General features: G+C 47.5%; 5 protein-coding genes across 7 annotated transcripts; 4 read left to right on the forward strand and 1 right to left on the reverse strand.

Moving 5' to 3' along the window:
- Positions 1-5426: 5426 nt before the first annotated feature.
- ZSWIM5 (zinc finger SWIM-type containing 5) lies at positions 5427-103905 on the forward strand. The gene is made up of 14 exons (XM_061451383.1): positions 5427-6123; positions 74478-74834; positions 83445-83593; positions 84265-84415; positions 90039-90218; positions 92555-92731; positions 95082-95228; positions 96155-96292; positions 96752-97012; positions 97426-97561; positions 99156-99313; positions 101318-101481; positions 101766-101847; positions 102345-103905. The coding sequence occupies exons 1-14, from the start codon at positions 5442-5444 to the stop codon at positions 103205-103207; spliced, it is 3645 nt and encodes a 1214-aa protein (XP_061307367.1). The 5' UTR covers positions 5427-5441; the 3' UTR covers positions 103208-103905.
- A 1826-nt stretch (positions 103906-105731) lies between these two features.
- On the reverse strand, positions 105732-109637 carry UROD (uroporphyrinogen decarboxylase). The gene is given in 11 exon segments (XM_061451387.1): positions 105732-106001; positions 106162-106228; positions 106497-106597; positions 106712-106849; positions 106974-107135; positions 107379-107576; positions 107674-107736; positions 107936-108015; positions 108098-108210; positions 109349-109490; positions 109493-109637. Coding segments are annotated over 11 exon segments (1374 nt in total). The 3' UTR covers positions 105732-105836.
- Positions 109638-109739: 102 nt separating this feature from the next.
- On the forward strand, positions 109740-119914 carry HECTD3 (HECT domain E3 ubiquitin protein ligase 3). Its single transcript, XM_061451385.1, has 21 exons — positions 109740-110066; positions 110157-110317; positions 110694-110786; positions 111063-111198; positions 111626-111741; positions 112007-112120; positions 112544-112626; positions 112988-113153; positions 113593-113674; positions 114604-114786; positions 115462-115514; positions 115831-115895; positions 116319-116422; positions 116757-116876; positions 117225-117314; positions 117677-117883; positions 118291-118420; positions 118865-118939; positions 119160-119241; positions 119363-119434; positions 119698-119914. The coding sequence occupies exons 1-21, from the start codon at positions 109740-109742 to the stop codon at positions 119780-119782; spliced, it is 2544 nt and encodes an 847-aa protein (XP_061307369.1). The 3' UTR covers positions 119783-119914.
- A 4605-nt stretch (positions 119915-124519) lies between these two features.
- On the forward strand, positions 124520-132865 carry LOC133268389 (E3 ubiquitin-protein ligase HECTD3-like). Its single transcript, XM_061451386.1, has 21 exons — positions 124520-124946; positions 125049-125209; positions 125699-125791; positions 126209-126345; positions 126657-126771; positions 126984-127097; positions 127962-128044; positions 128260-128425; positions 128545-128626; positions 129483-129665; positions 129760-129809; positions 129929-129993; positions 130237-130340; positions 130580-130699; positions 130814-130903; positions 131019-131225; positions 131474-131603; positions 131971-132045; positions 132297-132378; positions 132450-132521; positions 132691-132865. The coding sequence occupies exons 1-21, from the start codon at positions 124620-124622 to the stop codon at positions 132770-132772; spliced, it is 2538 nt and encodes an 845-aa protein (XP_061307370.1). The 5' UTR covers positions 124520-124619; the 3' UTR covers positions 132773-132865.
- Positions 132866-133507: 642 nt separating this feature from the next.
- On the forward strand, positions 133508-238469 carry EIF2B3 (eukaryotic translation initiation factor 2B subunit gamma). 3 transcript variants are annotated; one of them, XR_009743064.1, is made up of 14 exons: positions 133508-133634; positions 133825-133973; positions 136564-136703; positions 155628-155787; positions 161112-161223; positions 184427-184516; positions 202511-202641; positions 203273-203466; positions 207522-207599; positions 208276-208424; positions 222598-222701; positions 234111-234225; positions 235962-236171; positions 237764-238469. XR_009743064.1 is itself a non-coding variant. In XM_061451407.1 (12 exons), the coding sequence occupies exons 2-12, from the start codon at positions 133826-133828 to the stop codon at positions 234161-234163; spliced, it is 1359 nt and encodes a 452-aa protein (XP_061307391.1). In that variant the 5' UTR covers positions 133508-133634; position 133825; the 3' UTR covers positions 234164-234327. The 3 variants fall into 3 exon arrangements, 1 of the variants encoding a protein (XP_061307391.1); XR_009743063.1 differs by lacking the exon at positions 237764-238469 and having other exon boundaries at positions 235962-237112; XM_061451407.1 differs by lacking the exons at positions 235962-236171; positions 237764-238469 and having other exon boundaries at positions 234111-234327.
- Positions 238470-238951: the final 482 nt, after the last annotated feature.

The following is a 238951-nucleotide window of genomic DNA, read 5'->3' on the forward strand; positions in this document are numbered from 1 at the left end:
CAATCAACCATGGAGCCTTGCAACCTCCCAGCCAATCAACCATGTGGTCTTGCAACCTTCCAGCCAATCAACCATGGAGCCTTGCAACCTCTCAGCCAATCAACCATGGAGCTTTGTAATCTCCCAGCCAATCAACCATGTGTCCTTGTAATCTCCCAGCCAATCAGCCACGTGGTCTTGTAACCTCCCAGCCAATCAGCCACAGGGGATTGTAGCCTCTCAACCAACCAGCTGTGCCTCGTGTGCCCATTGGAGGTGGCATGGTCCACAGCAGGCAGGTCTGTTCACCCCAGCAGCTGGTGCCTGGGTTTCGTGCCTTCATCCACGGCAGGCTCCACTGCTCCCTTGTTCTGGCATTAATTGCTCTCCATAGCTGAGATTTAGTACCTTCTCTTTGAGCCTGGATTTGTCCCGCTTTCAGCCTCTTCTGCTGATTTTTAACTCATAGAATCTGTGTTTCATCTTCTCTCCATTACAGACCTTTTGTTTTTTTCCTGAAAAAAAATGAAACTGGTGCAGTGTGTTGTTTCCCACTGGTTTAATTTCTCCCTCCTTTCCTAAAAGACCATTCCCCACACAGAACTACTTACATGTGAATTACCGTTCGCAGTGTGTTAACTGTAGAGGGTAAAAGGCTGGGATGATGCAAAGGGGTTATTGTGTTATCTACTGTCAGTTCTCTGCCCAGGGAAGGGGAGCAGAACCCTGTGTGATGGAGGGCGGTGGGACGAGCTTGATGCCTGGCCTGACTCCGGCTTCCCACCTGGCTGGATGCTGTGACCAGCTCACATCTCCGAAGCCAGGGTAGACCTGGTGCCAAAGGCTAACAGGAGCGCTGTTTATGCCTCGCTTTGCCATCATTTATTCATACTCCTATAGCCTGCAAAATGACTTCCCGGTTATTTTAGCATCTCTAATTAAGGAGAGGGATGTTCAGCTGCTGGGAGGGGGGTAATGAGCGGGGGGCTGCTTTCTGCTGAGCTCAGCCCCGCGGCAGCCAGGCTGGCTGGGATGGACGCTGCCTCTGCACGGGGCTGAGTTCCTTTCTGGAGCACTCTGTGCTTTTAGGCTCCGTGGCAGGGAGGTGACTGCTCCTCCTGGAGGCCCAGGGTCCCTGCCCAACCGCTCCTCCATGCTTAATTGCTGGCCTGCACAGCAAATGCGTTTGCTGGAAGGGTGCAGAAATCTCCATGGCTCGGCAGAGGCTCAGCACTTTGATCATCTTATGGGGGCTGGGGGAAGGCAGCCCTGGCAAGCCAGAGATGTACTGACATGTGTGTGTGGGGGAGAGAGGGAACAACAGCTCCCGACAGCCACAGCTCTCTGGTAGGATACAAGGGATTGTCCGGATCTGCCTGATCCCAGCCTCATACCTGGTACCCAAGCACCTCGCTCCATTTTATTCCCTTCCTCGGTGCTGTTCCCTTGTTCCTCCTTCCCCTCTGCTCCTGGGTGCCCCCTCTCCAGCTGTACAAAGGAGCTTCTCCCTTGACAGTAGATGGAGGATAATGCAGCTGCAGCACCCTGAGCATCCCCTACTTTAAACTCATTCATCCCAGAGCAGATACAGGGACATACAGGCAAGCAGAGGTGTTCCTATGTCAAAGTGAAGGTGAGAGCAGCCAGTCCCACACCAGATCTATGAATTCAGCTTGTGCTTGGAGAGGGGAGATGGCACTTTTAGTCCTTGCATTTCTCTTTTGAGTACAATTTTGAGTCACACCTGAAGGAGGTCCCTGGGATTGTCAGTTGTGGAAAGTTTCATAAAATAACTGCCTGGCTAGGGAAAAGCAACTTTATTAGAGGCCCTGCTGAAAGAGGAGCGCAGCAATAACTCAGCACTAATGAGTCAGTGGAGAATCCATGGGGGATTCAAACAGCTTGATGGCAAAAAGCTCCAGCTCAGGCCTGTGCTTTGTTGGAGACATTGCTGGGCACTGGAGAATCTAAAAATGGGGCTCAACTCTATGGGCAACCAAACCAAGGTATTCCTCTTCTTGCTTGCAAGACTGAATATTTCATAAGGAAATGCTCTCTGTCTCTTCCTGGACATTGGATCCATAGGGATGGTAAGGAATAACTATCCTAGGGAAAGATCCTTCTGCTCCTGAGTGCATTAAGCAGGGAAGTTATAGTCTGCATTACTTCCCATGTCCTTGCCCTTCTGCCTCTGCTCTGAATAGCACCATCAACACTGAAAAGGCTGAAAGAGCCATACTTCCAATAAGTGCCTAGGACTGGAGCTTGGCTGCTGATAAGCCTGGCTTTGGCTGTTTCAGAGCAGCAAATCCTCTGGATGGCTGGAGCCAGAGCTTGGTGGCTGCCTGCACTCTGCTGCCTCCTTTCCCATCGTTAGCTGGTCATAAAGCTTCTGCTGCACTTCTATGTCTTCCTCTGTCATCAGAGGACTTCCTTGGTGGTCACTGAGTCTTGCAAAGCTTTACTGTCATCTCTGCAAGGCTCAGCCAGTGTTGGCACAACGTTGACTGCTCAGAGGCAAAGCAATGTCAAAGACGCATGGGAGCATCCGAGAGAGGGAACAATGCCCAGGGAAAGGCAGTCTTTCTGCTGAGGATGGGGTTTGGGCATGGTGGGGATAGGAGAGCAGCTACACGAAGGTGTGCAGGTGGACAAGAAGGTGGGATCCCCTTTGGCTGAGACGTGGCACCGACCAGCACTTACCTTGTCTGCCACAGAACAAAGCACAGGTACCAGGAAACCCGCAGGGCGCATCTCAGCAGCGCTCTTTTCCTCTCGCTTTTTTAAGGCTCTTCAATTTAGTTTGTAGCAAGAGGAGAGTACATTTATTGTCCCACAGCACCTGCAACTTAAAACTGGGCTTCTGACCAAGCTGGCACCCAAATATTTTCCCATGATATTGCACTGCAGTGCTGCCTAACTGCAGCATAGAGCCATGGGAGCTCCCTTTGGTCAGCAAATTATCTACCCAGGGACTCAAACCGAAACTCTTTCTGGGGCCAGTGGGAAAATTGAGCACTGAATAATGCCAGCACTCAGGCCAGAAGAGCTGGAGCTGGTGGGTCACAGCATGGGCAGAGCCTGACCAAACAGCCTTGAAGCCAGGAGGGAACCAGGGCTGCCAGTCGTAGAGGCTCAGCAAATGGCCGGGCTCAGGAAGGCGTGCGGTGAATTATTGATGTACCTGGTTCCAGGCTCTGAATGAGCAGCATCAGGGGCTGGGCGGGCGGCTGACATTTTGCATTCTTCCCCAGGGAGAAGAGGTCTGTCAGTGTTCTCTGGGAGGAGGAGAGCTCTCCCCCCCTCCCCTTGTGAAATTCAAGGCAGTAATGAAAAGCACGAGCAGGAATGGGAGCAACAAATGTTCTGATGAAGAGAGAGAGGAAAAAGAGATTGATTTGTCTTTGAAATAACATGCTAACCCCCCCGAGACAGGCTGGCCGGCTACTGCACTGACCTTGCTTTGATTTGAGTCTGGATTATATGTTTTATGCAGTGAAAAGTCAGCTCATTGGGAATGAATAACATCCCTGCTCGGGCTGAAGTCTAAAATCCTCTTTATTGGCATCGTCTGGGGATGACATAAGTAAGGACACTCAAGGTTGTCACTAGGTGAGCTCTGCAGACACTGGTGACAGAGGGACCATGCAAGCTGGGGTGCTGTGCCCCAGCTCTCATGCAGGCTCCCCCCTACGGGGCTATGGGGAGATGCGGGTGCCAGCAGAAACTCCCGGGCAGTCTGGCTGCTGAACACTGGAGCCCGCAGCCTCCATCATCAGGAGAGCTTAAGATCCTGTAGGACCGGTCTCTGCTGGGAAGCTGAACATTACTTTGGGGCAAGAGAGTGCTTTGGGACGGCCCCTTGAGGTCCCCCTATGCAGCCAGGGAGGGGCAGAAGTGGATGAAGCCCTACTCATTCCCCCAGGTCCCACCACCACAGCAGCAGAGGTGATGGTGAGGGGCAAAGTGCTGTGCTGGCAAATGCTTCCTGTCGCAACAATCCCTTACAGAGAGCAAAATGCCCTTCGGGGTTAAAGAAATAGGGATGTGATTCCTAGGGGAAACATAAACAAATCTGCGTGTAGCTGCTGCCTGAGGCCAGGCCCTGCTGCTGGTTAGCACTGATTACCTTGAACAAGAGCAGCCGCAGCAGTAAGGAACACCTCAGCCTTCAAGGAAAACCTCTTCCTGACCTTCATCGATTAGCATGAGGTTTATTCTCTAAAATGGAGATCTCTCATTGCAGTAGCTCTGCCTGCTCTCACTGCCTGCCTGGGATCTGATTCCTTCCCTCCGGGTCCTGTTAGGGAGACCTTGGGCTTGGAGGTGCCTCGTGGCATAGCAAAGGTGCATGATTATTTCCTGTTCCCTAATTGCATCTCCCTGTTATTCCAGGAAATGTACTCTTGCTCTGTCAGTAAGAGTAAATAGGAGATCGCTGCAACAAGGGAGTAACCAGTAATGGTCTAGATGTGACTGAACTGCAGATAGACAGGAATCGGTTCACAAAGCAGCGAGAATAACTGCAAGAAACGAAACTCTGAGATCAGTGAGGTTTGCTCTTCCTCAGAGGTTTGTCACTTAAAATTGGGCAGGACAAAAGAATGGGAATGTATTTCTGTGCAAAAATCCTGCGATGCTGTCCTGCTGGGCACAGCAGTAAAGCACCCAGCCCCTGGGTCAGCTCCCTAGGTTTTGGGGTGCCAAGTCAGGCAAGATGTGCTGAAAGACCTTGCTTTAATGCAACCTCACTTAAGAGCACAGCAGAGCTCCCGGGGGGTCAACACTGCCTTGGGAGGCAGCTCCCAAGGGACCCGGTATTCTCTCTGCACCCAAGGATGCTGCAGCGGTGTGTGGGATGAGCCTCTACCGCAGGGCTTCAAACGAAAAAGCAAACCCTGGTGCCGCTGAAGGGTAGGGCTCTGCTGTCTGCTCCCGTACCCGGTGTAAATCCGTAGGTGATTTTTGGGTTAGGCTGGGCCTTGGGTCAGACCGGGTACCGCGGGGCTTGCAGCGAGAGCGGTCCCCAGTTCCCGTCGGACACCTCCGGCGGAGGGGGGCGCATCCAGCCCCGCCGAGCCCCCTCACTCATCACAAGCTCGGCTGGCCTTGCCCCAGCGCCGTGGGGATCTACGGGCACGGGGCTTTCCCGCTCCCCGTCCTCCGAGAACGGAGGGCACAGAGTCCCCCTTGTGTCCCCCCTCTCGTAATCGGACACCGCCAGGAGGGCACAGGGCCGGTCCCCCGGGGCTCCCCTTTGCCCTCCTGCCCCCGGCAGGTGCGGGTCGGAGAGGGGGTCTGGCGAGTGCGGGGCGGGCAGGGAGCTGTGGGGCGTCCCGCCCCGGCGGGGCCGGCTCCGGACCGTCGGGACCACCTCCTGCAGTCTCCACCTCCGGTGCCCGCCCTCTCCCCCTCCTCCTCCCCGTCTCTCCTCCCCTCGCGCGGCTCAGTCGGTCGCAGCCATGGCGGAGGGAGGAGAGGGAGAGGAGCTGCTCCGCCCGCCGCTGCCCGCCGGAGCCCCGGGCCCCAAGCGCTTGTGCTCCCGGGCCTGCCCGGCGGGGGGCACCGGGGCCGTTCACCCCCGTCCCGGGGCCGCAGGGGCCGGTGCGGGGCCGGGCGCGGGGGCCAGCGGGGCCCCTCCGGTTCTGGCCGGCTGCTGCCCCGCGGCGGCGGCGGGCACGGCGGGGGCGGTGGGGCAGGCGGCGGCGGCGTCGGGGCCGGGGGGCGGTGGCGGCGGTGAGGCGGGCAGCCTGCTGCAGCCAGAGTCGCTGCTGGACGCGGCGGCCAAGCGGGTGGCGGGGAGCTGGGCCTTCGAGCGGGTGGAGGGCCGCTTCCAGCGCATCCCCGAGCCCGTCCAGCGCCGCATCGTCTACTGGAGCTTCCCCCGCAGCGAGCGGCAGATCTGTATGTACTCCAGCTTCCAGCCCGGCCGCGCCGCCGCCGCCGCAGCATCCCCCGCCAGCGCCGCCGCGGGGGGACCCTCTGCCGCCGCTGCCCCCGCCGCGGCCGGTGAGGAGAGCCCCGCCGCCGGCCAGCCGCCGCCCGCCGCTGCCCCCGCCACCGCGCCGCAGGGCGAGGGGCTGCCCTTCCGCCGCGGCATCCGCCTGCTGGAGACCGGCGCAGTGGACAACGTGCTGCAAGTCGGTGAGTGACGCCGGGACGGGGCCCCGAGTGGCTTCTGTGTCCGCCTCTCCGCCCCCCCCCCCCCTTCCCCTCCAAGCGCTTCAGCCTTTTGTCTGGCGCGGTTGTGGTTTGACAGGAAAATCCTGCCCCGGGGGCAGGGACCGCCTGGTGATCCGCTGGGAAGATGACGGCTGGCGGGTGGGAGGGCTGGGGGTAGCCCCCCCTCCTCATCCTCTCTCGGTAGGGTTCGTGTCCCCGGGTGTCACCGGCGGCTGCCCGCAGCGCGCTCGCCGTCCATTCAGCCCGAGTGGGAAATAAAGACACGCCCCCCCCCCCGCCCCCCTTTTTCCCCAAGTGCCCGTCGGGGATTTGTGTGGAAGCCCCGCTCCGGTGTCCCCCTCACCCCGGAGCACCCGGACCGATGCTCCCATTGGGGTCCCGGCGCTTCCACCGGGGGATGGGAGTTATCAACGTAACGCATCTCCCCAACAGCTCTCAGCGTTTGTCTTTGTCTTCTCCATCACGGCTTGTTTTCCCCTTGGAAAATCTCTAGGGGGGCATCTGTTCCCTGCTTTCCCTTTCCCAGACCTCTGCCCGGACACCTTCAGAGGGACTGGCTGTTGGAGAAGGAAGGGGACAGTTGGGGTGACGAGTTGGGTGGACTGGTGGGTACCACTGGCGATGCTCGGGGGCGGATGTGCGTGGCCTCTTCACTCTCCTTTGGTGGCGGAGGGGCCGTGGGAATGGTGGTGGGAATAAAGGCATCGTGTTTTCTCTCCATGGGCAGGTGGCTTTTGTGTGCACTGGCGGAGGGGGATTGTTGGAGAGGAAATGTTCTTCCTCTTCCCTCGTCCTTCTAGTCCCCATCCGAAATCCGCCTTATATCCGCATATATTTAAAGAGAAGCAAATTGTGGTCTTTTACGTATAATAATCCACTCCTGGTTGTTACTGGAAGTGATTGAAATGCGCCTTTCCATTAAAATGACATTAGGCTAGAATTTGTTTTGCAAATGTGAAATGTAAATTCATCTTGTGCCAGGGTATGGCGTGAATGAGTGAAGGGAGGGTGGTTTTTGTTGTAAGGAATGGTGAGTTGAGCTGTGTTTATTTAAAGAGCCCTTCTTCCTTTTGGGGACAAAAAAAAAAGCCTTGCTTTAAAAAAAATCAGAATCCCATTTGGTACAGTTTACATCCAGAAGAGCTTTATCAAAACATTTTCCATTTGAGATGTGAAAATAGGAGACAGCAGAAGAATTCTCCTCCCACCTCTGAGGATATGCAGGGAAAATTCCTGTAGCACAAAAGGTTTTTCTCTGAGGATATGATTATACCCTTTTTTGGCTGAATTAATATTTTCTAAGGGCTGTGTTAAGATGATTAATTGTTCTGTTTAAAATACTTTAAACTTGAAACCAAATAATTCTTTGTTCGAAGGAGAGGAGTAGCTCTTCAGGAACTTTAAAATTAGGAGGGGAGGGAAAATAATAGCTTGCTGTGGGTGATGCTTTACTGACCTGCCCACCGAGGTGTGGGTGCAGTGAGCAGCCGGCATGGGAGATGAAGGCAGTGGTTGCCTAAACCCAGGGCTGGTCCTGTACAAAGGAATTTTCCTGTTTTAATGAGTTTCAAAATTTCTTTACCTTTGAAACGTGGCTCTGACGAGGCTTTAGCCGATGCTGTGAAGGATCTGGGTGGGTGCTGGGGTCAGGTGCGTGCGGGGCACGCAAAGTATTCCCATCCCAAAGCGACGTTCAGCGCTGCATCCAGCATTGTGCGCACCCCGTTTCCTTGCGCTTCCCCACTGCTGCTTTGGGCGAGCCAGAGGACGGCGAGGATGGTCCTGGCTCTGGTGTTTCATATCCCCTGACAAGTGTAAACCATCTCCCCAGCTTTGAAATCGGAGCTTGCTCGCATTGTCCTCCCAACCATCGTCTTTTTAGATGAAGCAGCATGTTCTGGAAGCACTCGCTGCAAAGTCACTGGGTGATTTATACAGCCCAAGAGGGGCATGCGGGATGCTGGCTGTGGAAGTTTGCTTTAGGAGCAGGGGGGGTTCGAGTCTTGGCTGTAGTGCAGGTCATCTTCAGATGGCAGCGGGTGGGTGATGCGGGGTCAGACACCTCAGGTTTTGTCCCTGGAGCAGCCCTGAGCTGGAGCAGGAAGATTTACATCAAACAAAAGGCTGTGAAGGGCTGAGTGTTTATCTGGGGTGGATGGAGGCATAGCTGAGATGTCCTCCGCCAACTTTCCACATCCATCCTGCGGATGCTGCTGGAAGGTGAGGTGGAAGAGCTCCAGCCACTGGAGACACAAACACTTTTGTGGCTGCGTGTGTGTGTTTGCAGTTAAGATAGGAACTTGGTTGTTGGCTTATATGGGAACCATTATGTCTTGGAAAAAAATAAAACCCCAACCCTGGCTTACTTGATGCTCGCCGGCGCTAAATCAAAACTACTGTTCCTCTCTAAGGATCCCTTTAATGGACACTGCCAGCTCCCGGCGTCACGACCTGAGGCTTGCACAGTTGAGATTTGCTGTTAATAAAGATCAGATGTTTGTACAGTTGTGTTTCTGACTCAGACCTGTGAAAGAAAAAAACCCAGAAGGATAGTACAGATGTGAAATTCCTGCTCTCTGTGGTTGGAAAAATCTCCTTGAAAAATTGAAAGGCAACATCCAAGAGGAATGACCTTCTGGAGATGGAAGATGGTGTGGAGGGGTGAGGGTTGTACCCATGGGGATAAACTGCTTTGGGCTTCAGCTCCCTCGTGCTCACAAAGCTGGCAGGTCTGAGGAAAAACATATATGCCGCATTATCAACCAATAATTCCTTCATGCTTAGTAAAACTTAAACGAGGCTTAAACCCTGATCTCACTGGAGTCATTAAATGGATTTTTCCCCCCCCTTGCTCAAAGAAAGATCTTGGATGTTGAACACAGGCATCTTTGTCTTCTTAAAAACTGCTTTATTATTATGTGTACAGATCCCGTCTTTGTGTGTGTGTGGTGTGTGGGTTTTTTTTCCCTTTTAATTTTTAGACAAATGACAAAAGCATGCAGGAAAGGAATGCAGAAATGCCAGGCTTAATATAAAGCATGCGACTGCACTGCATGCCGGGAATCCTAAAGGATACAAAACCTTTAACGACAGCGGTTAATTTTTAACAAGTTCACTCGCATAAATATTTATGAACAAAAGTTTTTACACCATTATCTCTTGGGTTTTGGGAGAGAGAAAAGGCTTTTGGTGGATTTTGACAGTAGGCTGTGATCTGGCAGAACAAATTCATGTTTCTCGCCTGCGCTCCCTAGTATGGTGTAATACGGCATAGTGTGGTTTGGCCTCAAGTCGTTGCGGCTGCCAATGGGTGGGTGAGTGTCCGTGGCAGTTTTAGGTGGGAATTCTCCTTTTCCATTGCTTTCTGTGATTACTCATAAGAGGAAACATCGAGCTTTGTGTTGTTCTTTGCGTTGTAACCAGCCTCTTAGGAGCCTCCGTGGTGCGTGTGCTCCTTCCCTGCAGATAAGCCTTTGTGCCCCAATGGGGAGGTATGCAGTCCAGCCATAAGTACATAGGCAGAATTTACTTTTGCTGTTAGAGCAACAATGAACCAGGGCTTTAGAATGCACAGGCTTTGTAAACACTTGGAGGGAGCCTGGGTTTTTCAGACCAGCAGTTAATTCTGAGTATTTTATCTGATGCTGTGCAGGTCAGCCATGGATGTCCAGCTTTCCTAGTTGGACATCTAGGCACAAGGGAAGGGGTTTTCTGACCCTGCTTCAGCAGCCTTCTGCCCAGGCAGAGGTTGAGCTAGGCCTGCTACCTGTAAATAGTACCTACAAATGCATTTTAAGTGCAGGGAGTTTTGATTTGGAAGCTTTTTGCAACAGGATAGTTTTCAGCTTCTGTTGGTGGTGTGTATTTGTAATGATGCCTGCTGAAATGCAGCTTCAGGGGTAAAAATACCGATGGGTTCTTATGCTCTTAACGTGTTTGAAACCACTTTTTGCCCCCCCCCCCCCCCTTTAGTTTCATTTAGATTTTATTTTAGTTTTTTTCTAAAAATGCTTACTTTTAGGTGAGCAGTTGGTTTCCCTCCCCTGTACTGTGGTATGGGGCAGAGTCTAAATTTGTATCCAGTTGGTTTAAAAAGTCTATGTGGTATGCTGCTTTATAGAGCTGTTTATTTTGGGGAAAACACTTTGATGGGGCTCTAAGGGCCGGTCCTGGTTGCTTTTGTTTTGTGTACAGATCATTCTCTTCCTGGGTCTAGGTTTAAGGCTGTATCCAGCAAGAGCAGGTTTGAGAGGAATATCATGGGTCACAAAATGTGTTTATTTCATGGTGAAACCTGGTGTCTTGTGGCAGGGTGCTGCTAAGGGAGTTAGTTCTTCTGTATGCTCTCAGTTTTTGGGTGGGGTGGTTGTTGTACAACATGTCTCCAATTTGCTAATTAATTTTAACTTCATTTTTCTTTATGGGCAGAGCACTTTACCCTACCATATATATTAAAATACTTTAAACCACATAAAAGGGCCTGGCAGAGGTTCATTAGCCTTATCATGATGGAAACTGAACACTTTAAATATGCATTAAACTCTTTACGCTTCTGTTTTTTCTTTCCTTAACATAATTAAAACAGAGGATTATCAGGCATTACAACTTATGATCTGTTTATTGCAGTTCCCTCATAGGTGAGATAGTTTTTGAGCGTGTTCTGGGACTGTATTACAGAACCTGCTATTGGAGGTGATGGAAACCACCTTGTCGGTAGTGGAGGGAGAGCTAGCAGGGCTTTGACACCTGGAATTTTGCCCTGTTTTTTTTTTTAAAGTGGATCTCTTTATTGGCTTTTGAGCCTTTTTTAAGAGTCTAAACAGACCTCCTGAAGCTGGGACATCTTGTTCAATGAGGTGGGTAATTACTGCAAGCAAAACTTAGCTTAGAGGCTAGAGACCTGGGAAATAAAGCACAAGAGATGAAATCTTTAAGTTTGGCTTTAAGAGTAAATAGGTTGGAAGTGTTTTTCAGTGTGACAAGTCCTGGTTTCTGGCTTGAGCAGGCAGTAGGAGTTTGCTCGCTGCTTACCTGTGCTTTATAAAGCTTAGCCCAGGTAAGAAGCTGCTTTTCTCCCCTTCCAGCTTGTGTGTCGTTCACAGCAGATTCTAATTTTGCCCACATCTAGAGGGAATCTTTTAGGAAACATGTAACTGTGCTAAAACTGCAATAACGTAAACCACATGTGCCTGCGTGCTTTGTTTCTGAAGCTTTGTGCGAGGGAATGTGCTTTGCTGTTACTTGACGCTCGCTTTGATGTTCGATGTTTTATGATTAGTCCCTCTAACCTCAGATAGGACTTTTGGAAAACTTAAATGAGCTCGTCTACGCAATAGCTCTGTAAAGTCACATTCAGCTGTGAATCATCTCTTGTGGTGTGTCAGCTTTTCATTTTCCTTGGATACATATATATTACAAAAAGGAAAAAAACCTTTAGCTTTAGGGTGGGAGAAAGAGTTTGTGGGCTGATGTGTTTCCTTGGCGCGTATGCGAGCCTAGCCCTGGAGGAGGACTTGGTCCATGGGGAGGTGACAAGTCTTTGGTGGTTTTGAGGTTATGTCCTGCTCCCCTTTCCCAGCAGGAGACCTACTCCCATCTGGGGTTAGCCCATACGAATAGCATGGTCAACCTTGTGCTTGTGTTCAGTTTTTAGGGGTTTTGCATTTAGGTGGCGTGGGCAGCTCTGTGTTTAATGGCGATGCGAGTTTCTCCATCACTGGAGTAGCTCCTGTGGGGATTTTGGGAGGAGCAGCATCTCTTCACTTTCTCAAGGCAGCTGAGCAGTGGGGGAAGGAGCCTTCACTTGCTTCCCTGTCTCTTAGCAGTGCTTGTTTCTTCTGATGGAGCGGTGGATGAGGTTTGTTGGAGACCTGGGAAGGTGGGTGCCGGGTTCCTTTGCTGCTTTGCTCAGCAGGAGGCAGGTGACGGTTGAACCTGTGTTTCTCTATGGAGCTCCCTATCTGTGGCTGATGTTGGTGATTTTATTCTGCAAGTAGCTAGAGATGTGGAGTAGTTATCTTGAGGGTATTAAAATAAATACAGTATGTCTTACCTTATATTTGATAATGTCTTGGGGAGGTTATGTCATGGGGCTGTCATACTCCTGGTTGTCTGGGGATGAGAGGAGGGGAGGAAAGCGGCTCCTTTATAACTTGTTCCTGCCTCTACTTAGTTTTGGCTTTCTCTAGCATCAATAGAAATTGATCAAATTTCCGATGAAAATAACTCAAAGGACACCAAACCTTGGCTACATTAATAGGTGTTGTAAGACAAGTCTACCTTCTGGATGGAGCCAGGATGTGGGATAGTGGTGGGGAGCTCTGTCTGCAGAGCTGGCGAAGCCTTGGAGATGCTCTCCTCCGTGCTTGGAAGAGCAGGACTGAGCCCCATTTTGTTTTCCTCCTGGTGTCCGTAAGGGTTTGATGTACAGACTTGAGCCTTGACTTGACCCTTTGCAACAAGACTTGGGAAAAGGCCTGGTAACATCTCGCAGAGAGACACAGGTTCTGCAAAACACTTCTTGGGGGATGTGTGTGGGAAAGCATCTTCATGGGTTCACAATGAAATGTCGCAGGAGTGAAAATTCAGATTTTTAATGGCTTTTCTTTTTTATCCTGATGTTTAAATATGAATAGATTCCACTTGGTGCAGGGAGTGTTTTATTAAATGCCGAGGATTCACCTGTGCACGACACCACCGTGCTGCTCTCCAAATGGATTTTCTAGTGCTGCGTTTTAAGAGCATTTTTCTTTTTTGTCTCAAGCTTACGGCTTAGGACTTTGTGCAGGATTGGGGTTAGGCCTTGTAAAATGGTGCATTTACAGTAATGCACAAATTAATAAAATCCTGGGCTTTTTTTGTGGTACATTTGGCTTTCTAGGTGCACTTCTTTTTTTTTTCCTCTGTAGAATCATTTAGGAAAAGACCTTTAAGATCATCAAGTCCAACCGTTTGCATTAGCACTGCTGAGCCCACCACTAAACCGTTTTGCTGAGGGCCTCATCTACATGGTTTTTTGACCACTTCCAGGGACGGTGATTCCACCACTGCCCTGGGTAGCCTGTTCCAATGCCTGACCACTGGGTCAAAATATCCATTAATATCCAGTCTAAATCTTCCCCGGTGCAGCTTGAGGCCGTTACCCCTTGTCCTATCACTTGTTACTTGGGAGAAGAGACCAGCCACCTCCTCTTTCCATCCCCCTTTCAGGTAGCTGTAGAGAGGTCTCCCTTAAGCCTCATTCACTGCTCTTCTCTGGACCTGCTCCAGCAACTCAGCATCTCTCTTGTAGCGAGGTGCTCGGAACTGGACGCAATCTTACTTCTCACATTAAAAACAAAGCCATGAATGTGCACAGGAGGCAGATCTGCTGGGATGCCAGCTTGGAAAGGTTGCATGTGGATACATTTGTCCAGCTTGTCATCTTACAAATGTCCTACTGCTGTTACCGCTGGGTTGAAATGGGAGAGGGGGTGTCTTGTGTCCCCCTTGGATGCCTCCCTCATTGCTGGGTACCCGTAATGAGCTGCCTGCACTAATACCACCCAGCTCTTTTGACCAAGGGCTGCTAATGGTTACTGAGGTTCGCTCAGCAGGATGTGGTGTGGTATCTGCCTGGCTGCTGTCCTTGCACCTGGAGACGATGCCTGTGCCCCGCAGCTGCCGGCAGAGTGGGATTCCCCATGGGAATGCTGGAGACTTGGTGTCTGGGTCCTTGGCAAGGTCAGGACAGGCTGTGCCTCCTCTCCGGATGCTGTCCAGTAGCCTTGGCCTCCATCCTTCAGCCGATGTTGGCGTGTGGGTGACTGCTCAGGATGCCAATAATAGCCATTACTGGCTGTTGGTGTTATGTGGTTGTTAAAGGCAGGGAGCTCCGGAGGTGCCACGTGCTGTGCCCTGCCTGCTCGGCTGCCTTGATGAAGATGAGTGCCCTGTCAAAGGGGTGGCAGAGCAACAAATGGGTTCCCAAGATAAATATAATTTGCATTAATGAACTGCAATGGCTTTGGATGCCAAATTAAAAGCAGTGTGTCTGGAGGATGACAAATAAATGTATTTTCTGCCTCACTCTCTGGTTCTCGTCTCTTTTGATTTTCTTTATCCTCAGAAAGAGTTTTTTTAGTTTTTTTTAAAGCCAGTTGTGTTTATTTTGGTAACAGTTCGTTGGCTGCTCTGTGTACAGAAGCTTTCTCTTGAAAGTACTGAAACTATATTAAAAGTGCTTTTGGCTGTCATCTTTTATTTTGCTTTGCCTTCGTTCTTCTCCCAAAGCTGGGTCGTTGCTGTATCAAATGCTCTGAAGCTGTCTGGTAGCATTTTCCCTGCGGTGCTCCGTATAAACTGGAAATAAAAAGGGAAGAAATTGCAGGATTTGGATTTCTGTAGCTTTTTTTTTTTCCCCTCTGTGTGTGTGTGTGTCCCATTGAAGTCTGAGCAGCTGCCTCCATCCACACAGCCCGCTGATGGCATGCACAGATCTGTTTCTTGTGATTAAAAGGAGAAATAATACCCCAGTGTTTAGAGAGGGGCTGGGGAGTGTGCGTGCGTGTGTATGAGTAGTGCTTCTCCCCTCCTGCATGCCGCTGCCTGCTCCTGCCTGTTTGGCCCAAGGACCAAGTGAGCCAGTAGCCTGGCTGCTCCTCCCTGCATCCTTGTGGCTTTATATCTCTGCGAAGGAATCATCCCATGCCGTTTGTGGTGAGCTGCAGCGTCCCCACCCGGGTGGGCTTCTCCATCCCGCACTGGCGACCTGCAGAGGCCCTGGGGTTTTTATTCTATTCCAAGGATGTCGGAACATTTTGGTGGTGCTGCAGCCGCTCGCTACCGGCGTGCTTTGAAAAATACCCAGCAAGTGTTGAGCATCTGTGTGTGAAGGGGGAGGAAATCCCCCCCTCCCGTTATTATTTTCTCCTGATTGTCCTCGCTTGGTGTGGCTTTGGCTATTATGGGTGTGTAAAATAGAACTATATATGACCTTTTATCTTACAAGAAATAGGTTAAGCCATTTTTAAAGAAAGCGGTGGAGTCAGCAGTGCTGCTAAGGAGCTGCTTTCGCATGGTTGATAGGCTGTGAAGCCGTTCAATGGACTTTGGTTTCAGAGACAATATCTGTTTAAATTAATCTTTGTCAGATACATGCCACTGCAGACAATTCAAATTCCATTTGCTTTCTGATCTCATAACAAAAAAGCACCTTACACTGGTTCTTTTATTGTAAAATTAACTTTTGTCTGTGTGTCCTGGAAACAGGGGTGGCATAAAATCTAGTTAAAAGGCTCTGTTCTAGGAGGATTCTGTTTCTTTGTACAAGGCAGACTTTTTTTTTCTCCCCCCCTTCTTTCCCTTGCGTGCATTTAAAAAGAAGACCAGTGTTTGAGATAGATTAGGGAGAATGCCAGCAGATGGACCGATTCTGTTGTTGCTGCTGGCAACCATCTAAGCAGCCATTTTGAACAATGCTGATACCGGGGTACTGATAACACAAAGATGAGGATGGGATAAATATCCAGCTAGTCCCTTTCTCCCCGCCTGCTCCTCCTCCCTCCCTTTCACGCCGCCGCTGCAGCCCTGTTATTAGAGAACCTGATTGTTTCCAGTGAAATGCTTCATCCTCTTAGCTCAGCTGGTGGATGTCTGCTGTTGCTTATCGCCTTGGTTTTCCTCATGGTTGGTGGAGACACGGGCAGATTGGCTTCTCCCAGGAGTGTGAACTGCATTGGGTCCGAAGGGGAATGGGATATTTGGATACTTTGCAGGCTTGATGCTCTTTCCTCTACCCTGGTAAAGCATGAGGTGTTTGGTCCTTCCCGTGTAAGTGGAGACAGTTCCCTTCCCTTTTTGTGCACATTTTAAGTGCTTAATATCAAAGTGCAATGGCATTTGACAGGTGACTTTAAGGTTTTAGGAGATGCACCATGACCTAAATGAGTTTGAGGTTTCCTTTGTGCCAAAACAATTAGCGTGGGATTGTGATTCCAAATTAAGGTTATCCCCCTTTGCCCATATACTGGTCTGCCCTTCTCCCACTGAGGTTATCTGCTGGCTCTTGAGTATCAGGGTCAAGTTCACGTCCTGGAGCTGCTGCTCCAGAGCTTCTTCAGATCTGTGTTCATATCTGTTTGGACCGCTGCATTTTTAGCACTGGAATTAGTGGCCTTCTAGTTCTCTGTTCTGTTTCCCATCTCTAAGGTAATAACCTCTTCATGGAGCAAGAAATCCCAAGCAATCTTTACCTTCTCCTAGTAAATGACAAAAAGGTTGTTTCGTGTTTTACAAGAGGAGCTGGGCCTGGATGAATGTGGGGTTGTTCTTGGGAAACCTGCTGAGCTTTGCCCTGAGCTTTCTAGTGTAGCCCAGTCCTGAAAGTGTGATCCAGAGAGCTGGGCAGGGGACTTCATGTAGCCTTGGCCTTTCAGTACAAGAGCATCCATGAAGTGTGAAGTTGCTTCAGTAGAGCTGCCAAGCATCTTAGGTGGGAGAGGTGCCATTGGTGTCTGTGGTTTGGGATTGCTGTAGGAAGAGCAGGGGTGGTGGGTTGGGAGACAGTAGGTAGCCTTCTATTTCAGTTTGGTGTCCAAACATACTGTGTAGGAATGACCTGTCCCCAAGTCCTCTCTAGGTAAGGCTGCCACGTTACGTGCTGCAACCCCTCTGCAGTGCTTCTGGGAGTGTGAAGTGAGCCAAGTAGGCAGAGCAGGCACGGTGATGGGAATGCCATGTAGTGTTGATACTGCTGCCTCTTGGTGAACTGCTCTGCAGTGGGGATTTGCATCTGATTTCCAAACTGCAGGTCTTTAAAGTGTTCCTGGAGCTGTAGGGCCCCACGCGGGGAGCTGAAGGTGAGCAGCAATAAGCTGGTGTGTTCTTGCTGCCTTCCTTACATGGGTCTGCGGACCACAGGCTGAAAGTTTGACCTGCTCACATTGCAGCATTTCCGAGACCTTTATGTGTGAGGTGATACTCTTACTGCAGCTTTATTGCAGTTAAAACTTCTTTGGAGTTTAAAACTGCATGGATAAGTCTCAAATCTGTATAGAATAGAATCATGGAACATATATCTAATTATACACAGTAGATGAAACTTTACTGTAAAGCAGCAGATGTAAGAATCAAAAAAAGGAATTGGGCAAGCATTTTATGGTTTCCCTTTTTAATTTGTCCCCTCAGTCTGTTACATTTTGAGGTAAATCTTGTATTTCTTTTTTCTTTTCCTGTTGGGAAGTATGTTCTTCTTCTTGAATCTCCCTTCTTCTAAGCCTACCTTATTTGACACATAAGCTGTGCACTAGCCGTATTTGGTGTACTTGCTAAAACAAGGGGCATCTGGCCTCGAAGTTAAAACATCAGGCTGTAAAATCCACTTTGGAAACATAAGGGTGCATTGGGAAGGTCTCTGAAGACTTCAACTGAGAGCCTGGGGGTCTCAGCAGGTTCTTAGTCCAAGTCTTGGCTGTCTCTGAGGTCAGCTGGTATCTTTGAGAGATGCCTCTAGCGTGCTCAGAGGGCTTCAGTGCCTGGTGTGGTCCCCAGCTGCCTCTTCTCATAATAGCTCCTGCTGTGTTGCTTGGCCTGTGGCATTAGGAAATACCTTCTGGAGACTAGAAGATGGGTGAGAAGAGAGTGCCTGTTTTAAGCAGATACCTTCTTTGAAGGATGGCGAGTTGGAAGTATGCTCTTCTGACCCTGGGTCATGATGAGGTTGGACCTTAAAAGCTCCTGCAGGTTTTGCTGAGAGGAGCCAATGTGTGACCAAGTGTGATGGTGAACTCAGCGTCTTCTGGCGTGCTGCTTCTGTTCATTTGCTTCCCCCTGTGGAAAATATTACTCACCAGCAACAGGCGCAAAGCAGGTGCTTGTGAGAATGACCAAGAACGAGCAGTGGGTTTTGGAGTGCTTTTAAACTTATGCCCTCTGAAACGATGCAGAGTGGAGCTTAGCCTAGTTGCTCTTTTCCAGAACCTCCTAGGCGGCATGGAAACATCCTCTGCCTCCCCTTCTTAGAGCTCTCTGCATCTCTTAACTTCTCTCGAGTTTGACTCATCAGCTTTTGCTCTATGGACCTCATCCCACTACATAAAATTCAGGCTCTTTTAGCTAAACCCCCTTCAGATGTGCTTGATAGCAGATGGCTTTTTTTGAGATGGAGGGACATGTTCAGACAGGGGTTTGTGAGGTTGCTGGTTTCAGAGCCAGGACATAACACCTTGCTGTTAAAACCTGCCTACAGCCCTCTATGATACAAGGACAGCGGCTTCTGAAACCGCCTCACCCAACGAATGGCAAAGAGCAGCACGTCCTTGCTTTCTTCTGCTTTTGTGGTCGGTGTGGATGAGGAGGTGATTGGCGAGGTCAGGCTGTTCCCATGCGAGTGAGGTGTTCTGGGAGCAAGTATTTGCTTTTTTTGTTTGGAAGTTACTGGTTACTTATGAAAAGATGGTTTCTGGTCGCCTCTAACCACATAACTGGGGGCATATGGAAAAAGCGGGTATCTTCAGGTGCATCACTCTGCCCACTTTGAGTCACAACCTTTGCACAGCACGAACATCTGTGTCCACAGATGTCAGCACAGTGACGTGTTTTGAAAGATTCCCATGCCTTGTGCCTTGCTTCAGCTGGAGGTTATTTACTGGTGGCTCGTGGTGGGCTGCCTTCCCCATGGGGAACCTGAGGGGCAGAGGGGGAACTGCAGTGTGTTATAACTGGGGCTGTGTTTGCTGGGAGAGGGAACAGAAGTAAATTTTGCTCTGTTGCCTTTCAGTCTGTGTTGTGATGAAAATCTGACGTTAGTTAGGCTCTGGAAAACTGAAAACTTAGAAAAACTGGCCAGGATGAAGATGAATGATTAGATGTTCCTAACCATGGCTCAGCTCCTCGACTTCCACTGTATAAAAGAGGGTGGGTGAAGTGGGAGAATGACTTCGTGGGTGTTGTCCAAATTTGCTTGAAAGCACTAGTTTTCCAAGAAGAGTGAGCTTCAGGGAGCTGAGGGCTCTTCCTTAAAACCACCAATGCTCTGCTCTGTTCTGCACTCGAGTAATGCATGTAAAATAAGGCTTAGGTGGAAAGGACCAAGCTAAATGAAGCCAGTGCAGGGAATCAGAGTTGTGTTTCACTGGAGACCTGCTCCTGGGTGGATGGAGAGTTCACAGGTTCTCTCTGCTACCGCTGCTGTTGTCACCCAGTGCTCCTAGTGCCAGCATCTCCAGGGATTTGCATAGGGGCTCAGCAGGCATGGCTCCTCATGTGGGGACACTGTGTTTTGGAGAGCATCCTGAATGGGAGATTGATGCTTTCCATAAGGATTGCTTTGCTCCCTGTTTTCCCTTTATCCAAAAGAGGCAGAAGCCAGTGGTGAGGTTTTCCCTTGCCTGCCTGCCTGGGTTTTGCCTTGTTTCTGATGGCTCCTAGCTCAGCCCGGAGCCTGCAGTTCAAGTGCTGTGGGAAGGACTGGTGCCCAAGAGGGCTTTTTTCCCTCCCCACCCATCGCCACCCCCACACCCTGGTCAGCCACACGAAGGTTTCCTGGACTGTGAGGTTTGATGAACCATTAACCTAAAAATGCCATGAGTAGCAAGAAAATGTTTCCAAGGTCTAAGAAGTCTTGCAGAGCTTCAGAAGTGGGAATGGGAGCTGTGGTTTGCCTGAGCTGCTCTTCTTGCTCCTGGCTCTGCTGTGACCTGGCTTGGCTTTGTGGGTGCAAGGGTATGTTTGGGATCTTGCAGAGACGGGAAGGCAGCCCTCCAGGGCTGGGTCAGCCAGAGGGGCTGTCTTCCAAGCAGATGTCCTCTTGGCCTGAGGCTCGGCAGGTTTAAGACAGGATGTCCCTGTGCTCTCGAGAGCTGAAAGCACTGAAATAAGTAACAGGCTGGGAATGTCTGAATCCAGCTATGAATTCCTGGGGAATAGGATTTGGCAATGGCAGGCTGTATTGGCGAGCTGGCTTCGTGTTGCTGATGGAGGACCTTGATGTCCTGCAGGCTCTGTCAGGTGCTGAGCCCAGCATTAACAGGGCAGCATGGCTGCCTGAGTACCTTTACTGTTCAGGGCAGTGCAGGGTTCAGCTCCATTGCTTCTTGGTGCTTGTCCATTGCTTCTCCTGTTATTGAATTAGGAGAGAAGCAACTAACTAAAGGGTAGGGACTCTTCCTGGTGTCGGCCAGAGGCTGCAACTTAGGGCTGTGGTTGTTAAGACATGGCTGTGATGCAGTGGTGGCATCTTGTGGCTGTGGGGACGCCCCTGAGAAGGACTTGGTGGATGTGATTCTGTGTGAAACTGGAAGATGGGGTTGTCCAGGGTCCTGGGTGCAAAGACACCCAGGTAGGAGGAGATTGGTTTACTCTAGTGTGGGTTTAATAGCTGTGACTCAGAGCCTGACCATCATCAGTCCCAGCAGTCCCATTCCTGAGGGCTTTCCTAGAGCTGAGTCTGTGGCATGGGTGATGCTGCAACCCAGGAAGGAGCTGACAGCAGGATCTTCACCCTATTTTCATAAATAGTGACAGCATCTCTAAAGGCTTAGAGGGCTTGGTTGGGAACAGAGCGGCTGGGATCCCCTGTGTCCAGCCATGGTCAGCAGCAGATGCTTGGGAAGGAGATTAAGAAACAGAGCTGGAGCAGAGGGATGCTTTCCTTGTTATGAGTGGCCTCTCCAGCCAAAGGGCTGCCGTGCTCCTCGACTGCAGTGTGGAAGCAGAAGGAGATGGTTTGTGACAGCAGCCTGGTCCCACATCTCCTGCAGCATTGGGATTATCCCCATGTCTCCTTGGGGCATAGCATCCTTTCTGTGTTGGCAGCGGGATGGCCGCTCTGTGGCAGGGACCATGGCACTGCTCTGGGAGGCAGCAGTGACGCAGAGCTGGTGGGGCCAAAGAGAACTTTGGAGACACCAGTACTTCTCCACCCTGTTTTGACGCCATCCTGGAGCCTGGTTTGGGAGGTTTGGGCTGAGGGAGTGACAGGCTGAGGTTTGGGGGAGGGAGTGAGGCTATTAAGAGCTGTGGATTTAACATGGTGAGAGAAATGTGTATTTGAAAAACATGTGGTAATGCTAGATTCTTCTCTTCCCCATCATGATCTTTTCATCAGTTTGACTTTACTGAATATTTTAATGCCTCTCTAATTGTAGGCTGGGTTAAATTCCCCATGGTAGTACTTGAACACGGTTAGCAGTCTGGAGGTGGTGGCGTCTCTCTGAAGGGCTGCCTCATCTTGGCGTGTCTGGTGCGTTGCCTGGCCCTCTCTGAGATGCCAAACATTATCCATTGAGAAATGACTCCCGGTGTAGGGATATTTGCTGGAAAGATGAAGTTCTCTTCATCTTCTGGCTGTGACTTTTTAACATGGGCCTTGTCTGCTGTGGGCTGCAAAGGAAGAGTTCGATGCCTGCAGTGAAAGGTGCATGCAGAGGATGTCCCATGGGCCATGCTGAGTGCAACCCCTGCTGCTTGGTAACTCGTGATGCCAGGCTTAGGAGATCTCTTTGCAACGTAGGTTTCGGGCAGTGTTTTTGCATTTGGAGCACGAAGCTGTTATCAGGAAGCTGGGTGAAAGGCTTTCCTTGGAGCTCAGGAGAAAGTGTTATTATTTAAAAGGGTAACTTGGGGTGAGAGGAAAAGAAAGAGAAATAGCCTAATCTTGCAATTTAAATATATTTAAAGATTCCCTCTGTTCAAGTTTGCTTCCTAGCCTTGATCAGAAGGAAATGCTGTTAGCTACAGAGTGGAATAAATCGAGGGCACCCTTATCTGTGCAAGATAAATTACTATTGTTTAGGAAAGACACTCCAGGGATGGAAGAATTTAATTAAATACACAGGGATTATGAATATGCATGTAAATTAGACAATCTAGATATGACATGGCTACAACTGCAGGGAATTGTTCGAACTTAAAAGTGTAATCATTCTTTTTATCAGGATGTGGGGAAGGGTAACAAATGAGAAGATTCCCTTTCCCATTTGCCATTCCACCTCGGCTGGTCTCGGGTCATTAAGCAGTGGGAATTACCCGCCACGCATCAGCCCTTGACAAGCCCACAGAGATGATGCGCTGAAGCCTTTCTCCACCCTAATGAGCCAATGCAGGAGCCCATGGGAGAAATGGGGATTGCAGTGAGGGGCAGCCACCACCCTGACCCACATAAGGGGTTTGGGAAGGTGGGGGGATGAGGTTTGCCTTCTGCTGAGAGACGGGATAGGGGTGCGGTTGGCAGGGTGCACACTGCCTCCTGGTATCACCATCAGAAAAGAGGATCCTCTCCAAAGGACTTGGGAAGATACTTGCTGTGGTTTCAGAGCATCTCCCTAAAAATCACAGGGTTAAGGTGTGCAAGTGTTGACTGATCAGCTTTTCTGCCTCTTTCCAGTGCTTTTACAGGGGTGCCCCCTCCAATTAGATCTCCGCTGTTGAGGAAGCGGCTTGGAAATCAGAAAATGTCTTTTTTTTTTTTTAGAGAGAGTAAGCTCTAGATTAGCATGAAAAAGAGGCAAAATGAAATGTTTCTTTTGAGTCAAGAATCCCAAGGAATTCAGAATGAAATGCGGGAACGTGCTTGTGCTGCCCTCCCAGTCAGGTCTGGCTCCTTGTAGCAACCTGGTGTCTGTGCTGAGCCAAGGCAGGTTCTTCAAAGGCCATTAACCACAGTATATGATGCTGCCTTGAATGTGTTTAATTTGCAGCTCTTAAAGGTGGCATCTAATAACAATGCAGCGAAGTATTTTTTTTCCCACCCTGTGTTTCCTTTGTTTGACTTCACCTCCATACGCTCGGTTTCATTGTTCTGCTAAAATCAGATTTCCCTATAGCTTGAGTCCAAGACCTGCAACTGAAGAAATAAATTGCTACAAGCCCCCCATTCTGTGAATTTTGCATTCTTAAAATAGGCAGGGAAATGTGCGCGTGATCTGACTTTGAACTTGACTAGTCATTAAAAAAGTAATTAAGGAGAGGCTGGATCTTGACTTGTTTTCCATTTTGTTGTTGTTTCCCTGCATCTTTGTGTTGTTTTCAGTTGGCTGGAGCTGTATAAGATGGATCTGTTCTTATGGGGGTCCCCATCAGGACCCCCATGGATAAGGGTCAGGAGCAGAGCTGAGCCTCTGGCTGTGATCCCTGGGGAGCATGGGTGGTCCGCAGGGCCAGAGGGTGATGCAGGGTCCCATGTCCACAGGGTATCAGCTTCTCCCACCTTCTCCACCCCCTGGAACGGAGGGCTTATGATAATTGGGAGCTCGGTCCCATCCTGTTCAAGCCACATGGGAACAATGCCTATTTATCACTTTTCAAAGTGGATGATTTTCCACCCCCTGGCTCATGGGTTCTGGTTAAAAAGACAACAAAGAGAAAAACCCGTATCTGAAAATGTGAAATACCTAAAGCTTCTGCACTGCACATTCTTTCCAAAACCTTGGAAAACCTGCCTTTTTATTTTTGTCAAGGAAAATAAAATAGCTGGATAATATTTGTATGGGTGCACAAGTGCATGGAGACAGGTTTGAACCTTTGTAATAAAGTATTTCTAATAAAAATTTAATGTCCTCGAGACAGTGTTATGGCAGCTCATTACTATTAAAGGTCATTTGAAGAGTATTGATCCTAAATGTTACAGGCGAATGTAAACTTTGACTGTTACAGTTATTAATGTATATTTATGATCTATGGGATATGTGTAAAAAGAAAATGAGAATATAAACGGACTGGTGAGCTCATTTGTTTCAGGATTGCCAAAGGCTGAGTTCGCACAATTCACCTCGCTTTAAAGCGTATCTGTCTTCTTTGTGTTACATAGATTGAACCTTATTTGTTTTCATTTTATTTAACTGGCAAAATCTTTTAGTCCTGCCCTGGAAAATGAATCCTGCTTGGATTTCTAGTCATGCCCATGGCATGGCCTGAGCTCTGTATCTGTTCCTAAATGTATGCCAGGGAGCAATATTTTCCATTCAGCTTCCATGCCGGCACAGGAGTACCAAGGACTGAACTTTGTGTGTGACCAAGCTGCCAGCATAAGTAGAAGCTCTGAGAAGCATGCATCGACCCTGGGTGTGATTAGAAGGTTGTGCCCCTGGAAAGCAGTTGTGGGGTTTTCATTGAATTAATAGAAATGTTAAGGTTGTGTGCTGAGAGAGGAGGTGGTGCTAACTATTTTTGCTATGCTGTAACACACCCATGTTTGCACATCTGAGGCAGAGGGGCTGTACCCACTGTGAATTTTAAGGCTCTTTGTATTAAAAGACAAAAAAAAAAAAAAGAGAAAAAATAAAGTCAAGAAACCTGTGGTGGCAGGAGGGAGATAAACGGTGCTTGTGATATTTCAAAGTCACATTAATCTTTTTTTCTCCCCCTCCCCCTTTTTTCCCCCCTTTTTCCTTTTAATGTATGACTTACTCTAGGGAAATTGTCTCCTCATGACTGCAGCAGATTAATGTGCACAGATCAGCTCCTGCATTATTTTCCTGTTTTGACAGAGTGGTGATTTTTATATGCATGTCCCTTTCTGCCAAGATTACAGCTCGTGTTCTTGGAGTTTGGAAGAGTTCCCTGCCAAGAAGTGGCAAGGAACGGGAAGCCGCCTTTCTGATGCGCAGTGCCAGCGAGAAACTCTCCGTGGGTGCAGAGGCTGTGGTTTTGGTGGTGAGGATGGGAGCCTACTGGTTGGTGAGGGCGAGTGTCGAGGGCCAAATCCTGGTGTACGTGATGGGACTTGTGCCGCAAGGCACTCTGCATGGTGGCATGGAGATCGTGATGGGGTGGTTATCCTCATGGTGAGAGTCTGGTGCTGGTAGCAAGGAGCGAGCATCCAGTAGCTCAGAGGAGCCAGCTTTGGATGGGTTTGTTGCACTGGGAGTCGTTCAAAAGATTCTGCTGTTCTCCAAGCTTGTTGATGTCAGCTTATCTATTTTAAATTGCAGTTAAATATATATTCTTCTGGTGAGCTTTGGTAAAGTTCCATTTAAACAAAAAGTGAGCCAGCTCTGGCCAACCTATGTGAACGGTACATATTTGGCGTTTTCTTCTCTCCCCATGGCTCCCACAGTATCTCTAGGCACAAGCTTGACGTTGCATTTCTGATGATCATTGCATCCTGTTTTTAATGGTTTGTCTAGACAGTGCTGACATAACTATGAAAATAGTTTGGTGACCTAGTCTAGAATTAGTGTGCACAAAGAAATCAACCCTCGCTTCTGATGTTTGCAATCAGTTTGAATGACTATATTGTAGCGCAACTTAAGAGGGAGGCAGATTTGGAGTTGCTCCAAAGAGCAAGTCGTGAGCAAAACACATCCAAACAAACCCGTGCAGTAAACACGCAATGGATAGGGAAAATGCTGAGATGCAGGTTAGCCAAGGTTTGCTTTGGAGATGCATGGCACGATTATGAGGTCTGGTGTAAGGCTGGAATTACCCCTTGGTTGGCCCAAAGTTTTTCCGGGAAGCTCGTAACCTAAACTCTAAACTTGGCCTGTGTGATGTCGTGCCCTGCATTTGGAAAAGTTTTGTCAGCATAAAAATAATGCGTTCTTTGCAAATGTCAACTGTGTTGTTGACAGTGCCTTGGCTTAGGAGTTTGTAAACTTTGGGATCGGTGGTGGGTCCCGTTGGTTAGCTTGGAAATACCTGGCACATCCATGCTGATGACTCGAAGCAGTGTAACTGTACTAGAGTTTCACTCTCATCCTGGAGTTGAGGCCAGTTCCTACAGCACTTGACTAGTGCCCTAAGGAGCATGTGACTTGCCTGCTTAGACTGCTAATCCCAGGTATTTTAAGGTAACATAAGTCTCCTGAGCTGTGGGAGCAGTGGTGGATGTCTGTAGGACCAAGTCCCCTCCCATCATGGGGTTCATTGTTGTGGTAATGACTTGGGCACTGTGGAAGAAGGGTGCATCTTGAAATGAGGTCTGTGGTTGTAACATAACAGCAACGAAGGTTTGTGGCCCAGTCTGAACACCACTACCTAAGTTTGGTGGGGGTATGCAGAGCTTTGGTTTTGGTGGGGGTGTACAGAGCTTTGGTTTTGGTTTGGATATGCAGAGCATGGACGTTGTTGGGTTTGGGTAGCCTTTGAGAGCTGGCTTGCTGCCCTTGGAGGGGACAGCAGTTCATCTCCACATTGCTGTTGTATAAACAGGGGAGAAAGGGCAAATATGAAATGTTGAACTCATTTGCAGGGAAATAAATGACACGTGAAAGGGAGCTGTCTGACAGAGCAGTTCAGTGGTTCATGCATTAGCTAGGTAGGTAGCACACGGAGGCAGTTCCCAGATGGGTGAAAACCAGCCTGTGTTTTTTCTCTAGATCTCCCTTTCTGTGTGGGGTGAAAGAGGTTTCCAGGCAGTGCAAGCAGAGGAGGAAAAGGGTAGGCAGGGTGTGCACAGGGGTTTTGCTTGCTTTAGGGTGGAAGGAGAGGGATGGCAGCCAGCAACAGTATCTTGTGCCAAGGCTCTTTGGGGGCTTGTGGGTTTGCAGGCATTTAGGATGGAAAAGTCCCTTTGCATGGCAATGCAGCTGTCCATCCTGTCAGCCTGAGGCTTTGCTTTGTTTGCCCAGCAATAGCTTTTATTCTTGGATTGCAACGTGGAAAGTACTGGAACTGCAAGTATCTTGGTGGGGAGGAGGGAGCAGGATCCCGTCAGTGAGGCTGCCCTGGCAGCATGTATAGGGTGAGGGCTGGGGATTGGTGTCCTATCTGCGTGGTGTGCATTGGAAACTGTCCCCTCTGTTGTGAGAAATCAAGGCAGTGCTGTGCAAGACTGGTGTGCAAGGGCTTGGATGCCTGACGATGGTGTGGTGACTTTCTGTGCCCTTGAGCGCTTGCCGAAACAGCGTTGGAATAACCAAAGGGAACTGGTCATGACATTTCCAGGCTGGTGGGGAGCCTGGCCCGCCTGCCTGCTGCTGTTGGAGGAGGTGTTTCATGACTACCATTAGTTACGTGCTTGCAGAGGGAGGAAACAAATCTTTACTGAGTTGGAAACCTTGTGAAAAGGTCACACTTCTGAAAAGCTGTGCATTTTAAGACTGCTCAGCTCTGCAAAGCTGCCTTTGAACTGGAAGAGTGGGAGTTTAACACCCTTGCGACAGCTCCAGGCGTATTAAACCCACAAAGCGGGAGCTGGAACCAGCCATGAAGTTAACTCTTGATGGGTGCGTGGCCCTGGGAGGGGACAGGAGCCCATCCCTGGTAGGTCTCCAGGGGGAAGCAGCATCAGTGTGAACACAGCCCTTATATCAGACATCGATGTATCCACTTGGGAGGAGATGGTGCAACGGCGGGAAACTCCAGTTGTTGCTCAAATGTTGTGGTCATTAAAAGGTCGTGTGAGGATGTAGTTCCCAGGGAAATGTGCTTCCCCAGAGCCAGTGGCAAAACTCAGCTTCTTAAATCAGAAGATAGGGTAAATGTATTTCTTCTTGCATTTAGTCAATATAATGTGCTCAGTTAGTTCTTTTGTCTTGGAGACTGCCCTGGTCAGGCCAGAAGAGCGTGCCTATGTTAGTCATTTACTTTTCTGTGATAAAGATACATTTTCCTGGCCCTTCTTGGGCTCTTTGAGTGCCTTGCTTCTTCCCTGTCCCTCTTAATTGCCAACTTCCCAGGGTACCAGTATCATCTCTGCCTGCACATTCTCTCCTCTGCTGTGGCAAAGACAAGGTTCACTCACTCCGGTGAACACGGATAGTGAAATTGCTGTTTATCATCTCCCCTGCTATTAGCATAGGTAAAATCCCTTCATTACAGGCTATTAGTTTGAGATTGTAGGTGCTAATGGCCCCATTCAGGAGATACTAGGCACTTGCAAAATCCCTCTGATGCCAGGAATTGATTGCTATCGATCAGTCCCAGAGCACCAGCAGGATGTTTTGAAGAGGCTTTAACACTGTGTACAGGGCAGCCAGTCCCTCGTTATCTTCCAGACCCTTTTGAAGCTTATAGATAAGGATCCCAGACCCTGTCTGCCGGCCAAGTCAGGATCCGATCAGAAGTGCCCTCTCCCTCTCAGCTGGAAGTTGTCCTCTGTGCCTGCCCTGGGAAGTGCAACAGTTACCATAACCCAGTGCTGCAGCGGATCTGGGCCATGGTGGCATCTGGAGAACCTGGTCTTTTGTGGTTGTGCACTAGCTGAAACTGGTCACTTGCTCCTCATTGCTCCAGGTAAATGCTTTGGGAATGTGATGTGGGTTCTCCTGATGTATGTTATTGTGCAACCCTCAGTCTATAACTGAGCTGGAATAAGGTGGCAATGAGCCTACAGATGGTATGGGTTTCAGGAGCAGTGTCTGTGGGCAGCAGGAGAACCTGATTGATCATCTGAAGAAAACCCTCCGAAGTGTCTTACTGACTGTGGCCAGGCACAGAGGCCAAGTGCTCTTTTGGAAGTGCAGCATCCCATTTCTGCCATGTGGCTTTTACTAGTCCAAGAGAAACTGTGCTGGAATTCCCAGTGTGTGTAAAGCACTGCCTGATGCTGTGCCCTTGCGGTTCCTTCTCAGCTGGGATGTACCTTAAGGTTCTGAAGGAGAGGGACAGGATATGCTGCTCCCAATGTAGCTTGATGGCTTATGGTGCTTGCCAGAGCTCAGGGCATTGGGGGAAGAAATCACATGGGAGGGTGTGAAGACCTGCTTAAAACCAAGAGGAAAGAAAAGCAGGAACATGGATGGATGGAACGCAAGCAAGTTTGACCTCTGCTAGTGTCTGCTCAACATCTGAGCCACGCTGGGTACCATGTCCAGAGGGACCTCTGACTCCTGCATTGCGAACTGCAATTAAATTGTGTCTACCTGGCTGCGTTCCTGCTGCCGTAAGGGCTTATTCTGAAGAGTCAGCTGGGCTGCACAGGTGCTGGTCTCACTGCTTCTCATATCCAACACAGGTTTTCCCATGACACGCTTTGATTCCCCCACCATTGGCAGTAGCCATATCTTTTTCCTGTATCCCAGTGAGTGAGGTGGGAAGCGCGTCTGGGGAAAAGTAGGGTGAAATGCCAGGCTCCGGATACCCCAATAAACACCCATACTATGGCTGTCGCATGCTTGTGTGTGTGCATGAGGTTGCAGGAGCGTCAACCCATGGCAGGTGAAAACTTCCAGCAAGTTAATAAATCAATCGGACACTTTTCCAGGCGTGAGCTGGGGGCAGAACACTTCCCAGTGATGAGTCACCTGTTTGCGGCCCGTTGGCAGACGGACCGATGCGATGCCTCCAATCTGCAGCCCTCCCCTGTTCAGACACCATCGGCTGCAGAAAGTGCTGATGCAGCCCGCGGTGTCTGAAACGCGCCGTTGCCATCTGCCTCCCTGACGGAGCTGCAGTGGCTTCTTTTTTTAACTGGAGTTTGCTGAGTCTTGGCTAATTAACCGCCTTTGGAATTTGGAACGTAGGAAAACGCCTGCTAAGTTTGGGGGGTGCTGGGGCACTGTGCAGTCACAGGTTTGTAGGGGGGGTTTTAGTGTCTAATAGGGGTGAAAACAGATAGGCAGTAATCTGATAGGCTTGGCTTCCTGATCTTGAATTCTGAATTTCTTGATGTTTTCAAGAAAAAAGATATGTCAAGATACATCTGCACTGAAAGCTGGAGCACCTCCCTTATGAAGACAGGCTGAGAAAGTTGGGGCTGTTCAGCCTGGAGAAGAGAAGGCTGCATGGAGACCTCATAGCAGCCTTCCAGTATCTGAATGGGACCTATAGGGATGTTGGGGAGGGACTCTTCATTAGGGACTGTAGTGATAGGATAAGGGGTAACGGGTTAAAACTTAAACAGGGGAAGTTTAGATTGGACATAAGGAAGAAGTTCTTTACTGTGAGGGTGGTGAGGCACTGAAATGGGTTGCCCAGGGAAGTTGTGAATGCTCCATCCCTGGTGGTGTTCAGGGCCAGGTTGCGCAGAGCCTTAGATGACATGGTTTAGTGTGAGGTGTCCCTGCCCATGGCAGGGTGGTTGGAACAGGATGATCTTAAGGTCCTTTCCAACCCTAACTGTTCTATGATTCTATGTATCTCTTGCTTGTCACCTTACCCTCTATAACAGTTCAGCACATTTTCATAGGGGAAGGAGCTGTAAGTCATGTCCTCTTGCTGGTTTATGGGGTGGTGATGAGCTCAGGGAGTCCCATAGTGTGCCAGTTTGGAGCAGGCTGGCAGTGTGATGGGAGTGGGTTGGATGTGCTTGGGGATGTCCATGGTGTGTCCCAGGTAAGACCTGGGTTGCTTCCCTTTGCTGAGGAAGGAGATGGGACTTTGTGGGTGATCTGACTGCAGGGGGAGGGTGGATGAGCAGTTGAGACAAAGGGCTTTGTCGCTTGACTCTGGAGTAGGACAAGATGCATCCCAACTGAGGTGGCTTAGGGTGGTTGAACTTGGAGAATTTTTCTGGCTGAATGATCTGTGAGAGTTCAAGGACCTACCTCAGCTCCACTTTGTGATCCCTCCGTAGAAGTTACTGATTTGGAGTGTGACAGGGACGTTTCTAGACAGGGTAAGAAGCTTACTTGCTGTAGGAAGAGAACATCATTGACCGTGGTGTTGGCCCCAGGGTCAGATGAACAGTATGTTCAAGTAGCCTTTATTATTTTGGAAGGAGATCAGTGTGTGAGGTCCGTCTGGAACTTTAAAACAAGTACATTTATTTCAAAGTGAGGAGCGTTTTTTGATCTTTGGGATTGAATCACCAGTTTGGCCCTGTAACAATCTTTGCTGCTTTATCCCATTTCTCTGGACCTGCTGCTGCCAGTGGGCAGGAGGGCACAGAGAGAGGACGTGATTGAATTAGGTTTCTTTAGGTCTGAGCGTCCTGTCTCCTCTGGACATGCTGCCAAAATTTCATCCAGTCTAAACAGAAATCTTCAGCTCGTAAACTGGAGTGACAATTAGATGATGCCTGGGCAGCAAACCTATTAAGAGGCCAAGCAGAGCTGGTGTTTTGCCCTTGCTGAGTATCAGACTAGCTAGCTCAGACACATCCCTTCTCTAAACAACTTTGGCATTCAGACATTTCAGAGCAGCTAAAGTAAAGAAGCTCTTCTCCATTTTATTTATTGGAAGAGGTCCTTGCTGTGCTGGGAAGAGGTATCCTGGAACAGGAGAAGGTGCTTTGCCCCACTTAAGGCTTAAGGGGGAGCGGAACACTTGGACTTCAAAGGGCTGTCCTTTGCCTTTCCTGACCCACATTTCTGAAGGCTTCTCTTTCTCTCCTTTTTGAAAAACCCTCCTCCTGGATTTCTTTGAATAACTCATTGTTTGGGAATGGGCTCTTAATGTGTGTCCTTCTGTCTTTCAGCCTTTTGGTATTGGTTGTTGGGTTCCCTGCTGAGCCTCCCTCTTGCATCATGATCCTGTAGTGCAAGAGGATCTGTTTTGATGTCCCTGCTTGCCTTGCATCTTGGGAGATCTGGGGAGCCGGAGAACCTGGGCATTTGTTTCCCTTAGCACTTGCTTGTTTGCTCCTGTGAATCGTCTGCAGGGAGCATTGTGAAGAATGGATTGATGGGATCAATGCAACTCTGTGCCCCACTGCTCTGGGAGGGCGCCCTGCGGAAATTCATTGGGGTTATCAGGGCTTGGGGTGCTGTAGAAACCGGGTTTCTTTCTGACTTAATGCTCATCTGATGTTCAGGTGTGTATTATTAATTTTCAGCCACCAAAGATTTGGGAGGGACGGACTTTGCTCTCTGGGGTTGGGATGTTTGTGCTGTTGGGACTGATTTCTTAGCACAGCTGGAGCTTTGCCTCCCTGTCTGTGTCTAAGCTGCTTTTTTCCCTATCAGGTGAGTAAATAGGATGGGAGAGACAGCCTATTCCCCACAGTCCATAATTGACGAGTTTCGCTCTGGGGTTCCATTCTGTGCCACTGAACAAAGGAAAGGAGCCTGTACAAGTGCTAAGTGACAAACTCGTCTTCTGCTAATTTTGAGAACTTGCCTATAATTGTGTACCCCTGCTGTGGCACGTTGACTTGAACAAAACCTGCACCTGGCAGGAGCATTGTAAGGCAAGAAGTTGTAAATGCCTCCAACATCAATGTTCTGCGGTACTTTTTAGCTTGGCCCTCAGCTCTTGAGTGGCAGGAGGTATCAGAGGAATGCAGACATGTTTTGCTGATGCTCTTGTGGCAGGGGTTTAGTATCCTCCCTTCACTTGTGGTTTTTTGTAATTTATCTTTTCCAAATCGTATTTCCCCTCCACCTTCCTTTTCCATCTTTGCCATCATTGTGCTTCTTCGCCTTCCCAGTAGCTGTGGCCTGAGGACCTGGATATTCAGGATTACCCTAAAGGATCTGCAGAAATAGTCAGGCTAAGAAAACCCAGCCTGTTTTCAGGCATCTCCACTGGGAAAATGCATAAAGATCTGCAAACAGAAAAGGGTTGAAGGTGTTGTGCTCTCGCCTCTGCAGCTTCCCAGTCAAGCTGGGTAGTGCAGAGAATAGTCCTGTTGCAAAATTGGAAGGACATGGGCAGCGTAGCCTGGAGAGCACAGAAGATGAAGGTATTTGGCACACATGAAATGCAGCAAAGCTTTTTTCCTGAAATCATTGTTCTTTAATTAAATAGTGATGCCTAGGCCAATATATTCTTCAAGTTAGAAAAGCTCAGAGGATTACAAAGTCTCTAGTTTTAGGGAATATCTGAATGGAAGATCTTAGTGCTAGGAGAACCTAAGCCCTGTTTTAGCTGATGCACCTGATTTCACCTCATGATGACTAGAAACGATCTGTGCCAGTGGGACATTGCCTCTCCAGGCAGTAGACCGAGGGCTGCATGTTGAAAGGAGATAGTTTCTCCAGGGCAGTTTGTGAAGAGCCTCTACAGGTAATGATGAGGCTCATGGGGGCCACTTTGGCGAGGCTGGTGGCAAAGCCAATGGTGTGTGGAATGAAGTGGAAGGTATTAGCTGCTCCTTTCCAAGCATAGTGGTATCAGGTTGTTCCAGTTCTCCTCAGGATGCCAAGAGCTTGGCTGTTGCAAAATTGGAAGGGCATGGCCAGTGTACCCTGAAGGAGCACAGACAATGTAATGGTTAATTCTGCTGTAAAAATCACATTCTTAGTCGCTTGGGAATTGTGCTGCAGAAGTGTCTCCAAAATAATAAATGGCTTTCATACTCAGAAAGAACAAGTGTTATAGATTACACTTCTCCCCCACTTTCTTCTTCTTGTCTAAACCAAATTCATATTGCAGAACTTTAAAAATATACAGTCTAATCTCCCTGAAACCTAAAACCATTGATCTTTCCTGTAGGGCTTCATGAATGTGTTTCATTTTTGCAGTGTAGCTGTCATCTTGAAGATCTGTGATTAAAGTAAAGTTTTTTCCCCTAAAAACCCGTTTTCATCATCTGGTGAGGCTGTGGTGAAGCATTGAATTGGTGTAAGATTCACAGCAACTTGCATTAGGAAGCAGAAACTACTAGTGCTTCTTTGCCACCAAGAGCCTACCTCACCATCAGTGCCCTTGGAAACGTTTAGGTTATGTGAACATATATTCGGGGGGGGGGGGGTGGGGGGGTGGGAAGGGATGGAAAAAAGGCTTGGTTGCATATAAATGATCATGGTCTTCTTTTTTTCTTTTTTTTTTCCTAAAGCCCATCCAAAGAAAATCAATTTTTGTATCTATTTTGGACTCTTCTCCTGCAAAAGTGTAGCTAGTGTGTTAGAATAGTCAGCTAATACCTTATTTCCCAGTGATTTAGTCCCTGTGAGGGCAGGTCCTCAAACCAATTAGATGCTGGAATGAAAAACCCGTAGAGGAAGAAGCTTTGCTCACATGGGTTGCTAAACATTGGTAAAATATGTAGAGGTATACTGGCAAATGGGCAAGGATCCTTTTGCTTTCCAGGAAACTAAACAAAAGTGTATATCATGACTGCGAGTGAGGGAAATGTGTTATTGCAGAGCTCTTGTTTCAAGCAATGCCTTTTGGTTATGTGCTCCACTCCATGGCTTCTGACACAACTCAAGTCAAGCTATAGCTTGTTTTTGGGGTGGGAGCATCAGGGACTGCCTGTGGGTGTCAGTGCCAGTGGGGCTGTGCAGCATGGGGACTTACAGCACCATGTCCTCCTAGCGTCAGCCGTAGAGGAATCTTCCCCCAAGTGAAGTTGTTGCTTTGAAATCCCCTTCTCGTTTTGCAGGAAGGAGGTGATACCCATCTGCTCGGTGTCATGAGCCGCTTTAGAGGCTTTACTGGGAGGTGCAGCCGAGGCCAAGGTTTGATGTGGTATCTCTCTGAATTCTGCTTTTTGACCTTTTCGTATGTACAACAGACTTGATCTTAAGTCTGAACGTTTGACACTCACCATCTGTCTAACACACAGCATGATTGAGTGAGGTGCCTTGGTTAATAACCAGTGGGGAAAAACACGGTGCTAAACTCACCCTTCCAGTCTCTTTGGAAGGAGGTGGGACATCTTATCCCAATATCAGGCATGCTCATGTTTGTGACTGCAGGGGCTTTTTTCTTGTCGGAGCCTGTGCTTTTAATCTCAGGGCAGAAGTTTGTGAAACTACAAATTTACTGAAGAAGAATTTTGCTTTATTGCTTGATCTTCAAGTAGATACACAAGTTACATGGATGTATTAGGATTTACAGCACAGGACTAGAGAAGGGCTATGCAGGGCACATAGGACACTGGTTAAATTGATCACAGTGAACCGTAAACATCACCTTGCCTTCCAGGTATTTACATAAGTAGAAATAAAGTAAATATTTGTGTTAGACACTACCATTATGCCAGCTGATGTACAGGCTGGGGAAGAGGTGATCTCGCCTGCCAGTGTCATCTTGGCAACGTTAAGTGGGGGTGAATGTTCCTATTTACCCTCTAGGTCCTGGGGTAGGTTTCTTTGTTGAATCAGCTGAAGTTGGGGTGTTTTGGGTTTTTGTCCTTTCAACTTCGAGATCAGTTATTTGCCCTCCAGATTAAAACCCAGCATTTAAAACCAGAGTAAATTTATGGAGTGTGGTGCATTTTAATTAGAACATTTAATTAGGAGAGAATTCACGAGAGTGGGTCTTGTTTTAAAATGATCAAAGATGTTAAATGAAAACAAAAGGGAAAGAAATTATGGAGATGCATAAAAGACCCATTTATTTTGTGTATCTTCTCTACCCATCAAAGGAGATCACTTTCTGTCTGTGCTTTTTGTTCCAAAAATAGCTAAGGTGCTGCCTGATTTCTCCAGGTCGATGTTGATCTCTCTTTGTAATTAACTACGAAAACGAATTGCACAGTTGGGAGAGGAGTGTCAGCGGGTTGCTGAAGATAGCTCAGGTGTGTAAAATGGATACTCCATCTCACCGCCGACCGCCCTGCAAATAGAGCAGTGCATCTCTCACTTGTTTTACACGTTGTGCCGTCTCCTCAGCCTCTTGCTGACTGTCATTTTGCATGTGTGGCAGATGAATCTCTTGAGGCTTCCGCTCATTTCCTCTCTGAGCTGCGTTAACATCTCCTTGCTTCTGGTATCAAAGCATGAGCAGCCACCATGGACATCATATTTCTCTGAAGGGCACTGATGGAAAGAAGGAGATGGTTTTTCTGACAAATGTCTTCTCTTGCTGTCTCCAAGCAGCAAATCATGCGAGGTATCGATGCCAGGGTGAAAGACTAGCCTGCACGTCCATTGAAGGGTTTGCTGTCCTGAATCCTCCTCAGGTACACGTCTTCCCAGAGATTTCTGTGGAAGATTGAAAACCAGCATCCCTTGGTGGACCTAAAATACAAATCTCTATTTTTAGTAGAGAGCAAGATCTGATGTCCTCAGGAAATGAAGTCACTGACTTCACTGCATCACCCGCTTCTGCCATGGAAACAGTTGGTGAATTAATGCAAGTTTTGCACAGGTTTAACAGCCTTCCTCCTCTTCAGAGCAAGGGGTGGGAGGAACATTTTCTATTAAACTCAGAATTGTTGTCTTAAGTTATTAATTCCTTGCATCCTAATGTATTTATCTCTGGCTGCAGTGAGGAGTGGAGAGCTTTGAAATCTAGCTAGCTCAAAGGATGCTTTCCTCACTAGGGAACAAAGAAGCAGCATTGCTTTAGTAGGACACTACATGGGTTTAATGACTACTTTACATACAGTGCGCAAGCAGCATAGCGGAGCCTTGTAGCTGTTTTTGAGGGTGTTGTGTCCTTCAGGAGATGCCGTGTGTGATATAGGTTCTGTCTAAATGGAATGTGCAGCTCCTTGTGCTTCATCCAGGTGAGGTCAGGACTGCCCACCAGTAGTCACCAAGCTGCCATGGCCACTTGGGTTATAGACAAGGTCAAGAGACACTAGGATGGTGGCAGTGGAAGCTGTAGACCCTCTACAGCAACGTGCTTTCCTCATCTATCTTTTCCAGGTGTTGTAGCAGGAAGGAGAACGTTTTGTCCTAAAAATCCAGGCTCCAGGACCAGGTTTTACCAGGAGCAGGATTAGATTTGGGATATTCATGACTCTTGGTTCGTCTCTCTGCCAGCATTGCAGTGCACCTCCCTTGATAACCCTAGCCATGCAGGAGCATATTGTGGGGAGTAGTATGTGCTAAGGGGTGCTAGTTTGGCCACATGGCTGTGAGTGCTGTCCCCTTTGGGACCTTCTCAGACTCTGTTGCGTGGTTGGCCAGGCTTTCTAAAGCCGTTTCCATCTCAAGTTCCTTGGGCTCATTCTTGGCCAAGAAAACATCAAGTTGCTGAAATTATAAGCCAGGATCGTACTATTTATGTTGGAGGAACGGCGCGGTTTACATAGATGGACTCTTTGCAAAATCGGCTTATGCTGGCTTTTAGCAGTTGAACAGCTGTAGCAAGTTAGAGATGTTGGAAGAGGATCCAGCTTGAGAGCAGTGTGCTCCTCTGTCATCACAGTAGGGTCTTGGTGACATCTCCAACCTGGTTTTCCAGGGTTTGAAGTGGGAATGGTTTGGGACTGGGGGATGATGGTTTTCCAGGGTTTGAAGTGGGAATGGTTTGGGACTGGGGGATGAGTATCATGGTTGCTGGATTGTTTACTGCATCCCAGTTCCAGACCTGGCAGTGAATAGCAGGCAGGGCCCCACTGCCTCCATCCAGCTCATGCTGAGCAAAGCCGTGGCGCAGGCTTGACATTTCTGGCCTTGCTGGAGACTGAAGCTCTTTGGCATGGGTTTCTGAGCTCTGCTTTTCACCTCTCCTCCATTCTGTGTGAGCCATGGGGTGGTTCCTGATGCCACCCCAGACTTGTCCCTTGCCACAAGCCCCCTAAACTGGGAGCAAAGTTGAGTTTCACCTTGGAAATCCCTGGGACCGAGTGGGAACTGAGAGGCCAGTTTGGATGTGGTGAGAGAACCAGGGGAGATCAGGCTCCCTTCTGGTTTCGGCTCTAGTCTGAATAGGGCTTGATGCATTAGTCCTGTTTGCTGGCTGGCTCTGGAGGGTGTTTGGGGCATCCCTGTCTAGGCATGTCATCTGGCAACATGTGGGAAGGTGATGGATTTCTTGGGCCATGGGACAGCTGGAAAAAAGGCAACTGCTGGGCAGATGTGTTCTCTTTGAAGTGGCTTGAAGGGTCTGTTGGCACTCAGAGAGGGAATTTCTCTCTTCAACACAGCTGCCTTGGCTATCTGGATGTGAATGGTCCCAAAACCTCAATGAGTTCTTGCAGGGTGAGCTCAGGCTCCGGCACCCAGACCCCAAATGAGAACTGGCACTGCCAGAGGACTCAGCTCCCTCCCACCAGTGGCATTTCCCATGGCCCAAGGGATGGAGGAGACAGTCTCCTTTCCCTTCCAGCCTTGGAGCTACCTTGGACAGGACTGACATGTCATATCCTCCTAGTTTTCTGCTGGTGCTTTTGTCCACCACTGATGGATGTATAAGGGAGTAATTTCTCATGCCTGATGGCATGTTTTTTCCATGGAAGTCATTTCTCTGGCACCATACCTGTGTTTGGAGGGAGCAGGCTGACCCACGTCTGGAAATAAGCATTTTTAAGGCAGCGAGGGAAGGAAGACGTTGCAAATGTGATTAATGGCAGTGGGTGTGCAACTTAAAACTTTTTTTTTATTGTTATTTGATCTTTCTCCTGCAAACTCAGCAGCTGACTTCTGCAGAAGATAAACACATGGGAGGAAAATGGAGAGGGGCTCTTTGGTCTTCAAAAGCAATTAAGTGTTGAACGTCTGACTTGAGACATCTTGAAGAGGCCCAGACTTCAGCAGGGGGGTGTTCATTCTTTTCTATTGGACAGGCCCCATTTAAGAGCTCTCAGATGGACAGCAGCAGTTGCAAGACACTTGGGCAAAGTATGGTTTCTTATGATGAGGGGTGCATGGAGCCGAGCTTGTTAAAGGCAGGTCACATCAGGGCTCCATTCTGGTGTATAGTCTGTATTTAGGTTGTGTTTTACGTTTATTGCTGTTGCTGTAAAATAGGTTGAAATACAGCTGATGTTTATCAGAAGTTTGGGTCCAGGTGACCGCTGGGAGATGTTCTTGGTGCCACGAGGTCACTGAGAAGATGGCAATGCTGAGTCAATGGGTCATGTTTTTCTGGCATGCAGGAAACCAGATGAGTCTGGCCACCAGCATTTCTGTAGCACTGAACCAGCAATGGTGAGCTCCCAAAGGGCTGCTGCTGGTGAGCCAGGGCTTGAGGTGTTCCTGGAGATGCTCTGGATGAAATTTGGCATTCCTCTGGAGCGTGACTTGTCTGCCACATGCTGAGTAGCCAGCAAGAGTGCCCTCCAGGTCCGTGCAACAAAGAGAGTCTTGAATTCAGTCAAAGCTGAGGATCTGGGCAAAGTTTAGAAATAGGCTCAGTGCAGACTCTTGTTCCTGGTCCAAGGAGCATGGTATCTGCTTCTGAAAACAGCCAGGGGCAAATTGTCTGGGATCCAAGTCAGAGGCAGAACAGCGGGGCCTCTCACCGTGCCAGTGAACTTTTGATATGCTTACTGTCTGAATCCCACACTTGGAAGGTAAATCCTGGGGGGAAATTGCATGTATTACCCAAACAAATGCTGTTTGAGAGGGATTCCTCTTCCCTGCTGTCAGCTGTCTGAAAGTTATCTGTCTTTTCCAGTATAGTCCTCCAAGAGCTCTAATAGTCACTGGAGAGACTGGTGCTGCCTAGAGGTGATGTTGACGCAGTCCTTGGCGTACATAGATGACTTTCTTGCAGTTGATGGTAGAGAAGCTTTGTCTGCTGGCTTAGACCCTTATCCCTTAGGAGATGAATCCCACCATCAGCCATACGAGTGGGAAACAGACTGACTGCTCCATTTTGCAATGGATTTAGCTAAATCGGAACAACATTCCCACAGATGTGAGCTCTTCCCGCTGGCTTGGTACCCTGACACTAGAAGAGATGTCCCTGCTGCGTATGGACTGTGCAGGCCAGTTGAATCTGTGGCCCCTGTTTGAGTGTTGGTCTCAGGCTCTGTAACACACATGAACGTTAGCATGACAAACCTTGAAAGCATGCAGTATTACGGAGGTAGGAGAATGTGCTGGGAAATCTGGAGGAAGAAATGTGTGACTTACTCTTTATGAGCATTTTCAATCTCCTCACATCTGTTATTCTGCCTTCCGCCTTTTCTCCCCCCAAATTTGCACTTTGTCATTAAAACCAGGAAAGAAATATCCCAATATGCATATGACATTTTCCAAAAGTGCTCTCTGTGCTCTCAAAATCCAGCAGTTTTGCTGCACGCCGTTCATCTGTAATCAATTAGAAGGTTTTCTGATCAACAGAAGCTGGAGGTTCTGCTCCCTGGAGCTTAGCACTCCGCACAAGGAGGTGGGATTGCCTGGCACTTAGTCTTCTTTCACCTGAAGAAGGAAATTGGAGCAGCAATGAATGGAACGCAGTGAGGCAGAATGAGATCAAAAAGCTCCAGACATGCTTGTTAGCCCTGTTCCAGCCCCATTTCAGTGGTGCTAAACCAGATGGTCCAGATGCGGCTTCCAGCTTAGGAAGTCCTGAAGCTGCTTCTTGCCAGAAGCAGGGGAAAAGCTCTCACTGTGTCTTCCTAGAGGTTGTCAGTCTCTGTTAGACAAGACAGTGCTGAAAGCTGGGATCCAGTGCAGACTGGGCTTGCTGGTTTTGAGTCCTCTGAGATGTGCTGCCAGTGGTAGGATTGAGACCTCAGGTACCTGAGTGAACCCAGACCCATGTGGTGCTCACCTCTCCCTCCTGATGCCAACCCCGTGTTGCCTGACTCTAAACCCAGGGAAGCAAAACTTTCTGGGGACAAATCAAAGAACTGGAGCCTGCTCCGATTCTTCTGCAGGGTGGGGACTTCCACAAAGGCGTTCATTTCCTGTTGCCCCATGGGCTTTGCAGAAGGCAGAGACTTGGTGAAGGGGAGGAAGGAAGGGAAAATTGAAGCTAAATACTAGGAGGAAAAGAAATCCCTCCAGTGGGGGATAAATGATCTGAGTATTTGACTTCTTAAAAAGAGGGACTGGAACCTGCTGAGATGGCCACTGATCTTTTACCTTCACACTACTGGAAGAGCTGGCTCCATAGGAAACATGTCCAAGACTGGCTTCAGCTTCACAGCAATAGAGAGCAGCAGCATCAGCCTCTCCAGTGGCCTGAGCATTGGGATGTTTCCCTCCTTGGAGGGGGCAGGGGCATAAATACTACAACTAAAAGACAGAAGGGCTTTTGAGAGGGTAATAGAGTGTAAGATGGAGTATTAAGCCCATCTCCAACCATAATTAAACCTGCAGTTGGAGGGTCTGTCACATTGCTTCAGACCCTTGGAAAAAAAAATACCCAGTTGCTAGCTTCATTAGTAATTAAATGTCCAATTACTGTATGTAATGTTTCTGCTTTGCTGAACTCCACAACTGCATTCATAAACAGCCCTAAGGAAGGCCTCTAATCTGTGCCATTGTTCTTCAAGTGGTTTGCACATGCAGAAAGAGAAAAGAAAAATCAGGCAGACATTTATAATATGGAAAGGAAAGGGGGAAGGGGTGGGAAGAGGAGGAAATCAAATCAGCATCTTCCACCTCCCTCCCCCCTCCCCGAGGTAGGATCTCTGCCAAGCCCACAGAGAAGCCCTCAGGCCCCTCGAGCATGCAAATGTAATTTTCTATCCAGACAACACACTATTTTTTTTATATAAAATGAAGTCCACCCCCACCCCCAGAAAACCTCCTCAAATCCCTGAATGCACAACAGAAGCAAGAAGAAAATTACAATGAAAGGAGGAGAGATGGGAGGGGGAAGAAAAAAAACCCCAAACTAAAAGCAGAAGCAGCCCACAAACAGAAGGAGAGATGGAGGGAGAATTGAGATGAATATGCAGTGTCCAGAGTTTAAATAGACATAAAAGATAATGGGGGGGGGGGAAGGAGCGAGGGGAGATTGTAATCAAACAAAATGATTTTGGTCCTCTTCAATCATCCCTGGTTTGCAGGCTGTCATTTTATACAAATTAGAGCCGGGGTAATTTTATGAATATTCACTGGGACTGAAATCACGTTTATTAAAGGGAAGGCGCCCTTCTCGGGGCCCACTGAGCCGCTCGGCTTTTGTTTGCCTGGAACAACAGGAAAGCCACTTGCGCGATGGATGGAGACCGGATCTATGCCCCGCTCCCCTCCTTGCCTGCGGTGGGGCCAGGCTGGGGTCCCGGGTGGATGCTGGAGGCAGGGAGGGATGGGTTCCCATCCCTGTACATCCCCCTAGGGAGGGGTGACCTTCACCTTTGGGGTGAGAAGCAGAAGACTGGGTGGAAATGCCCTGCTTGGGGATAAGAGCTGTAGCCTGGGAACTGGCTCCTTGCCTCGTTTGCTGGGGGGGGGGGGGGGGGGGGATGCAAGTGCTGTAGCCTCTAATTTCCAGGCAAGCCCTTATTGAACCAGTAATAGCTTGAAACCATTCGGGATGAAATAATTGCCACATTTTTACTTCTTTTTTTTTTCTCCCCTTCAAGCATGGCTGCTGAATTGAATTCTTCTTCCTGCTCCAGAGTCCAACCCAGGTCTGCGTTGCACATGTCTGGCACCATGCTGGGGACGGTTCCTCTCATACATAACCAATCAAAGATGTATTCAGGGCCGTTGTGAGGAAACCGGGGATGATTATAAGTCGAGAGATCCAAGCCTTTTGCTGACTGCTCACCCTTGCATATTATGAAATTTCTCTTAGAAGGGCAGACAAAGCCTTTTGAGCCCGTGTGTGGTGATGGCCTCGCTTGGATGTCTGGCTTTAACTGCTTCACAATGTCAGCCTCTCGTTTGGAAAAAAGGCCAACGTATCCTATTGTAGCATGTCAAGTACCCAAACGCTGCCATTCAGCAGCCTGGCAATGGCTGTAACCCATCCTCAGGTTGTCAGGGTAATGCAAGGAGATCGCTCTGCCGCTCGGTAGCCGCCGGCAGGAGGAAGGCGAAGCTGACCTAAAGAAGAAACGTTCATTTAAATATTTGATTGTGGTTTAGCCCAGCGGTCGGATGGCTTGCCCCTTCCCCAGGACAGCAGGGGTACAAGCCAAATCGGGGTGACTGGGTGTCAGGTTTGGTTATGGTTGATGAAGCCATCTCTAATAAATCGCAGTGCTGTGCTGGGGTTGCCCAGGGATGGAGACGCGATGGCTGCGGGGCTTGGAACTGTTTTTGTGCTGCTGGCGTGAGCAGGTTCTCCGTCAGTGCTGTGCATCTGTGTGCCAAACTCAGGTGAGAGCAGGAAATCACCTGGTGGGGACCAAAACACCCAGCATTTTGGTTTCTTATTTTTAGATCTTATCTCTCTTTTTCCCCCCCCCTCTTTTGATCCAAAAAAGATGAACTCAAATCTAAGGCAACCAACCCAGCCAATGCAGTGGTTATAGAGGTAGTCAGCATCTAGCTTGAACCTTGAACAGTAAAAGCAGAATTTAACCTAATTAAAGGGACTGTTTGGCCTTGGTTGTGTTTCTTTTGTGTGTCCCCCCCCCCCAGTATGGGAATATCAGTGGGGCCAAGTGCAGAAAAGTGGTTGCACATGTAGTGACAGAAGTTTCCTTCTGGAATCAGAGTGACTGTAGCGTCTGCCTGCGCTGTGGAGGGTCCTTTATTTTCCAGATGATAAACCAAGCTCAAAGGGCTGTCAGATATTCCCAGCATTTTCCCAGGGCTCAGCTGAGGCCACAGGGGGTTGGTCCAGAAAAACTGACTTTACAATGCCTTGTAGAGCAAGGCATTAGGTTCTGCTCTCAGCAGTGGTGGCGTGTTGGGCTGGGAATCATCTTTGGTCCCTCTGCCTACTGCTGGGCTAAGGAAAAGTTGGCTTTCCCCTGGTCTGTCTGTGCTCCCCAGACTTTCCCATTGAAGATGCTGCCCCACCAGTTCCATGGCTATTCCTTAACTTAGTGCTGTTATTGACAGGGCTGGTCAGGTCATCTCCACCATGAGGGAAGGCACCTCATTGGAGCCACAGCACTGTCTCTGGCTGCCCTGATTCAGCAAAGCCTTGCATACAAATAATCCTTCGAGGCTGTGATGTGGGAGGCTGCATGTGCTCTTCAGGGTTGTCAGGCCATGTGTTTCCTGGCTTAGAACCCTTACTGGGGACCCTGTCTATTGGGTGTTTGGAGGTGTCCTTGGCTTGCAGGCCTGATGTAGAGCAGTAGAGCTATCCATTTGTTTTTTATCCAGTGTTTTCCTGTTCTGGCAACGTTTTGTCTTTGAAACTGAGCCTGAACCCCCACAGAGAGCCCCCCTGTTGAACTCCAAGGCACTGAGGGTTGTGCAGAGGGAGCTAGTTAGGATCAGAGGCTCCCTGTGGTGTCAAGGGCAGAAGCGGAAGAGCAGGCTGATGGCTTTAAGACATGGGATGAAATGCTTCCCTGTCTACTGTTGTCTTTGTTGCTTGGATTGATGCATGTGTGCTGGCCAGACCCAAACCCCGGATGAACTGAAGCAAATGCTCTCCCCTGTGTGATGGGGGTCCCCAGGGACCCATGAGGGGGTGTAAAACTGAGGTTCTTGTAAGGGGAAGGATGTAAATGTCAACCCTGTAGGCGGCCAGGCGGCAGCAGCATCTCTGCTCTTAGATCTTGTTCTATTTGGTGTGTGTTGCCTGGCTCCTCTTGGTCTTTTCCACCACAAATAACTTTGCCAGCCAGGCTGGCCTGGTTTTCTTCTCATTTGGATTGAGGGACCTTAGAACTGCTGAAGGGTGTTCGAGCTTCTAGAGAATATAATAAACCTTTTCTGACTGCCAGTGTGTATCCGTAAGGACACTTCAGCCTGGACCTGTCAGATCTTGGTTGCTTTAGGGTCTTCTGAATTGGACATACAATGATTTCTTGAGCTGGGGTAGAGGAGAAGGGGCTGTTTGTTAGGTCTGTGCTGGGAAGCCTTTTTCTGTCTCCATGTAGGGAAACAAAAATGTTGTTGAAATGTTCTTTCTTTATTTACTCTGAGCTCAGCACTTGCTTGTTGTCGTCCTGGTTTTTGAGCAAAGCTAATAACAGAAGTTCTCAAAGGGTTCAATATTTTGTTATGATACCAGAAATGACGAGTCTTTCCAGCAGGAAAGATCATCCCTTGTCTCATTAAGTTTATGACTTCAAAAATCTCCTGCTGGCCATTTTCCGTGGGGACCATTTTCCAAGAGGAGTCTTTTCTGAGGCAGCTCCTCGGGTTTTGAATGGTTTCATTCCTCAGCGCTTCTTTTGAGTGGAAAGTTTAAAGATGCGTCATCTCGCTTGAGCAGGGTGATAAACTGTAAAGCAGATCTGAAGAGCCTTAGAAAAGGGCTGTACAAAATGCAGATGTAGGGGATTAGAAAACAGAACTGCACTACATCCAGTGATAAGTAAGGTTGAACTCAGCAGTTTCTGAGCAGTTGCACCAGGCAGGAATAGAGGAGCAGGGAATGACTGATTTTTAGCTCCCGGCGGCAGGAGCAGAAGTGAAGTATCTAGCCGTGATTTGTGCCTTGGGTGCTGCATGCTGCAGTGGTGGTCAGCAGCATTCTCCTGTAAGGGTTGGGGGCAGCAGGGAGGCGTATTTTATGTTTGTGTTGTGTGCTCAAAAATGGTTGGCATTTCCATGGATGATATATGGCTGCTGGCAGTGATCTATTGCTGCTGTTTGGGAGATACAAAGGGAGAGGAGGAACTTTGGAGCAATAATGATGCTTTCAGGTAAGGAAAACCCAACCTGAAGCTATTGTGGAACATAACCCAAGCTGTCAGTCTTGGAGGCTGGAGAACCCCAAGGCAAAACTCAGAAGTGTGACTTTGGTGGCTAAGGAAAATCAGCTCCTGCCTCCTGGAGCAGCAGAGGAGGCAGAGACAAGCCCTCGACCGTGGCTCTCACCTGTTTGTGCTCTAATTTATTCTCTCACGTCTCTCTTTGGCCTAATCAAGGCTCAACGTTTTGCAGTTTCCCCAGGGCTCTGTTGTGGCTGAGAGCTCCATACACCTCGAGTTTGTTGCTGGAGGGCCTGCCTTGCTTTTGCCATGCTGATCATCACTTATCTGAGCAGGTTTGCAAGGTTTTCATTTTCCTCAGAAAGTACATATGCAAAAGTTCCTGTTGAATATTCAGCCCCTGCCTAGAGCTTAGGGTTTCCTTTCCCAGGGAGATGACTTTTGTGCCTTCTCCTTTGGCTTGCTTGTCATACTGGAAAAGCAAAGCTGCTGTCAGTCCCTTGTGCATCAGGGTAAGATCTGTTGATGATGTATGTATCCTGAGGCTAAAGTTACTGTTTCCGAGTAGTTCCCAGGGCACAGATTACAAGTGCTATGATAAAAACACAGAGTTGGATCTCTTTCATAGAAAATCTTTATTTTTTTCTCCTGTGATCACATCTTTCATCGCTTGCCTCTTGCTAACCAGAGAGCTTGGAGAGTTGGGCAGGTTCCAGAGCTTCCGTCTACCCCAAAAGCTGCACAAATTCAGTCCAATGTTGTGTTTGCCATTGACCCAGCCTCACCAGGCTCAAAGCTCTCCAACTCCTTTTAACTAAGGGAGTAGCTGTGCAGGCTTGCTGTCTTGTTGGGGCTTGGTGATGGACTAAAACAGCTTCCAGGTCTGCTTTTTGCTTGTGATGAACCTCTATATACATTGACTTTCAGGCAAGATCAAAGCTGCAGCACTCTGGTCCACTTGAAGGCTTTCCTCTCGTGGCACCTCACACCACTCATTGCTGCCGTAACAGGTGGTGAGAACATGTCTTTAGTGTGCAAAAGAGACAATGTGAACAAGCCCCAGGGGCCGCATAGCTTTGTGGAATATATTCATTGGAGATGTAAAGCTGACGGAAGGGAATGTTATGCTCTCTCTACCAAGGAAAGTGTGTTCCAGGTCTGGAGGAGTGGAGACTAGTCTCTTGAGTGACACATGGGTTATCCTCTTGCTTGGGATGCCTAGGGTGCAAAGATCCCTGCATGTGCCATCCTGTTCCTGGCAAGTGCGTCCTGGGAAGCCATGGATGTGGGTCTCCTTTCCATTGCCAGCTTCTTGTGGGAAGGCACGGAGAATCCTGTGATACTGTTACGTTGGATCCCTTTTGCCCTTTCTTTCTCCTAGTTTCCTTTCTGAAGGCTATCCAAAGACATGAATTTTGTGATGGACTGTGAAGGACTTGAGACTGAAAGCTGTAAAACGCACATCAGCCACTCCATAAACGTCAGAGAGGCTGTGCAGGAGCACAGCTACTTGAGTTTAGCCAGTTCTGTATATCAAGTGATCCCTGCAGATTTATTAGATGTTTCAAAATGGATTTAAAATAACTGGATTTAGTGTTTCTGGCGATTCCTTGAACCATCTTGCTTTTCAGCCAACTTGCATAAATGTGCCAGTCATGGGCTGCGGTGTATCAGCCAACTTAGCAAATGGTTTTATTTATAGCTGAAAGAGTGAAGCCAAGGAGTATAAATCCTGAAAAAAGTATAAACTGTATCGTGGAAATAATAAACTTCAAATTCATGGAATTTCTAATGTTCCACTGATGGCTAAAAAATCTGTTTAATGACCGCTGAGTGATATTTGGCCACAAAGCAAAAACCCCAAAGTTGTGTTAACTCAACAGTGGTATTTTTTAGTGTTTCTTTGTGTGCTGGCACTGAATCTCTTTGCTGCATGATAGAAAGTTGACCTTCTCTGCTGCATTTCTGCAGTGGCCAGATAAGATTTCAGATCACAGCTTCGCTTCTTCTGTTGATGATCTATGGCCGTAGCCCAAGACTCGCTGTTAGATGTGGGGCTGTTTATCTGGAGGATCGGTTGCATGCCTGGCTAACTTTGGGGGTGTGAAAGATGTTCAGTTCTGAACTGAACAGTGTCTGAAGCAAGTGCAGGGGGAAGAGGCTGGCGATAGATTGTGGATCCTCTGCTTTCTGAGCATGGCTGGCCAGCTAAAGGAGATCTGGCCACATCTTAAGAGATACCCGGATGGATTGGATCTAGAGAGGTAAGAAGATCTGGACTGTTGAAGTGGCATTCTCCTCCTTCATCTCTCCATTGGAATCACTATAATAGTGTACTGTTTAAGCTGATGACTGTTGTATTCTTTTTTGAAGTGATTCATTAAAGTTTAAGGACCAGATTGCACATCCTTTCCTCCTAGGTCAGTGTCAGGGCAAATGTGTTGCGGGAACCTTATCGCTACATGGATTATTTATGTGGGAATGTGTAGGATTTGTGCATGCATTTAACGGCTGCTGGTTGGCAAATCTGTGTGTAGGTGCATTGTCCTGGTTCGTGTTTGTCAGGGATCATTCTCAACAGCCTGAGCTTGGGGTCCCTTTCCTGGGTGGGAGGAATGGAGGGAATGGTGACAGCAGAAACCATTGAGGCTTCATGGTCCCCACAGGGGTTGTGACTGCAGTGAGCTTGGGGTGCTTGTGTGGCCATTCCTCCAGCTGGGCTGACCCCCACTGATGTAGTCCATGGCAGCCATGGTGTGTGTTTGTGTGTGTGTTGTATCTGCAGGTGGTGGTGAAGTCTCCTGCCCAATCATGGGGTCCCTGATGGTTGGGTGCTCTTGGGCCCAGACAAGAGCTCTCCCAGTGCACCATGGTCATCACTCTTGGTCACTCATCCGTTCTTGTGCTTTGTCAGCCTGGACCAGCTTAGCATTTTGGGCATGTGGCTGCTACTTTCCATTCCAGAGATGGTCTCTAAAAACCTAGTGCGGTTTATTTATTTAATTTTATTTCATTTATTTTATGGCTGAGTTCAGCTAAGCAAGTTTGAAGTTTCTCTGAGTTCTGGTGATTGACATTGTGTTTGAACACCGCATTCAAAGCTAATACTTCTTGCAGATGCTGAGATAAGTATCTGTAAATCTTTGCATTTACCATTATCCCCAATTTTCTTGTGCAGTGCCTGCTGTCACCGTATAAGGATATTTATCCTGCACATAATCTGATTGGAAAATAAGGCTTTGAAATGGAAAGGAAAATACACGTTTCAGGTGGTGTTAGAAATGTCAGTTGTGGATGCTTAAACAGTCCTGATTGCCTCCAGGCTCTGGGGCATTTGGGTTTTCAGCCCCCTATTGTTAGATTTAAAGCTGCTTATTGGAGTCCGAACAGGTTAGAAAGACATCTTGTTCTTCAGATCCTCAGAAGTCTGCCTCTCCCCCACTGCGGGGGATGGCCTTCTTACATCCCAGCCAGTCAAGTTTTAACCCTTGGCTTAGGCAGTGCGGGGCCGAACAAAGAACTGCTGCTTTCAGATGGAGCAGCATAAAAAGCTATTATTTCATAATAATACTCTGCTTTTCCCTTCCAAGGATTTCCTAAGGACTTTACAAATATTAAAGCCTGGGCAGTCACCCCTGTGACTGAGAGCTGGAGAAGTGGCTGTGTGTGGGCAGCTGAAGGGTTGAACATGAAGTGTAATCTCTGTGTTGGGGTGCTTTCAAGCCTAGAGGTCTCCTCTGTGGTTCATACCTATATTAGGCCAAAGTGTAGCAGGACAACAAGGATGTTTGGGGCCACAAGAGCCCCCTGATTTGCATTACTTTGTACCCATTTCTTAGGCTTGTTCCAGCTTTTTGGCCCTTGCCAGTCCTTGTTGTGTCTTGCATTGGGGCTGGTGGCTGTGGGATCAAGGATGCTCTCTGCACAGTCCAGATGAACTCTTTTCATGCCATCCCTCAAGCAAGGAAGAGACAGATTTCATGTTCACTTGGACACCAATATGAGGGTGGTAGAAATGCAGATGTTGTTTTCCAGGGTGGTTATACCCAGACCCCTACCTTTGCTACCATCACAGCATCAGATGGGTGATGGGGTAGATTGAGGTATCTTTGTATGGAAGCAGGTGCTTGCAGCCCTACATCTCAGTGCAGGAGGTCTTCCCTGTAATACCTGGTCCTGACATTGAGCAAGTTAGACCCCATCTCAAGTTAAAGAGATGAGAGGAGAGCTCTTACTAGTGAGATGAAGAGTCCTTGCTTTCATTCATCCTTTCCTGCCTTTCGGCCCCTCTAGGGCACAGACAGGAGCTGGTTTAGCTTGTGGGGTTTACATCCCCCATCCTTCAATTGCTCCTTAAAATTGACATCTCCAGGGATGCTGTGGGCTCTCAGCTCAGCATCTGGCACTTTCTGCCCAGCCTGAGGCTGGATGTTGCTGGCAGTGAGCGGCAGTGGGTGAGCGATGCTGAGGACCTGCTGCTCCCATGGATGTGGGTACCACTGCAGAGGCAGCACATGGCACTGCCCTCTTTGCCCGTGTATCGTCCCTCTGAAAAAGCTGCCTCTGGCCAGCATCACAAATGTGTGGATAGATCAGATGCCATTTTCTCCCTCAGACAGTGGCAATAAGTCTCTTTCCTTTGTGGGGACAATTAGTTTCTTTCTTTTGCGAAGAGTTTGGTTGGAATGAGCTGACCCCTCTTCATGGAAGGAGAGCCCTTGTCCCTTGTGTCCCTGGGAGAAGCCACAGCATGGACCGTTTATGGTTTTTCCTTTTAACACAGTGACTGCAGCTTTGTTTTCTGCATTTAGTTTGCATCTAAGACCAGGACATGGCTCATGCTGTGTCCCTGATCCAGTGTTTAAAGCTTTGCTGTGATTTAAGTTTGGCCTGGGCCCTGCAGGGTTTAGCTTAATTTTTAAAGCTCTCAATGTGAATAATTCCTCGCTGAATGCAGATCGCGAGAGGGGATATTGATTTAAAGCTTTCAAGCTGGTGGTTATGGATTAAAAGAAAAAAAAAGAGGAAGGAAGGAGATTTACTGTAGTCAGAGCTGGTTGCCTAAGTGTTAGTCCCTTACAAACAGGCTTTTGCTGAGCTAGGTGTGAGAGCAGTGAGGGAGCCCAGTGAATTTTATCTTTAAATTGCTGGCTGCTGAGAATCAGCTGTGGGATGCACTCGATTGCAATTCCTCACCGCAGGGGAGCATTTGCTGTAACTCCTTGGCCTGGACTTTGTGTGGGTACAGATGTTGCTGTGGGGTTGCAGCAGTTCCCCAGGCGTGGGGGATCCGGAGGAGGGTGTGCTGGGTCGGGATGATGCTGCTGTACATCCACACACTGGAGTGTAGTTGGGGCAGCAAATGGGGAGCAATCAGCAGAACAGGGGTTTAGGGTCTCGGAAAGAAAATGACAGGAAAGGAAGCTTTGGTAGAGAAGATGCTACAGGAGACTGAGAGAATTAAAGTCAGGGAGTACGTCCAGTTAGCAGGCAGGGCTCTGAGGTCACTAATGCTGGTTATTTGGATTTCAAAGAGGATCCTATTAGCTCCTGTGGTGGAGAATCATTAATCAGTGGGGCGGGAGGCAGGAGCTCAGGCTGGCCAGAGAAATCAGTTTCCAATGTCCTTGATGTCCTGCCGGGCTGGCGCTGCAGAGCATCCTGCACAATGATGGGTTTGTCTGAGACGAGACGCTTCCAGCCAGAGGCACTGGATGGGATGGGTAATGCTGAGCCTGTGATCAGTGGAAGGCTACAAGGACGCCGTGTCCATGCTGACCTCTGTGCAAAATCCCATTGTGGTGCTGCTGCCCTGGAGGTGTTGCTGAGCTGCTCTTCTTAATGAGTGCAAAACCCAAGTTACTTACCTTTGGCAGACACCCTGTTAAAAGTTTCTTCTTGCTATCCCACAGACACTAAATGGAATTTGGAAGAGGATTTGGGGAAAAAACGGCGTTTCCAGGTGTGACTGTGATCCCTCAGAAACACAGCCTCTGGCCTGCCTTTTTGTTCCAGTCAGGTGTTCTCACATGTGCCCAGGAGCCATTTCCAAAGGAGCCTTTAAGCACAGGATCTGAAGTCACCCTGAGAGTTGGACTTGCAGAGCAGCCTTGTTCTCCAAGCCTCGTTCTAGACCAGCTTTGAAAACCTCTGAAAGAAGCCTATGACAGTTTGGAAGAGCCATTTGCCATAGAAAAAGTCCATTAATAATGCAGAAGGAGACTTGTGAGTTGTCAAGAGATGGGGTCAGAGGAGGGTTGCTTGGATAAAATTTAGATGTGGACATGGAAGTTGAATCTGGGACAAAATTGGTTTGGCAGCTTTTCCCCAAGAAAAGCGGACGAAACTTCCTTGCTTTCAGTGTTGAACTTTTTGCCAAAACCTGTTTATCTGGGATTTGATCTAACACTTCCTTTTCATTTAAATCCCCCAAATGTCATTAGGGGGAAGGTATTTACCAACAATTGTTATATACACACTCTTCTACATTTAGATTTAAATCCCTAGGGTGACCCATTCAGACTTTGTAGGGACTGATAAGCAAAGCTTTTAAAGAAAAGCCAATAAAAATGGTCTTGTGTACAAATAACGGCCATCACTCCAAGAAACTTGATTAAGATCAGCAAGATCAAGTCTCCGGCTGGACTGAGTATGCCTCAAATCCCCAGTTGTCTGGCTTTTTGTCTGCCGGATGAATTTATAAGAAAAAGGAGAACCCAAGCCTGCTATTTCAGCACCGCTGGAATTCATGAGTAGATCTGGGTTTCAGAGACACCGCTGCCTTGTTTTGGCTAAGTCCTTAAAATGGAAAGCTGGAGATTAACATGGTAGGCCTGGGGTCATCTTGTTGCAGAATATATAGTCTCAGACACACAAGATCTTTTTCTTCAGACATCCCTTCTGGTCGTGACGTTTGAGCCTTTGCTTTGCTCCCTGGCTAAGAGCAGCGTTAATCATAGGACTGGAATTCGTGACTTAACCGAAGAGGCGTTTTAATGCTTTTCCTGTCATCGATCAGCGGGCTGGAAGCCACTGTCTCGGTAGCGTTGTCACATTGACCTTTGTGATGGTGCTTGGTGGGTTCCCGTCCTCCTGAGTGCCTCCCAGCCCAGGAATGCCTTCCAGTGTGTCCGTCTTTTTCCTTTCGGAAGGGATGATCTGAACTTGGACCCCTGAAATGCAGAGAAGAGGCTTTTTGTGCAGGCTGCAAAGGGCTCTTCTGTGTGCAGCAGGGCACGGCAGAGAGACCTTCCTTCTCAATCTGTACTGCTAGAACAGAAAAAAAGCCCTTGCATTAGAACTTGCTATTTATATTTCTAGCTCTGAGACTCCTCAGCTGCATTATTAATGAAACGTTTACCAATTAAGATAGATGAGTCTGCTCTTGAGGGTGTTTGTTAAAGTAAGGTGCCTTATTACCATATCTGATAGATATAGTGCCAGGTGCTGATTAAAACCTTGCTGACTCCCCAGGGACAGAAGTCTTGAGGAAGTAAGGTGGGGAAAGTTGTCGTGTTTCCTGGCTTTGGCCGTGGAGGGAGCAGGAAGAGCTCAGCATCCCTCCCCAAAGGCCCATCCCAGACCTTGTGAGCAGCGTGAAACGGGCACGGGGAGGAAATTAATCAGCCTGGATCAGAAATTCCAATAGCTGGAGCAACGCAAGTGTGATTAATGCCTCCTGAACGCAAGAGGTGGAAGGATGCTAGTTCTGTGGCTCTTGCAAGGCTAGCAGTCTGTCAGACGAGGAATTAGTTTCCGATGTTGACCCTACGGGTTTTGGAGGTCTGGAATTGATGCGTGCCTGTGTTACAGTGTTTCGGCAGCTCACTAAATTAGGTTTGCAGGCAAAGCGATGCTGCGAGGTGCCGGCAGCCCACATATGAAACTAATTTCCCTTTGAAACAGCACTAAGGAGGGCGACCAGAGGAGAAACGAGATCATCTTTAGGCCTCTCGTGGCCTACAGGAGTTGAGAAGTGTGTATTCACTTTCCATACTTATTATCATATGGGAAAGGAACTATGTTGTAGGCTTTAATGATCCGCATGTGAAGAGCATCTTAAAATAGACTTCACATCTCTTGGAACATACATATGTGTTTATAATTTTATGGTTATAAAAATACATATTTACTGAATACATGGACTTTGTTTCTCCATCTGCTAAATATAGTCACGTATGAAAGTTATATAGAAAATGTAATTTTCCCTTAAATTATCCCGCTGTCAGTCTGCTTCAGTTTCAGCGTCGGCAGAGGCGAGGCGCGAGTTGAGATGGGTGCCGTTGTGCTGCCGAGCAGGTGTCTGGAAGCAGTTTGACTGAGGATGGGGATGACTGGAGGCGGGGTTGGTGGCACCAGCTATCATTAAGATTTGCCCAGCAGTTCACAAGATAAGACCCTGTTTTCAGTTTTGCTTGTAATTTTGTCAGGGTTTTAACCTCTCAATTTCCATGCTGGATGCCGACCTCAAACTGTTTTATTTTAGGGGGGAAGAAAAGGAGTGTAAGATGGTCCTGCCATTTTTGGAGAGCAGGCTTGCAGAAGAATGTTGGGTTTGCCCTGCTGAAGAAGTCTGAGGAGCTTTTCTTGGAGCTTGCTGTGAAGCTCAATGCGAGGGGAAGGGGGAGGAGGTGCCCATTTTGTGAGACATCTTTGCCATCCCTCTGCAAACGTGGCCAAACCAATGGAAAGTTGGAATTTGCATGTGCTCAGCAGAGACTTATTTGATTCCAGCATAATTACCCGAGTCCCTTCACAATGGACAAGGCTCCTTCCCACAGGGCTCCCTGGGGAAGCAAGGCTGGATGCCGGCCATCCTCAGCCAGTGACTCCCTGTGTGCTAGCCTGGGGCAAGCTGCACCAGAGCAGGCTTTCCCTCTAATAGCTGCTTTGGGGAGCAGACACAGTGGGGAGCTTGTCCCTCATTGTGGCTAGGCAGGCAGGTGGGACTGGGGCTGGCAGGGAACATGGAAAAATAGAGATGCTCTTGGCAGAAAATGGGATAGTGACTGGAGGAGGGAGGTCTTGCAGGGCTGGAGGAAAACATGGGAGGGTGTTGTGCAACAGGGACACATCAGGGCAGTTTGTCTCACTCTAGTATTTCCTAATTCTGCAGCTTGAGTCATGGCCCTTCGCCGGGTGCTGCCTCTCCAACACGCAGTCCTTGCAGAGGTCTGCAGAAATGCTTGTGCCACGTTTGGGAGATCAGCAGATGGTTCCTCTAAAGACAGCCTGAAATGTGACTGTTGCTAAAATCAGTTTTTACAGTAACCGCAAGCACTTTGTGAAGAAAGGAGGGTTCCTCCTGCAAGCTCAGGCTCAAAAGTCACTTTAAATTAATAACTTCTCTAGCGTCTGCACTTGGGCCTGGCTGGAGAGCCTGGAGTCTGCCTCGTGACAAGTGTCATGACGCTGGTTTGTTTTTGTTCATTTCTGGAGTGTTTTGCTCAGAAGGAAGGAGCCAGGCAGCCAGCAGAGCAGTCCCCTGGGTAGGATCTGGGATGGGGGACTCCAGTGTTCCTGTTTCCACTCTGACGGGCTTGGAGCAGGAATTTGGAGAGCCCTGAGAGACCAGACATCAGCAGCGTGTCTCTGGACAAGAGGCTGTTGAAGAAGATGCTGTCTCTTTGGTGTTTATTCCTGTCTGCTCATCCGGGGCCCCGTCACTGATGGATGCGAGTGCTCTTGGTTCCCTTCTGCAGCAGAGTGTTCAGGTCAGTTGAGCTCTCTTGGACCTCCTGCTTCCCAACTCAGTGGTGTTTTACAGCAGCGTGGCAGGACGTGCTGCTGTCTGCAGTGATGTGGGAGGACACCACTGCAGATATGCTGAAGCTCCAGAAATGACCACAGTGACTCCAGCACACAAATAGAGGTTTCACATTTATACCCCTAAATGCCAAGGAGGAACCTGCTTCTTGGATTTGAACCAGTGCTGCATCCAGCTGCCAGGGCAGCAATTTATAGCCATGGGGAGTGCAAAGGCAGAAATATATCAACTGTAAAGAGCGTTAGTGAGATTTCCTTTCAGAACTACAGTTTGCTACTGCAGGAGCATCATGGTAGAGAGCTGCCTGCATGCTGCCTTGTGTGTGCTGTGCTGGGATTGGATGCTTGTGGGAGGGTCTGTGCTTGACACAAGTTTCTGTCTTGTGATTTACTGGGAGGCAGCAGGCGGCTCAGGTTTTGGGGGAAGGCCTGTGTGAAATGGGGCTGCCTGGTGGTCTTCCAGCTTTCCGCCTGGGGAGCTGGGTGACTGGCGTGCTTGCCCATGTTTTCAGGGAAGATTCCTTGTAAGCATTTGAGGAACATTTGCTCTTAATTCACAATCAAATTCTTTCTTCTGCTGTACAAAAATGCAACCAATGAAAATAGACAAGCTCCCTGGGTCATTTCCAGATGCCCTTAGTAAGGCAGAAGTGTTTATTTTTTATGGGCCAATTTTTGTAGTCTACCAGAACGTCTTGTACTGTCTAATGCCGCATGGAGCAATAGATCTGCAGAGTGTGTTTAATAAGAGCAATGTGCTCTCAGGGATACTCAAATCAGAGTTAGTTTCCTCACGTGTATGTGCTTTATATTGTGTGTTATAAAACATCTGGGTCCAAAACTGCAGTGAAGAAATCAAACGGCCAAGTCAACCTGAAAGTTGTACCAGGGCTCTGCCTGGAGAATCGCCGTGTTCAGCCTTCTCTTCTGCTGCAGGGACCCTGAGCAGATGGCCTGGCTTTTTTATATTCCTTTTCCTCCTCCTCCTCCTCAGGATCTGCAAGTCAGAAGTAAAAACCAGCTTTGAATTTTCAGCATGAGGAACTGCAAGTCAAAAAGGGTCTCTCTGGCCGCGGTTCCGTGGCTGTGTGGGAGGTGAAGAGCCCTTGGCTCTCCTATCTCTGCATCCTCCTGCTGCGGTTCTTGGCTTTGCCTCCCAGGTCTGGACCGCCGGTTGCTGGTGGTGCTGGAGCAGCGGGTGGCTGGCGTAGGAGGAGGTTGGTAGCAGCAGCTCCATTGCAGCATCCCAGCTGTCCTGCATGCCTCCAGCCCAGGAGCCTGCGTTTCAGAGGTGTGCAGTGTGATGCTGCCTTCTCTGCTCTGCTTCGAGGCTTCTTGTGCTGTCCATCTGTCTGTGGCCTGTTGGGGAGGTAGCTGAGCGTCCTGAGCAATGGTAGGTGTCTAGGGAAGAGCATACATGCAAGGAAAGCTTGCATAGATGCTTCCACAGAGTCCTTGCTGTGAGCTCCTGGACATAATCCTGGTAGGGCTTTTCCATCAGCCCCATGAGATACGGGGTTTTTCCTCAGAAGGACCCTTGTCTGCCCTCTCTGCTTTTCCTGGGTTCTCTGCATTTACCATGGGAAGGGAGAGTGATGGGACAGGCAATGGCTGAAGGACTGTGCTGCTCCAGTGGGTGTGCAGTTGTGGCATCGCAAGCTGGGACATGGTCATTTGAATGAATTTGCTTCATTTGTTTGGCCTTAAACCCAATATTTCCCTTTGGGATGAGTGGGCAGGGGAATGGTCTTCAAGACTTAACCTTTCCAACAGGAAATCTGTTCAACAGTGACTTTGATCAATGGCTGCTGTCCTTTGGAAATGTCCCTGGCATCTCCAAGGCCCTGGCTGGTGTGACTCTGTTAGAAGACTTGGCTGCAGAGATGGAAGAGGGTTGTAAGCAGCTCCATCTCGCTGAAGGAGCTGGCAAAAAAGCTGCTGTCAGGGAGCTGTGGTGCTCTCTCTGTCTTTGCTACATCAAGGAAAGCAAGACCAAGAGCTCAGCTTTAAGGGTTTCTGAAGTTACTCTTTGCAGACTGGGGTAACGTCTCCCCCTTGGCTTGGAAAGGCAGCGGGTTGTGTTTTAGATGAAGCCTGTTCAGTGCTGCTGGCATTACACCATGTACAACAGGGAAAGCAGCTATCTCCCATTTTAAATAAGGATGGGAGATGCAGTGGAAATCAGCCCTGGAGCAGGCTGCTTGTTCTCAGCGTGGGTAGTTTGCCTGTGAAGCGTGTCAGCATGGGTGCGGGAGCCAGGAGGGACTGAAGGGCTTGTGTCCAATGCTCATACAGGGTTTTTTCCTTGGTGCCACACCAGTAATTTGAATGATGTCTGAATTACTTGCTGTAACTTGCTTGTGGATGCTGGAAAGTAATGCTAAATCCTTCCCAATGTGGCTTTCTGAATGACCAAGTTGCAAGGATCTGGGACCCTTCTCCTGGTCACTTTTGCTCTGTACACTCTCAAGCTGTCTGTGCATGTGGGACAGTCTGTGTCCACAAAGACCTGGAAGGGTGTTTTATATTCTTGTATAAGCTGTGTGTGCTTCATGAGGATGCTGAGAGGAGCAAACTGAAAATGATGGGTTGACCAGAAAGTGCTTTTCTCCAGGATACAACGTCTGGGTTCCCACATCCCATGGTTGATGCACTAGAAACCTTCTCTGTGCTTGTACCTCCCAACCATGCTTTCCCCTTTCAGCAGGAGGAGTAGATACATCAGGGTCCTGGTGGCCTGGTGGGGGAAGCAGAGGAACTTGCTGCTGAAACAGGTCCCCATATCAGTACAGTGCAACTCCAGGCTACACTGCTTCAGTCTAAATAATGATATACAGGTGGCATGATGGACTGTACACTGTACCTCTCAACCATGCAGGTAGGTGTGCGGTGATGGAGATGGGTCTTTTCTCACGCATGCAGTGGATAGGGAGGAGTCCTGCTGACTCCTCTGAAGGTGCAAGTCTTGGTGTGGCTGCCCTGCCTGGGAAGTGAGCCCACCCTTCAGTCACATCCACTTGCCCTCACATCTGTACGGACTGGCTGCAGGAGTGAGGTGCTGCAGAGCATGGGCTGGTGTGCCAGCGAATGTCCCAGAAGGCTTCGTGCCCCTTCCAGGGGAGCTTTATGTTCACTGTAGCAAGAAACCGGGCAATACATCCCCTGCTTGACCTCGGGTCAGTTTTTGTACAGCTCTGGAGCTGTGTGCTGAAGCTAAAATTATCAGTGTGGACAGAAATTGTATGGTTCACGGTGAGTCCATGCTTTACCTTGCTGTGTAGGTGCAGTCAAGGGCTTTCTTCAGGAGCTGGATGGTTGAATAACACTTGAAGGAGAAAATATTTGGGCTGAGACCTGGTGCTGGGTCCCCTGTTCGGAACAAGCCTTGCAGTTGTCTTTAGTTTCTGTATGCCTGTCTGCAGAGCAAGAGTGATAATTAATGCAGGATTGCTCTCCTGGGTTCTGGCAAAGCCAATACTGATTTTCTGAAGTCAGCTCAGACAGACTGAGAGCGCAGTTTTAGGCAGGGCTGCGGGTCTTCATTTGGCTCCTGCTACTTTGATTGTCAAATTTCACTTGAAGCTTTTCAGTCAGCATTGAAAGTGAGAGCATCAATCTGAACTGGGGAAGTGCTGGACTTCAGGTTATTACATGTTCCAGAAAATTTCCTCAGCCTGGCCTTGGAAGAGGATGCTGGTCAGCATCAGATTTATGTATTTTTAATGCAGCTTTTCATTTTTTAACTTCTTTCAAGCAGGGTTTTTTCCTCTATAGATCTTTCTGCAGTGTTTTGCAGCTGCAGCAGTCATTCCTAACGAGCCAAACTTCAGCCTGCTCCTTAAAATACCCCTGTGAGGCCCAAAAGGGGCATTATCCCAGCTTTGCAGCCAGGGAAACCAAAGCCTGAAGAGGATAAGAGCTTCATTTCAGAGGTGCCAGGCCGTCGCCCACTGTGAGCCATGTGGGAGACCACAGGCGTTTGGAGAACTGGAGCTCCTGTCTCATTCAAGTGTTGTTCACCAGGAAAATGCTCATCTTGGAGAAGCACTGAGAGAGTTTGATAGAAGGGTCTGTGTCTGGGACTGGCATGGGCTGGGTGGGTTGCTGCTGTATCGCCTCCCCAGTGGTACAGAGCAAAGGTGAGAGGGATGCTCGGAGGCTCCCAGCCCACGGGGATGGGAAGGAGGTGGGTGTTTTAGGAGGGAGCACCGGTTGTTTGACAGAGCTGAGACCACACAATGGCTGGTGGCTTCACGTGTGTCTCTGGAGAAGAGGGGGGTGATGAGATACATACCATTTGCATGCCTGCGCTCTGGCTTGATGTGGTCTTGCCGAGCGAATCAAAGCTTTTGCTTTGAAGGCAGCAGAGGGGGAAGGGGCTGCCTTTGTTCTGCTCTTTGGAGAGCGCTGGAAATCCTTCAGCCCAGAAGACTACACCCTTCATTACCCTCTGAGTTATTGGCCCCAGATTGGAAGTATGGCTCTGTCATGTGAAGTATTTGATTATTTATACAGTTAATGTGTAACAGAGTTGGAGTATTAGAATTCAACAGGGACGAGCTTCCAACTTTGCATGGTTCAGGACTAATAAAACTTCTCTGACCCAGCATTGTCCTTTCACCGGAGGGGATTTTTTTCATTAGCTTCGGAGTGTTAAAAAGAGATCTGCTGTATCTGAGGCACGTTGATCTGTTGGCTTCAGACAAAGCGAACGTGCAAAAGTGTCAGCTTGAATATCCAATTGGCACAGATGCAGGCGGACAAAAATTACATGGTGAGTTTAATTGGTGTCTTCAATGGCAGTAGCTGGGATCAGCAGAAACTGCCTTGGAGATTGGGTGATACCCACAGCCTATTCTGGATGAGGGGGAGCAGAATGCAGGCTGGGCAAATGATGGACTGGAAAGTGAAGGGTAGGAAGAGGCTGGGCTGCCCAGCACTGGCTTTGCTGTTTGCACCAGCCTCCACTGTGCTGTTTCGGCTGTCAACTCACTGTAGGAGAGCCTGGAAATGTCAGTGGTGACCCTTTGGTCATTGCATCTTCCAGGAGTCTTGAGCTGGGGTAGCATTTCCCTAGTGTTAGGCATGGGAGTTACAAAGGTGTGCCTAGGGCAGACCCTGCAGCTGCAGGAGAAGGGGACAGCAGTTGAGACTGGCTGAGCTTAACAGAGCCTGTAATGGGACTGATGTAGCAATGGGTTTGGTTTTCATTTCCTTTTAGTTTAGTTTACTCAGACTTACGGGTCTGGTGGTGTCTCCCCCAGACACACTTCAGGCCCATTGCCACATCCACCAGCATCTCTTGGTGGCACAGAACTCTCAAACCTAAACATACTACCAGATGATGAGAATGCTAGCATGTGTTTTCATACCTTTGTTAAGGAAAAGGCTGATGAATAAGGGCTTTGCAGCATCCTAGAAGTCCTGCAGGGTGGAGTTGTTGCCACTGCCCTGGAGATTTCCTCAGTGCTGTTATTTAGTGTTGCTCACTTAAAAATCAGGTTGATTTTCAGTAAACCACCAGGACTGAAGCTGTGCCTGTGAGCTCGCCACTTGTATTGTAGGTGTCCTGATTATCTCCTGATTTCCCACAAACAGAGTAGCACTGGAACAGGTTGCTCAAGGAAGCTGTGGCTGCCCCATCCCTGGCAGTGTTCAAGGCCAGGTTGGACGGGGCTTGAAGCAACCTGGTCTAGCAGAAGGTGTCCCTGCCGATGGCAGGGGTTTGGAACCAGATGATCTTAAGGTCCCTTCCAACCCAAACCATTCTATGATTCTCTGTAATTTACTTCTACTTCAGCCTAGTGTGGTGATGCAACTGATAACTTGCATTGTGCTGGTGACAGCCATTTTTAATCCTCTCCTATGACTGGAGGAACAATGGGAGATGTATGCAATATGAAAGCAAGGCTATTGGAGTGGCTGTTGCATGAGTGGAAGATCCAACAAATGCCAGGGTGCCTTTGCAAAAGTACATCGTGAGTGTGATGGGAGCTCTGCTTCTCATCATACTTCCAACCACTTCTCCTCACTGTAGATGATGCAGGAAATTGTACTGCAGAGTTTCACACCTCCAGTTCCACCTTCAAGCATCACCTGCTTGTTGGCTGGATGGATTGAGACTCTGCTTTCAGCTCTCCTGAGAAGTGTCGGTCCCTCTATCTGTGATGAGTTTGTCTCTAGGTTTAATGCAGTTGTTTCTCTGAACAGGGAACTGAATTGATTTTGGAAGGATACAATATCTCTGCAAGATATCGGGGTCATGATCCCTGACAGCAGCCTGTAGACAGATGTGTTCATCACTAAGATGCACTTGGCTTTTATTTCAAGATTACTAGTTTTATTTACACGTCACCTGCTAGGTCCCAAATTTGGTGCTTCTTCCCCTCAAAAATGGCTGAGCCCTCAACCTGCCTGTGGGATTTCCATCTCCTGCAGAGGAAACCCACAGTGTGAAATTGGCTCCTAGGGGGAACAGCAAGTGGAAAGTGTAATCCAGTGTAGAAGTATTTATTTCTTTAATGACAAGTGGCAACCTCCTGTCCCTCCGCTGCCCCGTGTGCTCCTTTTCCAGTTCAGATTTTAATAAATTTTTTGTTTATCTTGAGGAAACACATCAATAAGTAATGGCAATTGCTCTTTAGAGCAAGAGGCTGCTAAAGGTTGCAGTTGTTTTAATGGGGAGTGTGTGTTGTTGTTGCAGGGACTGTTCACTGTTGAGGCAGGCGCGTCCATATCAGAGCCAGTAAAATATGACCATTCCCTGTGAGCACATGCATTGGGTGTAAAGTCTTGCAAACAGGTATCCAAGCAAGGGCTGTGGGGGGAAATAAGCTGGTCTTGCTGGGAGCTTAGCGGTTCCTATCTCCTTTAGCTCTGGGTAAGTCTGAAACCCAGCACAACTGGACAGACCCATCTTCCCTGGGCAATCCCCACATTGATTTTCCAGAGCAGCATTGCCATTGAATGTGTGGCAGGTCTCTTTTTTATATGCCAGAAGCTTCTTCCTTCAGACACTCGTCCAAGGTAGTGCTGTGTTCAGTTTGGAGGTGGCCTGGCCCTGAGCATCGTACATACCCCTTCTGTGGGAATGTGGAGATGATGGCGGAGCTGGCTCTGTGTGCATCGGGGTGATGCTAGCACCAGTGAACAACTAAACCTAAGCTGTGAGCCATGACAAGAACAGCCGGATCTGCTTAAAACAGTAGGAGCTTTGGGAAGAAAACTGAGTTTTGTTTCTTCACCTTTCTGTGTGGTTTACAACTCATCCTTGCATCTTCTTGAAGTACCTGTGATAGTGACTCTACAGCTTGGGGCTTTTCCACCACAAGTGGTTTGATGGATGTTGTTCATCATCATGCACTGTGGGTCAGCATCCTGGTGGGAGCTTGCAGGAGTCCAACAGATGCTGAGATGTCAGCTCCTGAGGGAGAAAATGGCCTCTTCTATTTCCTGGCTGTTCCTCATCTGCAGACCTTGAGTGTGAGGGTACTTGATGCCTGGAGGTTTCCTACCTGGGGAGGCAGTGACAGAGGTGTGAGCTCCTTGCATCCCTTGTTCAGTGCTTCCCAGCCAACTGCCCCACAGCACTCACATCTGCTGCCAGCCCCCGCTGCCTTGGTTTCCTGGCTAGGTGAAGAGGGACCCTGCTCCTCACTCAGTACAGGGAGGGGAAGGCAGTGGGTGCCACTTCTGGAGAAGATTCTCAGCTGGAATCTGGGAGGGAGACCCCCTCCCCGAAGCCAGGACATGTCACCCACAGTGTGCAGCTGCTCTCCGTTTTCCAGAGCCATCTGTGGACCCTCTTTGAAGGGGCAAGGGAAGATTTCCTCCCACTTCTTTCCAGTCTCTAAGTAGGAACACTGTGTAATACTTGGGTTATGAGCTAATTAGGGCAATTCTTAAAACCCTTTGCTGAGATTGTGGGTTAAAACCGCTCTCTCTCAAATTACCAGCTTCCCTTTTCAAAGGGAAGAGAGGAGTCAACTTCCCAGTCCTCATCTGGTTTTGCTTTGTTTCTGACCCGTTATGCTGAGCTCACTGCATTTTTGGTTGCTTCCAATTCCAAACGGAGATAAATCTGCTGATAACCCTTGGGTGTGTGTGGAGTCCACTGCCAAGGAGCCCTGCCTGGCTTGTTCCAAAAGGAGCCAGGCAAACCAGGAGCTGCAGGGGTGGGATTTCACTCCAGTGAGGCTTTCAAGTTGTATTTCAGCCAGCCAGCAGATAGTTAGCTGGGATATTGCAACCTCTTCCTCTTCCTCCTTTTCTTCTTTTTCCTCCTTGTCCTCCTTTTCCTTCTCCTCCTTTTCCTTTTCCTTCTCCTCCTTTTCTTCCTTTTCCCTTTCCTCCTTTTCTTTTTCTTTTTCCTCCCTTTCCCCTTTCTCCTTTCACCTTTCCCCTTCATTACTGACATAGGTCTGTGGTTAGAGGAGCTGGAGATTCCCTATCCACCACCAGAACATTATGCCACATAATGGGAGAAAACTGCCGCTGAATGTCTTACGTCACAGTTTTCCCCTTTCCCTTCAGTCCTGTGTATTTAGTGTTAACTGCACAATATAGGTTTCCGTTTGTTTTAATTGTGATGAATTCCAGGGAGAAGGAATGGATCGCTCCCTTGTTTTTCTTTCTACTGTAGCCACAGCCATCCCGATGACAGATCTTGTCATTGCGCAGTGTCATTTTAGATGTTTGCGCTGCACCAAAAGCAAACGGAGGAGCCTGCAGTCTAGGCTGCGGGTTGAATAACAATGTTTTCCCAGAACAGAAAAATCTGTGAAGTTTTTAATCAGAAACAGGAGTTTCACAGAGGCGGCCCAAGCACCGCTCCCAGCACAGCAGAGCGATGGCTCATGTCTCCCTGGGTGTCAGCTTTTGTGGCCCTTCGTGTTTCTGACAGCAGCAAAGCCGTGGTGGAGTCATCTTGAGCTTGAAAAGCAGGAGGGGTTGTGTTTTCTCCTATGTGGTGGATCCACTGGGACAGCTTTCCAGTTGCAGACTCCTCACTACAGCAGAGGTTGGTGATGTGTGGCTAGGAGATAGTGGGGACAATGCATGTCTGGAAGAAGAAAAGGTGGTGCTGAGGAGCTTAAAATCACTGTACGGGAATCTGCTTCTCATGAAATGCCTGCGTGCTAAAGATGGTGAAAACTGCTGATGCAGGAGAGCGCAGCATCTTTGTCAGGCATCTGTCTCCCAACCGCCTTCCTTTCAAGCAAGGAAGGCTGCTGGGAAGTCTGTGCTCCGCAGACCTCCTGCTGCCTTCCTGACTTCTCAGAAGGGTCATGTGAAAACTAATGTGATCAAAAGGGGGGTTTAAGTGTTACTTAAAGCGTGACGACTGTTCTGCAGAGGGTTTTCGTCATGCAGAGTTGGGCGATCGGCTGCTCGTCAGCTGTGACCTCAAGTTTGCTGAGGGGTCTCACCAGAGAGCACATACTGGCAACTGAGAACTTGTATGTGGTTGCCTCGCTTAGGTTGGTCTTGCCCCTGTTTGATTTACCCTATAGTGCCTGAATGTGCTGCCTTGCTTGCCTTTGAAGTGTGTTGAGCTTCGTGGGTGGTGGTGATGGTGTTATTGAGGATCCCTTTTGTGATGCCGTTTGTGGGGTTTGGGTCAATGGCCATGCCCAGGAGATGGCAAGGAGTCCAGCTGCTCTGACACAGCCTTTGGGCTCCATGGAGCTGACTCTGTAGTTATCCAAGTGATTTTTTTGTATGCTGTATATTTTAGTGGGACTGGAGGACACCCAGCAAAAGCCTGGTCCTTGTGGAAGAAACAGAGAACTCATCCACCAGCAGGTTGAGTTGGGCTTGGGAGCTGCTGCAGTACACGTGGATGCTCTTCAGGTCTCTCCACGGTCGGAATTGGTGCTTCTCAAATACCCTCAACACACTTCACACATATGAAGGATTAAAGCCTTGCAATCTCCCAGTGATGCGTGTAAGCACTGGCATCCCTCCTGTGAGGCACCGACAGGGAATGGGGGACTGTGATGTACAGGCAGGACTCTCATAGGAAGAGCAGAGTCAAGATGGAGATGTGGGAAAGACAACATGACAGCAGGTGTTCCCCCCTCCAAAGTGTGGTGCTCATGGAGCTCCCCGTGGAGCTTGCCCATTCCCAGCTCTGTGCAGATACCCCAGGAACAGGAATCATTTGCTTTCCTTTTCCTTCAACTCAGCTTTTGCTGGATGTTGAACTTCAGCGTCAACCTTCCCAAGCTTAACACCATTCCTCATGTCCTCTTCTGGGATAGCTCTGGTCAGGGTTGTCATCAGTGTGACCAGCCCAGCTGCTGGCGTGCAGCAGTTACTTGATTGACTCCCTGTCCTGGAATTACCTTCAGGAATAGTTAATCCACGCACAAAGTTTCCCAGAGTGATTCTGGAATAAAATGTCCACAGAGGGGGCTGATCTGGGATACCAATTGCTGAATAATTTATTCTGCAATGAGTAGTTAATTTCCCTATGTGGAGCTGCCCTAATAAGCTCCAAAATGTAAGCTTTATTGGTTTGAGGGCTGGGGGGGGGGGGGGGGGGAGGAAACCACTAAGTTTTTGTGAGCTGCTGAAGTGAGCTGAGCCCTTTAAGTAGAATAATATTTCTACAATATAAAAACCATTTGCCTGTGGTATCCTTAGTGAAATTCAATATTAAAAAAGAAGAATATATATGTATATATTGGGGTTTATTGTAAATGGGGGCTGTAAAAGTTGGCAGGAGAAGGGGGTTGTCCTGGTCTGCGTCCAACTCCCGAATGGGGATGGAGAGCAGGAATGGCAAAACGGTGACATCTCAGTGATTTTTCCACTTTGAGGGAGCAGCTTCAATGCAGAGCCCTTTTGTTAAAAGCAGGGGTTTTGGAAGGAAGTTAATTGACCTTTTCAGCAAATCTGTTGCCGAGGCCATTGCCACAAATGCTATTGAAATGCTTTTAAAGTATAATGTTCATTTAACACCATTGCCAATAACTTATAAAGTCAGACTTTATCCTCCCTTAAAAGAAAGAGCTATTCTTAGTGGAAAATACGTCTTTTTGGGGGAAGAATTTGGAGCAGATTTTCGTACTGAATCTAGGCTGCCTCATTCCCTCGGAAGGCTTCTGAGGGCCAGGAAAATTATAACTAATAACTTCCCTAGAAATTGTGGAGCTGCTATTTTAAGGTCTGGTGTCTCAGGGAGGATCGGGATGGCGTCCTGCTTCCCTCCATTGCTGTGCAATGCCCTGGTTTGATTCTGGCCCTTGTTAAGCTGGATGACAGTCATGCCCCGTGCAAAACCAAAATGTGGGAAGAAAACAAGTCAGGAGGCTCTCAGGCTTGGTTTTGCTTTTGATTTTCCGTACCGGTGGACTGGGTTTGGGGTTGGTTTGGAGGTAGCTTGCTCTGGAGGCAGTTCTGAGTTGCAAAATGTGCTTTGAATACAGTTTATCTTTGTGTATTTGGAGACAAAATCCAGAGCTGCTCCCCAGGCTGAGGCTAAGAGCTGGAAAAAGCTGCCTGTGTGGAAGAGAGGCCGCATCTTGGAAAAGCAGGTCAGCAAGGGGAGCAGATACATAGAGAGAAGGATGTCTATGGCTTGGGGGACCCAAAGGCACCCAGGAATGAGCCTTTAAGCCAGGAGCAATGGGATAAGGGCTATGGCATGGGAGCCACTTTGCTTTTAGGGTCAGGATTATGTTTCTGTGGGGCTAAGTTGTTATGTGAGTTGCCACATAAAAAAGGTGATGGCGGGAGCAGCGCTGTTCTGCTCTCTTTCAACTGCTGTGAAGATCAGTGATCCCATTGTGGTGACACTTGCATGCAGGGATAAGAGGCATTTCCTTATTAAAACCCTTTTATGTACTAGAAGCCAGGTTTTCAGCTGTTGGAAATCTGGGTGGCTCCATTGAAGTTGGAAGACACTCATCCTCATGTGTGAGTTTTGGCATCTCCCATTGGTTTCCTTGAGGCAGCCGGGGTGGTGACAGCACGGGGCTGGGTCTGCTCTATGGCAGCCTCCACTGATGGGATGCACGAGCCCGGAAACTCCAGCAAAAGTGAATTTCCTCTCCATGGATATTTTCTTTCATGCTTGAAAACAACCCTGCCTCTGCTAAGTACAAACACCTGACCTGTAACAAGGAACCGTCTTGCTCCTTGTCCAGATACAGCTGCTCATGAGCAGAGAGAGGGGGATGTTTTTGGGATGGTCACAGGGATGTGTTGCTTTTTCTCCCTTGAAGTAGAGATGGTTTGTTCACTGCTACCAAAAAACATATTGCACATCCTCATCTTTCTAGTTTTCTACGGTGTTAAGAAAGCTCTTTATGTTCAAGCTTACCATAAAATACTGCAGCAATATAGAGCAGAGACTTGACAGCATTTTGCCCCCAGTTATTATGTGGGCAACACATGCTAGCAAAGATGCAGTGAACTCATTTGCTCTTCAAGCCCTTTTTGTTGCTTATGATGCCGCAGAAACGGCATTTGGGTTTGTTTGTGTTAATCTGAACTGCTAGCAGAGGAATTCAGCTTGCATGGCTGCACCTTAGCAGAGGAAATCAGTCTGAGCTTTAAAACTGGTTGTATTTTTATTTCTTCCCCCAAACCATATGTCTTTGGAGCAAGGGTTGCGCATCTGGGTAGATTAAAAACCCATTTGCTGGCGGAAGGATATGGAAGGTGATGCTGGAAAGGGTGGTCTTGGCTTTGGGGATGGCAACAAAGACACAAACCCCCTGGCTCTTCAGGTTTGGATGGGTAACAAAGAGCACTCTGGGCTGGGGGGAAAACAGGGAATATTTTTTGGGAATGTCACAGATCAGGGCTACTCATTTGGCCTTGATCCAGCCACCCCCTGAGCTGAATAAAGGGGAGGTGAAAAAAAAACCCTCCATTTCAGGCTGCTAGATAAACAAACACCAGAAATCTCGTAAGGGTAATAATGGAAATCACTGGGAAATTGAGTTAATACAAGGGCATCTGTGTAAGTGAATGCTTGGGACAGGGAAACGGCTTTGTCATTTAACTCTAGTAGTGCTGGAGCAGATGGGAAGCGCAGTGCACTTCACGCATTAGCAGGCTTGGATAAAGAGTGAGGCAGAGGCTGGTGCTCTTGGCTGATTAGAGGTTAACAGGGATAGAATCCAGTGGATTGACTCTTCATTTGCAGGAGGTGTTGTGGGATCAGAGCAGATGGCAGAGAGAGCGTCCCTCCAGCTTACTCAGCTGCTCAGAGGAGCTTACTGCTCCCTCCAGCACAAACAGCCCCACTTGCATCTCCTCTGTTCACAGCTGCAGCTCATGCTTCTTCCCTGGCCTATCCAGAGAGACAGTATTTCTCCTAAACCTGTGGTAGTTGCTGTCTGAGGCTGTAGGTATGTGTGGGGACGCTTGCAGGCATGGAGCATCCTTTCCTACTGAACCGTATCCCTTTGTTACAGCTCCTTCAGTGTCAGCTTAGCTGCAGGCACAGCTCCTTCGTGGGGGCTGTTAATGGTCTTTGGGGGCTATTAATGGTCTTTGTTAGCTCTGCAGAGCCAGGGGTGCTTTTCCAGGGTAGAAATGACTGGGCAAGGACAGGAGCATGGTGGGGACCAGGGAGGAGGGCTGTGGTGGGAAAGGGTACAACAGAATCACAGCAGTGTTCTGCTGGGGCAGCATCCTCCTGGCCAGCCATCGCCTGCCTTCTTCATCCCTGCCAAGGTCTCGTTCAACAGCAACACCTATCCCTGTGGCCACAAAAAGAAATTGCTTTGGGGAGGAGGGAGGATGTAAATTCATAGCAGCTCTGCTCATCAACTCACTGGAAGCCTGGATTCCCTATTTTGCAAGGGAGAAATGGCAATTGATTCAGCCTTACCCTCTTTCTTTTTGTCTGCCGGCGCTCTGAAAAGGCACATTTTATCTGTGTGTGACAACACCTGCCTAGGGTGCCTCTCATTGAGCCGCTCTGAATCAAAAGAGCAACAAGAAAAGTGGGTTTAATTGCACACATCTTCAGCCGAGTCTTTCTTGCACTGGCAGCACAAAAGGCCAGCCCTGAGCTGGTTGAATGGAGCCCGGGAGGGCTGGGGCGCACCGTACTCTCCGTTACTATCGGAGGCAGATGATTCACTTTGCCAGAGCATTGTCATGTGCAAATGAGTTCATGAGCCCATCTCCTTTCCAACTGCAAGGTCAGGGACTGAGCAATTGTCAGCATCAGCCGGCTGGAGGAATTGATCTAGAAGCTGGAAAGCTTTGGGGGATGTTACTAACCTCAGCTTCCCACTGCATGAGCACACCGACACCTTCCTCCCACGGGTGTTGTCTACATTACAAATATTGACCGATTTTAAGTTCACGTTCAGAAAGCTGCTGTTTTGAGGCACGGAAATGTGACTGAGAATGACTTATAAATAACACACGGTGCAGCAATTATTATTCATTGCTAGTTACGGCTTTCACACAGTGGAAAAACAAATGGTTTTTCCACTAGAAGCTGGAGCTGCAGTCCGCTTAATCACTAAAGAGCTTGGAATCGTTTTAGTTTAAAATACCTTTCCGCTGTGGTTTGGAAATTAGAAAAAAAAAAAGAGGTATATTTGGGTCATGTTAACCTCGTGTATACGACTTGGGCTGAGTGAGAACTTCAGTTTACTTCGCCTGCATCTGCTGTGCCCCATAAATATCCGTGTATTTGTTCCTGTTTGGTTTTGCAGAGCTCCTGCCTGCATGAAGGCATTGCTTCCCAAACACAGGTTTGAAATGGGGTCCTGGGAGCTCTGTACCGAGTACAGGAGCAGTGAGGAACCAAGCTGCTGTCTGCTGCAGCCACCCCTCTCTGGCCAGGATGCAGGAGGATGTGGCTGGTGCCTTCAGGAAGCTGTGTGGATGGACTTCCCATCACATTGCTTCTAACAGAGGCTGCCCAAAACATCAGCCTCAGTTACTAGGAGGTCACTTGAGGGTTTTGACAGCCAGATGCACTGGTGAGTTTTGAGTGTACAGTGTGTGGCTGCATCCACCGACAGTCCTTGCTCAGGGGGATGGATGTGGTGGCACGTTTCCCTTTGCAGAGCTGCTCCTTGCCCTGCTTCAGGCTTTACACAGACGCTGAGAAAAGCCTTCAGAGGAGCCACAGGGATGTGAAGAAGTGCTCCTCGCATTACCTGTGTGTCACTGGTCCCCATCTTGTGCAGTGCAGCAACCTCAGCCGGTCCCTGCTGGTCCAGGGTTAGGTCCTAGAGATGGCTGCTGTTGTGTGAAGGCTGCCTCCCTGCCAGGGCTGTGTTAGCATCCCATGAAAGGCAAGCGAGCGCTGCGCCTGGGAAGAGCGAGCTCATTTTTCTGAGTGGCAAAACTTTGCGAATGACAACTGTGACTTCTTCCGGGCTGTGGTGTGAAATCCGGGGGATGGCTGTGAGCAGCAACTGCCAGAGGGAGCAGAGCTGAGCTCTCAGGCTCCCGGCTGGTGTAGTTGTGGGGTCCTCCTCTTCCTCCTCCTGCTCGCGGCTGTTGGAGGGCTCTCAGTGACACAGGTATAGGAGTGGAAGGGGTTACACTGGGGTTTTGCTTGTTTCTGGGGTTGAAATTCCTACCTGTGGTCTGCCTCTCTCCAGACTTGAACGTTGGCTTTACCTTTAGGGGTTTGCTGGAGAACTCGAGACTAGGGCATCCACAGCTGGTGTAGTGGTGGGTTGGAGCTGCAGGACACCAGTATTTTCTCCTGATGGGTGGCTGGTGGGTATCTGGGTTAAAAATGCCCAGCTGAAAGGTTCTGCCTGCTCTTACAGAACTGGGGGAGTTTGCAAAGCTCCTTTAGTTGAATAAGTTTAGAGATAAAAGAATTTTTACCTTGGTTAAGTATACTTCTGTTGAGGCCTTAATGGTTGTGGAGCCTCCTGCTAGAGGCCTCATCCTTCGTAGCTGTTTCGGAGTCCAGGGATTCATGTTCCTCCCAGCCTGGGAGGTTTATCAGCTCCAAAGAGGAAAGTGTTGCCCAGCTGATGGGTTTGGAAGTGCCACCGGTGTGGAGCTCACAGACTTCCATGAGACATTTCTAGGGTCTATTTTAATTTGAATCAGAGGCACGATGTCCTGTGCCAGTAATGCAGGGAAGGTCCTTGCTCCAGTGTTTTGTCCCCATTTGGTGGGTAAGTGGGATTAAGAAAAAGATGTGCTCATTGTGCCCTGTGTGCCGGTGAACATTCATTGCACCTTCCTGTGCTCTTTCTGGGGCAGATATGAAAACTCAGCTCCTTTTGGAGCCTGGATCCAAGAGACATCCACTGGGAAGCATCTGCGGTAGAAGTAGGGGAGGCTGTTCTGGGGCAGGGAGGAGACGATGTCGTTCTTGGGACAAAGCTAGGCTCCGATGGGGCGTAATTAGTCTGTAGTTACAAAGATGGTATTTAATTATTTCTTTTCCATGGTTTCCAAGCCCTGGCACTGTCACTTTGCTGGCAGCAAATCAAACACCAAGTTAGCTTATGTTAAGGAACAGAAGATGAAGTCCTAGATAAGCACTCGGCTGTGGGAGCATCTTAAATTAAAACATGCAGAGGGGACATGGAGGAGTATGTTTTTGCTCTCGGTGCTATGCAGACCCCATGTCTGCAGCCAGGGCTGTGTTTCTGTTTGCTGGAGTGCTGGTATCACCTGTGCCGTGTGCTTCTGGGATGCAAGATGAATGGAAGAGGAGGGTACAGTGACAGCTTTTACAGGGTGTTCTTCTCCAGAGTGACCTGTAGCCTCCTAGTGACTGTAGCATAAGTTTTGTATGGACCAGGAGTGAGTGCTTCGATGGATGATGGACTAACCACACTATAACCTTCCTTTTAACCACCACTCTTCTCTGGGATAGTGATACCCATCACTGCTGAGCTGGCGTGCTCAGTGCCCATGGGTGCTGGAGTGCAGACTTCGCTGCAGAGCAGGGCGCAGCATGGTAGCTGCAGGCTGACCTCCCATTAATGTAAATATTCCCAAACAACGCGTCTGTTCCCACCAGCTTCTCTCTCTCCCCCTCTCACCGTGTTTAATTTCTGACTGAGCTTTTGATAAATGTTTTGTATAGAGCTCCTAGTTTATCTTAAATAGACCTGCTGCCATCATGGCTAAAATCTAAACCAACACTTGACTTAGGGCTCAAGTGCCAGGTGAACTTGGCAGCTGCTGACACGCTGAATGGTCCTGTTTTTTGTGTGGACACTGGCTGTGAGTTGTGATGCTAGGCTCTCACAGCACATGGGGGAGCACAGATTTTGGGGTGCCTTGAGAGCAGCCTGGGAAGTATCTGGACAAATCTCCTCTCTTGAGGGGCTGGATTCAGACCATGGTTGATGTATTTTCAGAGTCAGACCTGTCTGAAACAGGTGGTTTGGTTAAATGAGTTCCTCCAGCCATACACCAGTTAGCCCCAAGTGGGGTCTGGCCCATGATTCTGCTAAAAGTAAGCAGTTCAAGGCAGTGTTTATAGCTAGTAATTTGTCTTAGAGAGTTTTATATATATGTGCGTATGTGCCTATGGGTGTACGTATGCATATATACATACATTCTTACACAGGACTGCGGTTTCCAATCCTTTTAACTTGCTCAGAAAGTAAACTGGGGAGAAGCTGGCAGTGAGTCGGAGCCGCCTGCCAAGCATTGCAGACCAGAGAAGTGGTAAAACATAAACACTTTGGAGTTTATCCTCAGGATTTATATAGTTTGGCTGCTGGGGCATGGACTCATGTGTGGAAGGGGGGTGCTTGTCAGCCCCTGGCTATGCTGCTCCCGCGGCGCTGAGCCCAGCATCTCCATAGCTGCACTTCTACTCCCAGCAGCGTGCGAGCGAGAGGGTAGCGCAGAGTTGTCCATCCCTTCCCTCCTGCTTCACCATCCATATGGGGTAGGTTTCGGATGATGGCAGCAGGACAGGTCTGCTTTCCCCCTCCCCTGCACTAAAGTAAAAGCAGACCTCCTTGATGCTTAATCAGATTTGAATGTGGTTTTTTGGCGTGGCTTTAAAGAGACTGGCAGTGAATAGCTGGTTTTGATGCCATTTATTAAAAACCTCTGGTAAAATTTGTCTCGGAAAGCCTTTGTGAGAGCTGGCAAACGCACAAGGGTTTGATGCAGTTAATGTATTTTAATCTTCACACCCACCCCCCCCCTTCTTTTCTTTTGCTAATTGTAGGGCTCTCAGCTGTCTGACGCCTTCTCCGGGGGGACAGCAGGCTCTGCAGGGACTTCTGCGTAAACATGGGCTTAATAAGGTTGCAGTGGCAGGGAAAAGTGAGCATTCTCTTTGGGGAGGAGGGCTGGGATGGGCAGAGTGGAGTGCTGGGGCATGGGTACCACCCCAGGTTCTGCCATGGAGGCATAAGGTGGCCTTGGCCATGTTATTTAACCTCCTGGTGTAGCCTTGTTCTCCTCTGAGGAACAAGAATGGGGGAAGCAAAAATGCCCCTTTTCCATGTAGCTGGGCAAGTGCAAAGTGTTGGTGTTGGACCTCCTCCGCAGCTGGCTCCTGGGAAGGGCTCCCCAGGCTTTCAGATTGAGGGTAATGGACATCCAGTCTTTTCTCATTGGCCTTATCCCTCGCTTACTTGATGCATTCACCTTCCTTGGATCCAGAGGTCCTTACAAGCCCGTTTTCATGCTTCTAACCCATATTTGGGATGTGTTGGGACTTCCTGTGGCTTGTGCCCAAAGGTGCTGCACCCCCTCATGGCACAGTGGGTGCTGTCAGGAGCACCGTACGTTTGTGTGAGCGACTTGGGCTGTCCTTGCAGCCCAAAGCATGGATCACACCAACAAGCAGCTGGTTCCCTGGCAGCAGTATTTCAGGAAAAAGCTCCCATGGGAGCAGCAAATATTGTGGAGCTCAAGGAACAAACAGTTTCCCCCACAGCCCATATTTTGGGCTGCACGTTGCTCCTGTTCCTGCTGCGTAGAAGAGCTTAGAGCTGTGGCCATGCCCTGGAGCGCTCTACCTGGTTGAGGGACCGAAGTTGGAGTTGGGTTGCATTTAATTTGTGGGGGGTTTTGTCTGCCTCCTCAAAGAAAAGAAAACCTGGCCTTTTTCTGCCAGCCCTCACTCACGTGAGTTGCAAATTGAGTGAGAGGGAGGCGTGGATGAAGATGAATCCCAGGAGAGAAACAGTCTGAGAGACTCTTAAACAAATGGGAACTGAGCAGCTTTGCTCTTCCCCTGGGAGTTTGGCTGTTAAATAAACTCACCGAGGAGTCTGGCTGCATCTGTGTGTTGGTGCAGAAGTGTGTTCATATGCGGGCTGGGTGTTGCTGGGTGTAGGCCACCAGGATGGCTTACATGTGTATGCGTTGGGTGGTGTGCTCCTTGACATTGCGATGCATGAGCAGCCTTGGCTGGCCTTGATCTCCTGCCAGAGTTTGCATGGGTGGTCGTGCTCAGAGGGAAGCTAACGTGGCCTTTCCCTCTTCTCCTTTCCCCCTCTAGGCTTCCACCTCAGTGGGACGGTAACGGAGCCAGCGACTGCAACAGAACCAGAGGTGACCTACAAGGTGGCCATCAGCTTCGACCGCTGCAAAATCACCTCAGTGACATGCGGCTGCGGGAACAAGGACATTTTTTACTGTGCCCATGTCGTGGCGCTTTCACTGTACAGGATCCGCAAGCCGGACCAGGTCAAACTCCGTCTTCCCATCTCAGAGACCCTTTTCCAGATGAACAGGGACCAGCTCCAGAAGTTTGTTCAGTATTTGATCACGGCACATCACACTGAGGTGCTGCCCACTGCCCAGAAGTTGGCTGATGAGATCCTGTCATCCAACTCCGAGATCAACCAAGTGCATGGTAATTCCTCCCTCCTCCTTGTGTGGCTCGGCACTGATTCGCTCCGTGTTTGGGGCTGGGGTGATGGTTTAACGCTAACAGTGGTGACCTTTGTTTTGCCATGTTTGTCTGTTGCTGCACAGAGGTGGCAGTGTCAAACTGATGTTAATGTACGGGTGCTGCAACCACATTGGTGTTGGCCATGCATCTCCATTCTGCCTCTGTTCTTCTTTGTGTTTATCTGTCAAACACTGGCTTCAACAGGCAAGAAAAGGCAGAGCAGACAGGCTGGCGGTGCACAAGACAGCTCAGAATAGGATGGAGAAGCCAAGGGTGGAGGAAGGAGGCTCATTTAGTCCACAGCACAGAAGGACGTGGTGCTGGAGGTGCAGTGGGGATGTGGCTCCTCCAGTGCGCAGGGACACGTCAGCCCAGCCCTGCACATGTCTAAGTCAGATGCGGCTGAGCTGGTGGTAGATAAAGCTTTAATCTCCACGGGCATTAATTTGTCCATAATAAATGAGTGCCACTGTCCTGACCTGCTGTACAAAGGTGGCAGAGATGTGTGCTGGGGCTTTGTGTTTGAAAGATGCTTATGACTTCTTCCCCTGGGAAGCACTGGCTGGGGGATGGTGCCCATCCCAGCCCTGCTTCAGTTGCCCAGTGGCCCAGGAGGTGTCCCAGGCTCCCTGGGGCTCCCTTCATCAGCTCAAACCGGGCACCCTGGCTGTGTCTTTCAAGGAGCCCAGGAGCTGAGGTTGCCCGGGGTCTGCAACAATGAGCCGCTCCCCACTGCGCCTGTCCCACCAGCTGTGGAACGGAGATAATAAACACTTATCTGCCAAGGCAGGGCGTTGTGAGGATTAACACATGCCTCTTAAGTGCTCTGAAGATGAAAAGTCCCATATGCAGCCTAAAATAGGGTCTGAACTGGTTGAATCCACATGTAGAGGTGAGGCCAGGGGTCCACCTCCACCACAGGGGTGATGGCAGCTCTGATCTTGGATATTTTCCCCTCCCTCTATCTGGTTGTTCCTGCTCCTACCTTGTGAGAGGCTTTTGTCTCCCCCGCTGGCCCACATCTGCTGCGTGTGTGGTTGTGCTCTAAATTACTGGCTTTTGGGGGCGGTTCCTCATTTTTTGTCATTAAAAAAGAATGAGGAGTTGTGGTACTGCGAGAATCTGGTGAGGTCTGTTCCCTCCCTGAGCTGATCCACTGAAGCTGAGGTTGGGCAAGATCCCTTCTTGGCCATTGTTTGAGGCTGCTTTCTCCTAAGCAGATTGAAGAAAAGCCTTTAAGGCTCTGAATATTTATTGCTCTGGAGTCAGCAAAAGGCTGGCGAGTGAGTCTTACAAAGATACAGATGTTGGCTCTGGTTCAATATCTGCCTCTTGTTTTTATGAGTGGCTTTAAAAAACACAGCAAAAATTCTCTGTCCCATCACATACGTGCAAATTCACCCACTCCAGCATGTGATTTTGAGCCAACAGAGACACTGTTGACTTACCCAGCAGAAGGTAGCACCTATCCCACACCCATGTGGCTGCCTGGCTGGGGGCACAAGTGAGTAAATGCCTCTGCAAGCAGGGCAACAGCCTCATCTCATCCTAGGGGAGGATCCAGATCAACCTTAGGATGATGAAATGATCTTAAGATGATCTTAAGGTGATCTGAGAATCATAGATGTTGCACCCTGTGAAAAGGAAGGCTTAAGAACCCTTCACATTCAGGTTCAGAGCGATGTTGTCCAGGACTTCTGCTCTCAATCCTGAAGAGTGGTTTAAGCTTTGCCTTCCTTGTCCTGCCGATGAAGCCCAGCTGCAGTGCAAGTACATCAGAGAGCTACTTGAGCAGTGATCTCAGGGGGCGGAGTAAGCCCCACGTGTGTGGGGCTGCATATAATAGAGCAATTTTGGGGTTCCTGTTGAAAGGGATCCAGATTTTTCCCCCATGTTGCCCTTCCCAGTTGTGGTTCCTGCAGGATTGCTGATCCTGGGATTTGAAATTCTTCAAGGTACACTTTGCATAGAGCTTTATGGACTTATGTGTGCATTTCTTGTCTGTGTCTAGTTCAAACCCTTGGGTCACACCTTTGTTCACCTTGGGGTTAAAGTCAAAGTGGATTTTGGCTGCCCAACCTCTGCAGCCCAAACAGTAACCCAGTGTGTGCATTGGACACCTGAGGTTATTACCCCTTGTAGCAAGAACAGCCTCTCAAGAAGTTCCCCCCCCCCCATTTCTTATGAGGAGAGGTCTGTTGAACTTCAGATCAGCATCAGGTCCTCCCCGCCTGCCTTTAGTCACCCAAAGAGCTGCTCCTTCCACGTCGATGGTGAGCACGTGTGACAAAGGAGCTGATTCTGCACTCAGGAGTGCTCCAGGCTGGCTGGGGAATGCCCCTTGTGCAAGGAGATTGTCTGGTTGTGTAAAATGAGGCTTTTCAGGGCTGCTCCTTCTCCCCCTGCAGAGCCTGAACGGCAAAGAAAATCACAGGCCATTGTCTGGCACGCTCGTCTCGGGGCGTCAGAGCTTTGTTCCTTGCAGGAGTCTGTAGCCGCGGGCTGTGCGCCGCATGCCGATCTTCCCGGCTGCCTTCCTAGAAGGAAATGCAAACTATCCAGTAATGATGGAGCCCTGGAGCGCAGCCAAGGAGCTCGCGTGTTCTCGAAGGATTCAATCCGAGCGCAGCGCTCTAGGTGTGCCTGCCGCTCTGCTCCCCACTTGACCTCTGCCTGCTTAAGTGGGTCACATTTCTGCTCTCGCAGCCGGCTGCAAAGGGCAGCGTGCTCTGAGCGAGAGCGTCTCACGTGTCTGACACCTCCGCGTCTGAAGTGGGAGCTGGAGTGAGGACACCAGGGTGGGTTTCAGTGCTGCTGCGTCCCCTCGCCGAGTGTGTCCCTGCTTGGGGACAAAGCCAGTGGCACGACTGTGCGGCACGGAGCAAGGCTGTCATTGCACCGCTGAATGTGACTCGCGGCTGCCTGGCCTTTCGTGCTGGGGTCCTGCAGCTAGAGAGCGTGGATCCAACAGCCAGGCCTGCAATGGAGTGAGGAGCATCCCTTGGTAGCCACCGTGGTACCCTGCTCATTCCACTCTTCGAGAGCATCAGCTCAGGGTTTGCATTGGTTTGCCCTTGGGAAAACCTGGCCTTGGGGAAATGCAAGCTGAGAAAGTGGCTCGGGCCACTGGCCACTGTGGGATGTGCTGGGGTAAGTGCAGCTTTGCCTCTGGGGGGGTTCCGTGCTCTGCTACCGTGAAACATGGGAAGAGTGTCTCTTTCTGAGGTGCAAACGAGGAGCAGAGGGTGGTTGCTTCGGTGCGGTAAAGTATTGCAGAGAGGGCCAGGAGGTGTTGGAGAAGGCAAGGCTGTGAAAAAGAGCTGGAATGGGAATTGTAGGCAGAGAGGGGAATTTGGGGGCCAAAAGCAAGCAGTGTGGAGGAGGGGGAGCTCAGAAGCACCAGTGAGGCCTGATAGCAACGCTGGGTTTGCTGCTCTCATTGCATGTATCCAACACCCGTTAGCAGCGAGTGCTCAGGGTCCAAGCCATCCAGCAGACCTGGGAGGTTGCATTCATCTCTTTTTGTGTTGTGGCACAGCTTGTAGGGAATGAATTGAGTTTATTTTAAGAGAAAGACAGGATCAGTGTGGGGCGTGCAGAAGAAAGCTGCTCTCAGAAACATCCTTTGAGCCTGTGATTGGGATGTGTTGGGACTTTGGAGGCAAATGTTAGATTATTCCTGAGGGCAGAAGCCGTCTGTGGTCAAGGAAGGAGAGGAGGCTGATGGAAACCACTGCAGGGCCAGAGACAGTGGTCATTAAAATCTTTAATTAGAAGCTTAAAGACAGGAGCGTCGGCTCTGATGACTGCGGGCCCAGAAGATTTGGGGCTTAGAGGTATCCGTTGTGTATCCTTAGTGAAGTCTCTCCCTTCCTTCCATGGGTAAGGAACAGGAGGATTTGGCAGCCCTGGTGTTTGCAGCTTGGTAACTCGCTCTGCTTGAGCAGCATGGCAGGGAGAGCTGCTGCCCTCAGCCCAGGAGATGTGGTCAGGGCAGTCTGTCTGCCCCACGGAAATGCCGGGGGGTCACACAGTGTCTGTGACACTCAGCTGATGCTATCAAAAGGCTTGGGATACTCTTCTCAGGCAGAAGTGGGAAGAGCCACAAAACCTCTGCTGTTTGCAGTGCAAGAGCAGCTCCCTCCGAGGCCAAGCCAGTGGAGAGTCAGTGTGAATCACCAAGGGGCCTCTGTGGTCCTGCAGGACCTTCCTCAGAGCTTCCTTGGAGGAGAGGACTCTTGGTGGGAATGGCTGCTCAGGATTTGTTATGGGAAAACCAGATCTGCTTATGCAAAAGCCTTAAGGAGCCCTCTGCTTCCTCTTTTTGCTTTTATCCCAGATGTATTCGTGACCACCTTAAGCCCTTCCTTCGGTTCCTGGGCTAATACTGTCCTTCACTTGTTGGTCCATCTTGCTCTTACGCACAGGAGGTTGTCTGTGTGGAAAGTCCCTGCCTGCTTACCCTGTCACACTGTGCCAGGGCTGATGTTTGAGGAGTCCTCAGGCAGTCTTTAACTTTGAGATCATCCCACAACAGCATCTGGAGGGCAGCACCAGTAAATCTGTTTGAAGTTCTGCCTGCCCACTGGGGATGAGAAGAAGGTCAGGTCTCCAGGGGATTCTTGTTCCTGGTTGCTGAGCTGATGTGAATGTAAGGGAAAACAACACACCTGAGTGCTGGAAGTAAAGTCTCAATTGGCAGCTCTTCCCCCTTGTCTTGCAGAGCTACTGGGGTTACTGAATTACCCCAGACCATATGTGTGATGCTTGACAAGTTGGCTTCCAGCTTGACAAGCTGGACCCAACACTGGTATCAGCTGGACCAGAGAACTCCTGGCCACCATGGGAGCTGGTCTGGCTTCATTTGCCCCATGGCTGTGAGATGGGTGTGAATCTTCAGGCTGCCCTGGAGGCTCCATCCAACTTGCCTCCCCTTGAAAACGAACCAGGAGCTTTGGCGGAGCTTGACTCCTGGCTTCGCTGCTATTTTTAATCCCTTGTTGTTAGAGTTCATTTCCTTTCTGGTGCCTGGTTATTTTCTCTCTGAGGTTTTCTGCTGTTTGTTTATTTGCTCATGTCCTTCCCACCCCCTGCCCGGAGCTGTTCCTTCATGTCTGTTTTCTCTCTGGACGCCAGAGAGGCAGCCGGGAGGCATTCAGCAGCACCACCACGTGCAGTCATGAGATGGCCCTTGTGAACTGCTACCACGACGGTCAGCCCTGCTCCGGGCTCTGTGGCTCAACCGGCTGGCAGAGCCCTCCTCGACATCAGCAACTGTAGGACCAGCATGGCCAGATACTGAGCAACCAGTGTGTTCTGGGCACAGTCAGCTGGGATGACTGTGAGGGAGATGCCAGGGTGGCCACCTGCATCCCTGGATTGCTTTTACCATCAGCTCCAGGCACTAGATAATTACTGTTTTTCCTTTGTGTCACCATCCTGGTGAGATGCTCTGGGAGTGCTTCCCATGCTGCCTAGCTGATGTATCTTTCCCTTCTTGGTTTTGGGATCTTGCATTCAGGATGTGCCAATGCTTTGGCATGACCCATGAGGTCCCACCACCTCCTCAGCCCTGGAAACTTGCTGCTTTCCAGTCCGGGAGCACATTTTGCTTCCTTCGTGGTGGGCAGCTAATTTCTAAGCAAAGCACTGAATTTTCCATGCCTGGCTTCGTTCTGCTTTCTAATTTGTAGATTTTTCCAGTCCTTATTTCTCAGTCTTTGTATCCGCCTGGAGAAGTCTGGCTTGGCTGTCAAACAGTTAAATCCTGAGCCCACAGTGAGGGGGAGGCCTGCTTGGAGTGTGATGGATTGCATTTTTATCTCTGTTTCTACAGCCAGTGTAAATGGGCTGGTGAAACACTCTTTCCACTCAAGATGTGCAATGGTGTTCCCTTAAATCTGAATCCGGCAGGACCAAGATCCAACGCATCTGAAACAGGGCTCTTTGGAGCAGGAATGCTGCTATATGAGAAATGTGTTACGCAGGCACTGGGCTGTTTTACATGCCGTTCCCTGCTCCTTTGGAGCCGAGACATGGAATCACTCATCGGCTGCGTCACGGCATGCTGCTGCCGAAGCCCCCACGGTGTGAGCATTGGCAAGGGGAAGTGGACAAATCCTGCCATTAATATTTAAACCCAGCACAAATCCCGTTGTTTGCTCTTAAATGTTTATCCAGCTCCCCAGCGTAATTGGGCAGCCCGTTATCTGCTGGGTTGCGTTGCACATGTGGGAATCTGCTATTACAACCCTCTCCCTGAATCTTTTATAGGAGAACAGAATGCATTTACAAGCAAATTTAGGTTTTATTTGGAGGCGTGTTGCTAATTTGGCTGCGGCCAGAACCCCAACGTGCGAAGTGCTCAATGTGTTGCGTGGGATGAGGAGGTTTTATTTAGCTGCACGCTTCTTTCCTCCCTGCTTGGGCTTTCCATCACTCACGCTATGTGTGAGCGGCGAGCGCCAAGGGTAGCCCTGGGAACCCCAGAGAAACGCAGCCACATTTTGCATCCTGCTAACTCCGACACCTTTATGTGTCACATCGGCCTCCACGAGGGACGGAGGATGAGCTGAGCTTCAGTGGGATGTGTCACCCCAGGCATCCACACCCTCCTGGTCCTTATACATGCAGGCAGGTGACCCTATAGGGGCAGTAAAGATGGTTTGGCTGGTCTGGATAGCTGCAGCTGGGAATGGTGGGGAGGAGGATATTAAGAGGTGATCGTCTGGGATACCTCAGCGATGCGGCTGGATAAGCACTCGTGGTAGACAGATTACTCATTGGTTCCTGATAGGGGATAATCACTGGCTTGTCTGCTCTTTATCTGTGAGATAAGGATGGGGTTGGAGGAGGGAAGGAAAAAGGCACAGAAAAGCTGACATGACCAGGATGGACTATCCCTGATGTTGTGCTCCCTCGTGGCTTATCGAAGGGCTTTGCCACCAGCACCAGGGGAGCAGGATCAGGGCACATGCAGGGCTGTAAGGTGAAAGCCTTTGTGCTTGTCCAGGGGCTGTGATTTCCTTTCTGCTGCTTCAGCTCCCACCCCAATTATGTGGTTGTGTTGTCTATAAATTATTCTGCAGAGGGAGGAGCAGCATCCTGTCCCTTCAGCACGGTGCAGGCTGCGCCTAGAGCTTGCTGGAACCGCTCTTGGGCAGCGACTGTTAGCAGAAATTAAAGGAGTTTTGTAAAGGACATTACATACAAATAGCTGTATCTTAGCAGGTCAGGAGCATTCTCAGCCTTTGCCGTAGGAGCAGAACCCTTTGGGTTGATATCCTCTCATTTACAAGCTGAGAAGAGACAGTTGCGTGGCTGAGCAGGCATCCTGGAGCTTGATTTCCATGAATTGCGTTTGAGCGCCTGGTTGCAGGGAGCTGGGGTGTGCGCAGCATCCAGAGCTTTCACCAGATGAAAGCAATGTCTGCTCCCAAACCAGATCCCGGTTGAATGGGAAGACATCATTAAGGTTTAATTGGGAATGTGTCAGCTACAGCATCCCTTGGCTGTCTGTGCAGCGCCTTGCTTTTCCTGTGCTGACCCTCTTCCTCTCTCGAGAAGGAGATGAGAGAAGCAAACCAAAGTGGAGTGGAGCATCCTCCAGCCATATCAGTCCCTCCTTGGCACTGGTTTTCCCTGAGGAGTTTCTGCAGAGCAGGACTCAAAAGCAAGGATCCAAAAAGCTGAGCTTCTGTTCCCTTTTGTACTCCTGGCTGCTCGCTGGATCTGTGCTGCTGTCTGCCCCGTGAGCCCGAGAAGCTGGGGCAATGCTGGGAAGTAGGGCAGAGCTCGGGAGGGGAAATGGGAATTGAAAGGGGCAAGGCAAGGGGAGGTGGATTCAAGCTGTTGTTTAAAGCACTTCTGGGGTTTCCTCTGCTGTTTTTTTTTGTTCTCTGGAAGATGAAATGCAGGCTGTGTGTGAACACAAGTGTGTGTCTGCCAAAGGCCCTGCTCTGGTTACAGTTTGCTCTTTGAAGGAGTATTGATCCTTTGCTCTTTCCAGCAGAGGGTCTCTCCCAGACAGGTACACTGATGCACAGGGATGTGTCCCCTGTCCTGAAGCAAAGGGGGGGGGCAGGACGAGGTGTTTAACCCAGAGCTCTGGAGCCCCAGTGCAGTGGTGCCTTTGTTAGATTGTTCCTAACATGTGGAAGGGCTTGCAGCAATTGGAGCTTTACTGATGCTTAAACAAACCAGTGATGTGAAGCAGGAGAAGCACCCTGGGCAATCCCTGGAGTCAGGGAGCACTCTGGGCATAGCAGCTGCATTGCCTGCACCCCTGGGGCTTTGACCTGCACTAGCTCAGCCTCGCTTCACGTGGGGTGCAGAGGGAGAGGGGCTGGCATTAACCCTGTGGTCAGGATCCTTCCTGATGGCTGAGCAGTGGAAGGAGAGCGTGATGCTGCCAGCTGGGGCTCACTGCCTGGAACCTGGTTGGTTTTCCCACACCTCAGCTGATAAAATAGAAGTGGGTCCATATATAATAGAGGCATGTCCACTTCTTGCTGGTGGGACTGCTGCTCTAAACACATTTGTCTCTTTTCTCCTCCCTCCCCTTGCCCCCAGGCGCTCCTGACCCCACTGCTGGGGCCAGCATTGACGACGAGAACTGCTGGCACTTGGACGAGGAACAAGTCCGAGAGCAGGTGAAGCTGTTCCTATCTCAGGGAGGGTACTACGGCTCGGGGAAGCAGCTCAACTCCATGTTTGCCAAGGTGAGGAGGAGCCCGCTGCTCTCTCCCCTCTCCGCTCGGCGTGTCACGTAGCCGGCAGCTCGCCGGCTGCCCTGGCAGGGTGCCCGTCACAGCTGGGAATCTCTGCTCCAGTGCCTTCTTGCCTGGTCACGGAGCAGGCAGTTGTAATCCAGGCTCTGGGTCAGGCCTGGGTTGTCTCACCCGCTCTCCTGGCAGGTCCTTTCTCCCTCGCCATGGGCTTGCCGTGATCCCTGTGCAAGGAAGGGCTTTTCCCCATCTCGCCATCAGCATGGTGGAGGGAAGGCCAACCCTGCAGAGCAAACCGAGACCACGCAGAGGTGGCACCAGCCTGCGGGCTCTTCCCTTTCTTTGCAGAAGGGCCTTGTTTTCATTTTCTTGATTGCTTGGTCCTCTTCACAGCCTACGCTGTGGCTGCTACACAGCTGAATTCCAACCAGCCACGTCACAGCCATTGCATGAGTATTTTAATGTATGACTATACTTGGAAGTGGATGATCTTAAGGTCCTTTCCAACCCAAACCACTCTGCGATTCTATGATTATATGTATATATTGACAGTCTGGACCCCAATTCTGAGGGAACCGTGGGTTGCCAGCCAGGTGACGATGTCTTTAACATCCCTGAGGGATCATGGTTTGTCTCACAAAAGACCTTCACTCTGTCCTTTCCAGGTCCGGGAGATGCTGCGCATGAGGGACTCCAACGGGGCCAGGATGCTGACGTTGATAACGGAGCAGTTCATGGCTGATCCTCGGCTCTCCCTCTGGAGGCAGCAGGGAACAGGCATAACGGAGAAGTGCCGGCAGCTCTGGGATGAGCTGGGTAAGGGTCACCACCTTGCAGAGAGCAGCAGCAGGGTTGCCTGGGCTGCTGGGCCAGCAGACATCATCCCAGAGGCCTTAAGGCTCTTTTTGGTGGGGCAGAGGCCCTGAGAGATGGCAGGAGCTAACTCTATCCCTTGCTGGGGAAATACTTGTGGGACAGCTGGATCAGGCTCAAACTACACAGTTCAACACCGTAAACCAGCCCCTCTCCTGCAAAGGGGTCAAGGATCATCATCTGTGTGTAAAACATGGCTGGTCCCATACTTGCAGCAGCCTGGTGCTTGGGGTGCTGCCCTGAAGCTTTGGCAAGGGAGGACACAGGGGCTGGTGAGCTCCAAAGGCTGGATGTAGCTGGGACATGGAAGTGCTGTGTCTGGAGGAGGAAAGGCAGGTTCTCAATGCTCATCCAGTCTAACAGATTTCTGCCTGCGCTGGTGCACGTTTCCAGGGTAAGGGGGTAGGACGGCCAGCACAGGGCCTGGCTTGAAGGGAAGTGCAATTCTGGGTAGTTCTACCCAAGCACCTTAGACACCGGCTTAGCTGGCTGACACTGTGATATCATTAGAATGAAACATTTAGATGACGTGGGCCCAGGGAGGTTGGTTGTGTGGTGGAGTTAACCCAGCAGTTCTGCTAACTTGGGATAACACATCTTGTTATGGCTATGACTTGTGCCATAGTGAATTTGAGCTTCTGTGCTGCCTGCTGGTAGGAGGTGCTGTGTAAGGACAAGGGCTCATAGGTTGGTACCAAAGGGATGTTGTAGGGCTGGAAGAAGTATGAAGGTGGTCCAGGGTCTTGAGCAGCTGAAACTGCAGCTGGGATCCCAGATCTTCCTACCAAGTGCCCAATGAATGCAGACATAGCTGTGAGACTGGAGAGCCTGGCCAAACAATGCAGACAAGGGCCAGGCAGGGGTGGGATGTCTTGCTTCTGTGTGAAGTTCTCTGGATGGAAATAACCATACCAGCTCTGGAGAGCTCATCTGTGCTTGCTTGCCAAGAAGATATTTCCAGGATTTTGGGACGCTGCAGCTAGATGTTTGGATATGCGAGAATCCTGAAGACATGGCCAAATCCACCAAGCCAGACTTTCCACATGGAAAAAAGCAAACACATCGGTGAAATGTGGATGGATGGGTGTCAGGGCAGGCCTGGACACAGGAAACAGTTCACCCAGATCATTTGGTCAGGTTTCAAACCCACCCTCCAAGCCGAGAGCCCTCCCTCCCTGCACACAGGAGGCAGGAATGGTTGGGTTTCAGTCTCAGCCATGCAGGGACCACGTTGATGTGCGTGGTTTTGGTTGACAGAGTGGGAGGAGGTGACAGCATGTCCCCGTCAGCAGATGGCAAGGTGGCCAAGGAACGTCAGGGCTCTACCAAGGCTGGATCAGTGTGACAGCAGGTGAAGCATGGTGCCAGCCAATGCACGTCAGATCAAGCGGCTCGCCTGGCATAGGAAAGGCATGCAGGAGGGTCTGGACATCTCTGTGCTGAAGAGAAGCCCCTGCAGAGAACACAGTGATGGTCCAAGAAGTGGCTCCAGGGCAGGATGTGCATGGACTATACTCAAAAGTAGGGATTGTTCCCTCCATTATACAGAAGCCTTTTGGATTTAGCCTTGGGCAGCATTTGCTGCAGGTGCAGATCATCCCTCTGAATCATAGTTTGGGTTGGAAGGGACCTTCAAAGCTCATCTAGTCCAACTCCCTGCAGTGAGCAGGAGCAGCTTCAACTAGATCAGGTTGCTCAGAACCACATCCAGCCTGGCCTTGAATGTCTCCAGGGATGGGGCATCCACCACCTCTCTGGGCAGCCAGTGCCAGTGTTTTACCGCCCTCATTGTAAAGAATTTTTTCCTCACATCCAGCCTGAATCTCCTCTTTTAGTTTAAAACCATCACTCTCATCGTATCGCAACAGGCTCTGCTAAAAAGTCTCCCCATCTTTCCTATAGGCCCCCTTTAAGTGCTGAAAGGCTGCAATAAGCTCTCCCTGCAGTCTTCTTTTCTCCAGGCTGAACAACCCCAATTCTCTCTCAGCCTTTCCTCATAGGAGAGATGCTTCATTCCTCTGATCATTTTCATGGCCTCCTCTGGACCCTCTGCAGCAGCTCCATATGTTTCCTGTATTGAGGGCCCCAGAGCTGGATGCAGTACTCCAGGTGGGGTCTCACCAGAGCAGAGGAGAGGGGCAGAATCACCTCCCTTGACTTGATGGATGCACAGAGGGACCAGACCTGCAGCGAGTTGGGGTGTGCACCAGTAATAACCATTAGCAATGCAGAAAGATGTCCCAAGCCGTCACTGGATGGGTAACAGTAGCTGGGGCACGTGGGGCAGTGAAGGCATGTTGTCCAACTGCCTGTGGGCTGCAGATGCCAAAGCTGCCCGGCGTTGCTGCTGCTGCTGCCAAGGGGAGGGATTAGGGGCCTGTTGCTAGCTGCTGCGGGAAGCCCCGGCACAGCCCGTGTTCCCCTGCCACGTGGAAGAGAAAAACGGGCCTCACAGAAATGATTTTGGGCACGTGTTTAATAATTAATCATCGATTTTAGCAAAGGCTGCATCACAGACTTGCGTGGGATTGGAGGAAGATCAGCCCTAAAGAAGATTGTGGATTTATGCTGGGGAAAATGTAAAGGATTTTGCAGGATTTCAGAGTTTTAAAAGGGTGGGAAAAAAAAAAATAAAAAGGAATTAAATCAATAAAAATGGCATCGTTTGCTCGTGCTTGTGCTGCCAACTGAGCATCTACTGCCCCGTCTGCTGGGGAGCCAAAGGAAAGACCTGCTGCATGGAGAGCTCTGCGGCGTGGGAGCATTTGCCCTGGCGCATTAGTACTTACGATTAAAGCCTAATTACAGAAAATAGACGAAAAACCAGCTGAAGTGCAGCCTGACCTTAATCTGCCCGCAGACGGGTTTATTTATCTCGGCCACTTGTTTACAGTGGGGAATTTCAGCAGATTAAGCTGGGGAGCGACCCTGTGGGAAACAGGAGAGTTTCTTTGATGGTTTGGAAACTCGGGCGCGGGATCGGGAGCGCATGGCCTCTCCGGGGCTGGCAGCCGGGACCGCTGGGCTGGGAAGGCTCCGACCTGCCCCTTCCCCCCTCCACCTTGTCCCTGCACCCAGCCCCGTCATCAAAAAGCATTTTTGTTTAGAGGCTTAGCTTAATCGTGATCTGCCGCTTTGTTCCGTGCTTAACCTCCTGCCATCGGAAAGTTCACATGAAGGTTTCTGCAGCATGTGAACAGACGCAGCCTGACCCAGCCCGGGTTGGGACAGGAGTCACTTGTGCTGTCAGCTGATGTCACTTGACCATAGGGCTCAGAAAACCCCTCTTTTCCATCTCTCAGATAACAACTGTGGCCGAGACAGATGCGAATCTCTCCTGCCTCCTTGTCCCCACCTCCCTGCCACATCCGTCGGCAGGAGAGCCCAGGGGCACAGTGTTTTGACAGGCAAGGGATGCCTCAGAGGGCTCCCAAAAATAGGCTGCAAAGTCATGAGGCTTCCGAGGATCATACCTTAGCTGAGCTGTGGGAGCCAACAATCCAGTGGGCGCATCCGATTCCTGCGGGTGGCAGTTTTATGCCCTCGGGGTGGCAGTGAGCAGGCGCCCACTGCTCAGCCAAGGGATGGCATCCATAGCCTTAAGGAAAACTCATTTTCTGGTGCTATGACCTAATTTAGTCAAAGATGCCGTGTCCATGCAGCCTCTATGGAGCCTGCGGGAGCCTGGAGTGTGACATAGACCCGCACTGGGAAGAATGGGCCCTGAATGCCCCTGAAGAGATAGACCTTCTCTTGTGCTTGTATTAATCACTGATACTGCAGCTCAGAAGTCTCATTCCTCCTTGTTCATCAGAAAGGAGTGGGGTTTCAATGGGGTTTCCTGGAAGCAGCAGAGCTGAGATGTGGATGGAGCTGGACCATGCAAGGGCTGCTTTGTGTATCTGCTGATCTTCAGTGCCTGTGGTTGCTTTTTGCGTTCCTGGGTGCAATGCTGCTGCCACCATCTGTGTTGTGACACCGTGATGTCTCTTCTGCCAAGCCAAGCCATTCCAAGGAGCTGGAGCACGGCCTCTAAGCCTTATTAATGGTTTGAAGCAAAGATGTCCACAAGTCGCAACCATCAGAGGACCCAGGAGATGCACCCCGAAAGCACCACCAAAGCTCAGCTGTAACCCAGAGAAGCAGGGAATGAAGCTGGATGAGGACATCACTGCTCAGCCTGGTTCTGCCTCACATCTGCCTGTGTCAGAGGTGCAGCCTCGCTCGGAGCTGTTTGGCTCAACTCATGGCTGTGCAGCTGGGAGCTGCCTCACAAAACAGCGAGGGAGGTGGTTTGGGCACGTGGAGGAATCCCATCGCCAGCAGCAGAGCCATATCGGGTCATGTTGTCCTGCTGCTGGCTGTCATTTTGGGATGGGAACATTGGCTCTGGCAGTGATGGAGAGGTGGGGGAGAGCAGCTGGCTGGGTGGGGAGGAGGAAGATGCTCCAGGTCTCTGCTGGGCCTATGGAGGAGAAGCAGGAGAGGGTGTTTCTGTGGCAGGCTAGGCTGTCCTGTGTGTGTGGCAGGCTCCAGTGTGGGCAGAGAGAGGAGCAGCACAGGCTGCTCAGCCCAGGCGGATCCCTGGGGACATTGCGCAGCTATCCCCCCTCCCAGGGCCGGCCCAAGGGAGGGGACATGCTGCACGCTGGCAGCCTTGCAGAGAGGTTTGGGCAGAAACGCCATTAGCTAAAGGGCAGTTCCTGATTTTGTACTTATTTAGGTTGTCGCAGCCCTTTTCAGAGCAGTGGGTGACCCAGGAGAGTCAACAAGGCTCAGCTCACAGCACCAGCGTCAGCCCTGTCTTGTGAAAGGAAGAGCTGGATCTTGATGACGACAGATGACCTTGGGGCTGGGTTTGCCTGTCACGCAGCAGACAGCATCATCAGGCCTGTGAGGTCTCATGACGGGTGTCAGCATGGGTGTCCTGCTGATGGGCACCTCTGCTTGCGAGATTGAAGGGCTCACGCCTCGGAGGGTTCTTGCCTGCATGACATCAAGCCAAGTTCCAGGTTCCTCTGCAGGCTCTAGGGGTTATTTGGGATTAAAAACAGAAAAAGGAAAGGAAAGAAAAAAAAAAAGGGGAAGAAAATACACCAAATCGCCTTTTTAAATAGTTGAATGCAAATGTCCTGAAGAACAATGGCAGATGAAATAGAATTCGGAGCGGGCTTTAAAGCACTTGGAACGTGGGTAGGATCAAAATCAGGTTAGTCTTTGGAGATAGAGACTCTGCAGCTTGCCAGAGTGTTTTTAAGCATGCTTTGATGTGTAGTTCAAACACTAGATTTGTCCTGGCAGACAGAAGCACTCACAAATTCATACACAGCCGCTCTCTCCTTCCCTCCTCCCCACTGTCCCCCATCTCAGGAGATTATAATTTAGCTTCATTATGGAGGAGTTTTACTGTATTTAAGAGCTGTGTAAATCCCCCTCCTGGGTCCATGCATTATGCTGAAATGAGTTTACGAGCACCAGCAAAACCTTGCGGGCCCTTGAGGCAGCAGAAGAGCTTTGCCCCGTGGGTTCGGTGGTGGCACCTCCTTGATTCCTTGGCTTTGTTTAGGGGCCCTGTGGGTGTGCGTGGTGTTAAACCCGCACTGCAAGCTGGAAGAGAAGTCCTGCTGGCTCCGGCAGCTGCGCAAGTGGGGCGAGATGGATGTGTGTCCCCTGGAAGATGGCAATTACGGTAACGAGCTTCCCAACATCACCAATGCTCTCACGCAGAGCTCTGGTCACAGCCAAGGTGAGTCCGGGCAGGGAGTGGAAATGCAGGCAGGGGTTAGGTCTGGGTCACAACTCACCCCAAAGTCAAGAGACATCAGTTCACCTGTGATGATGTGTCTGGGAGTCATGGGAATGTGAAACGTGTCTTGGAAATGTTTGGGTCTTTGCTGAATCTTGGTGAAGTTGCCTCTATTTTGAGCATCAAATTAGAGGCAGTTCTAAAGCAATTTGACTTTGGGGGAGTTTAGACCCCTATGGTCTAGTTTGTGTATGCAGTTCTACAGAAAACCTGTGCTGCTTGAGTTGGAAGGGAGCTGAGCTTGGAAGCCCTGGCTGTAATGTGGGAGTGAAGAGTTGGAGATGATGCACAGCCCTTTCTCAACCCTTGAGCCTTGCTTATGGGCTGTGATTCAGGTGGTAGATAAGCCGTTAGCCAGGAATGTTAAATGCAGCTCATGTGCAGAGCTCAAACGAAACAACGTAGTTATGGAGTTGTTCCTTCATGCCAAAGTATTTCCTCAACCACTGACAGAGCATTTGATCCCTTTAAATTTAACCACTTGTCCACTTTACACAACAGGAAGAGGGGAAATGAATTGAAAATTAACTGCTCTTACTGTACCTCCATCTGCTGTGCTGAAATTACTCTCTGGTGTGTTATGTGTGGCAAAAGTGGGAAGAGGAGAGGATGGCAGCTATGCCAGGAAGGAAAATTCACTCTCCTGGGTGGGATTAGGCCCATAGCAGGGGTTCAGGTGGGTGGCCATCCTGCCAACCCAGCCACAGCCAGGACCCCGTGTCCCTGTGTGTCTCCCTGTGCGCATCCTTTGGGAGCAGCTTAAATTAAACCTGGCCTTGCTCCATGTCCCGTGCCAGCCCTGGGACTCCCCCCTGGTGTTCCCAGCTCCACCAAGGATTCACTGTGGCATTCGGGGCAGGTTGCCGGGGCTGAGCAGGTCACTTTATTTAGACAAGCAGGGAGTTTCCAAATCATGGGCCGAGGACATCCCTGTGTCCCTATGCTCCTGTGTCTCCAAGCAGGGGACTGAGAGCAGGATGGATCCTGGAGGTGTCCCGGGGTTAATGTTTGTGTGTATGCAAATACTGCTGCAGATTGCTGCCAGCCTCTTTTATTGCTGAAGGAGAACAGCTGATTCCTGAAATCCTTCCTGGTGAAGTGAGCAGGCTTAGTTCTCTACCTAGCAGCACCTGGTTAATTTTTCTCCACCTTGGGGTGCCTAGAGCATTCAGCCTAATTGCTTGTTGCCATCGTTTCCTTAGTGTGTTTATCCAGCCTCCCTGGATCAGCTTTGAGCAGTGCCTTTTGTTTTTCACTCTTGAATGCTTTTAACTTGGCCTGTCTTGTGGGTTTCAGGACCTAACATTCATCATTGCACCTCCTTTAGGGCTTCCAGTTTTGCAGCCTGCTGGCTGTGTTTGGCTTTCATGATCCGATGTGGCTGGAGCAATAGCAGGATTGCTCCAGACAGGCCTTTTCCTCCTGACAGACCACTTGTCTGATCTGTCTGGACAGTGTGAAACGGTTGTCCAGCATTTGATAGCTTCAAAAACATCAGTGAAGTTACAGAGCAGCTCTGCAGAGGAGCAGACATCTGCTGCAGAGCAACAGTGGGCTTTCAGACGATGCCATCTCCTCCCTTCCAGCCCTCTCACACAGCCTGCAGATGTTGCTAGAATGTGATGGTTCCCCCCATTGCCAGGAGACAGATGAGACACACTCATGTAGTTTCCTTCATGGTTTCATGGAATCCCAGACTGGTTTGGGTTGGAAGGCACCTTACAGCTCATCCAGTTCCAACCCCCTTCCACTAGACCAGGTTGCTTAAAGCCTCATCAAACCTGATCTGGGTCACTGTGGTTTAATGAAGCTGGGAGACTGTGCTGGAGCAGGAGAGTGATGCAAGGCAATAACGCTGAGGAAGCCCAGTCCTGACTCTTGGCACTGAGTGTCACAGGGGTGGGAAGGCACTGCCACATTTCAAGGCGTCAGCTTCGTATGTGACTGGGGATTATCATTGGAAAGCAAACAGATGGGCAGTCCTGCCTCTTTTCGCACCTCTCTGATCAAGGCAGCTATTCTAGCAAGTTACTTTGCAGTGCTGTCTAAGGAGACAGCAGTCTCCATCAGATGGGATGGGCAGCAGAGATATCTAAAGGCAATCTGTCGCAGTGCAGGAGCCAGAGCCCCTGTGCTCAGCTAGCAGTGTCTGGGGTGGGAGTCGGTGGGGCTTTGTTCTCATTGTAAAGACACTTCTGTGCCCAGGGGGTCATGTCTGGAGGCAGGAACAGGCTGCCCCTGCCCCACCAAGGCACTGATTGCTTTTCTCTTTGCAGACTCGTTGGCCAGGCCCAGACGAACCGTGTTCACGCGGGCGATCGAGGGCTGTGACCTGCACTGGCAGGACAGCCACTTGCAGCGCATCATCAGCAGTGACTTCTACGTGTCTCCCTCCTACCAGCGGGAGGGTGAGAGCCTCCTCTTCAACTCCCAGGGGCAGCCGCTGTGGCTGGGTGAGCATCCAAACCTTGCATGGCCTGGGTGGGTAGATGCTAGTGGAGAAGAGCCACCCAAAGCACCAAAAAAGCTTTGGTACCCTGGCTCTTTGAAAGCTTCTGCATCCTAGATTGAAATTACCTCCCTGGCCCTTAGCCTGAGGATAGGGCGAGCAGAAGAGCTTGATGCTTTCCCACACGCCAGCCACAGTCCTTGCAGCAAGTCTCACATCTTTACAGTCTGGGTTCCCCTTGGGCAGCTTGGACCAGGTTCATCGTGTTCTCTTTCATCCTCCCAATATTAGCTGTCCCCGTGCTAGCTCTCACTGTTTCCAGTGCAGCAGGGCTGGACAATTAAGTCCTTGAAAGTTGTCTGGAGGGCACAGCTGTATCCTCTGGATTTTTTCTTCCCTGCTCTCACTCTCTCTTTAGTCTTCCCTCAAAGGCAATTAGCAGAGAGTACAATTAAGCCTTGTATGTGTAAGGCACCCTGTACCAGTTAAGCCCAGTACCCTCCTGTGTTGTAGATCTTTAGGCCATGTACCTCAATCCACACAACTTCTCTACTGCAAAGTCATGACCCTGGGTAGATATGCAGACCCTCAACAGCTACATGGCTGGGATGAGAACAAGTGAGATGAAGGGCTTGTGAGTGCTTGGTGTAGCTGTCAGTCCTCAGAGTGACCCCAAAATGGGAAATGCAGGCCCCCAGACCTCTATAAGGTTGGATGCCTCATCCCTACAGCCCAAGAGGTGAATATATGGACATGGGGCTACTCAGAACCCATCACTGCACTGTCATCTGCTCCAGCAGCCAGGATCTGCCATCACCCAGCCAAAGGGGAGAGAGTATTTAAAGTCATCCAGAGATGTGGTTTCTGCAGCAGCTGGCTCTAAGTTGCTAGTAAGGCCAGGAGATAAGTTAAAAAGGACACGTGTGAAGGCTGCTGGTAGCACCGCTGCTAGCTTAGCTGGAGCAGGAGAGGACACTTCTACTCTGGGAAGAGTTCTGCGTAGCTGCAGGCAGCAGGTTTCCTCCCTGCACAGCTGTAGGTAGCAGTGGTAGGTTAGTGCTTCCATGGACTCCATCTAGCAGGGATGTGGAGGCCCCAGCTGCCCTGTCCCTAGCATAATATGGGTTCTGCTGAGCCCTTTGGCCCAGTTGGTTGGTGCGTGTTATTTTTCTGTTGTATTTGCTGGGATTTTGGGCTCTGGCTTTCTTGGCACCCCTTCAGGGACTCGGTGCTGGGAGAGGAGTGTGATTCGTCAGCAACTTCAGTGATGAATTCAGCGAGAAGCTGAATATTCCATCCGTTTAGCAAATGAATAGAGGGAGCAACAAGAAGCTCTTTTACAGATGTGTCTGTTCTGAAACCTCTTTCTCGTGTATTTCTTGCGGGTGACCTTTGGGATGTGGAAACCCCATTTGTGGGGGTGGTTGTCTGCATTTCCAGAGCTTTCTGAGTTCTTCCAGGAATAGAAATTATCCCTTTACCACAATTTTAGATCTTCATGTTTGCCTTCCCCCGCTCCCTAACCCCCCCCCCCCCCCCCCCGCCTTGCTAGGACGTTTTGCAAGAAGATGGGATTTTCACTGCTTGTTATGCAGCATGTCATGTCATCTGCTCCTGCTAATTTCTCACTCAGTCATAATCCTCCTCACAGTTGCTTGAGATTTCAGGTGAGCAGTGAGCAGCAGGAGCAGATGAATTCTTAAGCAATTTGAGTCTGGGGGGGGGGGGGTCATGCAACTGTTCCTAATAATAAAACACCAGGTAGGAGGGCTGCAGAAGAGACGGGGTGTCTGCAGAGCGTGCCCCATGGAGGTGTTAAGGAAGCAGTTCAAAACATCACCTCCAATCTGCCAGTGCCCCCAGCGCAGGGCTGGATGCACAGCCGTCACCTGTGCCGTGAGAGCTGGGAGAGGTGTTGGATGAGACGCCAGGAAGTGTTTGGGTGCACAGCAGTGAGAGAAATCACCATAAGCCATGTGGATTTTAGGAGAAATGAACGGCAGGGTTGTCACAACCTGGGTTCGGAGCCATCATATTGCAGCAGTAGTGTGTTGGAAATGCTTCCATTAGATAAGGTTTGTGGAGGTGGGGATTTAGGCACTGACGTAGCTGCTGTGGGTTGAACGTGGTAGGAGTCCTGTTAGTATTCCTGGTAGGTATCCCTGCCAGGAGGAAGAGAAAGGGATGAATTCAAGACAAGGAGCAGGAGTTTAGCAGGGGCTTGGGGAAGATCAGAAGAAGAAAATGCCCTGAAGCCTGATGCTAGCAGGTTTTCACCCCTGATCAGGACCATTCTATGAATTTCTGTGCCCCTGTGGCTCAGCCATGCCCCTGTGTTTGTCCTTGCCTTGCAGAACACGTCCCAACCGCCTGCGCTCGGGTGGATGCCCTGCGCTCCCATGGCTATCCCAGAGAAGCTCTCCGACTAACTGTTGCCATAATCAACACCCTGCGACTGCAGCAGCAAAGGCAGCTGGAGATATATAAGCACCAGAAGAAAGGTATGAGTGGAGCTCTGGGAGAAGTGTCTCACGAGGTCTGGCTGGAGTGTCTCAGTTGGTTGAAAATGTCTTCTCCACCTCGGAGAGAAGTGCTGCCCCATCCAGAGCAGCAGAGGTTGATGTTGGGCACTGCTGTATGATATTACTCACACCCTAGAAAGGCAAACTGATGCATCTGGTTGCTTGAGCCAACGCGTTGGTACCCACATGCTAAGGACAGAGGGGCCCATGTGCTGTCTTTAGGCTGCTGGAGTAGGGACGTTCGTGTTCCCACTGTCGCTGTGACTTGTTGCCTATAAGGATTGCACAGCAAGTGATGCCTGCATTAAAGAGCTGCAGTAACTGGCTGCGAGTGTTACCTCCACCTTGCATTTGCTGAATAAATTGTTCCAGGAGGTAAGCCCAGTGTTTCTCCTGTTGCAATTGCAGTTGGCAGGGAGCTGGGGTCAGTTACTGCAGTACTGCTGGTGATCAGTGACTTCTGAACCTTGGCAGCTTGAGAACATCAAAAGATGGAGCCTTTGAGACTCACTGGGAATCTTTGTCATCTCCAGAGAGATTTCTGCTAGTGTTTCCAAAACATTCAGGCTACCATTGCAAAGGAGTCCATAACTCTGACTTTATAAACTCCATCTTGGGTCTCTGCAGTCCCTCATGTCCTCCTGGTACAGAGAACAAGCCATTGCACCTTAAGGGGCCTTAGGAGCATGTTTTATTGTTGGGTGCCTGCTCCTTCTGATGTCTGGCAGTGTGCATGGTGGCTGCTCCTTGCCCTTGTGAACTACCATGCCAGAGTTGGCCCTGGAGGTCCCTAAGTCCAGGCTATGGGGTAAGAAAAGGCCGCTCTGGTCTCAGGGACTCCTGTGGGTGCAGAACCTGTCTTTAAATTCCTCACTCTTACAGTCTTTCTGTTCCATGTTTTGCAGAGCTGCTGCAGCGAGGAGCGACAACCATCACTAACTTGGAGGGCTGGGTAGGCCACCCACTGAACCCCATCGGCTGCCTCTTTCTCACCCTGACCGAAGCTTGTAGATTAGAAGAGGAAAACTGCCTTGAAATTTCAGGTACCCAGTGCTCCTCCTGGCTCCTTCCTGGTGGCTGCTGCTGAACTGAGCCTGGGGGGCAGACCCTGGGCTAGGACTGGGGCTCAGGGCTCCTGGGCTCTGAATCCCCCCCTCTCTGTGCCTTTGCAGGAGCAGTGAGGACAAGAGCTGCAGTGCAGAGAGCAGGAGTTAGTGGCCCTGAGGGTTTGCAGCCAAAGCAGAGCAGGAGCGCAGCTTAGCAGAGCTGGCCCAAGGCATGCTGGCCCATGGGAAGGCTCTGGTGTCAGATCCCATTGCACATCTCAGGTCTTCTGCATCTCCTAGTGAGAGCAGGAAGGAGGGTGAAGCCCACATCTCCCACAGGGAGCTTTTATCCATCATGGATGACTGAAGGCAGGCAGCAGAGAGGTGTGGGTCTTTGCTTCTGAAGTTGAGAGGTTTTTCTCTCTAACCCTGCTGCATCTCTTTCCCCTCTTCCAGATGCTGGGGACTCCAAACCACCAGTGTATCAACACGTGCCCGTTGCGACCAGCAGCCAAGACAGTGGCGAGTCCTACCTGTCCCTGGCCTTAGAGGTGGCCCTGATGGGGATGGGTCAGCAGAGAGTGATGCCTGAAGGTCTCTACGCCCAGGACAAGGTGTGCCGCAATGAGGAGCAGATCATTGCCCGGCTGCAGGACCTGGAGCTGGACCCCGTGCTGGTGCAGACCTTGCGGAAGCAGTGCATCTTGCTGCTGGAAGGTGGGGGCTTGGTCCATCCCGATGGCTTCTGTGTCTTAACTGAGTATTGGTAACACCTCCAGGGTGCCCTTTTATACCTGGCTGACCCCATCCTGGCTTCTGAAGGTGAGGCGCTGAGTCTGTAGGATGGTTGCTCTGCCCCATCATCTGGCAAAGCAAGGGTTTGCTGACATCCCTGGAGTGATACCACCTCAGAGGCAGGATGGAGAAGGGTGCTAAGCCCAGGACCTTGGTTTCTGAGGGATTTTGACCTGAAAAAAAAGAAAAGGAAAGAGCAGCTCTTTGCCCTGGGTCCAGCTTGAGTAATGCACCAAGCAGCTGCTGAGCAGATCCTCAAAGCTTTGGAACGGTGTAAACCCCAGACACAGATCCTGCTGTGCTAGTTATGGCTGATGGGCTCTGCTTCTGCCTAGGTGGTCCCTTCAGCGGCTTGGGAGAAGTCATCCACCGTGAGAGCGTCCCCATGCACACCTTTGCCAAATACCTGTTCTCTGCCCTGCTGCCCCACGATGCAGACCTGGCGTACAAGCTGGCTTTGCGGGCCATGAGGTTGGTGCATGTTTGATTCTATCTCTGCCCCCTTTTTGCCTCTCTCCTATGCTCTGATGGGAATCCAGGATGCTTTGCAACTGTAGAGCAGGGATGGAGTAGATGAAGGCTTGGGGCTTGCCATCCCTGGGATTTTGAGTGTATAGGTCCACCTGGGCACAGCAGCAGTGCAAAGAGACTTCTGCTCTCCATTTGGGTGACTCCTGGTTTTCAAGCCCAATCCATAGGGATTTGCAAGGGTCTGCTGGTCCAGCCCTCTTGCCAGCCCCTTGCCCCAGGCTGCTCCATCCTCTGCTGGGCAGGTCCCAGTCACACAGGCTGTTATCCCAGGACAGACAGGCAGATGATTTGCCCCTGGCTCCAGGATATCGCAGAGCCAGGCACAGAGCACAGTCACACTCTCTTCTCCATAAAAGTCCAGTTTCATCTCTGGGCCTGGGGACACAGCTGCCCCACATCCCTCCCTGGTGTGTGACACACCTCAGACATCAGCCTGTGGACTGCAGTTTTTTGGCAGGGGCTGGATGGTTCTAGAACAGGCTTGAACGTCCCAAATGAATCAATGCTTTTGAAGGACCATCAGCCCCAGAGCAGCCCTCTCCCTCCAACACCATTAAAAGTTCCAGCTCAGAGCATCAGCTTTCTTGTGACATTTTCTTGGCAAAATGAGCCATCTCTCCCCAAGACTTAGGGAAATTTGGAAATTCCCCTGTCCTGGGAAGAGCTGCTCAGGAGGACAACCAGTAGCCAAGGGCCTCTGCTGTGTCTGGGGCCATCAAACAGGAGTAGGAACGAGTGTCCACGGGGTGCACATTGTTCCCTTGTCATCTGTTAGAGCCTGTCCCCTGCTCACAGCCAGGACTCTCTGTGTTGAGGTGTCTCTGACCTGGGCTGAGAAGGTTGGGCTTCTGCTGCCCCATGGTTATACCCCAAGCCTGCAGTCAAGGGCAGCAGAGATGGCTGGATGCTCTCCATGTCCAAGGGAACAAATGCCCTCCTGCACACCTTGGCTGGTCATCACATTAGTGACACCAGCACCAGTTCAGGGGTTTAAGAGCCAACATGGTTTTGACACCATGACCGGCGGTGTGAGACTCCTGCTCCCCTTCCTTAGGCTTCCTTCTCCCCTGGGTTTTCCAGGCTTTCAGATATCCCCTACAAGAGCAGGTAACCTAACCCGTCTGCAGAGGCCCTGGGGAAATCTGCTGCTGCTTCTGATCATAACTGGGCATTTTAAGAAGAACCAGATGATAAAGGCAGAGGCTCTGCCGGGCACTCTGACATGAAAGGAGCAGGGAGGGAGGAGGGAATTTGCTTTTTGGTTGTTTTTTTTTTAAGGCTTGTACTTTTCCTTACAAGTTTGTAAGTCACTTCACGGATCATTCTCTTCCTTTCAAGTCAGCCTGAGATTGATCGCTATGCCCATGTGTTGAGCATGCAGCCTCGGGAGCCCCACGCATGCACAGCAGCAGGATGCTTTCAAAGGTGTTGCTGCAGGCAGCCCCTGCCTCACCTCACCAGCTCCTTGGGGAGAAGGGGGCGATGCTGGGGCTAAGCTGGGGTCTGATGTTGCCTTCTCCTGTTTGCCCTTCAGGTTGCCCGTGCTGGAGACCACAGCCCCGTCCGGCGATGTCACTCACCCCCATCACTTGGTCTCGGTGGTCCCCAGCAGGTACCCACGCTGGTTCACCCTGGGGCACCTGGAGTCGCAGCAGTGCGAGCTGGCCTCCACCATGCTCACGGCAGCCAAAGGTTGGTGGGGACCTTGAATCTGAACATGAACCTGGGATAGGGGTGATGGGACAATGCTGCACAACAGCATCAAAGGGATTTTCCTGGAGAGAAGAGGGAGCTCCTGCTTCTGATCCCTTGAGTACTGGCAAAGTCCAGCTCAGTGCCCCTGGCACTGTCCCACGTAGAGCACAGTAAGCTGGCCTCAGAGCAGTGCACCAGAGTCTGGGACCCCCAGCGCTCTTGTCCCATAGGGCCCCAAGGCTCATATTCTGGCAGGGCAGGACAGGAGGCTCTGCGGAGATGCAGGCAACCCTGCAGGGATGCCAACCACAGCGCTGCGGATCCTGGGTTCTGTCCCTGGGTGATGCTGGACCATTCCTGTCCCACAGCATGGTCAGCTGCCAGGTCAGCTAGTCCTGCCAGGCATGTTGTAGGTTCATGCCATGGTTTAGTTTGAAGCTGCTTATCCTTTTACCTCTGCTTTGTCTCTTTCTACCCTGTAGTAATGATCTTACACAGGTTGTAAGAGGGAGAATACCTCCCTGTGCACCAAACTATGTGTGACTTTCGGCAGGGCAGGAGATGGGGCCAGCTGTGCTGGATGGGGTACCTTGGTCCCAGCCACAAGGGACTCGTAAAACATCTCCTCACTCAGGCCTCTTCGGTCACTGCCCAGGCACAATGATGAAGGCAAGCACAGGCTTTTCATTAAACATCCAGGCTCACTGCCTTAGCATCTTCTTCCTCATTGCTGCTTTTCCAGGGCTGATGTCCTGATGGAGAGCTTGTACCTGGTTTGTCCTTTAGTTTCTTCTACCCTTCCAGTGCCTAACAGCAAACGAGGTTTTTATGCCAGGGGTGTAGGGCTGTTGGATTGCATCTGTTTTTTCCCACCATCCCCTTCTCCAGGTGTCCCCCACCACGGCATGTCCCTGTGTCCTCAAGGCCTCTCTTGCCTATGCCCCCACAAGCTATTTTAGGGAGGCAAGTGGCTGCTGTGGGTGGCAGGAGATACCTTTAGCTGTTTGTCACCCAAGATGTCTCTGTGTACCCAGGTGCAGCACTGGGTCCTTCAGACTGTTGTGTGTTACTTGGTTTTCTTTGTGTAAGGTTCATCTGCTTAATTTAGAGCTATGAGAGTAGAAACATGAACCTGGAACAAAGCAGAGAGACCTAATATGACTTGTTGGTATCTCTGGTCTGCAGCCATGCCAAAGGTCCCTTTCCACACTCTATGTCCCACAGGGTCTGACAGGAGGATTTCCCAGGCCAGATACAGCATCATGATACTAATATGCCTTGATGGGTCCCTCTTCCAAGATCCTGCCCATTTCCCAATGCCGTCACATACCCTTGTAGCACCCATGGCTTCCAGTGACAGGAGACCCACAACATCACTGAGTGTTGTGCCAGGAACCCCCTTCTTTGGGGGTACCTCAGCCTCTCTCAGTTGTGAGAGCTGTGTATCTGACCTGGGACATCCAGGACCAAGCCACAGTGTACCTGGGTGGCCCTGGCCCAGCCTTTGATAGCTTTGCAGAGGGAAGGGACTTCCTGATCAAGACAGTATGTGTACAGGAAGCAGCTTTTCTTCTTTTTACTGTTTCTAAATGAAGAATGACCTTTCTGCAGCCGTTCAGCACTGGGCATCTCCCCAAACCCCTCCTTTGTTGGGAAGAGTCTGCTTTACAGCTGTCGAACCCAGGGTAGAACATCCAGGTGCCTGGAAACGTCTGCTAATGCTCCAGGATGTGTCTGGGATCACTCAGGCTTGTTTGTTCTCTCTGTGAGAGGATGTTCTTGAGCGAGGATGGGTGCTGTAAGATGTGTCACCTCCCGGGGAGGACACTTCATTTTGCTGTTGGACTGCAGGGCTTGATCCAGCATCCCTGTGCATCCCTCCGCATGGGTGTCCAGAGGGGCTGAAGGGGTTGTTTAACCACTCGGTGCAGGCAGGAGATGGGGCTAGAGGGGAAGCTGGTGGGAGGCTGAGCCCATCTGATTGTTCTTGCCTACACCCAGGAGACATGCTGCGCCTACGCACGGTGCTGGAGGCCATCCAGAAGAACATCCACTCTTCCTCCTTGATCTTCAAGCTGGCTCAGGATGCGTTCAAGATCGCCACGCCAGCCGACAGCAACTCAGACACAACGCTGCTCAACGTGGCGCTGGAGCTGGGACTCCAGGTATGGGGTGGCACTGGGAATGCTGGTGGCCCTTCTCCCCCATGTGCTTTGGCAGTGGCACTGGTGATGGTCTTCCACCAAGCAGGGTGTCCTCTGTGGAAGGGGTCAATTCCTCCCTGAGCAGGGGAGCTCAGGCCTGGGAGGCCCCTGTGCCTGATGCAGTTTGGGTGGAGGCGAGGCTGCACTGGGGAGCCGGTAGCCAGGTGGGACAGAGGGATCTTTGGGGAGCACCACTGTGTTGGGTGCCCTGTGGGGCAGCCAGTCACCCCGAATTTGCCTTGCAGGTGATGCGCATGACCCTGTCCACCCTCAACTGGCGGCGGCGGGAGATGGTGAGGTGGCTGGTGACGTGCGCTACCGAAGTGGGTGAGTGCCTTGCCATGCTAGGGAGACCCAGCCTGCATGCGATGGGAGGGACCCTAGGGTCATTCATAGCCCTGTGCATCTGAGCTCTTTTGGGCCTCCCACTTATAGAATCACAGGACAGTTTGGGTTGGAAGGGACCTTAAAGCTCATCCAGTTCCAACCCCCTGCCATGGGCAGGGACACCTTCCATTAGAGCAGGTTGCTACAACTCCCTGTGTCCAATCTGGCCTTGAACACTGCCAGGGATGGGGCAGCCACAGCTTCTCTGGGCACCCTGTGCCAGCGCCTCAGCACCCTGTGTAACTGGATGCACCTCAGAGCTGGCAGGGATAGGGCCACAGCAGTGGCCAGGTACAGGGCTGGGACAGGTCCCACCTCTGCCTGTCCCCTTCTGCCCTGTCCCTGCTTTGCCCTGGCTTTTGTCCTGGGACTTGGAAGAGCTCTGTGATCTGAGCCAGGCTCCAGGGCTGTGCTGTGACCCCAGTGTTTTCTTGCAGGGGTGAGGGCCCTGGTGAGCATCCTGCAGAGCTGGTACTCGCTGTTCACTCCCACGGAAGCCACCAGCATTGTGGCAGCCACAGTGATGTCCCACAACACCATCCTGCGCCTGAGCCTGGACTACCCGCAGCGGGAAGAGCTGGCGAGCTGCGCCCGCACCCTGGCCCTGCAGTGTGCCATGAAGGACCCCCAGAACTGCGCCCTCTCCGCCCTGACCCTCTGCGAGAAGGACCACATCGCCTTCGAGACCGCCTACCAGATCGTCATCGACGCCGCCTCCACCGGCATGACCTATACCCAGCTCTTCACCATCGCCCGCTACATGGAGCACCGGGGCTACCCGCTCCGGGCGTTCAAACTGGCCTCGCTGGCCATGACGCATCTCAACCTGGCCTACAACCAGGACACGCACCCAGCCATCAACGACGTGCTCTGGGCCTGCGCCTTGAGCCACTCTCTAGGCAAAAACGAGCTGGCGGCCATCATCCCACTGGTGGTGAAGAGCGTGCACTGTGCTACGGTGCTCTCGGACATCCTTCGCCGCTGCACCATGACGGCCCCAGGGCTGGCCGGCATTCCCGGCCGCAGGAACTCGGGAAAGCTGATGTCCACCGACAAAGCCCCACTGCGGCAGCTGCTGGACGCGACGATAAGCGCCTACATCAACACCACTCACTCCCGGCTCACTCACATCAGCCCACGGCACTACGGGGAGTTCATCGAGTTCCTCAGCAAGGCCAGGGAGACCTTCCTCCTGGCGCAGGACGGGCACATACAGTTTGCCCAGTTCATTGACAATCTCAAACAAATCTATAAAGGCAAGAAAAAACTGATGCTGCTGGTGCGGGAGCGGTTTGGGTGAGCCCTGGCCCCTGCCATGCTCACTGGCAGGGTCCGGCCACAGCAAGGGGACTCGGGAGAGAAGAAGGAAGGAAAGCAGAGATCACCTTCCCCCCCATCGGCAGAGGCTGCTCTGTTCTGGTCTTTTTGTTTCTTCTTTTTTGTTTGTTTGTTTTCTTTTGTTTGTTTTCTGTTTTTAATTTTATTTCCTTTCTTGGATTTAACCATTTCACACGCTGAGAGGATCCAGAGATTCCTTGGGCACAAACCAAAAGGCAACCACGGGGAAAAAGGATGGTTCACTCAGCCCCCTGCCCTCCCTTGCCAATACCAAAAGCTAACCTGGAAATCTAATACCTCTTTCCTGAAGGAAGCGGTCGCTGGAGGGATCCGAAGGTTGCAAAGTGCAGAAATCGTTAAATTTACATGGGGAATTCAAAATAAATAAGAGAAAAAAATAAAGAAGAGCGAGCAAAGAAACCTGCGACACTAGAACCTCATGCGTCACCAAAAGCGATGGCTTTGCAGAGCGCTTCTCCCGCCCGCCCGAGACATGCAAACTCCTCTATTTGTGAAGATACTTCAATAAAACAAGTTAAAGTAACTGTTCTCAGGGATTGCTTACTAAAAGTAACACAAAAAAGAAAAAAAAAAAAGCATTTATGATACTGTAAATATTATAGTATATGTGTCAATTATTAAATTGTAAAGTTATAATTATTTATAATTCTGTCTTTTATTTGGGGGATACTTGAAATTGTCATGGGCTGGGGCGATTATTTTTATTATTGCTATTATTATTATTGTTATTATTATTATTATAACTATTATTTAAAAAAACACACAAAACAAAAACCACAGACAAAAAGAGGAGGAGGCACGCGAACGTTTCTCAGGTCCCCACGGCATCGTCGGCAGCGAGAAGGGTGTGGGGGGAGGCGAATGTCGACTCACAGCCCTGGGACGGACGAATGGACAGGTGGATGGACAGAAGGAAGGAGGAGCAGCAGCCCAGCGCTTGAGGACAGTGAAGGAAGGGGCTCGGGGGACGCTCGCTCGGACACACATGGATGCTGGGGATGGAGGACACGAGCCCATCGCCTCGCACACACCGTCTCCCACGGGCGCAGGGGTGCGAGGTGCTTGGGCAGGCAGGTGGGCACCAGGGCTGCTGGCTCCTGGGGAGGGAGCAGGAGCAAGCACTGTTTGGCTTCCCAGCTTCGTGGTGCAGCCAATGCTTGGTCCTTCCTGGCTTTGCTCCATGCCAGGGGCAGACTTTCCAGACCTGGGCTGGCAGCTCTTTGGTTTTGGTTCATTTCTTTGCCAGTGGGTCGGGATGGCTGGGGGGGGGCAGAGCCAGTCTGGATGGTGACTTATAGTTAGAGAATGTGGGCTAGATATCTGCTGTCTGGTTTGACTTCTACTTTTTTGGCAAGTGACTTGTGTCCGCGGTCCGGCCAGGAAACCAATTGTACTCGGTCTGTGTCGCCACCAAACTAGCGGTCTTCAACCAGTCTGTTTCTCTCTTTTTTTCCTCCTTTCTTTACTTTTACTTTTTTGTTTTGCGTGCGTGTATGTGTGTGTGCGACCTTCATCTGATGTTTAATAATAAAAGGGATGAACGTTACTGCCTGTATCTCTACTGCCTTTCTCTGAAGTTGGAGGGGTCACCATGCTTGCTGGGTGGCCGGGTGTCAGCAGGTCCCTGCCCAGCTTGGGACACTGCCCCATCCATGCCAGCTAGAGCAGTGTTGGTGGCCACATCTTGATCCGTTCTACAGACAGCCTGGACCGCAGTGAGTGTGCTGCAGTGTGGGATGGGGTGGTATGGAATCATAACTCAGGGGTTTTGGGTGCTGGCAGCAGGGTTGCTGCTTCCCACAGGGTTTGCTGAGCCCCAGGCAGACTTTGCCCAAGGATCAGAGGAGACAGATAAGGAGGGAAGAGATCTCCAGGACCAGCAGGATGGTCCCAAAGAGTCTCTGGGAGCTGGAGGAGGATTATGGCAGTGCTATGGCCACAGTGTTTTTGCTGCGATCCCAGCCAGTGTGGCAGGGTGCTGGTGGTGGTACTGTCTGCAGGCTCCTGCCATGTGGCTGGCTGTCCCCTAGGTGAGTCCTGATGGGTCTCCCACCCACTAAATGATGCCCTGGTTTAATGCCATGTTGCCTATTCCCACATGAGCAGTACAGCGGCATTGCTTATGTCAAGCCTGTGGCAGTGGTGCGTTATGAGCGCCCAGCTCCCAGCCTCAGGCAGCTCCCCTCCCCTGTCAGAGCTGAGTGCATCCATAGTGCCAAGAGATGCCTATTGTGCTCTGGGTTCACACCCTCTCTTGCCACCCCTTGGCACAATACTGTGCAGCCTGGCCAGGACAGGCATCCCCCCCCTACTTTGCTATCATCCCAGTTTCCCCATTCTGACCTGCAGGACACGGCTCAGGGGCTCCCCCTGACTTCACATGCCCCACTGCCAGGCTGCCATCACTGCCCCTCTCCTCCAGGGCTGTCCAATTCCCATCCCCCCAGCCAGAGCCACACGGCTGCTGTGGAGAAGGTGCTGGTTTAATACTGCAGCCCAGCCTGGAGCCAGCCCTGTGACAACACGCTACTTGAGGCGACTGTGCCCAAATCAGAGTCCTGTCCCCAGGCTCAGCTGTGTTTGTTGATGTGGCGGGAATGAGCATGCACAGCCTCCACAAAGGCACCCACGTGCTCAGGGCTCATGTCAGGGTAGAGGCCATGGCCCAGGTTGGCAATGTAGCGTTGCGTCCCAAAACCCTCCAGCATCTTCTTCACCAGCTCACCAATCTTCTCCTGTAGGCACAGTAGGAAACCATTCATCAATCCCACCAGTCACCAGCCAGCCTGGGGGACTGCTGGGACACGAGCCAGCAATGCAGGTGGGGAAACTGAGACAGGAGGCCTTTAACACAGGCTAGAACTAGCCCAGTTGCTGGCAGTGGCCACAGCTTACCTTGGGTGCATAGAGAGCACAGGGATCTAGGTTTCCTTGCAGGGTGACATCTTTCCCTATCTGTGCACTGCAGCAAAGAGGAAGCAGGTGAGTTGTTGCATGTGGTACAGAGACTGGGAGCAGCCAGGTGCCTGCAGCCCCCACCTCAGCACACTTTAGGAGTGCTCAGTCTAGCCCCTGTTTGCTATGAGCATCACGTAGCATGGGGGCCCAACTATCCCCACTGCTGGACCAGCACTCTCCAAGCCTGGGATGACTCAGGTCAGAGGAAGAAGTGAGGGTACACCCAGCCTAAGGTGCTGCCCAGGCACCTGAGTGCGTTGCCACAGTCTTACCGAGCTTCCTGGGGCCGGATGGTCCAGTCGAGACCAACCACCTCGTAACCAGCATGGGCCAGGTCACGCAGTGCATAGTGTGCATCCTTTGCAAAGATGATCTGGAGAGGGAGGAGACAGGCAGTAACTCTGCTGTGGGTCAGACAGGTACCAAGGGTTGCGCCATGTCCGGCAGCCCCCAGATGTCAGGGTCAATCCAGGCAGCCCCAACTCACCATGGGCACCAGGGGCAGCGCCTCCTCCTTCAGCTTGCTCTTGACACCCTGGGCGATGTCTCGGATGTAAGGCAGGGCAAAGTCCTGGAACTGCTCCGGGCCCAGGTGCCCCGCATGGGACTCAAATAGCTGGAGTGCCTGCCAGGAAAACGGGCATGGGAGAGCTGCACCTCAGCCCCTCCTCCTGCTTTCAGAAGCTGGACGGTCTCTGCTTCCTGTCCCCAGTCCCTGCCTGGCCCTGTCCCCATGCCCCAGGACTCACCTGCGCTCCAGCAGCCACCTGCCCCACCAGGTAGTCAGTGATGACATCGGCCAGCAGCCGCAGCAGTCTGTGGCTTGCCTCGGGGTGCTGGTAGAGCCAGCTCTTGGCCTTGGCCATTGTAGTGGAGCCACCACCTTCGATCATGTAGGACATGAGCGTCCACTGTGGGAAGGAGTAAAGTGAGGACAGCGATGGAAGAAGACAGGAGGGGCTGGTCACAGTGCTGAAGGTAGGACCTCTGAGCACCCCAGAGCCTGGGGTACAGCTTCTCCTGCATTGACTGTCCCCTACGTACACACCCCTCTAGCAGCCACAGCTCTGGGGGTGTCATGGCTGGTGTCACTTCAGAAGAAAGAGCAGAGAAGCCCAGATAGGAAAGCCACATGGAGGAGCCACATCACTTACAGGCGCCCCAGAGAAGCCGATGAGGGGTACCCTGCCCTCTAGGCTGTGTCGTGTCAGTGTTATGGCCTGGAAGACGTAACCCAGCTCTGCAGTCACATCCACCTTCTGTCGCAGTTTCAGCAGATCCTCCACCTCCTTCAGGGGCTCTGTGAACGTGGGTCCTTTGCCAGGGACCATGACAACCTCCATGCCCAGTGCCTGGGGACAGCGAAGAATGGAAGAAGCAGGAATGGGGTGGCCCTCAATCCAGTCCCTTTCCCAGCCACTGCTCCCCACCACCACCTATAGCTCTCACCTGGGGTACCACCAAGATGTCAGAGAAGATGATGGCAGCATCCAAGGGAAATCGTCTGAGTGGCTGTGGAAGGGAAGATGCAGCATCAGTGAGGGGCTGGGATACCCTTCCCCATGGAAGACCTGGACAAGCACATGGGCAGCAGGGTCCCCAAGGGCTGCAAAACTTACTGGGGCCACCTGGGGTGACCAGACCCAAGGTTACTCCCCAACCCCTTCTGGGTGGCAAGAGGGGACACACAGAATCCCCAGAGGATGCTCACCTGCAGTGTCAGCTCACAGCACAATTTGGGACTCCGGCAAGTGGCAAAGAAATCCTGTGCTGCCCGGGTCTCCCGAAACTCTGCAAAGGACCAGCACGAGCATTATGGGGTGTGTGCTGGGCCACCCTTGCTGTGCCCCTCCATACCCCTCCACCCGCTCACCAGGCAGGTAGCGCCCAGCCTGCCGCATGCACCACACTGGGGTGTGCTCTGTCTCCTCCCCACGTGCTGCTCGCAGGAACGTGTCATTCTTCAGCTTGGGGAAACCCTTGGGGCTGTGGATGAAAGAGCAGATGTGGGCTGTCACCCACGAGGGCTCTAAGTGCCCTGCCAGATCCCCACTACCTGGCTGGTGACCCCACGAAAGGGCTTGTGCCCAGCAGTGACAAATGCTCCCCATCATGGTCCAGAGCCCTCTCCTGCTTGGGACTAGGGGGGGCCTCCACAGGGGGAGGCAATACCCAGCCCAGGGGGCCATGAGATTAAGTTATCGTGGCCAGCAGCTGCTCCCGCCTGGAGAGATTTGGGTCCATCCATGCCACTGATGTCCCCAGCTCCTATCTGTGCTGTGCAGCCCATGGTGACAACCACGTGTCCCAGCCTCCCCCTGCAGTGCCTCTGCTGAGGGGGTGCTGGAGCCTGGCCTGCCATAGGGATGGGACCCCAGGAAACACGGGGGGTGGCCAGCACCATCCTGCTGTGACCAGCCAGGGCCACAGGGACAAAGCGCCCAAAACACCCAGTGTGGGACCAGTCACTTCAGTGACTGCAGGACCAGTGGCCCGGCTGACCCATCCCAGGGCAGGATCAGTGCTCCTAGTGCCTCACCAATGACCCACCTCCACACCAGAATCCCCAGCACAGGACCCCAGTGCCACAGCACCCGTATCCCCAGTGCCACACCAGTGTCCCCAGCACAGGACCCCAGTGCCACAGCACCCATATCCCCAGTGCCACACCAGTGTCCCCAGCACAGGACCCCAACGCCACAGCACCCGTATCCCCAGTGCCACACCAGTGTCCCCAGCACAGGACCCCAGTGCCCCAGCACCATCCCCAGTGCCACACCAGTGTCTCCAGCACAGGACCCCAGTGCCCCAGCACCCGTATCCCCAGTGCCACACCAGTGTCCCCAGTACAGGACCCTAATGCCACAGCACCCGTATCCCCAGTGCCACACCAGTGTCCCCAGTACAGAACCCAAATGCCACAGCACCCGTATCCCCAGTGCCACACCAGTGTCCCCAGCACAGGACCCCAGCGCCCCAGCACCATCCCCAGTGCCACACCAGTGTCCCCCGTGCAGGCCCCACTGCCTGCCCCCCCTCACCGCACCAGAGGACCAGGGAGGGGGTCAGGGATGCGGACCCAGGCTCCCCCGCCCCGTCGCCCTCCCTGGTCCCGGTTACTCACAGGAGCCGCTCGCCGTCCTCCATACTCCCGCGCCGTCCCCAGCCTCCCCGCGGCCTCCTAACGCGTCCCGCCCCCGTCCCGCCCCGCTGGCACCATCTTGCCGTAGTCCCGCCCCTCCGTACACCGCCATCTTGTCCCGCCCCTCCGTACACCGCCATCTTGTCCCGCCCCTCCGTACACCGCCATCCTGCCAGGCTTCCCGCTGCTCCATACGCCGCCATCTTGCCCCGTTCCTCGCCACACGGGCGCTGCCATCTTGCCCTACGTCCGCCCCGTTGGGCGCCGCCATCTTGCCTTGTCGGCGGGCGGGGTTTGCCGTAAACCCGCGAGTAGCGACCCCATCAGTGCGGGGTTCTGTCGCTGCGGCGCCGTGCACGGATCCCGGAGCGCGATGCGTGCGGGCGGGGAAGCGCCGCACCAGGTGCTGGGCCGGCTGCGGTTCCTGCTGCAGTGCAGCGAGTGCTTCCGCCGCGCCCGGGCGCTGCCCGCCGCGCTCTGCTACGTGCCGCGGGAGGTGCAGTACAAGATCTGCAAGGACCCCACCGCCACCGCCGCCGCCGCCGCCCGCAGCCTGCTCAGCGTCTGGGACAGCCCGGGCCCGGCGCGGGGCGGCAAGCGGGCGGCGCGGGCCACCATCGAGGTGCGGAAGGGCGGCTGCCTCCGCGCCACCGGCGAGGAGTACTGCAACAGCGCCGGGCTCTGGGTCAAGCTCAGCAAGGTAACGGCGGGGTCGGGGGAGGCACCCGCGGCCTGCGCTGCCTGCGGAGGGGCCCGTCCGCCCGCTGACGGGAGCCGCCCGTTCCCGCAGGAGCAGCTGGAGGAGTACCGGAGCGGCTGCGAGCTGGAGGAGGGCTGGGTGCTGGTGTGCAAGCACGCCGATGGCGGGGACCGGCTGGTGCCGGTGGAGTCCACGGAGCGGATCCAGCGGCAGCAGCAGCTCTTCGGGGTGGACTACAAGCCCGTCATCAGGTGCGGGGTCTGGGTCCCTTTGCACGGCAGAGCAGGAGGTTCTTTCCCTCCGTTCACCCAGGCCCAGCTGCAGGGTGTCTCGGTATACAGCCGTTCCTGCCGTGCATTGAGGAGCCCCGGTCCATTTGGCCACTTCTTCCATGGAAATGAGGCCATAGGGATGACAGATGTGGAGTTAACTGGGTTTGGCTCGGTAACTGCCATTTGGGTTGGAAGAAGTGGAGATGGTTGGAAAGGAAAGGGTGGTGGATGAGGTTGGAGTGAGTGATGAAGGATGGAGTGTGCTGGGGCTTTAAACTCAAGTCTTCCCCTTCCAGGTAGTTCACACTCTTTCCCCTGGGATTTTCTCACTCCCCTCTTCTCTGGGTTGTTTCAGATGGGAGCAGGTGGTGGATCTGACGTATTCCCTGCGCCTCGGAGCGAAGCCCAAGCCCATGGAGCAGGATGAGGCCGCAGTAGAGAAGCTTCGGTATGAGCTCTGTCCCAGCTTCTTCTGTGGTTGGGTACAAGGCAGTGTCTGTCCCTGGTTGCTCAGATAGCCATCTCCTGCAGACCTTGGCAGAGACGAGGGAAGACAGGCAGTGGGGAATGGCTCTGCTTGGTGAAGTTTTGTCCTAGATAAGCATGTACAAACAGAAAACAGGGCTAGGCCATGGAAAGCAGAACATGGACCCGCCTTCACTGACCTGCTAGCCTGGCTGCCCCTGGTTCTCCTCCAGACCCATTAATCCCTTTTCCCTGGTAGGTTTGTGCCCCCAACATGGACTTATGAATGTGATGAAGACCTGGTGCATTTCCTGTATGATCACATTGGGAAGGAGGATGAGAACTTGGGCAGTGTCAAGCAGTATGTGGACAGCATCGATGTCTCATCCTACACGGTGAGTTTGAGGGACAAGGCTGTGTCAGCCCTGCTGTGCCACGGGGCTGGGGAGCAGGGGTGGTGCTTGATGTGCTGAGATGGGCTGTGTTTGAGGATGTGGGAGAGAAGCCTGGGGAGCATCATACAGCATATTGTGTAATGTGGCCCCAGGAAGGGCTGTGGTTTCAGAAGCAAACGCTGATATTAGCTGCAAAGCTGATTTTAGGGAGGGTTTGATATTCTGTGCTGCATGTGTGACCCCAGAGCACCTTGGAGAGTCAGGCCAAGTGTCTTATGTGCTCTGTATTCCCTGTGTCTAGCCACAGCCCAGCAAAGGGAACAGGCCAGTTTGATGCCCTCTGCCTCCAAGATTCATAACAAAAGTAATAATTTAGAGGAAGTTAATCCTGCCCCCATGTGATCTTCCATTTGCTGCCCTCTTCCAGGAGGATTTCAATGTGTCATGCTTGACCGACAGCCATGCGGACACGTACTGGGAGAGTGATGGGTCCCAGGGCCAGCACTGGGTGCGGCTCAACATGAAGAAAGGCACCATTGTCAAGTGAGGCACCTCTCCCCTCCGCGCTGGCTCATGGCTGGGGCGAGCCCTGCAGCCCCCTCACCCTGCATGAGACCATCATGGCCCAAATTTGCCCTGCACTCCCTGCCTCTCAGTCCTTGCTCTGGCTCTGAGCTTGAGCAGAGTGCCTGGAGATCCCAGCACCAGCTGCTGTACTTGATGACAAGTGTGACCAGGCAATGAGGGAGAGCAGTGGTGGGTGTTCAGATGCAGCTGCCTTCTCCTCATTTCATGCTTCCCTTTGCAGGAAGCTCCTGCTGACAGTAGATACCACTGATGAGAACTTCATGCCCAAGCGGGTTGCTGTGTATGGAGGCGAGGGGGACAATCTGAAGAAACTGAATGATGTCGGCATTGATGAGTGAGTGGCTGGAAGTGGAGAGTATAGTGTGGCCCTTGCATGGTCTGGGAGATGCAGGACACCCTGACCCTAAGCAGTCATGCCAGCACCAGCCTGGCTTAAAAAACCCAGGCCTTTGGGACAGGCATTTTCTGTATCTGAGCTGCGAGTTCACTCTACCTACAATAGCAGACAGCACAATCATCAGGGCTGTCTTGATCCAATTATGAGACCCATTGGGATCATGTCATCTGGACCTGGGGCAGGCGTTCAGCAGGTTCAGGCATTCAGCATAGGCTGTGTTGTAGGCAACTGAATCCGTGTTTCTGCCACAGACTCCCATTTCAAAACATGCAAACCTTCTTCCCTTACAAGTGGCCTGTGTTTTTTGGCAGGATGGGTGAGGGAGCAGCCTTGCAGCCCTCATCTGTGCTGTGTTTGCAGGAGCTACATTGGGGATGTGTGCATCCTTGAGGACATGACAACACACCTGCCTGTCATTGAGATCCGGATTGTGGAGTGCAGAGGTAGGGCTGGGTGTTAATGGCCTCATCCATAATGTAATGTGTAAGATACTGTACATTAAGTTTGTTCCTGTGGCTTGTATTTGGCTCGGCGGGCTGTTTCAGATGAGATGCAGAAGAACCATGTGAAACTCCAGTGGGACCTGAAGGCTTGCAAGCTCTCAGCTTTCACCCTATCTTTCTCTGCCTTCAGTTCATTTTCCTTCTTTCTGTAAATGCCCCACTTCTTCACAGAGATATTTCAGACTCTCAGTGCTTAGCTCCAGAGCTGGTCACATTCGTGGTGCTTTTACTTACAGAACTCCATGCTGGAAGGCTTGCTTTCTCATTGTCTTAGTGTATCATCCATGGTCTTCCTTGGCAGATGATGGGATTGATGTTCGCCTCCGAGGCATCAAAATCAAATCCTCCCGACAGAGGGACTTGGGGCTCAGTGCTGACATGTTCCAGCTGCCCAATTTAGTGCGTTACCCTCGCCTAGAAGGGACAGACCCTGACCTGCTGTACCGACGGGCTGTGCTCATTCAAAGGTACTGGGGGGGGGCACTGGTGCTGTATCCATCACAACCGTGGCTAGAAGCTGTAAAGCTGTGTGCCGCCCCATGGGATGGGCATCTTGGGCTCTGGATTAAATAGCAGAGCCATTTGGGAACAAAGTGGACTCTCTGGGATAACTCCCCTATGCTTTCAGAGGAATTCTGCAGCTCAAGTTCAGTGTCTTGTGTGTTCCAAATGCAGTATATCTGTGTGGTGTGTGGGGCAGGTGTGTGCAGAATCCCTTGCAAGGGGTATAAGATGCCTGCAGTGCCCAGAGAGTGGGAATTCAGTACTGAAGGCTCTGTGATAGAAAAGACTATGCTGGGTTGGGTTTGGGTCAGCTGTTACTTTTCAGCTCGTGGCTGGTCTGCAATAGGCTTGTGCATATCTCTGTCCCTCCTGTGTTGCAGTTTCTTCTTCTTTGGGATTTAGGTTCATCAAGCTCCTGGACAGTGTCCTGCATCACTTGGTGCCAGCCTGGGACCACACTGTTGGGACATTCAGCAAACTCAAGGTGAGTGATTTCCTCTGTGTCCTGTGGGAGCCTCAGTCTGGCAGGGTGGTTGTGCTTGGGCTGTGGGAAGAGAGGCAGTCAGTGCTTGTCGCCTTTAAAGCAGCTCCAGGGAGATGTGTGTCTGGGCTCAGTTCATTAAAGCTGTGAAAGGTGATATTGTTTAGAGGCTAGTTTCCTGCTAAAATGCTGATGTGGAAACATACAGCTATGGGCTAACAAGTAGAATCAAACAAGAGCACTTCACCCTCAAAAGGATTTTGAGCAGCCCAACAGCACTGGGCATGTGAGTTGGACACACATCCCCTCTGAGATCTCAGCCCAGGACACTCTGTTCCCGTACTTGCTGCCAGCAGCTTTGAGCTGGCTGTGTCCAAACAGCAAAGCTTTCACCAGTAAATTCTTTCTGGCTTTAATAAGCTTTTGATTTTCATCTTTCTCATAAGACTGGGTTCGTCCCTCCAGGCATCTGTTTTCCTTACATCCTCTCCCAGAATATATGCCAGACATTACTGGGATAGCCCCATTCTCTGTGTTTCCAGGCCTGATGTCAGAAAGGACTGTAATTCTTGTGCAGGCTCAACACAGGATCCAAAGCATTTGATGATTCTTGTTTGTTTAGGGGAGCTTGCTTTGGTTACAAATAGGATGAATAGTAAGATGTTCTGGTGAGAATGAGGGTGAAGGAATGTTCAAGCAACACTGGAGTGTGAGCAACAGGTGATGACTGATGGAGAGAAGACTGAGCCTAGTATCTCCCTTAAGCCAGAAAGCAGAACCGTTCAGAGGCAGAAGTAGGGCAAATACTGTCAAGGAGAATGTGTGTGGAAGGCAGTGGCCCTGGGAAGGGGAGAGACCTGGCAGTGCAGTACCTTCAATAGGAAGTAGGTGACACTGAGCACTTCTGATGTTTTGGACATACCTGTTGGCAGCATATCAAGCAGTTCTTGCTGCTGTCCAAGAGGCGCACAGCTCTCATTACCCAGTGTCTGAAGGATTCAGAGACCAGCAAGCCTAACTTCATGCCACGACTCTATATTAACCGACGCCTGGCTATGGAGCACCGAGACAACCCTGCCCTGGACCCCAGCTGCAAGAACGCTGTCTTCACCCAGGTACGGTGCCTCCTGGGAGGGTCCCTGCTGCTCTGGGGAGAGTGGGGCATCCTAAATCTAAGGTGAGCCATGTAGAGATGGGTGAAAGGGGACAGTGTAGAGCTGGAGATACCTAGAGTCCTCGAGGCCTCTTCACGTGTTTCGTAGGGTCTACAATTACATGTGCTGATGATCCCATATCCAGGAATAACATCTAGGAGGGATTTGGGTCCTCTAACTTGAAATCTCTATCCTGGATGCTCTCTGTGGCATGTTGCTAATGCAGAGCATAACCATCTCCTTACACTGAAAGGGCAGCATGTAATTCTTGTGTGGCAACAATAATGCAGCTGCATGCAGTTCTGTATCATGGTTTTACAGCAATGCTGATTTTCCTATTGTCATTCTGCCCCCATCTCCAAAAGATCTATTGCTCTGTGTGTGCATAAACAGCCTAGACGGCTGTGAGGCTTAATGTGTATTTGATGTACCTCTGAGACCAGAAAGCGCCATACAGTGCTTAGCACTGTAATTATTGTTCCATTTCCAATAATGAAGGGCTCCTAGACCATTTAGAGATCAGCTTTGGTTACTATTTAAAGGTTTGGGGCAAACCAGGTTTCTTGAATTTCCTGCCTTCAGCTGGCACCAGTTCCCCTGGAGAGGGGATACCAGCTTGATCTCTGCTTGTTGCAGGTGTATGAAGGCCTGAAACCCTCAGACAAGTTTGAAAAGCCTCTAGATTATAGGTAAGCATGGGGGAGGGAGGGGATCATGCAGTGCTGGGAGCAATGTCCAGCAGGCTGTTTGGGAAACCTGTGTGCCCCCTGTGCTCTGGAGAAGGTTTGCAAAGGCAGGAGCCAGCTCAGCCATGGGATCATGGCCTATTTCCCAGGGTGTCACCTCCCTACTGAAGATGCAGCTACCTCTGGAGATTGAGATCTTGTCCCGTCCTAAACTGAGACTGGTTCACTCTAGTCTCCTGCTGACCCTGCTGTGCCTGCTGCCTCCCCAGCATCTCCTTGTCTTTGAGCAGCTCCTCAGGCCATGCCTGGTTCTCCACAGGTGGCCATTGCGTTATGACCAGTGGTGGGAGTGCAAATTCATCGCAGAGGGCATCATTGACCAAGGTAAGGGCTGTGTGAGGCAAGGGCTCTTCTGGAGCAGAGGCAGAGGTTGATGGGGTGACTTGCTGTAGGAGCTCTCATTTGCTCCTAATGTTACTGCCCATTGAAGAGAGAGGGAAGGCAGGTTGCCTTGTCCTGCCACCCTGGCCATGTCCTGGATGAGGAGAGCTGCTTGCTGGAATGGGGACCAGACCTCCATTAGTCACTAACAGCAGCTTTGACAATGCTCCCTCTGGCTCTCCTCCACACGCCAGGCAGGGATGTTACTTACCCTGTTTCCTCTGGTGCCATAAGGCTCTGACAGGAGCCTTCTGCTCAGCACGGGGGCAGATTGGACCAGAATTCCTCATCTTTGTTCCATAACTCTGAGGATCAGCAAAATGAGATGTTCACATCACTAAAAATGCCCTTCTTTTGGGGTTGCAGGTGGCGGTTTTCGGGACAGTCTGGCAGACATGTCGGAGGAGCTGTGTCCCAGCTCGGCAGACACCCCTGTGCCTCTGCCCTTCTTTGTGCGCACATCCAACCAGGTGCTGTGAATTGGGGTATTTGATGCAGATCTTTTTGTGCCTGGCAATGCAGTCCTGTCCCTGTCCCCCTGCATGCCAGGGAGGTACCTACTTTAGCTGGTCTGAGGCTTTTCTGTGGGAAGGGTTGGGTAGACTGCTTTGTGACATCTCATTTTAGGATATGGTGACAGGGGCCTGGATACTTGTCTCTGACTAGGAATGTTGCCAAGAAAGATGGGGGAGTTTAGCCCGCTTCTGTTGTGACAAGTGCCCAGAGGCAACGCAGAAACTGAGTTTGTGGTGCTTCATGCTGTGCTGAGATCGTGACTTGGAGTTTTGCCTCTCCCTTCTGTAGGGTAACGGCACTGGAGAAGCCAGGGACATGTACGTCCCCAACCCCTCCTGTAAAGACTTCCCAAAGTATGAGTGGATCGGGCAGATCATGGGAGCAGCTCTGAGGGGCAAGGAGTTTTTGGTAAGCCTTCAGTCCCATCCCTGCATGGAGATTTGCTGCAAAGGGAATTGTTATTCCCCTTCTGCAGCCTGTCTGACAGGAGCATGGGAGAGCTCTGTGATCACACTGGGGAAAAAAGGTATTTGGCAGGATCTGGGGCCAAGAGGTTAAGAAAGCTCACAGCCTGAGTTTTGGGAGATGCTGCTGGGGGCTTGGGAGAAGTGTCTGATCTCTGCTCAGCTATGATGAGCTCTGCATGTGACAGGAGGATTAGGGAATCTCCTTTCTGTCTTCATTGTTGAGCCCTATCTCCATGTTTGGGAATGACTCCTTTCACACAGACTCAGCAAAATCCCTGTTCTTCTTCAGGTCCTGGCTCTTCCTGGCTTCGTATGGAAACAACTAACAGGGGAGGAGGTCAGCTGGAGCAAAGACTTCCCTGCTGTGGACTCTGTGCTGGTGAGAGGGACTGGGGGTTGTGCCTATCATATTCCTTGTGGCACTCATCAAGGTGGTGCTTTGTGTCCCTGTCCTCATGTTGTACTTGCTTCCTCCTGTTGCGTGCCAAAGAAACATGCACAAAAAGGGCACTCCTGTCAGATGCATTTAATGAATCTGATAGCTAATATAGAGATGCTGACTACTGCCGCAAACATGCGATGTTCCAGGGCCTGCTATACAGCTCTAGGGCAGCATATCCCAAACTGTGCTCCTGTCAGGATCACTGTAGCCCTCGTCTGGGAAGGGAGGAGATGGGGACTCAGGCACACCACTGCCCACTGGTCATCTCTCTAACAAGCTCTCATCTGGGGCCTGGGCAGGTGAAACTCCTGGAGGTGATGGAAGTTATGGACAAAGACACCTTTGAGTTCAAATTTGGGAATGAGCTGACCTACACGACGGTGCTGAGTGATCAACGCATGGTGGAGCTGATCCCCAATGGCAGCAACACCGTGGTGCGCTATGAGGACCGCAAGGAGTTCATCCGCCTGGTGCAGAAGGCTCGACTGGAGGAGAGCAAGGAGCAGGTAACACTGTGCTATAGCATCAGGGGTCACTGAGTTCTGAGAGACACACACACAACCCCCTCTTCCGCTCCTCAAATCTGTTTTGAGTAAAAAGCATTGTAGCTAGTGACCCTGTGCTCATTAGTGCAGTCGTAGGCAACTCTTTTTGTAGAGGTCCTGGAGTCCGTGCAGTTGTTGAGAAGCAAATGGGGTTGTAGCAGCACGGGAGACAGGGTTTTATTCCCAGTTCTGACAAAGGCTTCCTGAATAAACTGGGGTGTATCGCAGATCCTCTTCCCTTCTTCAGGTTCGTTGGAGCATTTGCTGTGAGCAGTCTCATGGCTTGCATCCAGTCAAGTCCCTAGGCTCAACCATGAGCCAGGGAAATGGACAAGACATGGTGCTTACCTGCCCTGTCTCCTTTTCAGATCATGGCCATGCAGGCTGGGCTGCTGAAGGTGGTGCCCCAAGCTGTTCTTGACCTCCTCACCTGGCAGGAGCTGGAAAAAAAAGTCTGTGGAGACCCTGAAGTCACAGTTGATGCCCTGAAGAAGCTCAGTAAGTGAAAGGCTCTACTGAAAACTCCCTGAAAACAAGACTGTCTTTTCTCTGAGCTGGGACAAGCAGAGGTGTGGGAGGCTGATATTAGCTCTTATTACAAGTATGAATGTGGCCTTGTATACTTCTTGTCTTGAGCTGAGTGCTGATGAGGGCAGGGGTGTCCCTTGTCTCCATGCTGGGCCTCAGAGTCCAGGCTGGAGCATCCTTAGGCTGCCAGTATCTGAGCCTCTGTGGAGTTGAGATGTGGACCTGGATGCCCTTTGTGGGAGGAGCCTGACTGCATATGTCCCTCACACCTTGTGTCTACGTGTTCACACCCTGCAGGCACCTGGAATTTTCTTCCTGTGCTGGCATAAGACCCCTGGGTGAGCAGGGGGAGCTGCTCTGGCTTATCCAGGAGGAGCTTGGATCTGTAATAAACTTCTGTATCCTTTCTGCCAGCCCGGTTTGAGGACTTCGAGCCGTTGGACACCCGTGTTCAGTACTTCTGGGAAGCACTCAACAACTTCACCAATGGTGAGTAATTTGCTCTGTCCCCATATATCTTGTGCCATGACAGACCCTGCATGCTGGCTGGGAGCGAGGAGGACAAAGCCACCCTCATAGCAGCCTGGGGAACAGATGGGAGCCAGGGAGAACAAGCTTCTGGGCTGAAGGAACTGGGGATACTTGGAAGTGGCTGTACTCCATCCGCATCCCTCTAGGGTCTGCTGATGTCTTTGTTTTCCCTTCACAGAGGATCGCAGCCGCTTCCTCAGATTTGTTACTGGCAGAAGCCGCCTTCCAGCACGGATCTACATCTATCCAGACAAAATGGGGTGAGTCCATTCTTCTGTAGATTGCAAGGCTGACAGATCCCACACCAGAAGGATGTGTGGTCTGGCCTCTGCTGCATTGCTGGCCTGCTGGTTCTGACCAGCTTATCACCTTCTTCCCAAGCTCTGAGACGACAGATGCTTTGCCGGAGTCATCCACCTGCTCCAGCACGCTCTTCTTGCCCAACTATGCCACGTAAGTTTTGGTGCTTCCCTACATCCAGGGGACTGTGTCTCTGGGCTCTTTTCTTAACCTTGGTGCTGACCCATAGAGTCCCATCGCTTTGCCACATTTATATCCCTGTGCCTGTACCATCTAGTTGCTGTGATTTTTCTCTGTTAGTGGCTGGTGAAGGGTAGCCTCCATCTCAGAAAGCATCTTGCCTTCTCCACTGGCAAAGGACTAATGGCAACTCCTCCTTGTCTTTTCTTTCTTCCCCTTCCTCCTGCTATCCCTAGTGCCAAGGTATGTGAAGAGAAGTTGCGATATGCTGCCTATAACTGTGTGGCCATTGACACAGATATGAGTCCGTGGGAAGAGTGATGTTGCAGCCTGACTGAGCAACATGGACAATTGTTCAACAGAAATGAGCAGTGGGAAGAGCTCCCTTGTCACCCCAGGATGTGTATATATAATAAACATAAGGGCATGAAGCCTAGCTTCCAGCAGCAATAACCAGCACCTCTTTGGACATGGAGGTTTGGCTCTTCAGCAGAGTGGGAGCTAGCTTGGAGTATAAACGATTATAGTAATGAAAACCTGGCCCAGCCCTCATGCATCATGAACATCTGATAGGATTTTGTAATGAGTTTCTTCTCCACTTGTCCCCTTTGCTGCCCCACAACTCTTGCTCCTCCCAGGCTGCGCTCTGCTCCAAACAGAAGTGGGGTAGAGCCACAAAGCTGCATGGCGGGTTATAGCACAGGACAGAGAAGTGTGAGCTGTTGCTGAGACGACAGGGATGCTCAGAGATGCTCAGTGTGTCCTAGCCTGATGTCTTAACTGCATTCCGTTGCCTCATTCCTGCTGTCACCTGAGGTCAATGGAAATGAGGTCATTCATCTAGGTACACAAGAAGTGGGGCAGGCTGGTGGCAGATGCTGCAGGGGTGCCTCTGGCCACCAGGTGTCATGACGGACCTGTACAGCAGGACTGCGGCTGCTGTCAGGAAAGGGCTCCCACGATTTTACATCACACAAAATTACAGTTCTGTGATCACCCATGCTTCCCTGCACCCCTTGCATAGCAGTGACTGCAGGAAGTGGGAGCTGCCTGCTTCCCTCCTGCTCCATAACCTTCAGTACCACATCCAGCATGCTGGTGGCCTAGCAGCTGTTCTCCCAGGCTCTTTTGAGCCTTGGTTTCCCCTGAAAAGTCAGTGTTACAACTAATCTGTTCTAATTCTCATGGAGATGTGCAGGCAGGCCAAGCTGTCTCCCCATACAGCAGGGGCTAGTAGCAGGCATGGCAGTGCTGTGCTCTGCTTTCCTCTGCCATGAAGGTAGCTGAAGGCCTCAGGTGGACTGGGAAAGTCTTCACCTCAGGGAAGTGCAGAGACTCTGGGTACCAAGGGTTGGAGCTCCTTGGGCAGATGGACACACACTGAGCAAGGAGTGGGCAATGAGAGCTTTACAATTTCCAAGATCATTAGAAAAGTTCCTTGATCTTCCCAGCCCTGGGCAGGGCTAGTCACTGCCTAGCACTGTGAGCTACCAGATGTTGGTCTACTTTTTTACACCCAGCTCCATCTTCAGCCTGGGTGGTCTGTTGGACCACCACTAGTAAAAGCCACTGAGTCACTGGGGCTTCACTGGGGTGCAGCTGATGCTGTGAGTTAAGATTTATCCTGTGTTAACGCCTCGTGCCTTTTTCCTCCTCTGTTGAAGGAGTCTGTCATACAGAAATTGCTTCCAGTTGTAAACAAAGTCCTTCCCTTCACCAGTTTCCTTTTAAATTGTGTTATTCCTGGACCTGCTGAGGGGGTTTGTGCTAAAGGGATGTTAGGAGCAGCAGAGAGCATATGCTACCATCTCCTATATTGTGGTTAGTAGAAGGAGCATAGGGTGAGTGGGGAAGCTGTCCCTGGCAACAACTGCCTGCAGCAGAGCCTTCCACACTCAGCTGGGTGCATGTGAAGTCCCATCTGCTGGAGGAGGTGTTTTTTAAGTCCTAGAGTTATCTCAGAATTGAGCTTTGTGGCAGATTTCAGCATCTGGCATGAAGAGGAGCAGGGCTGGTGTGACACCTTGCCATGCTGGTTGGCTGAGTCACTGCCCACAATGGGCATGAGTGAGCTGGTAAAAGCTTGATCTGCTGGCTTGACCTTGCACAGGAGTGTTGGTGATGGAGTCTTCAGCATTGAGCTGGGATTTGAAATGAGCCATCCTAAATCCTTTCTGGCCACTGACATTTGGGTAGAATTGAGCTTGCTTTTTCCAGCCTTGCCCACTTATCTCTAAAGGGAGATCAGCAGGAGGTCACATTATTTACTGAGCAGAACTAGAAGTAACAAGAAAAGTTTACTCCTCTTTGGTGTTTTATTGTGCTGGGCAGGGGGTGGTCAGTTGATGAATGGCTCAGAGTGGGATGGTTAAAATGGCCCTAGTCTGCAGTGGAGGGTGAGCTGATGTCACCTATGGAAATGGGCTTGCTAAGAGCCTGCTGGGGCTGCTTGGGGTGACCATCTGTAGTGGAACAGGCACCTCTGACTGAGACATCTCCAATAGGTGACCAATGCTCCCCTGGCCTTGGTGGAAAGAACTGCAACTGATAGGGAGCAGCAGGTAATTACGGAGATACCCAGAGCAGCTCAGCTTGCTTGAACAGCTCTGTTCCATCTTGTCCTCCATGTACACAGTCCCAGGCCACCAAGACAAGGGAAGAGCAGGGTGATGCTGAGAGCAGAGCCTGGCTGAAGCAGTGGGATCCTTCCATAGGATCACCATGGCATCTCCAGCTTTGGAGGTGCTCAAGACTTGTCTTACAGCCCTGGGCAATCTCGTCTAACCTTCAGTCTCACCCTGTGGCTTCAGGACTCGGTTCTCTCTAACCTGAAGCACTTGATAACTGTGGAGTTACTTGCTCTAGCTTTTCCCACATGTCTCTACTCTTCCTCCTGTAAGGTCTTTTATCCCCTGACCTCTCACATCTTTGGGTTTATTTCCTGCCACTGAGAAAAGAGTGCTGCCTGAGGCCTGACTGGAGCTCTGGGGTGATGATTTAGCTGCTGACAGGGACTTCTAGCTAAAAAATACTTGCAGTAACAGGACTCTGGCCCTAGCAGGAAGGCTGCAGTTAGGAGCTCATCCAGGATGCTCTGGGTTTAACCCCTACAAATGTATCAAGAAAAACATTGTTTTACCAAAAATACCATTGTTTTACCATTTATTATGGGGATATATGTACGTGTTGGAGAATGGCAGCAACCATCAAGTGCATGGTCAAAGGGTCTGGACAAATGAAGCTGCTGAGCAAGGTCACCAAGATAACAGAAAATTCAACAGATCATGTTGCTGAGTGTGTGGTGTGAAGCTGAGCTGGGAAGGGGGAGCTTGTGACCTTCCTGGATCTCCTGTGTGCATTCCTCTGGCTCACCTGTGGTGTTTTAAAGGCAATCACAATCTGAATTTCTGCTGTGACACCCCAGGGATACATGGAAAAGATCAGCCTGGCTCTGCTCTGGGCAGTCTCAGGGGCCTAAAGTGGGTGTTAGTTCAGTGCTGGGGCAAGTTCCTCTGATCTCTAAAGCTGCGGGTAGGAGCTGCCTCCTACCACTGCTGCACGTGGGCTGGGGTGAGGGAGTCCTCTTGGGCTCAAGGAACCAGCGGCTCCATGTCCCCACCTTGTCACCCAGTCTTAAGTCATTCAAGAACTATTTCCAAGGCAGTGTCATTGTAAAGAAGATGCTTGTGCCCCTGTGCTGCTGAGGAGACATCTGTCGGGCCAGAGCTGCAGCTTTACGTGGTGGGTAGGGACAAACAGGGGCAGGGACTGATGTTGTGACGACTCTGTGTAACCACTCACTCTCCTGACTTCAGCTTGCGGAATTGTCATAGAATAGCTGGAGGTGATTGATACCCCATGTGTAGTCTGGCTGCTCTTGTTATTCCACTAATACCCTGGAGTATGACAAGCTATGACTAGGTTGACAGGATCCATCTGTCCCTACCTCATGTAGGATCTAAAATAAAGTGAACTAACTACTGTGGGTCTTCCTCATGATTTGTCTGGTCTCATGTTGGTGGTTCTTCCTCTGTTGGGTTAAACAGCAGTGGAGACCAGAGTCAGGAGAAGCCCTGTGGTACCCTTTGCATTCAAAGCAGTGTCAGGAAGGTGGCTCAGACTATTGACTGTCTCAACCCTTTGGAGCAGCTCTGCAAGTTGTTTGATAGGGTGACATAGCCACAGTGAGGAACCAAGGCAGAAGTCTGCATTTCTCTCACACTGTGTGGTTCAGGGCACCAGGAGCAAGGCCCCAGCGATAAGGCACAGCCATGCCCGTCCAACGGATAATGCTGTAGGGTGACAGGTGTTGGGCCTCTCTTTGCACTGTGCCTTTGCAGGGATGGAGTTGGACTCTGACCTGCCGGGGAGCAGGGACCTTTGAGCTCTGCCAGCCTCCTTGCTTCCTGATCTCTAAGCGCAGCCTTTGTGCCCAGCCTGGAGCACTTCAGGTATCAGGGTGGAGCTGAGCTGTTCTCTGCCACCACCTCACTGTGGTATGAGACAGGCAGACATGACGTGGGGTGACACACTGCAAGCCTTTGGGGGTGGTTGGGTGCTGCTGGGTGTCATATCCTTGTTCCTGCTGCCACAAACTACTGCTGGCTGGGATAAAGCAGCTCCTGGGCTGGGAAGCCCATCATACCCCCCAGCCGGTGCTTTCAGACAGGAATATCTTCCCCCAGACAGCCAGGGGACAGCTCTCCCCATAGCAGGATGCCAGCCTCCCTCTTTTCCCTAGCCACACCGGGGATGTAGCCCTGTGCCATGACCTCACAGGGACCCCCTTTTAGGGGGTCTGCTTGTAGGGATGCAGGCAGTGACAGGGATGTTCGAGGCCAGAGCGGAGCAGGATCCTAAGCCACAGTGCAAAGAGATGCAGGAGACCTGGGTCAACTCCTGTTGTGGACACAGGGACCACCGGGATGGGCATAACACACAGAGGGGGGCGATGACAGCGGCTCCACGCAGAACACACACAGAACACACACCCCACACCCCCATACGAAAGCGAGAGGGTCGAAGAAGGGCTGGGCTGGGCCGTGCCCGCGGCGGGGCGGCCCCGGAGGGAGGCGGGCGCGGCGGCACCGCCTGAGGCGAGCGGGCGCTGTCGGGGGCAAAGCGCCGGCTCGGCCCGGAGAGCGGATCCCGGAGCGCGATGCGTGCGGGCGGGGAAGCGCCGCACCAGGTGCTGGGCCGGCTGCGGTTCCTGCTGCAGTGCAGCGAGTGCTTCCGCCGCGCCCGGGCGCTGCCCGCCGCGCTCTGCTACGTGCCGCGGGAGGTGCAGTACAAGATCTGCAAGGACCCCACCGCCACCGCCGCCGCCGCCGCCCGCAGCCTGCTCAGCGTCTGGGACAGCCCGGGCCCGGCGCGGGGCGGCAAGCGGGCGGCGCGGGCCACCATCGAGGTGCGGAAGGGCGGCTGCCTCCGCGCCACCGGCGAGGAGTACTGCAACAGCGCCGGGCTCTGGGTCAAGCTCAGCAAGGTAACGGCGGGGTGCGGGACGAGCCCCGCGCCGTGCAGCCCGGAGCCCCCCGGGGCACACGTTGTCTCCCCGTGCTGGTCACAAGCCCGGCTGCGCTTTCAGGAGCAGCTGGAGGAGTACACGGGCAGCCGTGACCTGGCGGAGGGCTGGGTTCTGGCGCAGAGGTTCGGGGAAAGAGGAGATAAGTTGGTCCCGGTTGACTCCGTGGAGAAGATCCAGTGGCAGAAGCAAACGTTGGGGAATGACTATAAACCCGTGGTCAGGTACGGCCCCGGGCTGTGGGTGCTGGAGGTGCGTGTGGCTGGTACCTCTGGAAGATGTGCGGCTCATCCAGCACGGCCTCCTTGCTCCCTCCTGTGCAGGTGGGACGCATCCCTGCCAACCAAAGGCGTCCCCTCATAGGCTAATCCTGTTTGCCTGCGGCAACACCTGCACAGGATAGAAAGTAATGCTGGGGGATTCTGAGGCAATTGGGTTTGGGCGGAGCAGTGATGCAGCGGTAACACAGTGATGGGAAAGCTCGTATTTGATTTTTGTGATGAAAGGCCGTGTGCAGGGCTGGATTCCCCACTTTTCTCCACCATCTAGGTGCCGGGACACTCTTCATTGCTCCTATAGTTGTTCCTGCAGCCCCTGGCTGTCACCCCCACTCCCTCACTGCTGCTGCCTCCATTCCAGCTTAAAGCTTGGGTATGCTGAGCACTGACCCATCTTTCTTTCCGTTGTGTGACTCCTCATGGGTGCTGCTCCAGCTGGGAACAAGTGGTGGACCTGACCTACTCCGTATGCCTGGGAGAGAAGCCCAAACTCTTAGAGCAGGATGAGGCTGCGGTGCAGAAGTTTCGGTATGAGTGCATCTCCTAGAGCGGTTCTGATACCTGAGGGGTGTCTGGCTGGGGCTGGACGTGCCTGTGGGGTCAGGACTGGCTTCAGGGTCAGGAGTGGAAAAGACGGGTGCCTTGCAATGCCTTTTACATTGGTACTGTTTGATACCATTCAAGTAAACATGGCCTTTGCTCCATGGAGCATTGGAGCAACTGCATAGTGCTATTCCCACTGGGCTGGGGTGGCCATAAACACCCGGTGTGGTAGTAGTGAGATACAGCCATGTTATCTGCCTGTGCTGGGCACAGCTGCCCAGCGCCATCCTGTTGTGATGACCATGAGATGCTGTGGCCAATATGAGCTGGGGCACCTGCTGGTGAGCAGGTTTGGTTTGCATCCTGCTCTTCCCGTGCCATTAACACAGAGCCTTCTTGCAGGTCTGTGCCGCTAGGCTGGAGCTATGAGCATGACATGGAGTTGGGGCGCTTCCTGTACGATCACAGTGAGAAGGAGCTGCAACATGGGGACTGCATGATGGAGTACGTCAGCAACATCGAGGTCTCCTCGCAGGTGGTGCGTAGTGAGGCTCCTCTGTAGCCTGAAATCAGTGTCAGATACATGAGCATTGTCGCAGCTACGGGGAGGACCAGCCCTGAAAGGGGCAGGGAATGGTGATGGGCTCTAGTGAAGCTGATGGGAGTTGGGCATCTGCAGGAAAACCCCATTGTATCTCTAGGGTCTGTGGCCATGCTCAGCTTGCTCTGAGCAGGAGTCACCGTCTACCCGCAGCCTAACAAACTGAGGAGCTGTCCTCTGATGCATCCAGGGGTGGCCATGGCGTGCCCAAGGATGCTCAGCTCTCTGCTGCGCTCGCTGCACTCTTGCAGGACTGCGGAGCAGCCATCCTGATGAACAACCCGACACAGAGCTTCTGGGAGAGCAACGGGCCCCCGGGGCAGCACTGGGTGCGGCTCAGCATGAAGACAGGCAGCATTGTCAAGTGAGCCCTCGGGGTGTCCCCTCCCTGCCAGCAGCTGTCCCAGGGAAGGGCAGGGTGCCAGGCAAAGCACCATCTTCCTCCTGAGTGCAGCTTCCCCCAGCCTCGGGGTTGAGATGTACCCCAGGAGGACAAAGCCTTGCCTCCAGCCTCATCTCCAGGGGCATCTCTGTGGAGGGGAGGACAACACTGACCCTTGCTCTTCTCATCCCCAGGAAGCTGTGGCTGGTGCTGGATGGGAGAGAGAACTCGTACATACCCAGGCGGGTGGCTGTGTATGGAGGGCCACCGAACAGGCTGCAGCACATAAGAACTGTCCTAATTAATGAGTGAGTTAAGACTGAGTTAAGAGCAGCCTGGGTCCAGCTTATGCCAAACTCCAGAGCTGTCTCTGCACCCTGAGCAGACGCTAAGGAAAGGGGCTGGTGCTGAGTGACCTGCTGGTGATGGTGGCTCTTTGCGGCTTTGGGCTCTCTGGCTGCAAGGCTACATCTGTCCCCACAAGCATGGTGGCCCCTGCCTACATGTGCCAGCTTCATCTCCTTTCCTGGTCCTCATCCATGCAACTGGGTTGCAGTGTGCTTCCTCCTCCCTGGTGACTTTAGGAATCTTTCTGCCTCCTCCTCCTTATCTCTGTGGACATGGGCTGCTGCCATCACCTTTCTGAGCATCCCTGCTGTGTTGTAGCTGAGAAGCCCTGGGGTGCTTCACCTCTTCCTCTTCACAGTGTTTTTTCCCCACATGCCCCTAGTTCTTTGATAGGACCTTGCCAAAGACTTTGGAAACACAAGCAAATCACTTACCAGATTGCTCATCTTCCCAAATCCCTGTTTCCTTCAAAACACAATCACCCTTGCATGACCAGCTCTGCCTGCAGGATGGTTGTGCCCTTGCAAGATGCACCCAGGACCCCGTGGGAACAGTGATGCCCTCTCAGACATCTCATATATCTGTTCTGCTTTGAATTTATGCTCTTGTCTGGCTCTTTGGGTGCTGCTTCCACCTTCTTCAGGATATCTCTGTGCCTCTGACAGCCTCTTCTCTCTGCTGAGTTCCTTTCTGCCACAGTGAGGTGAGGGGTCTTCTGCTCTGGGTAGCAGTGCATCCTTGGCTGGGGAGCCGGAGTGGCCCGTGCCTTGTTGGCCACCTCCTGCACACTGTGGCTCTGCCACCTCTCCTCATGCTGTGTGCAGGAACAGCTTCCAGTGTGTCTGCATCCTCCGCAACATGAAGTTCCACCTGCCGGTGCTGGAGATCCGCTTCCTGGAATGCCGGGGTGAGCCTGTGCTGCTGGACTGGGGCTGCCAGCCCAGCCTGGCCCTAAACTTGCAGCCATCCCAGTACCTGAGGTTCTTCCTTCCACACTGGCTGCTTTTGGGGGTCCATTGGAGGAAAAGCTGGGGAATGAGCTTCATTTGGGATGCTGCAGGTGCTGGGTGCTCCTTGCCCCCAGCTGCAGCATCTCCGCCATGCACTGTCCTTTCTTGGCAGACCAAGGGTACAATGTCCGCCTGCGAGGGATTAAGATGAAGTCCTTCTGGGAGTGGGACCTGATTCTGAGCTCTGACATGTTCCAGCCAGCCCGGCTGGTGCGTTATCCTCTCCTGGAAGGGGTGGACACCAGTGTGCTGTACCGGCGGGCAGTGCTCATTCAGAGGTACCATCCCCAGGAGAGTGAGCCTGTGCCCTGAGATGAGCTGTGCCCTGGCCTCTAGCAGGGCTCCCCACACGTGCCAAGCCCCTCACATCCTCACACTGCTCCTCTCTGGTCTCCAGGTTTGTCCAGATCCTGGACAGTGTCCTGCGTTACCTGATCCCCCGCTCCGAGGACAGCATTGGCACCTTCAATGCACTCAGGGTGAGTGTTTGCTGGACTCCCCTGGGATGGGACCAGTAGGAGCATCTTGTCATGGACTCGGCTGGTTTTATTGGAGGCTGTGGCATAGCCCCATTGATCTGATGGGGACAGACCTGCCCAGGGCTCATGCTGGGAGCTGCCACATTGGGCACTGCCAGTGAGATGGAGAAGCTGGGCATTCCCTATTACACTAGAAACTGTGCTTGTGGAGAGGGAAAGCAGGCACACCATGGCAGGATCGAGCTTCTAACTGTCCTGGATTCAGCTGTAGCAGTCATTTTCCTCCTTCTTAGTCGCTAGTGCAGTGCTGTGTTTTTGACTTTCGGCCTGGGAACAGTGCTGATAACACTGATGTTTTTAGTTGCTGCTAAGTAATGTTTACTCTGATCAAGGAGTTTTCAGTCTCATGCTCTGCCAGGGAGGAAGGGCATGGGAAGAAGGCAGGAAGCAGAGACAGGACACCTGACCCAAACTAGCCAAAGGGGTATTCCATACCACAGCACGTCATGCCCAGTATAGAAATTGGGTATTGGTTGGCAGGTGGTGAGCAGTTGTACTGTGCATCGCTTGTGTTTATTGTTTCTTTTCCTTTGCCCCTTTTAGTTTTGTATTCTCTCCCCTTCTTATTCCCCTTATCATCATTGCTATTATAGGTGGCAGCAGCAGTGGTTTGTGTTATACCTTAGTTACTGGGCTGTTCTTATCTCACCCCGTGGGAGTTAGAATCTTTTGATTCTCCTCCCCATCCCTGCAGGAGCAGGGGGGAAGGAAAGGACAGAGTGAGCAGCTGCATGGTTCTGAGTTACCGGCTGGGCTTAAACCACAACAGTAACCATCTCAGCTTGTCCCTTGGTAGGACATGAAGCCATTCCTGCTGCTGTCCAAGCAGAGCACAGACCTCATTGCCCACTGCCTGCAATCCTCAGAGAGCAACCCCCCTGCGATCCTGCCAAAGCTGCGCATCAACAGGCTGCTGGCCCGGGAGCACCGTGCCAACCCCATGCTGGACCCCAGCTACAGGCACACCGTGTTCACCCAGGTACGGCAACACCATGCCCTGTGTGGGTACCTTCCAGCTCAGCATCACTTGTCCCTACTGCATCTTATCCCTTTTCCTCCCTGCTCCTCTCCAGCTGTACGAAGGCCTCAGATCTTCCAAGCACAATCAGCCCCTGGACTACAGGTCGGTCTTCAGCATCACAGTTTTGGGGTGTCATCTCCCCCGAGCAAGATGCAGGGAATGCCATGCGCTTCTTGCTTTCTCGGAGGAGGGATGTGCATGAGGCTGTTGCTTCCCCACAGATGGCCCAGAAACTACACCCAGTGGTGGGAGTGCGATTTCATCACTGAGGGCATCGTTGACAATGGTGAGAGCTCTCCCCTGCTGCTTCATAGCTCTCCCCAGGGCTTTTTCATGTCGGGGTGCAGCTCAGTGGGTTGCCCACTCATGTGGGGTGTCCCCACTGTCCAGGCTTCTCTGTGGGAGGCAGCCATTCTCTGCCCACATGTGGTGGTCCCTGCATCTCTCGTACCCCACCAGTATTGCATCCTTGGGACCAGCATCTGTCTGTGCTGTGTCAGGCACTGACTATCCTCTGCCCCCACTGCAGGTGGTGGTTTTCGGGACACCCTGTCAGACATGTCGGAAGAGCTGTGCCCCAGCTCGGACAATGTCCCTGTGCCCCTGCCCTTCTTCGTCCGCACCTCCAACCAGGTTTGGTACCCCATTGTCCGCCTGTTCCAGCCCTGGGCGTACAGACAGCAGAGCCTGGGGGCTTTTGGATGTTAGCTCTATCTTAATGCTTACAGGGCTATTGGCTTGGGGAGGTTTGCTTGTACCTGTGTGGTGGACAGGAGAGGCAGGCAGAGGGGTGATGGAGAGGGAGGCTGCAGGAGGGACCATGCTGGGCTGGTCACATCTGTGTCCACAGGTCCTAAGCTTCTCTCCTGCAGGGTAACAGCAGCAGTGACACCAGGGACATGTACGTCCCCAATCCCTCCTGCAAGGACTTTCCCAAGTATGTGTGGATTGGGCAGTTGATAGGAGCAGCCCTGAGGAGCAGAGAGTTCCTGGTGAGCACATCAGGTTTCCCCTGGCCAAAAAGGGGTTGCGGTGGGTGCTGCGGTGTCACCCCTCAGGTGATGGAGGGGCACATGGAGGATGCATGTCTTCGCTTCCTCTGGCAGATGCTGGCTCTGCCGGCGCTTGTGTGGAAGCAGTTGGCAGGGGAAGAGGTCGTCTGGAGCAAAGACTTTGCTGCTGTGGATGCGGAGCTGGTGAGCAGGGCTGGGGTCTGGCAGGGCAGTGCTGTGCGCTGCTGTGGCTGCTCCGGCTCCACCGTGATCGCTGCTTCGGCTCTGTCGTGATGGCTTTCGCCCTTTGGGGTTGCAGGTGAAGCTGCTGGAGATGATGGAGGGGATGGACAGGGAAGCCTTCGAGTTCATGTTTGGCAGAGAGCTGACCTACACGGTTGTGCGGAGTGACCAGCATGTGGTGGAGCTGATCCCCAATGGCAGCAACACTATGGTGTGCTACGAGGACCGCAAGGAGTTCATCCGCCTGGTGCAGAAGGCTCGACTGGAGGAGAGCAAGGAGCAGGTAACGCTGTGCCCCAGGGCCAGTGTGGCTCCAAGGGGACCCTGCTTCTGGTACCTGTGGGGTTGGTGGCTGTGAAAATGTGTCTCCAAAACCAGCCCCAGCTGGGTGGTTCCTCCATGCATCCCATGCTCAGGATGCCCTGGGTATCCCCTCTGGGATCCTGCGCTCCCTGATGTTGGTGCCCTTGGTGGCTGCCCTGGGCTCAGACTTATTGCAGTGACATGGGGCTCTTCCTGTGTCCCCCCAAGATAGCAGCCATGCGTGCCGGGCTGCTCTGTGTGGTGCCACAGCCTGTGCTGGACCTGCTCACCTGGCAGCTGATGGAGAAGAAGGTCTGCGGGGACCCCAAGATCACTGTGTCTGACCTGCGGAGGTTCGGTAAGTGCTTGTCCTGCGCACTCATCCTGCCCCATGCTGAGTCCCTAGCCAGGGGGAACCTGGGAGAGGATGAACCAGAGGGACCCTGGGTAGGGATGCAAACCCCACCAGTCCCCACTCTGCTCCATCTGATCCTCAGCTGCTATGGGCAGAGGCGAGTGGTCACCCTGCAAACCGGGACCCCTGTTTCTCCACCCTTCCTTACGCAGGGTGCCAGCCCTGCTCAGGGGTGCTGACTGCTCACCAAGAGGGTCTCTTCCTCTCCTGCCTCTGCTCTGGGCTCTCACAGAAGGGCAGGATGGACATGTCCCATTCATTTGCTTTGCTGGCAGTGTTTAATGGAGCTGTTGCACATTCTTTGTCGCAGTCACATTTGAGGACTTTGAGCCCAATGACACCCGTATGCAGAACTTCTGGGAGGCACTCAGCAACTTCACCAGTGGTGAGCAGCCCCAATTCTTTCCCCACTCTTCCTGTGCAGCAGGGTGGGCATGGAGACAGGGTACCCACTGCCCTACGCCACAGGGATGCTCAGCAGATACTTCCCTGGGACTCAGCTGGGGTCATTCCGCCTGGCCCCTCCTGGGATGCTGAGAGCATCCCTTGGCTTTGCCCATGCTCCTGGGATGATTGTGCAATGGCAATGACTGGGACACTCCTGTCCCTGTTCCTGAAGCCTGTCCTTCCCCCCAGAGGATCTCAGCCGCTTCCTCAAGTTTGTCAGTGGCCGGAGCCGCCTCCCAGTTCAGATCACTGTCTACCCGGATAGGTCAAAGTGAGTCCATCCTGCCCAGGCTGGGGTCCCTGTGCCGTGCTGGGGTCTGACCCTCTCTCCTTTCTCCCAAGCTTGAACACAGTGGACGTGATGCCACATGCCTCCACGTGCTCCTGCACCTTCTTCTTGCCCAGCTATTCCTCGTGAGTCTTGCTGGGGACAGGGATGCTCCCCCTTTCCTGGGGATGGCACTGGGGTCCCATTCCAGGCTCTCCATGTCCTGTCCTGGGGGATGTCTCGGTAACATGGGGAGAGAAGCATGAGGGTCCTGGTGCCTTGTCATGGCCATGACCCCATGTCCCAACCCACCAGGGCCAAGACATGTGAGGAGATGCTGCGGTATGCCGTATACAACTGTGTGTCCATCGACACCGACAGGAACTGGGATGAATGAAGCCCCCCGGACATCCCATGCCATGGGACCCACATGCTCCAGGGACACTGGCATCAATAAAGCCGCAGGGCCGGATCCTGCTGCCCTGCCCCAGGACGTGTTTGTGGCCGTGCCTCTCGAGGGCTGGGACTGGAGTGCACATGGCCAGTGCTACAACTGGGGGTTCAACACAGCACTGTCTGCTGGGTGCTGTGCTAGCATGAGGTGAAGGTGGAGACTACGGAGAGAGCTGTCCCCTCCCCAGACATGATGTGTGTGGGGAGTGTGGCTGCAAGCTGCCCCCCAATGCACCCTGCAATCTGCCCCCCATGAACCCTGCAAACTGTACCCCAATGAATCCTGCAAACTGCACCCCAATGAATCCTGCAAACTGCCCCCTCATGAATCCTGCAAACTGCACCCCAATGAACCCTGCAAACTGCACCCCAATGCACCCTCAAACTGCCCCCCCATGAACCCTGCAAACTGCCCCCCCCAATGCACCCTACAAAGTGTCCCCCCCATGAACCCTGCAAACTGCCTCCCTCCCAATGCACCCTACAAAGTGCCCCCCCCATGAACCCTGTAAACTGCTCTCCCCTCTCCCTGCCTGCAGGCTTACCCCTGGCCGCCTGGCGGCGCTGTGCCGCCAAGCCCCTCCTGCTGCCGGGCCGTGATCCATGACTCGGCGCTCCGCAGCCCAGGATCCGTCCCTCGGTGCCCCTCTCCCTGCCCTGGCCGGGAGGAGCCGATTGCGGCTGATCGAGACTATCGGCTCTCTATCGACGCACTCGGCTCTCCGCGCGCATGTGCAGTGTGCGCCGGCGCCGCCATTGCTGTCCTGTCAGTGAGGCGCTGCGAGCCGGCGGCCGCCCGAGCTGAGGTAACGGCGGGGCTGGGGGTCCCGGTGCCTCCGTACGGGCTCCGGGGGGCGTGGGGACCGGGGAGCCGGCGCACGGCTCCGGGGAGTGCTGCCGGGTAGAGCTGGGCCGGGTCGAACCGAGCAGGTCGACCCTGTCCCGGCCCGGTTCTGCCAGGTTAAGCGGGGCCCTGCCCCTGTGCTCCCTCCGCAGCATGGAGTTCCAGGCCGTGGTGATGGCGGCGGGAGGCGGTTCCCGTATGACAGACCTGACCTCCAGCATCCCCAAGCCGCTGCTCCCCGTGGGCAACCGACCCCTGCTCTGGTACCCGCTGAACCTCCTGGAGCGGGCTGGCTTCGAAGGTGAGGCGCGGCGGTGTCTTGGTGTGGGAGTGGAGGCTGTATTGCTTACCCTGCTCTCCTGAGGCTGCCCGTGGTCACCTCTGTGTCGCTTCCCCTCTTTCCCATGTGTTGTCGCAGGTGCCCTGTTGATGGTGGCAGGTGCTGTAGCAGGTCTCTGCATTGGGGTTGTGCTGTTGGCCCATGTCACATCCCTTCCTTCACGCTAGGTTGTGTGTGCCAGCGCCCCCTCCCCTCACCAAGGCTGTTGTTAACCGGGAGTCTCTCACTTGTTTCTTTCTCTGAATCGTCAATAAAAGTAGTGTGAGAAGTGAGTCAGCTCTCCTGGGATGTCTCTTGGTTTGTTGCTTCAGTCTGGCCTGAAGTTCAGGGTTACTTGCTCTGTCTGAGGCATTTAGTCCATGTTGCAGGGAGGAGCCAGGCGCTGGGTTCTGGACAGAACAGGACAGTGGAAGTGGCAGAGTTGTCATGCTCACCTGTGGGCCTTGTTTTACGGGAAGGCTGAAACAGTATTTAGTACATTCTGAAGTTCTTTACTGTTTTCTGGGGTTAGGTTTTTGTTTACCTTTTGAGTAGTGATCCTCTGTTTCTTATAAAACTTTTTCCTAACACCTTCCATGTTTCTGTGTTTTCACATTTATATTTGTCTTTTGCCTTTCTGCTTCTCTGGGTTTGCTTCTCCTGAGCGATTATTCTGTGCTCCACACTGAGACTGTGGCTTTCTTCATGACTGCTTCTTTTTTAATGTGAACATGTAAAGATCAGCTCATGATTATCCCTGTTAGCCTCTTACTACTTCAGTGTGCAGAACAGAAGAGCGAGCAAACTTAAGACTGTCTTTATTTTGTTTCATTAAGAAATCCTTAATGAAACAAAATCCTTTTACTAAGAAATTCATTAAGAATTATTTTTCACCTGTATTTTGAAATCTGCCTTTTGAATGTCCCCTTTCTTTGACTGGTTTTTTTTGTTTGTTTGTTTTTTTTGCTAGGATCATGCTTTTATCCAGTGATATGAATATATGGGTAGATAAAAGCTTCTCTGTAACCATATTGTGCTTTGTGTGGCTCTTTATCAGAAATAACCATTTCCACTTGATGCTCTTAACCACTAGTAGGTGGTGTTACAGCCATTTCTCACGCATGGCTTTTCAGCTTAACCATCACCTAGGAAAATTTGGGGATTTATACATGAATATATGAATATATATGAATATATGGAGCTTCAGTAAGCAAGTTGCCACCTTCTTGTTCCTCTCCTGCCTCTGTCCCCTGACTAAGCTGTGTGTTTCTGTGTTAATAATCCACTGGCAAGAATTGTCTCCCTGGATCATGATTTTCATTAAGTATGACACGGGGCTTTAGTTCCTCATACTTGCTTATGTTAGTAAGTAGGTGTTCCAGAGGCTGATTCACTGCGTCCCTTTTGTCCTAATTGTAAGTGCTGCATCTCTCCTAATATTTAGGAGACTTTGTCCAGCTCACTGGATTTATTCTCAACCGTGGGGACTTATAACTTCCACCTGAGACCAGTTCTTTCTCCATCAGCTACTACTTTTCCTAATTCAAGGTGTGCTTTCAATCCCTTTCTCTAGGTTCTTCAGCCCTGTTTTGAATCTAAGTTGGCATCCAGTATGGAGTGGGAGAGGAACCCTCCCGTATCTCTGGTACCAAACAGCCACACAATTCCTGATGTTTACAGTTTCATCCTCTTTTCTATTAACAGATTCAGGATGAGTTCAGAATAAATTGGTACAGATTTATTCTTAGTGTGTTTTCGTCTCGCCACAGGAGCTTCTTAGGCTGAGGGCTGGATTGTTTCCCCTAGTTCTCTGTTAAAATTCCATGTAGAATACTGTGGTACAGTGTGGATTTGTTTTTGGGGTGTGGGGTTTGTTAATCTGAGGATTTGATTGTTGCTTTTCCTTGCAGTTCTTGAGGCCAGGGAAAGAGGTTTCTTGCTGTTTTGTTTTCTGTCTTTACTTTGCAAAGCTTCTGTTCTCACATCCTTCACTTTGGAAGATACACTTTCATGCCACTGTTAGCATCATTGAAATATGCATTCACCTTTTTTCTTTTGTAGATGGAATGAGTTGCTCACATATTACTCTACTTCTTGCCAAGATGGTGCAAAGAAATAGTTTAACCATTGTATTGCATTACTGTGGTTGGTGGTGGGGTCTGCAGAGGATTATACAGGATCAGGGTAGGCAAAAGACAAAGCTCTAAATCATTGGAGACATTAATGCAAGGTCTCCTTGGGCTGTTTGAGGACATATGGTTTGAAGCTGCTCATTAATGACAGAAGATGTTTCTATTCTGTCTTGCTAACTCATGCCACTCACATGCATGTGTCCCTTTCAGTAACAGGCTCCACCCCCACAAAGCAGGAGGGATTGTTTTCATATGCATTAGGACTTTAATTCTTTTCTTTAAAAGAAACTATTGCCAAGAGCTTGGTTCATGTAGAACCCCATTATGCTACTCAAGCCTTCTGACAGTCCATCAGCCTTTGTGAATAAAAAGTGTATTTTATTTGTGATCGATATTTTTTTTTTTCCTGCTTGATCTCATTCCACTTTCCTCTATCCTAGAGGTTATTGTGATTACGAGGAAAGAAATCCAAAAGATGCTAAACTTGGACACAAAAATGAAGCTGGATTTCGTGTGCATCAGTGACAACATGGACATGGGTACAGCAGATTCACTTAGACATATTCACCAGAAAATTAAGGTATTACTGGAAGACATTTGTGTCTAATTTTATTTAATTTTTTTTCATTGTGCTTTAGCTTTCCCATGGAATGATATTGATGGTAACTGAATTTCCTGGTCTTCAGAAGAGCTGAATTTTGTAAAGGTCACTTTATGGGGGAATTCAAACAGACTCTGACTTGAATTGACACCTAGGATGGCTGGAGCAGATCCAGGCTGGGCACTGGCTGCTGCTTAGTGTTAGCTTTCTGGCTGGTTAGTTAAAAAGTTGTATTTGTTTGTACAGTTTTTGATATGATGTGTGATAGCTGTTGTCCACAGAGCGCTTGGAGAACTAGTTCTGCACAAATGTTCATTGTCAGCTTAGCTTAAGCAAGACCTTCACATGTAAGGAAGTTTGTGCAGTTCTCAGCCCTGCCACAGGGTTGCCTGAGCTGTTACCAAGTGGCTTGCTCTGTGCTTCAGTTTCCTGCTTTTCTTACACTGGCTTGTCCATAAGCTCTTTGATAAACATTGCACAAATGTGATAAAGGGCTGCTGTTCTAATAAAAATGCCACTTCACAGAATTCAGGTTTCTGGCTACACAATCAAAACATTTCCATGTAAGGCAGACATGCTGCTCCGAGCTCTTGCCATAATCTGGGATGGAATTTCGGTTTTGTCCTTGTCATACACTTAATCTTTCTGATTTGTTCCCTCTCTGTTCAGGCCATCTCAGCCAAATTGGCCATGTGTATATAAAGGCTGCAACATAACATCAATGAACTGTGTATTTTTGTCTTCAGGCTCTTTTTGAAGGTAATATGCAGTGTAACGGGCTGGGTACTCCCAAGAGAAAGACTCCAGTTTAGGCAAGATGAAATTTTACAGGCAAATACAGGTGTTTGGGTGAAACAACGAGAAAGATTCTGCAAGGGATTAATGCACAGACTAGAATAATTTAGAGGGTGAAGAGGAAACATAAAAAGGAAAAGCAAAATCAACAGAATTAGTTTAACTTTTAGAATGTTTCTGTTGTGGAGAATAGTGCTCTGTCGTAACTCAGTCTGGCAGTATTTTTTAATTGCCTTTATGCATTAAGGAAATATCTGTGTGCTGCAGATTGTGACCCCGACCTTACACTTGTATTGGTTGATCAGAGCAAGCAGTCCTGCTGTCTGGGTATCCCTCTTTTTGTTAATCCAGGCAAGTCAGCTGAAGGGGGAGGCCTGGGAGACAGCAATAAAGCGTGTGGGGTAGGGAAATAGACTGTGTCTTCAGAGGCAGCAGTGTTGAATATTCTGTTTATTTTTCAGCAAAAAGGCTTAGGAAAGATGTGAGGTAGTCCTGAAACCCACACAGCTTCTTCAGTCAACTGCTGTGTATGAATGGTAGCAACTGCTTCTGCCCTTTTTATTCCATGTCTTGCTTGTTTGGCTGGGGAGAACAAAGTGCTCTCTTATTTGAAAGAAGCCTGTGCAGAGTTCTTGAGCAGATTGCTGCACTGTGTATTTTGGAGCCATTCCTCTAGTAAATGCATACCACTGGTGCACCTCTTATAGGGTATACCCTCTCATGTGTGAGGTAGGTGAGAGCTACACAGTAGAGGTAGCTGAAAAGCTGCTGTTCGTTGGCTCTGCCTGCGGTGGAGCGGGAGAAGGATGTTGCTGAAGAATGAGTTTCCCTGGTGAAAACAACTGCTGCTTGTGGCCATAGTTTGCTGGCAGGCTTTTTGCAGCCCATGCCAGAAGTCTGATGAGAAGTTTAAACTGGTTGTTGAAATTTAGTTGTCGCAAATTGAGCTAATTGCCCACAAACAGAAGAGCAAGTATGCTCAATAAAAATGAGGTAACGTGGCACAGTACAGACAGCTTGCCTGTGTGCAACGCAAGTGACAGGGAGCAAAGCCAAGATTATAAATGCACAGTAAGAAATACGTCTCAGGGCAGCTGAATTGCTGATCACAGATTGAGATGTGCATAAATGTTGGACCACTCTAAAGAAAACATAAAATTTCATGACTTGCTCCCTTGCCTAGCACTAAACTGAGGGAGTTCCACTGGTGCAGCAGCATTGCTGTGTGTTGTCTCTGCAGTTGCAGGCCTTTGTGTTGCACCTTGGTTAATGAAGCTCAATACTTTAAAAATTAGATGATGAGATTAGATTTACAAAATGGCATTCAGCAGTAGCAGGAGAGTACATATGTGTGAAGACTGTAAGGGCCAAGGAAAGATAGTTTGAAGATAACTTGCATTGCTGTTTTACCACTTTTTGGTGCTAGCATTTTTGGGGGCAGGTAAGAGTGACTATTTTGATTCACAGCAACAAGCAGCTGACTACCAGTCTTACTCTTTCTTCGTGAGAGCAAAGGAAGCCTGTTCAAGTTTGTTTGCTGTTCACCCACTCTGCACACAGAGGATTTTTTTGATGCCTTTACTCCAAGAGTTGGTATAGTAGATGTGGGCTCTTTGCTGTGCTGGAACTCTTCCTGTTATTTTTGGCTGTCTCAGCCTACACCTGACTGACAAGGTAGCAGCTTCATTAAGGTTTTTATGTTCATTACAAGTCTGAATGTATCTTTTTCTTGGATCCTTCACAAATAAAGATGTTATGCTACACTTGCTTCCAAAAGGCACCTGCTTGAGAAGTAATAAACAACAGTGAACTTGGTCCTGTGAGTTCTGCTTTCTGTATTCCTAGGCCTGGGTGTCAGCTTGGCCTATTTATCACCAGTAGTTCTTTATTGAACTGCTGAATTGAATTGACTTGTGTAGCAGGTTGTTTTATTTGTTTGTATTTAAACATTCAATGCCGTGGTCTCAGTAGCTAACATCATTAACCAGTCTTCACAACTCTACAGCTGAGGACTGAGGCATTTCGAGGTGCGGTAATTTACCTTGGATCATTAGAGATTTGTAACTACTAGAGATGACATCTGTCTCAGATCTCTCTTGGTTTTGTTCATGAGGTCATAGTTCTATACTGTGTTGTGTGCATGTTGCATACTCTGTTTCGTCACCTTGAAAAAGCCATCAGGACAAGAGATTTAACACAAGTTGAAGATCTTTTAAATGGAAACTGATGAAATAGAAACTTCAGTAGAGTTGCAGTCCAGTTTCTGAATTGTGAGTGTTGTGGGGTTTTCAGTGATTATGACTTTAAAAAGGTCTTAAATATGGGAATGCATGGGTCTAAATGTATGTAAGTGAAAATCATTTTGCAGCATATGAAATAGAAACCAGCAGAGATTTATTTTGCCTGTCTTTTTTCTTCTTTTTTATTTTTTTTTTTTTGCCTTATTGGGTAGTATAACAGTTATCAGTGTTTTGCACTAAGTCCAGCTCTTAAAATAATGTCAAAAAGAAAGTATAGGAGTTACTAATATGCTTACGTGATTTGTTTTATACAGGGGTATGAAAACAATTTAAGGACTTCGTGACAACTGTTGATCATGTCCTTTAATTGCTCTCCTGTGGACAATCCCAACATTTCCCTAGAGTCATAGAACAGTTAGGGTTGGAAAGGACCTTAAGATCATCCAGTTCCAACTACCCTGCCATGAGCAGGGACACCTCCCACTAAACCAGGACACCTCCCACTAAACCGTGCCACCCAAGGCTCTGTCCAAGCTGACCAACCCACCAGGGATGAAGCATTCGCAACTTCCCTGGGCAACCCATTCCAGTGTCTCACCACCCTAACAGGAAAGAATTTCTTCCTTATATCCAATCTAAACTTCCCCTGTTTAAGTTTTAACCCATTACCCCTTGTCCTATCAGTACAGTCCCTAATGAAGGGTCCCTCCCCAGCATCCCTATAGGCCCCCTTCAGATACTGGAAGGCTGCTATGAGGTCTCCACGTAGCCTTCTCTTCTCCAGACTGAACAGCCCCAAATTTCTCAGCCTATTTTCATACAGGGTGTGCTCCAGAATGCTGCTGTTTTCAGGATCTTGCTATAGTCTTGTGTGCTTTTATGGCAATACCTGTGGCTAATGGCCATTCTTTTTTCTTATATGCTAATATCACAGTTTTATTCTTTTGGGTCTGTGTTCCTAGTTTTCTGGTCATCTTTTGCAAGACTGATAATGAATGGCTTTTCAAAATATGAAAACCAAAGTGAAGCTGCAGAGCTTTTCTCATTTATATATAGGATTGGAAATGGTAGAACACAAACTGTAGACTCACAGTTGGCGGTATGATAATGCTCTTGTTGAAACTGTAGCTTTACCACCATAGGGCTGATACCTGTGATCTGTGCTGTTGAGAAAGATCTCTGTCCTCTCAGGATCTAGCCCAAACACAGGAACAGGCCAGGCTTCCATTCCTGGAAGTATGAATTGATAACCTTCCCTGGTCATGAAGAGTGAAGAGAGCTCCCCTATTCCAGATGGCAAAAGCATGGCGTATAAAAGAATTTAATGTATTTTGGAAGATGACAGTCTGCTTCTGTAGCTGAGTAAATTAATTACAGGAACTTTATTTTATTTATTTATTTTAAATGCCTTCTGACTTCAGTTTTCTTTCAATTATTCACATATGCAATTATACTAGAGTAATGCTGAAGTGATTTACTTAGTGAAAGCTTCAGTACTTTTTGAGTTCCTGCCTTACCTGCAGCATGGAAATAATACAGGTCCAGCAAGACCTACAGGATACAAAAAGAGGCACTACCAGGGGTTTCTTCAGCTGTGTGCCTGTTAGCCTTTGAAAAGCTGGGCAAAGGAGGGGGAAAAAACCTTTTACTAAATCTCTTGAAGACACCAAAGAGCTGTGATAAACTGAGCAACTTTGAAGGACTATAGCAAGCCATGAATCAAGCAGTTCTATCCTTAAGTTCCAAATCTGTAAAGCGGTATTCTTGTACAGTTTATTCAATCCATTGTCTTTATGTCAGACTGTTAAAATATTGCTACGTGTTCATGTCTGGTTTCAAGAGTCACTGCCGAGGATTACTTTGAAACCTCAGAAAATTATTTTTATAGATTAAATGACAAAGTCGATGCTCTCTAAGTCTGTAACAGGTAAATACCTCATCCAATGCACATTAATGAAAGCAGACTCTGAGCTCTTTAGGGCAGAATCTATCTCTTAAGATCTCTTTACTTCATCAATTACTTACTGGCCACTGCTTCATCCATTACAAGCATGGGAGGTATATAGCTTTGCTAAGGAACCTGTAGAAGTTGTAAAGGAGAAGAAATAATTTACTTTCTTAAGAGTCAGCTTGTCTAAAGGATAAACTTTCATTAGGGAAAAATGAGCAAACCATTTGTGTGTAAGGATGGCTTAATCTAGCCCCAGTCATGAACAACTGAATACCTCTTCCATAGATAAGAAAATGCTAAACTTGCTCTGGATTTGTCTTTAATTTTCCTCACACCTGGTCTTCAAGATTAAGGGGTTTTTAAATGAGGTCAGTGTTTGGCATTGTTAGCAAAACGGTATGTTCAGCATGCTGCTGTAAAGTAAGGATGGTATTACAGGTGTGACAGAGCAGGTGCTAAGGTGTAATTTGATAACTTCCATGTTCATGTTTTTATTTATTTCAATTAGAATCCAAAGCTTGCTGACAGCCCGGAGCAGTGGGAAAAGGGGTCTCTGTAAGGGGGTCATGTATAATTGCTTTCTCCTCAATAACTATCACAGTCCCTGTTTCTGGCACTGGCTGGAGCGTTCAGCTGAGTTCAATCTGAATGATAAGAAAACTAGTTGAAAGTCTTGGCAGTTTTGGTGGTGATACCTGATACACTTTCAAGCAGGAGAAAAGATATGAGTGCTGCATGTTGTGGTAGGAGATGGTGCAGTTTTGTTTTGTAGGCAGCTCCTCATTCAGTGGTGATTTCCACCCCCCCCATAATTGTGACTGCCTTTTAAAAGGTTAACTTATTTTGATGTCTCTTGAAATTTTATGTAATTAAATTCCCTGGCTTCCTTAGGGAGGCTTTCCCTCTGTAGTTGGTGTTAGTGGACACGCTTTTTTCAAGTCATAATGTAATATCTATTGGTGCTTTTCAGTGGGGTTGTTCCTTCCAGTATGTTGCTCTGTCACTTCTTCAGTCCAGATTTATGTCTTCATTTATTTGACGACTTCTACCATTCTTAAAGGCCTTCTTTTGCAGTTTAGTAGACTTCCTTTGGATGATTCACAGGACTAGTATACAAAATATATTTGCCATAACCTGCCATGTTATAGCACAGTAATAGTGTCAAGACTTTGGTTGGTAACACAAAACTTGTGATTTAGAGGATTGGCAACAAGAAATTGTAATAGGACTAGGAATCCAATAGTAAATTGCAATGTCTCAGGATGTACTAGTTGAATAGGGTAATGGTGAGTAGCCAGTCTGATGGAGGAAGGAAGGGTAAATGTACAAGGCTAAAATGTATCAGGGAAAATATTTATTATGGAAGAGATGAGAAATGAATACTGTTCCTTAAGGCAATGGGAAGATTTTTTTTTGCAGGGAGTACTGCACAGGTGTGGAACTCAAATGCATCAAATGTGGAACAAGCAGTAGAAAAGAAGACGAGTGTCGTGGGTTCAGCAGTAGAATCATAGAATAGTTAGGGTTGGAAAGGACCTTAAGATCATCCAGTTCCAACCCCCCTGCCATGGGCAGGGACACCTCACACTAAACCAGTGTTACCCAAGGCTCTGTCCAACCTGGCCTTGAACACTGCCAGGGATGGAGCATTCACAGCCTCCCTGGGCAACTTATTCCAGTGCCTCACCACCCTAGCAGTCATTTTTCTCCTTCTTGGTAGCTGGTGCAGTGCTGTGTTTTGACTTTCAGCCTCGGAACAAAGCTGATAACACTGATGTTTTGGTCTGGCCAAGGACTTTCTGAGCCTCATGTTCTGCCAGGGAGGAGGGAAAGCTGGGAGGAAGCAGAGACAGGACACCTGACCCAAACTGACCAAAGAAGTATTCCATACCATCGCACGTCATGCCCAGGATGTAACTGAGTTACCTGGAAGGGCTAGTGCACCGCTGGGTTGGAGGAGATATCGGTTGGTGCTTGGTCTGGTGGGGTGGGGCGAGTTATCAGTCGGCTGGTGCTGAGGTGTTGTATTCTCTTCCCTTGTTATTTCCTTTATCATTGTTATTACTGGTGGTAGCAGTAGTGATCTGTGTTATACCTTAGTTACTAAACTGTTCTTTTCTCAACCCGTGGGAGTTGCATTCGTTTCGATTCTCCTCTCCGTCCCTTCAGGAGTGGGGGGAGTGAGTGAACAAGTTGCCTGACTGGGTTTAAACCGCAACAACGAGATGTTCAGAGTGGAATGCCACTGGGTTTAAATTTGCTATGAGAAAACATAGGCTGAAAATTGCAGAAAGGTTTTAATCGGAGCAGAATAGGATTGCGAAACAGTCTTGTAGAAGGAGTAATGGAAACAGAAATTCTCTAAATTTATACTAGAGAGAGGCTGGTTTTTGCTGTGCCTTTTTTCTTTCTTTTTTTTGGGGGGTAGTGGTTGTTTTTAAATGAACTAAGTAAGGCAATACCTGGAATGGCAGGAGGCTAAACTCCGAGTCAGGAAAACCCTTTGAGAATTGTGTTCCTGTGACTTTCTGCTTGTACCATTCATCAGACCGCTGCAGACCTTTTTGTGGCTTGTAAATTGTTGTTGATCTAAAAACAACAAGAAAAAAAAGTCGGGGTGTCAGTGTGCTTTGCAAATGAGTTCCACTGAAATTTAGGTATCTCTCATGTTTGACCATTTTGTTCCCTCTGCCAAATTCTGCCAGACCCCAGCAGCTGCTGTCTGGCGCCACCTCCCAGGCTGGGGCCTCTCCAGGCAGCAGGTTGGGAAACCTGGTTAAATCATGAATCTGTGTTTCCGGCAGTAGCAGGGGGTGGTGTGGGTGTGCCTGCATCAAGCATTTTGTCTTCACCGAACACTAAACTATATTATTTTCATCTTCTGTTAAGCATTTCTCCCCTTTATGTCACTCAACTATACTCCAGCCAGTGATTAAAATGTGGCATTCCAGTGGAGTAGCAGCAATGGAACAATTTCACTTTTTCCTTCCTTGATGAGCCCTTAGTTGTGTTAATGGAAGCCCTGACTAATACGGTGTGAATTAATCAGCATGTCTTCTGTTGCTATCACTAGTGAGTGCTTGCATGTGAAATGTTTCATCTCAGGTGGTCCACCTGGTTTTCTCAGTGTCAAAAAGGAAGATTTGAAAGTAATACAGCTCTTAAAAAGCAAAGTAAAACAAACCTTAAAAAGCTACCCAAAAGAAGAAGAAAAACCAACTTTCTTTTGAGCAAATAAACAAAGATTGAAACTCCAGATTCTCTTGGTATGTGCATCTTTGGGAGCCATGTTGTGGAAAGTGTGATGTCACGGTGGTGGTCTGTATGCTGCTGAGGGTCACTGATCCGTGGAGTCTTGGACGGCATGGCTAAGCGCTTCGCTTCCTCTGTTGAAAAATCTCCTTTCCAAACACATGATGTAAGTAAGCTGTAACGGCTGGGAGGTGGAATCTGAATCTTTTTGGTACAGCTGAGCAGAGTTTGGAGAGCACAGAAAGAAAAACTTCAGACCCCATAATATACAGTTATGCATTTTTTTGGTACTGTCCATGGAAATAACAAAATAATAACAATTAATGCATTTGTAAGTGAGATCTCTGTATAAGCAAGACTTAACTAAATATTCTGTTCATCTATTTTGAAATAGTAAAAAGGATTTCAGCAGATTTTTCCAGTGGACCTGGCAGAAAATACTCTTTCCTGGAGTGTCTAAAATGAAAATAAAAGTTGCCCTCTTGCCGGGTTTTCTGATTCTGCCTTTCGCAATGTTAGTGCTGCCCGGGCAAAGCAGATGTGTCAGACAGCAATCCACAGGGTATGTAGCGTCTTGTTTCCTTCTCTACCTCTGATTGAAAGTTCCACCACTATGGCATTAGGCAGAATTGCATAGTCAGGTCCTGTTCCCAAAGCACAGCTGATTGTCTACTAGAAAGCAGCTACACTGGCAGGTGCTCAGGCTGGTGATGTTGCTGGAGGGATGACATAGCGCTGCCTGACTGTGTGTGCTTGATGAATGTGTTCAGGACTTTGCTCTGATCTTTATTTTTCCTGGCAGGGTAAGAGTTAGAGAATTCAACAGTTGTTGGGATTTTTTTTGTTTTAAAGTTACTCAGCTTTAGAAGAATGTAGGTAATTAAAATAATTATTTTGCTGCCAGGGTTTACTATGGATCAGGGCTAAAACACCAGAAGTTTGAATGAGGCAATTAGCTCTGAAGGTTAGGATCAAGAATGGTTATTAGGGTATTTGCTATTCTGCATGTTGTCAGCTAAAGATGTTGCCTTTCTTTATACATGCAGGCAAAAACATAGGTGTTTTACAAGGAGTCATTGACAGACCTGAGGTGCTGTCAGTTTTAACTGGTGCATCTTCCTCTGTACGTCCTTATCCTTTTCATGCTCCTGGCAACTTGAGGCCTGTGCTCATCACATTAACCAATACCTCTTGTTTCCATGTAGTTAATTGTCGGCATTTCTCCTGTATTACAGTATTTGTTTTTCATTTAGACCCTATGTGGTTTCTGATGAATTACACAAATTCGACCTATTCTAGTTGTAGACATAGTAAGCTCTTTGCGTGTGTATATAGCTGAAATAATTTGTTTTAGAGCATCCTGGTATAAATCTTTTCCTGGTTTTATGAACTAGTTTTCTTTTTTGGGAGTAAATAGAAGTTAGTGTTCATTTTTGTAAATCATCCTTCATTTTCCATATTTAAAGTATATACGGTAGCCTTGTGTAAATAACTTACTGTGCTGTGTGCTGAGGGGAAACTACAGCTTTAGTAAAGGGCATCTCAAATATAATTTTGCCCTTTTTGATTTTTAACAGCATTTTCATGGACATGTGAAGGCAAAGAAGAGTCAAACATCCTTTACTATCGGTTCATTTTAACAGGCATATGAAGCTGATGTTAATGGTTTTCAAAAGTCACTCTGTGTTGAATGTTTGAAGAAATGAAGTCTGTGTGAATTGAATTTGTGCATTTCTAAAGAGAAAGTAAGATTTTAACATTGGGAGAGGGGAGGTCAGTGTCCTCTAGCTGTCATTTTTCCTTGGTGCTGTTAGTGGAGAGAGCAAAGTCTTGTGCCGCATATGAGCCTCAAAAACGCAACTGTCACCCGTACCTGGGTGAAGACTTGAAGGGCAGCATGAAGGCATCACTAACGTCTGTGCCACCCTGGACTCCACAGAGCAGAGTAAGTTGTGTAGGGCTTTGTTTGGTGTTCCTTTATGATGTCCTTGTTTTGAATGTTAAATTGCCATCTGGTCTGATGTTTTCCTAATTTTTTGCTTCTAATTTCCAATGTCCTTGGCCTTTCCCCATGATACTCAAGGCCTCCCCTGGCTTCAGGTAGGGCAAGGAGCCAGTCACAGGGTATTTGTACATTTTTTTGTCTGTACATTCCTTCCTTGCTGTCTGCAGCCTTTTTACTTTGTTTCAAGCCTGGATGATTTCTACTTGTGTATTTTCCCCATCTTTGGATATTAACAGGCCTTCCCTCACAGAAGGTCAGGGCTTTCCATGGCATTTGTGGGCTGTACAGCTGTCAGTTACCCTCTTGCAGGTGATTGTAGTGATAGGACAAGGGGTAATGGGTTTAAATGCAAACGGGAAGTTTGGGTTAGATATAAGGAAGAAGTTCTTTACTGTGAGGGTAGTGAGGCACTGGAACAGGTTCCCCAGGGAAGTTGTGAATGCTCCATCCCTGGCAGTGTTCAAGGCCAGGTTGGACAGAGCTTTGGGTGACATGGTTTAGTGTGAGGTGTCCCTGCCCATGGCAGGGGGGTTGGAACTGAATGGTTCTTAAGGTCCTTTCCAACCCAAACCATTCTACGATTCCTCAGTATCATCCCTTGAAAGAGAAAATGGAATTGTTCACATCAGACACAATTGCGTGCATTAACCTAAGTATGTAGTTCCAGTTGTTGGGGAGTGTGGGAGTGAGTAGGTGCCAAACATCAACCTGGGGAGTTACGGTGCTAGAGAGGGGGTTTCTGTGGGTTTTTTTTGCAGCCTGGTACAGGACTGTAACTTTGATAATAGGGCCGTGATAACAGGCTATCCCAGAGGCTGTTGCTTTGCTCAGCACTGGTTTTCTGGCACTGTTTAATGGGGCGAAAACCATGGTGAAGATCAGTGGACTTAGGATGCCTGGAATTTAATTTAGCATGTTTGTCATGTTATATTATCTGGGAAACCCATGTAGGTTATCTAGTTTTTCATCTTCCTCAAAGCAAATTTGAGCCTTCTTCTGTGGTATAAATTCTGTTAGCTCCCTGGGGAGGATGGTGAAAATTCTGGATGTAGGCAAATAGTGCTGTTTAAAACAGTGGAAGTCTTGAAGTTTTCATCATGTTTTTCTTACAACAGCAGTTGCTGCAGACCAGATATCACTGGAAAAAAATGGAGAGGTGCTGGAGGTGTAAATAGTATTGCGTGGAAGATAATATGGGAATCTATGCTTCAGTACTTTTATTTAATATAGCATGACTGTGTTTTACAGGGAGAAAAAACAACATTTGAACAACGCTGATCAGGTCCCACAGGAATGGACACTCACTTCAGTGCAGGTTGTGTGAAGTAGCAGTGCCATTGGACTGTGTTTCACAGAACCTGTGCTTTGCAGAGCAGAATAGCATTTGGGTTTTTTGTTGGAGCAGTGTTGAAACTGAGAGTTGTGTAATGGCTTGGTTTGACCATTTTGTTTTAATTTAAGATCATGCTGATACTAGCTGTGGGGTGGCAGAATGGACACATGAGGACGCATGCTGTATATGTCTTGGTTTTCCTGTATAGTCTGGTCTGAGACTGCGAGGAACCATTATGATCCTCTGGTCTCTAGGGGAATTTGCACATGGTAATCAGGGCTGTTAGCCCCAAAACTTATGGATGACTTAATATGTTTCTGAAAGATAGCAAAGCATTATTCATACATCCTATTAGATTAAGTGTTTATTATATCCTTGGGTATTTTATTCCACATTATACCTCTTCTCCCTCTTAAACCACTTTGCTTTTTATTTCTATGCTGAATGCTGGTTTCTAGCCACTGAATCCAGTTGTTTCTGCTTTCTGTTGTGTTGCTGAGAGATCTCCTGTTTAGGAGAGAAGGCTGTAGGCGAAAGCCGCCTTTCCCTTCAATAAGTTGAGCTGGTTGAGCTCCATTAGGACTACTTTTTATTATTATTGTTTGTGTGACTACAGCACCTGACTGCCTACGGCTCTGCCTACATTAAGTGTTAAGCCTGGACTTGAGCTCTGGGCTTTGGCAGCAAGCCTGCTGTGCTGCTGCTGTTGAGATTGGAGCCTAACTGCAGCGTTCTCCTTTCTGTTCATGTGAGGCAGAGTCCAATATCAGCTGAACAGCAGGTCTGGTAGTGCTGCTGTCCAGGTAGTCTGGGAAACCTGCCTTCCAGGAATAGGAGTGATGAGGAGAGCACCATTTGTTTCTTGAGTTCTCCTGCCTGCGAAGAAGGGATCTGTTTGTGCAGGCTCATGCTCTGTGCGCTGGTGAATTCAGAGCCTGGGTTATGGGGTGCTCCCTGAGCTTTAGCAGACATGGTTCTAGTGAATGATGGTGCATGCTTTCTGGGTGCCTTTAGATGGGGAAAAACAGTCTCCTCTGTCATGCTTGGGATCTGGATGTAAACACAAGATGATTCCTGACCTCAGACAAATGAGAGAGCCTAGGAGACAGGATAATATGGGTCAGTCTGTCAATCTGGTGCCACAGCATACTGATAGCCTGATAATTGTCAGTTTTCTGTAAGTGTAAGACTAGCAGATTTATTTTATATATATATATACATATATAAGACATCAGAGCCTAAATCTACTTGTATCCTTTAGAAGATACAAGCAGGTAATAGAGCTGGCATCCTTTACTGATATAAGGCAGAAGTAGATTGGGTAAATCCATGGAAAATGGAAGGGATAGACTGTGAAAAGGAGGGTAAATAACTCGTGCTTGATGTGACAGAAAATGAAACCAGTTAAGAAAGATGATGTGGTTGGAGGAGGAAGCTGGGAAAATGATTTTTGGAGTACTTTGTAAGTAGGACAAAATTGCTTTAATTGGAGCCAGAGGAAAAGGTGGATTGCAAAGCTTATGTTCCAGACCAGAAGTTTTACACTTCAGTGTCGTAATACCAAGTCTCGTAATATCAATATCCTGCTTTAAAAACATTCTTAATAAGCTTCTGAACTTGTGTTCATCTCTAAACTCCGGCTTTTAGTTACTGATAACTGTAAATTACCCTTTTCCACCCCACGTGTCAGTTTGAGCAATAGGTAAGGAGACTTCCTCCTGGGAGGAGACAGGATGCCTTCCAGGCTTGAATATCTTTCCTGTTCCTAGCTTATATGTATGTAAATTAAAAAATATTGATTTTGGATGGTAGCTCTTGAGATACAGAGATAACCTAAAATGGTGTTTTCATTGTGTGATCCCATCTGATACAAAGCGTAGAATGAACCGTATGATGGGACTGGGGTTAAGTCTCCTCCCCAGCTTCTGGCATCTTTCTTCCAGCTTTCTTTGAGAAGATAAACAGTGATGCTGACAGGTTACGTATGTGGAGGCATTCACATTGCCTTAAGATATCCTCACCTGATGAATTCAGGGCCATCCAAGGAATTAGAAGAGACTCCCTTGGCTCCCGCATGAAACTTTTCTGTTTTCCTTTTAGAAAAAAAGAAGCCTCTTTCACATTACAGAGTCTTTAAAAAAAAAGTTTCTTCCATCTTTTAATGAGGCTGCTGCTGGATTTCAGATCGAGGGACATCCTGTGCTTTCACTGCCCTCTGTCCTTAGAAGAGTTATGAAAGGTGCAGGTCTACAGCAGACTTGCTGCTGCACGGTGACTGCACAGTAGGTAAATGCTTCATGTCTGCTAACAAAGTACTAAATCATGATTTTCTTCTGAATCTTGCCATCAAGGACATTACAAAAGCAGAGTGGGAATTCCCAGCCAAAGGCGGCCATTTCAGTTGGTAGCTAACAAGATCCTACAGACATCAAAAATAAATGAGGTTCCCTGCTCCAGTTACAGCAACAGCTATAGAGCTTCAAAGAGGTCACAGGTGTGGAAATTGGAGGACTCTTAATGGAGACTAAGATAAAAAGGGATTCTCTAAAGCCTTGGATGCAAGTCTCTGATCTGAAGAGTGGTGAGTAATGCAGTTGCTGGGAGGTATCTTTGGCTTTGCCTGGAGCATGCTCACAAGCAATCAGAATGCTTGCCCACAGCCAAACTGTTCTTTCCCTTTCTACTCTTCTGAATAATAAAAGCATTACACACAAACCCCACTGTTAATGCAACATGTGGGTGAAGTTCCAGGGTATTGTGTATAAAAATCAGTCTTAATTCCAGCAGTAATTATAACTTGTTCCTCTCTCCCCTGTTGTATGGTGACACTGCAGGAAGTGATGCAAAGTTCTCTGTTTCTGCATGTGTGTAGCATAGGCTGGTGTAGGAACAAAGTCTTCCTAGTACCTTGATTTTTTTTTTTTCTTTTCTTTTCCTGTCAAAGTCTCAGCTGTAATACCCTGCAATTGGAAACTTAGCATACAACTTCAATGTTTTGTCTCTTTTCAGTTCTGCTAGGAGGTGGTTCTACTGCTCATGGATATTTTGCTGCTTTTCTGCTTGTAATGCAATCTGACATTTGTTTCCCTCTTTCTCTTGGGGCTGTTTTTGTTCAAATTAGAGATTTCCTTGCAACACATGTCTTCTCATTTTCTAGTCTGCAGTTTTTGGGGCCATCAGCAGTTTAGGATACAAGGTCCTGCCCTTGTCTGTACTTGATAGAAAAAGCATAGTGAACAGTACTAAAAATTCATTATTTGCTGCCAGCTATCTGTGGTAACCTTGATATCTCCTGTTTGAACAGAAGGGATCCAGCAATTATTGCTGAATATAAAAGAGTTTTTAACATTGCCTTTGTATCCAGGGTGTGAGAAAGTCCAAGGCTTTTTATTTATGCTAGTATATTACAGCATATAATTGCATCCATCTTTTGATCTGTGGTATGAATTAGTTCCATTGAAAACATGTTTTCTATTTTTAAATCATTTGTCTTGAACTGAGTTCTTGAAACATTCTGCTTTTTGGTCTTGTTTTTGTGTAGATTTTCCATATTGTGCTGGATTTAATATAATTGTTGACATGTTGGGTTTGAGTGCTTTTTATTTACAGTTGTTTTTTTTTCTTTCCTCTCCTCTCTATTTTGTATAAAATTCTTGATGTTTTCTGTTAGTGTTGTATTTATCCAGATTGAGTATGTAACTTATCTGATAATATATGAGCAGGTTGCAGTTTGGAAACGTTTGATGGTAAAATGCTGTTAGTCAGTGTTAAAAAGGGAGAGTGGAGATTTTGAGGCCTTAAGAGCTGTGTTTCCAAACTTGACTTTGACTGAACGTAACTGTTCAGCAGTGGCTAGACTGGGAACCTAAGGCTTCATCCATGGGCAGTAAGGACAAAGAAACATCTCCTCGAAACTCAGATTGTAAGTGGGATGATCTCTGCAGGACCTTTCTTCACTGATCAGCAGCCGAGTCTAAAGGCTGAACTTGAGTGCATGAACTGCAGATCTGAGGTTCAGTGGGGTTGCTCAGGCCCAGATGACTCTTTCAAGGAGCATCACATTCTCTTCGTCTTTTCTGTGGCTCTTGTGAAGCTCGTAAAAAATGTGAGGTGTGCTGTCAGCAAGTGCCAGCTGCTGTCCCTGTACCTGTGTAGCACGGCAGCATTTGCTTGTGTTCCCCAACTCAAAGTAATTTGCTGTTCTCTTTTATTATGCTTCATGGTGCTTTCGCCCTTTCTTGTACAGCAGTTTCTGTGGTAGAGCTCTATAGGGTCTGTGACAAGGGCTCCTCTGTGTCGTAAAAGTAATAAACAAAATACCCTATCACGTTTGGCAAAGCAAGAGAATGCCAGAAATTCCAAGCATTTGTTTCATGCCCCATCCATTGGCTGGTCCTCCTTGAGTTAAGACCCTTGCCTTGTCCTTCGCATGGTTGTAATGGTAAATGAGAGTGCATCTGGGCATGCATTTTCTTCCCTTGCAGTGGTTCTGCTTGGGGTGTGTGCTTGCTGGGTTTTTTTAATCAGTTCATGTTGATTCTTATCATCTGCTGTATAATAGTTTGGGGTTGATGTAATCATAGTTACATGTATTTCATTAAGAAATCTATGTGTGTGTACTTAGGTGTTTGCATAATTCATGAAGTCAAGTATGTTCACATACCCCTTGTTAGCACATGAGTGCGTGTAGTAAATATGTACTTCTTTGTATCAGTGGCTCACTGGGAAAGGTGCACTGTATTTATTTGGCATATATATATATATGTAAAAAACCCACAAGCTCTACCATTTATTTTCTTTCTTCTACACCCACCCTAAAAACGTGAAGAAAAACACACACTTCTGCTAGGGTTCTAGAATAGTTTATTTTTTCCTTCAGCCATTAGTTTATTCGTTCAGGAGTTGTACACTGGAAAAAAAGTGCATCCATTAGACAGTGAGGGCTTTATTTATGAGGGGGGTGGTGTTTCAAAGGGGAGGCTGTCGAGTCCCAAAAGAGCCTTTCATGGTGTATTCTCAGCGTGCTTCTGAGGCCACTGCTCTGCTCATCAGGAGGAGAGGCAGAAATGTGGGCTTTACAGAGCAACTGTGTGTTTCACTGGTCCCTGCGCTCACTGACGTTTATTTACATATTGGGAGAGTAAATGGGTAGAACAGATGGCAACCAGACATTTGGTGGTTCTGTTCCCGTATGCTCCTCAGGGGTCTTGCATTCAGTTTTTGCAAAAAGCTTGTCCTATAGTGAGGAGAAAAAAACCCGGAGCCTGTCCACGACTATGAAATGCTTGTTGGGTTTTCGCTCTAGTGACAGATTAAGGCATTTAGTAGAATGTGAAATAATTACAAGGTTTGTTTTACAATTCCAAATACTTGTTCGTTAAGATAAGTCCATTGGTGTGTCTATCTCTTTTTATTGTTATTTTACCACTGGAGTGAATGCATTTAGATTTGAAACCAGCGATCTCTTCCTTCTACAAACTGAGTTTGAAAAGTACAGGTCACTTTATATGGGTCATGGAGACCTTTTGGTCTTTCTGCAAATATTGTAACTCATTTGTGCTTTCATAGGAACAGAAGATCTGAAAATTTGTCAGGAATTTCCAGGATATTTAATAGGTGTTTCTTCACTATTTACAGTTATGAAGCGGGAGATTTACTTCCTTACCAAGCTGTATTTTTTCTTCCTTTCTTTGTACACATTGGAATGTTGGAGCAGGGCTGCTCCAGAGCGCTGGGCAGCTTGCTTCAGTGCTGTGGGTTGTTGTGTTGGGTTTTTTTTTCCAGTGTGTGTGCATGTTGTTTTAGAGAAGGGATAATTAAAGCACTTCTCCTGGGCAAACCCATAATATAAAATACACATATTGAAAGTATGCTAGAAAGGGCGCTACAAGTCAGGTTTTGAATGTGTAAAATCCTCAGAGCTTGACCTTTTGCACAGCATGCCAAATCAGCAGCTCTAACAGTTTGTGACAGGGTGAATTCCAATGACTTATTGGTAAACACATGAAACTGCCCAGTATTTGAAGGAGAACCTGTCAAATAATGTAAATACCAGACATCAGTTCCTTGCCTACAATGTGGAATCTCCTAGTATTAGATGAAGTCTGTAATGCAGACCTTTCCGTAATAAACCTCTCTCATAAAAGGTCAATGCTGAATTAATATCCTTTAAACCAAGATAGTTTTCACAAATAAAAGTAGAATTACTGATCCTCCATGAGTTAACTCGGGTTTTACCAACTACTTTTAGTGCCCTTCCTATCAAATAGTATCTGTTTAAAAGACAAAAGTAGGAAGCAGTGTCACACTCTGAGGGAGGTTTGCCGTAGTAAATGGTAGCACAGAAAGTGAGAATGGTAGATGTCAAGAAGGAAACACAATCTTCTAGAGACGTGCTTAGAAGGTTGATCATTAACAAAAAATAAAGTGGAAGCTTGCTACTTTTCTGTAGGCCATGCTGCACAAATATTATGTTAGGATTAGTTTAAATGAAGATAATTGCTCAACTAGTAGATTTTTGGCAGTACGTTCCACAACCCACTTGAAATACAGAAAATTGTTCCTAGGTAAGTGTTTTTAATCGGAGTATGTTGTAGTGTGCTTGGTTAATGAAGCTGCTGTGTCTCGCTCAATATGTGGCAATGTTTCTGTGATATAGGCAGCAGTTCTCTTAAATACTTCATGAGGTACTTTGGAATCCTTTGAGATGAAAATTAAATACAAGCCTGTTATTAAATAGGACCTAGCTTCCTCTTTATTTTTTTTATATGGGGTATTGCTGGTTTTAGGAAATGTATTTCTAGACTGAGGCCACCATGGCAGTGCAATTACATCCTAGATAGTCTTTGCTTTTTTTCCTCCAGATAAAATAACATAGTTTAAATATCTTTTCCAGTGGTTTGTAGCCAGATGCAAAGTCAGCTAAAAAAGATTCCTTCAGAAAGATTTCTTTTCTACATCATTATGTAACTAAAAGTAGCTGCTGTAAATACTGTAGAATTTTGTGGCAGTCTTGAAAGCCATGGCTTCTGTGTCCTGGCTCCTTCCTTTAGGAGCCAATGACAGCAGTTTAGATGGTCACATATTCTTTATGGTCCAGAGCTGGATAAGCATTAACCAACTAACTAATTCAGTAACAGCAGGACTCAAGTGAACTGGTAAAAACCAGTAACTATTTGTGGCAAAGTATGGCAGACCCTGTGTATTTTAAAGAAAAATCTAAAACCAGCCATGGGTATATTCGTTGTTGTGTCCTCAAATGCTAATCCATATGTGGTCACTTGTATGTCTAAATAGTTTGTTTTGTTTTGCTTTTCTTCCTTGACAGACTGATGTCTTGGTGTTGAGCTGCGATTTGATCACAGATGTTGATTTATATAAAGTTGTGGATCTCTTTCGGACTCATGATGCTACTCTCTCCATGCTGATGAAGAAAACTCATGAACCCACAGAAGTGGTACCAGGACAGAAAGGGAAAAAAAAGCCAGGTATGTAGATAGGAATACCTTTATTTATTAATACATTCTAGAGATACCATTTGTACATATGTTTAGTTATTAATCTCAGAGTGAAAGAAATAAAAAAGTTACAGATACTCTATTTTTCCTCAGATTCCCTGGTAGGGGTGTGACTTGGGTTTTTCTATTTTAGAATTAAGTATTAGACTCTTGTAATCTTGCAGGCTGTGATCCAAAGCTCACAAGAGTTAAGGGAAAAGCTCCAGATGACTTCAGTGAGTTTTGGATCAAACCCTAGATTTTTGTTACATATGAGCATCAGAACCGTTAGGTTTTTCAAGAGCACTAAGTATCAGCCAGATTATGAGTGGGAATTTACCACTGACTGTAGGAACCAGTATTAGCTGGGTAACAAATACTTCTAGAAATCTCTCATCTCATGGTATCTACTGAATTACTCTTCTGAGATCACATCCAGGAGCCTTTTGCTAGGCAAAACTCCCACTGATTCAAGGTCTTGCTTAGATGCGTATCTTGTCCCTTTTACCATAATATCTTAGTTAGTGCCTTGTAATCTTTAATGTATCTATTCTCACAACACTGCTGTAAGGCAGGGCAGGGCTATTATCCCTGTTTTACTTATGCTAAAAGTACTAAACACCATACAGTTGTTCCCATACCATACCTCTCATTTTATTTTAATGATATCTGTTAAATTGCTGAGGCTTGATTATTGCCAGCTTAGTGGGTCCTGGTCTATGATTAAAGCTCAGACGCATTACAGTAATACAAATAAGAAAGTGAAGCTTCAGACTGTTTGAGAGAGGAATGAAATGCAAGCCAACTGTTGGACTATGTGTGTGTCTGAAAGTGGAGGAAGTGTGTTTTTAAAAGAAAGCTGCTTAGACTCTGCATTAGGAGATTTTTCTGGAGCAAAGTGTAAGGTTAGTAGAGCTGAAAGCTTTTAGGACGAACTCTCAAACAGCTTTAAACCTCCTTGGTTTTGAACAGACAATCTAAGTGCTAGTGGCACGTAAAACCTTGTCAAGAGCACTACTGCAGACACAGAGTTGAGCATTCATGAGTTATAAACTAATGGGTCTGTGGTTAAATATCATAGAGCTGCCCAATACATGAGCTTTGAGCACACAAGCTGGGGGCAAGGAGGTCTGTGAGTTTAAACAATATCACATGAAGACTCTTTGAAAATATAAACACATCAGGTTGCACATGCATTCTTAATTTTCTTGTTTTTCATGTCTGTGTGCTTGACTTCGTAGCATAACTCTTACTCCATGACTTTTTAAAATTTGTGTATGATTTCTCAGATCTGCAGAAGACCAAACTTGAAAGCATTACAATTCCATTCTCTTGAAGTGTTTTGACACCGCCAGTGTTTTTCTGTGAGGCTTGATACTAAGATTTCACACTCAATACTACTCAAGCTATCATGGAAAGCACTAGTAAGTTGTTTTCTATGAGCTGCCTCAGATGAGACATGAACCCTACTAGACCTTTTCCAATCATTTGCTAAAAGTATGGGAGTGCTGAGACAGGAATTTTAGGTGGTTCTCCAGGTCCTGGTGAGGGGTGGTACATTTTAGGGAGCACCAGACCCTCCTGCCTTTTGTTCTTACTTGACTGAATGCATTCTGTTGCTGTCAACATAATCCTAGCTCATCTTTGTATCTTTTCCCGTGCTGGCTTCTTGTCACCACCAGCCTCCATTCTTGTTCTCTTTGCTTAGTTGTCTCCTTCAAGGATCCTTGTTAGGAGTCCAGCCTCTCTTTCTCATATGTTACACTCTTCCTTCACTACCATTCCCATCCCTGTTCCACTTCTTGCTTCTCATTTCAACCTGCTTCATTTATCTGTCCGCAGTCACCTTTTTTCTTCTTTTCTCATTCCTTTCTCTGGGGTCTTTTCATGAACATCCCCAATTTCCACCAGCTCTCAGAGACTACTTTCTCTCTCTCCCAGCCCATCTTGCAGAGTCCTTGTTTTTATGCTTTTTTTCCTTTTATCCTTTTGAGCTTATGAGTTTAATTTTCCTGTAAAAACAAGTTGCAAAGACACAACAGATCAAGCTCTTTCCCCTGGAGCAGTCATCACAGCATGGCCGTGGAGCCTCGTGGCTTGTGTGCTTTGCTTGTACCACCTGATGGTACAGAAGACCTTAGATGAAGAACTGGAATAGCACAGCTTTTCAAGAGACAGGCCACCTTAGCATTTAAGCTTAGGCTAAACATGTTGGGGTTTTTTTTCTTTAACCTTAGAAGCAGCTGAACTGGTTTTGCTGAAGTTTTCCAAGCGTTCCTCTTAAGGCAGGCACCTGGTGTTGGAAATTTCATCCCAAACAGTTAAAATTTGATGAAGCTTATAAGCAGCTGAAGACAAGATACTAATATGGAACGTGTTAGGCAGCTTTTAATAGCATGTGGTACTATTAGTTGTAAATCGTGGCACATACATGCTTCTATGTACTTGCGCTGTTCTACTCCAGTCTTGATATTAGAAAATAGATCCCTAGTCCTGACAAGTCACTCAATATATTTGTTGCTTGCTTTATTGTTTCACTGTTCCTACAAATTCACTCATTTTTGAGAAGGAGCAACAAGACATTTTGTGGAATCTGATACAAAGTTGTTGCTTTGGGGATATTATTGAACATTCAAGAACTTTAATGTAAGGAATAGTTTTAAAATGAGCATGGATTGCAGTGTTAAGCAGCCATAAATTCATGCTGATGCTTTCCTGAAACATTTGACACACCTCAGGTGCAAATTATAGGGTGAAGTTAATTGGTTTTTATATTTAGGGGCTCATACATTGACAAAAATCATCTCATTGGCTCTTTTAATTGATCAATAAGAGGAATGGTAATAAAATAAGTAAAAAAAAAGAGAAAAAGTAGGCTGCTAGTGAATGGTAGTAACCCAAATAAACAGAGTGTCAGGAATTTGGACACCCAGAATGGAGCCATGTGCTTAAAGATGACCTGCAAGGGACTGAGTGGAAGAGGGTGTCTGAACCTTTCTGATGTATAAAGAAAAGCAGAAAAGATAGGGATGGAGAGTCTTTCCTGCTTGTTTTTCTTGTCTTGAAAGCAGCAGGCATGTCATCACTGGTATTCCCTGTGTTTGCCAGAAGACCTCTTGGTGGTCTTGCAGGCTGCATCGTGTGAATTCTCTCCCTTTAATTGAAAGGGTGGGAATAGTGAATCTTTAACAAAGGTGTCTTTTTCCCAAGTGTCAATTAATTATGTTTGATTAAAAAGCATTTTAGAAAATCTGACTGAAAATTATTTCTCATCACTGATTTGCTCAGCTTCCGTTCTCTTGTGATGTCGTGATTTCTTTAGGTCATTAGAACCCTTAAAAATTGTTGGGGATGTGATTTCTAAGGTAACTAATAAATTGTAATAGCTGTGTCAAATCCTTATTTATCTGTTTTGAGGAGGCGAAACGCATCCCGCATTCCATTTTTATGCTTTAAACGATTTTTTAGTTACCATCAGTGCAGCTTTAGGATTTTTCTTATTATTTTCCTTGCAGGGATTTTGTAAACTAGTTATTTATTCATTCTTCCATTTACTTTTTTCCTCACTAAGTAATGCCAGTGTGATTTGAAACAGCACACTTGTATCTCTGGGTAGTTGATTTTAGTAATAAGTTTTGTCTTTTCTAACTTACAGAAGGAATGCCATTTGTTGCCAGTGTACTGGGAAAAAACTGACCTGGCATCCACTACAAAAAAAAAATATAGCACACTCACGTGGTTTTGCTGTCTGTATCTTACCTATCCACATAAGCAAGAGAAACCGGTTTGGTGGCAGTCATGTACCTGGTCCTGTTTTCATCAAGATTTACTTCTCCCTTGTTCTTATTGCATAGAGCTTCCCTATAACAGTGTAGGATGTTGTGTTACTGTATGAATAGTCAGGAGATGGGCAGCTGTGAACAGAACTTGGTTGTGTTTCTAGCCTGTCAGGAGACCCCACTTAGGTGGCAGTGGTGATGGTTGATTGGCCCCTACTCTCAGACTTTGTCTCCCTTCTCAAGTGTGAGAATCAGCACTGCTTTCAAGACTTATTTCTGTTTTTTTAGAGCAAGAGAGCTTTATCCTAGTTGTACTTGTCATAGTGTTACATGTTCAGGCCTATGTTTGTACTTGGCTATATTATTATTTTCTGAGAAGGGATGTGATTTCTGGGAAGGGTATGCTTGATCACTTGGATCAAAGACTGCCAATAGGAGAACTTTCAACAGCTGCATAGATTTGATTGTATTTTGATACTGTTTCTTGCTATGGTAACTGAAGGAACAGGTAAAAGTAAAATAAAGCATGGGGTTCATCTTGGGGATTTAACTATTTATAGATCATGCTGTTATTCCAATGTTGTTGAAAGTTTAGAACTTGGGAGACTGAGTATCTGCCAGTTTGGCCCAAAACAATAGTATTTAGTGGGAGAGAGGAGGTTTTTTTGTTAGAACTGTGCCATGGCATCTTGTAGAGCCATGTGTTCCTGCGAAGATGAGCGTATGGTTGCCACCAGAGTTATGGCTCACACTACAGAGTGCAGTACAGCCACTGCTGTATTCAGATGTTGTGGAAGACTGTTCAAAAACAAAAGCTTTATATGTCAATAAACCAAAGTCACTGTTGATGCATAGTCCGATTGCAGGAGGTGGGAATTGCCACAATAACTTCATGTGACTGTTTGTTAGGTATTCTCTTGGTTGGCAGTTTTATAAATGGGTACTTAAACCGTGTTAATCCACCCAGAAACATCAGTAGTAGGAGTCTTAGAATCTAGACTTTTATGTGTGTTTGTGTATGTGATTTAGGATTTCTATTGCTATCGGTATTTATCTGAAATAGGAGATCAGTTGCAAAGTAGTTATGTCTTAACTGAAATCACAATCCTTTCCAGACCACCTAATTCTAATGTGGAGTGATTTATGATGAGGAAGAAGCAGCTGGGTTTTTAAGAACTCTCTGCTTGCCTTGGGTTTGTTGTTGTGTAAATTCATGTAGCAGGGTTTTTTTTATTAATTTCTTTAAAAGAGAAGGAAAGCATAGCTCAAGATGGAGCATTGCATGTCAGGACCTGTAGTTGGCATCTTCATAAAAGGGATGCATAAAGCTTGCAGGGCCGGTGTTTTGGATGTCATGATACATATCTGCTACCCTGGCTGGAAATAAGTTAATAAATATTGTGGATAACTTTTGCTAATTCATTGATTTGCTGGGTTAGTCTTTTCATATTTTGGGGTGGTTGGTGGTCCCATTTGTCTTTCCAGCCTGCTTGAAGACAGAGCTATGTAATGGTTGTGTTTGATTTTCTACTTCAGTGGAGCAGCGCGACTTCATTGGAGTGGATGACACAGGAAAAAGATTGCTCTTCATGGCTAATGAAGCTGACTTGGATGAAGAACTTGTCATTAAAAGATCCATCCTTCAGAAGTAAGCTTATGAGTCCTTGTAATAGAAACTGAACTTGGGATTGGGGTACATAACAATGGACTAGGTGTGATGGCTAAAGACAAAATAGGATGAGAAGGGAAGAGGAAAAAGCCTTTGCAATATTCAGGGAGCAATATTTTATTATTCATTATGTCAGTATAACCAGCTGATGGGCTTGTGTCATGCCTTTATTATGAAGAATTCCAGGGAAAGAAAAGAAATGGGTGAAAAGTTAATTCTCCTTGAAATGAAGCCAGTATTGCCATAGTTCAAATACAGTTTAGATATAGAGATTCAGAAGCAGTACACCTATGTCCATAAATTAAAAGCTATTCTCATTGCCTGAGTTCCAATGAGAATCTGTAGTATGGATTTACAGAGTATCTCAGAGAGGCTTTCAGGATTTCATGACACTCTTCTGCATATGAGGCACAAAACCTCAGCTGTCTTTCCAGGCCCAAAAAGATTCATTAGGGGATCCATCTTATATCCACCATTAAACTGCACTGGGGACTTGGATGAATCCATTAAATATGCTGCACTAGCTGAGCTTCCTGCACAGCATAATTCCTATCCATTAGTAGCAGAAGAAAAGATGGCTTGTTGCTCTTTATGCTCTTCTGTACAGTGATTTTAGCTTTCTCAGACACGCGTCTGATGTTCTGCGGAAGATCTGCTGGCTCCTTGAAAAGCCAGCCTTTGTAGTCTGTCTCAGGCTGATAGTCAGACCTTCACTGGGAGATTAGACACCTGTGGGGCAGCCATCTGAGACCTGAGAAATTCATCCATGTGGACTTTGTAAGTCAAGGATACGGACATCTGGGGCCTGCTCTCAGATAAATCTCTTCTGTGAAAATGCCTCTGGCGTGTGCTGTAGGCCACAGCTAGGAGTAATCTTTCCTTGAACATCCCATTACCAGATGTGAAGGAGGTGCTATGTGCCCATGGAAAGGTGACTCCTGCCCGAGTTTAAGGATTGCTCTAGAAGGAAGGTGGTCAAGAGTGAACCCTGTTAACTGCATGTTTCCACTGGCTGTCTCCTGGGTTTTCCTTGGACATGGCAGGGACCAGGCTGCAGACAAGCCTTGTGTACATAGCCAGCAGTTGATCCGTCTGGTGTAGGAAATTCAGCACCATTGCATTCTATATTTTTGAGCAAACAAACACTAATCTATTTTGTGCTAGGGAGGAATATTTCATCTACTGTAGTGATGGGCTGTGGCTTTCTCCTGTCACTAGTGGGTGGCTGTGGCATAACGACTTAGAAATTGCTGAAACATGTGTGATCTTAGTTGACCTCTGATTTTACAGGTTCATCTAACCAGAGGATTCTCATTCCTGTTACTGTATAGCTAAATTAATCAGGCTTTATCTTGCAGGCCAAACTTTGTCTTCAGGAACACCTGTTCAGTTATGTTGTCTTCAGCAGATCTTCTTGAGCATAACTGTTTGGGATTTGGTAAATGTGGTGTTGGGGGTATACAGATGGGATAAAAATCTGTATGTCTCCCTGTTTTTCTTACATTTCCATATGCACAGCTATGAAAGCTAATGTAAAGTGTTAGATACCCTCCAGGAAAAGCCCACGGATGATAGGATAGTCTAGAAGCACAAAGACAGAAGATCTGCTAAGTGTTAAAAAGAAGGGGAAAAAAAATAAGAAAAAGATGCTTTGAAGCATTCTGCAGAAGCACTGGGACAGTATCCATGTGGGTGAGCCTCTGCCATCTGAAACTGCCTGCATTGGATTTGTGCTCTCTGTTTCACTGCTGCCATGTTGGAGAAGCTCTGAGGGAAGCAAAACAGTACATGGAAGTTGTCAGATATTTTCAAATGCGGCAGTTCAGCATAGCAACAACTGTGGGAGCTCTAGGAAGACAAAGTGTTGGCAGCTGATGATGTTTTAACCACTGTGTTGTCTAGACCTGCTCAAGCCCTGACTTTCTCATGTGAGAAACAAAAGCGACGCTTGAAACAATCTTTGAAGTCTTTTTTTCTTTATTTTAATACAAGATAGTAAAGCAAGGGGAGGTAAAAAGAAGAGCAAGCCCAGTCTCGTTTTCTTCATGGATCACTTGAAGTGACTGACTTTCAGCTACCATGTTGGTCCTTTCTTGATCTCTGGACTTTGTTTTGATGAAATAACAGACTTTGTGGTGGAATGGGAGAATTTCCAGTACACTCATATGTTCCTCTCTAAAATACAATAGGCATCTTGAGGGTGTTGCTTTTGCTCGTTTTGCTTTTAATGGCCCTTTTGAAGGGCTATAGTGGTCTTGTTACATGAACTCTAGAACTCCTTTGGTGCTTGTTTTGCTCTTCAGATGCTTTTTCCGTTTTCCTTTTCTTCTTTTTTTCTCTCCCTTTTTAAAGACGGGGGTGAAAGGAGGGACAGGCAGGGAGTGGTGAAGGGAATAGGAAGAGGGAGGATGGTCTTTTCTTTAAAGCTAGGAATCTTTAAAGCTGGTAAAAATCTAGATCCCATACAGAAATGTTTCAAAGGACCTTTGGCTTCCCCTCCTCACAGGAGGGAAGTTATGTTGACAAAACAGCCAAAGCTGTAGTACGCTAATTTAAATCCTTGAAGAAAAACCTTTTTCCTGACCTTTGCCATCTTCCTATCATTGGATTTCACGCTCTTCACTTTCCTGCCATAAAAGAGCAGCTGGTAGAGAGGGACAAGGGAAAACACACATTCTTCTGAGTACCTGTTGAGTATTAAATATTTATTTGCTCTTGACTCGGGCATTTTTGTAGTAACGAAAGTGTTACAGACTGAAACATTTTAATAGGATTTCCAAGTTCCTGGTGTAACCTGTTATTCTTTTTCTCAGTTTGGTTAGGAGTTCTTTTCCAGATTTGTTGTTTTGATTTGGTTTGGGGGTTTGTGAGTCATGGATAGCCATTTTGGTTTGGAGAATGTCTCTCCGTGTTACACCACACACAGAAAAGAGCCTCATTTTGCTCCTTTGCTTGCCAAAGCAAATCTGGCAAAGCTTCCCATTCAGCTGTTAAGATTATCCTTTTCTTTTCTCCTGTGCTGTTAATCACCCTGATGACAGGTCCCACAGGTAGCGTCCTCCCTCCAGTAAACAAGTGCAAACCAGTATCAAGTACATCCATCCAAGCACGTTTTGGTGTGCATCATGATGGGCCAGGAGACAAATTTATTGGTGGTGCCTAGAGAGACTAATGCTGCTGGCGAAAGCATTTTCAAGGAAATGGTTCCCTGTTTGGGTAATGAGAGCTTATAAAAAAGCCATGAACAGCCTGTGCATGTCATTCACTTTGGCAAATAGCTGCAAGATGAGATATCAGAATGAAAGAAATACAGTTTGGGGAAGTTTCAGCGCCAGCTTGGGGCCCTTTGAAGAGAAAAAAATAAAGTTACGTGCTCATCCCTGGAGCCTGGTTTTGCCAGTGACATCTCTCTGACTTGGACCTTGACAGGATGAAGGAGTGAGGAAATGATGAGAATTCCATAGCTGCCGTCTTTGCCTTTGGAGGGGGCAAAGGTATTTGTTTTCAAAGCATGGTGACAATGGACAGGGAGCTTTCTGCTCCACCTCTGATATTTATGGTCATGCAAAGTGAGACAGTAAAAGACACCTGTTGGAGCAGGTCTAAATTTGGAGCATTTCCTTTTAAGATCTTGTGGGCTGTGTAAGGGTGAGTTCAGCCTTCGTGGGTGTTCGGTCTGCACAGACGCAGGTGCAGGGCTTCTCTTAGAGAATATGTTAATAAATCACCGTGACAATTCCAGCTACTTATTACCTCATGTGCTTCAGACAGAAAGGAATACCTCATCTATAAATATATACAGAACTAACATTAGTAACCTTGAAGTAACAATACAGATCTGTTTTTAAGATATTTTAATAAAAAGAGGGGGGTAAAGTGGGGGAGTTTTTTCTTCCTTCTCTCCTTGCATCATGAGAGTAAAAATGAATGGTGTAGTATAATTTTAAAAGTCAGCGTTGCCAAGTGGCTAGGTAATGGGAGTTCAGGAACAGCTTTGATACACTTGATTTCCTTTCTGTTGCCTTGGGATATTGCCCTTTTTTTTTTTTTTCTGCTGATAATTTGTTTTAAGTAACTGGATCATGTATAAACACACTGCAACTTCCTTAGCGTTTCTATTCTCTGGAACTGCCCTCCTTGGGAAACTGGCATCTCTGAAATGCTCTGCCACTCCTATGGTGATTCTCTTTCTTTTAAAATCTACTTCCACAAGAAGACTTGAGAATAACACAGGTATAGGCAGATACTCCACTGTAAAAGCATCCTGAAGTAGATCATGCATGGGCAGATGTCCTCTTCCAGATCCCCAGCTGTACTGGTGAAGGGGGCTACCAACTCTAGCTTGCCCCAGCTGCATGTATGAGCAAGTACTTCATAAGCCATGTGTCTCAAAATGAGTTGCATTACTTTTAATAGATTAAACAACAGGACTTTGATAATTTGGTTCTTTTTATTTTGCACATTAGGGAGTGGTCCCCCACAAGCAGTGCCACTGGCAGGGAAGGAAGCGATGCAATAATCCAATTCAATAGTAAAATCCTGCGGAGCAACTCAGGGCAGACCAGGGAGCAAAAACTATTTGCTGGGCTCAGCTGTCTACAGGATGAATACACATATATTAGCTTGGGTGGCATTCCCCTGTTGGAAAAATCAGTGGGTTTTGCTGTTAGCAAACTTCTGTTACCAAGTTTCCTTTGCATTCAAGTGATATTATGAGGAATACTGCGGAAAGATGTTGGATATAATCTCTCTTGCTATAAAATGTGACTTTGAGAGAGTGATGTGTAGATCTTCATGTCTTTCCTGTTAGTCCAGATCTGCTCTTTTCATAAATAAAAATAAATTGTTCCGACTGTTCATCCAGTCAGGTTCTTTTTGGCTCCTCTGCCACACAAACAGAAATTGTATGTGTTGATTTAGGTAATAATCCTTTTGCAGATGCACAACCAGAAAAGAATCTGGTTCCGCTTCCCAGAACTGAATTGGTTTCACAGTACTAGTAGGAATTTAGAAAGTTGTAAAAAGTCATTTTAGCCAGTAAAGCAAGCAGATCTGACTGAATCAAAACAGGGGAACTAGGTCGATTGAATAAGAGGGTGTGATTTTTACACACTAACTTCTCAGACTATAACCACACTTTAAAAATGTTGGTGTAGCTTTAATCATATTTCTTTACAAAAGAGGATTTTAGAAAAAGACATTGGCCTGTGAGTCGTTGTTTGAGCCATCAGTTGGGAGCAGATGTTCTGAAGATGCCCTTGGAGGCCTTGCCTGCCTGTTTAGAAGTTTCCCAGTTCACCTCAGGTAGCTGCTGTAACTAAAAGGCATTGATTTTTCTCAGAAAGTTTGCCCCTTTTATTATGCATTTAATCTTTGCTCAGCTTGCTCTGCTGGGGATGAGTGTAGCCTTCAGCTTCAGAAATGGATGAAACCAGTTACCGTTTCTAAAATGAATGTAGCCAAATCATAGAACGCCAGGTTGGAGGGGACCTCAAGGATCACATCTAAGGAAAACATTTTAATTTGGTGCTTTTATAGGTTATGCTTGTACAATAAACATGAACATCCTGTCAAAGCAGTTAGTGAGGCACTGACTTTGTATTTTAAAGCACATACTGCTATTACTGATTTTAATGCTGTTGCTTCCATTGGATTTTATTGTGTATTCCTGATGCTGTGTTATTTTAGTCATTCAGTGTGGGAGGTTAAAAGGAATGTGTAGCATATCCAGGTCCTCTTTCTAAAAGAGAGGTCATGCCATGTCTTGACAGCTTGTACAGGTAAGAGGTCATGAATCTTAGAATCTGAAATATTAGTAGGAATTTCTAATGACTGTAGCTATAGAAAGACTTATTGGTAACAGATTTAATTTTTCTGCAAGATTCTTGCCAGAGTTACGATATGCGTAAGACTAAAAGCAGAGAGCGTGAGGCTCAGCATTTGGTTTCTAATCATCAGTAAACGTATTATCATTACTCATCTGTCTGTCTGTCTGCTGTGGTCTCAGACCAGCACTTAGCCTGTGATTTGGTTTTACTTTTTAGAGGTTTCGAAGGAGGAAGGGATGACTGTATTGCTTGGCCACCCTCGAGTCCATGTGACTTGGTGAATGTAGTGCTCCGGATGAGTCATCAAGTTGGACACCACTGAAGTCAAATCTCATTGTTACTTTAAGCCAGACTTGGGTCTTGAAAAGATGACAAATGGTCAGTTTAGTTTAGAAAGATGTCTTAATACTTTAATGCAGTTGCCACTGTGTATTTTTTAGCAATGCTGTGAGTTAGCTTATTTCAGAATTGATGGGAAACATGGCCATCACCAGTTGATTTTTGTGACATATTTACCCCAGCTGATCCAGAGGTAACCTGTATGGTCTAAGAGTTCCTCTGAATCGGCTGGTTAGGGGAGAGACGCAGAATGATCAGTTATTTGCTTTTCATGTATGTTTTCAGCCCTGGCGTGTGCTCAGTATAGCTGCCTGCTGAAGTCTTCGAGTTTCAGGTTGTGTCCAGTGATCCCAGAATGACTAGTACAGGGCACAGACTCCTTATTGTGCAGTTGGGATGGTACAGAGAGGAAAAAAGCCAAAGGTCAGAGGAGTTATCCCTGCTTGTGCAAGCGCTGTCAGGCTCTCCCCTACCACATGTCCACCATGTGTTCCTCATCAGTGGGATGTGGAACTCCATGACGCAGAGCAGACTGGAATGCGGAGTTAGTTAACACCCGCCGTTGGGGAATTTATCAGCCAATGTGGAATATGGCAGGGGGAGGAAACGGTCTAGTTTAAAGCAAAGTAAGGGTGAAATGAGGCATGTGACTGTTCCTCTTCAGTTAAAAGGTCTGATTCTGCTTGGGGCTGAGGTCCTGGCTTGTGAGCCCAGCCAAAGCTTGTGGTTCCCTTGCTGTTCTGTTATTTAAGGTTTTTTTAATCCCTTAAATTGTCATGCTCCGCAGAAGATTTCTGCAGTGAGATGGAGGGAAATACCCTTGGGATTTTTGCAAGGAACCATTCATCTAGCTTATTCTAAGAAACCCAGACTTTGAAGAGCCTTTCCTTCATCCAGTCATTGAGATCCCAAATCAGTAACTTGCAGGGATACATAAAAGTGATCGCATCTCCATTAAAATTACCTACACTTGGTATCAGTTGAACTGTAGTTGCATAATATTTTTAGTGATGATTTATTACACTGACTTCATGGCTACTGCGAGCTCAAACCTGGATGATTTGCTCTGATGTTTAGCACTGCTGAGAATACTGTGAAAATCATAACAGAAAGAGTCAGAATATATAATTAGCTGGTTGAAGGTATATGTGGGCCTGTGATCCTTACTGGGTTTGCATTCTGCTTCACTCGCAGCAAATATATATCTTTCAGAATGTTTCCATTCATTCAGAATACAATGCTGAATTCCCCCTTGAATAGCCATAGTGTGGCTCTCCCCAACCAGCATTGTGCTGGCAGTTTCTGGAATTACACAGGAAATGAAGAGCATAGCAAACTTTCCTTTCTCGTGCTAAGACATGCTTCCCGGGAGTTCTTCCAGTACATCGATTAAATAACAGAGATCTGTTCCTAAGGGCAGCATGTCCTCTATGTTTCTGCTTTGAGAAATCCTAGTTTTCCCTTGCTTTAAATCCTTCCTTTTTCATCAGATTTACTGCACCATTTCCCCACTAGAGAAGATTAGATAGAGATTCTTTTTACAAGCAGTAAAACTTCTTAGCCATGTCTTGGGTATTTTCCTATATACTCTCTCATTCCCCAGTCACTGCATGCAATATACTCTTTGAAGAATTAATAGGAAGTGGCTATTACACCTTGATATGTGAACTGTCAATGCAGAATGCTGTATCTTGCACTATCAGTCATTCTGAGTATAACTTACATGTACCTGCATACCTGCAGCAATAGCTGTTGGTATTGGGCTGATCATCTTGAGATCCTTTAACCTTTTAAAAACCTGTGTGGGGGCGTATTCATCATTCAGGTTAGTGGAAGTACAACATCTTGAAAAATTTGGGTCGGTCAGTAGAGAGACATTTAAAAAGGGAATAATTTAGGGTCTAGGAACAGAAAAAATTTGGCTGATAGACTTTAATTAAGTCTGAGGGTTGGAAGCAAACCAGTGAGAAAGCAAGGGAAATATGAGTTAAAGCTCAACTTCTAGTTTTTCTGCATATAAATCCTCTAGCAGCTGGTGATATTTGCAATAGCAGAAGAGACTGTCTTTCAGTATTCCCTTTGATTTCTTTTTTTTCCTCCCTTTGCTTTATTATTCCCAGGGTGTAGCATTAAATACCATTTTAGAGGCCGTGTGTGTCCCTAACTTCCCCATCCCATCCCTATGGTATGTGTTTGTACATGTATACATATATATTAAATATATAGCTTTGTTCACTAATGCATTGGTACAGCATTTTTGAACTAGGTTGGGTTTCCCCCCCCCCCCCCAGATGATCTACATAATTTCTGAAAATACCTCTGAAATTCCCACTTCTGTGACTTTGAGCCGTAGCCAGGTAGAACAGTAATAACAGAATCATTGCCAGCGGTGCCATAAATTTCAACTAAAGTATCGGGCAAGAAGTCTGATTTCTGTTTGTACTGTTGTTAGAGATATTTATGCAGGGCAGGTCTTTCAGCAAGTGTGATTATTTTCAGAGAGGCCCCCTCTCCATTCTTGCATTCGAATGTGCTGGGGATGTGTGCGGGGAACGGCACCTGACGAACAGCAGCCAGACAGAAGGAATAAAATCCCCTGGGAATGAGACTTCTCTTTATGGCTGTTTTTCACTTCTAAAGCCACTTGAAAAATATTGTTCTTCAGGTAGATCTCCTTCGTAGATCCCTGGGTTAGCATTTGGGTGCCTGCCATTTTCCCAGACCAAGGAGCTACTGAAGGCTTAAGCTTTTCCAGTAGGAAAGTATGCAAGCACATACTTTGCAGTACCAGACGCTATTGAAAGAATAATGGACCCTTCCCACATTCAACTCCATTCTTCTTGCACTCGCTCCCAGACCTCTGGAGCCACTGTGCTAGCAAATGATTACATTCTGTTTCTTTTCCGTAACTCTTCCTAAACAAAATGTTAATTGAGACATTGATTTATACAATTTGGATTCCTTTGCTAAGTCAGTGCAGTTAAAAGTAGCCTCTGGCTATTGAGGGAACAGACCAGTCAGACAAATAAGTGGCTGCTGGTATGTTTTTCTACACCTTACCCTTTCAGAAAATAGTACGTATTTCAGATTTAAGGACTATGTCTCTTGCGTGTGTTTGTTTCAATGTACCACATGATAGTGTAGCTCTAGAATGCAGGATTTACGTTATTATATGAAGTAAGCCATCTGAAAGAAACAAAAAGGTAGGCTTTGGCTTTTTTTTTTGCTATGCCTTTGATGTTTGTCAACTGAAAAGAAGGGGTTGTAATATTAGGGATGCTATGTAGATTCTAGGCTTTTATATGTAACAAGAATAAACTTACACCAGGGTAAAAGAATGACTTTTCATATTCTGGACAACTGTTGACTTAAAGGGTTTGCAGAAAAGTTCTGACCTTACTTCTCAGTAATTTATTCTTGTCTTTGGAAAAAACCAGAAATGTTGTGGAAAACCTTTAAGCAACCTTTGTGTTTACAGAGGAAGAGTTCTGTTGTCCTACAGGTGATCTGCTGCTGGAAAGGGTAAAAATTAACACGAGTTGATGTGCCTCACCTGTTTGCAGTAAGAGTGTTTTGTAATTAATGTACAAAGAGATCTCGCTTCTCTGCTTGGCTGTGGGGCCTTGGGAAGTCCGCTTGATGTTTGTGTCTCATGCTTTCTTCACGTTTTAAAACAAATGCAGTATTACTTTCCTGTCTCATGGGGGTATAACTCATGAATGTTTACATTGGTAGTGTAAATGTAAAATGCTGCTCTGACTACAGGGTATTAACTGTTGGATTTCCTACATTTAGAATGAGAACGGTATGTGTTAAAATGACCTGCAGGAAGCAGCTGATGTAGCACTGCATACAGCATCAGCTGCAGATCGTATTTAAACCTAGATTTTCTGTTTCAGCACTTGCATTTCTGCATGTCGGACCCCAGTAGTATTAAATGCATTATTGTGTAGTTTATTGTGTGTTACATTGTTATGTGCTGTTATTCTTATCACTCCTCTGTCTCTCATTTCTTTTCTATGTACTGATTCTCCAGTTCTTGATACAAAAGCACTGGACATAGAGTGAAAAATGTTTTCTTTTGCATTAACAAGCCAATATTCCTGAGTGTACATGATCACATTCGTAGATAGGTGATTGCTTCCATGCACATGAGCTGGCTTTACAAACGCTGGCATGAGTATGGCACAACTCCTAGCAGTGCACCTGAGCTAACACACAAGTGCTGCCAGGGCCAAACCGGGCTGGCAGCAGTGTAGTTGGGCACGCATCACAGCTCCTGAGCAAGCCAGTCCTGTGGGGTTCAGGGCATGCTGGGGAAATACCAGAAGGACTTGGTAGGAGCCAGTTCTGGTGCAGGAACTTCAGTTGTCTGGGCTTTCTCAGGTCCATGGTACTCTGGATAAAGGAGGAAAAGCAATGTTTATGTTTCATTAATCCTTGCATTTGTTTGTTGCTCCGCACTTCCAGTTTGGCTGCCTGATGGCAGCTTTTAAATTCTATCCAAAATTGGAGTTTTTTAACCCATATGAGATTATCAGTTATCAAAAAGCAAGTGCCCTGCTGTTACCTGATCATTGTGTTCTGACTTGCTGAGATTTTCACCAGTTACCTGTCTTATTTCTGAGTACTGTTCATTAATGCAGTTATTTCACTGCTGAATGACAGTGTGGTTTTATGCACTGCTGTCACTTCCAGCTTCATTACAGAAGGAGAGGTGATTCTCCATGCCAGAAGTAGAACTGTAGTGCTCTATGGTTTGTACTTCCAGAAATTCCTTCAGGGCTTCAGTTTGTATTTGATTTTTGGCTGGTTTGCAAGAATACATGATCCAATCGATCCAGTCATATTTTTAATTGAAAACATACGGAGTTTGTATATGTTAAAAAAGGATCATTTGCATGGAAGAGCCCATGAAAGTATGTTTGAGAGTTCTTCCCGACACCTGGGCACAGAATAAAAGTTTGGGGAATGATTTAGTGTGTATCCATTGTGTATTTGTTTCTTTTTCACCAGTGTACGTCAGAGATATGAATGCAAATAAAGCATGCTATGCAGGCTAATTAAATCAATGCCTCTGTGGAAGAACTTAGTTTCTGGAATTGCTCTTGTAAATCTGAGATGTAAACAAAAACCTAGTTATTTTTATATCGTTTCCCTTTGCCTCATGTACGTGATTCTGGAAGTTGGAGAGTTATATGTTTATGCCTCTTTTTATAGCAGAATATTTGCGTGGCTGAATTTTTATTGAAGCATAATTCCTGGTTTCCTTAAAGCTGAGCAAGGCTACTGTACAGTGGGAGCACACATTAAGTTGAGTTGCTGTGAAAGGCTATTCATTTTAAAGCTGTCAAAGCAGCAAATTGTCCTGAAGTGTTTCTTCATTAAGAGTTGCTTGCTGCTTTTGTAAAAATGGCTTCTTCAGCCATGGAAAGTAAATGGGGAGCTTGTCCTGAAAGAAGGATGTGCAAAGAGCAGCATTTAGGCCATGGGACCTTACTGTCCCGCCTCCTCCTACCCCTGCCTAAGTTGGGATAATGCAGGAACCATTGCATTTTGTTCTGTTTCATTTCACCTGTGTGCTGAGATCAGCAGCCTCCAGAGGCTCCTTTTATCTGAGGTCAGCTTTAGTTTGTTCTTTCCTGGTTGTTTGGAGCTTCCTCATAGACTATGAGTTCATTGTGCTGGTTGCTTTAAAATGTAGAACACAAAGATACTGCCTGTCTTAAAAGTTTAGAGTCTAAATGGGCTGTACAGTTATGGATATAGCCCTTGCTTTCATTCAGTGTGAAAATCCATGTCTTCAGAATAAACCTATTTGCTAGTGAATTCCCATATAGTAATAAAAGCTACTGTTTGTGAGGAGTGTAGCTTCCATGGTGTGAATAATCAGACCCACTTCTGTTGGAAGTGCGAAAATTCCCTTTTATTTTTAATAGCAAAGCATTTTGAAAGCAGAGCCCAGAAGCATGGGACTTGTAGAGGTAAACTGGTCTTTTAAGGCTTCCTGTTCATTTTGGATGTGCTTAATACTGCTTACCTGTCTCTGATTTTTCTTTAGTTTTTTTTAACTGCTCTCAGCAAAAGCAACCATTGTAGACCTGCCCCTGATACAGTCTAAAGGGCTAGCACAGGTCTTCAGAGTTACAGATTGTTTCCAATACATTTTTTCTTTATAAACTAAGGGCAGGACTGTAGACGAAATCTCTGTTATTGTATTTGTTCTTTGTACTCATGCACTTGTTGACTGTTTTACAAGCCAGTAACGTAGTAGCCACAGGCTAGGAAGCTTGCCCAGAAATCTGGCATATTTAATTAGTGCTAGTAAACAAGCAGAGTTTCAAATTTAATTTTTCCTTCTTTAATTCCTATAAACCTCAAGCCATTTAAAACTTAATTTTGACACTAGTTTCATTTATGCAGTTGGATAATACTGAAACAGTCCACAACCACAGAAGGAATAGTACCACTCTCTTCCAAGCAAGAAGGGAATAGTTGTTCTGTTTTAATACTACTTGAGGTTCCCGTAAAACTGTAAATGATAATCTTCAGGTCACCCACTACCCATTTTCTTTCTCTTTCTGCTAGGATAAGTGTTTCAAGATGGGGAAATGGTCCTGCCATGGGTTTAGCCTTGTAAAGGAAAAGGGCTGGGTTTGTTGCCATTCTGGTTGTTGTACAGAGAGCTGTTCTGAGCAAATTATGGAGGCATCTGAACTCTGTTATTTGCCATAGGCAGTTTATTGCTTCTAGGCTGTGAAGTTTAACTCACTACCCCAGGAGGCACAAGCAACACAGGGTTCAGTTGCCATCTTCATTCTTGATTTTTTAATACCAGTTCATGATCAGTGGTAGAACCGGTTCTGTACTACTGCTTTCATTGTTAGGGTTTCTCAGTCAGTAGTAACCATCACAGGGAAGAAGGTCAGCCTACTGCTCCAAGTACCCCTTTGACTAGTTTGGGTCAGGTGTCCTGTCTCTGCTTCCTCCTGACTTCCCATGTTCCTCCTCACTGGCAGAGCATGAGACTGAAAAGTCCTTGATCAGGGTAAGCAATGCTTAGTAACAACTGAAAACATCAGTGTTATCAGCATTGTTCTCAGGCTAAAATCAAAAACACAGCACTGCACCAGCTACTAGGAAGGAGAAAAATGACTGCTACTGCTGAACGCAGGACACCATTTCACTGCACTGAATTTGCCAGGATTTTCTCCTGTCCTCTACAATATTCTAATTGCCATATTATCACTCTCCAGAAGGAGTGAAATTGCTCCAGCCCAACCTCAAGTTCCTAATAATGGGTGAATCATAGAATCATAGAATCATTAGGGTTGGAAAGGAACTTAAGATCATCCAGTTCCAACCCCCCTGCTGTGGGCAGGGGCACCTAATGCTAAATCATATCACCCAAGGCCTCGTCCAACCTGGCCTTGAACACCACCAGGGATGGAGCATTCGCAACTTCCCTGGGCAACTCATTCCAGTGCCTCACCACCCTAACAGGAAAGAGTTTCCTCCTTATATCCAACCTAAACTTCCCCTGTTTAAGTTTTAACCCGTTACCCCTTGTCCTATCACTACAGTCCCTAATGAAGGGTCCCTCCCCAGCATCCTTACAGGCCCCCTTCAGGTACTGGAAGGCTGCTATGAGGTCTCCACGCAGGCTTCTCTTCTCCAGGCTGAACAGCCCCAACTTTCTCAGCCTTAATTCTGTTGTGCTCCAACTTTAGCATCCTCCTGAAAACATTTAGGTGTGAGCTCAGTTTCTTACAGTAATAAGCAGCAACTTCTGTTAGAGCTATTAACAGATCTGAAAATTTTAAGTCATGAGTAATCTGGTCTGACCAAAACCTAACCCAGTGTGGTTGTAGCCACTGTAATTACTTGTTTGAAAAATGCAAATTTGGACTTTGGGTGGATGTTCAGCTCTTCTTGTGGTAATGATAGATTTTTCCTATTTTATTTTTTTCCCTTGGTACTTACATTCACGGAATGGCTTGGGTTGGAAGGGACCTTAAAGATCATCCAGTTCCAACCCCCATGCCATGCATTCATCCCATGGTATTTCTAATGGTGTTTTGTAAAATGCCAGTTAGCCATTAGAAGAATTAATCATAAAGTTCTTCTGGGTTGAAAACACAAGAGGCGTCTACAGGTGGCTTCAGTCTGACTTCAGTTCTCCTTTGGTTTTAAATTCTGCTGTTGCTCTGCAGAAAGAATGCTGGATTTTCTAACTTTAAGGCTTTGTTTTAATGTTCTTATTTGATACTGTGAAAATATTAGCTGATAAATAGTATAGGTTCTTTTAAACTAGAAAAGAAAACAAGTATCTCTGTATTTCTTGTGTGATGTTCCTATTATTTGTGGTATTTTTCACTGCAGAATCAGGCTGTGCTCTAACGCTGATAATGTCCCAAGCTCTGACAGCTCTCTCTGAAATCTCATGGCTCAAGGCTGATGTTGCCTTAAATCCAGGCTAGGATGTGTCTGAGCATATCTGAAGGGGGCCTCTAAGGATACTGGAGAGGGACTCTTCATTAGAGACTGTAGTGATAGGACAAGGGGTAACGGGTTAAAACTTAAACAGGGGAAGTTTAGGTTGGGTATAAGAAGGAAATTCTTTCCTGTTAGGGTGGTGAGGCACTGGAATGGGTTGCCCAGGGAGGTTGTGAATGTTCCGTCCCTGGCAGTGTTCAAGACCAGGTTGGACGAGGCCTTGGGTGATAATGATTTACCGTGAGGTGTCCCTGCCCACGGCAGGGGGGTTGGAACTGGATGATCTTAAGGTCCTTTCCAACCCTAACTATTCTATGACTCTATATCTGGATACATGAGCTGAGTCATGACTTCAGCGTAGCCAAGTGGAGAAATCCCCTCTGTTTTTCTTTAGGAAAATAGAATTCATCAAGTCTGGCTGCTGCTGCCTTAGCATAGTTTCCCCTAAAATGTATTTTTCTTCTATGTACCCATTCAGAATTGCCAAGACGTGGAGCAGCCTGTATCCTGGCACTCACAGCCAGGTTCCCTCTGCAGTGGTGGCAGAGCCAAGTTCTGTGCCCGCTTTAACTTCTGCCTGAGATAAATCTGTTTTCATTATCTGATTAAGTATTTGACACTTGCGGTTGGTGTGATCTTGTCAGGGTGAAGCATGGTTTCTGTGTTGCCAGATGCCAGTGTCCAGGTTTTGGTGGAGTTGAGATGTGAATAGATATGACTGTAAAAGCTTATCGTGAGTGAAGCAGAAGCAGTAGGTTCCTGGGGGAAATCAAAAGGAAACATGGGTCAAAGCATCAGCTGAGGAAGCTGCGGGCCCTTGAGGAGCAGGAGCTAAGTATAACTCTCTTGCAGTAGATGAAGGAAATGAGCATTGCCTGATTTACTGCAGCAGACATCCTATGTGGGCTGGATTTGGGTAGGTTTTGGTAATTTAAACTGTAACACTTGAATTTTTCCCATCTTTGTGTTCAAAGCTCGTGTATTTGTACTTCCTATACTGTAAGTGCTGGGGGGAGCTAAATGCTGCTTTGTCTAACACACAACATGTATTATTCTTTTCTCTTCTCTCCCTTCCTTCTTTCTAACCCTGGTGACCTGCTATTGGAGTCATGTCAGGTTGTTCTCCAGTCCCATGAAATTTAACTGCTTTGAATGCAAGTATCTTCTAAAGAAAGACTCGTAAACATACACCATCCGTCATAAGAGCCCTTTCGCTCTTCAGGTGAAGAGCCTAACAGAGTGATCAGGTGTGGCCTATGCACAGTAACAGGTTTAAAGAGGGATTTTTAACATAAACTGGTGCTAGAGCAGTAAGTGATTTTTCATGAGGTACCTGGAAGGCCACAGTGGGAAACCCAAAGGTGTGTGTGACAGCCTCAGTTTGTCCTACTCCTGGGCCATGTAAAATAAAAAGGAAACACAGTGCTTGTTTTGAATTTGGTGTTTTTTTTCCTCCTGCTTTTACTTGCAATTTAAGGCTGGGGGAGGGAGGATTTCTTTTTGCCTGTGCGCTTTAGTAGTCCAGAGGTATGCCATTACCTTGAATTCCTAGATTTTGCAGATCATAGATGCTAAATAAAACCCACCTCACCTGGGAGGTTCGGGGGGTCTGGAGCTTTACCAGACAGTGCTGTGACCAGCCAGCCACGCTGCCAAGTACTGGTTTTGTTTGCTGCTGAGTCTAGGCCAGTGACACAAAGAAACTGTGGCAGCCTTGCTGTGTTGAAGCTATATATTGCTAGTGACCTACAGCTCTGACCTAGTATTTAGTTTTGCTGTTTCCCATGCATTTACTGTAATTATTTGATGTAAGAAAATATATCATGTGTCTACTGCATAGCCCTTTGGGAACTGGCATAGGAGGGATCAGCAGGAGCTGCTGCTCTTCAGTAGCCTCTGTACAATCCTCCAGCTTCAGATGTTTGCTTAAAACTTGTTCCTCTTATGTGTTGTCATTCTTTCGGCCCCAGTTATTTTAGGGAACAATTATTTACTAAGGTGAATTTCCAGGAAGCAAAATGAGCAGAAAATTGGAAGTGATTAGGGTTGCCAGGTGCAGACTTTGAGTTCTTTCTCCTCCTTTAGCAAAGAAAGCATTTCCCAAAGCTTGATTAAATCTCTTAAATCACAGTTTAGCCCAGCATAAGAAAAATAAGCTCCAGTACCAGATCTGAACCAAGTGACTAAGCCATGTCCTGTTGTGTTGGAATTGAATTGGTTATAGTGCACAATAATCTACTTTATTGTCATCCCAGCCTTAACTGTAGCATAAGATGATTACATTGAATGTGTATAATAATAAGGCTTACACTTTGTATATACTGCTTTAAATATTTTGGCAGCCCACAGAAAGAACCTTTACGTGCAAGGCTTGATTAATCCTTTTCCTCTGTGTATAGAACAAGTAGCTGCCAGAGCTCAAGGGTAAAACCTATTAATAATGTCTCTGGCAGTCCCCGCCCTCCTTCACAGTGTATTCTCTTCTATTCACACCAAACTCGGAACTTATTATCATTTTGGTCTCTCTCTTTTGCTTCCCCAGTTTCTACATGGCAGTAGGGGTATTCTAGCAAGTTTGAATCTAGTATGAAAGTGTCCAGTATGAAATATGTTTTTCCAGTGGCAGGGAAAGAGAAAAGGAGCAGGGGTGTTGTGGGGAGCCTGGCCCCAGTGTTATTTCCTACAGCTGTTAACATTCAGCATGGCAGAGAGAACAACCTTAGAACCAAGTTTAGGGAAACGCATTCCCTAGCAGCTGTGTCTGGCGTGCTCCCAGGGGGATGGATGCACGTGCATCCAGTGATGTGGCCATCACCCCCCCCCCCCGGGAGCACTCCTCGGGCTTGGGGTGGGTGAGGAATAACTGTTGTCTCATTTTCATATGGGGAAGCTGAAGCAAGGCAAAGGAATACGTTTTATATCAAGTCTTCGGGTGGGTTTGCTGTGCAGCCATCAGCGCTCTTGCTGTTCAGCATCAGCATCAAGAGAGATGTTAATGCTAAAGTACGGTGTTGGTGCCAAGATAACAACTCCTTCTACGGGAGGTCACACTGGCTTATTGTAAACCATTACTGACCTTGAACTAATATTAATCCTGAGTTCTGACTGCTAACCTATACTTTTCATACTAGAGCAAATGATTTAATCTTTGGCTTTCAATAAAAGTTGGTCCCTTTACCAAGAAGTTTTCAGCATGTTTTCCTCAGAAGTAGGTTCAAAGCTTGTATTATAGTCTCATGAGTATATTAATATAATACAACAAAGACAAATGGCATGTGGTGAAGGTTTTGAATGAAAAATATTTATTATTCGGAAGGCTTTCAAGCAACTTAGGTCACTAGATCAGTAAAACATTTTCATGTGGAAAGTACTTCCCATTCCTGATGTGGCTTCTCTTTAGAAGCAGCAAACATGAGGATGGATTGTGGATCAGTGGGTGGTCACCAGAGCTGCCTCTGGGCAGAGCTTGCCAGCTCCTCAAGGGATTAAAGTGCACCTTTGCTGCCCTGTCTCTCTAACGTTGTAACAGAACTGCAGGAAGGGAAACAGCGACGGGGTGCTTCTGAACTGGGAAACAGAGGTCATGGTCATGTTGTAAGACACCTTGCAGTAGCCTATGCTGTCTTGAAATCTTGGGCTATCGCTTTTCTGTTCTCCCTTTCCTCTCCATGCTAGCGCTCTCACATCACCTAGGTATCCCTCATAGCCAGTACTGAACCACCTGAGGAGCAGCACCCTCTAATTAAACGGTGCTCCCCCTCCTCTGGAGCCCTGCAGCGGAGGGGTGCAGGGCAGAAAGGAGCAGGGGGTCCTGCAGTGGGGCCCCGGCTTGCACTGATGCAGCTGCTGCAAATCAGCCCGGAGGTGGCAGCATTTCACTGGTGGGCAAAGGAGCCCTGGGATACAGTGGGGACATTCATTTGGCTGAGTGCTTTGGGATCTTTTTGACCAAAAGCACTGTGTAGAGAGAGAGAAAAAGAAAAAAAACCTTAAGGTCATAAGGTGTCTGGGATTTCTGAAGAGCCAATGTAACAGTGGTCTTGTATTATTAGCGAGCTTACAGCCAAGAGCTGTCCCGTAAATGAGCAATGCGATTTAGAGACTGTTTTTTTTTCCTTTAAAAGTAGGAATGCTTGAGACATTAAAGGTGGTCTGGCAGCTTTTGCTGTGAGACTTCTCTTCGTGTTGATCTGTATGCTGGCTCTGCATCAATGTGAGAGCACCACCTCCATGCAGGCAGTCAGGGGTCAGCACTGGGTGTTTGAACTGGATGGCATGCTTCTTCATGCAAGAATACAGTTCACAGTGTGAGGGATAGGAAGAATGCAGTAGACTGTTTGGCTACATGGACTATGTGAGCTACAAGCAATTAATTAGAAAAGAAATGAGCATGGACTGCATAGCTCACATTTAGCATGCTGTTATTTACTTGGTTTTGAGGGATGGGGAGGAAGACTAACTAATAATTCAGGTGGATGTAATTCAGATATTGGTTCAGGAGCCAGGTTAATAACAGGTATGATTGGATTTTTATTGTGTTATTGCCCAGATTAGTGTTACAGTACAGACAGCCTCAGGTCCTTGAGCTTATTTAAAGACCTTCATATTTTCTGTCAACAGCTGTATGAAGTTAAAGGGAAAGAGGCCATGGGATTTCTCTTTCTCAGCTAGTTTATTTGTGAGGTGGTGAGGTTAATGTGGCAATATCCCATGCTTAGTAGAGAGGCTTTTTGGCTTTAAGCATTGTGTGTGCTCCCTTCAGATTTATGATTTTGACCCCAGCCTGGCATTATCACACTGTCAGTGGGAGTGCAGGACTGGTTTGAACCTCCAGCTCTTGGTGGTAATCTCTCTTAATTAGTTTACAGTTGAAACAATTGTCCCTCTTTTTGCCTTTAAACAAGGGAAGTTTGCTCTATCAGTGGTTGATTTCCCTGAGGGAGGAAATCCTGAGAGGGGTTATCAGGCAGAGAAAAGCTCCGGGCTCCACTTTCAAAGCACTGCCATGTATGAAGCATGCATCAATCCTGTTAGTACTGCTTATTATTTCACAATGGCGTGTCAGGAATTACGGGCACAGACCTTTCTAAGGACTCTTGCAGACCTTTATGCACTCTCATCCCAAGTCAGGATTTTGTGGAATTATGTGCTAATAAAAGCTAATTTTACACATTAAATTGCATTCTTTGAAACTGCTCTTTTAATTGCTGATCTTTCCCTGACTTCTCCACAGATCTCTCTGAGCCTTCTCATTGTCGACTTTCTGCCAGGGAGCCCTCCATGCCTCGTCATTAGGGCTAAAATCTGCCATCACTTAACATAACACACAGGGCTTACAACTGGGAGCAGCCCCCTCCCTTGCATGGGAGCACGGACAATAATAGACACTATAGTGGCAGCGCCAATGGGAGTTTTACCATGTATTTTAATGACTTGTGCTTGATTACATTTGCTAGATTGAACCGAAGTTCATTTAGTAATTGGTATGATTCTTTGAGGGTTCACATTTGACATTCCTCGCTCATTAAAGAGCTCTGACAATGGCTGTTACAACTTTTGTCTCAACGGTGACCCTCTCAGATACATATCCAGTCTTTCTTTTGATAAACCACCCATCCCTGCATTCATTAACACTTAACCATCTGCAGCCAGCCCCTCCTAGTACCTTCTCCCTTGCTTTGATGATATAATTAAAAGCCTCCTGTATTACCTCCCTCAGAGGGAAAAGTTTAGGTGCGTCAGCTCTCAGCACATGCATTGTTTGTTATTCGATTCTGTCTGTATCAGCTGTTCCTAGTGACAGACTCATTTTTCATATGTTGTAAAGATTAACTGATGGAGTGGGAGATCAGAGGCATGAGAAGGGAGTGTGGCTTTCGATATTAGTAACCAGATGCTCATTTGAAATGGTGATGGAGTTTGCTGTTATCTGTTAGATTATTTGGTTCCTTTGCTTGTACCTGGAGATAAACTGGTTTAAGCATTATGTCAATGAAAATTAGCATCATCTTTAGTGGCTTGTTATGATAGAGTGCTCTTATCAGTCTGGTTTAGTGTGGCTATTCTCTCCTGCAGTCTGGTTTACAGAAATCACAGCTTTGTTTATGCATGTGCCCAAACTTGCCTGTTTGACCTTTGAAGCTGTGATTATAATATTAATCTATGGGACTATTCTGTTGCAAATCACTTAGGTGGTCTGTGCTTCAGAGGATTTTCATTGTGGGACCTCCCTCTTGTCCAGCATGATGTTCCATTATTGTTAGTATATTCTACATTGAAAGCTAACTCAGGGTGGTGTTTCAGTACATCTTGTTGTCTGGCTGGGTTTTGTGGGGGGTTTTTTGTGTGTGATGGAGCTGTAGCGAGGATAGCACTGTGCTACTGTCTATCCACTTGCACTGATTTTGTATAACTCTTATAAAGTTGCTTAGCTACAGAAAAGCTTGGTGCAGTACTTGCATGCAGATACAAACTTCAGCCTTCAAATCCTCAGTGTCCTGTGGTGTAGCTAAATAGCGTTATTCCAGTGCGCAGGTGGGGAGACTGGATGTGTGAAAGCCACACAGACACTGGCAGCAGAACCGGCATTTATTGAGGAGTTCTTGTTTTACCCTCTTCTGCTTGATATGTGCCCCTTGCAGCCTTCCCCTGCTTTGTGTTTAAAGGGGATTGCGGTAGATCTTGGGTAGGGAGAGAAGAACGTGGCATTCTGGCACTAAAGAAACTGTGTCCTGTTTGTCATCTTCAAGTTAAGAACTGGGTTTTTTCCTCCTATTTTCCCCTCTCCTTCCCATATTGCATCCTTTTTTTTTTTTTTTTTTTACATATTTCTTGCCTTGTTCCATTGTTTTGTTCATTTTCCCAGCTTGCATCCTTGCTTCTTTTCTTTCCATTTGTCCCTTTCACCCCTTTGAATAAACTATTATACTTGTTAAATAAGTACAAGGGAGCTCTTTTCCTCAGAGAAGGTATAAAAATTCTCCCCCTCATAAATACACAAAATGTGGAAACCATCCTCAGGAGGCAGAGCAGGAGGGAGTCTGCTGACTTCCAACTGCAAGACCTCATTAAAATTAGTGGATTCCCTAACCTCTTTGCATAAGGAACATTGCTATTTGGGCTGACTTCCACAGCAACATCTGGGCCACTGATAGCATCAGTACTGGAGCACTGCTAGGTGAGCTCATGTTTTGTTAATGAAGTAATCTACTGAAAGTGCATAGATCATTTTTTAGTACCACATACTTTTCTGCGAAGTGTCGTACTACTATTATAGGAGCTTTCCTTTGCAAGTGGGACTTCAGGAATTTGTTATAGTTAATATGCTTAGCTTGAACTGAATGATATGCTTGAGAAAAGCCACCTCAATTATAAAATGTTAAGACTTAAATACTTTGGTAGTTCAGTGCATTAATTGAGAAATACGCTGAAAAATGGAGAAAAACCAAAGGAGGAAAAAATGAAAACTGAGACAATTTCAGGTGTGGATTAAAATTTCTGTCCTTAATAGCCTCTGGAGTGTGAGTGCAGGTACAGCCCAGTGTAGTCCCTGACTGTTGTGTTTTGTCTTTTTTAATATGCAAGCTAAATATTCTTACCTTCTAAGCCATCTAAATATGGCTTTTCTGTCCTGAGAAGTAGTGGTGAGTGTTCAGACCACCAGAACACTCTCAGATGAGGCTACAGGTGTGTGGAAGGAAAAGTAATACTGGCATAAAATATCCATCTGCTTTAAGACAGGTTCCAAAAAGGGTTCTGCTATCGTAAGAGCAGAGAATCCATAAAGAGCATAGGAGTAATTGATGAGTCTTTATGATATACAATTTGGTTCTTAAAGTATTGAAGCTATTGGAGATCTCTGAGTTTCTGAAATATTAACCTGCCACTGCTCTGAAAGCAAAGACTTCCCTATTTGCTGTTGTTTGCCTATCAATGTGTGAGAGCTTTTCTGATCTTTTCCACCCCACTGGGCTGGATAGGCAGATGCTTTGTAGTTGAGCTGTGGCAGTCATTTGTAATGTGTACTGTAGGAAAGGTGAGCAGACCCCATCTCCTTCCCCTATTCCCCTCCAGGAAGTGTTGGAAAAAATACAGTAGTGTTGTTGTGTTTGCTAGCAGAACAAGCACAGCCTTGCATATTAAGGCAGGCACTTAGCCAAAAGCTTTGAATTATTGTACCCTGACATTACCCACTGTAACTTTTAGCACTCTGGGCCCATTACTTTGGCTTCCTGCCCAGTAATGTGCAATTTCCACTTACATGAGAAGATGTAGCAGGAGTAATGACTCCTTGGAGGAGGTGTTTTCTTTCACAGCAGATCAGCCCAGGGCCAGCAGGTGTAAGTTTATAGACACCGTCCAATAATGGCAGCCTGCACTGTTCTCTTTATTCCAGCAGTAGATGTAAAGGAACAAATCTGCCTTTGCACACTTTTCACTAGCCACTGACCTACGTGCAAAGGCAAGCTCTTGTAAATGGCCATGCAAAGCTCCATGATTTTCCTTTTTCTCTTTTCCAGGCACCCCAGAATGCACATCAGAACAGGGCTGATGGATGCCCATCTCTACTGTCTGAAGAAATACGTGGTAGACTTCCTTGTAGAAAACAGGTAAAAAACCCAAACAATACACAAGGTCGTAGCAGTTGTTTGCATTGACATATGGTTCATACCAGAGCTTTTAAGGGAAGATTTGTTTCGTTAAACTCAATAGCATAAAATAGAAATGTGGAAGAAAGCAGTTTTCAAAATGCTTTAACTGCACTAAAAGGAATACCAAGCATTATGTATGAGATTCTTATTCAGACCTTTTTTAAAAAAAAAATATCTAATAACAGCATAAGGGATTTTTTTGCCTCTTTTCTTCATCTCTCCTTTTCCTAATGTATCTGTGTTTTTTGGCTGCTCGTTTCACCAGGGCTCCCCCATTGTTAGGGCTGTGAATACATTTCTGACCTTTGATTTCCCCCACCACAGTCTGTTTTGGCCTTTGCAATCACCTCTTCTCTCCCCCTTCACATCCACCACCACTGCAGGTGGGCTATCTCTGTAGCATCCCATGTTTTTAGCTTGTGATGTTCCTCTGTCAAAACTCTGAGACCACCCACCGAGAGTAAGAAAAACATCCATTTATGGAAGTGGAGAAGGATCTTAGCTATAATATTTCATGAAACAGATGAAAAAAAAAACTGTGTTTATCTTTAAAAAACAAACAAATGAACCACCCCTCTCACAGTAAGCAGTTTTGGAATGATGTCCTATTCCTAGACTTTTTGCAGCACTCTCATGCCCATTGCATATATTGACTGCTCACTGAGTTCCCAAGAGTTTTTCTCTCCTTTTAAGATGAAAGATAAAGAGGCTAAGTGTTGCGTTCATAGTGCTTTTCCTTAGCAGATAAATTGACATGTGAAAAAGCACTGAGGAGGGGAGATTTGTGTTAGTCTCCGTCATATACAAATACAGTGATACAGCTGGATAAATGATTAAAGGAGCTCTTCCAGAACGAAGTGCTGTGAGTGAGTTGAAATATAGTGGAAAATCTGTGTTAACCCCCAGTGCAATTTCTTAGCATGCACAAGAATAAAGCTTATCCGATACTTTGACTGGCACATGGGGACACTGTACAAGTCATTTTATTTCCCATTTGTGCATGGGAACATGTGTGAAAGGTGAGAAAGCTTCAGGAGCAGCAGATTCTTCAAATCTGGAATAAACTAGATTTACCAAATTCAGCGTATTTTAGGAAGTCAGTGACAGTTGGGACTTCCTGTATTTCCTGTGGTAGCATGAGGCAGTGTTTACACCTTGTCTCATAACACAACATGGACTCATTTCTTGAAATCCTACCGGTCTAGTTTTGCTGGGATTAGACATTTTTGGAATATTAGATGTTTCACACATCCAGGGTTTTTTACCATGGTATTTTATGCTGGTTTGAGTTTAGATCATTATGTCTGTGGGACAAGGACAGCCTTTGTCAGACATGCTGCAGTATGTGACACAATGAGGCCTCTAAGCATAGATAGTGGTAACTTCAGATTTCAAGGCTTTATGCTATTTCCATTGAAACTGGTGACACCTTGGCTTTGCCGGTGGTGGGATTTCGCCTTGTATTAACCAAAGTCAGCAGAGTGAAGTCCTGCTCTGAACTCTCCTGGTTGTCCCCAGGTTTCCCTAGAGCAAGTCTACCGACCTTTTGCAGGTATGACCAGTTGGTTTTCCTGTTTTCTATAGAGAGGTCATTCTCTGTCCTCACTGTTTCTTCAAGCTGTGCTGCTTTTCTGTGGCACTTCTGTGACCAATACATAATTACAGCAGCTAGACAGCATTTCTTAAGATCTGATAGCAACATCTGGCTTACTAATGGCAAGTAGCTGCTTCATTCTCCTTATTACACACATGCTGCTTATTGAGGCAAGTGAAAGAGAGTCAATTGCAAGTAATGTGCTTAACTGGCAAATCTGAGGAATGGGACTTTTGCCATGAGGAATAACTTGGGCTTTCAGGCTTTTGGCATCAGTGGGCATTTGCAGCTTGTTTTTCTTCCCTGAGGAAGGGGAGGACAGTGCATATCCAAAGATCTTTCCATGTTTGGCAGCAGTATGCCAGGACTTTTGAAAGACCCTGTGGAATATTTTTGCCTCAAAAGTACTGACATCCACATAATTGTTTGGGTTTAAGAATTCTTTTCAATACTTTGTTTTTTAGTCTAGAGGGAACCTACGGTAGGATTTTGCCTCTCTGCAATTCCGCACCAGGACTGGAGAAGCTCACATGCCTTGTTTAAGTTGTGCGTGTTTAAAACTAACAGCAGGGACTGAAGCGAACAGTGAAGCTCTTGTGCGGTGCCAGGAAGTACTGACACAGTGTACTTCCTCAATATTACAATATTTACATTGTGTTAATATTTTAGCAGCGGGGTTTGATGGCAGGCAGAACACCTTCTTTCATTGTTTGTAGCTCAGTGAAGCATTTACATTTTTTTTTTCAGGTTTTATTTTGACATTCCAAAGCAGAAAAGATGTTGCACAGCAGTAAAAAATTCAGATCAACAGCTGGCAACAGCTCGCTCTGTTTGCAGAGGAAAATTATGATTATTTTTCAGGTCAAAGAATTATATGAAAACTAATGTGATTGTGTTGCTTCAGATGGGATGAAAGACCAGTGTAGTCCCTGCTTAGCTGCAAAGATGTGGCAAGAACAAGCTCTTCCCATGTGGAGGTAGTTTGTAGTTGCACCTGTAAGGGTAAATTACGTTCCTCCACTTCAACATATGCATTGTAGGTAAAGTCCAAAGGAATTAGCAACTATTATGAAAATGGAAAAGAGAATGTGAAATTGCTAAAGCTTTGGTTTATCTAAGTGTATGAATCTTGCTTTAGGATTTGGGCAACTTTTGTTATATGACGCATCTGGAAAAAGGCTGAATTTGTTGTTCAGCTCCAGAACGAAGTTGTGATACCAAGGTTTTATCACCAGCTTGGCCACTGTCTTGCTTTGTGGTACTAGAAAGGTCCCTTAATTTTTCTATGCACTTGTTTCCTTTTCTGTGTGGGATTGTTTGGAGAATAATCAGTGTTTGGCAGCAGTGAGATTCTAATATGGGAAGTATTAGGAAAGGTCAAAATACTGTTCAGTAGTCTGTAACTGAGTTTGTAGTCCTTTGATACACTTTAATGAACTAATTTAATAGGACTGAATAGTAGTTCTGCTGTTTGAGGTCTTATTGAACTGTAACAAACCAAACAAATTTGCAAACCAAACAAATTCTTGAGTTTTAAAAAGCAGAGATTGCTGGTGCCTTTTGCATAAGTCAGAGGAAATGGTCTGCTTATGAGACCCCCCTCAAATATGTATGTCCAGACATACAAATATGTATGTCTTACCCTGTCCAGATGTACCAAGGTCAAACACTCATGGTTCCACAGTGCCTTGAGGAACAGCTGAAGAAATTCTTGCCCCTGGCAGTTTGTTATTCCCTACAGCTGGTATTTATTCCTTCCCTTTTCTCCCCACTCCCGCATTACTGGGCAGGTTGATTATCTGAGTGCACTTAAATCAGCTCCAGTGGCAGCCTCTGCCAGGGGTGCCAGTTTGAGCACTCAGAGCTCTGTGCTGGGATGGACATCTTCATCCCTGCATCCACAGTGTTGATGACTTCAGGGTCTGTTCCCTCTAGCTTCACAAGAGGTCACAGACCGTACTCTGCTACCAAACGGATTTATCCCATCAGAACAGGGACCATGACCTCAATGTGAACAAGCAGCAGCTTGTCTGGGATGAATTTTCTGCTGATTATAACTGTGTCTGGGGGTTTTTGTGCAGAGACCTTTGGTTCTTCCCTAGGTTCCTTTCTGCATCAATGAATTTAGAGTCGCAGAGGTTGGTCTCGGTTTGGCAGATAGAAGGAAGTTCTTTACTGTGAGGCTGGTGAGGCACTGGAACAGGCTGCCCAAAGAAGTGGTAAATGCTCCATCCCTGGCAGTGTTCAAGGCCAGCCAGGTTGGACAGAGCCTTGGATGACATGGTCTAGGGTGAGGGAGGTTGGAACTGGATAAGCTTAAGGTCCTTTCCAACCCAAACCGTTCTATGATCCTCAGTTGTATCACATCATTGCACAGGAGGGGGGTGAGATCTCCCTGTATTCAGGTGAGAGCGTTTCTTTCCTAAACACTTCCTTTTCCAGCATAAAGCTAACCTGAGGATCTTATAGGTGCTGCACTTTGTGGCAGGGGGAAGACAGGCGTGTGTGTTTCAGGAGCTGCTCTGCCAGCACGGATAGGGATAGTTGAAGGTGAACACCTGCACCATACGATGAACTGCACATTATTGCTGTTCTCAGAGCGATCCTTACTCGAGCTGAGCCAGCAGGCTAGACAGCAGCAGAGGCTGGAACTGGCTGGGGGCACGGCTCCACCCCGCAGCTGGCGGGCCTCACACCCCTGGGGCCTGGGGTGGCAGCCAGCACAGTAGCCAGTCCCCTTTTTTGGCACTCTCCTGAGTGCTAGGTTGGAATTCTGCCTTGCTGCTGCATTCAGGGCAGATGGAAGAAGAGAGCCCTTATTCCCTTTCCCCTGTGAACTTCATCTGTAGGGGAGGGCAGGATCCAGGACTGTGCCTTGTGAGCCCGGCATGCTGCACAGGCATGCACTGGTATTTCTTTACTGTGTGCTAACAGTTGGCTTGCTAACAATCCCAGCAGAGCTGCTGGCAGAAGAAATGTCATCAGAGTGCAATTGTGTGGTAGTTTGTGTTCTGTTTTTTTCTAGAGTGTTTCTGAAGCTCTAGCCTGGTGAAGTAAGATACCTGATTTGGGGGAGAGCAATGGTGCGAGATAGATAAAAAGCAGTCCCTTTCCCCTGTGATTTTTTTAACAAGGAAAATTCAGTCTGGCTTTGGAAATTTAAGTGTTGAAGATGTGTGTCTATATATCCTGTGTATATGCTTAAAAGTATGTGTAATATGCATTTATAATATAGGTATGCATGAATGGCATTGTGCCCACAGTCAGTTGTGCAGGCACAGATGACAACATTTGATATATGTGTAAGGATTTCACCCTTCTCACAGCTCAAGCCTGTAGATATGCAGAGACTGCCTTTCCCCTCTCATTGAGGTAGACCACAGTATCTGAAGTCAGATCAAGGCTGCCTCAAACAAAGCAGGATGGATGTGGTCCTGCGTATTAAGTAACCTCCCCAAAATCACTTTTGTCAAATTTCATCAGTGCAGAGCTTGTCATGACCATGCTAATCGATCCTTAGTTACAGGTTGGACACACAAAAAGCCAAATTTAAAAATACTAACTTTGCAAGGTTAAGCACTTGGCACTAAGGAAGTGCCACAGCTGAGGCTTCCTGTGCAACCTTTTGCTTCTATATGCACCACATATTATGGTACAGTCTCCAGTTACAAGACTCTCAAGTTTGGTTGGTTGTTTTTTTTTCCTCTGTGACCATGGCTTCATCTGTTGCCTAAGATGCTCGCTGAAGGAGACACTGTTCAGTGTTGTATGTAACTTCTGAAGTTCAGGCGAAGGCCACCATCCTTACTTGCTCACTGTTTAAACCCTGTTCTGAAGATAAGGTAAATACTTTCCTTTTGGATTCTCGGTGCTCATCACTGATACTGTAATGCTGTGTACACACTTCATTAACTATCCAGCACCCCTATTAGTGAAGCAGCGGTCTTTCCTTCCTGAAAGTAGGAAACTAAGATACACACAAGCTGAAGTTTGAAGCATCTTTGCCTTAAGTATGCCATTTTTCAGACCTTAATGTTATACAGAGGCTCCTAATGCTGAAAGAATCTTTACCATTGATGACAGCTGTCCAGGGTGACACTAATCACATCAACAGCACACAATCAGTAGCAACTTACAGAAAGCAGATTTATGTTCTGCATTCAGAATCTGTAAACTCCTCTGACAGAAAGGGATTTAAAAAAAAATAATCTGATCTTTGGGCATCATTCATTTGCCTTAAATATTAGAAGTTCTTTTCTCCTCTCTTAGCCCTCTTCCTTGTATATTTAACACACATGTTCTAACAAATGAGGCAGGCATCCTTTTGCCTCATAACACAACCTTGATGCATCCCCAAGGCATAGTCCATCTTTACATTGGGTGAAGAACAGATTGAGATTGAGGAGAGAGGAAATGTAGGTGTGTTTTTAAGGATTGTGACATAATGTGTACATATGAGGTCTTCATTAAGGTTGTATAAACAGCATAGTTTTAGCTTTTCTGAAGTTGAGCGCCCAAACTGTTACTGTGGTGCTCTTTTAAGAGTATTTGTTTTTATATATGTGACACTTTTTGAATTAGTAAGGCTACTGTGACTCTTGCTAATAGAGTAGCCATTATCAACGTAGATTTATCACCTTTCAGGTCAGTCACCAGAAGGAGATGGGATGCTCTAAACTTGAAAGAATATCCAGCTCAGCCTCTGTAACCTTGGTCTCGAGCATATTCTGTTTTCTTTCAAAGAGAGAAAGAGAACGGAGCATGCCCAGTGTAGGACACAAAATACTGAGCTGCAAAACAGGTCTTTTCCAAGCCTGTGCAAACAGTGGGTTTTCAGGCTCAGCTTGATGTAGTATGGGCACTTTTTATGTTTACAAGTGTAACACCCTGACGGAAAGACAACCGTGTGCCAAATTGCAAGCATGGAGTCATGTGAGCTTTTCAGCAGAGCAGTTTGGAATATTCTTTTAACATGGACAAAACAAGGGAGGGTTTCCATAATTTGTTAATTTCCATAATTGTTCTTGAAAATAGTTGAGATTTTTGATGAAGCTATCAAAAAAAAGCAAATTCAGCTTGAGGCAAACACCTGGCACTGTGATTTCAGCCAAAACAGTTAAACTTTGGCAAAGTTTGCAAACAGGTGAAGACAGAAGCTCACAATAGGAAACGCTGAGTGAATTATGTATAGGTACCCCAATTCTACCTGAAAGTGAGTCATCTTGGGTTTTATGGAGGCAGATGCCACTGTGTGTTTGTTCAGATGTCATGGCTTCTCTGTTACGTACCAGAGCGACAACTGCGTTTTCTAATGTGAGGAGATCTTTGGACTTCGTTTCAAAAGACTATGTTCATCTATCTAAAAGTGATAGCACACATCTTCCCAGTACATGAGAACATTTCACAGACTTCTGTGTGTCCTTCTCCCTTTTTCCCCCTTCTTTCTCCTAAAGGCACGGTAAAATTTTTATTGTGTTTAGTAATGTGTTTTGCAAATAACCATTTTGTCCCAAATATAGTATTTCTGAATTGCTGGGTGTAGAAAAAGCCACTGTTTCCCTTGTACAGTCACCTGGGAAACAGGCAGTTCTGTTTGTGGCCAGGAGGGATGATGTGTGGTGCTGGAAAGGCAAGAATGATAAACAGCAGCACTGTGGTCTCTTCAAAAGGCTTGAGTAAGCATTCACAGTGCCTTGTCCTGGGAATGCTGAGTGCTGACATCTTGCTTGCCACCAGGGAAACCCACTTTCCCATCAGAGCCCTCCTCTCAGGGTGCACCCTGTGAGAAGCTGAGCTGAAGCTGAGGAAACAAATCAGCTCTTCTGCAGTTCCTCCAGTGCTGGAAAGCTGCCTTCCAGAATTTGCCAGTAGAGAAACTCTTCTCTGAACTGAGCAAATTTGCAGTAAGCCTTATAGCCAAAGTCAGTATGATTTGTTTGCAAAGTTAAACACTGGGGTTTGTTGATTCTTTTTTTGAACTGCTGAAGTAAATAAGAGCAAATTGTGTGAGGTCATAGTGCTCTGCCTTTCCAAACAGCTTCAGCTGCATTCCCAGAGCAGGCTTCCTTCTCTGCTGGGTCCGGAAAGTCTCTGCTGGGCCAGCACTAGGAGGGGAGGGAAAGGTTTGCTGTCTCAGTGCTGTGTGCTGAGATCTGTGGCCATAAGAGCTGCAGTGGAGCCACCCTTCTCCTTGCCAATAAATGGCAGGGGCAGTAGGAGATCTTTGAAAACTGGAGGTGCGAGTGACTGGCTCCGAAGCTCCTGCTTGGATGGCTGCGTGCTGTGCTGTACACAAAGGCCCCTGCAGGTTTATATTAAGGTGCTGCCCAGACTAAACCAGTGCATTTTTTCTTTTCCCCTCTAAATGCCTTTTTATCATTCAGGCTGTCACCTGTGTTTCCTGGCAAAGCCTGCTGGCTGGGGGAGGTCTGGCAGAGCTGAACACCCAGCTTTGGTGGTCTTTGTGTGGCTGCCTGAAAGATGGCTTAAAACAGAACCTGCTCTGTGAATACCTGCAAGTTAACATGTGTCAGCCGTGTGGCTGGAAGGTTTCTCCTTTGCTGAAAAGAGAGATTTTATAATGAATACTTTCCTTGTGATTAAAATGGGTAAATAAACAAATAGCTCCTACAGGAAGAATACTGTGTGAAGACAGGGCAAATAGATTGTAGCTTTCCAAACAAGGAAAAGAAAAAGAAAAACAGCACACCAAACTCCTCCTTAGCGCATTTACTCTATTAGAATGTGAAATGGTAATTTATCTTTCCCATTTCCTTTCCTTGTCAAACATATCCAGCTGTTGGAGCTTTCTCTGTTCCCCACTAGAAATGCCAAGGCTTAAAATTTGTTGATGTCCTCCTCCAGGGTATCGTTACTATTATCATCTTTCCATGGTACCAATCAAGCTGCAAAACCTCCGAGGGGAGAAAAACTAATGACTCAAACTAGATTTAAACTAATTATGTTTTTCTGCATATCACTTCTGTTAACAAATACAGTTCCTTTTCTTGTTAGTGAACTACCTGGGAACAGTCATGTCTTTAGATGTTCTGAATTGAAGCTGATTCACTTCATGAATAATATAGCGCGTCTTCCTGTGAGACCATGATGTGCCATAGTGGCCATGTGGCTGAGATACTCAAAGCATGTGCAGTATTCTGTATATGTAAGCTACTCCTAATGCAGATTTTTCTAGAGTAAATGTTCAAATTTAACTTTGTGATTTACAGCATCAGATAAGGACCCTTTGAATTGCCTATGAAAAGTATGTCGAGAGGACATTCGGTTATAGGATCATAGAAGAATTCAGGTTGGGGAGGGACCTCTCGCAGTCTCTAGTCCAAACTCCTGCTTAAGTAAGTCTTAACTTTTGTGTTGCTCAAGGGATTTTTTTGTAGTTGACATTTTAAAATCCCCAAGGATGAAGACTGGGCCTTGTCCCAGGACTGTACCACTGACTGAAAAGTTGTTTTCTTTATGTCCCAACTGGAATTTCGCTTGTTGCAACTTCTGTCTGTTGTCTCTTGCTCTTTGACTGTATACAACTTGGAAAAGTCTGGCTATCTTCTATATCACTTCAGTTTTGGTAGTGGAAAACTGTTACCAGATTCCCCCTGCAGCCTTCTCTTCTCCAGGCTGAGCAAGCCCAGCTCCCCAGCTTCTCCTGCGTCATATGCTCCTGGCCTTCTTGGTGGCCTCAGCTGGGCTTGCTCTATCTGATAATAAACATTTAAAACTGTTAACTGTTTTTCTACTGTTTCCCTATTCCTTGGGTAGCCTTCAGTCAAATGGACTTCTGTCTTCATATGAGATGTGGGTTTTGAAGGAGGAATGATGATTCTTTTATCTATCTATATGAGCTTATTACTTTCTTTTTCCTTAAATCATTGCCACTTGGACAGTATCACCCTAAGTATTCTTTCATGAGTGCAGTAAATTTTCTTCCACACAGCACTGCTTGCATGTAGTATAATACTTGGGGTGAAATTATTATCTTACCATGCTGGACATCTCCCTGTGAGGATACGATCCTTGTATAGGATATCGTTTTATATGTGGAAAACATAATTCTCCTGTACTCTCTATTTAGATGGTCTGACTGTACAACCTTTCAAGAATTTTCAAGAGAATGTTTTCCTTTTTCCCCCTTTCCAGTTTGCTTCTACAATCTCTTTTCTCCCACATCACCTCAGCCACTGACTGACCCTCTGAATAGCTGAGTCCCTTTTACTTCCAAGTTGAATTTTTGGAAAAGAAAGAAAATAGTGGTTCTTCCCCTACTATTCCACTTCTCATAGCTTTTGTATTCTAGGTGGTAGTCCAATGATAGAAGGGTTTGGCTGGAAGGGACCTTAAAGGAGTGCCTTCTACTAAACAGGTTGCTTAAAGTCCCACCCAACCTGGCCTTGAGCACTTCCAGGGTTAGGGCAGCCACAGCTTCTCCAGGCAACCTGTTCCAGTTTCATTGTTCCTTAGCCAGTCAAGTGAAACATGAACAATAATAAAGATGTCTGTAGCACTGTTGCTGACTTTATTATTGCATTGAATTATCGTGATGGGAAACTTTTAACTTCCTGCATATAGAAGGGAAAATAAATGCTATTAATGATGATAGGGCACACATGCCTGCTTAGCGTAGGTAAGAGATACCTTCATTAAGTCAGTGAATCGTCAATCAGTAACAATACTCAAAGTTCCATTTTGAATGTGGTAAGTAGCTAGATTATGAGGGTAAAAGCTGATGTTAGAACAGTCTTGAATAAAGGGGGAGCAGCTACAAATTTCTTCACTTAAAACAAGGTGAAAAATTAAAAGGGGATTTAACATTTTAAACAGCCACAGGGCAGTCCATGGGAAATGCTGGGTGCTGCCTAATTAAGTACCAGTTTTGAAGTAGTCAAAGGCCTAAAGTGGGGAGGATTTCCCTAAATCAAAGATGCAGAGTTGAAGTGTAGCACACAGAGCATTTTACACCAAACTTTTCTGGGTGACTACCACACAGAAAGAACATTAGGAATAAAAGTAGGCTCTTGAAGAAGAAGACATGGGATTCATTGGCCAAAAAGCTTCATCTTGAAGTTCTCTGATAAGCAGTAAAGTGACCAAAAAAAAGGTTGAGTCTTATTACAGAACAAAAGATCACATTGCAAATGCCACAGAAAGCAGAACAGAAAGAGTTGTCCTACAGGGATGGGTGGAGCAAGGATTAGTGAGGGTGTGGAAATGGGCCTTGCACAGGCAGAAGCAGGACTGAACTACACACCAGAGCTTCCAGTATATCTTCCAGACTGCTGAAAGAATGGGCATGTTGTGAAGCCAAACCAAGAATGGGTCCATTTGATTGCAGAACACTACACACAGTATGTGCATGGAGAAACAGAGCAAAGTGATTGGGACATCTGTGATGCCTTCAATGTAGCCCCAGTGGAGCAGGGTGGAAGAGCTTACCCATGTGAAGCTACAGCCATGTCTGTGGTTTTTGACACTTACATTTTTTATACAGCCAAATCTGAAGAGTTCAAGTCTCTCAAAATATATACTGCTGCACCTTAAGTTTACATAGTTCATGAGTTTTGTGGATACATGTCATTTTTATCAAAAGCATCATATGCATGTGTTTGTTTAGGCGTATTATCAGAGCCTAATTTCAAAGGCATTTAGAAAGAAATTGGTAACTCAGACACAGATGGCTGCAAAGGCGGAGGTGGGAGAGAATGGGGAAAGATGAGTTTTGGCAAGGAATTGCTCTTGGTGCAGGTGCGCTTGTTTTAGAAGAATGGGATGCTGTCTGGGAATGAATGAGATCCATTCCTCAGCAGCATGTGCAACCTGCCAAACACCCTGGGTGGCCTCCGACGGCCTCAGAGACTTTTGGTCAGAGAGAAGTTCTAAAAATGTCTAAACTTGCTGGCAATCCCATGCAAAAGCTGTGTTAGTTGGGAGCTGTGGGGCGTTCCTGGCTGTTTGGTGAGTGGGCAGAGGTAAGGTTGTTTAGGTGACCCAAGCTGAGTGCACACACGCTTTCAAAGGATTTGATGTGTAATTGAGGAGTTTTAATTTCTGTGGTCAATTTTTCAGAAAGCTGCCTTGTTTCCCAAAGGGTTTTTTGGCAGAAGTGGAAGTTAGAGCCCTGCTCCTTTAAGTGCATCCAGACTTGGTGGAACTTGAGAACGGCTTTTTATGTGGTTTGCATCCATACCATCCCTTCCATACTTTGATCTGGATCCTCTCTGCACTGTGGTGTCTATGACTGTCACTTGGCATATCTTCTTCTGCTTTCCCTCCATCATCCAGGATGCAGGGATTTTGGCGGCAATTTCGGAAGTTATTCATAAACTTGAGCCTGTAAAGCAAAGCTTATACCAGCTTTTATACTGGCATGCTCTGCAATGGCTTTTGAAATAGTCATACAACACTCTTATGAATGTTGGAAGTACGTTGCTGTCAGACTTGAAGGTTTTGGTTAGAAAATAGTATGGAAAGATAAATGAAGCACAAACGCAGTCATGTGGAATTACCTCTTAGAAAATGTCTCAAAGTTTCCTTGTCTTCTCCATAGACTTTTAGCTCCAAAAATAATAAGATGCCCTGGCAATACATAATAAATAAGTAATTAATGTGACATTTGGAGGGATGAGAAATATGTTTACTCTTTTTGTGATAGAAATTCTGAAAGTGGAACAGGACAAATAGAATGTAGCAAGAAATAACATCTGTTTGATGCCATGACTGGTGTTGCTGGTTATTGAATTGGGTACAACTAATTGCCTGGTAATTTACTGGCTTGCCTTGTTACTTTGGAGTTTTCTTTTATTATAATTGGTCTTAGGCACGCCAAACAAAGGCAAAAAGATTTTTGCAAGGAATAAAGGCAGAAATAGCCTTCTGCAGGGATGTGGCACACCCTATAAATTCATCATTTGATATTTTTTCCTTTTGAACCCAGTCCTCTGCTTTCTCCGCATTCTTAGCATGTCTCAGAAATTCCAGCGTTTTTAGCAGTGAATCAATGAGAAGAAGGGGAAAAGGCCTGTAATTGCTTTTTCCATTGTGCTTGTTAAAACCGCGTTGTGGGAAATGGACCCAAACACTGTCTTTTAAGTGGTGTTGAGTCTGAGGCAGGTGGTATTAACTCAGGACTGCATTAACTCTTTTCAAATCTCTTTCCTGTTTCCTTGAGGAAACATGCCTGGTGTATATATGTGGCAAGGGCTGTTTGCCTGCCTCTTGCATTGACATTTTAATTTGGTCCATGATATAAATATCATTTCCCTAATCCCCCTTGCCCTGACCCTGTTTTGTCTTTTCTTCAAAGTGAGTTGACTTTTTTTTCCCCTTTAAGGAGGGGGGAGGAGATGGGAACGGTGGCTGGCTGCTCTAGTTTGGAGCATTAAATGCTTGGGGAAAAAATCTCAGAGTAACTGTTGTTTCTTTCTTTGTATTCACATGGAAATTTTTAATCTCCATCAAAGGATCAGGAGAAAATAACGTTGAGATTCAACAAGAGAGCTCCCAGCTTACATGGAATTTTTAAATGTTATTTGGCTTTATCCTTTAAGCAATGAGAACCATGAACTATGTACCTACAGGGTTCAGAATTAACTTTTCTCTTTCTTCCAGCACACCCTCTTCCCCCCCTCTCCCTTTTTCTTACATCTTTATTGTTCTGCATAAACATGCAACTTCTTTTTTGGCCAAAACTGTAAGTGCCTTAGGATTTGTTTAGTTGTATTTATGTATACATTTCTAACATTAATTATGTGCACCAGTCTTGAAATACAGCCTCATGTTTTCCTTTTGATGTGATCTGAAGAATCTCCGTTGAAGGCCATGGAGCTAAGATCAGAACCCAACCCACTGTATACTTGCATAATTGTACAAGAGCTAACATTAGCCTGTTAGGGAAAAAAAAAAAGCAAAAGTAGGTTATAAAAGGCCGAATAATCATCTTGTTTGTAGTGGGGAAATCACAAACACTATCTGCACCTGTAGATGTAGCTGATTGTGCTAATGATGGTAGCAAGAGAGACCCCCCTGCAACTAGCCCATGGAGAGTAACAGCAGATTTCACAGGTGGGTGCTGACAGCAATGGTAGATTTCATGCTTCATCACAGATTAATAAAACAGGGAGGATATTAAAATGCTAATACTCATTAATACCGTTTTATGGTGTTTAACATTAAACATGGAAAATGAAAGACAGCCGGTAAATGGAACTGACAGTTGTGTTCAGGGTGTCTGAAGCTGGTGAGAACTGGCTGGAGGGAATACAAGCTGTGGATGTTCACATTCCTGCTGTGGGTCAAGCCAAACAGCACCTCCTGGTACCTAGACTTCTGCAAGATCGCCTAAACTTATACGTAAATAGACTCTTCTATCATAATAAAATATTTGACGAGATTTTTTCTTTACCAGTGTTGGTCAGAACCATGATTTTTCTACCAGTGTTGGTCAGAACCATGATTTTCTGTGTCAAATGAAAGACAGAGGCTCCAGCAATACTTACGTCTAAGAGCAGAATTCACCTCCTTGAACCATAATTGTGAAGTACATAACTTTTTTAAATGTAAGTGGTCAACATTTATTTTTTTCCCCAAAATACTTCTTGTGTTTCATCTGGCTCCATTGTTCTTCATTTCTTGCTGAAGTTTCAATAAGCTTCTCTTCATCCCAGAGGCAGTTGCATTTCAGCAACAAGTAAAAGTTGGCCCTCTGTGGGCCATAATGTATGTAATGTAATATAATATACATAGATAGAAAATTCTGCCATATCACAGACTGTTCTAGTTTTATTTGTGGTTAAAATTCCCCCAAAACTTCTGTGTAGCTGTGTTGAAATACGAAACTTAAGGATCTGGGGTATTTTCACCTTATGTTCTTCGCAATTAAAGTTTTTTCATATATCATGAACCTTATCTCTGCCTTGCAAAAATCCTGGGAACACTGGGAAGACGTAGTGCACAAGGACCAGGGATAAAGGGGTTCTAAAGGTATGATACTTATGTCTCTCTGGTAAGGATAGTACTTGGTGAAATCACAGCTGTCTGACCAAGTATCCATTTTTGTACCTTAACAGCTTAGATTTTAAATAAAATGAACCTTGAATACCTTAGGTTTACAATGCTGAGGTCTGAGGCTGCAGCCTGCAGAGCTGACTGCAAATGACTGGTGTGTGCTCTGAGCTCTTAGGTACATTTAATGTAAACTTTTCCAGGGGGTTCTTTTGCTTTTAAAAATTTCACCTTCCTTTGCATTCCCAGCTGTTTCTTGCACGTGCACCATGAATTTCAACTGCCCCGTTGTCTTCATTTCTCCCCATGTATGCACTGTCTTTTCCCAACATCCCACTTTCTTGTGACCTGTATGGATGGCAGATTCCATCCCAGCAACATTTCTTCATTTTACTTGCTTAAAATGTGATCAGGATCAACCCCCTTTCAGAATTGCTGCGGCCTGTTGTTCTCACAGGACTGAAACCACGTAAAGTGCTTCAGGGATTAGTCCCCCCCGTTTCTCTCTTTAAGCAGCAATGTAACAGCACTCTCACTCCTTCATGGTTTAGTTGAAAACCTACTGCTTTCTGTCAAGGTGTAAACAGGTATGTATAACTGCAAACATCACATCTTAGGGACTGAAAGATCATGAAAAAGGCTCGTCACTTGGGCTAGAATTCATGAAAGCATGTTTGTTTTGGTAAGTGTTTCTCAAAAGCAGAGATTTTATCCTCTCTGCTGTCTGGATTTTGCTGTGAGGTATCAGAGCAGGGTATTTTGAGCTGGCTTATAACTGGATTTCTGCCAAAATTCTGTGTGTCCTCCCCTCCTTCCAGCCACCCCTCCACTTTCTTTCTCCTGGGTCTAGTAGATTTTTCCTTATGTTGGTCTCAGTGGGTATTTCATTCTTACTTCTTAGTGCTAAAGAAAATAACAAGCTTAGAAACCAGGGGATGCCAAGTTTTAAAACCTGAAGAGAATAAAAAAAGGCTTTCTTCAGCATATACAGTCTTACACTTATTTCTCCTTAATGTAGGCACACGTAGTTGAGGATTTGATTGTAAGAATTTTTAAGATACTAAACTAGAAACCTTTCTAGTTTGTTTTCTCCTAAATCTAGGTTACAGGCCAGTTGGTTCTTCCAAACTCCTCCTGATTTTTTTTCTCTCCTGATGAAGGGTCTTCAGTCCTATCCCTCCTTTGATTTAAATTCCTTCCCTAGTCCCAGCCAGATGTTTGGTTTCCCCCGCTGTTGACAGTCAGATTATATTCTCACGCTCTCACTTCGTATATCCACATTTGCAAGATCTGTCACCAGAAATTCCCAAATTTTTGTCACCAAGTGCCTAACCACATTTTTTTTTTTTTAATACTTTCCAAAGGCAAATTCCTCTGATGTCGTAGATAAATTGCTTAAACAGCAAGCAAAGTCAAACCTTCCTGGTTTGCCTTTTCCAGTAAGAAGGGTGTGTTTCTGAGCCACATCTTATGGATGACTTGGAGATTTACTCCACCTTTGCTGTAGGAATGTGGCTAGCACATCAGAGAATTGCAGGAAAGCTTCAGGAGTTTGGCCAAGAAAGATTAAACCATCAAAAACCAGGCAAAACTTTGTCTTTTCCCCTTTCCAGTGCTTTCATTTCCTACTGTGTTGTGTTGTCCGCTGCATCAGACTATTTAAGACTGCCAAATACTTGGATATTTTATAGGTAATATATCTTATAAATGCCATGGCCAGCCTCTGAGGGAAACACAGGATTGTCGGTTTTGGATGGAGTATAAAACCCAAGCAGGAAATCACTGCTGAATGGCACAGCTGCAGGCAAACAGTGTAAGCTAGTAAACTGCCCATCTGCAGAGCCACACGTGTGTCGGAGCGCGGGGCCAGGGCGGCCGTGGCAGAGCGTGCCTGTAAGTGGTTAGCAGGGAGAAATTTGGTGACTAAAGAATGAAGTGTTTTGCTTCATTAGTTCCTGTAATAGAGCTATCTGAAGGTGATTATAATCTTATTTTCAAGAAGGAGGAGAGACTGAAGACTGGAGATTTTCCTTGTCTATAATGAAAAATGAAAGCAGGGTTTCAGATCTGGAATGGGTTAGATCATCCCACTGAAGGAGGGTGGATGGGACACCACCTACAGTTGAGGACTGAAGGAAGTGTTTGTCAAAAAAAAGGAAAACACTTCACTTGGTCATAAGGCTGAACTGGCAATCACATCTGAATCTTCTTGTCAGAGTTATAGACAGGGAAGACTGTTATGGTCCTTAGATCTGCTCCACTGTCATTGACCTGAACAGAGGCCCGGGCAGGTTATGAGTTGCTTGTTTCTTAAAGTTTGAACTGTTTCAGATCCCCTTTTGCTATAGGTTTTCCCAACCAAAATCACTTTCAGGATACTCATTCTAGTACTTCCCTTGTTTAATTTAATCTACAGTTAGTTCCTAATTTTTCTGTCTTCTGTTCTAAGTAATTCTTCTTTCTTTGTGAGTTATCATTTGTGGAGTTCCCCTAGCCAAGCTCTCTGTGTTAGTTCTCCCAATCCTTCCTCTGAAGTTTAGCACTTCCTCTTATACATGCCAAGTTTGAGTTCATTTTCCGCATGATTTTCCCAAGCACTACTTTAAATAATCCACAACTCAATAACTAAATACAGATTGTTAAAATAATGAAACAACAACAATAAAGCTCTTTTAAGACTGCATCTCGTGGACTACTGCTGTAAAAACTATTGATTTGTGGCCTTTTCCAAATACCTTATTGAAAAGTAAAATTATCTTCTAATAGTCAAAATTAAATTACCAGGGTTATAATCCCATTGCACAGTAGACTTTCTACATTGATATTTGTCTACTGGGGAGACTTTTTCCTTGATTCATTGTGATGTATAAAGCAATGCAAGAGGAAAGATAATCTAGTGATCCAGGGTCCTTGTTTAAAGCATTTGTGGCTGCTTTGGTTTTTGCTCTGTAGGCACTTTATTCTCTTTTCCTGTCAGTTGATGCTATTTTTTTAAGCCACATAAAGTGGATTTCAGTTGTTGTCATTATGATGTTGGTACTTTCCGCACACAAGCATGAATTGCAGGATGATGCCATATTAATTTATAGACATCTCTGTTAAAATAAAGGGGAATTAGTTCTGAAGATGAAATTTTTTCCTTATTTTGGATTTTCCTTTATTTTTTAATGCATTAAGGAAGCATGTGACTAGTGGACACTGTCTTAGTGCCAGATGTCTCGGAGTACCCAGAATTCTGATTTGTCATCATGAAGAATGTTCAAAATGTCTGATAATGTTATGCAAACAGGATGAAGACATGCAAGTTTTAGTATTTATGGCCTTCATGTTTGCATCTCCTTCCCCAGATCAATCACATCTCTCCGGAGTGAGCTGATTCCACATCTGGTTAGGAAACAGTTCTCTTCTCCTACATCATTGCAGCAAGGACTAGACAACAGAGAAGAGGACCAGAAGAAAAAAGAACAAACATCCCTAGGTCAGTACAAGTATCAAAGATTGGATGGTTTTAAAGCCCATATGCTAATTACTGGGTAGAGTACTGAATGAGCCTGAAACACTAGTTTAAGGATTTGGGCTTTTTTCCGTTATACTTCATGATAGCAAAGATTCTTTCTTCAAACAATATTGTGCATTGTATAAATTTTTTTTGTCCTGCCTTATTTTGGTGTAAAATGAAACCAGATCAGCTGAATGCTCTGTATGTTCTCTCTGGAATATATTCAAAGTAAATGCACTTTTGAAAATATAATTCTAGGAGGGAGTTCCTGAATTGCGTACGACAACAGACTAGGCCTTAACTACCCTCCACTGGAAACTGGACAGGATCTCAGATCTTGAAACTTATTTTTAGCATTTCCGCTGTCTCCTTGTGCGACCTTGGGCAAAACATTGCATGTGTCCTGATCCCTTGATTCGCACCTGCAGAATAAAAATAAGCACTTACTCACTCTGTGTGTGATAAAATCTGTTAATGATTGCTAAGTATCTAGCCATTCAGATGATGCGAGGCAAAGATTTCCCTTCACCAACAGTATTTTAATAGTATTCCTCTTCAGAAAGCATTTCATTAAATCCTGTCTAACTTTATGCATGTGTGTGTTCTCCAGACATTTACAGTTTCATAAAGGAAGATAATAGCTTGCTGAAACCTGCTGCAGATAACTCCTGTTGGAATGATCATAGAGGAGATATGAATGAAACTCTCCATGAAGGAAAAGTGCGCTGCTATGTCCATATAATGAAAGAGGGACTTTGCTACCGAGTGAATACTCTTGGTTTGTATATTGAAGCTAACCGACAGGTGAGGAAAATACAGAACTGCCATGTGGGAATACTGCAGTAGTTTATGGGACATGTCAGCCTCCAGGAATGCCTCCCTGCGATACAGCTGAGGAACGTGTGGGAACTGAACCAACACCATGTTACCTACGCACATCACCCTACTGGTTTCTGGATAGGGACATGAGGCCTGGAAACAGTTCTGTCACTAATTTACTCCATAGCTTTGATATAGCTAAGAAAGTCCCCACTTCACATACTCCTCTGGTTTTTGGGGGTGGTAAGACCTGCAGCCAAAGAGCCAAGAATTGTGGAAAATAAGTCTCGAAGTAGCTTTGATAGTTCATTTAATCAGTGTCCTCCATGCCCTAAAGGCAAGATCAGTTCTGACTGGACTCTTCCTAACAGCTGTTTATCTCAGTGATTATGGCAAAGGTTACTAATGATTTGAGGAAGTCGTAAACTACCCATACATTCAAATTGCCTTCCATTCTAAATTGCCTAATGCTTTCCATTCTGAAAGAATTATTTTATGAAGAGGTTTCACTACAGTGGTGCTCTAGGTACAGAGGTGAAATGTTGACCTGCTGCAGCTTTCACGTTGACACTACCGAAAATTCATAAAAGAAGAGATCACAGGGGAGGATTACAGAAACCCTGTGCTAGCTAATGAGCTGATGATTAAAAGCTTTTAGGGGGGGGGGGGGGGGGGAGGCATTTTGGGGGTTATTTACTACACTGGCTGATGCAGTATATAAGTTCTCATTGCACTGTGCTAGTGATGAACTTTGTTGCTTGAACTAGAGGACAGTTTCATCTAGTTTTGAAAATCAATAGGGAGTGCAGTAGGGAAGGACTCAAGATCTCTGGAAGTGGGGCTGGGAGAGCAATAAAGTTGTATTTGGGATGCTGGAAGTGGTCACTGCCTAGCCAGTGCTCTCAGATTGAGCTGATTCCTTTTTAATAAAATGAATGGATGAATTTATGCAAATTAAATTGCAGCATGGCAGAGTGAGTTTACACACTGGAGCTCTTTCTCCTCGGTGCCTGCAGAGGAGCACAGAAATAAAGTGATAGGGACATGAGGAAGAGAGGAGGGGCACTGCTGTCAGATAGGGAAAACCTTCTCCAAGAATATCAGGAGCGAGTGTGCCCAAAGGGTTAAGGGAGAACACCACTTGCTGGGGGAAGTGTGCGTATACATTTGGCAGCAGCCACTTCAGTAAAAAGTTATTGAGTTAAGCCAGTCAGACTCCATGTGGGTTTTTTTGTGTTGTTTTTTTCTTTCTTTTTCTTTTTTTTTTTTTTCTTTTTTAACCTAAATATTCTACATTTTGGTCAGTGCAGGAAATGTGTTTGCTCCTGGGTGGTACATAGAATTAGTGTTTTGAAATCACACTGGGGCCTTCAATGCTGGAAAGGATTCTCTTTGAATTTTTTGCTTTTCCAGGATGGTAAAATTTCTAAGGAAACTATGTGGAGGTATAACATAAAATGGAGCTTAATGAGGGGTTGTGAGAAAGGAGTTCCTTATTTTCAGTGCCACTGCATTTTGTTTCTCTTGCAGATTCTCATAAAAGCTACATGTTTAATTTTATCTGCTTTTTTTAACCTGTTTTGACCATCTCTGCAGAAGAGTTTCTTGTGTCTTGTTTGCTCTTATCTTGGTCTTCACAGACCAGATTCTGATTCCCTTGCTGCAAAGCCAGGACCTATAACTTTGCTGTCCATAGAGGACAGACTCATGGAGGGAGCAGTAGCCGTCCAGCCCAGTAGCCATGGGAAGGAATGGCATCCTAACCCATTGCCCTTCTGGTGAGGAAACACTTTGCTCACAGCATTTCACTTCCAGCTGGGTTTCTGGATGCCTGCAGCCTGTGTGTGGGCAGGTGGGTTCAGGAGGGAGTTATCTTCAATAGCAGGAAATAGTTTCTTTGTAAGATGAATTAAATCCAAACACATCTTAAACCTTCCCTTGACCCAGGCACTCCCTCTGACTCCTGCCCCCTATCTAACCTTCCTTTTCAGAGCAAAACGCTTGAGCTGGTAGCTTTCTTGGGTTACCCCTCAGGCTGCACAACTATTGACTGATTCTAATAAGGGCTTTGCTCTGGCCAGTAAAATCCTTTATTTATTTCACCACACCATCTTTCCACTGAGGAGGGCAAGAGGTTTTCCTCATTTCTTTCCCTTCCCAAAGAGCAACACTGGGTAGTAGGAATCTTTCCAACCTATGCTGTAGGTATGTTTTGGTGTGTGTTCCTCTCCGGATCTGTCTGTTGTGGCCGCCTAGCTGTGTGTCAGGTGAGGACAACATCCTTTCAACAAGCCAGCACCATCCAGGCAGATTGAGTTAGTTTGTGGTGTTCTGGTAAGCTGGTGGTTTTCTGTAGCACCTACACCTTGGACTGAGAGATCTAACCTGCTCTTGGTTTTTAAAGAACAAAGAAAACACAAGTCTAGTAGGAAGGACCGTCTTCAAGATGTAAAGAACTACAGATGTGGAAATGTCTGCTGGGGGCAACAGGCAGCTTCAGATGATAGCACAGAAGTGTGAGCTCATCTGAGCTCATCTCACTCATCTGAATGTAGCATCAACTGTGAAAATTCTTATCATAGGAAAACCAGTGCTGCTTATTCATCCTTGCATGCTGGAAGAGAAATGGGCTAGTCATATTATGAATATCCAAATAATTTCCTGCAAATATCTTCTCATTTGAGATGCTGAGATATTTTTTTTCTCCTCTGATCCCAACTTCAGATCTGTGGGATCTCCTTCTTGAAGTTCACTCCCTAGCCATCAGCTCTTGTGATCCCAGCTTTCTAAGGAAGTTGTTTTACACAATCATACCGTATGGCAGCTTCTTCATAGCAGCTTTGGAAATTGCTGGCAAGTCTCAGCCAAATTAATCTCAGAGCAATGGAGATCTCCAAGATAAACTTTCCTAAAAGTTTTGTAAAAATAGGTGTCTAGGTAGGGAAAAGAGAGACTTAATGAGTACCACTTCCTCCCCTCAGGCAAACCCAGTTACACCATCACTGTGCTGAGACTCCAGTTGACATCCCAGATGGACAGTCAGTGCATGCATCCTGGCTCACCCTCTGTATCTGCTGTGTTTCTTTGACTGCCATCTGTGGCCTACCAAGGTGCATCATACATTGCATCACCACTGCAAGAAATGCTGTGCAGCAGTATATCTGTGTACTGCTGTGAGACTCCCACCTCCTCTGAAATCCCCACCCGTGCTGTCATCACCTCTTCTTTGGTGTGTGACCTTGGCCCCAGCCTGACGCCAGGAGATGCAGAGTGCCTCAGGCTGCTCTTTCACCCAGAAAAGGAGGAACGATGGAGTGATATCCCATCCTCCTACAACACTGGCTCCCCTTTCTTTTCAGGAGCCAGTTCAGAATTGCTCTCCATGGATTTGTTCTTGGCTACCTCATGGGCTGTGTCTCTCTCTATTACCATTGTACTTTGTCTGCTTATCTAACACCTGCCTTCTCTCTTTCAAGAGCCTTTTCTTTTACAACTTTCTACCATCTGGAATAGCCACTTGATCAACTTCAGTTTCTGCTTAAACATCTGAAATACTGTTTGTTGCCTGTACTTCAGCATACTATCTTACTGAGTGGGCTGAACATAGTCATCTTTCCGTGCCAGTTTAATGATGTATATTTAATACCACTTGCTTCCCTCTGAGCAGTGTAAAACAACATTGATCTGCATTTGAAGTGGCAGATGCTGGACATTGTGATGTACAGGATGTCACTGTGTTAAGCTGGAGCCAGCCTGCTTGCTGCTGCTGATCCTATGCTTTCCACAGGTGGGAAGCTGAGTTGAGACATGCAGTGTGCACTGCACTGGAAGAGTACCTGTTTCCCATACAGAAGGGCAAGATGATAAATCACACTTATCTGGTTGCAGATTTAAAATGCAGGAACCTGTGTTTTCCTTTGAGTTAAATGTTTATGGTAGATGCACTAGTGCAATGGGAATCAAGACCATCTTTGAGCTGTTTATGTAACTTGAGGGTACAGAACTGTGTGTTAACTTGTGATGTGGGTTTTTCCATCCAGGTTCCTAAACTATTGCTTAATCTGGGTCTGGAAGAGCCGCTGGTTCACGGGACAGCACAGATCACAGACAGAGGCATGGTAAGTGTTCCCTTTTCCAGTCTCTGCTCTTTTAATACAATCTTTATGCCCTTTACTTTAAGAACTGCTTCCTAAAATTCAGTTCTACTGTTGGAAGTGAAGCTGAGTTTTGAAGTGTGGAATTACAGTGTAGATGACACAGCCCAGAGTCTTGGTCTTTAGAAATGTTTGGTAAAAAGTCTGTCTGTCTTGCTCCCAAGTCAATAGTCTCTTGTTTCCTAATACCAGTTCACAGTAGTTGAGCAGTTTACCTCCCAAAGGACACCAAACTCAGAAGAGGCCAGTATTTTAGCTGTGCTTCTTGCTGAAGAATTTTGCTTGAAAACCAGCTTCAAGTCTCCTTTTCACAGGTCTCACTGGGCAAACCTTAGTTAAACCAGCAAAGTACTATCAGGACTGTTCTTACTATGGTTATTTTATTGCATGAGGCCTACAGAGCAAGACTAGACATTGGAGTTTTACCAAGCTAATAGACCTTGGGGAGACTGTCCAACTGTCTGAATATGGGATGGGCCTCAAGTTTCTAGGTCTTTCCTCTGCCAAGAATCCCTAAGGGTAGAGCAGGATACGCTTTGATGATGAGTGCTTGAGACGTGCTGTTTGGAAAAGGTGTATGGAGAGCACGTATCAGACATCTCTGTGTGCTTTTGCTAATTTCCATTCTTTTCTTCCCTAGGTTGGATCAGACAGCATCATTGGGTCATCCACGCAAGTGGGGGAGAAGACATCCATTAAACACTCCATCATCGGCAGCATGTGTACCATAAAAGACAGAGTTAAGATAACAAACTGCATCATCATGAATTCTGTTACGATTGAGGAAGGGTATGTCACTTCTTTCTATCTCAGTCCCCTAAATTTGCAGTTTCTTTTTTAGATGGGTTCTGAGTCAGTAGTTTTTGCCCTGTAAGCAATCCTCAGCCAGAACAGTTGATATCGGGGGGGTGTGTTTCTAAAGACTGAGTCAGTAGTAAGTCTCTATAAACAGTTTACAAATGCACAAGTCAAATTAATTAACATGCTGCAGTCATTCAACATAAATTTCTTCTTTTTAGAGGAGATCATACCATATTCAGAACGTGCAAGTAAGTTAAGTGAATGTATGAGGCCATATGGGCTTGTGTGTCATCTTTCAAAGCTTTTTTTCAGTAGCTCTGTCTATGAGCGTACCTGAAATATTTGAGTCACAAAGCATATTTTCAAGTGGCACACTTACCAATTAGAAATGTTCTTTGAACATTACAGCTTCACCCAAAATGTCATATTCTTTGGCCCTTTTTTGTCATCTTGCAGCTTTTCTTTACCATGGCATATGCTGAGTAATAGGATAAACTAATAAAGTTTTCAGAGAGAGTATCTGCCAGCTAGCAAAGGTTTCCCATGCATTAAAGACACTAAATAGGTAGCCTTGAGCTGTACATTTCCAAATGTGGGAAAAGTGGCCTATCTGTAATTGTTGATGTCTGCATGCCCCCATCTTTCCATACATCCTGGCTTCCTGTGGATGTCAGTGGAAAGGAAACTGCTGATTGAGTCTGTGCAGGCCTCTATAAATTCCCCGCTCCTTCATGGCTTGAGGTTTGCTTAGGGCCTCAGGAAGAAGGCCAAACTCTTAAAAAATGCCAAGTTGGTTCTGAAAGTTGCATATCTGAAAAACAAAAAACCCCAAAGGATGTGGGGTCTATGGAGGATACTACTGTTACATAACTAAATTACAGGCAAGTGTGGTACCTAACTGCCAAGTGTTTATCTTTAATAGAAATCCACAGTAATTTCAAGCACATAATAAATCAGAATTCCATTGAGTATAGAAAATAGCTGGTTTCCAGTTCAATCACAAATGGATCCAGTATGGCAGTATCACAGGCACTGCTGTCATTAGAAGTACCAGAACTTCTCTCGTTTGATCCTGAGACCCTCTGTCATTTTGATTAATGAATTGATGCCATAGTCATAATTATATGGTTTTGCGTATGAGGTGAGCGGCTCTACCATTAAATCACAGAGACAGCTAAGTGTATGAATAGTGCTGGTTTTATGGAGAGTCTCAAATCAGCTTGATTCTGTGCACTGGTATATAGCATTATTCTCTTCTAAACCCTAAATCGAACTCAAAGTCATTATCTTAAGCATTTCACAGAATTCCACAAGCATCATAAAGGTGAGATATTATTTTTTAAAGAGGGATAAACTAACTTTTGGGGTAACTTGTGAATTTCTGGGAAACAGTGTCATCCCTAGTCACTCTCGGTGAAAACAACATAGCCACCATTGAGTGAAAAACCTCACCAGGGGTTTAACCCCTTCAGCTTCTCTCTGGTTACTGCACACTGATGCACTGGAATCAAATGAGTAATTGCTCCTCTCCAGCCAGAATTAAGATCATAGAGCTTTATTTCAAAGCATACAATAATTCATATTGTGTAGATCTGGACAGACACTGAGCTGATAAAGTATTTCTTATTGCATCATGGTAAGCCCTAAGATTAGAGGGGTATGAAGTCAGGCATACACAGGTAGTGAGATAAAGAAGTACTCTAGCTGCTGAGTTTTATTGAAAGAAATCTTGCTTGAAAGGTAGTGAAGAATTTCTATGTATTTTGACCCTCTTTCATTACTTTGATTAAATCTGATAGGTTTTTTGTTCAAATGCTGGTGATTCTTAGGCATGTTGATGGATCAATTTGCCACAGGTGGATAAACTATATGTGGTTTTGCTTTAAACTACCCACAATGGACGACAGCTCTTTACAAACATCTCTTTTCCCAGGTGCCTCTAAAATAACTCAGGCTTTATCTAATCAGCAACTTCAGAAAACGTCTTGGGTTTTAAAGTCACTGTATGTTGGCTGATACAGGTCAAAATGAACATAATAAAGTGCCTTGACAGGTCTAATTCACTTTTTGTTGTATAGCAAATGTCCGACAAGTAAGCCAATTTTAACACCATCTAAGGTATTGTATATTGGAAACTTCTGGAATAGCACCGCGTCATTTAAAGAATATACATTTAAAGCTGACATGAGCAGCTTCACCAAACTAATGAACTATTAATGCCCTAGTCAAATGTGAGTGGTAAGTGAAGGCTAGTCCCAGTAGTGTTCATTGCAGTAACACCAACTTGAAGCCGGCTTAGAAAACTGCAGTAGGGCACATATGGAAAAGACAAAGCTGTTTAGAGAAGAAAGAAAGACTGGGTGAATCATTGCTGAAAATCAGGAGAGTGGAAACAAACAAATGCAAAAATTGCTCTGCAATCTAAGTTTATTTATCAAGAGCTACAATTATACATGGCACTGCCTTGGTAATTCCCTTGCCACTTACATCACCTTAGCTTCTCTGGGCTGAATCTTGCCTGTCTTTTTGTGTGTTTGTTTGGTTTGCCCCATCTCAGCTGCAGAAGTAATCAGCAGCTTTGGTTCACTATGTCAGTATAGAAAAACAAAGCAGAACAACAAACAAACAGATTAAAAATATTTATTTCATTATGGTCTTCCTGTAATGTGATTTGAGGATCCTGTGACATAGTTCCTGAGCCTTCAAGATCCACAAATTACATCTCCAAACCAGAAAAAGGTTTTGAATAGCCTCACCACATTAGATACCAGCTTCCGAAATGGAGAAGTAGATTCTTTCTGCGCAGATGGGAACACCACAAGGTGCTTAGAACAGCACTAGGTTCCTATTGTTAGGCTGTGGTTGGCTCATAATTGGAGAAACAGAGGTTATGACCTAGATGATGATGACCTTTCCCAGCTGAATGGATCAAGGAACTTGGACAGTGCCATTGCATACTGTTTGCAAATTATGATCCATCCTCCAGCAATGGCTGGTGCATTTGATGCTCTGGAGGACCAGTAGAAGGGGTTTTTTGTTTTTCCTGATGTGTAGGGTCTCTGTTACATTATACATGTCTCCTGTGAAGTGATTTGAGTAGATATGAATCCCCCTTAGAAGAGATTACAGAGGATTAAAGAAGTTAGTAACACGGGCGAAATAATTGCTAGTCCTTTCTTAATGTGTTTCCTACTGTGCAGCTAATTCTTCCATCAATGAGACAATAAAATAGCGAAGATTACATATGTGCTGAATGATGGACATACTTGACCAAGCTGGGAGGGATGTAATTTATACAACAGCCCAAGTGCTGAGAGATGCTGACTGCCCAGGTGACAGCCTGCAGTGGGGAAAGGGTTCTTGTTTCTCCCTGGATGACTCCCCAGAGCTCGGTGACAAATGACTGCACTGAGTTACATAGCTGGAGAAAATTGACTAATTGAGCTGAAGTTATTGGTCACTTGAAAACTTTGTATATCTCAATGCTCCTGCAGTAGCTGTACGTCTCCTCAGTCTCTAGAGTAGCTTGAGTCTGCCCCTTTTCTTTGTTCTGTTTACATTAAGGGTGGTGCAGTGCAACAGAGCCACTGGATTGAGTGTCATTGGTGCAGGAGTTCCATCATTAAAGCTCGCTTGCAATCTGTAACGCTGGCAGACTGACTGAAGTAGGGAGATCATGCCATTTGCAAATGAAAAGTGATATCTGGAGATTTACTCCCCCAGTGAACAAGATTGGCAAACTGGTTACAACAGACAAGGAGAAGGCTGAGGTACTCAACAACTTTTGCTTCAGTCTTCACTGGCAGTCTCTCTTCCCACACTTCTTGAGTGGATGGATGGCAAGACGGGGACTAGGAGATCAGAGTCGCTCCTCGCTGTGAAAGAAGATGAGGTTCGTGACCACCTACAGAACCTGAAAAGAAGTCTATGGGACCTTGTAAGATGCATCCTGGAGTCCTGAGGACAAGGGATAATGGTTTTAAACTAAACAAGGGTAGATTTAGACTAGATATAAGGAAGAAATTCTTTACAATGAGGGTGGTGAAACACTGGGCCAGGTTTCCCAGAGCCATGGTAGATGCCCCATCCCTGGAACCATTCAAGGTCAGGCTAGACGGGGCTCTGAGCAACCTGATGTTGTTGAAGATGTCTCTGTTCATTGCAGGGGGTTGGATTGGACTAGATGACCTTTAAAGGTCACTTCCAGCCCAAACTGTTCTGTGATTCTAACTCTACCCTGATCTCTTCATAGAACAGAAATAACTGTTCTTGGGTTTCGCAATGAATTATGCTGACCTGAGCATGATGTGATTCATTTGGTATACTCGGGCACATTTAGCTTCCTGGAAATGAAACCTAGATAATGGAGGGATGAATTTAGTTACAGATTCCTGGTTTTGCTTTTGTTTTAGAAATTGGTGGTTGGTTTGGTTTTTGTGGTGGGTTGGGTTGGGTTGTTTTTTTTTTTTTTTCCAAACATCAGCTTTATTTTATCAGTTTTGTAGTTTTACTTTGCTAACTTCTGGCAGTAGGAACATCTAATTGCTCAGATCATACAGGACCTTGTGCTGAAGTGCTCTGAGCATTACGAGTAATATTAACAGGAAAAGCTTGTTGAATTCTTTATTCCATCCCTGCAGATAAAGATTTTGAAATCTCTTGTTTGTTAGTAAAACTATCCCAGTGTATACACTTACTGAAAGGATTTTAGCCATTTTGTCATGCATAGTATATCCTTTTTCCTTGGCTGTGGAAAATGAATGTTTCCCTGGGAAAGATTCAAGAGATGGAACTATAGTAGAGGAAGGATTTTTGGGCTACTTTAGAGGTTATTGAAGAGGAAAGCATGAAAAGCTCAGGTAAATACTGAGTCCACAGTAACCCATGCTTTGAAATGGTCTTGTTGACATGCTGGTAATCAGTACGGCAGGGCTCTGTGGCAGATTTAGTCTCCAAAATGAAGTATTTTGCTGCTTTTGTTCCTTCATGGAAATACAGGAAAGCCTTTTGTTTCAAATGATGTTTTAATGGAAGTCATCAATAGGGTGCCATGGTTATCAGAGGGGTGACAGCAAAATGCAAACAGCCCAAGGTCTGCATCAAGATTTTACCTCCATTGCTGGAAAGTACCAGGTCTACACGAGTAACCAAGGGAGCTCAACCTGTCTCACCTGTAATTTTATCAGAAGAACTGCTCATTGGGAATGATTGGTTTTGGATGATGGAAAAGACAAATGAAATGTCTGGTCATCTGCTTGCACAGGCCAGAGAATTTTAGTCGGCACCTGCTGATGATCTGCATTTGAAAGTTCAGGGTCAATTGACCACCTCATGTTCATTTTGGTCCCCATTTCCATTTGTAATATATATACACGCACCTCTGTTCCTGCGTGTTTTACACTCTGCAGTCAGAGATGCTCTGTGTGGCACAGGGGCTTGCCAGCACAGGTGTAATTTGTGGGGTGTAGAATCACAAGCTCTGACAGGCTGGTACTGCCTGCCTCTGGTATTTACATTGCTGACATTTAACAGTTCTCTGGCTGGAACTCTGCAAGGTTCCCCCTTGCAGGTACACCAGTGTCTTTATCCTGGTGTCCATCGTGTGGATATACTTTGATGCGATGTCTCAATAGATTATTCGCTTTTGATCTCCCCAGGCTGTATCCCGAACTGGGAATAGCAGTGAGAGAAGGAGAGGAGGTCCTTCTAGGAAGGAGTTTGCAGCAAACAATTGCCAGATTGCCCAATGTAGTGGGCAGTCTCATTTCAGGATCTAAGGCCAGGATTGCAGATGTGACAGAGGTTAACGTGTGTGTGTGTGTGCAGGGGCAGGAGCTATTGAATGACAACCTTGTCTCCTTATTGTGTCTGTAAAGCTTACAGCAAGTTGTGGAACTCCATAAAAACATACTACCCAGGAAGAACAGCTGAAATTCCCCATATGACACACTGCTGTGGTTACCTTTTGGAAAGGGAAGGAGTTAAAAAGACAAGCAGATACTTTTCAGGTCAGGCTGCACGTGATGGCAGAGTGTGGCAACATCAGGGAACTTGGAATGCAAGGGAGGTGACACCAAGCACTGTGGGTTACAAAAGCTGTAGGGAGGTGATGTGGCTATTGAGGATAGAGGTAAAGTAAGGTAAGTCCCATGGATGGGGTAAACCATGGGGAGTTCTGACTCCCTAGGCAGAAAGAACAGGCTGGATTAAAAACTTGTGGAGGAAGGACTGGCACCAAAAATGTTGCATCAGCCAAAACTAGCATCTTCTGTGTTCAGTCATATGAAGACAAGTGAGCTATGTTTTGGATTTGTTAAAGGTGTTCTGGCTACCTGCATAAAGTAGATGGCACATATTCTGTAATGTCCCTCAGTTGAGGGGACTGGCGAGAGACCACATGTGACTGGTTAAAGGCTACTCCGGGTTGCCACATGTCTCCAATCTATTGCTACTTTCTATGAGAAAATGTACAAAGGAAGAAAACAACAAGCAAGCCGAGCTGGATTGACTACTAACTGCAGATTGATTGTGAAGTTTATTGGTTGTTTCCTCAATAGTGCCAAATCAGCACCTGATGTAGGAACCCTCAGCGGTTTGAAGAAAGTTCTAATTAAAACCAGGGTGGAATTGAGCATTTATAGGGGTTCAGTGCATAAGTAGTCTTTTTCCCCTTGGATAATGGCAGTACAAGGGAATAATCCTATTGCCAAGGCAACATTTGTTGAAATTGTATAATATATTTTACAGTACATTCCCTCATGAGAAGGAATGAGGTTAAGTAAGTTCTTTCCAGCACCAGAGCTTGCAAAGCTGGAAATAAACATTTGCTTATGCTGGGATTCCCAAACATTTTGTATCTTGAACCATTTTTTAAGATGGCTGTTGTCTTCTGGATACTTTGTCTCCCACCACCAGTTGCCCCTGAACTATCTAGCCCTAGAAAGGAGAATGAGGTTAGAATAGGTTTAGCAGAAAGCACATGGAAAGTGAGAATTTGATTCTGAAAAAGCACATGCTCAGCTTCAATATATGGATAAAGTGTATATATGGATAAAGTATATCATGGATATGGTTAAACAAGAATGTATGAAGAAAGCTAGGCATAGTCCTTGACTGTAAAAAGGGCTCTTACTCCTCTTGGTGATGTAGCAGTTACATCCTGTCATTTCTGTCACACCTCTCGGTTTTAAACTGTAAACATTTTTGGTCAGGAACCATAATTTTCATTGTACTGTTTAATTCAATGCACATGCTGTGTAAGATACTGAAGAGAGACTACCCCTGGCCATCAGAGTTTGCTTTCAGAAAGATAAATGGAAGAAGAGAGGGCAGACTAGGAAACCACTGAGCAGAAAGGGTTAAGCTACTTGCAGGGCTAGTTTTCAGTGACTTTCAACTGAAGTCAAATTCTACTATATCTAATGTATTTAGGATATGTCTCATATAGTACCTGTTATCTTGTGAATGTCTGAACCATTATTACTAGCAGCTTCTCAAAAACCCCTAATGTTTTCTTCTGGCTAGCTTCCTGGTACATCAGTCTGTCTTAAATAAATCACCTGTTCTTTAATCTCAGATGCAGATGTTTCCCAGATAGCGCAGGGAGCTCTTCCCAATTTTCCAAACATCTTCTACATCAAATGTTGAACTTAAAACACAGGTCAGCTCTGAAAAGTGGCATTTTAAAACATCGCTCATTCTGCTGATCTGCTTCTTCAGGTGGCCAGTGGTACATCTGACTTCAGAGCTATAAATAAGCTTCTGCCTCCTGGTAGCCACATGGGTCTAATAAAAGAGTATGGAGATTTTTCACAAGCAGCTGATTGCTGTTGAGTTTTTGTGGGAATTCAGGTTTGACTGTCTCTGGTGCTCCTGAAAATCTTCCCCAACTTGGATATGGAAAAGGAAGAAATGATCACATTGTGCCAGGTTTGTGCCTGTAAGTTCCTAAGGGGACTGTGGGATTGAACAAGTTCCGCTTGGCTCTAAGAAGCCAGGCTCAGTTTGTAACTGACATTTAGAAAACCTTTTTCCTTGTCAACATAGCAACACATGGTGCAGAAGCTGATTTAACCAGTAATGTCCTATGGAGGGCTATAGGTCTTAACCCAGAATTGCCCTTGGTAAACCCCAGAGAACATGTCTTTCTGCTGTGTGTGCCAGTTACTCTGCTCAGCCTGACTGTGCCAGCTAGCAAGAAAGTAAAGCAAGCCCAGAGATGGGAGTAAGTATATCATTTTTATGCTTTGTTACCTTCACATAGACAGCGATTGCTTTTCCCAGTCATCAGCTAAGTGTAAAATTGTGCAGGACGTGGCCCTCCCACTCTGCAAGAGAGAATGCAGAGGGAGGTCAGTTTCCCCGTGTGTGGGGTTTCCTGGTGTCAGACTCCTTGCAGCGTGCGTTTGCTGGAGTGTGCAGACCCGAGCTTGCAGCTACATAAAAGACTGCCAATTTGTTTGTTCCAAGATCAGCTGGATTTAACTGAAGTTTCAGAGGTGAGGCACAACCTTCCAGGCGACCTCCCCCAGCAGCCCAAGTTTCACTTAATAAAACACATTAAGGTAGGTTTGAGGCAATCCTGTAAGGTCAGTTGAACTTTCACTGGAAAATACGAGTGCTGGCAAGTATATGCAATATGTAATGCAAAATGTTTAGGGTGTGGGGAAGAAGCGTAAAGAAGCCATACCACAGTGATGAGCTTGGCTAGAAAAGAGACATGAAACAAGTTCCTTAGTGAAAACACCCTCAGAGAGGGGTGAAGAATTTAGGGGGGTTGGTAGAATGATTTTGTTACCCCCAAGGGGAAAAACAGGAGATCAAAGCCCAAATTCACTTAAGAATGCTTGCTTTGAAATGTATCTATAAATTATAGCATGTACTGCTGGCACCTATTGTAGTCTTTGGTATTTACTTGAGTGTATATCGTGAGATTCACAGTGCCCTGAGTTCACGAGGAAAACCGTGTTGGTATAAAAATATATTGGTGTGTAAAGCATGTTGGTGAAGGCAACATTTCAGGTTCTCCAGTTTCCTAGTAATGTTTTTGGCTCTTCCCTGTTTTCCCATGGTCTTTGTGCCTCACTCCTGGATCCTGTGTCCTAGTCACTGACTCGCTAGCTAACGGGATTCCTTGAGGGGTTGCTCATAGGTTTTAGAGCTCTACCCTTCTCCTTGCCACCTCTCAGTGTTATTAAGGTGCCTGTTGTAGCTGTTATCTTCTTGGTCAGGGCAGAATGGGATGTTGCTCCCAGGGGAATCCACAGCTGTTACCCCTCAGTCAGCAAAGTAGCTGCCGAGGCATGTCACCCTTTGCTTTTAACTCCTGAATCAGTCTATCTGTTCCGTAGCTCATCTGGAGGAGCAAGAGAACCGGCTTCTTGGCATGGCATAGCAGTACCAACAGGCTGTCCTAAGCTCTGTGCTCCAGGCTCTTTCTTCCTCGTGAGTGTATAGTTTTAAGCGTTGCATTTTAGACACCTCATTTGCTTTGCTGCCCAACAAAGATTATGTCGGGGTTTTGGCACAATTGGATTAAACTAGCAGTCCTGGATAACTTCCACTGGCATTTCAGGAGATTTGCTGTAAGGCAAACCTGTGACATTCATACCTTCCTAAGCTTGCACAACTAGGGCGAGAGCTGCAGTTGAGGTCTTGACCTCAGTTACTTAAGCCCCTTTCTCCCAGGAGCGTTCATCACTTTAATCACAGAGTCCTAAATAATCAGTGGGTAGCCTGTAATTAGGGGGTTGTGTCTTGGACTCCTGCAGCCTGCTCCCGGTGTGCTGAGCGCTGCGTATTTTGATTTCCCGTTCCCGCAAAGGATGTTTGATCTCAGATTTACACTTTAGAAAATTAAGAAGGGTACAGCACCTCAGTCCCCTGGCAATCTTCCTGCTTTCAGTGGTAGGTGCCTTGCTTCTCCTAAGTATCACAGTGCTGCGGCAATTGACACACTTGATTTAAGAGTTTGATTTATAGACCGATATGCGGGCTGAAAGTCAGCAGTTCCAGGGCTGCATAAATCAGCCTGTCTCTGGGACTAATACTTCCTTATTTATAATGTCGATAGGAGATGGAATTCTTTCTCAGTTCTTTACATTTCTTTCAGATGTAATCGACCACCCTGTCCTTTGGTTTAAAGCTATGTGACTTTGCCACAAACAGAGGGAGGGAGAAGTAAGCCGAGTCGAGGAATTGCTGTGCTATAAAAGCTCCATATTGTATGCTCTTGGACTTTGCTTTCTCCCAGCTTCCTTCAAGCCCACACAAGAGATGGACTTGAGGTTTTTTGGCTTTCTTCCCCTCCCCCCTCCCTCCCTCCATAGGCTGACCTTTTAGAAAAATAAATAAAAGATAAAGAAGGACCTGGAATGTTGCAGAATGTGTGTACATTTTGCTCTCTGTTGTTTTCTGCTGGGATTAGTTGTTTACAATGGGGGAAGAGAGGGAGGGCAGAGGAAGGGAGGTCTGTGGCCTTAACTGAAATTAGTGGCATTTCAGAGTGATCTTGTTAGGTGGTCTGCAGTTTAAAGACCTAAATCCTTGTAATCCCCCCATGCCTCCTTGGCCACTACTCCTTTTGCTCTTGTTCTCTCACTTCCAAAGGAAAAAACCCACCCCAAAGTCAGCCTCTCTGTAAGACACACGCACGTACGTGTGCACAGACACAGACGTACACGCATATGCTTCCATTTGCACGTTGTACCTGTATTACAAATTAATGTCTTAGCTACATCTGTTCCCACTACAGGACTGGGCTTGTAAAATGCTCTCTGCAGAATGCAGACGTACACCGAATGTATTTTTATTTATTTTCTCAAAAACACCCAGCTGCCAGACTTTCAGTTTGTGATTACACTTACAACAAATTCAAATTGAAATTTCGGCCATAAATCAAACGCCCCAAATTAGTTCCTCTTGTGGGTTTGAACATGCTCTTTGGATTTTAAGGTCAGGAGATATCCGTTTTCACCGTGCTGAAAAGTTTAAAAATATACTACATTTTCAGGGAGGGGGGCAGAAATATGGTTTGCATTATAAAGCAGTACATCAGATGTGTGTGTATGCACACACACGACAGTGTGGATGGAGCTGGATGCTGTTGGAGCACCTTTGAGGACTAATAGCACCTAATTGTTAAGCAAGGCAGGAGCCACGGTGGCTGTTTAGCCAAGGAGAATATAGCAGAGTGCCCCAAGATGTGACAGTAACCCTGTAAGAGAATAAAAGTTTATTCCTTACTCTTCAACTTAAAAAAATGGTAAAAATTAAATAAACACACAAAATACTTCTCTTGGCAGGCTTTTATAACATACTTCTTGAAAGAAAAAAAAGGCATTTGCAAGTGGTTTCAAAATGGCTGTGTTACATCTGTCAGCGGGTGAAGGGAACACCCACAAATTGTGTTTTTATCTCTTGAAGTTTTGTTCCACTTGAGCAATAAAAGCCGGATTCGCTGCTGGTTTGTGTGATTGGGGTAATCTGAGCATCGAGTATGGTTTTAAAACTCCTGCATTTGGTTGGGTTTATAAGTTTTAAGAAACTCCCGGGGTGGTGGAGTTCTTGGGTTTTGTTTTACCTTGGCACTAGGGAAGGGTTGGTTTGCAAACACCTGGCACAGACAAGTTCATCTTGGTTCCCTGGCCTGTCCCTCCCAGCAAATGGTTTGGCAAGAACTTCCCTTATCTTTGATGTTAATGTCATCAGCAGTTTCTTGGTTACAATGCTAGTTGAAAAACTATCCCCAAGTAGGCTCTGAACGCACATGCAGTATTCTCCAGCCTGAACTCCAGACCAACAGCTTAAATCTCCTCTCTGCTGGGGTATATCCTGCATGAGGATAATGCTGAGAGGTGGAGTGCACTCACAGCTGCTCTCATGCTCAGAAGCCATGATAGATGGTGGGAACCTAAAAGTTTGCAGGGGAAAGCTCTCATCCGCCTGTCTCAGGAGGAGGTATTTTGGAGTGTGCATTTTGGATGGGAGCCATTTCAGTGGGAAGTGAGCAACCTCTCCCATCGCCCTCACTAGTCCTGCTGAAAGCCAAGTCAGGGTGGCAGCGGTGGGCAGTCCTTCCTCCCTAGAGGAAGACAAAGTTGCTCTCAGTGATTGCTCTTGCGCAAGACGATGGCCTGAGCTGCTGCACGGGCACATGAAGCTATTGGAAAGGAAGCAGATCGTGACAGTGTGAGAGCAAAGGCAGGCAGGGGTCTGCTGTGTATCTTTGCCGCTTTTTATCTTATTAACATGTTAGTAAAAACCTTGCCAAGGCAACCTGAGCTGGTTACTTGTGGAATAATTGCTCACGTTGCCTCCTTATAGGTCAGAGGAGGGGGAGTTTAAGTGAGTTAAAAGAATAATTGTTCAGAGGGGACAGTCTGTTCAAGGGGGGTCGTAACTGCTAACCGCTGCGACTGAGGTCCGGTTTTATTGCTTTTACTCCTGCAGAATTAATGCTGGTTTTGTGGGGCAGATGGTTTCTGCTCTGACTCACACAAGCAACAGAATCGTAATATGTTTAATGGCACATTCTGTACACTAGATAATAATGATGTGTGAGCAGGAAAATGCTAGGAATTAATTTTAGGATCAGCAGTCTGGAGTGAGGAGTGATGTTTCTCTCTTCTCCTAAGGACCATGGCTGGCTAGCTCTCCATTCAGTACAGAATGGAGGCTCAGGGCTTTGACCTGATACCAAAACTCCTCTATGCTGTTAGTTCAGACACCAGAGTATCAATTCTGGCCATGGGGCAGCCCAATGGTGTGGTTCAGCTGTATGTCACTAGTGCAATGAGTAGTGGTGATGCTTGTGACCAAGATGGGGAATGTTTGCAGGTCATTGAACTGTGGCACCCACCATGCAGAAATTCATGACTGAGATCAGCTGTTCAACTGAGGATAGCAAGAATATTCACAGTTGTTATAGTTAGTATTAGCAGAAATACTGGGGAGAATATATGAAATGCCGTGCTTCACAGCAGGGTTAATATGGGGAAGCAGATGACCTGCGTCTCCCTGGCGTTACAGATCTTGCTTACACTTTCTTCCCAATCAGCTGGTATGTCAGACTTAGTATTTTTAGACACTTCTTAGCTTGGTGCCTTCAAATTTTGTGTTTTTCAATGACAGTTTGTCCTCTTGCTTATCTTTGCACGTGTGAACATAAGGAAACAAATAATTTGCATCATAGCTTGTTTTTTCTCTGTAGCTTTGGAAGGAATTTATCAGTACTTGTGGTGCTGAGTGAAGAGCATTTCAGGACACATCACTGACACTAGTAAAGATTCACAGCTTCCATTTTACTGCATGGAGGGGCTCAGACCAAACTCACTGAGTATCTCTCAACAGGGGAGTTACAAAGCCAGCACTTGGACTCTGAATTTCCTTCCTGTCTGGACAATCAGATGAGCAGATTTTTAAGCTGGTTATCACAGATTCAAACATATTTTGGAAGATGGTTATCACAGATTCAAACATATTTTGGAAGAAGGTGACTTTTGGTAAAGTTCCATCCTGTGTAGCATTTCAGATGTCAAAAGACTATGTGAATGTGAAGATATCCAAGGAAGATGGAGCAGGTCCAGTGTGGGTTACATTGGTTCAGTGCAGAGTAATTACGTTTGGGTGCTTGAACGTGAACAAAGCCAACCAGCTGAGGTATTGAGCTGTCCCTTCTCCCAATCCTTGCTTAGTGCCTGGCAAGCTGGAACATAGGAAACTTCCGAGAAAAATGCGGAGGCAAGGACTGAGCTCCTCTTTTGAACTGGGGAGCTGAGCAGAGAACGCACTGCTGTAGTTACCCAGACTGTCTGTGAAAACACAAGACCTGATCCAGGTCCCAAGTCCCAAGCCATTGTCTTGTCCATGAAATCCTCTGGCAGTGTTTATTCTGTTAAGGAAATGTAGAGGAAAGCTGTTCTAACAGGAGGGGAAACTGGAAACCCTTTTTTGCAAACCCATTCTGACAGCTGGCATTTCATTTTTTCCAGCAACTGGGTGTGAAGATCAGGAAAAGAATAGTGGAGTTCTTGAAAAAAGAGAGAACTGAACCTGCTCACAGGATCATGTAGCAAGCTCATTAGATATCCCGGTGAATACCTTTGTTTTGTACCTGTCATTTTAAATTATTTTCTTGCTTTACTTTGTGTTTATCTTGTAGGTGCTGTCTTCAGGGCAGTGTCATTTGTCATAACGCAATAATAGAGAAGGGTGCAGACATCAAAGACTGTTTGATTGGAAGTGATCAGAGGCTGGAAACCAAAGGTAAGCAACAGAGCTGTATTTACAGTACATTTGTAATCATTTTCAGAAGTTCTTCCTTGAGGCTTTACTCCTGCTTCTTCATGAAGTGCCAGTAAACGGTGGCAGTTCTTGAGTGTAATGTCCTGTAATACTGGGATTTGCTTTTCATGGAAAGTACAGCTTCTGGGCATAAGAAAATACAGCTTCAGGGACTTGGTCCTCTGAAGTTGGCGGAAAAGGTCTGTTGTCGTTATAAAGAAAGATTGGGTGCTAAGACAGTCTTTTCCCAGAGACCACAATTAGATCAGCCTGGAGTTGTCCTCAGCAGAAGGAGCCATTACTTGGACTAGTAATCTTCGTCAGTCAAATTACTGATCGCACAGACGTCCTTCTCTGTAGATGCTACCAACCCACAATGCCAGCATGCTCCTATTCACCTTGCTCCAAGCAAGAGCACGAGATGGAATATCATACTAGGAGCTGCTGTGCTCACTACTAAATACAAGAGCAGCTATGTTCAGATCTGCTTTACTGCTGTGAAATGCTGTTTTGGGACTTCAGAGGGATTACAACTACGTGGCCCTCATTTGGGCAAATTTAAGCCATCCGCTGGAAGTGCGCGTGGGGAGGGCTCGGTGGTAACCGCCTGAGTGGAACTGCTGATTTCCTGCCCTAAGAGATAATGGGCAGGAAATGGCTGTCTCAGTGACTGCATCCCAAGCAGAGGGCTTTTAATGAATATTTATTGTTGGGGTTTGGCAGATCCCCACTCTAGGGTGTGGACTGAGGACAAAAGTGAGTTCCTTTTCAGGCTCCATGTGAGGTTATTTACTCAGATCAGGATTTGTTTGCTTGCTTTGTCTTTATGGGTGGATTCTCAATTGTAAGTGTTGTGGTACAGAGCAGGGTTTGCATTTAATGTAGTATAAAGTAGCCTACTGTCAGTCATGCATGTGACAAATTTTCCTTTAAATTGAAACTAAAAGTGAAAAAGACTCCTGAAAACAGTGTATTGATTTTGCAGTTGCACATCTCTGATACTGTAGGGAACACCCAGTGAGTGTTCTGTGCACTGTGGTCTTGGTTCCTGTATGCCAGTCTTTGCCTACTCATGGCTTTGCCCATCACATCAGTCTAAATCAGTGGCCTTTGCAGTGTTCATTCAGTGAAGATTTGCACTATTTTTGATGCCTGAACATAGAATCATAGACTCAAAGGCCTTTAAGATCAGTGAGTCCAACCATTAACCTACTACTGCCACACTACCAAGCCCACCACTAACCACGTCCTGAAGCGCTATATGGGCATTAATCAGTAGGAGATCTGAATCAGCTCATGTTTGGTTGTTAAGTTGCAGCATGAACTATGAGGAGATGGAGCGTAGGCTTTAGCTATTTAGGAAATAGGAATATGTGTTATTTCTTTCATAGATTATATCAAACAGAAATATCACCCTTTGACCTTGCTCACATCAGTAGTCTCTTCCAGGGTCCAGATCCTAATCTCGTTGATTTTAGAATGGAAATCATTTGTTCTCCTTGATTGTCCTTGTCTGAATATTTTTCAGGGTCTGCAGATGTATTTGCAGGGAGAGTAACAGAGCTATAACCTGTGGTTCGTTTGCCTATTTTTGTAGTCTACTGCCTGCTCACCTCTCCAAAGCTTAAACCCACTTCTTAATGAGTCTGTGGGCCCTCTAGTTAAACTGTTCAGAAACCTATGATTGACGTTAGCAAAGACACACTCAGGTAGATCATGAATACACCATTATGCTGAGCAAGAAAAAATAATAAAGGCTCAGTTCATTTCCCTGCCTCAGTTTCCTAACCATTCTGGAATTTCTTTGGGCTGGGGGTCAGGTTCTCCTCGGTGGTCTGGGATCTGTCTGCGAAGTTCATGACTTACTTCCTGAACTGTGGAGTCTTTCCAGCCCAGCATGTCTCTTCTGACCTTGGCTGGTCCTGTAGTAAACTGGGTCCTCTCTTTTTCGCTGTGAAAGCATGCCATGACTTCCTTTCCCCTGCCCAAGACTTCCTGTATCTTGTGCCAAGCTTTTGGTGTGGCCCTGTAAGTCTGTTTCCATATTCCTCCTTTCATCAAGACTTTGGCTGTGTTGTTCTGTTTGGTAACTTTTCCTTCTTCAAACTCGAGCTTCCATGGCCAGGTTAGGGAAAAAAAACTCTCTCTTGGGTTGGAGCCACCTTTTGTTGCAAGCTGATCACACTTGAGCAGACGTAAGCAGTAGCAGCTGGCTGCTGACCCTAGTCTGGGAGTTACATGCTAGAAACCTCCTCAGCAAAGCTGTGTACACCTTCCCAGAAACATGAAAAAAATAGAAATACAGCAGTCCCTTATTCCAGAGCATCAGCCAGGATTCATCAAAGGTAGAAATATCCCTGAATCATCCTACACAGCCCCAGGCAAATCCCACAGTTGACTTTGCTGCAGAACTGGCTGTGTGCTCCCTGCTCTGCTGTACGAGTCCTGGCCACACTGCTCGGGGTACAGGAGCTCTTTGAGCCAGTGTTGCTCTGACCTCCTTTCATGAAATGAACTCCAGTCCCATGCAAGGAGGATGGCAGGAGAACAGCTACCACAAATGATACGCAAACGTAACTCAAACCAGCTCTCGTCCTTCTGTGGAAGAATATGGGCATATTTAGGGTGGTCCAAATGGTACAGCTGGGAGTAATGGGATTGAATTAAACACAATTTAGGTTGGCTATCTGGAACGTTTTCCTAACGATGTGGTCTGGTAGGCTGTGGGATAATATCCCTAGGGACATGGCGGGAGACCTCATCACTTAATAATGGGGCTTGGCAAAGCTCTGGACACCTAACTAGAGGGAACACTCCAACACTGGTTACTGGGGTAGATCAGATGCAGCTTAGTATTTTCAACCTGAAAAGAAAGTTAGAGACACAGGAAGGGGCAGGTAACTGTCAGCTGTGATGTCCCAGTCTCACCTTAACTTAAGCCCCATCACAGCACTGGCCAGAGATGGTACTTTTAAGTGCCTCTGTTAAAGTCAAGGTATGGAGTTTTATTAAACTTCTGGATTTGCAAGCTGTGCCTCCTGAGAGTCATACTATTCTCTTCCTACTGCTTTTATTACCATGCTTAGGAAGCATCCACTTTCCTTCCTCTTTGATACTTTAATTTAAGGAATTTGCCAGCAGAGAATTAACAGATGGGCTTTGTGAAGCTACCTCATGCAGGTAGCAGTTTGAAAAACACTTTGGTATCTAAGAAAAAGGAGGTAATTATTAAAGGGGTAGGAAATGGGAGGCAGCAGTTCTGGAAGAACTTAATTGCGCAGAGCATTCAATCACTGTTTTGAAGACAGCTATTAGAATCATGCTCCAGCCTTTTTGATGAACCTATTTTAAAAGAGGAGCTCAAAAGCACCATTGAAGTAGGACTAGAGGGAGGGAGTGCTGGTGATGGGCCAGTCAAGGAGTCAGATGAGCCCTGGAGTCAGTAAGTACAGTTCCCAAAGGAGTCTCTAGGCCAGATTCAGCGGGGAGTACATTATACATCTGGTATAGGTTATCTGGGAAGAGGCATACACAGTAAAGGGCCTAACCTTTCTTCAAAGCAACACCAGGAACAGAGATGGTAAAGACACACACACACATAGGATAGAACTAGCAAAACTGACATAAAACTCACCGTGTTATCTCTCACCCTCATCTCTGTTGTTGTTGGGGCAGGGATGGTTTATGTGCATTGGGAATTATGGAGCCAGTGTTGTTTAAGGACAGCTTGAGTCATTGCACATCGCAAAAGTGCATTACAGGAGTGTTGTTGCCACAAAGTGTATGTTCAGAAAGGGAAAAAATACCAGCATTCAGGATGCTGATGTAATCTTAGCTTGGCATCCTGGTGCATACTTAGTAGCAGCATCACCTCTGTGGTCAGGCTGTAGACTAGAACTTCAGTGTGCTTGTTCCTGTGCAGTTTTTGTGCCACCATATATTTTTATTTTCCTTGGTGCTTTGACACAGTCAGCACCTAGAATGAGTAGTGCTTGCTGAATGCCGGGGCTTTCCATATTCCTCATTTTCCTGTCTTGTTTCAGTTTGTGTCTCAAACCTTAATTACTGCACGCTATGCAAGAGGCAAGATCCTTCCTTTCTAAGGCTTTTCTGCAACATTTGTCATCTTAATGCTTCACAACTGTTAACAGCTTCACATTTTACCTCCTCAGCGTGGGTTTTTTTCTCTGTTTTACAGAGACCTGAGAGACAGGGAGATTCCAATCATGTACCTATTCATTTGGACTGGCCAACTTAAGTGCTGAAGTTGGATGTTACATATGGCATTTCCTAGCTATTACAGACTTGACATTCTAGCCTTAGCATTTTCTTTGTGCATGTTGGGAGGGAAAGTTCAGTCCACTGAAAAAAAGAAACAAGAGAAGTTTTATTATGCAGGATTGGCCCTTGCATAGACCATTAGCAGTGTCAAAAACTTGAACTCCACTGTACTGCCTTTTGCTGCTTCAGCTGATGGAAACTGATAGTGATGGATCATCTTCATTAAAAGGAGCTGGATCTGCAGTGGGACAAGAGAACCTCTTTGCAGGAGGTTTCACAGATGCCCATGGGCATCAGCAGCCCTCAGATCCACTCCTGGTACTGGGAGGAGAAGGCTGTAGTTATTGTAGACTTTACTGCTCCTATTCCCAGCACTGGCATTGAGCCCCAACTACATCTCCTATGTCCTACATGATCCTGACTTCACAGGTTGTGCTATGTCATTGTCCCAGGACCAGAGTCATCCCATTCCTAGGCTTCTCTTTGGTTTTTCCTCTAGTCTTTCTCCCACAGAGAGTTTTGATTTTCCCTCTTACTTGGTATTCCCAGATATCCACCTGACTGCTCCTCTGGTCTGAGCATAGCTGCTGTTTCCAGTCCCCTTGCCTAACAGTCCCATGCTCCATTTCCCATCTGGCACTTGTTCCCTGACTGTTTTGAGTCAGACTGTGTCCCATTCTGTACCAGTGTCGTGCCCAGGCAGGATTGTTCTGGGCACAGGAGGGAAGCAGTTCTGTGCACTGCACTGGTCCATAGAGCAGGGATAAAAGTGTGGGGGAAGTCCTGCCTTCCTCCTGCACTTCCATGGTTGAGAGTGCTCATTGCAGACAGTCCCTGGAGCTTTTAGCTGCCCTCCTGAGAACACGTGCAAACTGAGATTTATTTTTTTCCAGTGGCTTATCACATAGCCAAAACTCTGTGGTTTCACACAAGAACAGAAAAAGGCACATATCCAGTAAGGACTGGCTCCTGTTCCCAATCATTTTCCAAGTCCTGTTCCAAGCTTGGAGTCCTAGGACTTCTCAATGAAACAGAGTAAGATTGTTTTATTTTAATGAGGGCCAAAGAGCACATTTTTCTCTAATGTCATCCTCTGAAGGCAGGTACAGTTTATGAAACCTCTACATATGAATGGGTGACTGCTTGTGAGGATGCTTCACCTCAGGCAAGATTTAGCAGGATAAGGGCAGGAAGTAACTGAGGGACTTGCTGGTGCTCTGCATTCAAGTAGGGGTGAGCATCTGCTCTTGCAAGATGCTGAGTACCTCCTGGTGAAGTCTTCAGGAACTGAAAACACTTAGCACGACACAAGGTCGGGATCAGAAAGCATGCTGCAGCACAGATGGGAGTTAGGAAATCTCATGAAGAACAGACACAGACTAAACAGTGCACACATGTATACTGTGCACTGTGGTGCAAGATGAGCTGGAGATGATGTAGGAATGGTGTAAATTTATAGCAAAACTGATTTGCTCCCTAAAGCAGTTTAACTGCTGAGTGTCTGTGGCAAAGATATTGTTGGCAGTTAAAAGAGGCATCTCTTAAGTATTTGTCGTTTTTGTCTCAGTGACCATGCAGGGACTACATTTCTAACTGATCCTAATAAGCCTCTTCTCCAAGTTGTATAAAAATGGTTTATGAGTTCTGCCTTAGCAGTGGCATTAAACTTCCCTATAATATCCATTCAGCAATGCTTCATCCTCCCCTGTGCCACTGGGGACTGTCACACTTGGGCACACTGTCATTCCTGGCCAGGGAAGTTCAGGCTTCCCAAGCGAGCGGGTTAAACGAGCTGCCACATTCGCAGCATGTCCATTGTGGAGTCTACCCATAAGGCAGCAGTTCGTAACCTTGTGGAAATATTTTTACATGCTCCACGCAGAGAAAATAACCACTTGTGCTCTGCTAGAGCCCAGCCACATGAAAGAGCCAGGAAGAACACCCCAAAGGACACTGAGAAAGGAAAGGGACCTCTGCTTGCATCCAGCGCAGCAGGCAGCAGTATCCAGGCAAATACGGCATCTTTGCCATCTTGGCAGGAAGTGTGGACAGTCTTTCAAACCGGCATTTCTGAGATCCCTGCTTACATTTGCTGTGAGGTGGCGATAGTCCATGGGAGCACATTGGTCAGTACAATCCTGTCCCTTTCTTAACACTTTGCTAGGACTCTGTACCAGTACTCTAAGTGTGTCCCCCCTCCCTGAGAAGCTTGGTATCAGGCACATCCCAAGCTCATGGTCTCCCATATCCTTTACTAACCTTTCTCATAGGTCCTTGACCAATCACTTTCCCATGCACCTTTAACTCCCCATCTGTCTGCTCCAAGCCACAGTAAATTCATCTCTCTTCAGGCACTGAATTCAGTGTTGTCTCTTTTACACTCCCAGTACACATCTATTCCCCAGGCAGGTTTGAGGGTAAAGGTGTTAATACTGGTTGAACTATGAGAAAAGCCTCAGCTGAACCAGGTGAGCACTGGCACTGTGCGCTGCATGGTTGCTGGGATGAGGTCTCAGCTGCCCACCTGTTCCATGGGCTGGAGACCCAGGTATAGGCCAGAGCTGATCTGTTCGAAGCTTTCACCAGCCCTTGGGGTGAGTTGCTTATCCCACCCCTGGGAGCAGCAGGGGCACCCAGCTCATGGGCAGCATCACTTCGGAGACCCTCCAGCACAGAGACACGGCACTTCGGACAAATCTGTGAGGCACTGACAGCCTTTAGGGCCACAGCGTGGTCACCCCTGATCTCCAGTGATCCTGTAAGTACAGCGTAGCTGTGGAGCGAGCAGGCCTTGACTGGAAAGCCCCACTGCTCTGTAAACACAAACAAATCAGCCCCCATCACCTGCTTCCCTTCTTTATCTCTGCATGTAATTTAAAACACCCTCCAGCCTCCCAAAGTCAAGCTTCAGCTGCTTCCCATCCCCTTAAGCCCCTTTAGTTCCTTCCCCCCCCCCCCACTCCCAACCTGGCTGCTTTTCCAGGGCCAACCATCACTGCAGAGACAAGTTGCTCTTCTCTCCCACTCTCTGATCCTTTCTGTCCTGGGTGAATGTGGTAGGAACCACCCACAGCGTGTTTTCGTGCATGCGTTTCTGCAGTCTCCCCTCCCCCCTGCCTCGTTTTTTAAGTTAAACTATCTCTTGCTTTAAAGAGAGCAAATACACAGCAGTGGCTTTCATCACTGCTGTATAATAGAGCAGTAATTCTGTGCCAGGGACTGTTTTCTATTTTATTTTAAAGGGTTTATAAAACAGTGTATGTAATTGAGTGAGTAAACTGAACGTTTTCTGGAGCCCCTGAGGGCTGGAACTTCGTGGTGGTCCTGGGCCTAGGCCCTAACCCTTTTTTTTTCCCCTCTCTCTCCTTCCCCCCCCCCCTCCCTTTCCCCTCCTTCCCCTCCTCCTTTACAACCCAGAGTTGCCACCAGCAGCAGCAGCAGCAATCTGTCTGGGGCTAATTGAGCAAACAACAAGGAGATGCTTTCACATGGCTTTTAAAGGAATGCTCCGGCATCCCCTTTCTGCGAGCAGCTTGGCAGGAACCTGCCAGGAAGGCTGGGGAGCGGGGGTCCCCGGGTGCTGGTGGGGTTTGTGCTGGCCTGTGCGCAGTCATTTCCGCCCCTCTGTTTATTTGCATTACAATTTGGTTTTAGCCAAGCACCAAAAGCTGCACGCTGCTCCCCAGCTCGCCTTGTGCGTATGTTTTTAAGGGGCTAGTGTACAGTATGTGTAAACAAATGTCTTCCAAAGCAGGAACGCATCTCTAACGAGTGACAGGTTTTTGATTTAGACTCAGTAAAATCCCCGTGGACGCTGGGTTCAAGAGCCCAGGCTGGCTTCAGGCTGGGCTGCATCAGCAAGTTGAAGCAAAGTGCTAATCAAGAAGGTTGAATGTGTTGATCAGCTCTGGATTCGCTTAGCACCAGATGCTCCCAATCTGAGAAGATCTAGTTGAACATGATTTAAGGTTGCGGAGTCCAACTCTAAGGGTTTCTGAAAGTCCTTTCTCTAATCCCGCTTCTTTCTCTGTGGGCTGAATGCATCTGTAACCCTGCCAGTGTCAGATAAAAGGCAGCCTGGTAAGAAATCCCTAATGGGGAGCTAGGGAAGGAGAAGGGAGCTGAACAGCTAAGCATGTGAGGTACTTCTCCCTCCTCCCCCGGAGTTTCAGGCAGAGTTTCTGCATGAACTGAGCTTGCTGGTACCAGCCAGAGCCACTGGCAACTGGCAGCCACGGCTGATAATGAAACGCTATCTGCAGCTCGGCTCTCTGGCACACACATTGGAGTCTGAATTCCCTTCCCTCCACAAGGAGGGCTTTGGGAAGGGAAGAGGGAAGCAGGGTGAATCCTTATCTGCCTATCGCATCCCCTCAGGGTGCGGAATCAGGCTTTGTTTCTAGCAAAACCATTCCTCTTTATCACTTAAACACTTTCTCGAAGATTTAAGGCAGGCACATTCATGTGTTTTCTTTTAGCCTGTGCAGGGAGAAATGAGTTTGGTGATTTCATGGGAGTCTGAAGTAGCAGTGACATACCAGGCAGGCTGTGTGTGCCCACTTTGGGAAATCTGGTCAACATGGATCGAAATGAGCAGGGGGATGGAGATGAGGGAATGCATGCTTTGATTTCCTGTGTGCCTTTAAACTCTTTAAGCTCATTGCTGCCTCAGTTTCCCCATCTGTAAAATAGGAGTGATCTTATTTGCCCACTCCCAAGTAGTCTTTTGGATTCATCAGGTATAAAATGCAAGATACAAGTCAGCTGCAAGCATGTCAGTGCACAATACAAACAGATGGTAGCACCTCTGCCACAAAGTATGCGACAGGCCCCATCCCAGCTCTGCGTGTTTAGGACAGTGCAGGATGCTGTCTGAAACGAAGCAAGAAGTTCCTCATTAAAAAGTGTTGCTACAGATAACCTATATATAGACCCATAAATTGACATGGCTCTTTATAAGCCTAGATGAAGGCATGTTTAATCTGCAGAGGCATAACGTAATTACTCTCACTGGATGGTAGCCAGGGTCTTATTCACATCATAGAAATCAACATGATAGGTAGTCTGCTTGGAGAAGGTTCAGGAATGGAGTCACAGGAGTTGCTACAGGGCCTGTTTGAGATATATTGGGAAAGTTGTTGGGGGTGAGGAATGTTATAGCAAGAAGTGCTGCAGGTTGGATTTGAGGTACCTTGGCAAAGCTGTGTGGGGTCTAGGACGGGAGGAGAGAGGTGCTGAAGGCTGGACTTGAGGCTGTTGGCAGAGCTGTGCTGCAGAGGTTGTGTGGTGCTACCTACATCACACTTGCACCTGGCACTTGTACAGTCAGTCCCTCGTTTTCCTGAGTACTGCATCCACCTCTGCTCATCCTGCCCAAAGTGCTGGAGATGGAGCTCCACATTCCAACTTCAGGATGTTAGCATGAGGCTCCAGGATTCGTTGTCATTTGTCACTGAATACCCTCAGCAAAGAACTAAATGACTCAAACTGATGCTGAAGATGAGAAGCTCCTTGATCCCTGTATTCTCGCCTTCATGAAGGGTCTCTGTAAGGAGGTGTGTGGCTAACCCAGGCTGAGGAGACAGCAGGATCCATATGTTCATAGGATTGGAGTTGTATTGGGAAATTGTCTTGCCACAGTCCAATATTCCTTGAAGTTTGTAGAGCAGGTTTTGATCAGACCCTTTCTGGAGCACTGGTTTGCATGGTACAAAGGTAATGCCTTGAATTTTAAACCAAGAGAAACATCATGTTGGCCCAGCCAGCCTGGGGTTTGCCAGGAATTTCTTCATTTAGCCAAAGGTGGCATGTTTGTTGTTTTGCAGCAGTCTTGCAAAATCCACTCCCCTGAGGGGAGGAGTTTTAGGTGGGTAAATAAAACACAACCAGTTCTTTCCATCATCCTTGGCTATCCACCCCCACTGCTGTATAAGATGTGGGGGACAACACAGCCTCCATCAGTGTATCCCAGCACCTAGCAACCCTTGAGCTTTATCCTGGGCTCCAGAGCCAATTGTTATTCCTAATGTGCAGAAGGGGAGATGGAAAGCCTGAGGGCATGGGTCAGACCACCTGAGCTCCACCTGAATAGGTGTCCAGCTCCCAGAGAGCAATTTAGATTCACCACCTCCCCCTCATGGTACCCTGAGGACACCCACTTCGAGCACACCAGCTTTGTGTCATGCTCTGAGGCCACATGCTTGGGGGGGGGGTTAGGCACTGGGCTTTCAGTTACGTGTTTTTATTATTTTGGCTTCAAATCCCTTATTTGCAGTCCTTCCCTGACAAGCTGCTTTTGCATTTTAAAGGGAAGGCTCTTTCAGTAGTGCATTAGCAGTGCTGGGGCAGGGACTGGCACATGAATGTGTCCGCTGGGGCTGTGCAGAGCTCCTGGGAACAGGCAAAGGAGTGACCTTGTGGAACTGGCCTCTCCAACATGTTTGCTCCACAAGGAGTCTGAGGAGGGCTGTCCACTGTTCCCCTTAGAGGTGATAACAGTGCTCAGAGACCTTGCTTCACACAGATGCTTTTGCAGAGGCTCCATCCAGAGCCTAATCCAGGAGGGAGAAGTCAAATTTAAATTACAAAATAAATCAAAGTTCTTTCTTTTCAAGATGCCAGGTTGAGATCTCAGGGGTTGCTGAGAGGATCTCACCCTCTTCCATGATGGCCCCAGATGCTCAGCAGCCCCTTTCCTCCCCAGGCTGCCTGCAGTCTGAGGCCACACGGCGCTCTTCAGGGCCGGGTGCATTACTGATCTCTAATTTTATGTCACATCTCCACATCGGATGTGGAGGGTTCTTCGACTCAACCAAGGATTACACCTGTCAGCAGCAGCTGTGACTTCCGTCGGGGCTCTCTTGTTTTGTAGTGACACATACATGTGAAAACTCATTAGGGAAACCTCCTGATGTTTAGTCAGTTGTTTAGGCTCTTGCCATGTGTGTGGGATTGATGCTGGAGTCCACAGAAAGGCAGCGAATCCGTGTTTGAGCTCCCCAGAATCTGCTTTTCTCATTTGTTTTATAGTTGCAGATTTGCAAAATGAGAGGTCTGAAGCACTGTGGCAAACTCAATTCCTCTTCTCTTCCTCCCTCTCTCTCTTTTCAGCCAAACATGTTAATGAAGTCATTGTGGGCACTGAACAGCTGATGGAGATATAACCGGAGTAGGTTTTAAAGATGATTTTATGGAAGCCAGCAGCAGAACCAGATGTTCAAGCATCGTAAGATCATCCGAACACATCAGTACTGGCACGGTTTACCCTGTCATTGCTCCTTTCCTGTGCAGCTTTATATTTATGTCTTAATAAAGCAGTATTTGCAGAGCGGTGTGTCCGCCAGCCCTTCCCCCCTCATTGGGATGCACGTGGGTTTGTGCCGGGTAATATCGGTTCCTGCGCCCGCCGAACGCACTGTACTTTTCCAGCAGAAGGGACCACACAGACTGTGCCCACTCCAAAGAATGATTTAGCCGCCCTCCCTGCGATGTAAACCACGTCCCTGCAGCCCTGCACCACCGTCCCCGAGCCTGGGAGAGACCGCTCGGGATGCGGCTGGTGCATCTCATCAACGCAGCAGGCGGGCAGCGGAACACAGCCGTAATGAGGGCTGCTCTTTGCAGCCCGGTGGCTCTGCCAGCCTCCTCCTCCTCGCTCTCATGATGCTGCCCCATAGCACAGATGGGTTTAAGCTGCGCCTCTCCTCTCCTGTACTGCAGTTGAGGAGTTTGGCACCCATTTCCATCAGGGCTGAGTTTGGGCTGTTACTTTGAAATCCTGCCCAAGAGCAAGTATGTGAGAGGGATGGAGGAGCGTGGAGGGGAAGTGGGGCTAAACCCTGAGTGCTGTGCCTTATTTTGATGGTTCTTTCACTTGTCAGTCTGACGTTCCTAATCCCAGGCAAGAGATTCCCTCCCCACATCTAGATAATCTGTGGATGACTCTACCTACATCTGTGCGATGAGTCGAGTGTGCTGATGTGAAACGCATAGCCTTGTGGTCAGGGGTTGTGCCAGGATTGTAAAGCACCTGGATGGGATTGAAACACAAGCTGTTCTTTAACGTTTATAAATTGGACACAAGTTCCTACCTAAAAGCTGTTTATTAGAATCTGGTAGGATTCAACGGGACATTTATCTGCCCCTGGCAGTTTGACATCCAGAGGTGCTTACAGCAGCTGGCTGGGATGATATTTCATTAACTGAAGTGATAAATGTTAGATGTGTGCTTCGTGGGCACCAGTGTCCCCTGAGGAAAATTACCATTTCCCAGCTAATTTGACAGGAGAGGGATTATAATCCAGACGTTCCCGAGTTTCATAAACAAAATCCCTTCTCTAAGGGACCAGATTGGAATGGGAAGTGTGGATAAGGATGAGCTTCAAGGCCTTTGACAAGCTGCAGGAAGAAGAAACGTGCTGCAGTTCAGCTCCAGCTTCGTGCTAGAGGTTTTTTGCCTCGCGTATGTGCGCAAACATGTTCCTAAGGTACGAAGCCTTTTTCATCCAAGGATCGCAGAGGCTTCACAAAGGTTTAATTAAAGAGAGTTCTTGTCTCCGTGTGCGGCAAGGAGCGAGGCATCCATTTTGGGTGTGTAGAAACAGAAGCAGAGGGGAGCGTAATTACCTGGCTTTGCATTTAGCCAGAAAGCTGTGGCAAAGCCCAAAGAGGTCCACAGGGACTTTGACTTAAACACAAAGCCTTCTCCCTTTCTGTTTTTAGGATACATTTTAGCTTCTGAAAAGTCCACATCCCCTTACTTAACAGCTACAGCTTTACCTCCTTGTGCCTTAATTATACGTTGAAGTCTCAGTCCTTTTGTTTAGCTAATTTAAGAAGAGGGTGGGGGGCTCTTTACTGTGTCGGTTAGAATTTAGCATTAATTTAGTGTTCTCTGACACTTGAAAACCTGGCCGGGATTTGAGGCGTTTTCTTTTCCTTTTTGCCTTTTACGACCTGCAGGTGTTTGGGGTGAGATAAAAGTAGATCCCAAAGTGAGATTTCGCAGCACAAATTATCAAAGTGAAGATTCACTCTTGATGCACTCGACGTGTGTGGCAGTAATTATGAAAAATAGTTCAGGATAATAGGGCCTTCAGGAATCCCAAGGCGGGCACTGGGAGGTTAACCCTTCCTCATCTAACCAGGTCTCCACACTGCTGTCATCATCAGGTGAGCAGATGATGGGTTGAGTCAGGCAACTTCAGTCATAAATGTTACTGTCTTCAAGAGAACTGGGGAGGCGACCAAGGAAATGAAGTTCTGTTCCCAGTTATAGATGTGACTGTTGATCCTGTGTCCTACACACCTTCAGGAAGGTGTTGCTGGCTGAGCTGCTTATCAGCTTTGAAGAATGGGTCACCTCTCACATAGCAAGTAAGTCTCCTCACTGTGCTGCTCTATCGTACCCATGCAGCAGACTGTCACAGCCCGTGCCCATCACAGTGCTGTTAACACCAAGTTGGTTCTTTATGTTTCTCTGAGATGGAACTTCCCAACTCTGTAGGTGCCGGTGCTTTTGGACAGGCTTGTCCTGAGCACTTCCTTGGCAGATGTACAACCGGGGTTGATGTGAGAAGGTTCTTGCAGTGGCATGCCACGTGCTGCATCTGCACGTGGTGAAGCAGAGGCCTGCCATGATGCCCAGTGAGGTCCCCAGCCAGCAGCACCTCTGGCTCCTGGGTGTCACTGGGCAGTGCCCTGGGCAGCAGGTTGGTGTGGGTGCAGAGCCCAGCAGCAGTGTGTGCACACACTGCACCCTACTCCTTCCTGTGAGTCTTGCACCACTATTACACCATGATGGGGGCACCTGAAGCTTTGTCCCTTGCCCTGGCTCCTGTGAGAGGTGGGTACCACCTGCAACAGCTCTGCAGCGATGTCCTTCCCAAGGTGTTCATCGTCCTTCATGTGGGTCAGGAAAATTCAATGCACAAATAGAGGCTGGGTACAGAATGGATTGAGAGCAGCCTTGAGGAGGACTTGGTGGTATTTGTCAGTGAGAAGCTCAACATGACCCAGCAGTGTGCACTTGCAGAAAGCCAGCCTTCTCCTGGGCTGCATCCCAAGGAGCATGACCAGCAGGTCAAGGGAGGGGTTTCTCCTCGTCTACTCCGCTCTCATGAGACCCCCACCTGGAGTCCTGCGTTCAGCTCTGGAGCCCCAAAACAAGAGGGATGTGGACTTGTTAGAGTGGGTCCAGAGGAGGCCACAAAGATGCTCCAAGGGCTGGAGCACCTCTGCCATGGAGACAGGCTGAGAGCTGGGTTTGTTCAGCATGGAGAAGAGAAGGCTTTGGCGAGACCTTAGAGCAGCTTCCAGAGCCTAAAGGGCACTACAAGAAACCTTGGGAGGGACTTGTACAAGGCTATGTAGTGACAGGACAAGGGGGAATGGCTTTGAGCTGGCAGAGGAGAGATTTAGATTAGATAATAGCAAAAAATTATTCACTCTGAGGGTGGTTACAGGAACAGGTTGCCCAGAGAAGCTGTGGCTGCCCCATCTCTGGCAGTGTTCAAGGCCAGGCTGGACAGGACTTGGAGCAACCTGGTCTAGTGGACTAGGTGTACCTGGCCATGGCAGGGGGTTAGAATCGGATGAGCTTTAATGTCCCTTCCAACCCAAACCATTCTGTGATTCTGTATTTGCAACCAAACCCATTTGCAAGACATAAGACTTGTGAAAAGCATTTGTTGGATGGTTACACATACATACATACATACATACATACATACTCCTCCCTCAGCCATTCATGTTTGCTTTTGTAGGTGATGGTTGTGATCTTTCAGGAAGGAGCAGCAAATCTGATCCCTTATGCAGTCAAACCGAAGTGGATGGCTCCCATCTTCCTGGCAGCCTTGGAGCAGAGCCACACAAGGGGAATGTAAGCAGCCAGTCATCCCGTGGGACAGTGGGCTGCCCACCTCAGTGGTGTTCAGATGGACACAAAACCTTCTTGGCACCAGCCTTTGATCTCACTTTTGGGACACTTGTTTGGTTTGTGGGCAGGAAGGAGAGAGGAGCACCAGGCTGAGCAGTTGTATGGCCTCAGGTCCACAGGTCTGGCTCCCCCATGATCTATCAAGTTGATGCTGTGTGTGCAGCCCTAGCAGCAGGACTCTCCTGAACCTCTTGGAGCTGGACATCATGAGGACTCACTAGTCTTTTCCTGCTTCCAGTCTCCAAGGTTTATCCTGCAGAGTCGTGTTGCTCCTTCAGGCTTTCTTGCTGGCTTCTGCACCCTGCTTTCCTTCCTCTGGCTGCCTGGAAAGAGTGGCCATCCCCATGCCCTGCCCATGCTTTGGACTTTGCTCGTGGGAGCTTCTTGTCCCAGGAGACCAGAACTTTCCTTACAAACCCTACAGGTCTAGGGAACACCAGTGTTCTCAGGAGGTGCTTTGCTGCCTCCACACTGTCCCAAATCTGCAGTGAGAGCCACTGGCTGCTCTGGTCCCTGCCCTAGTGTCTTGCCATGGGAGGGGGGCTAGATCAAGCCCCAGTTGGTGCTCACAGCACGTTGTGCATGGTGTAACCCAGAACCCAGGTACCACTGGTCCTGGGATGTTACAGTGGCCATCAGTGCCACCCTTCTGTCACCCTGCCCATTCCTGTGGCCTCTGGTCACCTCTGTTTTAAAGCACTGAAGACTGCAGCAGGCTGTTGGAGCTAGGTCCCTTAGCATTGCAGTCTGCCTACCATGCCCCATCCCAGCCTCCCTGGTGCCATGGGGGCATGCAGGGCGCAGAGACCTTCTCACTGAGCAACTGATCTAGGGCCATGGAGATTCCCTCACAGGGTCCAGCACCCGGCCAATCCCCCCAGCACCTCTGCAGCCTCACTCACTCCCAGCTGGGCAGCTGATTCCTGGATCCTGTCAGGTTTCACTCCATCTCCCGGGAGCCAAGGTCCACAGCCGTGCCTGTGCCTCCCAGACGGGCCGGCAGACGAGAACTTCC

This window comes from Pezoporus flaviventris, unplaced genomic scaffold (genome assembly GCF_033815535.1).
Source record: "Pezoporus flaviventris isolate CSIRO_AGI_PZ_B2104156 unplaced genomic scaffold, CSIRO_AGI_Pfla_v1 ptg000013l, whole genome shotgun sequence".
Classification (NCBI taxonomy): Eukaryota; Metazoa; Chordata; class Aves; order Psittaciformes; family Psittacidae; genus Pezoporus; species Pezoporus flaviventris.

Coding starts and splice junctions, on each gene's coding strand:
- ZSWIM5 (XM_061451383.1), top strand. CDS start 5,442: ATGGCGGAGGGAGGAGAGGGAGAGGAGCTGCTCCGCCCGCCGCTGCCC. Junction 74,835..83,444: donor CGAGATCAACCAAGTGCATG/GTAATTCCTCCC, acceptor CCTTGCCCCCAG/GCGCTCCTGACCCCACTGCT. Junction 92,732..95,081: donor GGGGCAGCCGCTGTGGCTGG/GTGAGCATCCAA, acceptor CTTGCCTTGCAG/AACACGTCCCAACCGCCTGC.
- HECTD3 (XM_061451385.1), top strand. CDS start 109,740: ATGCGTGCGGGCGGGGAAGCGCCGCACCAGGTGCTGGGCCGGCTGCGG. Junction 115,896..116,318: donor AGAGGGCATCATTGACCAAG/GTAAGGGCTGTG, acceptor TTGGGGTTGCAG/GTGGCGGTTTTCGGGACAGT. Junction 118,421..118,864: donor TGATGCCCTGAAGAAGCTCA/GTAAGTGAAAGG, acceptor CCTTTCTGCCAG/CCCGGTTTGAGGACTTCGAG.
- LOC133268389 (XM_061451386.1), top strand. CDS start 124,620: ATGCGTGCGGGCGGGGAAGCGCCGCACCAGGTGCTGGGCCGGCTGCGG. Junction 129,666..129,759: donor GGCACACCGTGTTCACCCAG/GTACGGCAACAC, acceptor GCTCCTCTCCAG/CTGTACGAAGGCCTCAGATC. Junction 132,522..132,690: donor TTCTTGCCCAGCTATTCCTC/GTGAGTCTTGCT, acceptor CCAACCCACCAG/GGCCAAGACATGTGAGGAGA.
- EIF2B3 (XM_061451407.1), top strand. CDS start 133,826: ATGGAGTTCCAGGCCGTGGTGATGGCGGCGGGAGGCGGTTCCCGTATG. Junction 202,642..203,272: donor AAAAGAACAAACATCCCTAG/GTCAGTACAAGT, acceptor TGTGTTCTCCAG/ACATTTACAGTTTCATAAAG. Junction 207,600..208,275: donor AGATCACAGACAGAGGCATG/GTAAGTGTTCCC, acceptor TTTCTTCCCTAG/GTTGGATCAGACAGCATCAT.